Source organism: Rhinoderma darwinii, chromosome 1 (genome assembly GCF_050947455.1).
Source record: "Rhinoderma darwinii isolate aRhiDar2 chromosome 1, aRhiDar2.hap1, whole genome shotgun sequence".
Taxonomy (NCBI): domain Eukaryota; kingdom Metazoa; phylum Chordata; class Amphibia; order Anura; family Rhinodermatidae; genus Rhinoderma; species Rhinoderma darwinii.
Genome location: NC_134687.1, coordinates 528,797,585 through 529,085,942, shown reverse-complemented (window position 1 = coordinate 529,085,942; position 288,358 = coordinate 528,797,585). Strand labels below are relative to the sequence as shown.

Below are 288,358 nucleotides of genomic sequence, written 5' to 3'. Positions count from 1 at the left end.
GCTTCCTTCACACATTTTTTTTTCTTGCAGTTTAAAAAGCGTGAATAAAAAAATCATGTAAAAACGCCAGCGTTTTGTCAATTGTAACATTAGTTTTTTGTAGCGTTTTTAGTAGCGATTTTTATTTAGTGACATTTTGTACTTGCTTTTTGCTGGCATTTTTTAAGTCTTGGAATGAATGCACATGATGCATATAACGTGCGATTTTGACGCACACTTTTTTGTGCGGCAAAGCCGCAGCAGAATACAGTACCAGCAAAGTCAATGCAATTTCAGCAAATCACATGTACACGCTGCATTTTTTTTCTGCACATAAATTGACCTGCAGTACGTATTTTAAAATCCACAGCATGTCAATTTATCTTGCGTTTCTGCTTGTGAAATGTATCTGTCTAGTTCTAAAGAAAAACACACCAAAACCTGCAGCATGAAAATGCACCGATTTACGCATCAAAATGCAAAAACCGTACCATAAAATGCATAAACCAATCGCACTTTTGGGTGTGTTTTTTACCTGCGAATTTCCTGCGTTTTCCTGTGGTTTTAAATACGCAATGTGTGCATGTAGCCTTATAGAGAAGAAAAAAAGCCGCAAACCTAAATGCAGTGTGTAGTGCTTTTTCTATTTCACTACAAACTTTAATGTGACATCTGGTCACACAAAAAAAAACAAAAAAAAACATGAAAACGCTACAAAAACATGCAGAAATGCAGCAAAGCGCTGTGTGTGAATACAGCCTTAGGCCGGATTCACACGAGTGTGTGCTTTTTGTGCGCACAAAAAATGCTGCGTTTTGCGCGCGCAAAAGTTACTAACAGCTCCGTGTGTCAGCCCCGTATGATGCGCGGCTGCGTGATTTTCACGCAGCCGCCATCATTGTGACACTCCGTTTGGATGTTTGTAAACAGAAAAGCACGTGGTGCTTTTCTGTTTACATTCATCGTTTGACAGCTGTCGCGCAAATCACGTTCGTCCCACGGAAGTGCTTCCGTGTGGTGCGCGTGTTTTTCACGCACCCATTGACTTCAATGGGAGCGTGATGCGCAAAATACGCACAAAGAACGGACATGTTGTGAGTTTTTCGCAGCGGACTCACGCTGCGTCTAAATCACGCAACTGTCTGCACGGCCACATAGACTAATATAGGTCCGGGCGAGGCGCGTGAAAATCACGCGCGTTGCACGGACGTATATCCCGTTCGTCTGAATAAGCTCTTATAGTTGAGTTTCATTTCAATTGCAGCTAATGTTGGTGCATTTTACTATAAAATATTGTCTAATGTGATACGAGACATATTTATTAACAATTTGCGCCAGAATTTAGAGCCATGCACATGTGGGGTGAAAAGGGGGTGGGGCTTATTGCTTGGCCAGGATTTAAAAACATTTATGAAGTGCTACTTTTAAAAATAGTAAAAAATATTGAAAAATAAGTTGTATCTGTACTCCACACAGACCCTGGCGTATAAAAAGTGACATAATTTTAGCCAGTATAAATTTATGGCAGTGATATATGTTGTCACAGATTTATCAAAGAAAACAAGCAGTCAAATTTATCGCAACATGTGTCAATAAATTTACTAAGCTTTGACATTTATCAATAGTGATATAATTTTACGTTTCTAAGTTAAAGTCCAATAAAGGCCAAGGTCTAAACAAGGGATTTGAAGCTCTGTATTAGGGCACGTTCAGACGTGGCAGAATTTTTCCGCTGCAAATGTTGGTGCAGATTTGGGGCAATTCCGCAACGAATCTGCACCAACATTTGCATATTTGACAGGTAATACAGATATTGCAGATATCACAGCGGACTTGCCACAGATGTCAGTTTTTGCATTGCAAAGGCTGAAATCCGCAGTGAAATTACGCTTCTTCTCCGCAATGTAATGAGCATGCAGCGGAGGGAAAAATCTGCACCGCAGCCCGATTTCCACACAGTAATTTTCTGCAACGTCTGAACTAACTTTCCTAAAAATGTATAGAAACAAATGTAAAAAACGGCTGCTGCAGAATTCCACTGCGGACTGTCCGTAGCGGAATTCAACAGCAATTCCGCCACGTGTGAATGTGCCCTTAGAAAAACAGAGCTCTGACCAATATAAAGAGATGCTAATAGATAAATAAGCACAGAATTTTGAACATTCACTTTCAGCTGCCATTCTAAGCTGTAAATTGTAATAGGACCGCAGTCCTTAGGCAGGGTCTTAAATTGCAGCTTAGCCCCATTCACTTGAAAGGGGTTGAGCTGCAATACCGCACACAGTCCATGGATAAGACTGGCGCTGTTTCTGTTTTTTATTCTCAGAAAAATTCCTCTTTCCTAAACCTCATAGATCCATTTTCAATAAACCTTGCAAAGTGAAAGAGAGAAATATGTTTTATGTGGAATTATTATTTCATGATTTATGGGTCAGTATTTACCATAACAATTAGGTAATATTATTGACCAGGCTGTGATATTTGTATAAACAGAGTCACTTGAATATGAGCAGAGCTGAAGTACTGCAGCACGGTCACTATACTATGACCAGAGCCATCTACTTTTGGCACCGACCACTGCATAGCTTCCGGGGCCCGAAGGCTGCTGGAACAGCTGATGGGCGTGGGGTCTGGGTGTCGGACCCCCACCTCCCTGGACAACCTCTTTAATAGATATGTGTAGTTGTTATGATGGAACGGCGATGGGAAGCCCATGTGCCCCAAGCTATGCTAACTTATACCTAGGTTGGTGGGAAGATCAAGTCGTCTTTTCAGATGGTTTTGCATCATATACCTCGCCCATATTGTTGTGGGTGAGGTATATAGATGATATTTTGATCATCTGGGACGACTCTATAGAGCGGTTCAACCAACCAGGATCCTGAATATCAATGGATTGGGGTTGTATTTCACCTCAGAGATCCACCAGACATCCATCAACTCTTTGGACATAACCATCACCAAGACGGAACTGGGAAATTTTACAACATCCCTATTTCGTAAACCAATGGCGACAAATAGTCTCCTGGCATGGGATAGTCATTACCCGACGAGCTTAAAAAGAGGAATACCTAAGGGACAATATCTTAGACTTGCTATCTAGGAATTGCTCGAACCTAGGAGACTTTATGGATAAGTCCAAACAGCTACGTCAAAGGTTTGGAAGGAGGGGATACCCCGACAAGGTGCTAAGGGATGCATATCATCATGCACTCTCTAAAAATAGAACCGGTCTATTAGTACCAGATAAGACCAAGGAGACAGATACATCTACCTCTATTAGAATTGTGGGAACCTATGACAATAGACATAGGGAGATCAGAAACATCTTCCACAAGTTCTGGGGAATACTCACGGCAGATACGGATCTGGATAAGGCTGTTGCCCCGTATCCATTAATTACCTTTAGAAGGGGTAGGAACCTCAAGGACCGCCTAGTCCACAGCCATTTTGACGAGTGTATACCACTGTCGGGTTGGCTCCCCGATGTACCACCGGGGACATATAAATGTGGCTCATGTAGAGCATGTAAATATGTTGTCAAAAGTAAGACCTTTCAGAGTGCAAAGACATGGCAAATTTTCAAAAACAGAGAATTTGCAAACTGTAAATCAAGAGGCGTTATTTATATGGCCACGTGTACTTGCCCACTGATTTATGTGGGAAAAAACCATTAGGGAGTTTCGGCGGAGGATCCTTGAGCATATTGGCAATATCAAAAGAGAGGATGACACATGACTAGCGAGACATATGCGAGAAATACATAACAACAGAATGATGGAGGTCACTTTTCAGACTATTGAACTAATAAGATCGACAAATCGTCTGGGCAATATAGGTAGACTGCTGCTTCAAAAAGAATGCAGGTGGATCTATCGACTTAAAACACTGCATCCGGATGGCATTAATGACTATATGTCATTTACAAGTTTCATTTAGAAGTCCTCGTAAGTCATTATCTCTGATATATAGCTTAATAATGTCTATAATTTTGAGCCGAATAGTCCCAGGAACCCGCATATACCGAATACCTAATTTATATACATGGGCACTAGGTTCCCCATCATTGTGTCTCGAATTCCTTGGGCAACTTATCAAGTGGATCATATCACCCTAATGCACTATTATCTCGGATATATAGCTGAATAGTATCTATAATTTTGAGCCGAATAGCTTCAGGAACCAACATATACCTAACGCCTAATTTATATACATTGGCACTAGGTTCCCCATCACTGTATTTTGAATTCCTTTGACAACTCATCAGGTGGATCAGATCATCGCAATGCACTATTTCTTAGACCAGCTAAAAGACTATGTATAGTGTCCCTGCTATGGTTATATAATGGATGTGAGTCTTATCTTTCTGATTACCAGGCACCTGTCTGTATCAAGGTTCCCCACTTTATGTACATTAGTTCACTAGATGACTAAAATGGGGGATTTTGGTTGCGAACACTGTTAGGGATTATTCCCTAAACCACTAAGGCGGGATTCACACGACCGGGTCGTTCCCGAGCCCGAGTGTCGGCCGGTAAAATCGGCCATTTTGCCCGGCCGGTTTGCATTAAGTTTTGCATCCGTGCCGGGCCGGGCAGATCCGGACGGTGACATCAGCGGCAACTCCTGAAGGGGAATCCCCATGTGTTCGGGGATTCCGCTTCAGGAGTTTCCCCTGGTGTCACTGCCCAGATATGGACAGAGACATCAAGCGCTCTGTCCAGGAGCGGAATCCCCGAAAACACGGGGATTCCGCTCCTTCAAGGAGCTAAAGTGCGGCTAGCACATAGCAGAGCGGGGAGATACCTCCCTGCTCTGCTATAGTGGCGTCGCTGCAGTAGTAGCAGACGCAGCAGCTGCAGCTGCTAGCGGCGCCATCGAAGGTGTCGCCGGGCCAGGGTGCTTTTAAAACAAGCAGGGGAAGGGAGCCAGCGCCCTGCCACACAGTGTACAGCGATGCCATTCGTCCGAGAAGATGATGTAGGTGCATTCCTATCTGAGCTGAACACAGGAGCAGTGCACTATTAACGGTGCAGTCTAGCTCCTGTGTTTACTTCCCTATGTCATCAAGGGATGGTGGGTGTCGGATCATAGGCCGGCTTCCCATTCGCTCAGACGGACGAGCCCCTGTTTCCAACTGGGCGGGACACACACCCTGAGCAGCGTCTCCCATTGGCTGTAGCTGACAGTGATGCTGGAAGGGGGTGGAGACTCCACCTATATAAGATGGGGAGTTTTGCCACTAATGGTGGCTGGTATTGTTACTCCACGCCACATTGTTTCAGTACATTGCACTTCTAGAATGCTAGAAGCTATAACATTCTGACTCTGCAAGCCCCTGATGATTTACAGAAAATAAATAACTTAGTAAAGAAACGCGTAGGGCTGGTAGTAGGTAGATAGGGATAACTGCCTGAATGCAGGAGTGTTATATTTCCTGAGCTCAGCCACCTCTGAGGATAAGCATCAGAAAGGCTGATAGAAGGTAGACAGGGATAACTCTTCCTGAATGCAGGAGTGTTATACTTCCTGATCTCAGTTACTTCTGCATAGGTAGTATCTGTATTCCTTATCTACCGCACTACATCTAATGGTGTTAATGTAAAGTGCACAGGCACTAGTAAAATAAGGCAGATTGTTGCCACAATTCATTTATGCTAAAATGACAAAACAATGTAACAAATGTAACCACATTTAGATAGTAATATATACAATACATCCTTTGAGATACAAAAATTTTGTTATGATGTATTCATCAATCCTTGTCATGTATTGCAAGATTTTTTTTTTCCCGTTAGCATCAGGGGCCCTGTACTAGAGTGTTATGTGTCCTGTTGTGGGAAAGCCTTCAACCGTTTGACTGTGAGAGGTGGAGAGAGCTTCCTTGCAGATTCCTTAGGAAATTCCGCCTTTGTTATACTTGTTTGACAATCTGTTATCAACATATCTTTAGTTGCTAGTGTTAGGCTATGTTCACACGGAGTATTTTGGGGGAGGAATATCTGCCTCAAAATTCCGTTTGGAACTTTGAGGCAGATATTCCTCTCCCTGCACGCCGATTTTCGCGGCAATTATCGCGCCGTTTTTCGCCCGCGCCCATTGACCGCCGCGGGCATAAAACAGCGAGATATATGCTTTCTCCTGCCTCCCATTGAAGTCAATGGGAGGTCGGAGGCGGAAGCGCCTGAAGATAGGGCATGTCGCTTCTTTTTCCCGCGAGGCAGTTTTACTGCTCGCGGGAAAAAGACGCCGACGCCTCCCATTGAAATCAATGGGAGGCGTTCTTGGGCCGTTTCTGCCGAGTTTTGCGACGCGGTTTCCGCGTCAAAAAACTCGGCAAAATACCCCGTGTGAACATAGCCTTATGCATAAAAGATATGCTTTGTTGGGTGTTTATCCTGAAGACTATGCTCACTTCCTAAATTTTTTCTGGTTATTGTCCTTAATGAGCCTCTCAATCTCCCCAAGGTCCCCTACCAGTCGACATTAACATTAATAAGACTAAATATTGTTGTACTAATATATATATATATATATATATATTAGTCCTTCTCAATGAATTAGAATATCATCAAAAAGTTAATTTCTTTCAGTAATTCAATGCGAAAAGTGAAATGACACACAGAGTGATCTATTTCCGGCAATTTTTTATTTTAATGTTGATGATTATGGATAACAGTTATTGAAAAGCCAAAATTTAGTCGCTCAGAAAATTTGAATATTATATAAGCCCAATTTCAAAAATGATTTTTAATACTGAAATGTATGTACAGTATATGCACTCTGAGGGTATGTTCACACGGCCTATTTTCAGACGTAATTCAGGCATTTTACGCCTCGAATTATGCCTGAAAAGACGGCTCCATTACGCCTGAAAACATCTGCCCATTGCTTGCAATGGGTTTTATGATGTTCTGTTCAGACGAGGTGTAATTTTTTTGGAGCCGTTTTTCATTGACTTCATTGAAAAACAGCTCCAATTACGTCCGTAATGGATGCCGCGAAAAATGCGAGTTCTTGAAAAACATCTGAAATTCAGGAGTTGTTTTCGCCTGAAAACAGCTCCGTATTTTCAGAGGTATTTTGCGTTTGCGTGTGAACATACCCGAATACTTGGTCAGGGCTACTTCTGCATGAATTACTGCATCAATGCGGCATGGCATGGAGGCGATCAGCCTGTTGCACTGCTGAGGTGTTATGGAAGCCCAGGTTGCTTTGATAGTGGCCTTCAGCTCGTCTGCAAGTCCAGAGTCAGTGCAGCCGTCTACCAGGACATTTTAGAGCACTTCATGCTTCCCTCTGCTGACAAGCTTTATGGAGATGCTGATTTCCTTTTCCAGCAGGACTTGGCACCTGCCCACACAGACAAAAGTACCAATACCTGGTTTAATAACCGCAGTATCACTGTGCTTGATTGGCCAGCAAACTCGCCTGACCTTAACCCCATAGAGAATCTATAGGGTATTGCCAAGAGGAAGATGAGACACCAGACCCAACAGTGCAGACGAGCTGAAGGCCGCTATCAAAGCAACCTGGGCTTCCATAACACCTCAGCAGTGCCACTCGCTGATCGCCCCCATGCCACGCCGCATTGATAACACCTCAGCAGTGCCACAGGCTGATCACCTCCATGCCACGCCGCATTGATGCAGTAATTCATGTAAAAGGAGCCCTGACCAAGTATTGAGGGCATATACTGTACATACTTTTCAGTAGGCCTACATTTCGGTATTACAAATCATTTTTGAAATTGGGCTTATATAATATTAGAATTTTCTGAGACACTAAATTTTGCGTTTTCATTAACGGTTAGCCATAATCATCAACATTAGAAGAAAAAAAAATGCTGGAAATAGATCACTCTGTGTGTGATGAATCTATATTATTTATGAGTTTAACTTTTTGAATTAAATTACTGAAATTAATTAACTTTTTGATATTCTAATTCATTGAGAAGGACTAGTTTATACATATAACGTTACAGAGCAGGGTTGCTGAGTGCTGAGACGCATAGTGCATAGAAGTAGCAAACACTCTGCTGCCTCAATGCAGAGTTCCAAACCTCCTCTGGCATTAGCATCCACAGAATGTTTTATTAAAAATGAAATTGCTTCCTGGCATGGGTTTTCATGGCCGAGCAGCTGCATGCAAGCCAAGACATTTTGAACAACTGTATGCTTCCAACTTTGTGAAAGACCCTTTCTGTTCCAGCATGATTGTGCCCAGTGCACAAAGCAAGGTCCAAAAATACATGGTTGGGTAAGTTTGGTGTGGAAGAACATGTCTGGCCCACACAGAGCCCTGACCTCGACCTCACCTTTGGGATGAACTAAAACGGAGATTGCGAGCCAGGCCCTCTCGTCCAACATCAGTGTCTGACCTCACAAATGCTCTTCTAGATGAATGGGCAACAATTTCCACAGAAACACTCAAATATCTTGTAGAAAGCCTTCAAAGGATGGACTAACTCCATATTGCCTATGGATTTGAAATAGGATGTCATTAAAGCTCCTGTAGGTGTAATGTTTAGGTGTCCCAATACTATTGTATTTAGTTGGCCAAGGCCGTAGGTGTAGATGCAAAAGGGAAATGGACAGAGTTCTGAGCCTATACTGACAGAGAGAGGACATGGGGAAAAAAATTAGTAGGGCGAGGAAAGGATGTCCTGTCAGAGATATGAGATCCAAAAAAGAGCTAAACCTTCGATGCCCAGTAAAGAGAATCTCAAGAATATAGAGAGATCAACAGCGTCAAAAGGAGAAAAGGTTAAGGAGGATTAGTATGGAGTATTGAGTCAGTGTGTGATATGTAACTTTGGTGAGAAACGTTTCTGAATGGTTGGGCTGGAATCCTGATCGTTGGTGATCAAATAAGGAATTATCAGAGAGGTTGGTAGAAAGTTCAGAATTAATGTTGGCTTAGAATGGAAGTAGCGAAATAGGACAGTAGCTGGAAAGGGCTAAGCAGGGCCCCCGTCAGGGCAGTACAGCTGGTACTGCTGTATGGGGTCCCAGGCTTTCTGAATAAATATGGAACCCAGCCATAGAAGGGCGGGAGAGGAGGAGTAATCTTTGAGCTGGAGAATCCCTGCTCTGTGTAACTGGCAAGTATCTAGCTCAGGTATTCAGCAATAATGAGGTGTCAGTCCATGTCCAACAAGCATTTTGTGCCCTCTGCTACAGGGAAATGCACCACCACAGTCAGCTGGGCAGAGTTGGGTTGATTTGCAAAATGGTTTTACTGTGATTATGAGAATTACAGAAAAAAAAAAGGTACATGGTATAATACCTTAAAGGGGTTGTCCGGGCACAGACTACTGATGACCTATCCACAGGATAAGTCATCAGTATATGATAGTTGGGGCTCTGACACACCTGCGCCACACTGACCAGCTGCTCCGGCTGCCTCTGGGTTCCGGATGTCCGTGCCAGATGCAGTTGGCTCCGGTCACAGAATATCGACCTCGCTGCAGTGAAGCAGCTCTGCTCCTATTCAAGTGAAAATATAAGTTGCTTCAGAGTAAAACATCTAATCTTTATTTCTTATCGATTTAAAAAATTGTACAGCTACATCAGGGGGTGGGTGTAGAGACCCTATGCGTTTCTGACGGTTCCTCTGTCCCTACTCATGGCTTGTCAATAGGAGCAGAGTTGCAGTTCTGCAGCACGCCTGTTATGCAGTGTGCGGAGCCATCTGCTTCCGACTCCAACTACTGCATTCCCTGCATAACATCCGGTGCCCGGAGGCAGCTGATCGGTGCGGGGTCGGGGAGTCGGACCCCCACGATCATATACTGATGACCTATCCTGTGGATAGGTCATCAGTTGTCTGCGCCTGGACAACCACTTTAACATACAAACAAACTCACCCAAACAATAGGGTGCGTTTACATATATCAGTTGCATCAGCATCAGTTTTTGGTCTCTCAAGTGATTACAACTAATGCAAAAATGTATCAGTTGCCATCAGGCTTTTTCACAATTTCTACTACAAAACCATCAGTTGTCATTAGTTGTCATCAGTTTTTACCACATTGGTCCACCAAAAAGGTAGTCTAGGGTCTGAATATGTGCCAATTTTATCAGAATGGAGGGGAGCATAGTTTGTGATAGATTCCATACATGATAGATTAGATGCATGTTGTGTACCATGTCAGGGCTCTCCTTCTCTACTCCGGCCTTGTCGCTAGACTGAAGTTTGACACTCACATTATAATGTCATGTGTGTCATATTCAGTGCAGCGCCAAGGTCGGCGCTGAGAGGGAGAGCCCATAAGGCAGCTGCTCTCCACGGACCTTACCTCAGATCAGATCTTGAAGCGGCCATGTGAGCCTGCAAAGACGCCAAACACTAGTAATAACTGCAGGGAATAGATCGTTTTCGGCGCCTTTACAGCTAGCCAATCCCACCCCACCTCTCCTACCCACCCCACACCATGCAGGGATTGCTGTTGCTTCTATTCACACAACAGGGTCTGTGTGTCGGCCATAAAAAACGTCCGTCTCGGTCCGTTTTTGATGTCCGTTTTACATCTGTTTTGTATCCGTTGTGTGTCCGTGTTTCCGACTCATTTTTAAAAACTGAGGAATTTCATGTGTAGATAATGGCACAATGCCCTCTGTAGATAATTCTGTAGTGCCATCTGTATATAGTGCCACTCACCCCTTGTACATAATGCCACAGTGCCCGCAGTAGATAGTGCCACACTGCTCTCTGTAGATAGTGCCACACACCCCCTGTAGATAATGCCACAGTGTCCTCTGTAGATAGTGCCATACACCCCTGTAGATAATGCTGCAGTGCCCTCTGTAGATAATGCCACAGTACCCCCTGTAGATAGCGCCACACCCACTGTATCTAGCTCTACGCCCTGCAGATAGCGAATTGTAATTCCCTCTAGCAGCCGAATCCCCAGCCAGAACGTTGCCAACGCTGTGGCCGGGGATTCCCTCCAGGAGAAGCCCCTGATGTCCCTATCCATATATGGACAGTGACATGAGGGGCAACTCCTGAAGTGGAATCCCCAGCCACAGCGTTGCCAATTCTGTGGGAGGGGATTCCACTCCAGCAAAAGCCCCTGACGTCACTATTCATATATATCTACAGAGGGCATATATGGACTGCGGCATCAGGGTTTCCTCCTGGATGGAATCTCTGGCCACAGCATCAGCAATGTTCTGGCTGGGGATTCCGATGCTAGTGGGAGCTACAGTGGCACTATCTATAGGGGATATAGATATAAAGGGGGTGGTGCTATCTACAGGGGGGGCATGGGTGGCACTACATTCCGCTCCTCCTGCCCGGCCAGAGCATCAGCAATGATCTGGCCTGGGGATTCCCATGCAGCACCCGACGTGGGAATCCCCGGACAGAGAATTGCCGATGCTCTGGCAGGGGATTATCTTTAGAAGTGGAATCTCTGGCCAGAGTGTTGCCGATGCTCTGGCAGGGGATTCTGCTCCAGGAGTAGCCCCTGACGTCACTGTCCATATATGGACTGTGGCATCAGGAGCTTCTCCTGGAGGGAATCCCCGGCCACAGCATTGGCAATGTTCTGGCCAGGGATTCCGCTGCTAGAGGGAGCTATAGTGGCGCTATATACAGGAGGGGGTGTCGCTATCTACAGGGGGACATGGGTGGCACTAAATTACGCTTATGCTCCCCAGCCAGAGCATCGGCAATGCTCTGGCTGGGGATTCCCACGCCGGTTGTTGCCGGAAGGGGGATGCTGCAGCACCCGGCGTTCATCCAGCTACAATCTATTAAGATAGGTGTAAAGGATCTGCCAGGCACTGCTTCGGGGTTAATTCCCAGAATTAATCAGTCAACACCTGAGTGTACATCCCTGAGACAGACACCAGCTTCCTCCACTCAGGCTGGCAGGCTTAGGAGTGGGAGAGCCTATCGCAACCTGGCCAGACTCAGCTAGCTCCCGCCCTCGGTCTATTTAAGCCTGCTCTTCCTGTCCATCTGTGCTTGTGAATTCTTTCCTTGAGGTTTCCTGGCCCAGCTACAGCTCCTGCTACTTTTTGATCCTGCTCCATACAGACCCCGGCTTACCGACTACTCTTCTGCTTTTCGCTTTGTACCTCGCACTCTCCTGGCTTGACTCGGCTCGTTCACTACTCTGTGGCTCACGGTGTTTCCGCGAGCAACTGCCCATTTCCCTTGCTTGTATTCCCTTGTTTGTTTGTCGTGTTTGTCATGCACTTACTGAGCGCAGGGACCGCCGCCCAGTTGTACCCCGTCGCCTAGGGCGGGTCGTTGCAAGTAGGCAGGGACAGAGTGGCGGGTAGATTAGGGCTCACTTGTCCGTTTCCCTACCCCCCCCACCATTACAAATTCACAAGCCCTATACCTAGTCTACCCTGGTCCCTGACACCATTATGGAACCCCGTGAAACCCTGGCTCAGCAAATGCAGGGTCTCTCCCTACAGGTCCAGGCCCTGGCTCAGAGGGTCAACCAGCCTGATGCTACCTTGGTAGTTCCCCTCACCGCACCCCTTGAACCCCACCTCAAGTTGCCCGACCGGTTCTCAGGTGACCGGAGGGCTTTTCTCTCCTTTCGGGAGAGTTGTAGGCTTTACTTTCGCTTAAAGCCTCACTCCTCAGGTTCTGAGAGCCAGCGGGTGGGTATAATTATGTCCCGGCTCCAGGAAGGGCCCCAAGAGTGGGCCTTCTCCTTGGCTCCTGGCGCCCCTGAACTTTCCTCCGTTGATTGTTTCTTTTCTGCCCTCGGACTCATTTATGACGAGACTGACAGAACTGCCTTTGCCGAGAGTCAGCTGGTGACCTTACGTCAGGGTAAGAGACCTGTTGAGGAGTATTGCTCTGACTTTAGGAAGTGGTGCGTAGCTTCTCGGTGGAATGACCCTGCCTTAAGGTGCCAGTTTAGGTTGGGTCTGTCGAATGCCCTGAAAGACCTGCTAGTTAGTTATCCCTCTTCTGACTCCTTAGACCAGGTTATGGCTTTAGTGGTACGACTTGACCGACGTCTCAGGGAACGACAACGTGAACGTTTATGTGTTTTTTCCTCCGACTCCCCCATGATGCCTCCCGAAGTCCCGTTGCTTCGTTTCTCCCCTAAAGACTCAGAAATACCTATGCAACTCGGGGCCTCCGTGTCCCCTCAACAACGTAGAGAATTCCGCAGGAAGAATGGTCTCTGCTTCTACTGTGGGGATGTCAAGCATCAAGTAAACAACTGTCCCAAGCGTAAGAATGCTGTCAGAGAGCTCCCGCGTCTAAGTGATCATCGGGGAGGTCACTTGGGCGCACAGGTATTTCCCGTAAATATGAAACGTACTAAGATATTGCTTCCCTTTCAGGTCTCTTTTGGTGGTAGGTCTGCTACCGGCAGTGCCTTCGTGGATTCAGGGTCCTCTACTAATATCATGTCTGTGGAATTTGCTATGTCTCTCGCTATGCCTCTGATTGATTTGCCTAAACCTGTTCCGGTAGTGGGTATCGACTCCACTCCTCTTGCTAATGGTTATTTTACACAGCATACCCCTGTTTTTGAACTCCTTGTTGGCTCCATGCATTTGGAGCAATGCTCTGTACTATTGATGCAGGGATTATCGTACGATTTGGTTCTAGGTCTTCCCTGGTTGCAGTTGCATAATCCTACGTTTGACTGGAATACTGGGGAGCTAACCAAATGGGGTAATGAATGTTGTACGTCATGTTTTTCTGTTAATTCTATTTCTCCCCCTAAGGAGGTGAATACGCTACCCGAGTTTGTTCAGGACTTCGCTGATGTTTTCTCTAAAGAGGCCTCCGAAGTATTACCGCCTCATAGAGAATACGATTGCGCTATCGAATTGGTACCAGGAGCTAAGCTTCCTAAGGGTAGGATATTTAACCTTTCTTGTCCCGAACGTGAAGCCATGAGGGAGTATATCCAGGAATCCCTGGCCAAGGGTTACATTCGTCCCTCTTCTTCTCCGGTAGGTGCTGGCTTCTTCTTCGTAGGGAAGAAGGATGGGGGTCTTAGGCCATGCATTGACTACCGTGGCCTGAATAAGGTCACGGTAAGGAACCAGTATCCCCTTCCTTTGATTCCTGATCTCTTTAATCAGGTTCAGGGGGCCCAATGGTTCTCTAAATTGGATCTACGGGGGGCGTATAACCTTATTCGCATCAAAGAGGGGGATGAGTGGAAGACTGCGTTTAACACGCCCGAAGGCCATTTCGAATACCTCGTCATGCCCTTTGGGTTGTGCAATGCCCCTGCGGTCTTCCAGAACTTCATAAATGAGATTTTGAGAAATTACCTGGGGATATTTCTTGTAGTGTACCTTGATGACATATTGGTGTTTTCCAGGGACTGGTCCTCCCACATAGAGCATGTCAGGAAAGTGCTCCAGGTCCTTCGAGAAAACAAACTGTTTGCCAAAATCGAAAAATGTGTATTTGGGGTACAGGAGATACCATTTTTAGGTCAAATCCTCACTCCTCATGAATTCCGCATGGACCCTGCCAAGGTTCAGGCTGTGGCTGAATGGGTCCAACCTGCCTCCCTGAAAGCGCTACAGTGTTTTTTGGGGTTCGCTAACTATTACAGGAGATTTATTGCTAACTTCTCGGTCGTCGCTAAGCCTCTTACGGACCTCACTCGCAAGGGTGCTGATGTCCTCCATTGGCCCCCTGAGGCCGTCCAGGCTTTTGAGACCCTCAAGAAGTGCTTTATCTCGGCCCCCGTGCTGGTTCAGCCCAACCAAAGGGAGCCATTTATTGTGGAGGTTGACGCGTCCGAGGTGGGAGTGGGGGCCGTCTTGTCCCAGGGTACCAGCTCCCTCACCCATCTCCGCCCCTGTGCTTACTTTTCTAGGAAGTTTTCGCCCACGGAGTGTAACTATGATATTGGCAACCGCGAACTTTTAGCCATTAAATGGGCATTTGAAGAGTGGCGCCACTTCCTGGAGGGGGCTAGGCACCAGGTAACGGTCCTTACCGACCACAAGAATCTGGTTTTCCTAGAATCTGCCCGGAGGCTAAACCCGAGACAAGCTCGATGGGCGTTGTTTTTTACCAGATTCAATTTTTTGGTTACCTATAGGGCCGGGTCTAAAAATATTAAGGCGGATGCACTGTCGCGTAGCTTCATGGCCAGCCCTCCTTCGGAGGAAGATCCTGTTTGTATTTTGCCTCCAGGTATAGTCATTTCCTCTATCGAGTCCGATTTAGTCTCTGAAATTGCTGCTGATCAAGGTTCAGCTCCTGGGAACCTTCCTGAGAACAAGCTGTTTGTTCCCCTGCAATTCCGGCTAAGGGTACTTAGGGAAAATCACGACTCCGCACTATCTGGCCATCCAGGCATCCTGGGTACCAAACACCTCATTACCAGAAATTATTGGTGGCCTGGTTTGCCTAAAGACGTTAAGGCCTACGTCGCCGCCTGTGAGGTTTGTGCCAGGTCCAAGACTCCCAGGTCCCGACCAGCGGGCTTACTGCGTTCGTTGCCCATTCCCCAGAGACCTTGGACACATATCTCCATGGATTTTATCACCGATTTGCCTCCATCCCAAGGCAAGTCGGTGGTGTGGGTGGTGGTAGACCGCTTCAGTAAAATGTGCCACTTTGTGCCCCTCAAGAAACTACCCAACGCCAAGACGTTGGCTACCTTGTTTATCAAACACATCCTGCGTCTCCATGGGGTCCCCGTCAATATTGTTTCTGACAGAGGGGTACAATTTGTTTCATTGTTTTGGAGAGCCTTCTGTAATAAGTTGGGGATTGATCTGTCCTTCTCCTCTGCTTTCCATCCTGAAACCAATGGCCAAACGGAGAGGACTAATCAGTCTCTAGAACAATACTTAAGATGTTTTGTCTCTGACTGTCAATCTGATTGGGTTTCTTTCATTCCCCTCGCCGAATTTTCCCTTAATAACCGGGTCAGTAACTCGTCAGGGGTCTCTCCCTTTTTCTGTAATTTTGGGTTTAATCCACGGTTCTCCTCCGTTTCACCTGGTTGTTCCAACAATCCCGAGGTGGAGGTCGTTCATCGGGATCTGTGCACAGTCTGGGCCCAGGTTCAGAAGAACCTAGAGGCGTCCCAGAGCATACAGAAGGCTCAGGCCGATAGAAGACGTTCTGCTAACCCCCTGTTTGTGGTCGGGGATCTGGTGTGGTTGTCATCCAGGAACTTGCGTCTCAAGGTTCCGTCCAAAAAGTTTGCTCCCCGGTTTATTGGGCCGTATAAGGTCATTGAGGTCCTCAGTCCTGTCTCTTTCCGGCTGGAGTTACCCCCGTCTTTTCGTATACACAACGTGTTTCATGCCTCCCTCCTGAAACGCTGCTCCCCGTCCTTGGCCCCCTCGAGGAAACCTCCTGTTCCCGTCCTCACCCCTGAGGGGGTGGAATTTGAGGTGGCCAGGATCGTGGACAGCAAGATGGTCCAAGGCTCCCTCCAGTACCTGGTCCATTGGAGAGGATACGGGCCTGAGGAGAGGACTTGGGTACCCGCCCGGGATGTTCACGCTGGGGTATTGGTCAGGAGGTTCCACCTGCGTTTCCCCAGTAAGCCAGGTCCACTTAGAAAGGGTCCGGTGGCCCCTCATAAAAGGGGGGGTACTGTAAAGGATCTGCCAGGCACTGCTTCGGGGTTAATTCCCAGAATTAATCAGTCAACACCTGAGTGTACATCCCTGAGACAGACACCAGCTTCCTCCACTCAGGCTGGCAGGCTTAGGAGTGGGAGAGCCTATCGCAACCTGGCCAGACTCAGCTAGCTCCCGCCCTCGGTCTATTTAAGCCTGCTCTTCCTGTCCATCTGTGCTTGTGAATTCTTTCCTTGAGGTTTCCTGGCCCAGCTACAGCTCCTGCTACTTTTTGATCCTGCTCCATACAGACCCCGGCTTACCGACTACTCTTCTGCTTTTCGCTTTGTACCTCGCACTCTCCTGGCTTGACTCGGCTCGTTCACTACTCTGTGGCTCACGGTGTTTCCGCGAGCAACTGCCCATTTCCCTTGCTTGTATTCCCTTGTTTGTTTGTCGTGTTTGTCATGCACTTACTGAGCGCAGGGACCGCCGCCCAGTTGTACCCCGTCGCCTAGGGCGGGTCGTTGCAAGTAGGCAGGGACAGAGTGGCGGGTAGATTAGGGCTCACTTGTCCGTTTCCCTACCCCCCCCACCATTACAATAGGATACGACACTGGACGGCAGGTAACGTTTTTGGATCCGGCTCCTTCACAGGTCCAGCGCTGTATGGTGCTACAACTTATATCCCATGTGCCAGAACAGATCCCATAGAAAGCTATGGGGTCCGTTCTACCATCAGTTTCCCTCCAGCTTTTCTGTAGCATGCCAGAGGGAAATTGAAAGGGACAATGGATATATGTGAACGGCCTCTACCTGGACTTTCTTAATATAATCTGTATATCTAAAGCTGTGTTCACATCACCGTTGCCCTTAAAGGGAACCTGTCACCAGCATTTTAGCTATAAAGCCAGCAATACCTGGTGAAAGTGGGTGAAAAATCATTGTCATCTAAGCTATAAATATGTTCTAAGTAAGCTCTGTAGCTTTAGTATTCCGTTTTTCAGTGGTCCCACGCCGTATGCAAATGAGCAGAAAAGAGTCAAATCTTCATCTGAAAAGAGTCAGATTTTCATTCCTCCAGTGTCTCAGAGTGGACTCCACCTCCTTCTTTTTGATTGACAACTCCTTAGCCAGTCAGGGCCGGACAGGTGGTGGCAGTGGGCGTGGTTAAGAAGCTCCGTCCCAGAGGGAAAAATAATTACCATAAAAGGTGGGAAGAGTTTAAACGACTATATTTACAGACAGAGGAGGACTTCAGGAAAGAAGAGAAGAGGAACGAACTCTGGACAGCTGCGGCCATTGAGGGGTCAGGCTAGTTTAACAGGTAAGATGTTGATGACAGGATCCCTTTAAGTTAGCGTTGAAACTAGTTGGAGTAACTTTTGATACTTGCATAAGTAAATATAAAAACTTTAACGTAAAAAAAAAATCTGCTCTTTTATATTGCCATACTTAGGGCCTGTTCACATCAATGTTGCCCTTCCATTGAGGGGCTCCTTCGGAGGTTTCCGTCAGGTTAATCCCTCAACGGAAAGTCAAACGGAAACTTAAGCTTCCGTTTGCATCACCATTGATAACAATAGTGACGGAAACATTGCTAAAGTATGGCCCTAAGTATGGTAATATAAAAGAGCAGAATTTTCACCACAACGTGTGAATAGACCCTTATAGTTAATTTGTGTGGGGTGAGGGGGCTTTGCTATATAGGTTATGTGTAGTAGAAGGGGACTAAGTTATTTTTTTTGTGTGAGAAAAGGAGGCTTGACTATAGAGTTAGATTTCGGCATTACCATTGGAGCGTCCATGGCCGCGGGCCGTCGGGTTTACTCACCTCCTGACGCCCGCAACCATGGATCCGTGAGAGCTGGTCCCCATCTCCTTCCTAGGAGACGCCAGCGCTCACTTCCGCTCCGTTCTGCTGTGTCCCGTAGCGTGCGCACAAAGGAAATCGTCATCATCATCAACTGCCATGATTTCCTGGTCTATAAGAAGGCCCAAGGCCTTCTGATCCTTGTCTGAGCGTTGTTAGTTTATCCCAGTCTGTCTTGCAAATGGTCCCTTAGTGTTTCCCGTTCCAGTTGTTACCCGTGCCCTGTTTCCTGTTCCTGTGTCCCGTACTGTTCTTGTTCCTGTGCATACCAGTGTCGGAGTTGTGCCTACTGCACCTGCTGTCATTTGCCACGTCCAGTGAAAAAGGGCTAGTAATATATACACTACTGTTCAAAAGTTTGGAGTCACCCAGACAATTTTGTGTTTTCCATGAAAACACACACTTATATTTATCAAATGAGTTGCAAAATGACTAGAAAATATAGTCAAGACATTGACAAGGTTAGAAATAATGATTTTTATTTCAAATAATAATTTTCTCCTTCAAACTTTGCTTTCGTCAAAGAATGCTCCATTTGCAGCAATTACAGCATTGCAGACCTTTGGCATTCTAGCTGTTAATTTGCTGAGGCAATCGTGAGAAATTTCACCCCATGCTTCCAGAAGCCCCTCCCACAAGTTGGATTGGCTTGATGGGCACTTCTTGCGTACCATACGGTCAAGCTGCTCCCACAACAGCTCTATGGGGTTGAGATCTGGTGACTGCGCTGGCCACTCCATTACAGATAGAATACCAGCTGCCTGCTTCTTCCCTAAATAGTTCTTGCATAATTTGTAGGTGTGCTTTGGGTCATTGTCCTGTTGTAGGATGAAATTGGCTCCAATCAAGCGCTGTCCACAGGGTATGGCATGGCGTTGCAAAATGGAGTGATAGCCTTCCTTATTCAAAATCCCTTTTACCTTGTACAAATCTCCCACTTTACCAGCACCAAAGCAACCCCAGACCATCACATTACCTCCACCATGCTTGACAGATGGCGTCAGCCACTCTTCCAGCATCTTTTCAGTTGTTCTGCGTCTCACAAATGTTCTTCTGTGTGATCCAAACACCTCAAACTTTGATTCGTCTGTCCATAATACTATTTTTCAATCTTCCTCTGTCCAATGTCTGTGTGCTTTTGCCCATATTAATCTTTTCCTTTTATTAGCCAGTCTCAGATATGGCTTTTTCTTTTCCACTCTGCCCTGAAGGCCAGCATCCCGGAGTCGCCTCTTCACTGTAGACGTTGACACTGGCATTTTGCGGGTACTATTTAATGAAGCTGCCAGTTGAGGACCTGAGGCGTCTATTTCTCAAACTAGAGACTCTAATGTACTTGTCTTGTTGCTCAGTTGTGCAGCGGGGCCTCCCACTTCTCTTTCTACTCTGGTTAGAGCCTGTTTGTGCTGTCCTCTGAAGGGAGTAGTACACCATTGTAGGAAATCTTCAGTTTCTTGGCAATTTCTCGCATGGAATAGCCTTCATTTCTAAGAACAAGAATAGACTGTCGAGTTTCACATGAAAGCTCTCTTTTTCTAGCCATTTTGAGAGTTTATTCGAACCCACAGATGTAATGCTCCAGATTCTCAACTAGCTCAAAGGAAGGTCAGTTTTATAGCTCCTCTAAACAGAAAAACTGTTTACAGCGTTGCTAACATAATTGCACAAGGGTTTTCAAGTGTTTTCTAATCATCCATTAGCCTTCTAACCCAGTTAGCAAACACAATGTACCATTAGAACACTGGAGTGATGATTGCTGGAAATGGGCCTCTATACACCTATGTAGATATTGCATTAAGAACCAGACATTTGCATCGACAATAGTCATTTAGCACATTAACAATGTATAGAGTGTATTTCTGATTAATTTAATGTTATCTTCATTGAAAAAAACTGTGCTTTTCTTGCAAAAATAAGGAAATTTCTAAGTGACCCTAAACTTTTGAACGGTAGTGTATATATAATATATATATACACTACACACACACGCACACACACACACACGTGTGTAAAAGGGCTGGTATAATAGCGGGATTCACTTGCTTGTGTCACCCACTATTACTACCTCCTTTATAAACAGGGTCGCTATGCCTAGTTCCCCTACCTTTTCTTTATACTAACGTTAATCTACTTGCTTTGCTGCTACGTAAGTGTATACAACTCAGTAAATATAATTATATAGTAAATAAAGGTAATATTTATTACTAACAATAATCACACTTATATAAAATACACCAAACACAGAACACAGTAACCGATCACAGTATAGTATCAGTATACCCCAATACACATAACACGTTAATATATACTGAGTATACTCACACTATACGTAGTACAGTATAACCACGGTATCACAAACCTATGTTATACCTCCACCCACATACCTAAACATACATATGAATACAGTTACGTTACAATACAATACACTACACACCCACTATTTCTGTCCCTCTCCCTCCTAATATAACTTTCCCTATATACTAAGGGTTAATAATCAGGTAAAAGGGTCAACAGGGACAGCAGGAGGATAAAGGGTTAACAAGGGGAATGGGTTGCTGTGTACCAGGGGATTGCAGGTAAATGGTGGGAAAGGGTTAAACAGGTACCAGGGGATATGCAGGTAAAGGGTTGAAGGAGGGGGGAGAGCATAACGTGTAGCTGCTGCTACACGTAGATACTTAGCGGTCCATGTGGTCAAAGTTGGCGTGTCTTCAGGTAGGCAGGAAAAGAGAGCAGACCAGGAGGGAAGTGGAGTCCGTTGGTAGCAGGAAATAAGAGAGAGAGAGAGAGAGAGAGTGTGAGGCCGTTGACCCTCTTATACCTTGTCCGTGCACATCTGTGTGACATCGCAGCTCATGCACGTGAAAGGGGGGGGCTGGGCCTCATGGCTACCTCATGGAATACCATTATCTAGTAGGGGGATGGAAGGGCAGTTGGAACTTCCTGGATTAGTTCACTGTTTATGGTTTCCATCCCCCAGGGTGTTTGATTACCTGGTAGGGAGATGAATATACACCTTTCTGGAGGGACAAATATATATATATATATACACTCAGATGTACATAGATATAAATATATAAAACACTTCCCTTTACACACGTCCAGTGTCTTCTGCCACGTCCAGTGTCTTCTGCCACATCGTATACTGCCCGCCACGTCTGGCGCTACATGCTGCACCGGCCTCCATCCGTGCTGAAGCCACAGCCACCGTCTGGACTAGTTCAAGTACCCAAGTGTTACTATCTACTATTGACTTTCATATAGACTGTGACCTGGTCAGCTGCCTCTCCGCTATGGCGGAGCGCCTAGTGGGTCCACATACCCTGTGACCGTGACAACCATGAGTTATGCAGCAATTTCAATGTTTCCTTAAAGCCCTGTTCACATCTTCATTAGGACATTCTGTTGTTCTGCTCCATCAGCAGAGCACAGCAAGGGAATGCCGTACACAACGGTTCAGTTGCAACATGGACACGAATGGCGGCCGACGGAAAACATTGACTTTAATGGGTTCTGTCGGATTTCCGTAAAGTGTCCGTCGTTTTACCAGCAACAATATCACAGCATGCTGCTCTATTATTTGTGGTAGTTTCTGTTGGATCTGCGACAGAGGCCCCTAACGGAGAATTCAACGCAGATGTTAGCAAAGATCGCTCACACCTCTTTTCTTCCCTAAGAGAAATGGTGCCACAATTTTACTCTGACTCATAGATGACCAAATGTCGTTTTGGAGCGCTATCCTGGATGGTCTGTGTCGAGGCAAAATTTTATGTAGAGAGTGCAGGGATTTGGATAATTTGTGTGTTATACAATTTGACAACACTGTGTACCAGGATGAAAGAGGTTATGTTGAAATTGGCACAAAAGCCCAGGACCACCCTGATCACTAAACTGTATAGAGACCCAAAATTTTGTAATGGCAGCCCTGGGGCTAAGGGGTCAAGAGACAGTTTCTTTATTACCAGTACGACGACCGCATGTTTAAAAGGATTGGAAAATGCTGGTAGGTAGGGATAGGTTTAAGAGAGTTGTCAGGACTGGTATAAAAACAGACGCAAGGTTAGGAATGAGATAAGAGGGAATTGGGTCAAGAGAGCAGGTGGTGAGGATGTGGTTTAAAATGGTTTCTGATTAGTTAAAGTTTTTTTTCACTAAATGGCCAGATATTCAGATGAAATACAGGGGGCAGGAAGTGGAGGTGGAAGCTTCAAAAAGGCTTTAACCCGTTAGTGACCGGCCCATCGTGTTTCTACGTCGGTCACTAACGGGCCTTATTCCGATGCCATAGACTTTTTACGTCGCGGCATCGGAATAAGTTTACAGAGCAGGGAGCTGTCAAATCTCCCTGCTCTCGGCTGCTAGAGGCAGCTGAGGGCTGGGAGCGTCCCTGCTCTGCCGGGTGAGATCGATATTAGTATCGATCTCACCCGTTTAACCCCTCAGATGCGGTGCGCAATAGCGAGCACCGCATCTGAGTGGTTTTGGAGAGAGGGAGGGAGCTCCCTCTCTCCCCCACCGACACCCGGCGATACGATCGCCGAGTGTCTGTGTCTCCAATGGCAGCCGGGGGTCTAATAAAGGCCCCCAGGTCTGCCTGGAGTGAATGCCTGCTAGATCATGCCGCAAGCATGACCTAGCAGATGCCTGTCCGTGTTAAACGGACAGGCAGTAATACACTGCAATATAAAAGTATTGCCGTGTATTATAAATGCGATCGCAAAATCGCATATTATAGTCCCCTAATGGGACTAGTAAAAAAGTGAAAAAAAAGTTTAATAAAGTTAATTTAAAAAAAAATGTGAAAAAAAATGAAAAACCCAGCTTTTCCCCTCACAAAATGCTTTACTATTAAAAAAACTAAATAAAGTTAAAAAGTTACACATATTTGGTATCGCCGCGTTCGTAACGACCCCGACTATAAATCTATTACATTATTTAACCAGCACGGTGAACGCCGTAAAAAATGTAATAAAAAACTATGGAAAAATTGCTGTTTTCTGTGAATACTGACTTTAAAAAAATGTGATAAAAAGTGATCAAAAAGTCGCATCTACTCCAAAATGGTACCAATAAAAACTACAAGTCGTCCCGCAAAAAAAAAGCCCTCAAACAACCGCATCGGCGAAAAAATAAAAACGTTACGGCTCTTCAAATATGGAGACACAAAAACAAATAATTTTGAAAAAAAAGCGTTTTTACTGTGTAAAAGTAGTAAAACATATAAAAACTATACAAATTTGGTATCGTTGCAATCGTAACAACCCGCTGAATAAAGTTATTGTGTTATTTAGATCACACGGTAAACGGCGTAGATTTAAGACGCGAGAAAGAGTGGCGAAATTTCAGGTTTTTTTCTATTTCCCCCCAAATAAAAGTTAATAAAAGTTAATCAATAAATAATATGTCCCCCAAAATGGTGCTATTGAAAAGTACAACTTGTCCCGCAAAAAACAAGACCTTATACAGCTATGTCGACGCAAAAATAAAAACGTTATAGCTCTTGGAATGCGACGATGGAAAAAATAAAAAAATGGCCTGGTCATTAAGGTCCAAAATAGGCTGGTCATTAAGGGGTTAAATTTATTGAATAGCTGTTTGGGATTAAGGGATTCTTATGCAAAATAAAGTTAATAATTCCAAGTTATTTGACTCATTAGTGGATAATCTTGCATAAAACATCTGTTTGGTTCATACTGCTGCTTTCTATTTTAATGATAATTATCCTATAAATATAGAGCATGTATTGCTCAAGAGACACTACTTCTGCTTTAAATGAAAAAGGTTATTACCATAATGACTTTTAACTTTGTAAAATGCTACTGTAGGAACAGTTTAAATAGACAAATAAAAACAAATTAAAATTAATATACACAGTATAAATATAATTTAATTATACACTGCCCATACAATGTAAATTTAAGAATATCCCCGACAACCAACCCCTAGGGTATGTCGACACACGGCGGATACGTTGTGTAAAAGGAATTCCGGCAGAAAAACCGCACGAAATTGTGGTGCAGTTTTTCAACCGGAATGTCCGCTGCGGAAAACTGCACCTGAAAAAAAAAAAAAGCTTCATACTTATGTAGCCATGGCGACGCGTCCCTCCGCCATCCTGTAGCCCTGTCTCCTGGGATGACGTTTCATCCCATGTGACTGCTTCAGCCTGTGATTGGCTGAAGCAGTCACATGTGATGAAACGTCATCCCAGGAGGCCAGCCTGGATGGAGAAACACAGACTACTGGGTAAGTATAATATTTTTTTTTTATCAGCTGCGTTTTTTTGTGGCGGAATCACTGCGATTCCCACGCAAAAACATGCAACTGCTATTTGTTGTGGGATCTACCTTCCTAGTAAATTCAATGGGGAAATCCCTCAACAAATAAGCAGCGTTTATGCAAATATAATTGACATGCTGCGGATTAAAAAAACAGACCACATGTCAATTTCTGAGCGATTTTTCCACTCAGCATATGGATGAGATTTGTTCAAAACTCATCCACTCTGCTGCTACTGTATTATGATGTGGATAGGTGTGAACTGACACTTAAAGGGAAAATGTCAGCCAATGTCACTGACATTGTCCATTATGATGCCATCCCCTTTTGATGTTACTATGCCTATGAAAGCATCACATGCATTGGTGCCATTAGCCAATATCCCTGACAAACCCAGATGACGTTATCAGGGGTGATGTCACAAAGGCAGCGAAGTTAGCTCCCTTGATGTCACTCTGCAGGCATTACAACCTGCTGTAGAGCCTTAATCATGAATAAGAATGGTAACACCTTGTTGTCAATTTATTCATAACTTTCCATGAGGTATAACAGAGAAACATCACAACACAGAATTCTAAGTAAAGATGCTCCAGAATTGTTTATACTAATACAGATATTTACTAAAACAGACTTGTCAGTAGAGCCGACAATTCCTCTTCTAATCCAGTGACTTACAGGTGATGTCTTCCATGATTGAAGTTGTTCTTTTTTCTTTTCTTCTCCATCCAGCCCAGATCAATATGACGACTTCTCTTGCCAACTGCGTAGTTTCACGACACGGGGTGTGGACCCACTAGGCTGTACCACGTAGCAGGATAGCAGCTGGCCAACTAGGTACAAAACAATGTCTATAGTCCAGAACGGGTACCGGAGGCAATGTAGACAGCAGCGGTGACACAACTTGACTTTCACTGTAGATGGCACAGAGACACCGTAGCACGGGATATAGTGTACAGGCAGCAGGAATGGGTAACACTGGGAACTGGAAAACACTGGGAGACCATTAGCCAGACAAACTTTAGAAAGACAACAACGCTCAGGCAAGGATCAAGTGGGCAGAGCCCTTCTTATAGTCCAGCAGCATTCTGGGCTAATTTTTGACTAATGAAAGCTGGACGTGTGCTGGCCCTTTAAGGCCGTGCACGCGCGCCCTGCGGGAAACAGTCCCAGAACCTGGATGTGAGTGCCCGCACCTCCCTGGAGGCAGATGTCGCCGAGAACACAGAAGACCATGGCCGGGGCCGTTAGAGGGTAAGTCTGAACGATGGTCCTCGGCCATAGACCTTACAGTATTCCCCCTCTTATGCCCCCTCTTCTTGGGGTCAGAGTGGGAGAGAAATCTCTTCATGAGGACAGGGGCATCGATGTTCTCCTCTGGCTCCCAAGACATCTTCTTTGGACCAAATCCCCTCCAATCCACTAAATAAAACGTCCTTCCTCCCACTTTCTTGGTGGCCAGGATCTCCCTCACTTCGAAAGTCCCAGACCAACCGCCAGGAGCCACTGCGGAACTAGGAGTCCTGAAGTAGCGGTTCAGCACCACGGGCTTCAGCAAGGAGATTTGGAGGGAGTTAGAGATCTTGAGGGTAGGAGGAAGCCAAAGCTTGTAAGACACAGGATTGATTTGCAGCAGAATCTCGAAGGGTCCAAGGAACCTGGGAGCAAACTTGCAAGACGGCACCCTCAGCCGGATTTTCCTGGAAGACAGCCAGACATTCGTACCTGGAAGAAACTTGGGAGGTTCTCGTCTTCTAGTGTCTAGTGCCTTTCTCTTCATGCGGTCCACCACCAGCAAAATAGAGGATCGTGTCTGTTGCCATATCTGAAGAAAGTCCCTGAAGGTAGAGTCATCTGCAGGCACCTGGGACATAGTAGAGACAGGAAGAGGTATATGAGGATGTTGGCCGTAGACGATGAAGAACGGATTGGAGGTGGTGGACACACTAGTATGGATATAATAGGAGAACTCAGCCCATGGGAGCAGCTGCACCCAGTCATCATGCCGTCTGGAGACAAAGTGCCGCAGATAGCTCTCCATAATCTGGTTAACCCTTTCGACTTGGCCATAGGACTGAGGATGATAAACCGAGGAGAAGTCCAACTTTACACCGAGGAGGCCGCAGAGTGCTCTCCAGAACTTTGAAGTGAACTGGACCTCTCGATCTGAGACAATATGCAGAGGCAAGCCGTGCAGACAGAAGATGTGTTGAACGAAGAGGTCGGCCAGTCGAGCAGCAGAAGGTAGACCAGTCAGGGGAACAAAATGAGCCATTTTAGAAAATCGATCCACAACCACCCAGATCACACTGCATCCCGCAGAGAGAGGCAGATCTGTGACAAAGTCCATAGAAACATGCTGCCAGTGGGCATCGGGCACAGGCAGTAGTTGGAGCAGACCTGATGGTCTGGAGTGGGCAACTTTGTTTGCTACGCACACCGTACAGGAGGATACAAAGTCCATGACTTCTTTGGGCAATATGGGCCACCAGAACTGATGGGCAATTAGGTCTCAGGTCTTACGGGCACCCGCGTGACCTGCCAGCTTGGAATTGTGACCCCAGCGAAGGATTCTTCCTCCGTCTGCCAGACGTACAAAAGTCCTTCCCGGAGGAATGTCTCTAATCTGCAGAGGGTTAACAGAGTAGATTGAGGAAGGGTCGATAATATTCTGTGGGGACTCCACAGTGTCCTCTGTCTCAAATGACAGAGACAAGGCATCGGCCCTCACATTTTTGTCGGCAGGTCGGTAGTGGAGTTTGAAAAGGAACTGAGCAAAGAACAACGACCACCTGGCTTGACGAGGATTCAGTCGTTAAGCCGTTGGTCGATAGGTCAGGTTCTTGTAGTTCGTGAAGACCAGGATAGGATGAGCTGCGCCTTCCAGTAGGTGTCACCACTCCTGCAGGGCCAGCTTGATGGCCAGTAACTCCCGATCCCCAATCTAGTAGCTGCGCTCTGCGGGAGAAAACAGCTTGGAATAGTAGCCACATACCACAGTCTTGCCTTTTCGAACCTCTCTGGAACAAATGTGCACCAGCACCAACAGAGGAAGCGTCCGTCCACCTCTAATGAAAACTGTAGGGATACATCAGGATGATGAAGAATAGAAGCGGACGTGAAGGCCTTTTTTAAGGTTTTAAATACGACTTCTGCTTCTGGAGTCCACAGCTTGGCATGCATGCCCTTTTTAGTGAGGGAGGAGATGCGAGCTGTTAATGAAGAGAAGTTGGGAATGAACAGCCTGTAGAAGTTGGCGAATCCCAGGAAGCGTTGTGTGGAACTTAAGCCTTTGGGGGAGTGGCCATTCCAGGACAGGCTTTACCCTCTATGGGTCCATTTTGAGGGCCTGATCAGAGATGATATAGCCCAGGAAGGGTAGAGACTTCTTTTCAAACACGCACTTCTCCAGCTTGGCATAAAGATGATTCTCCCTTAATCGAAGCAGCACCTGGCGGAAATGAACCTGATGAGTCACAAGATCTGGGGAAAAACATCAAAATGTCATCGAGATACACCACAACACAGACATAGAGGAGAGAATGAAACATGTAATTGACAAATTCTTGAAACACTGCAGGGGCGTTACACAGGCCTAAGGGCATGACCAGATATTCGTAGTGTCCATCACATGTATTAAATGCAGTCTTCCACTCGTCACCCTGATGAATCCGGATTAGATAGTAAACCCCAGCAGGTCTAGCTTAGAAAAACTTTTTGACCCCCCCCCCCGCCCTGTATGCGATCCAACAGTTCCGAAATCAGAGGCAATGGGTACCTGTTCTTCACCGTGATCTGGTTGAGGCCTCGGTAGTCAATGCAGGGTCGGAGGGATTCATCCTTCTTCTTGACAAAGAAAAACCCGGCTCCGGCCAGGGATGAGTTGTTACGTATGAAGCCCCTATCCAGATTCTCCTTAATGAAGGCTGACATAGATTGGGTCTCAGGCAAGGAGAGAGGGTATACTCTACCGCGAGGAGGGGACGAATCAGGAGCCAAGTTGATAGGGAAATCATATGCTCGATGTGGTGGCAATGTCTCTGCTTCCTTCTTGTTGAAGACATCTGAGAACAGAGAGTAACAAGGAGGCAACCCTGCCAGTGACTGATGCGGAGGAGACTGAGGTGGATGGACCTGCACCAGACAGCGGTCGAGACACTTGGGACCCCACTGGAGAACCTCTCCAGAGTTCCTATCCAGGACTGGGGCGTGTAGACGGAGCCAAGGCAAACCCAGCAGCAAGGGGTTAACGGCCTTGGGCAGGACAAACGGGGAGAGGAGTTCAGAGTGAAGAACTCCCACTTGGATTCTTAACAGCTTGGTTACAGACAAAACTGGGTCAGGCAAAGGCAGTCCATCTACCGAGGCAACAATCAACGGCCTTTCCAGCAGAACAGTGGGCAACTGAAGAAGATCCACAAGGTCTTGGCAGATGAAATTGGCTGCAGAGCCAGAGTCCAGGTAGGCAGAGACTGGATGGGACCACTCGCCAGCGATGATGGTCACAGGAATGAACAGTTTGGAGGAGAGTTCTCTATTAAATGCAGTATCGCCAAGGGTTGTCTCTCCAACCAATCCTAGGTGTTGGGGTTTTTTGGCTTCTGAGGATACAGACGCACGACATGGCCAGCGAGGCCGTAATATAAACAGAGTCCAGAGGTGCGCCTGCGCTGTTTCTCTTGAATGGACAGTTTAAGCTGATCCACCTGCATCGGAACCTCAGGTGGAGTAGTAGAGGAAGGCAAGAGGGGTTGCTGGAAGTTGGGCACTAGTCTAGGAAGCTGTCTCTGCTGTCTCTCTCTGTGCCTTATGTCGACTCGAGTAGCTAGTAGAATCAGGTCGTCCAAGGCAGGTGGTAGATCTCGAGCAGAAAGTTCATCCTTGCCTCAGGCGATAGGCCATCCCAGAAGGATGCTACGAAGGCCTCATTGTTCCAGGACAGTTCTCCTGCCAGGGTCCGGAACTGGATGGTGTATTCGCCCACGGAGGCGTCCTCCTGGTGAAGGTTAAAGATAGCAGTGGCTGCCAACGAGACTCGTCCAGGCTCCTCGAATACGGTACAGAATAACCACACGAACCCCTGGGAATCTCGGGTCTCGGGTCCCTGTCGTTCCCAGATTGGATTTGCCCACGCCAGGGCCTTGCCGGCAAGTAGAGACATAATGAAGGCGATCCTGGATCCGTCCGAAGGAAATGTTCGGGCATGTAGAGTGAAGTGGATATGGCATTGGTTCAGAAACCTCATGCACGTACTTGCGTCTCTATGGAACCGAGGTGGCAATGGCAGCGAGAACCGAGGATCCGAACTGGGGCTACCAGGAGGTGTAGCAGGAGGGTCAATCAGAGGAGCTTGCATATCAGCGGAGAAGGAAGTAGCTAGTGCCTCTAGCTGCTGTGCCATGGAGTCAACTGCCACAAGAAGTTGATCCTGTCGTGCTCGCAGATCCTGCAGGTCCGCCTGCATGGCTTAGGAGGGTGACAGGCCCTTACATTGACTAGCGGGGTCCATGGCCTGGGCACGCGCTCCCTGCGGGAAACAGTCCAAGAACCCAGAAGTGAGTGCCGGAGGGAGATGTCGCCGAGAACACAGAAGTCCATGGCCGGGGCCGTCAGAGGGTAAGTCTGAACGACGGCCCTCGGCCATAGACGTTACACGTAGTTTCTTGTCCAGACATCGTTGGTCCCTCGCCTCTGTAGTTATCCCCATCCTCTATAGCAACACAAATAAATTCAGCTACTAGACTCCTAACTTAAATCATATCCAAGACAAGTCTTTAAAATTAATTCAAACACTTAAAAAAATTCAGACCCAGAACAGAACCCAAAAATAATTCAGAACCTAGACAAAAGTCCACAAATATTTCAGACCCAAGATCCCAAAATTAATTCAGACCACATACCAGACCCTAAAATTTGTTCAGACCAGATCCCAATATAAATTCATACCCTAGAAAAGACCCTTAAATTTCTTCACACCCCAGACCAGACCCCTAAATAGATTATGACCCAGACCCCTATATAAATTCAGACCCCTATATAAATCCAGACTGCAGATCGCTATATAAATTTAGACACCAGACCCCTGAAATAATTCAGACCATACCGCTTTATATTTAGCCTCCTATAGGATAAATCCAATAGAAAGCGACCAATGAAAAAATTGGTGCAGGGATTTGGGGGGCGATGGCCCACATGCCCCATCTTCCTTCTGAATAACAGTGTAAAATACACTTAGTATATTTTCTTGGTACCCAACACCTAAAATCAAATTCCTTACAATGAAAGTGTGTGACATGTCACTCACAAGAAATCCCATTTACTAAGAGTTTTCTCATCACCAACATTATTTTAAATTAGAACATAATTATTCACTTTATAAATGAGGCATATGTCAAACATGCCTCCAAACAGGAAACTGTATAAATATGGTATTGTAACGGCCGCGGACTTCACTCACCACTCGATGGCCGCGACCGCAGACCACTGTCTTCTGGCCAGTGTCTCCCTCCTAGGAGACACCAGCACTCGCGGCCACTCGGCTCTGCAGTGTCCACTAGGGTGCGCACGCGCGGTCATTCCCGGCCTTAAAGGGCCAGCGCACGCACATGCAAACAATTACCAAATTATCCCCAAATCACCCTGAACTATAAAAAGGGCTCAGCCCTTCCACTCCTTGCCTTAATGTTGTTGTTGTTGTATTCCCATGTTAGTTTTGGCAATGGTCCCTTAGTTATATCCTGTTCCCAGTGTTCCCATGCCCTGCTACCTGTATCCTGTATCCCGTGCTGTGTTTGTTCCTGTGCTTCTTCTAGTGTTGGAGTCGTGTTGTGCCATCTGCCACGCCTGCTGTCATACACCACGTCTGGTGTCATGTGCCACATCAAGTTCCATCTGTGCCTAAGCCTCTGCTACTGCCTGGACTCTTACAGGTACTCTTGTGCTAGGACTTTGCATAGACTTTAGAGACTGTTTGGCCAGCTGCTACTCTGCTACAGCAGAGCGGCCTAGTGGGTTCACATACCCACAGATCGTGACAGGGTATCCTTTTTCAGCATCACTTTTATTTCAAAATATTGACTGTGCCAGCTATTATACACCCATAAACAAAGAAATAAATATGACTACACTAAATACAGTATTTCTGTTTTTAATATTTTTAAATATAATTTTGCACATTAAAGATCAGGGATTTGGTAATTAAAACCAAGGACATTTAGCTTGCTTCAGAAATTTACATGCAAAAGCTATAGAGATCCTGAAGATATTTCTTATAGTTTCGCATTTTCCTGTATAAATCAACCACTACTCAAAGGTCTGGGGTATTTTATAGTTGTAGCAGATGATGGTATATCACTAGTTTGCACACAAGAAAATAGCGACAACACACTGTGAACACTAATACCACCTAAGCCACTAAATATAAATAAATATGCATTACTGCTAAATCTACTTACAATAGGGAGGTTCTTAGTACACGTTTGGATCGAATTGTGTGAGCCCACCTGCCACGACAAAGCTATATGAGATAGGAACCTTCGCTGCACATACACCCAGAACTGTGACTAAACCTACATATTCTTGGGGATGGTAGGAACCAGTATTAAACTAATTAAAATCACCCAGGGCAGAATGGGAGAAGTGCAAGATCAAAAAATGGATTCAGTCACCAACCCCATAAATATGAATCACAAATAACACAAAAGTTTGAACAGCACATTCCAACAAAACATATATACTGGTGCAAGAACACCTGTGACTATCACTAGTCTTACCATGGGGACCCCAACAAATCATGCACAGCTTCACTCTCGTCCACCCACTATGCATCTCAGAACACTCAGGTTTCTTCATTCTAGCAATTTGTGGGGTCTCAGCGGCCAGACCACCAACCAGCAAATGACAGCATAGTGGAAAACCTCTTTAAATTGTCATCTAACTATTGAGAATATATACCTTAATTGATATTCCTTGTGCTATTTAAATGCTTTTATTTGCATACTTACTGTGTCTGTATGTGTCACTAAGAAACAATACAACAATTATAGTACATCTGCATATGCCATGTGTATCATGAGTGCTTGTTCCCAAAGATAGCTAAAGCAGCATTTCTATTAGCTCAGATTAAAAGTAATGTAATCCATTGTAATGTGACCCTTTTTTAGGATGCCAAAAAATTTGTGCCCATCCTTGCCTAAGAATCTGGACTACCTTACTGTCAATGATTTTTATATTAACAGTTGGTGACTTTAATGAAGCCAATATAAATGAAGTAGCAAGAAAATACAACTCTCAGCTAAACTTATTTTTGGATATAGGTCATTCTCAAAGAAAATAAAAATGTGAAGAATGTATAAGGTTTCATTTTGTAATGCTAAGTGGATTTCTGTACGCTTTTTTCCGTACGGTATGTTTATGCTAATAAAAACCCTGTTATTCGAGATGATCCGTAGAATATCAATGGTGATTTTACTATCCAGTGTGATAATGTGACTCAGGAAAAACATACATGTTCTACTAATGCATGCATTTGTGTCTTCACCACTATGCATGTAAATGAACGTTCACATGAGAGAAGACTGACAGGGTAACATCTGGCTTAGTAAGATTGATTGCGTATTTGCATAATAAGTGATGGGTGCTTGAGGCTTCATGCACTTTCATTAGAAAGTTACTTATATGTGAGTACGTCCTAAATATTTAACACATTAACCACTTTTTTGTTTTTTCCATCCCATCTTCCAAAAGCCATAACGTATTTATTTTTCCAACTATATAGCTATATGATACTTGTTTTTTTGCAGGACGAGTTGTCGTTTTTAATGACATCCTTTAATGTACCGGGAAACTGGAAAAAAATTATTTGTAGGGTAGATTTGAAAAAAAACGGATTCCTCTATTATTTATTGGGTTTTGTTTTTACGGCGTTCACTGTGCGGAAAAATATAACATGTTAACTTTATTGTTCGGGTCAATACGATTACAGCGTCACAAAATTAATATTGTTTTTTTTTATTATGTACAACTTTTACCCAAAAAAACAATTTGTTAAAAAAATATTTGTTTTGTGTCGCTATATTCTGAGACTTGGGTACATGCGATTTTTTTCCCTTTTTTTAAAGAATTTTATTTTCAATATAGCAAATTGATAATGATATATAAAAAAAATTAAATGCATACATCATATATATTCTCTCCCATATCCCCTTAAACACCATAAATAATAATAATAAAAAAAAACACCATCTCACTCGGGTCCCCAGATCTCCTCCCATCTTCCAATATGGTCATCTTTAATGAACTTAAGCTTCTCATAATTCTTTATTTTTATCATAAGATTCCTCCACTCCTCAACTGTGGGGCGGGTAGAGCAGCTCCCCACTTCCTAGCGATAAGTTCTCTGGCTGTGCAACAGTCTAGTATTGAGAATCATTCGTCTCCCACTATATTTATCTTTTTCCAGCCCTTTTGTACCACATGCGATTTATTTGATCACTTTTATTCCATATTATCTGGGAGGTAAGGTGACCAAAACAAAGCAATTCTGGCATTTTAGGTTTTGTTTTATTTTTTACGCTGTTCACCGTGTGGGATAATAATGTTATATTGTAACGGAAAACGGCTTTTTTTAACTTTTAATGTTTTTTTATTTTTTTGTACATTATTAAAAAGTTATTCAACCCGTTAGTGATTGGCCCATCGTGTTTTTACGTCGGTCACTAACGGGCCTTATTCCGATGCCATAGACTTTTTACGTCGCGGCATCGGAATAAGTAAACAGAGCAGAGAGCTGTCAAATCTCCCTGCTCTCCGCTACCAGAGATAGCTGAGGGCTGGGAGCGTCCCTGCTCTGCCGGGTGAGATCGATATTAGTATCGATCTCACCCGTTTAACCCCTCAGATGCGGTGCACAATAGCGTGCACCGCATCTGAGTGGTTTTGGAGAGAGGGAGGGAGCTCCCTCTCTCTCCCACCGACACCAGGCGATACCATCGCCGAGTGTCTGTGTCTCCAATGGCAGCCGGGGGCCTAATAAAGGCCCCCAGGTCTGCCTGGAGTGAATGCCTGCTAGATCATACCGCAGGCATGACCTAGCAGATGCCTGTCCGTGTTAAAGGACAGGCAGTAATACACTGCAATACAAAAGTATTGCAGTGTATTATAAATACGATCGCAGAATCGCATATTATAGTCCCCTAGTGGGACTAGTAAAAAAGTGAAAAAAAAGTTTAATAAAGTTAATTTAAAAAAAAATGTGAAAAAAAATGAAAAACCCAGCTTTTCCCCTTACAAAATGCTTTACTATTAAAAAAATAAAGTTAAAAAGTTACACATATTTGGTATCGTCGCGTCCTTAAGGACCCCGACTATAAATCTATTACATTATTTAACCTGCACGGTGAACGCCGTAAAAATGTAATAAAAAAACTATGGAAAAATTGCTGTTTTCTGTGACTACTGACTTTAAAAAAATGTGATAAAAAGTGATCAAAAAGTTGCATCTACTCCAAAATGGTACCAGTAAAAACTACAAGTCTTCCCGCAAAAAAAAAGCCCTCATACAACCGCATCGGTGAAAAAATAAAAACGTTACGGCTCTTCAAATATGGAGACACAAAAACAAATAATTTTGAAAAAAAAAGCGTTTTTATTGTGTAAAAGTAGTAAAACATACAAAAACTATACAAATTTGGTATCGTTGCAATCGTAACAACCCGCTGAATAAAGTTATTGTGTTATTTATATCACACGGTAAACGGCGTAGATTTAAGACGAGAAAAAGAGTGGCGAAATTTCAGGTTTTTTTCTATTTCACCCCAAATAAAAGTTAATAAAAGTTAATCAATAAATAATATGTCCCCCAAAATGGTGCTATTAAAAAAATACAACTTGTCCCGCAAAAAACAAGACCTTATACAGCTATGTAGACGCAAAAATAAAAAGGTTATAGTTCTTGGAATGCAACGATGGAAAAACTTAAAAAATGGCTTGGTCATTAAGGTTTAAAATAGGCTGGTCATTAAGGGGTTAAAAAGGCTCTGTCACCATATTATAAGTGCCCTCCTTCTACATAATGTGATCGGCGCTGTAATGTAGATTACAGCAGTGTTTTTTATTTAGAAAAACAATAAATTTTGATGGAGTTATGACCTATTTTAGATTTATGCTAATGACTTTCTTAATGGACAACTGGGCGTGTTTTACTTTTTGACCAAGTGGACGTTGTGGAGAGAAGTGTATGACGTTGACAAATCAGCGTCATACACATCTCTCCATTCATTTACACAGCACATAGATCACTATGTGCAGCCACATACACACACATTAACATTACTCAAGTGACCTGAGCGTTAATAGACATCACTACCAGCCAGGATGTGATGTCTATTCAGAACCCTGACACTTCGGTAACGCAAATTTTTACAAATTTTCGCTAAATTGCGATGTTTTTCACAATTAAATACTGAATGTATCAAGCTAATTTTGCCAGTAACATAAAGTCCAATGTGTCACGAGAAAACAGACTTAGAATCGCTTGGATAGGTAAAAGCAGTCCGAAGTTCTTACCACATAAATTGAAACATGTCAGATTTGAAAAATGAGGCTCTGTCAGGAAGGTCAAAAGTGGCCAAAGAAGGGAAGAGGTTAAAAAGCTGGGATCGTTGTTATCTCTGATCCCAGCCTTTACAGTGAAGGATTGGCGGTATGTTACAGCCAACACCACCTGAGTGTGGGCTCAGCTCGTAAGCCCACTCGATACTCTCCCTTCCCCGATATGACATAAAGCTACATCCAAAGTCGGGAAGGGGTTAAGTGCTTAGGTTTCAATATGAATGAATTATAAAATCATTTTGACAGATTCATCTTTGTTAACAACTTGGATGGACTCATCTTTCATTATATATATATATATATATAACTATAGGTGAAGATAAAATCAAGTCAATAGTAAGATGCAGACCTGAGACATCTGTCTTTCCTTTTCATTAGAAGAGAGTGATTACAACCATTAAATGAAATGTCTCTTACTGCAGTGAAGATTTCATGAACAACCAGGATAATTTAGCATCTATGGTTACCTTATAAAAATATTACATTATATCACCAACAGGACTCTAAAAAACTAGAAACATCTCTGTCTTTATTTACTCCTCTGCTAGGCTTACAGACGATTTATATTTTTTACCAGGATGCTTCTCCAAATATATAAAAAAAAGTTGTACAATGCAAAAAAAGAAAAAGAAAAAGGTCCCAACATTTGTGAAATAAAACCCTACATCACATCATTCATAGCAACATTTTTGAGGTTTTTACATATAAACACTTTACTAGAAGGGTACTTGAATGTTTTGAGAAGAAAACAATACTATAAATACTATACAATGTATACATTTCTTGGCAGTGTTCTATTGTGATGTCAGAGTAATGTTTTTCTTCAGGGTGAGGCCATTCATCAGTTTGGCCGATGCACGGCCTTGCGGTGGCCGAAAACCTTTACAGCATGCGGTTTTGCTGATTTAGAATAAAACAAATCAGTTTATTAACCTATGTGATGTTGTCACAAGTATCTCTATTTATAGGTTTAGTTCTATTGTGATGGCTGCACAGTAGCGTTTTATCTTTATTTCCTGGCTGTGCCTTATTGTAGTGATGTCACAATAGTCTGTTTATTCTTTTAGGGACTGTATTCTATTGTGAGGATGTCATAATAATAATGTAATAATATTGTAAAAATGTTTGTCTTTATTCCATACAATTTGTTACTTTATTGTAAGAATGTCACAGTAGTCTGTGTCTCAGGTTGTGTTACAAGGCTGGCTTCAGATTTATGTTCGGTCTCCTAAGGCCCTATTCACACGGCAGGGATAGTTGGCTGTGTGAAAGCAATAGACCCCAGATGGGTTCTTTCTGCTTCTGCATACTACTGCTCCTCTCCCACATGTCCCCGTCCGGTGGAAGCCTCAATTCAGAATCTACTGCAGGACCTCATAATACACACCCCTGTGTTCTGTGTCTGCATACATAATATAAAGTGTGTGTATGTGGATACAGGGTCGGCCTTAGGTTGGATGGCGCCCTGTGCGGGACTCTCTATTGCCGCCCCCTACACAAACCAAAAATTAACCACATATATAGACATGCACATATACTGTACATATATAAAGACAGATATTTAGACACACAGGCAAATATACATACAGGCATTCTGGAATATATACATACATACAGGAAAATATATAGACATACAGACACATGTATACACACACACACACACACACACACACACACACACACACACACACACACGCACGCGTAAAAGGCACATATATACAAGCACAAAGACACATTCACAAACAGATCCATATATACCCATAGATGCACATATATACACAGTACAGATAATGCGGTAGATGTTACCTGCAGTCCTATGTAACACCACAGATAACACAGTGATAACTGTCACGATCTGTGGGTATAGCATCTGGCCAAACAGTGTACCAAGTCAATGTCTATATAGTCCAAGCACAAGGGTCCCTGTAGCAGTTCAGACAGTAGTAACGGCTAGGCTCGGATGGGACCTTGGTAGCAGACACCAGGCATGGTGTAACACAGCAGGTGTGACCAGTGGCACAACACGACTCCAACTTTCTAAGGCACAGGAACAGTGGTAGCATGGGAGACAGGATACAGGTAGCAGGTACGGGAACACTGGGAACAGGATAACTCTAAGGGACCATTTGCAAGACTAACACGGGTAAACACAACAACGCTCAGGCAGTGAGTGAAAGGGCAGAGCCCTCTTTATAGCCAAGGTTATTATGGGCTAATTACAGATTTTCCTCATCTGTGTGTACTGGCTCTCAAGGCCGGGCGCGCACGCGCACCCTATGTGAACTGGTGCAGCGATGCGGAAGTGAGTGCCGGCATCTCTCAGGAGGGAGATGCCGCCCATCACTCAGTTGTCCATTGGCGTAGGTAAGCACGATGGTCTGCGGCTGTGGACATTACAGTATCCCCCCTCTTACGCCCCCTCTTCTTGGGACCAGAGCGAGAGAGGAACTTCTTAATGAGGGTAGGAGCATTGAGGTTCTCTTCTGGCTCCCAGGACCTCTCCTCTGGACCAAACCCCTTCCAATCCACCAAATAAAAAGTTCTTCCTCCTACTTTTCTGAAGTACAGGATCTCCTTAACCTCAAACACGTCAGATTAACCGCTGGGGGACACTGCGGGACCACGAGTCTTACTATAGCAGCTCAGGACCACAGGCTTCAGGAGGGACACATGAAAGCAGTTGGGGATTCTGAGGGTCGGAGGCAACTGAAGCTTATAGTAGACGGTGTTTATTTGCTGTAGTATCTCAAAGGGTCCAAGGAATGTAGGAGCAAACTTGTAGGAAGGTACCTTAAGACGGATATTCCTAGAGGACAGCCAGACTTTGGTACCCGGCAGATAACGAGGTGGCTCTCTTCCCCTAGTATATGCCTTTCGCTTCATGAGATCGACTGCCTGCAGAATAGAGGACCGGGTTTGCGGCCAGACCTGTAGAAAGTCTCCAAATTCAGAGTCAGCTGCGAATACCTCGGCTGTTGCCGGAACAGGAAGAGGGATTCGTGGATGTTGGCCATACACAATGTAGAATGGTGTAGAAGCAGTGGACTCACTTGTGTGGTTGTTGTATGAGAACTCGGCCCATGGAAGGAGCTGTAACCAGTCATCATGCCGCGTGGAGATGAAAATGGCAAAGATAATTCTTTATGATTTGGTTAATCCTCCCGACTTGGCCATTGGACTGGGGATGGTAGGCTTAAGAAAAGACCAACTTCACGTCTAGGAGTTTACAGAGGGCTCTCCAGGACTTCAAGGTGAACCCCCGATTAGACACGATATGAAGAGGTAAGCCGTGCAAGCGGAAGATGTGTTGGATCAAGAGGTTAGCCAATTGAGAAGCAGAAGGTAGTCCGGTCAGTGCAACAAAATGAGCCATCTTCGAGAACCAGTCCACCACCACCCAGACCGCATTGCATCTTGCTGAGGAAGAAAGGTCTGTGACAAAGTCCATTGCTATATGCTGCCAGGGAGTGTTGGGCACAGGCAGAGGCTGGAGCAGGCCGGAAGGCTTGGAGTGAGCAACTATGTTGGAAGCACACACTGTGCAGAAAGCAAAAGTCCACATAATCTTTGGACAGCGTGAGCCACCAGAAATGACGAGCAATCAGATGTTGCGTCTTACGAACCCCCGCGTGCCCAGCCAGTTTGGAGGTGTGTCCCCAGCAAAGGATTTTCCCCCTATCTGGCAACCGCACAAACGTCCTCCCCGGAGGGATGTTTCTAACTTGCAGAGGGTTAGCAGACATAATACAGGACAGATCTATGATACATTGAGGGGACTCCACAGTGTCCTCTGTTTCAAATGACTTAGACAGGGCATCGGCCCTCGCATTTTTGTCAGCGGGACGGTAGTGGAGCACAAATTGGAACTCGGTGAAGAGCAGCGACCACCTGGCTTGATGGGGGTTCAGCCATTGAGCCGACTGGAGATATGTAAGGTACTTGTGGTCATTGTATATCAGGATGGTGTGGGCTGCGCCCTCTATCACGTCTCCACTCCTCCAGAGACAATATAATGGCCAGCAACTCCTGATCCCCAATAGAGTAATTGCGCTCTGTGGAGGAAATAAGTCTTGCATAATAGCCACATATCACTGCCTTTCCTTTGAGACCTCTCTGGAACAGAAGTACACCTGCACCAACAGAGGAAGCGTCTACCTCCAACGAGAACTGTCGCGAGATGTTAGGATGATGGAGGATTGAGGCTAAGGTAAAGTCATTCTTGAGGCTATTAAATGCAGATTCTGCCTCTGGAGTCCACACCTTGGCGTTCACACCCTTCTTGGTAAGGGTAGAGATGGGAGCCGTCAATGATGAAAAGTTTGGGGTAAACTGCCGGTAGAAGTTGGCAAATCTCAAAAACTCTGTATGGACCACAGACCCTGAGGACGTGGCCATTCCAGGATGGACTTTACTTTCTCAGGATCCATCTTGATACCTTGATCCGAGATGATGTAACCCAGGAAGGGCAGAAAGTTATTATCAAAGGCGCACTTCTCCAGCTTGGCATACAGACGATTCTCCCTTAATCGCAGTAGAACTTGACGAACATGCCTCCGATGAGTCGTCAGATCTGGAGAGAAAATCAGAATATCATCAAGATAGACCACAACACAGACATAGAGAAGGTCTCGGAAGATATCATACGCGAATTCCTGGAAGACCGCGGGAGTATTACACAGACCGAAGGGCAGCACCAGATATTCGCAGTGCCCTTCTCGAGTGTTAACCCGCAATGACACAACTGTATGTCTAGGTGGGCAGTGTCTTAGCGCACGAGGACGTACAGTTACTGTGCGGTTCCCGGTTCACACTGTCCCCGACAGCTAACACTCCACTGTTGCCGAACAGCGGCTCATTTTCGTTGATTTCATCAACTAAACCCCTTAAATGCGGAGATCAATTGCAATCGCCGCACTTTAGGGGTTTCTAGTACATCGGCAGAACTCACAATGAAATCGTGAGGTTTGCAGATGGCTAGCATGGCGACCGGAGGCCAAGTAATGGACTCCGTGTCTGCCATGTACGGAAGCCTATCAGGACCAGCCTCCTGATAGACTTCCTGTCAAAGTGACAGGAAGTCACTGTCGTTCCCGATGCACACTGTTGGTGACAGTGTCAATGATCGGCTCATTTAGGGGGTTTGTAGCAGATCAGCAGCCCCCATGCAATTGTGAGGGCTGCTGATGCTTGTGATGGCACCAGGAGGCCAGACAACGACCTCCGGGTCTGCCATGTATGGAAGCCTATAAGGACCAGCCTCTGGCTGGTCCTCGTAGACTTACTGTCAGAGTGACTGTGACGTTACACTACCTAGGTAATGTAATGTGTTCTAGCAGTGATCAGAGCTGCAGGTAAAAAAAAGAAAGTGAAAAATGTAAAAAAAAGTTAATAAAAATGTTTTATAAAAGTGTAAAAATAAAAGATTTTTTTTTCCTATAATAAGTCTCTTATTATAGGAAAAAAATTAAAATGTTAAATAACAGTACACATATTTGCTATCACCGCGTTCGTAACGACCCAATCTATAAAACTATAACGTTATTTTTCCCACATGGCGAACGCCGCAAAAAAACCAAACTAAAAACAATGCCAGAATCACTATTTTTGGTCACCACCCCTCTCAAAATATAGAATAAAAAGTGATCAAAAAGTCACATGTACCCCAAAATAGTACCAATAAAAACTACAGCCAGTCCCGCAAAAAAACAAGCCCTTACACCGGTTTTTTGACTGAAAAATAAAAAAATTATGGCTCTCAGAATATGGTGACACTATCAAATAATTGATTTTCTAAACAAGTGATTTTATTGTGCAAACGCTGCAAAACATAAAAAAACGATATACATATAGTATCGCCGTAATCGTATCGACCCGCAGAATAAAGTAAATCAACGCCGTAAGAAATAAAGAATATAAAACGCCAAAATCACTCTTTTCTGGTCACCAAAGCTCTAAATAAAATGTAATAAAAAGTGATCAAAACATTGTATGTACCAAAAAAATGGTACCAATAAAAACTACATCTCGTCCCGCCAAAAATAAGCCCTCACACCGCTCAATCGACCAAAAAATAAAAAAGTTATGGCTCTCAGAATGTGTTGATACAAAATTATTTTGTTTAACAAATAGTTTTTTCTTTGTAGAAGTAGTAAAATATAAAAAAATATATATACATTTGGTATCACCGTAATTGTACCGACCCACAGAATAAAGATAAGTTGTCATTTTTACCGCACGGTGAAAGCGGTAAAAACGAAACTCAAAAAGCAATGGAGGAATCAGTATTTCCCAATTTAACCCCACAAAGAATTTTATTTTCGGTTTCCTAGTATATTATATGGTACTTTAAATAGTGTCAATAGAAACTACAACCCTTCCCGCAAAAAATAAGCCCTCACACCGCTCTATTGATGGAAAAATAAAAACGTTATGGCATTTGGAAGGCGGGGAGTGAAAAATTAAAATGGAAAAGCAAAAAAGGATCAGTCCTGCAAAGGTTAATTAATTTCTATTAAAAAAATCAATTACTACCACATGTGGGGTAGTGTCATACTCGGGAGAGATTGCGTTACAAATTTAAGGCGACTTTTTCTCCTTTATCCCTTGTGAAAATGAAAAAATTAAACATTTTAGTGGACATTTTCACTGCCTAATTCCACTAAATTCTACAAAAATCCTGTGTGGTATAAATGCTCACTATACCCCTAGAAAAATTCCTTGAGGTATGTAGTTTCCCAAATGGGGTCAATTTTGGGAGGTTTCCACTGTTTTGGTCCCTCCAGGGTGTTGCAAACACGACATGGCACTGAAAACCAATCCAGCAAAATCTGCGCTCCAAAATCCCAATGGCGCTCCTTCCCTTCTGAGTCCTGCTGTGGGTTCAAACAGCAGTTTATTACCACATATGGGGTATTTCCGTAATCGGGAGAAGATGCTTTACAAATGTTTGGGTGCATTTTCTTCTTTATTCCTTGTAAATATTACAAATTTCTATGTTTTTTCAGAAAAAAAGTAGATTTTCATTTTCACAGACTAACTCCAATAAATATAGCAAAATACCTGTGGGGTCAAAATGCTAACTATACCCCTAGATAAATTCCTTGAGGGGTGTAGTTTCCAAAATGGGGTCACTTTTGGGGAGTTTCCACTGTTTTGGCACCACAAGACCTCTTCAAATCTGACATGGTGCCTAAAATATAATTTTAAAAAAAGCAGACCCCAAAATCCACTAGGTGCTCCTTTGCTTCTGAGGACCGTGTTTCAGTCTATTAGCACACTAGGGCCACATGTGGGATATTTCTAAAAACTGCAGAATCTGGGCAATAAATATTGAGTTACATTTCTCTGGTAAAACCTTCTGTGTTACAGATTTTTTTTTTATTACAAATGAATTTGGGCAAAAAAAAATGAAATTTGTAAATCTCCCCTCTACTTTGCTTTATTTCCTGTGAAACGCCTAAAGAGTTAAGAAACTTTCTGAATGCTGTTTTGAATACTTTGAAGGGTGCAGTTTTTAAAATAGGGTGATTTATTGGGGGATTCGAATATATAAGGCCCTCAAAACCACTTCACAACTAAACTGGTACCTGTAAAAATAGCCTTTTGAAATTTTCTTGAAAATGTGAGAAATTGCTTCTAAAGTTCTAAGAAAAATAAAAGGACGTTCAAAAAACAATGCAAACATAAAGTACACATATGGTAAATGTTAAGTAGTGACTATTTTGTGTGGTATTACATTTAAATGTAGAAAAATGCTAATTTTTGCAAATTTTCTCTAAATTTTGGTGTTTTTCACTAATAAATATTAAATTTATCGACTAAATTTTTCCACTATCATAAAGTACAATATGTCACGAGAAAACAATCTCAGAATCGCTTGGATAGGTAAAAGCATTCCCAAGTTATTACCACATAAAATGACACGTCAGATTTGAAAAAAATCGGCTGTGCCACAAGGCCAAAACAGGCTCCGTCCTAAAGGGGTTAAATGCTGTCTTCCACTCATCACCTAGACGGATACGGATCAAATTGTAAACCCCACGCAAGTCTAGATTAGAGACGATCTTGGCTCCTCGTATGTGGAGCTAGATCAATATGTGCAGCCACATACACACACATTAACGTTACTCAAGTGTCCTGACAGTGAATAGACATTACTACCAGCCAGGACGTGATGTCTATTCAGAATCCTGACACTTCGGTAACGTTTGTGTGGGATTTACAGGAAGGCAAGCGTAATCTCATTTTAAATGACAGTTTACAGCGTAATCTCGCGAGATTACGCTTGCCTTGCTGTAAATCTCACACAAACGTTACCGAAGTGTCAGGATTCTGAATAGACATCACGTCCTGGCTGGTAGTGATGTCTATTAACGCTCAGGTCACTTGAGTAATGTTAATGTGTGTGTATGTGGCTGCACATAGTGATCTATGTGCTGTGTAAATGAATTGAGAGAAGTGTATGACGCTGATTTGTCAGCGTCATACACTTCTCTCCACAACGTCCACTTGGTCAAAAAGTAAAACACGCCCAGTTGTCCATTAAGAAAGTCATTAGCATAAAGCTAAAATAGGTCATAACTAAATAAATAAACTTTTCTAAATAAAAAACACTGCTGTAATCTACATTACAGCGCCGATCACATTAAGTAGAAGGTAGGCCATTTATAATGTGGTGACAGAGCCTCTAAGTCCTTGTGCTAAAATAAAAAATCACGGTTTTCCTCATCATTCGGCACTCAATACCCCATAATGACAAAGTGAAAACAGAATGTTAGTAATCTTTGCTAATTTATTGAAAAGAAAAAACGTAAATATTACATATTGACATAAGTATTCAGACCCTTTACTCAGTACTTAATTGAAGCTCCTTTGGCAGCGATAACAGCCTCCATTCGTCTTGGGTATGATGCCACAAGGTTTGAACACCTGGATTTGGGGATTTTATGCCATTCTTCTTTGCAGATCCTCTCAACCTCTTTCAGGTTGGATGGGGACCGTCAGTGGACAGCCATTGTCAGGTCTATCCAGAGATGTTTGGGTTCAAGTCAGGGCTCTGCCTCGGCCACTCAAGGACATTCACAAAGCTGTCCCTAAGTCACTCCTGTGTTGTCTTGGCTGTGTACTTAGGGTCATTGTCTTGTTGGAAGGTGAACCTTTGGCCCAGTCTGAGGTCCAGAGCACTCTGGATCAGGTTTTCATTACTATAATCCATTCATCTTTCCCTCAACCGTGACCAGTCTCCCTGTCCCAGCTACTGAAAAACTCCCCCACAGCATGATGCTGCCACCACCACGATGCTTCACTCTAAGGATGTTATTGGGCAGGTGATGAGCAGTACCTGGTTTCCTCCAGACATGATGCTTAGAATCAAAGCCAAAAAGTTGGTTTCATCAGACCACAAAATCTTATTTTTCAGTCTAAGGCCTCATGCACACGACCGTAGCCATGTGCACGGCCGTAATTTTCGGGTCGGCCAGCTGGCCATGGAGTGTCACCCGCCCGCCGCCTGAAAATCGCGGGCCGTGCATATAGCCGCGTTTATTATTTCCTATGAACCTGGACCGCAGAACACAGCCGTAATAAGACATGTCCATTCTTTCTATGGTCCAGGCTCCTGGGTCATGCACAGACCGTGAAAACCATGGTCGTGTGCATGGGCCCATAGGAATGAATGGGGCCGCAATTCTCCCGTGGATTTTCGGGGGAATTGCGGCCGCAAAAGCACGTTCGTGTGCATGGGGCCTCAGAGTCCTTCAGGTGCTTTTTTGCAAACACTAGACAGGCTTTTGTATGTATTTACTGAGGAGAAGATTCTTTCTGGCCACTTTGCCCTTAGCCCAGATTGGTGGAGTGCTGCAGTGATGGTTGACCTTCTGGAACTTTCTCTCATCTGCACACAGGATCTTTGGAGCTCAGCCAGAGTGACCACTGGGTACTTGTTCTCCTCTCTTACAAAGGCCGTTCTCCCCGATTACCTAGTTTGGTGGGGCGGCCAGCTCTAGGAAGAGTTACAGGTTTATGTGCAGAAGTGTAAATAGAGTGACTGATCAGACTGCTTGTGAAAGTGATTACAATATATGTTTAAATGATTACATTTTGCATAGACTCCATCTTGCATGGTGGCATCCATTTTGGATAGCTGGAATCCATCTTCTGGCCTGAAGGAGCCATCTTGAGATTAAAAAGTAATGTTTCTTTAAAGCTAATATATCTATGTCAGCATTGTCTGAACACACTGCAGGGAGCCGGGCTCCTAGCATCAGTTATGTAAGACACTAGGAGTCCATGCCTCGCTGCGGGACAACTGTCCCGTACTGTAATCATGGTTTCAGTACGGGACAGTAGTTCCACGGAGAGGCAGGGACTCCTAGCATCGTACATAACTATGATGCTAGGAGCCCGGCACCCTGCAGTGTGTTCGGTCCGGGACTTGCGGCCGAAATACGTTCCGTCCTTTACGGACCGAATATGCTCGTGTGAATCCAGCCTTTGTTAATATATCCACCAGGCGAATGTATTTCTGTGACTAGTTTCATGAATGTCACCATCACTGTATGTTATTGCAAAATACATAATTTCCTGTTTTTTCTACGTCATCAGTAGGTGGGACTATGGTACAATATTTCAGCACAGCATGTTAGTGGTGATAGATAAGTTCTGGCAGCCAGTGATGTTGGACAGTTGGAATACGTAGTAGTATGTACATTGGCTTGAACAAGTTATTGTGTAGCCAAATTATCATATGTTTCACGTGTTTTGGTCCATTTCTTATTTTTCACAAAAGGTGTTTAAAGTCAGTGGTGAAGCCTCAGAACGAACATCGAGTGGTGTTCTTGGTGCTTCTGGTTTACTTTAATGTATGTACAAAATTATTTATTTATAAAGAAATGGTTTCCTTTTTAAATCCCTTTTTTGATAGAAGGGTTCTCAGAAAATAAACTAATCACAGGCTGTCCAGCTGCTCGGACCCCCAGTGATAAGCTGCAAAATGCAGGGAAACAAATTCTTCTACTTTGCCACAATAGGTGAAACGTAGCATTAGATGGTACGTCCACGTAATCCAGGGATGTGCCTTTGTAGATTTTTTTTTTTATAGTTGCTCTACTCCAGCTTATTGATGGAAGTCATCTATAGGGGTGGATACCTTGTTCAGGAACGGCAACAATTGAATTTCCATCTGTTGTCCGCTAGCCTCCGCCTGCTAATGGGCTGAAACACTAGGTACTTTCCTGATCTAACATTAGAACACTTTTGAAAAGTGAACCAACATTTTAAGTCAGATCATACAAAAGAGATATTTTTTTTTCAAGGCATCACATACAATGTGTACTGTACACGATAACATCAACATATGTCTCACAGGAACAATCAGTATTAGGGCTAGGTCACCAACAGTGTGAATTTTAACCTCCCCAATGTTGGAATAGAAACTCCACCATACATTTGAAACAATTAGAGAAAAAAAGGAGTTACGTACTATTTAAATATGAAATGCCAAAAGGCATTAAAAATATAAACCTTATTGGACAATACAAAAGTAAAATAGGTTAAAATAAGAACTACAAATCAGCCAACTGTATATCAGTTGCACATAGGACATAGGAGCACATAGACAAAGAGAAAACTCCAAAAGAGGGCTACATAGCCATATCTCAGGTAGAAGTCAAATGGCAGCATTCCATGTGAAACAAGGTATAGGCAAGTTTACATCATATCATGAAATGTAACCAAGGCAGAGTGTGTGCCGTGTTATTCACTGTGGAGGACGAGGTCGGTTATGACGCTGCTATGCACTATGACCAGTGGCGGATTAAGTCTACCATGGGCCCTGGGCTGTTGATACAACTTGGGCCCCCCTCACACAGAGCTCACAGCAGCACAGAATCTGCACGCTCCTCTCCTGAAATACTCTGTGCTGCTGTGAACTCTGCTCTTACCATTACGTGGTGACTTGCCAATCATGTGAAGGTGTGGAGGAGAGGTAACAGACTGAGCTACGTAATGGTAAGAGCAGAGTTTACAGCAGCACTGAATCTGCACGCTCATCTCCTGAAATACTCTGTGCTGCCTTAAACTCTGTGGACAGGTCAGGATCCTGTTTTTTTTTAAATGCTGCACTGTAGCGCAGACTTATATAATGGATCGAGCGGGTTCCCCAGCAGCATTGAAAAGAAACAGGATCCTGACCTGTCCACAGAGTTTAAGGCAGCACAGAGTATTTCAGGAGAGGAGCCTGTGAATGGCTGCAGAGGCCGTCACATGGGATGAAGCGTCATTCCTGGAGGCCGGCCTTCTGACGTAATCCTGACGTGCGTGACCGCCACTACAGCCTGTGATTGGCTGCAGCGGCGACATGGATGAAACGTCATCGCTGGAGGCCGGACAGGAGGAATGTAAGTAAGTATGAACGTATTTTTTTTTTATTACATTAAAATTGTATTTTCCGTGCGCCGAGCATGTACTGTCAAGGTTGTTGAAAGAGTTAGGCCTCATTTACACGAGCGTGTGCGTTTTGCGCGCGCAAAAAACGCTGCGTTTTGCGCGCGCAAAAGGCACTTGGCAGCTCCGTGTGTCATCCGTGTATGATGTGCGGCTGCGTGATTTTCGCGCAGCCGCCATCATAGAGATGAGGCTAGTCGACGCCCGTCACTGTCCAAGGTGCTGAAAGAGCTAACTGATCGGCAGGAACTCTTTCAGCACCCTCGACAGTGAATGCCGATCACAATATACACCAACCTGTGAATAAAAAAAGACTTTCATACTTACCAAGAACTTCCTGCTTCCCCCAGTCCGGGCTCCCGGCCGTTGCCTTGGTGACGCGTCCCTCTCTTGTCATCCGGCCCCACCTCCCAGGATGACGCCACAGTCCATGAGACCGCTGCAGCCTGTGATTGGCTGCAGCCTGTGCTTGGCCTGTGATTGGCTGCAGCTGTCACTTTGACTGAACTGTCATCCCGGGAGGTCGGACCGGAGTTATCGGTAAGTCAGAACGTCTTTTTTTTTTTACAGGTTCATGGATTTTCGGAGCGGAAGTCACTGTCCATGGTGCTGAACCAGTTTAACGCTTTCAGCACCGTGGACAGTGACTGTCTCCTGACGTCGCGTACCCGGACATTTTTTACCGGTTTCGGTCAAAACGAGTTTGGCCGAACCCGGTGAAGTTCGGTGCGCTCATCTCGAATTTGACACTCCGTTTGGATGTTTGTAAACAGAAAAGCACGTGGTGCTTTTCTGTTTACATTCAGGAGTTTGACAGCTCTTGCGCGAATCACGCAGTTCGCACGGAAGTGCTTCCGTGCGGCATGCGTGGTTTTCACGCACCCATTGACTTCAATGGGTGCGTGAGTGCGCGAAAAACGCACGATTATAGAACATGTCGTGAGTTTTTTTTCTGCGCACACGCGCTGAGCGCAATTCACGCATCGTCTAAACTGCCCCATTGACTAATATAGGTGCGTACGACATGCGTGCAAAGCACGCGCGTATAATACGTTCGTGTAAATGAGGCCTTAGTGCAGCCCATTAACTCTATCAGCACCCTGGACAGTACCATGCTCGGCGTACAGAAATTACAGGTTCGGTCCGAATCGCACTTTTTCGTGAAATTCGGCAAACTAGCCGAACCGAACTTTTCATAAGTTCGCTCATCTCTAGTCATAATGATGGCGGCTGCGCGAAAATCTCGCAGCTGCGCATCATACACTGATGACACATGGAGCCGTTAAGTGCCTTTTGCGCACGGAAAACGCCGCAGTTTTTGCGTGAGCAAAACGCTCACGCTCGTGTAAATGAGGCCTAAAGGGTAAGTCAATTTTTAACAAACTTCTAACATGTCATAGTGACCATAGTGACATGTCAGAACTTTTGATGGGTGGGGGTCCGGGTGCGGAGACTAAGCGGCAGAAGCGCTCATGTGAGCAAAGAGCCACTTCATTTCTGTTTGGCTTTTTCCGGAAAGCCAAAGTAGCGGTGTACGGGCTCATTGACTTTCTATGAGCCCGTACATAAGCTGCTCAGCTTTCAGGAAACAGAATCCAAGTGGCTCAGCGCTCACACGAGTCCTTCCGACGCTTAGTTTTAGTGATCAGAGGGAGTCGGCGAGAGACACTGCTTCCGTGACCATCATTCAGTTTTATGGGACTTACGGATGGTGGATATGTCATACATTTTTCTTATGGGAAAACTGAGGGCTGTATGGGGGGATTATATTGCAAGGGGAGGTGAGTTTGTCTGACTTCTGGGGGCTCTATAGGGAGGTCTGAGTGTCTGATTCTGACATCTCTGTGGGGGGGGGGTAGCCCCCCCCATAGAGCCCGTCGCTCAGACCCCCCCTATACAGCCCCCAGAAGTCAGACAATTTGACTTACCCTTGTAATATATTAGTAACTAGTGAGGGCTCTATGGGAAGGGGGGATTATACTGAATGGGGGAGTGGGGGTTCTAACCATCTAAGTGACTCCAGAGGACTCCATGAAGGGGGGAATAACCCCCCATCCCATCCCCCATAGAGCTCTCAGTATTTCAGTATTTATTATACAGCAGGGAGGATTGAGAGTGTAACTCACTGCTGAGTGTCTATGGAGGGAAATTATTGTCCCCCCATAGAGTCCTCTGCAGTGAGTTACACTGCTCAGACCCCCCTGCTGTATAATAAATACTGAAATACTGAGAGCTCTATGGGGGATGGGATGGGGGGTTATTCCCCCCTTCATGGAGTCCTCTGGAGTCACTTAGATGTAAATTAAGATGGAGACGAACATGAACACTAACCTCCTCGTTGCTCGACCACCGCCCTTCTCGTCTGTTCCTCACTGGCGGTACGTGAAGCGTCAGAGGGGCGTGTTCTACCACGACTAGCAGACGCACGTCTGCTAGTCCTATCCAGCAATTGATATCCATCCCCCTCCTCATCAGCACTGCACTGCCCTCTGTTGCAGTCCGCCCGCCCCTCCCTCTCAACGGCCATTAGCGGCGCTTCTTGTGAACGGCCATTAGTGAGTCCGACCGCGATTTAAAATGTGCGTTTCGGGTTGCGATGGGCCCCCTAAAAGCTTGGGCCCCGGGCGGCCGCCCGAAACGCCCATATTATAATCCGCCACTGACTATGACAATACTCGCGCCAATACATACACACAGCGTCTCTAAGCCTCAAAAAGGGGGACACAAAAGTTCCCAGAGTATAGCTATAATATAGGTTTCATTGTTATGAAAAAAATAAAGTGACTAACCCATATTGCTCCAAAGGTCCAGTAACTCCAAGGTGCGGAGAAACCCCAACGCGCGTTTCGCGTGGATGGCTTTTTCAAGGGGTAATCGAGAGAACTTTTGTGTCCCCCTTTTTGAGGCTTAGAGACGCTGCGTCTGCGTATTGGCGCGAGTATTGTCATAGTGCATAGCAGCGTCATAACCGACCTCGTCCTCCACAGTGATTAACACGGCACACACTCTGCCTTGGTTACATTTCATGATATGATGTAAACTTGCCTATACCGTGTTTCACATGGAATGCTGCCATTTGACTGCTACCTGAGAAATGGCTATGTAGCCCTCTTTTGGAGTTCTCTTTGATATCTATGTGCTCCTATGTGCAACTGATATACAGTTGTCTGATTTGTAGTTCTTATTTTAACCTATTTTACTGTGTATTGTCCAATAAAGTTTATATTTTTTTTCATGCCTTTTGGCATTTCATATTTAAATAGTACATGACTCCTTTTTTCTCTAATTGTTTCAAGTGTACTGTACACGGCAGCAGAATATCACTATTAAATATAAAGGTAGCCATTTTTCAATTTCTGTAAAATATCATATTCATTAAAGCTTCGTTACTCAGATCGTTCTTCTAGAAGTCAGATGTTTCCTATAACTTGCTGCCATTATGTTTTTATTGTGACATTTAATTGATTTAAAGAAAAACTGAAAAACATTTTGAACCGCTCAACCTGCTTTCTTTCTTAATGTAATCAATGTTTCTCTTTTTCAAAAGAAAGTCTGAAAATGCGCAGCAAGCAGTGACAGATGAAAACGGCTTGTTTTCTGCAATGAGTACTGCACAAATATCAACAAAGACAGCGCGGTACAAGTAGTCTTAACAAGCGGTCTAAAGGGAAGAAACAAATACTGACAAGTGTCTTCCATTGATAAGAACTCCGCAGATAAGCTACAGCATATCAACCGCTTTTGTCAAGAAATTACACAGTTCTGTTGTAGTTAATTTCCTTTATTGGCGTTATTTGAGAAGACTTCGCACTCTACTAGATGAAAGGACATTCATTAAACTGAAATAATTAAAGTTAAATTTGCATCGGCAAAAGAAACCGATAACATTAACAACATGGTTACACCGAGCAGATGAGGAATATAACAAATCCTGAGCAGGGAGAAGGTTATGGTTCCTTCTATGTAGAATCTAAGGATTAATGAACTCCATCAGAAGTGTTATAAGTCTTTTTCTTAGAAGCATCACACAAATTATTATTTGTGTATTAGTAAAGAAACACTCCAGGCAAAACGTAAACACTATGTTGTGGCGGTGCATAACTTCTGTCTTTGGTGTTCTTTGAACCCTTAAGTCATGTCCCGTACCCTCAGGCCCTGCACTAGGCACAACTCAGTGTATCAGTTTTTCCTAGAATTTTCCTTTAATATGCAATATATGATGAAAAAAAGTGACAACCTTGCAAGTATCAAAAGAGCAGGCGAGGTCAGTATTCAGTAGAATGCAGTAACCACTGTAGGTAAAGGATGCTTGATGTGGTATCCAAAATAATAAGACAATATTGATTTTATGGCACAGCTCATGTTTTGTGCCTCCAGTTCTAGATTTATTTAGAAGAGATTAGTCTTATAAATAAAGATGTACACACTGTAGGACAAACCCTGGGGCTGAGATAAAGTGTCTGGAGAGGAGGTATCCTGGTCAAATTGAACACATTTCCTTTAAAGGGGTTGTACCAGAATAAAAAAATGATCACCTGTCCACAGAATCTGGGGGTTTAGGATCCCGATTCTCGCGATCCCTAGGGGTCCCAATGGTGGGGCCCTCAGCAATAAGAAAAATCATCCTCCTCAAAGCACACAGTGTAGCTGCCCTGTGCGCCGCAGAGAATTCATGCCAAAAAAACGCACCAAATTGTGGTGCAGTTTGCAGTGGACATTCCAGACGAAAGAGAAAATAAATAAATACTTACCATGGCGACGCGTCCCTCCAAGTCATGACTTTGCAGCCTTGGGATGACGTTTTATCCCATGTGACTGCTGCAGTGGTCATAAGGGATGAAACGCCATTCTAGAAGGCTGGCATGGACAAAGAAACAGACTTCTGGTATGAGATTATTATTTTTCTGAGTTGCGCTTTTTGTGTTGAGACACAGATTACGTAGCAAAAAACGCAACATCTGATATTGTTGCGGTTTTACCTCCCTATTGAAGTCAATGGGGAAATCCTGTAACAAATAAGCAGCGTTTACGCAAATACAAGAGACGCTGCGGAAAAAAAAACCACACACTGCATGTCAATTTCTGTGCGTTTTCTCCGCTCAGCATGTGTATGAGATTTGTTCAAATCTCATCCACTTTGCTGCTACTGTATTACACTGCAGATTTTCCACAACTAAATCCATTGAGGAAAATCCACAGTATTTATGGTACGTGTGAACTAACGCTAAGTGTACCTGACTGGTAATGGGTGATGTCACTCCAAAAGCACAGGCACACAAGTTCCAATGTATCTCGGGTTAAACAGTCGGAATCAGAGTTCTCTCCAATGCTGGCCAGAGCCACAGGTAAGGGATTGTCAATTGGCTCATTTACAGAAGAGAGATGTCTCGTGTCTTGCCTTGTATTGTTGCTTGGGCTGTGTCTCCCGCTATCCGTTTTAAACTTCTAGTGGGGGAGGCAGCTTACACCATCTTTGAAAATACACATTATCAGTTTTATGTGATACCAAGATATGTTCTTTTCACTAAACTAAAGCACCAAAGGTATGCAAAAAAAAACAACAGGTTGAATCTGAATCAAACAAGGAAATTAGTTTTGGGACAATAGAAATTATACATTGAAATTAGATATAAAAATCGAGGTAATCAAACAGCAAATCATTTTGGAAAAAAAACAATCCAATCTGACAGGATCCTAGAAAAGATGTTTTATTAAGGTTTCAGAATTGTACAAATGATAAAACAATAAAAAAAGCTGTACACGAATAACACCTATTGTACAATGATATTTAAAGAAACTGCTGTTATAACTACAATATTCATAATACTCAGTAGTACTGACCAGCTATCATACGCTGTAAACTGCATTCCCTATAGAAATAATTGTGCTTTTACCTACATAACCAGTACTTAGAAGAAATGTGCAAATCTTATAAAATTAAAAAAGGCAAAAGGGCTCCTCTTATTTAAAAGCAATCTGTTTGCATCCATTTGCTATCAACTTAAAATGTAGCTACAGTAAAACATATTAACAAAGGGCTAAGAAATGCTTCTTCAGTGTAAAAGATCTATGACCACAAAAGATGAATGAAACCATTTACAACACATTCACCAAACATCTGTTACTATTTAATAGCAAGGACATCATTTTTTGTAGTTTCTAAAAGTAAAAACTTTACTTGATTAAGTATTGACTTCGTTGACCGCATATTTTAGCATCTAGTCACAGAGGAGGTGAAATAATGTAGGACAGTGATATATTTAGAATATACAGTGCTACTTTAGTTCATACTGAATTCATAGAAAATGGTATGTTGTCTGCAACATCCAACATCAAGGTTAAGCTTCAATTACATCTGCATCAGGGCTCCGTTCGACGTTCCATCTGAGCTTTTCGTCGGAACGGAGCCCTAACTGACAAACGGAAACCATAGGTTTCCGTTTCTATCACCTGTGGTTTCCGTGTGTCAGTCAGGGTGTTGTTCAGACAGAAAACTGATGGAACATCGAAACGGGAACCTGGCGCAGACGTGAACAAAGCCTTGGGTTTTAGGCTGTATCCCAGACACTCTAAGTTCCCAACCTGTGGTATGTGTACACCAGAAGGTTCACACAATGTCTCTAGGGGTTACTAGGACCATCATGCCACACTTCTAATGTACAGAACAGTGTATGATCTCAGCATTGGGGAATTTTTATTTGAATAGTAGAAGTGGCGGACACAGACGGCAGAGGCCCCAGTGTAAGTACATTATATGCGCACCTTGCTCTCCAAAACCTCATCATAGTGCACCTCTTTTATGTAACAATCCACCAGTAATTGTGAGCCATGAAATTCATTAGCTCAACTTCTTACATGCAATCTGACAGTAGGAAACGGCTTTTAGTGTGGCAATAACCCCCCCTTACCTACTGGGCCCCTGTGCAGCTGCACAGGTTGCACATACGGTATATCTAATCATGTGTAAGAGGTTATTAACATGTTCTTTTCATGGGATCAGAAGGCAGTGCATGCAATAAAGGAAAAAACAAACCGTTTTTAAACCATTCGAGTGAGGATAGGACTTCTGGTTCTTGTGGACACTACAACCATAATAAGTAACATTTAATACAAATCTTGTTGCCACTGCCATAAAGGTCACTTCCTTAATATTGAAGGCTATGTACACCTTCGAAAAAGTTTATTTTTATAAAAATGTGTATCAGCGTGATTGATGCAACTTGATCTCAAAGTAATAAAATGGAATTACAATTATTTTTAGTCAGTCCCGCGGACCTGTGTTTAATGGCAGCGGGTCTTGCGGGTCTGGCTCGCAGCATCGAGCGGCTATTATCGATCACATCTAAGTTCGTAACTTAGATTGACACGCAGGATCCATCTGTTATCAATCACATCTAAGTTACGAGCTTAGAGGTGATCGATAATAGCAGCTCGATCTTGCGAGTTAGACACGCAGGACCCGCTGCCACTAAACCAGTCAGTCCCATGGACCCGACAGATTTAGACTTCAGCGCTAGATACAGCTGTTCTGTATCCTGTATACAGAGCGGCTATATCTCAAAAAGTAAAATTTTATAAAATGACAAAGCTGCACCAAATCACATGGATACACATTTTAATATATTAAAAATGTGTTTGTTTTCTTTTATTTTGGAATCCGCGCCAAAAAATGCCCCAAATCTCCTCCCATTGATTTCAATGGGAGTCAGATGCCATTGTCCACTCGTGGTAATAAAAAAACATGACCTTTGAGGCCCGAAAAACCCCATTGAAAATAAACGGGAGAAGGAAAAAAAAACGGAAGTTTTTTTTTTACGCAATTTTTGGAACCTTTGTTGGAGGTAAAAAAACGTGTCAAAAAAGCGTGTGGTACATGATCACTTAAAAAAAATACAGCGAATTTTTCCAGGCAGAATATTCTGCGTGAACTAGTGTATTCAGATCTTTATGCATAATGCACTGCCTGCAAGACTGTTCTTTGCTGCACGTAGGACACAAAAAAAAAAAAAAGAGTTGCATGGAGGATGCAAAATACTGTGAGTTTCTCTTCTGGTTGTGAGGGACAAGCCAGCAGCAAATCTAGTAAAACAAACAACATTTTAAAAAAGGCACCCTGCTTGGCACTGCCATGATGTAAGCCAAGTTGAGAGCCTCCTTTCTACTACGGGTGAAGTGGGGTCTGTTCTTATGAGAGGAGAGGGAATAACTGTAAAGGAAAATGGGGGGAGGGGGTGTTCTATATTAATTGGGAAAAGGGGGCTTATTTGTTGCAGCAGGGCACACTTCCCTCTCCCCGTTTTGCATGGGTAGAGGTTAAATGAAGGTCTGTGGAGAAAGTGTCTGACCTTCCCACAGATGTTCCTCTTTTTCTGTCAATTTACATATATTTTTTATTTTAATCTACTTACTTTATTGGTTATGCCATATGTTCAGTGAATGGTTTGCAATAAAAAAAAAAGTGCAGCCCAGATTATTATATTACATTTTTAATTTAAATAACTTTGAAAATATAAAAGTTTAACAGTTTAACAGTTAAAATGTGCTTTTATTAATAAAGATGGCACAATTTGTGTAAAAGAAAAATGGTTGGGAAATATTTCACAATTTCTGCAAAGGGCCTGTTCACATCAGCGCTGCCGCACCGTTGAGGGGTTCCGTCGGAGGCTTCCATCGGGGGTTAACCCCTCAACAGAAAGGCAAGCTGAAACATTAGCTTTAGTTTCCCTCACGATTGATCTCAAAAGGTGTTCCCTCACTATTGATCTCGACTGCACTATTGATTCTATCAAAACAATGGAACCTTGTCACAACGGTGACAAACGGAAACCTTTAGCAACGTTTCAGTCACCACTGAGATCAATGGTGAGGGAAACCGAAGTTAAGGTTTCAGTTTGCCTTTCCGTTGAGGGGTTAACCCAACGGAAACCTCCGATGGAACCCCTCAACGGTGGGGCAACACTCATGTGTACACACCCTAAGTTAGTTTTATTCTGTTATAAAAATAAAGAAAATAAAAGCTTTGTATAAAGTGATCAATCAAGCTAAAATAGAAAATGAAATTGAATCCTACTGCTACTTTTTTTTTTTTTTAAATATACAGGTATTCGTAGTATAGTCTTAACATTTTATCAATTGCCTAGCGGAGATGTATATTAAGATTATATTCCAGTATTAAAAATAACATGGAAAACTCTTAAAAAAAAAATTCTAAAAGGGGAATACAAATGCCCCTTTGTATCGTTCTATAATGTAAAAATAATAAAGTGAACAGAGCTGGGCTCCAATACACGGACAATCCACAACCCATGGATAAAAGTGGCATTATTTGTTTTCCCCAGAATGTGTTCTAATACTGGAAAACCCCTTTAAATTACGGACACAGATTATGATTTGGAGTCCCACAATATCTCCTATAACAATGGTATACAAAGTGAGCTCAGCAAAGGAAAAGGATTACAAATTGATATTTCCCATTTGGTAATTCTACTTCAAATTAAATTATCCATTTAATTAGTAGGCACAAAACACAAAATGCCTTAAATCTAGCCAATAAAACTCTGGAAGGACAGTTTAATAGAACATGAAAATACTATTCTGATCTGTGAAAAGGGAATACTGCAAATTCTCAATGAATTGTAGATCGTTTCAGTGGCAAATATATTCCTTAGACGCAGAGTAACTTCCCTAATAACCTTAATTTTTGGGCTATGCGTGAACGAGTCATATAGTCGAAGGTTTAGGTAGGTTGGTATAGGAGAAGTTGGCTTGTTATATTTGTGAGGTACCTTACCTTCTTTGCCTTTTCCTTCCTTTATTATTAGAAGGATTAATGGCAGTTTTTTGTGGGTATATTAGTTTTAATGCTATTATAATAATGGCAGTCACTGAAGATTAACAAAAACCCAAGTTGGCCCTAAAACCAGTATAGCATCTGTCATTGAAAGGCCCAATTTGCAAGTCAATAATTTAACAAGCAATATTTACAGATACCACTTAATTTCTATATATGCACAATCAACTTCAATTTGTATTAACAAATATAATTTTCGTCATTTAGATTGGACAATAAAAGTCGCTGTGACTGGAAATTAACGAACCAATTGCTAGGTGTAAATGCGCAAATGTAAAATATAAGGTGTGCAGAGATAGAGCTTCTATAATATTATGGGAGTGTTTGGAGATGTTGGAACTATTTAGTAATCAAATGTTGTAAGAACAAACTATCCAGACACTGAACAAGCAGAAAGTATGGAGAGCTCAGTGGACACAATTCTGTAAATGCGGAAAACTGGGATGGACTAAAGGACATTCCGTACCACAAGACTGAAAGATCTTGATTAGATAAAGCAATTATGACAACTGTAAAATTTAATTTGAAGGTAAACTTTACGTCATCAGATTTACTATAAATTATTCAGTTAAAACATGGTAGGATCTAAATATGGATTTAGGGAATCTATTTTTACATGTGTGGTCTACTTTTAAAAAAGTTTTCTGGGACGCAGAAGAGGGATAATATATATATATATATATATATATATATATATATATATATACACACACACACACACACACACACACACACACACAAATTGATCTGTATATATGTATTAATGGGGTACGATATTGAAAGTATTACCAACAATTTCTCCTCAACATTAGACATACAAAAAGTGACAAACTTAAAATAGCATAATGAACATAATTGATATATACATATATATTCCAGCAGCATAGCTTTGCAATACCAAATGTACATTAGATTTAAAAAAAAATCCATATCAAATTAAAACAAATATTTATACAAAATCAATTAAATCTTTGGTACCAAAATTAAGGGCACCTATGTTTGGTAACAAAACATTCAGAAAACAGAAAACTTAGAAATGTATTTGCTGCTCTACAGTAATACCATGTCTGGTCTGAGGGTCAGACCGCACCAATGACTTGAGAACGGCTTCAAGCTCTTCCAAGTACATTCCTTCTGTATCCCGGAGAAGCCATCTAACACTGAAACGTACAATCAAATCTAGATACTTCTGTAAAAGTGGACCAATCACCAACAGTGGATGCAGCATTTAGCGGGTTGGTTACAATACAGATCAAAGATTCACAATTTGCTGTCATAGTTTCCTCAAGATCTGTCATTATATTGATGGAATATTAGGCTAGGCCACAAAAAAACCTAATATCTCCAATACAATCTGTTTAGCTAAAAGATCCACTTTTTAATAACTACTTTGTGGAGTTTACTATTGATCAGGCAGGAACATCTATAGCTATTGTAATCTCATTCCCTTCTATGAATCATATCCAGCCCTAATCTGCTTCGTTTTTTGCCATATTGTTCTAAATTTTATGTTCTACAAAAGGCAGGAACCATCACCTATCTTCAGCTAAGATCATGCTAGAGAGTCTATAGCAAGTGACTATTTGTCTCTACATCTGTGGAACATTCTCACTGTTACGACTATACAAAAACGTTTAGAAAATTACAAATTTATAATACAATAGCAATCAAAATGAGGAGTCTAACCATCTACATGAATATTGATTGAGAAATTATTGTAAACTAGGTGCCTTAAATTCTTTAAATACCATCATATATCACTCTGCTTACATATTGGAAGTACGAGACTCATCTTCATTCTTCCAGTTCAAGTGATTGTATTTTCAGGTCTTGTAAACACTAGTAAACATTCACGTTTTCAACTCCGTGGCACATACTCCGAACCAAGCTTTGTCCGTAACACTGGTTCATAGCACCTTGCCACAAACATTAACTGGAAACCTATCTGAGCAGGTTTTACAAAATTTCACACCATATTCTCTTCCATTAAAAAGAGCACAGCTCTAAACATATCCCAAAAATATCTCGACCGAGATGCTATGCGGATTGCATTTTAATAAACGTTATTGCTGTTCACAATTTCCCGTTGTGAGTTTTAGCGCCCCTTTGTTATGCAGTAAATTCAATGTCTTGAATTCGAGTGGCATCCTGTGGGGCCCAGCATTAGAAAAATATTTGTATTTCAGCTCATCGTAATAATGATATTTTACTAGGTTTCCAAAAAAATCCTTGGGGAAAGGCCAAAATCCGTAAAGATGAATTTCTTCACAAAATCGCGTAGCCAGTGTGTACATCAGTAGGCCGGTGCTTGGTCTCTTGATTTGAACCTTGTTTGTTAACCAGTACCTGGAAAGAAGAAGAACAGAGCAGATTTTTAATACAGATACATGACTAGGCCAATCTATTCAGACATTAATATGGGCTAAAAGCTGAACTATGTTTTATCCCTAATCTCCCACAATGCACTGCTGTCTATTAACAGTAAGGCAGACATTTTTTATTTAGCATCATAAATAAAAATAAGTCCAAGCAAAGCATGATTTAAATTATGCAATGTTCTAAATATAGTGTGAAAATGGAGCTTCCCTTTATAGTACGTAAGAGCAAAAAGGGGAAATATTATGCAGATTTAGAATTTTCACATATTCCACTATATAACCATAGCTTGGACTGAGTTGCATCACCTTCTCCAATTGTGGTAATTTAGGAATAAAATGATCACATCACTAAGAAAGCAGCTGCTATGGGGCCAGTAGATGAGGGGCCCCCCTCTGTTAAAGGTGTCCCCTCACTCTATATTGAGAGAGGGTCCTTGAAACAGCATTTTTAAGTACTACTTTGGGTGCCTCATCCAATAAGCAGAGCCTTTACAAAAGGGATAATGAGGAACTGAGCCACTATGCTAACCAGCGGTTGAGGATCCGCAGTCCAGGCAAAAAAAGTTAGAATATAAGCGTATCAGCAGGAATAGTTATTTGCCGCCTAGTATCTAATCATTCATTTCAGTAATGTGTTGACAGAAACAAAATGTAACTCCACTGAGATCAACAATGCAATCCAAATGGAGATTTTTAGAGGGGGCGCATGCGCGCAGCTTTACATGGCGGACACATATCCGCTGAGCTCTGCATTTCTAGAGGGCACAAAGGCTGATAAATCAGCATTCAGCTCAGGATGGACCCATCTGTCAGTGCACTTAGACTCAGACTCCCTACCCTTCTTCCAGATGGATTTACCCTTATTTGTGTTGCCTTTTTCCAACACAACCAAAAACTCAAGTGGCTGACCTGCTTCTTATGACGCCACATGACCCGGTTCCATCATTAACTCCGGATCGAGCGCCACATGAAACATGTGAACCTCTCACTCTGATTTCTTAGGACATCCTGGCTCTAGTCAGAGCTCATGTCACCGACTCTCCTTTCTTCCTCTCATCGCCAGCTGACAACTTGGAGGAACCCCCAGATATCACTCTACCGTCATTGCAACAGGACCGCATGGAGAACATCATTCACAATTGTCGCACACTAAAGGGGAAATGGAAAAACTTGGATCTTCGATCTCAGCAGTGCATCAAGATCTCCAAAAGGTGAGTGTACATATTGCTATTGACTAAGCTAGACTCCACCATAGCTAGGCTTAATAAACATTTAGCAGATCTTCAAAACCAACTTGACATAGCTACTGCCTGCATGGAAGACCTAGAAAACCAGACAATAATTTTCGCATTAGAGGAATGGTGTAATCCCCTACTGACGTGCACAGCCTGACATGCACCCTTATCAAACAACTGCTCCCCGATACCCCTGAATTGCACCTGGAGATCGATAGGGAGCATAGAGCGTTGACTACAGTTAGTCAGAGCGGATGGTCTCCCAAAGAAATATTGATAAACCTCCCTGTTCCGTGAAAGAAAAGCTTATGGAGGCAGCCAGAACACTCCCTAAAATAGTTCTACTGGAATCGGAGATTTAGATCTTTGCTGATGTAGCACCTTTTACGATCCATTAACGCAGAGCATTACGCCCTACATTACAAGTGCTACAAAACCATGCTATCAACTACAGAAGGGACTTTCCATTCGAACTGTGCTTCATGTTCAATAAAAAATAGAACACATTTTACACATTTAAGGATGGCGAAGATGTCCTGACCAAGTTGAGAATCATCCCACATTATGACACGGAGAGAACATCACGGGCCCAGGTTGATGATGATCCTCCTTTGGTGGCAACACAGGAGGCTGAGACCCTCCAATGATCCAACAAAAGGGCGCTCTTTATAAACACTCATTACAAACAGTCGATGTGCACCTCATTCATGACCTTTGTTTGCTGTTCCTGACAGTCGTCGCTCACTCCTATGATATCCATGAAATATCTACCTTATCATAAGATACCCACAGGTTCTACACATCATGATACCATACATAACTTTATGCAGCAAAGCTTCAAATGACCTTTACGGTCTAGACATTCCAGATGATTAAGGTCTCTGAGACTCTACTTGTAAATTCCTGATAATAGAAGTATTCACAACACGTACACTATATGGACCTTCCTCCTTGCTACGGAAACTAACCCCTTATTGAGGTCCAATTGTTTTTTTTATTAAAGAACAGAATACATTTGGCAATTACATTGTGACAATTTCCAGTGCGTATGTATACAGCCAATACAAACTAACCCCTTATTCAATGGGACATCAAGGACTTCCGTGACAATGGGACTCCCACATCGGAATTCTGCTCTTACTCATACCCCTCACCCTGTGCCTTAATATGTTTATCGCCGAGTCTCTTGCATTGCCCCCTGTACCCCTCCCTTTATAAGTAATTTCAATTGCGTACATGCCCAATTGCTTGATTTTTACTCCTTCCTCTAAGCTTTCCAACCAGAGACATGGTGGGGGGGATCTTGTTTTTTTGGGGGGGATTTGCAACACAGGAGACTGGAAGATATATATGGAAAACTAGTATTTCATCTTACACTTTCTATACTTCATCACTCTTAACGGTCGATAAAGTATATCCACTCAGTTCTAGTTTAATTAGGATGCTATAATCGGTATATTGTGGGGGAGACAACTGGGGGGGGAGGAAAGAGGGGTTGGTAATATTGAAGTATGTATTACATGGGGGGGTGAGGGAGGTTGTTTTTTTTTTTTTATAAGGTTCACTCAGGTCTCAACCGCTCCACTTAATTGTGGATGTTAATTTTACATAATCTTTTACTTTGTGTACTGATATACTATGAAGTATTCTTGCTCTCTCTCGTCTTTATTTTGAGACTTCACATTGTTAAAGATGTACTGCCTTTAGCTGATGATGCTCCCTACACAGCGTTGATGAGATATTAATATATATTTTGATAGACTATCCCTCCTGAGGGACTACATCCTCACACTCAGTTGTTAGATACTGAACGATCTATTTACCACACAAATGGTTGAACTAGTCGGTAGTTTTTTGCCTCATACCCATATCTACTATATTAAGGATGACTCTTAATCTATCCTTGTCCTTTTTCCCCTTTCCCCATCCTTGTCCTTCCCGTCCCCTTCTCTCCTCTCCCTTCTCCCACTTCTTTGCTTGGCTCCCCTGTATTGGAACGCTACACATGGTATCTTCCCCAATGGCTGACATATTGCAACCTGTGAGGTTTAAGGTTCTCAGAACGTCCAAGGCATTAATTCACCACCAAAGCTGAATATACCTCCCTGATAGTTAATTGGGAAGCACATAAAGCCACACTTAGGGGTAAAATTATTGAAATTGCCACACAGCAAAGAAAACAAGCAGTCACTGAAGGAAAAAAAAAAAAAAGTTTGCTTCCCTATCTAAACAATAAAAAACTTCCCCAACCGAAATAACAAAATGAGAACTTGGAGGCTAGAACCGACCTTAACCACTCTGAAAAGTTGGGCCAAAATAAAAGCCTAAGATGGTCACGCCATGGTTTTTCTCAAAGAAATAAGCCTGGTACCCTCCTGGCCTGTCCCCACGCCTTCGCTTACATGACCGATCCCAATCTCAAAATCCGCAAATGGTGAGAGAATTTCACTATTTTAAACTATATGATAAACCCCCTTCCGTCCCGATACCCGACACTGATCCTTCCCTCCAACAAGCACTTCTAAAACTAAAGCAATCTGAAAAAGATAAACTAGATTCTGCATTTACACATAAGAAAAATAGCTAAGGCAATAAAAACCCTTCCTTCTTCCAGATGAATTTGACAGTATACTATGAAAAAAAATAAAATATATATATATATATAGAGACATTTTCTGTCGCCTCACTTGACGGACCTCTTTAATGCCTACAGAGGGCACCCTTGCCCCCCCCCAGCTAATATGGCGCATATATATATATATATATATATATATATATATATATATATATATATGTTACCCCCAAACCTCAAAGATCATGCAGATGTTGCAGACTATAGACCCATATCACTTATCAATGTAGATCTTAAAATCATGACAAAGAAGATGGCAACATGGTCAAACACTTATTCTGACCTATAGAGCTACAAAGATAAAGCTGGCTTTATCCCACATCGACCAACATGTGATCAGACTAGACGAGTGATTGACATAACAGCGGCACACTCAAGATGGGACGGGTAGGGTACTCGCCAAGGTAAGTTGAGCCTTGATCTTCAGAAGGCATTCGACTCACTTTCCTTGGATTACTTATTTTACATACTTACCCATATGGGATTCGGACCCCACTTTCTTAATTTGTTAAAGGGATTATATTCCACTGTCAAAGCGCAAATACGTACCAAGGGATTCCTTTGATTAATTCCACAAAAGATGACGACAGGGGTGCCCTCTCTTCCCAACCCTATTTGCTATAGCAATAGAACCGCTGGTGAACCTCAGACAGAATCAGTATCAAAGGTGTAGGTCCAAGCGAACATAAATGCACACGGTTTTCAGATGATATCCTGAGGTTTCTTTCATCTCCTCACCGCCTTACTTACCTTATTTCATACTCTAGATAGTTTCAGTAAATTGTTCGGGTTAACAGTAAATAACCTTGAGTCTGTGGCGTTGAATTTAGGATTGACTGATAGATTGATAAAATTTCTTAAACTTGAGTTTCAATGGACCACTAACTCTCACTCATCTAGGAAATAAATTAACGTCCTCAATAGATAAATACTCTCTACAAGGCAAACTATCCTCCTATGCTTAGACAGTTGGAAGCGAACTTACGATCTTGGTTACATTACTCGCTGTCTTGGTTTGGCAGAGTAGCCGCTATAAACATGACTTACCTAAATGTTAATCCGTATAGGTAAGGTTTAAAAAAGGTATGTCACCAAAGATATATTTTCTCTGAATAACCTTCATGGGGTAATAAAAGATCCAGGATAATTTAAAAAACCACTGTATACTCAACGGATTCTGGGGGTGCCGAACCTTTTACACTATTCCCATGCTGCGCGTCTCGTACAAATTACAGACATATACCCATGTCCTCACTTTCCACAATGGGTACAGATCGAGGCTAATGCATGTCACCCTATCCCGCTTGAAACAATTCTGTGGCTTCAACCCACCTTCATGTAGGTTGCGCCACCTAAGCCTCCTTATATGGACAGTGAGATCAGGGGCTACTCCTGGAGTGGAATACCTGACCGGATGCTGCCGACTGTCTGGCAGGGGGTTCCACTTTTAGAGTTAGAACCTGATGTCACGGTCTATATATGGACAGAGACATCCGGGACTCCCTCTAGAAGTGGAATCCCCAGCCAGAGGGATTCCACTCCGCACTACTGTAGCTCCCTGTATATCTACAGGGGGTGTGGCATTATACCTACAGGGGACAGACACTGTTGCAGCATGTGAAGTTCGCGCGCATATACTGCGCATGCTCCAAGATGGCGTCGAGCGATTGCGTTCCACGATGCGTTTCACCGGATTGGATATGCGGTTTCGACGCCATCTTGGAGCATGCGCAGTATATGCGCGCGAACTTCACATGCTGGACACATGATGAGAGTGTAAACTGTAAGTCTATTGTACCAAACTAATTAATAATTGGCCTCTGCTGTCCTCCTAATTGATCCTATTACACTTATTTCCCACTATTTATGATATGTATAAATCAGGTCTTCAAATTTATTGTCTTCTATTAATAGCGTTTTGAAGACTCATTGCTGCACTGTCTGTATAAAGTTTATAATACACTGCTATGTTCACATTTTTATGCATTTTATGAGAATTGTACTGTCAATTTGTTTGATTGCCAGTTGATGTACATCCTCCCTATATACACTTCGCACTTTTGTGAGTTTGTCATGGCTTGAGAAAGGTTCCTGTTGAACCGAAACGTTGCTGTTATTTTTGAGGTGAATAAATCCACTTTGCTTTCATCTGCCTTGAAGTCCTGGTGCCGTCACTGCTTTCTACGTGTTATATATATATATATATATATCTCCTGTCAGAAGTAACTATTGCACAGCACAATGTCTACATGTAAAAATTTTTAGAATGCAAGTTTGATTTTAGTAAATTTCCCATGTTTAACTGCTTAACGATCTGTTCAGTACTCTAATTACGCTTATTTTTTAGAAGGATGCTTATTGTATTTTTAGCTCAATGTATTTAATGATATATATATATTTTTTACAAGTATTTTGCTATGTATTTAAGGTTTATACAAAATAACTTTCTTGTTCATTTGTTACGATTTTAACCCTTGACCTTGCCAAATGACGTCATTGAGGTACTTTGACCCCGGTCACATTGTCAGCTTTTTTTTAACAACTTGGTGTATTTAAGTATGGATGTCTGTATACATATTTTATATGGCCTGAGGAAGATACCGGTGCGGTATCGAAACGCGTAGCCACAATTGTAATAAATATTTTTCTATTATCCATATTCCTTTATTACTAAGTAGCAGCGCCGTTTATGATCCATGTTTTTCCACATTTAAAATACGATTTTATTTTTTTAACGTCCATGAAAAACAGATGGCAAATTTGCGGTTAAAAACTGTCAGACGGCCGGGAAATGGATTCAAATTTTGAGGCACACTGATGCAAAACAGCGATGAAAAATTGACCGTTGATCCGTTAACTGCCATTTTTCTCACGGTCGTGTGAATATACCCTTATAGCACTCTTCCCTCATAGCAATTCATGGTGAGATAGATATATCTATCTATCTCCAGAAATTTCTGGCCCAAATACAGCCAAGGACTCTGGGGCCCCCCTCACTATTGGGGCGGGCACAAAGTAAAGGGGTGGTAGGTAAGGTAGCCGTGAAAAGCAAACTAGTAGGAGATCTCTTTGGAGGGGCAGGGCAGAGCTAGCTGGTGGGTATCAGGGGGCAAGGTGGAGAGACTAAGTGCCAGGGCTCAGCAGGGGAAGGAGGAGGGGATTTCTGGGAGAACAGAAAGTGGCATGGGTAGCTACACTGGGCATGAGGGCGCCCGTGCCGCCCGTCAGAACAGGCCCCCCCATGGCCGGCAGCGTTCTATAGCAGAGCAGGGAGGTATCTCCATGCACTGCAATCTATTAGCGCCACTGAAGCTCCCTGAAGATGCAAAATCCCTGTGTGGCCGAGGATTCCGCTCCTGGAGCGCTCCGGTTGACGTCTCTGTCCGTATATGGACAGTGACATCAGGGGCAACTCCTGAAGGGGCATCCCCGTCTACATACGTTGCCGACTGTGACCGGGGATTCCACTCCAGGAGAAGCCCTTGACGTCACTTTCCATAAATGGACAGACGACAGGGGCTTCTCCTGGAGTGGAATCCCCGGTCACAGCGTTGGTAACGCTGTGGATGGGGATTCTACTTCAGGAGTTGCCCCTGATGTCCCTGTCCATATATGGACAGAGACATCAAGCGGAGCGCTCCAGGAGCGGAATCCCCGGCCACAGGGGAATTCCGCTCTTTCAGGGAGCTACAGTGCCGCTATCTACAGGGGGGCTGCGTGCCGCTACCTGCAGGGGGGCTGCGGGGCACTATCTCCAGGGGGGCTGCGTGGCACTTCCTCCAGGGGGGCTGCGTGGCACTACCTCCAGGGGGGCTGCGTGGCACTACCTCCAGGGGGGCTGCGTGGCACTACCTCCAGGGGGGCTGCGTGGCACTACCTCCAGGGGGGCTGCGTGGCACTACCTCCAGGGGGGCTGCGTGGCACTACCTCCATGGGGAATCTGAGTGATGGGCTGATGGTCATTTTACTGTGTGTGCTGGGCTGATTGTTATTTTACTGTGAGGGGGTGCCGATGGTCATTTTACTGTGAGGGGTGCCGATGGTCATTTTACTGTGAGGGGGTGCCGATGGTCATTTTACTGTGAGGGGGTGCCGATGGTCATTTTACTGTGAATGGGGGGGGGACGATGGTCATTTCACTGTGAGTGGGGGGCTGATGGTCATTTCACTGTGAGTGGGGGGCCGATGGTCTTCAAGTGGTTTCCACCTCTGAGCTCCAATTGAAATTAATAGGAGGCAGAAAATACCTGCGGTGCCTGTTTGGAGATTTGTGTGTGTGTGTGTGTGTGTGTGTGTGTGTGTGTGTGTGTGTGTGTGTGTGTGTGTGTGTGATATATATATACAAAATGTGTTTCACAATTTTTGGGATCAGTCTGCTCATAATAAAAATTAAAAACCTGAAATTAAACAAATTTAGAAAATGAAGGCCTCTTAAGTCTTGTAAATAAAGCAGAAGTAAAAATAGTTGTGATATTCAAAGAGGTTGCAAAGATATTTTCGTTTAAAGAAGTGCATATCAGAAATGGAAAATTTGACCTGGACACAGTGGCATCAATGACCCTAATCATTAAAAATGGAACATGGGCAATTGTATTAAAATAAAAAAGCAGTACTATTTCAATTTCATTCGTATAGCCTAAAAAAGAGGTATCGTCCTTTAATGAACATCAAGATAAAACCGCTAAAATGCATCTGATCATTAAGTCACAATGAGTCTATTAAAAGAACTGATGAACTGGAAATTTGTATACAATCCCCTGATATGGAGTTAATGCTGTTATCTGTACTAACATACTTTACTGGAACACAACTGAAGATAGTCTCTTCTAGATCATCTTAAGAATTGCATTTACTTGCTGCCTAGAGAGAAATTCTTGACTTTTTGTAACATCCCTATCTTGAAAGCTTATTGCAATGAAATGCCCTGTGAAAATGATACGTTTGTCTACTAAAAGGCGTAATAACTTACAAAAGCTGCATCTAACAGAATCTTTTGTACCAGAGTCTTTTCTTCAAGTTGTATGGTTACAAAAAAAAAAAAAAAAGGAGAAGAAGAAAGTGAAATTTAAAGTGGGAAGAAAACAGACAACTGCAAATCCAAAAATAATCCACAGCAAAATACACAATATTAAAAACATTAGCCACTTTAGAAGATAAGATAGCGGATAGTACCATCAAGAAGCTCATCCTTTCACCTAGGGTATCGGTTCATATGATATTTGGACAAATTTCTCAGTTCTCCAGCTGCCAATAATCTTCGGACAACACATAGGGGGGCAGGCTGCCTTTTTATATTGCAAACACTTGTATAAAAGCATAGGACAAGACTCTAGTAAAAGAATGTGGTATAATGGAGCGAGACAATAAAAATGCTGGATGGTATGTATATGTTGGAAGGCTGTTGTTGTTTAACACATTGGCCCAAAAGGGTCTCAACGCTAATTGTTCTAATCCCCTGTAAACACTTATGACTAATAAAGGGGGGAGAAGAAAAAGTGTCAGTGCATAAGAATATTGATCAATAACCAGTCTTCCCCATAGCAGCAAAGAAGAAAAGAGTCTTGCTCTACCACAGTGACCCTAACGCGCGTTTCACTACGAGTGCTTCCTCACTTTTTCTCCCCCCCCTTTATTAGTCATAAGTGTTTACAGGGGATTAGAACCATTAGAATTGAGACCCTTTTGGGCCAATAACAGATTTTGTGTTAAACAACAACAGCCTTCCAACATATACATACCATCCAGCATTTTTCTTGTCTCGCTCCATTATACCACATTCTTTTACTAGAGTCTTGTCCTATGCTTTTATACAAGTGTTTGTCTTATCTGTTTAATAAATTTGTTACATTCTTATATATATGGCTATATGCTCTATTTTCTTTGGTATGGTTCATATATTTATTGAGTTGCCTGCACGGTAATTATGGGGGGGGGGGGGGGGGATGTTGGTTTAAACATCACCTAGCTTTAAAGAAATTAGCTTTTGGAGTTTATATATGGCTTATGGTGCATGTTTGCATCTCACTAGACTTTTTTTAGAAGTATTCCGAAAAGGGTGCGACGATTAGAGGGAAAGAGGCGCAGCTTGTTAGGTAGGGGTGTGGCTTAAAATGCACCAAAAACTGGCACAAAACTCTAAAGAAACTATAAGAAAGAGAAAAGGGTGTCTAAAAGGTCATGCAAGATGCACCGAAATCATCATGCAGCAGGCACCACTGAAAAATTGGTACATATCCTAATCTGCACCATCAAAAAACAGTTGGAAGATATATAGCAGGCATCAAAAAGGTCCTTTAACTTTATATATGGAATGCTGAAAAAAACTTTGTTATGAGCTTTTGATGTGGTCTTAAGGACCTCCTACACGACTAAGCATATGTGCTTCACAGAATGCTGAATAGTGTGTAATGTAGCAGATGGAGGAAGTAGATCTCTCCAGCAGCAGAACACTCCCTCTTTGCTAGTACACTTGTAATGTGTGTTGAAAAGGGAGTAAATAAAGCTTCAAAAAAAAAAGTTACGAAACTTTGTATAAATACAGACTGTATATGATTCTGTAGTAAATTGCAGTGTTGATCAGTTTTACTACATTACTAGTTACAGCTCTTTAAAAGCAGTTTATTATGCCATGTTCCATGCTGCATTTTCTGCTTACTTATGAAGGTATTAGTCAAGGTATTGGACATTAGTCAACAATAAAAGTGTCTAGGATTACATAAAGATAATCTAAGTTCTCATTTAAAAATAGGCACAGAATTCCCTGCTAGGACTAATATCAGACGATCATTAGAAACCATTAATTCTGAAATTTTACCAGCTAGTGTAAATAAAAGAAAACTAAAAAAAGGCAAAAATGCTTTGTCAGCTGAAAGGACTAGCTGTGGTCTGATAGCAGGAGCACAGGAATATATTCTCAGTGGAATAAAGGCTTTGAAGTTGGCCAAACGTCTATAACAATGTTTGAAATTCTAAGAGACACGCTAAGTTCCCTGCTCTTTCAGGCATGAGTTCCTTACTTTGTCAAGCATGTCAAAATTATGCAGGAAGAAAAGAAAGAATGTGAAACTTCTAGAGTAAATATACAAATGTTAGACAATTGGTGTATAAATACATATACTGGAAAGGTTACATTGAATTAATAGAAGACTCTTAACATAAGAAAGCAGGGAAACGAAAGTGGAAGTGTATTCGAGCTCAATTGCTTATCAACAGTTACACTTGAAGGATGATCATTCAGAATAAAAAATTGGGAAATAAAGCATTATGGGAAAGGCCGATTTAAATTACCATTTTTCTGGGGCAAAATTGATAGACCAGACAGGGGCTACCATAAACCTTTTTTATGCACTTGAATCGGTCAACACTTAACATAAAGAACAGACATTTTTCCAATTTAAAACTTGCTATTCTATAGAAGAATTGTGTTCAACCTTAACCCCTTAAGGACACAGCCTGTTTTGGCCTTGTGGATAGATGATTTTTGCAAATCTGACGTGTCACTTTATGTGGTAATAACTCCGGAATGCTTTTGCCTATCCAAGCAATTCTGAGACTGTTTTCACGTGACATATTGTACTTTATGTTAGTGAAAAAATTTGGTCGATAAATTCAGTATTTGTGAAAAACATCAAAATTTTAGCAAAAATTTAGAAAATTAGCATTTTTCTAAATTTAAATGTATATGCTTGTAAAACAGATAGTAATACCACACAAAATAGTTACTAGTTAATATCCCCCATATGTCTAATTTATGTTTGCATCATTTTTTTCACGTCCTTTTATTTTTCTAGGACGTTACAAAGCTTAGAACTTTAGCAGCAATTTCTCATATTGTCAAGAAAATTTCAATATGCAATTTTTCAGGGACCAGTTCAGAAGTGGCTTTGAGGGCCTTCTATATTATAAAGTCCCCATAAATCACCCCATTTTGAAAACGGCACCGCTCAAGGTATTCAAAACCACATTCAGAAAGTATTTTAACCCTTTAGGCATTTCACAGGAATTAAGGCAAAGTAGAGGTGACATTTACCCCCAAATTTTTTTTACGAAATTCATTTGTAATAAAAAAAAAAAAATCGGTAACACAGAAGGTTTTACCAGAGAAACGCAACTCAATATTTATTGCCCAGATTCTGCAGATTTTAGAAATATCCCACGTGGCCCTAGTGTCCTAATGGACCGAAATACCGGCCTCAGAAGCAAAGGAGCACCTAGTGGATTTTGGGGCCTCCTTTTTTAAGAATATATTTTAGGCACCATGTCAGGTTTGCATAGGTCCTGTGGTTCCTTACTAGTCGAAACCCCCCCCCCCTCAAAATGACCCCATTTTGAAAACTACACCCCTCAAGGCATTTTTCTAGGGGCATTTTGACCCCACAGTTTTTTTTGCAGAATTTAGTGGAATTAGTCTGTGAAGATGAAAATCACCTTTTTTTCTTTGGAAACATTTTCATTTTTACAAGGAATAAAGGAGAAAAAGCCTCCCAACATTTGTAAAGCAATTTCTCCCGATTACGGCAATACCCCATATGTGGTCATAAACTGATGTTTGGACCCACAGCAGGGCTCAGGATGGAAGGAGCGCCTTTTGGATTTTGGAGCACAGATTTTGCTGGATTGGTTTTCAGCGCCATGTCGGTTTGAAACGCCCCAGAGGGACCAAAACCGTGGAAATCCCCCCAAAAGTGACCCTATTTTGGAAACTACACCCCTCAAGGAATTTTTCTAGGGGTATAGTGAGCATTTTGACCCCACAGGATCTTTTTTAGAGCGAAGGTGACCAAAAAAAAAAAGGCGATTTTGGCGCTTTAAATTCTTTATTTCTTACAGCGTTCACCGTGTGCAATAAATTAAGTTTGACTTTATTCTGCCGGTCGGTACGATTACGGCGATACCATATGTGTATAGTTTTTTTTTTTTACGTTTTGCAGCGTTTGCACAATAAAATTACATTTCTATAAAATAATTTATTTTCTGAGACACACTATTCTGAGCCGTAACTATTTTTTTCGTCAAAAAAGCTGTGGGAGGTCTTGTTTTTTGCGGGACGGGTTGTAGTTTTTATTGGTACTATTTTGGGGTAAATTCGACTTTTTGATCACTTTTTATTCTATATCTTGGGAGGGGTGGCGACCAAAAAATAGAGATGCTGACAGTTCTCCGTTTATTTTGTTTGCGGCGTTCACCGTGTGGGAAAAATAACATTATAGTTTCATAGTTTGGGTCGGTGAGAACACTGATACCAAATATGTGTACTTTTTAACGGTTTCATTTTTTCCCTATAATAAATGACTTATTATAGGAAAACAAAAACTTTTATTTTTACACTTTTATAAAAGATTTTTAACTTTTTTTTTTTAACTTTTTACACTTTTTTTTTACCTGCAGCTCTGATCGCTGCTAGAATACATTACACTACCTAGGTAGTGTAACGTATTCCAACTGTCAGTGTGACGTCACAGTCACTGACCGTAAGTCTACGAGGGCCAGCCAGAGGCTGGTCCTCATAGGCTTCCATACATGGCCGACCCGGAGGCCGGTGCCTGGCCTCCGGATGCCATCACAAGCATCAGCAGCCCCCACAATTGCATGGGGGCTGCTGATGTGCTACAAACCTCCTAAAGGTGGTGGTCGCAATCGAGCACCACATTTATCGGGTTAATTGCCAAAATCAGTGGCGATGAGCCGCTGATTGGCAACACTGGAGTGTCAGCTGTCGGGGACAGCTGATGTCCCAGTTCCCGATGCACACCTGGTCGCCGACCATGTGCATCGGGAACGACACAGTGACTTCCTGTCACTCTGATGGGAAGCCTATCAGGACCAGCCGAAGGTTGGTCCTGATGGGCTTCCGTCCATGGCAGACCCGGAAGCCATTGTTTGGCTTCCATTTGCCATACTATCGGCAAACCCCGCGATTTCAGACTGGGGTCTACCGATATGCTAGAAAACCCTAAAATTCGTCGATTGCAACCGATCGACGATTTTAATCGGTTAATTCGCCGAAATCAGGGGCAAAAGACCTCCAGGTTCCCGATTCACACTGTCAGCGACGGTGTGCACCGGAAAAAACTCAGTAACTGTTCGTCCTCGTGCGGGAAGTAACCTCCCACAACGACGTACAGTTACTTACTCGTGTCGGTAGGGGTTAAAATGCATAAAATAGAAATATCATAAAATGAGCGGGGCAGGTTGCTTAAAGCGTACCTCCAGGGGAAAAAAAAACCTTCAGTGCGCTTAGCTTATGTACAGAAGGATCTTTGTGGAGCCTTTCCCTTCAAAGTTCAGCAGTTTGTGCTACAGACATAATTCACTAAAATTAAGTTGATAAAATTGTACGCGATGTTATAGATACAGTGGAGCTGCAGCCCGGTCATGGTTCCTATTTCTACAAGCCTGCTTGCTCATATTCCACTTGCCCCGTTACACCATTAGTACACTCCTATGATCAGACCCCTTTTATACAGCAGACACTGTTTGAATCAGTGCCAATACTGCTGTAAATACTAAATTGTCCCTATACAGACTATAGGTGAGGGTCTGTCTGCTCCTGGAACTGACAGAGCTAGTAAAGAGCTGCAGTAAATCGGGTCTCATTCTACTCTGCCACATTATATTTACTGCACTGCGCACAGCATTCCATCCTTATTTTTTTTCTGCCACTTATCCACAATGAGGGTATGTTCACACGGCCAAATTTCAGACGTATATGAGGCGTATTATGCCTCGTTTTACGTCTGAAAATACGGCTCCAATACGTCGGCAAACATCTGCCCATTCATTTGAATGGGTTTGCCGACGTACTGTGCAGACGACCTGTTATTTACGCGTCGTCGTTTGACAGCTGTCAAACGACGACGCGTAAAAATACAGCCTCGTCAAAAGAAGTGCAGGACACTTCTTTGGACGTTTTTGGAGCTGTTTTCTCATAGACTCCAATGAAAACAGCTCCAAAAACGGACGTAAAAAACGCCGCGAAAACGGCGCGAAAAATGCGAGTTGGTAAAAAAACGTCTGAAAAGCAGGGTCTGTTTTCCCTTGAAAACAGCTCTGGATTTTCAGACGTTTTTGTTGACTACGTGTGAACATACCCTAACGCTGCAATATCAAACTGTGGCTTAACACAGCCGTACTTCCGGTTTTCACCTTTAAAAAAAATGGCTACCATTACAGAATAGAAAAATGATCAGTAACTTCGGCTATTGCTCTTACTTCTAATTTGCGAATATATAGCAATGTTTACATTTTGGGTGGAAAACCTAAATTTACAGATTAGGTTATTATAAATCACCTGTAATGTATGATAATCTAATTACAACAAAACGGATTAAGAACCCTTTAGGGCATTTCCAGATTTGCTTCAAAAATTTATGCGACTGAAAATCAATTCCATTCCTCTGAATAGGGTTGTTTCTGCAGCAAGCAGGTGGATTTCTGAAAGCTTCATTCAGATAAATGGCTCAGTTGCAAAATTTCTTGCAACAGATCTGCCTCACGCAAATTCACCCTTCGCATAAGTACTGCAGAATTTCCTGCCCGCTTTTTTGTACAGAAATTCCGCAGCATTTTCGTAAGCAAAATGGGTGTGGATTCTCAATCTGCAGATGTCCAAGTCAATTTCCACGCTTTTAAGCATATTTTTTTCCATAGCGTGTAGATGAGATTTGCTGAAATATAATCCACTTTGCCGCTACCGTTATATATATGCTACGTATTTTTCGCAATGATGGCCTTTGTGGAAAATCTGCAACTAATCCATCCTGTGTGCACATACCCTTATTATTTTTCAGTTACTTCTTGTGAGCTAGAAATGCCACTCTTAATTCCTAATCAAATAGAAGACAGAAAAAGAACACCGCACCACATAGTTCAGAAAACCCATGTTTAAAACAGCAGAACCATTAAACATAGTAGGTCCTATGCTAACCTGTATAGGTAGTGCTAGAACAGGCAAAACGCTAATGTAGTCTTTCCAGGGCATGTTCGTTGCACGTGAACAGGAGGGTGCTGAAGCCACCACAGTATAATGAATAATAATGGTACATTCGAAAAGAGGCTTGTAGCGCTACTCACCACCAAAAGCCATAAGGACAATACTTTGTCAGTGGCGCATTTCAGTGCCGAACTGGCATCTATCAGATCAGATAATAATTACATACAAAAGATGAGTAAAACAAAAATCCACAAACAGTACATAATGTCATGATTAACAGTATTCCTATGCACTCAACACCATAGGAAAAATCAGTTGGAAAAAAAAAATCTATTTAAAATTGGCATCTTGCAAAAACCAAGAGGTCCTAATAAAAACGAATAAAGACAAAACACATTGTGTGTGTTTGTGTACACACACACACACACTTGTTAAAACGCATTAGTAAAGTAATGTATTACGGATCGATATAGAACATTGTCCCAATTGCACAGATCATATACTCACTACAATGTAGGAATGTTACTAGCAGTTACAGTCATACCCACGGGATATAAATCGCAACATGGTATAGTGGATTCCACTCCTAGAGGGAGCACCTGTCTAGGAGCGAAATCCCCAGCCAGAGCGTTACCAACGATCTTGCCAGGGAATCCGCTCCTGGAGTAGCACCTGGCGTCACTATTCATATAATAACAGTGACGTCAGGGGTTCCTCCAGGAGAGGAATCCCTAGCCAGAGAGTCGGCAAAACGCTCTGGCTGAGGAATCCACTCGGAGAGAACTCCATGGAGTTACTACAAGAGGGTGTCTGTGGCACTATCTACAGAGGGCACTGTGTATATGGGGGCCCAAACTGGTAGCCTAACTTCTATATGGGGGCATGAACTGCCGCTTTCTGCCGCCATGAATTCCCGCGCAAAGAGGCCCACTAAGTCTGTCGCCCAAGGGCCCTCAATCCTGGAGCTGGCCCTGCTTACAGTAAAAGATAATAAATAGGTTATTGGATAAATATTAAACAAGTAAAAATGTGGTAAATACAGAGAGATAAAAGAAGGTCTCAATTACATCATTTAGGCCATTTAGTTGTAAGCAGGAACACTTATATAGATCCCCAAATTTTCCCTCTGCTTTAGTTTGAGAAATCTACTAGGCAGAGTGGTTGCAATCTGTTAGATAGGTCAGCACATGGACGAAATCTTTGTGAGGTCAGTGTTTTTCACGCACCAGATGCCAAAGAAATGGGGAGGGGAAACAAAAAAAAAAACACTGATGCCATACAGAACTGAAATGTATGAAATACACTCAGTTTTTTTTGCGGACGCAATATTGACAATCGTCTGAATAAAGTCTTAATGCGGTGAGTATTTTCACGATCTAACTAAAGCTTTCAAACCCAGATGCCTCTGTTGCTATAATAAGTATCACACACAGAAGCAAACATTTTCAATTAGTAATGAGACTTTCCCCCATTAAAACATTTTATGGACTGTGGTTTGGATTATGTAATGTCCATGCATTGTACAATATGTTGGACGTACCATCTAGCAGCTTCTAAATAGAACAAACAAGACAAACATAGATCCAACATTGGCAAAGGGTTCCTCAAACAGCATATAGAGACAGTGCAGCCCTTCATAATTTTGACCTTAAAAGACATAACTGTCACACTTATTGAACAGTTTGCTTTATTTCGAGAAATCTTTTTGGCATAGTGGATGCAGAGGGAGAATTATTATTTTTTTAATCTATAAACTTTCCTGCTTACAACCGAATGTCCTATATTCTGTCATGGAGACTTCCTTTTATCTGTATACCATGTATTTACCTTTCTTTACCTGCTGTTCTTACTTGTATATTTATCTATTCACATTTTATTTTACTGTAAGTGGTCTATTTTTATGCATTTAAAAACTTGTGGTACATAGGTTTACCATATCAGATAGATAAAAAAATATATTCAGTAAAACTAATACATTATTCCAGTTATATACCATTCACTTAATAGCCTCCGACCTCAGGGACGTTTCCTATTTGCAGTCACTATGCAATGTCACAATTTCTATTCCACGATTGTAACCGCTAGTAACATTTCTTTATTTTAGGGAGTATATAATCTACTCAATTGGTACCATGTTAAATTCTATAACGTTCTGTTATACATCAATATTTTATGAATGCTGTTTTTTACAACTATTATGTAGTATATATGTTTGTGTATCTTAATGCATTTTTAATCAGGATCACTTTTCATGTTTCTTTATCCAAGATGCTGATCGTTTTATTTTTCTGTGGATTTGTCCACTGGTGTTGATTGGATAGGAATACTTACGGATTATGGCTTTTTTTCCCCACTATAAAAAGTTTGTTCTTCGTATGTAGTGGTTACCTGATTACAACAGAAGAAGGAGCAGCTGATGTAGCCGCTGCCGGTGCTGTTAATATATCAGTTGATATACTGAATTGGATGAATGTAGATATGGTCCAAGCTAAATTAAATAAAATAAATGTACACAAGGCCCCGGGACCAGATGGGTTACACCCTAGAGTTCTTAAAGAGCTTAGTTCAGTTATTTCTGTCCCCCTCTTCATAATATTTAGAGAGTCTCTCATGAGTGGTATAGTGCCAAGGGACTGGCGCAGGGCAAATGTGGTGCCTATTTTCAAAAAGGGCTCTAGGTCTTCGCCGGGTAATTATAGACCAGTAAGCTTAACATCAATTGTGGGGAAAATGTTTGAGGGGCTATTGAGGGACTATATACAGAATTATGTGACAATAAATAGTATTATAAGTGACAGCCAGCATGGTTTTACAAAGGACAGAAGCTGTCAAACCAACCTTATTTGTTTTTATGAAGAGGTAAGCAGAAGCCTAGACAGAGGGGCCGCTGTGGATATAGTGTTTTTGGACTTTGCAAAGGCATTTGACACTGTCCCTCATAGACATCTAATGGGTAAATTAAGGACTATAGGTTTAGAAAGTATAGTTTGTAATTGGATTGAGAATTGGCTCAAGGACCGTATCCAGAGGGTTGTGGTCAATGATTCCTACTCTGAATGGTCCCCAGTTATAAGTGGTGTACCCCAGGGTTCAGTGCTGGGACGACTATTATTCAACTTATTTATTAATGATATAGAGGATGGGATTAATAGCACTATTTCTATTTTTGCAGATGACACCAAGCTATGCAATATAGTTCAGACTATGGAAGATGTTTGTGAATTGCAGGCAGATTTAAACAAACTAAGTGTTTGGGCGTCCACTTGGCAAATGAAGTTTAATGTAGATAAATGTCAAGTTATGCATCTGGGTACGAAAAACCTGCAAGCATCATATGTCCTAGGGGGAGCTACACTGGGGGAGTCAATTGTTGAGAAGGATCTGGGTGTACTTGTAAATCATAAACTAAATTTCAGCATGCAGTGTCAATCAGCTGCTTCAAAGGCCAGAAAAATATTGTCGTGTATCAAAAGAGGCATGGACTCGCGGGACAGGGATGTAATATTACCACTTTACAAAGCATTAGTGAGGCCTCATCTAGAATATGCAGTCCAGTTCTGGGCTCCAGTTCATAGAAAGGATGCCCTGGAGTTGGAAAAAATACAAAGAAGAGCAACGAAGCTAATAAGGGGAATGGAGAATCTAAGTTATGAGGAAAGATTAAAAGAACTAAACCTATTTAGCCTTGAGAAAAGACGACTAAGGGGGGACATGATTAACTTATATAAATATATGAATGGCGCATACAAAAGATATGGTGAAATCCTGTTCCATGTAAAACCCCCTCAAAAAACAAGGGGGCACTCCCTCCGTCTGGAGAAAAAAAGGTTCAACCTGCAGAGGCGACAAGCCTGCTTTACTGTGAGAACTGTGAATCTATGGAATAGCCTACCGCAGGAGCTGGTCACAGCAGGGACAGTAGATGGCTTTAAAAAAGGCTTAGATAATTTCCTAGAACAAAAAAATATTAACTGCTATGTGTAGAAATTTTTTACTTCCCCTTTCCCATCCCACTTCCCCTTTCCCATCCCTTGGTTGAACTTGATGGACATGTGTCTTTTTTCAACCGTACAAACTATGTAACTATGAAGTACAGTAAAAAAAATAGTGTAGTACTGGTTTGATGAAGACAAAATGTAGGCGTTTACCTTCGGTGATCAGTAGCGCCCTAAGCTTCCTTTCTTCTGCACCATTATTACCTTCCAATCTTTATAGACTTAGATTCCTACACACAACCATTTTTAGCAAATGTTTATCACTGCCTCAAGCCTTTAATCATGTCTGTCTTTTGGTATTTGAGCCTGCCGGTATGTCAGTAAGAAGTACGGTACACGTCAGAGCATGACTACAGGCTCAGACTACACAATTTGCTTCTAGTCTTACCATGGAGACACATATCTGCACAGGCGCTGTATACACAAAAGAGTAGTAGATGTTTTTGAAATACTAATCCTATTAAAAAATAAAAAACACACGACATGTGGGTACAGGAAGTACAAAGAAAGAACAGTCATGGTATCGTAGAGGAATGTAAGCAAACAAAGATCAATATAAATACACATCCTCTGCAATAAATAGGCCATGTAGATATTTAACAGCCTGATGGACCAAGCAATTATATGCCTAAAAAAAAAAAAAAAAAGAAAAAAAGACTTGAGTGGTTAATTGGGGGGGGGGGGGGGAGGTAAGAGTTAAGTGCACACAGGTGCAGAGAGTAGATCCAGCGTTCACATGGCACTACGCAGACAAGAAGCGTGGGGGGGAGGGGGGGAGAGGAATTAGTTGGAGGAGAATTGCACCAGAGACACCACACTCTATCAAGTTTAGTTGGGTAGCCACTGTTCTGTTAAATAACCGCTTAAGCAGCAAATGGAAGAATTTGATTAATTTGCAGCTTTCACCTACGTTAAGCAGGAGTAGCAGGGCCAACATACAATAGTACAATACATTTTTGTGCTGCAAAAAGGGTTTCTCCTAATAAACACACATAATGTACCCTATTCTCCTCTTGCACAAGCAAACATCAAGAAAGTGTTAAATAAATAAAAGATCAGACAAGTCAATCACCAAATTCCAAAATAGAGCAATCGGAGAACAACTCCAAATCAAGTGCCAGAAGCCTGCGTCTGGCATAGGACATCTTAGACTAGACGTAGTTTGGAAAGTGGCCCATCTTAAAGGCTATGTAAACTTTTGAGCATTTTTTTCTTTTAATAAAAGAACGTATTTAAGGATTTAACACTTTATGTAACTCTTTTTTAATTTTAAAAAAGCAATTAAAATAACTTTTTGATATACAGCTTCTTCGTATCCTGTACCTGTAGCTTCCGCTCAAACCCTACAGAAAAAAATATTGTGGAATATACCCTCAGACTCCTGAGGGGGGGGGGGTGAATCTCCGTACATACACCACCCCACAGTATCTGTATAAGGGCTCATGCACACGACAGTTTTCTTCAGTGGCCTATCCTTTTTTGCGGATAGCGCACTGAACCACTCATTTCTATGAGGCCATGCACACATCCTTTTGCAGATTCCTGTGTGTTTAGCAAACGGTGCAATAGAAAAACCGTTCAAAGCCATAGCAAAACACAGCAAGCAAATACATGATTTTTTTTTTTTTTTTAAGTAATACAGTTTTCAACTGGTCTTGGGATTTCAGTAAATAATGAAAGGTTTGTGAAACGGTGCATATCCATCAGTAAGTTGTTTTCTTAGAGGGGTTTTCCCACAATGGAAATTTTTCACCTATCTGGATAAGTTATAAAACATATGATCGCTGGAAGCCCTAATGATTTCTAGAATGGGGTACCGACCCCCATTCCTCCTTAAAGCATGACTGCAATTAGGAGGATTTTGAATAGAGTGGTGGTCAGCACATGTGCATACACCACTCCCATTCAAAGTCTATAGGGCTGTTAGACAGCAGAGTGTAGCGCTTGGCTGTTTGTCGGCCCCATAGAGAGTGAGTGGATGGAGGCGCACATGCATGACAGCAGCTCCTATTAAAACTCTCCTCATTACGATTGTGCAGTGAGGAGGAAGAGAGTGTTGGGACCCCAGTTGTAGAGATCAGTAGGGATCCCAGTGGCAGAGCCCCCAGTGATCATAGGTGACAAATGCCCTTTGTGGGAAAACCCTTATGATGAATGCCTATTATTTTAAAGGGAAGATGTCACGTAAAAAAAATTTTTGTTATAGAATATTGCTTTTAGTTTGATATTAAAATCAATTTTATTTATTTGTGTTCTTGTGTTGTACTTTTTACTTTATTCTTACTTTTACTTCTCTACTTTTTACTTCTCTATGGGGGCTGCCATTTTTTTTTTTCATCTCTGTATGTGCCGATTAACGACACATACAGAGATGGAATACGGCACATACATCCCCATAGAGAATGCGAACGGGAGCCGTTCCATTCACTATAGCGTACGCCGTCTCCCACACAGACCAAAAGGAAGGTCTTTGGCAGAGCGAAATCCGGCGCCATTTTCATGTGGACCGGAAGCCGCGGCCGGACAGTAAGACGACGACTTCCGGTCGCAGCTTCCGGCCATATGTTCAAGGCTGCGAAGACGCAAGGTATAGGAGCGGAGGCGGCAGCAGGAGCAGGTAAGTTATGTTTGTGTATGTGATGTGTGTATTATGTTCGTGTATGTTTGTCTTATACTGTCTGATTACCACTGTATCTAATCCTCCTACACTGTGCATTCGCTCAGAAAATGGCGGCACACAGTGTAGGAGGTTAAGGGAGGGGGGATTGTGTGAGGACACTAGAGCGAGTGTGTCTACCCCAAATTTGCAGCATAAAGCAATGAGGTTGCTTTACCACATTGCCAATGCTGCAATTTTGGGAATTGCTCCCTCTAGTGACCAGCACATGGAAATGTTATAAATTAGAATCTAATTTAGAATATTTCCTGACTTGTGAAAAAAAAAAAAAAAAATTAAAAAATTCTGGCGACATTACCTTTAAGGCTATATTCAGACCTGCGCTACAATTTCCATTATTGTTCCATCAGAAGAACAGAACGGAAAAAAGACCCACCAGACTTTAATGGGTTCTGTCATTTTGCCAGACAATAGCGCTGCATGCTGTGCTACTTTGACCAGCAAAAATGACGGAATCTGCGTCAGAGGCTCCTAATGTAATGTAAAGGAGGAGACTATAAGGAACTAAAAATAACAGAAAAAGTTAGTGTGGCAGATACATATGATTAGCAGGAAAATAATACTGTGCTCCTTAACATTGAATCAGAGGGTAGAAATGACTAATTAATGAGCGTTTCTATTGCTGTATTTGCTTCAGGTCAGGAGAATCTTAGGAAGAGGAAATCTGCACAAGTTTAGGGTTTCCTCTAGAGTCCTGGCTACAGGAAATGTGCAGTCTCTCAGAATTAAAGCTATACTGCACTCCTGGGCTTTATAAAGAATAAAGGAATAAACACAAATGTAATAAAAGAAACATGTATAATATGTGACTAACAGCTTTTACTACCGCTACAAAAGCAAGAGACAAGTGACAATTGAGGTCTGCATGGTACAATAAACACTAAGTAATGGGTGGTCAAGTAATTCTCAAGTCTCCCAGCCTGTATGTATTAAAAAGACAGGTATAAAAATTACCAAGGAGCATGACAATCTTCAAAAGTACATTTATGCCCTTTAAAATTTCACTGAGTAAATAGATAGGGAACGTTTCAGATTCTGCTTGCCGTAGAGCCATTAGGAAACCGTAACATAGTTATATTAAAAAAAGCCAGTGATTGTATGCTTGTGTTGGCAGCGGAGTAAGGTGTAATGAATCACACATATTTTATCGATGAGCAATGGTGGAACAAGCTCTTTAGGCACCCAAAGAAAAAAAAATCTGCAAAATGACCCTTCCTCCATGCTAGTATGTCAATTTTCTTGGTAATGTTCTAGTGGTTTAGTGACCTAGCTTCTGATGTTCAATAGTGGTCTAATTCCAAACTACTAGAAACTAGTAGTGACACTATTCGGTCTACTGGCTTGGTTCCTAATACAATCCAAGGTGTTCGGTGGTTTAGTGTCAGTCTAGTGGTTTAGTGACCTACCCACAGTATAATGCCCCCCAAAGCTGCCCTGACACCGCATAATGCTCCCCATAGCTGCCCTGACACAGCATAATGCCCCCCTCTCTTACACCCATATGTATGGACCAAATAGAAAAATAACATACATACCTACCTATCCCCGTTCCCACAACGGGTGGAGGATCTTTTGCCTCCTCTGCACTGTGCGGTGAGCGGCTCGTCTGCACCGAGTCTCTCACATCACACCGACCGGAGGAGAAGGATCCTCCACCTGGCGGGGAAATGGGGATAGGCAAGTATGTATGTTATTATTTTTCTATTTGTTCCGTACATATGGGGGCATTATACTGTGTATGGAAGGGGAGGCATTATAGCTACGCCACTAATCACTCACATCTCCTTCCTCAGTCTTCTGGCTGTGGGTGAAGCTAACTGGCGGTTGGGCTGTGGGCGGAGCTAACTGGCGGTTGGGCTGTGGGCGGAACTCTATGTGAGCTTCGGACACCACGTCCTGCTCGGTTATATAATAGGAGGTCATGTATTTTTTATGATAAGATTTTACCTTCACATTACGGATCTCCAAATTATAATCACTTCTTATTTCACTATTGCCTTGTCAAACACATTTCCATTTGTTGGTGCAAAGCTTAAGCAAGATATGTTCCTTCCAAACGGTCAGCAAAGTTATGGAATACTGTACATCCCAAAAATATTGACAAATGAGTTTTTGCTTGTAACCCCTCTTTAACCCCTTAAGGACACAGCCACTTTTGGACCAAATGAGACAGCCTCATTTTTTAAATCTGACATGTGTCACTTTATGTGGTATAACTCCGGAATGCTTTTACCTATCCAAGCGATTCTGCGATCATTTTCTCGTGACATATTGTACTATGATCGTGAAAAAATTGTCGATAAATTCAATCTTTTTTGTGAAAAACACCAAAATTTTGAGAAAATTTGCAAACATTAGCATTTTTCTAAATTCAAATGTATCTGCTTGTAAAACAGATAGTTATACCACACAAAATAGTGACTAGTTAACATTTCCCATATGTCTACTTTATGTTTGCATCATTTTTTGAACATACTTTTATTTTTCTAGGACGTTCCGTTACAAGGTTTATAAGTTTAGCAGCAATTTCACATTTTTTCAAAAGCCTATTTTTTTAGGGAACAGTTCAGATCTGAAGTAGCTGAGGGCCTTATATATTATTAGGAACCCCCACAAATCACCCCATTTTAAAAACTGCACCCCTTAAAGTATTCAAAACAGCATTTAGAAAGTTTAACCGTTTATGCGTTTCACAGGAATTAAAGCAAAGTGGAAGGGAAATTTGCAAATTAAATTTTCTTTGCAGAAATTCCATTTTAATCAACTTTTCCTGTAATATTGAAGGTTTTTACCAGAGAAACGCAACTGAATATTTATTCCCCAGATTCCCCTAGAAATATTCCACATGTGGCCCTAGTGTGCTATGGGCCTGAAACAAAGGCCCAGTAGCAAAGGAGCACCTAGTGGATTTTTCAGCCTTCCTTTAACCATGTCAGGTTAGAAGAGGCCTTGTGGTGAAAAAACAAAGAAGAACCCCCCCCCCCCAAAAGTGACTCCATTTGGGAAACTACACCCCTAGAGGAATTCATCTAGGGGTGTAGTGAGCATTTTGACCCCACAGGTATTTAATAGATTTCATTAGAATTTGGCAGTGAAAATGAAAAATGACATTTTCCAATAAGATGTAGCTTTACCTCAGAATTATTTTTTTTTAAAAATAAATTAGGAAAAGCACCCCAACATTTGTAAAGCAACTTCTCCAGAGTACGGAAATACCAAACATGTGGTCATAAACTGCTGTTTGGGCAAGCGGCAGGATTTTGCTGGTTTGATTTCTCGGCACCATGTCACATTTGTAAAGCTTCTAAGGTACCAGTACAGCGGAAACCCCCCAAAAGTGACTCCATTTGGGAAACTACACCCCTAGAGTAATTAAACTAGGGGTGTAGTGAGCATTTTGACCCCCAGGTGTTTCATAGCTTTCATTAGAATTGGGCAGTAAACATGACAAAAAAACTAAATCATTTTTTTCCACTAAGACGTAGCTTTAGGTCAAAATGTTTAATTTTATCATCAAATAAAGGAGAAAAAGCACCGTAACATTTGTAAAGCAACTTCTCCAGAGTACGGAAATACCCCATATGTAGTAATAAACCAATGTATGAATACACATCAGGGCTCAGAATGGAAGGAGCGCCATTTGGCTTTTGGAGAGCAGATTTTGCTGGATTGGTTTTTCTGCACCATGTCGCTTTTGCAAAGCCCTTTAGGTACCAGTACAGTGGAAACTCCCCAAAAGTGACTCCATTTGGAAAACTACACCCATTGAGGAATTCATCTAGGGGGTGGGGGGGGGGGGGGTAGTGAGCATTTTGACCCCACAGGTTTCTCAGATTTTATTAGAAATGGGCAGTGAAAATGAAAAATTAAATTTTCCAATAAGACGTAGCATTCATTCAAAATTTTTCATTTTCGCAACAAATAAAGGAGAAAAAGCACCGTAAAATTTGTAAAGCAACGTCTTCAGAGTAGGGAAATACCCCACACGTGGTCAAACTGCTATTTGGACACACAGCAAGGCTCTAAAAGTAAAGGAGCGCCATTTAGTATTTGGAGTGGAGATTTTACAAGATTCGATTTTTGACGCCATGTTGCATTGAGCTATAGTACCAGTACAGTGGTAACCCCGAAAAATTACCCCATTTTGGAAACTAGATCCCTCAAAGAATTTATCTAGGGGTGTAGTGACCATTTTGACCGCACAAGTGTTTCACAAAAATGAGTAAACAATAGATGTTGCAGATTGAAAATTGCCGTTTTCCACAGATATGCCATTTCAGTGCCCAATGTGTTGTGCCCAGCTTGTACTACCGTAGACACACATCCCATAAATTGTTAAACGGGTTCTCCAGAATACAGTAATACCCCATATGTGGTCATAAATTGCCGTTTGGGCACACTGCCAGGCTCAGTTGGACCACCATTTGGCTGTTGAAGCGCAGATTTTGCTGGGTGTTTTAGTGGTATTTTATCTTATAATGTGGGGGCATATGTAAACTGGGCGGAGTACATCATGGTATATGTAATCTGTGCGTAGTACATCAGGGTATATGTAAGCTGGGCGGAGTGCATCAGGGCATAATAGGATGATGTAATAATGGGGAGAATGAATAATCGATGGATTGGTGTGTTACGCTTTGAACCAATCCTTTATACACAGGCCAGGTTTATTGGGCATTATACAAAATATCTGCACTCCAGTATTGCCTAATCTTTGACTTCTTCACTAGCCCTATAAGCAGCACAAGGCCCTAAAGTTTCCTCATCTTCGCTGCATCTACGGGGTCCAGCAAATGACGATATGGGGTATTTAGTGAAATTCTACTGGACTTATAAAATTAGTCTGGGCCGTCATTTAGCATCATTGCGTTTTTATTGGTTCCATTTTGGGTTACATGCAATTTTTTTTATCACTATTTATTCAATTTTTTGCTAGAAGAGAAAACCAAAAAACAGCAATTTAGCACGGTTTTGTTTTTTTTATTTTTTACAGTGTTCACCGTGCAGTATAAACAAGATGTTAAACTTCATTCTGCGGGTCGATACGATTACAGCGACACCAAATTTATATAGTTTTTTTTATGTTTCACTACGTTCCCACAATAAAAACACTCTTTTCTAAAAAAAATCATGTTTTAGTGTCGTCATTTTCTGACAGCCATGACTTTATTTTTTCGTTGATATCGCTGCGGGAGGGCTTGTTTTATGCGTGACGAACTGTAGTTTCTATTGGTACCATTTTTCACTTTTTTTTATTACACTGACCTGGGGACTTGAAGATCTGGTCTTCTGATCCCCGGTACGATACACTGCACTACTTATATAGTGCAGTGTATCGGAACTGTCATTCTTCAGCTGACAGTTAGCCTATTACGTCATGCCTCGGGCAGGCTACCTGGGCAACCAGGAAGCCTGCTACTGTACCTGGGCAACCAGGAAGCCTAGCAACGGCTTCCTGGTTGCCATAGCAACCATCACCATCAGCGATCTATCGCGGGAGGGGGCACAGAGGAAGCTCCCTCTGTCAACCAATTCAATGCGGCGGACGCCATTGACAGCCGCATTGAAGGGGTTAAATGGCTGTGATTGGCGGTAACTGCCATCGCAGCGGGATGTCAGCTGTGCATGACAGCTGCTAAAAATGAAGCGTGCACAGCTCCTGTGCTCGCTTTATCTACAGGGCGTGACTGTACGCCCGTGTGCGGGTCAGCACTTTGAATTTGGACGTACAGTCACGCCCAAAAGCGGGAAGGGGTTATGTTGTGACTTCATTGACATGGTATTCATACCGTAGATATAAAATCACCAAATATAGGTATCCCAAATTTCAAACTGCAAAATACAACGACATGACCTCAATTTTCCATTACCTTTACTGCCTGCCAATGAAGAGACTATTTTGGTCTATTATGTATGCTTTTGAAATACTGAATATTCTAAAACTAAAAGCATGAACTTGTACTATGTATTCCAATATGTACCTCAGCAAAAAAACCTTGTTGTTCCCTGAAACCATCTGGAACCATAGGGTGCTCTAAGCCTCTTCTACTTGGCTCCAACTCTGGATCTCACCTGAGTACCAACCCAGGACAATTATTTGTTCAGGCTTAATGGCTATGCACACCTTTGATTTAGAAAAAAATATAAATTTCATTTTAATGTTGCGTTTTTGAACAACTTCTCCCCATCTTCATAATATTGTCCCCCTCTTCATAATATTTAGAGATTTTCTAGTGACTGGTATAGTGCCAAGGGACTGGCGCATGGCAAATGGTGCCTATTTTCAAAAAGGGCTCTAGGTCTTCCCCGGGTAATTATAGAAAAGTAAGCTTAACATACATCGTGGGGAAAATGTTTGAGGGGCTATTGAGGGACTATATACAGGTGTATGTGACAAAAAAAATAGTAAAACCATGCTGGTTGTCACTTGTAATACTAAGGACAGAAGTTGTCAAACCAACCGGATTTGTTTTTACGAAAAGGTGGGTAGAAGACTAGACAGAGGGGCCGCTGTGGATATAGTATTTTTGGATTGCAAAGGCATTTGACACTGTCCCTCAGACGTCTAATGGGTAAATTAAAGGACTATAGGTTTAGAAAGTATAGTTTGTAATTGGATTGAGAATTGGCTCAGGGATTGTATCCAGAGAGTTGTGGTCAATGATTCCTACTCTGAATGGTCCCCGATTATAAGTGGTGTACCCCAGGGTTCAGTGCTGGGACCACTATTATTCAACTAATTTATTAATGATATAGAGGATGGGATTAATAGCACTATTTGTATTTTTGCAGTTGACACCAAACTATGTAATATAGTTCAGTCTATGGAAAATGTTCGTGAATTGAAAGCGGATTTAAACAAACTAAGTGTTTGGGCATCCAGTTGGCAGATGAAGTTTAATGTAGATAAATGTAAAGTTATGCATCTGGGTACCAACAACCTGCATGCATCATATGTCCTAGGGGGAGCTACACTGGGGGAGTCACTTGTTGAGAAGGATCTGGGTGGTTCTTGTAAATCAAACTAAATAACCGCATGCAGTGTCAATCAGCTGCTTCAAAGGCCAGCAAGATATGGTCATGTATTAAAAGAGGCATGGACAGGGATATAATATTACCACTTTACAAAGCATTAGTGAGGCCTCATCTAGAATATGCAGTTCAGTTCTGGGCTCCAGTTCATAGAAAGGATGCCCTGGAGTTGGAAAAAAATACAAAGAAGAGCAACGAAGCTAATAAGGGGCATGGAGAATCGAAGTTATGAGGAAAGATATGAGGAAAGTTATATTATGGAAAGTTATGAGGACAGAACTAAACCTATTTAGCCTTGAAAAAAAGACGACTAAGGGGGAACAGGATTAACTTATATAAATATATTAATGGCACATACAAAAAATATGGTGAAACCCTGTTCCATGTAAAACCCCCTAAAAAAAACCAAGAGGGCACTCCCTCCGTCTGGAGAAAAAAAGGTTCAACCTGCAGAGGCAACAAGCCTTCTTTACTGTGAGAACTGTGAATCTATGGAATAGTCACCGCAGGAGCTGGTCACAGCAGGGACAGTAGATGGCTATAAAAAAGGCTTAGATCATTTCCTAGAACAAAAAAGTATCAGCTCCTATGTGTAGAAATTTTTCCCTCCCCTTTTCCCACCCCTTGGTTAAACTTTATGGACATGTCTTTTTTCCACCATACTATGTAACTTAATATTTACTTAAAACATTGTTTTACTTTAAAATACAGCTTCTATGTATCCTGTATAGAGAGAATAATACAGCTTCGATCAGAGTCATTTTCCTCGCTCAGTCTAAAAAAGAGCTGGGTGACTTATTAATACTCCCCACAAGCTCTTCTATAGTGTAGCAAGTATCACCACCGGTCTGGTTTTTTCAACCACATACTAGACTAGAGTACTAAACATAGTGTCAACATAGTCCATTTGTATTTTCAATGAACAAGAGAAGTCAAAGAAATAGTTATGTGCTTAGATGGGGTGCTAAAGATCAGGCAGATTGCATAAAATGTCCTAAAAAAAACAACCTACTAACAGTCATGCTTTAGATGTCAGGTAGCTGTGGTTTACCACAAGGTCACAAGACCCTTGGGACATAAAGTAAACATTTCCTTTTAGCATTCTACATTTCTGGCCTCCATTAAGGTTTTTGTTTTTTCATAATTTGTGCTTTTCTTTAATATAAGTGCGTGCAGCTCTTATGTTTCCTTATAAAAAGTCTGTGGCATTAATGTCCATCCACACTAGTTTACCAGGTAGACTATTCCCTTTTAACAAACTCAATCCCCCCAATACATTTGCTATGTTTTCCCACATTTTTATTTCATAAAACTGCTATCATTTTAGTAAATGTAGATTTTAGACACAGGATTGCCAGTCCGGTAACATATACATTGCATGGTAATGTGTGAAACTAAGGCATTGTACAGAATGCCTAGGTATTCTGTATAAAATCACTTCTTATAAACCGGTGCTCAAAACTGTACACCATGGATTTCACCATGGCTTAAATATTGTCAAAAATGGAACGTGCTAACACTTTCTGCAGTCTATTCCGCTACATTTTCTGATATTCTCTTTCTCTGACTTTTGGATAAGACCATGTGGTTATGTGTGATCTACGATTGTGTTTCAGGCTGGGACAATTTTTTTTTAGAAGAGAAATCTGTTAGGGAAGGTTTAACATCTTTGACATGGCAGAGAGACTAGACTTGCATTGCGTCCGTGTCTGCAACAAATTTACACTGTGCGCCAATCTTATAAGGTCTTGCACCTCTAAAAAGATGTATTGCAAGTTACCTATTGTGGATTGCTGGAGACGTGTCAATGATCCAATGCCTAGATTTATGGAGTCTGGTTTCTCCCCTCCTATGGCTACTGTCTCATACGAGTGGTTTTCTCTTCCTCTGGATCAACACTGCAGGATAGTAGGTCAAACCTGATGGACTTAGGTACGCTTTAAATATTAAGGTTAATTTGGACACATTTTAAAATAAGCTGTCGTGTCTTCATGATCAATAACCCTATTTTTGGCCATTATGACTTGTACCCTGCCTTTTTTTAAGCAATTTTGCCCTCTGCAGGTTCTTTCCAATGCTCCGTTTTCGCTGAGCTGGTAGGTTGAGCGTAAATGGTAGCATGTCTACCATACACTGATATAGTAGAGAAGGATTCTCCTCTTCTATGTGTACATACATACAGGCAGAATATAGGAAGTTACAAAAGTAATGAGCAGTATAGCTAAGGCCTCATTCACACGGCAGGGTTTCCCGTCCGGGTGCCGGCCGTTCATAAATCGGCCGGCACCCGGCTGCATTAGGAATGATAGACCCCTAATGGGGCTATTCACACGACCGATTTTTTGACGGCCGGGAAATCCGGCCGTCAAAAAATAGGACATGCTCTATCTTTGCCCGGGCACCCGGCCGCCCGGCTCCCATAGAAGTCTATGGGGCCGGGTATTACACGGCCATCACCGGAATGTGTTCCGAGTGATGGCCGGGTTTCCCGTGGCTTGCGCTCTATCTCCTCCTCCTCACAGCGCAGAGTGCATGTGAGGAGGAGGAGTTGATGCCATTCTGACGAATGGCATCGCTGCACACTGTGTTGCAGGGCCGGGGTGTACAGCAGGTGGAGGGAGCGCTGCGCTGGCTCCCTTCCCCTGCTTGTTAAAAGCACCCTGGCTCGGCGACACCTTAGATGGCGCCGCTAGTAGCAGCAGCTGCTGCGGCTGCTACTACTGCAGCGACGCCACTATAGCAGAGCGGGGAGGTACCTCCCCGCTCTGCTATGTGCTAGCCGCACTTTAGCTCCTTAAAGGAGCGGAATCCCCGTGTTTTCGGGGATTCCGCTCCTGGACAGAGCGCTTGATGTCTCTGTCCATATCTGGGCAGTGACATCAGGGGAAACTCCTGAAGCGGAATCCCCGAACACATGGGGATTCCCCTTCAGGAGCTGCCGCTGATGTCACTGTCCGGATCTGCCCGGCCCGGCACGGATGCATAACTTTATGCAAACCGGCCGGGCAAAATGGCCGATTTTACCGGCCGACACTCGGGCTCGGGAACGACCCGGTCGTGTGAATCCCGCCTAACAATCCAGCACTGGGGTGAGACATAACACTTAGGCAGAAGAAAAAGACTGATGCTGCAGAAGCTTCTACTCTCTGCTGCTCCTCCTCCCCTCCTCATAGCGTTAGGAAGTGTCTGTCTTTAAGATCGCCATGACTACCGCTCCAGCTTCTGGTCAGTTCGGTTTACTTCCTGAGCCTATCCCACCTCTCTTTTCTTCCGGTCATGTGTAGGGTGGGGTATTTATACCTGGTCTCCCTCTTTCTTTGCGTGTGATTTTCCCCTTTAAGTGTGGTGATCAAGCTCTCACTTAGGCAGGATTCACATGAGCGTGTTCGGTCCGTGATATATGGTCCGTATGCCTGCAGTATCCCCTGGACCGAACACACTGCAGGGAGCCGGGCTCATATAGTTATAGTTCTCTATGATGCTAGAAATCCCTGCCTCACTGCGGACATACTGTCCTGTACTGAAAATATGATTGCACGGTGTTCGGTCCAGGAAATACTGCTGGCATACGGTCCATATATCAGACCTAACATGCTCGTGTGAATCCGGCCTTACTCTGTGCCCTAGACTTCTTGGAAACTGACCTCAGCTTGTCACGTTAACCCCTTGTGTACCGATTTTGATTATCTGCACCCGGCTGTTTTGACCTCTGCTGTACCTGATTTCCACTAGCTGTTTACCCTCTGCTGTCTGGTTATTTGTTAAGGTATAGCCTGCATTGCACCCCTTATCAAACACTGAACTCTGTTATAACAACCTGGATTCTGTGCAGCAAAAACCATCCCACCTCGCGGTGGGCACTGGCAAGTGCCTCAGAGTAGCCTTAGATTCTGTTGACTGATTTGTGATTGCGTTTTTTTTTTTGCACGCTTACTCCCGACAGTCTCCAGTAGCCTTTTGTGAATTGCGCAACCAGTGATTCCATAACACATAGCCTTGAATGGGAAGCTGTAACCTGATCCCTCAGTGAGCAGATAGTGCGTCTTGAACGAATAGACGGATATAGCAGTAGATTCAGAGTGAGTGAACAGTTTGGGGTAGATAAATGGAGAAAGGCATTTTTCTCTAAGATATATTACAAAGTTTTATATGCGCCTATACTATTGATTTATGGGGGGAAAAAACAAGAAACAAAAAAAACTTTTGTTTTAAAGAGGCTCTGTCACCAGATTTTCAAACCCCTATCTCCTATTGCAGCAGATCGGTGCTGCAATGTAGAGAACAGTAACGGTTTTTTTTTTCAAAAACGAGCATTTTTGGCCAAGTTATGACCATTTTTATATTTATGCAAATGAGCCTCTTATGTCCAACTGGGCGTGTATTTTGTGTGTACATCTGGGCGTTTTTACTTCTATTCACAACGCCCAGCTAGTAAAACAAGTAAAAATGCCCAGATGTACACACACAATACACGCCTAGTTGGACATAAGAAAGGTTCATTTGCATAAATATAAAAATGGTCATAACTTGGCCAAAAATGCTCGTTTTTGAAAAAAAAAAACACGTTACTGTTATCTACATTGCAGCACCGATCTGCTGCAATAGGAGATAGGGGTTTGAAAATCTGGTGACAGAGCCTCCTTAAAGTTAGTGTCCATTTAAAGCGTCTCAAAAGTGGGAATATTGTAAGCCTGCATTTATCTGCAGATTTCTACAAACCCAGTTTGTTTTATTTTTTACTCATTTTTAGGTGTGCTTTTTTTTTTCTAAAACAACTTGAAGAGTTAGAATAGCAATATACAAAATAAAAATGTCAAACCAAACAGCATGGCATTGAACTGGAAGACGTGTCTAAAAATTGTTGTCTTGGCTCAGTTCTGTTACATTAAGACTGTTCGATGCCTCTAAGCAGCCATCACCTCAGTACACGGCTAGTAAAATATCACTAGATAAATTCTGCATACTGTGGTTACTTCTTTATCCTTGAGCAACACATTATTCTGTGTTTACACCCTAGGCCCTGATAATATAACACATGATACTCCATTACTGCAATAGACGCACACAATGTGATGAAGAAATAACGATTAATTGGCCCATTTAGTTTGCCCAATAATTTGTTTTCTTCCTGTTAGACGACTATTTACAATTTAATCTGAAGCAAACTATATCCATGCTGATGTATTTCACTTATATCAAAATTTTATACTCACAATGTATAACGCGGCATTGGTACCATGACATAAGGGAATACAATAAATCGAATACAATATCACCTTGTTAACATAAAATAATTGCCACAAAAGTTTACATAGTTGGTGTCTTATTATGTGATATGCATAAAACAAAGTCTGAATCTTCTATTGTACGTGTCATTAGTAGCGAACACGTTAAAATTAATACAGTGAAAGGTACGTTTATAACCATGAACAATTCTGTTTGAAGAGGACATGTCAGATATCCCAAAAATAAAAATACAGAGTATGAGAAGCACTTTCATTAAATCACTGGTGCACGTCACCTTGTGGGTTTGGTCCAACTCATACACACACATTCAGATTATGCCAATGCATAGACAGCAACAGAACTCCGTCCCAAAAAGTAATGGTGCTAAAGATGTAGCTCAATTAGCTTACAGCCAGTTATTTTGATAAAGCTTGATAAAAGGCTGGTTGTAACCTGAAACGTTGGGTTAAAACTCATCTTTTTCACCATTACTTTGACAGTGTTATTGCTGTCCTTGCATTGGAATTCGTTTTCTTGGTGTCCTTTTTTTAGTAAATACTTTTATGCCCCAATAATGTAATAATTCTTAGGCATCTTTTCTTAGAGGAACGGCACACGGCAGAGTTCCATTATTCCTCCTAGAAATGTATAAATAAATTGCCAACTAGGTTGTACCTGTCGGGGGTGTGTCCCTACAAAGACTAACAGTCCAATCAGTGCTGATCGAGTGAAACTCTGTAGGACACTCCTCTGAAAAGGTGAATAACACCCAGTTGTCAATTTATTCATAAACTTCCAGGAGGGATGAGAGGAATGGAACAGTGAAGAGTTCTAAGCAAAGATGCTCCAGCATTGCTATTTCATGAGGAATACATGTATTTACCAAAAATGGACATGTCTGGAGAGAGCGGACTAGTCCTCTTTAATTCGTTTATAATCCGCTTTTTTCAAGCATGCTTGGTAAAAGGCTGATAGTAAGCCGAAACGCTGAATGTTGGATTAAAGAGTACCGGTCAGCTCTTTCCAGAGCAGTCTAGTGCTGGGGAGGCAAGGGAACCATCATTTCCCTGCTTAGACATTCGGCACATTATCTGTGTTGCAGGTGGCGTGATGTCATCACGACGCCTGAGTTGTTCCGCTGGAGCAGGTCTGGTCATCTCCCACAAAACACATACTTTGTCAAAAGCAACCAGGGAAGTATTTCATATTAATACATTCATTGATGGCTTTTTCCCCATCAGAGACATTTATGACCTATCCACAGGATAGGTCATAAATGTCAGATAGGTGCAGGTCCCACCTCTGGGACCCGCACCTATCTCTAGAACGAGGCTCCCTAAACCCTGTGCTACTGCTCTGTGTTGTGGCTGAAGCGTGTGATTCTAGACCATGAATTACGGTAAACGCGTAGTTCGCTGAGCTGCACGGTTTACGCAAGTCCCATAGTAGTGAATGGCTGTTATGGAAGCAGCGTAGCATGCCATCTATTGTTTGCGTAACTACCATTCAGTTCTATGGAAGTTACGGAAACCGTGTAGTTCAGCAAGCTACGCTATTTCCGTAATTCATGGTTAGGAATCACAGGCATCAGCCACAACTCAGCAGTAGGACTGGGTTTAGGGGGTCCCGTTCTAGAGAGCTAGGTGCGGGTCCCAGAGGTGGACATGCCATAGATGTGTCCGATGGGAAAATCCCTTTAACTGTAGATTGTGATTTATATTATTCAGTGCCCTTGTGAGCTCCAATATGTAGACTGCACAATACAGGCTCTATGGACACGTACCAATAAAAACATAGGTCTAACATTAATTCTGGTTACTTGAAACATGGAGTCTCGCCATGCATTGTAAAAGCGATCGGCTGACATTTACTCCTTTAGAACAAATTGCCAATACTGTGCCGAAGATCCTAAAAGTGGAGACAGAACTATTGGATTAATAAAATTATCCACATTACAACTGAATGGTCTGAATATGAAATCCCTTTGGTAGGATTGGTCTCTATTACATTATCCCTCATTTTTGGTATCTTCCTTTTTTTGTTCATTCCCTGTTTTTTATGTGTTGTTTTTTGTGGTCTGTTCTTTACTCTGTTTTTGTTCCCCATTTTTTGGTTTGGTCTATGTTTTGTTTGAAACTGTAGTAACCTGCTAAAGTGCCTAGTCCTCCTGCACACGGCTGTGCCTATAATCACGGGCTGCGATTGCGGGCGCAGCCGGCCGCTGATGGCCCCAGGCAGCCGCCCGCATTTTCGGCCAGTGCTATGGGAGCACGGACCGTAATAAGCAAAAGGTAGGACATGTCCTATGTTTTGCGTTACACTTCTATTGCCCGGACACTTTCCCGTAAATACAGTCCGTAAATATGGATCCGTATAAGTAAACCGTAAATCTTCTGCATATAAGGAACGGTATCTGTAGTGCATCTGTATATACGGATCCGCAAAAAGATGAAAACCGTAGCTTTGCAACGCTTCCGTAATTACGGACAGGGCTACCCATCCGTAATTATGGAAGCGTCCATTGACTTATGGGGAGTTCGTGCCGTAATTACGGACAATAGGAGGACATGTTCTATATTTTACAGATCATTTCTACGGCACGGAAATCTCTGTAAAAATATGGAAAGTTGTCTGTCGCACATAGAAATGAATGGGTTCGCAATTACGGATGAAAAATAGTCGTGTGCATCGGACCTTAAGCAGGATTCAATTTATAGCCTAGAGCTATAACTTATCTAGAGTGTTTTAATTATCCTCCAATATTTTTTACTGCCTCCTATGAATTGTTTAGTGCACTATATACCACTATATTGATTGATATAATTTCTCTTATAGCAACGTTCCTCAAAATGACTGAAACGTAGAATTTGACATGGGTCAATAACCCACATTTTATTTTTTTAAACTACCTTTTGAGTGCTGCGATCATTTTGTTGTTGGTATATCTATATATCTACCTACACATTTTCTCTATAGAAAAAAGACGCTCCTCTAAGGTAGTAACTTTGATACAGTACAGCTAAAAAAGGAGGCGTACTAGAGTTATTTGCTCGCCTAATGTCATAGTGCAAGTATAGGCACAATGCCATCGTAGGTATAAGTAAAGTTGTGTTGGCTGCTACGGTCTGCTAGACCGCAACCCTGGAAAAGCTGCATATTAGATCACCAGTATGTGGTGTGGGTTTTAGAGTAATTACGAGTCGCCTGGGCGCCAATCTTAACATGAATAAATCAGTTCTTTAGACAGCGTATTAACTGAATAGAATATTTTTTTTTTACTAGAAAAGGACTACTGGCTTCAGGACCGTCCCAGGTAGCCATCTAAAGTACCGTGATTTGTGTTTGTGCCAGGATAACCTGTAATTACTCGAGTCCACATACTGGTGTCATGATCTGTATATAGGATGCCATTGTATAGATCAGTTAAGCCAGCCTATAAATCACAAGGTACCAGGGGAAGCCATGGCAATTTCTAAACCTGGCAGCAAAAAGCTCAACGTAGGCAGAGCTCGGTTAAAAAAAACAAAAAACTAAAACAGCATTTTTAGAAATACTAAAGAAATTTGCTATACATAAGCAAACGTATACGTTGGCGTTTACTTCAATGTAATGTATCTAAATCGGACATGCCGATAAGGGATTCTCTGGTCATGTGAGCCTTGAACTTTTTAAAAGCTCCTCCCAATCCTTAGAAACTGCAGCATTAGCAAAATGCAGAAGTGAGCCAGTCTTTAGATGACATTTAAAAAACGTTGGCATTTCATGCTTTGAAACGGAAAAGTTAATCTCTTTTGCTCCGTTTCATTGAGTGACACAGGTCAAACCTACCATCTTTTAAGTGGCCTATTTTCATCTTCTTGAACTAATAGGACGTTCTTTTAAGGTCATTAAAACTCTGTGGTTTGCTTACTGGAATTACTTTGTAATTATTTTTCCTGGCAATAACTAGAGAACGACAAATCATTTTAATCAATTACAGTCCTCATTTGTACTCGGTCAGACTCAACTTATGTTGGACTGAACATCTACCATCTCTGTTTCTTTGTCAATACATCTGAATTTACATGAAAATTGTGAGAAAAGCAATTTAGGGTGATGCATGATGAGTGCCAAGCTACAGGAGAATGCTCATGCAGTTGGTAATACCCTGCTGTATAATAATATAACAATAGAAAAAGCACTGACTCACTTCCCCTGTCCAATAAATCTCAATAATTCCCTCAATATCTAAGTCTACAAAAATATGAATAGCGTCATAAAGATGTTCGATGCTTTCAGAAGATGCTGTAGTTTTCCTTCATAAGAACCTGCAATAAATATCTTACTATTACATGTATTTATTGCTTAGAATAAAAATAAAATTTATGATGACCAAGAAGAGTAAAGCTGTAACACAATTGAGACGCAGAATGTGTTAGTCTTCAGAATGATGCCCTTTTAGTGTTATATGGTAAACTAAATAGTACTTTACAAGCCATAGTTGCAGCAATATTAATGTTCACATGCATATTACAAATCAGACAAATTCCTACATTATCCACAACAGAAATCAGAGGGGTTTCTGCTGTAGCTACACTGGGGGGGGGGGGGGGGGTGAAGCACATCCACACGAGGATCAGCCACATTGTCATTTAATGGGGCTAAGCCTCGTATTTTCCACATGAAGGCATGCTACTAGTGTGAGCGGGTGTTTTTTTTCACGTTGCAGTAAAAAAAAAAAGAAAGAAAAAAAAATTTAAAATTCCGGGTGGATATTTTCTGCAGCATGTGAATGGGTTTGCGGATCCCCCATTCACAAGCATGGGGTACAGAAATTCAGAAATTAATGCTTATTTGAGCACCCAGAAGCCCCACCTTGCTACGCCCATATTACATAAATCTTAAAAATCCATTTGGCCCGGTGTGTCAACACAAGTGCTATAAACTGTAAAGCAAAAGATGGACGGTTATTCTATCCACCACAGTTTGGAAGCTAAAAAAAAAAAAAAAAAAACCTTGAAAAAAAAAAAAAGGATTGTCCACATTGATAACGCAACAATACATGGTTACATGACCATCCAGCAATGTAGTTTTTCCAAAGCAACCACAGCTGCATATTTACCAGCCTGGCGAGCAGATCGTAGTAAGGCTCCATGCACCCGACCATATTTTTCATCAGTAATTACGGACCCATTCATTTCTATTGGCCATGGACATCTTTCAGTATTTTTACTGATTGTGTTCAGTGCTGAAAAAAAAATTATAGAACCTATCCTATTCTTGTCTGTATTTACGGCAAGGACTCTCCCATAGAAGTCTGTGGGAGCTTCCGTAAATACACAGACTACGGGTGTACATCCGTATACCGTCCATATTTTCAGAAGCGTTGCTATGCAACATGCTGACGACATCATTCACATCCTCCCTCTTTTTTTACGGATCCACAAATACGGATGGAATACGGATACCCTTATAGACACCCTTCCGTATATACCGATGAAATATGGATCCGTATTTAAGGATAGTATTTCGGGATAGATGAAAATATGGTAGTGTGCATAGGGCCCAAGCCTTATGCTGGCCATGCACATGTGATAGCTATAGACCATTTGTTGGAACACCAGCTGTCTCAACTCCACCATGAACAAGAATGATAGAGTTAGCCAAATGTCCATGACTTCAATAGGGAGAGGACATAGTTTTATGTATTTTGACATACAGGTATTTGTTATAGTGAAAGGAAAAAAAGAAGAAAATTCTAATAGGCATCCAAAAGTATAGTATAAGCTGGAAGCATATTCAAAGGGTACGTGTGTAACAAAAACACATGTTCCCAAAACAAAACACTTCAATATTTTCTGTATTAGTATTTTCAAAATATGTTTCAATAAAAATCAAAATAGTTTAGTCATAAAATTTGGCAAATTAAGCTTCCCCAGAATGGTTAAACAAAGTTCAACAATTATACCATCTTGAAGAACAGGTGAGCTGGGAGAACCACACACACTCTTTAAATTAAAGGGGTTGTCTGGTGAGGATAGGCCATCAATATCAGATCAGTGTGTGTCTGGCTCTTGGCACCCCCGCCGATTTGCTGCTTGAGCAGGCCGCAACTTTCCAGGAGAGTCCTGCTACCATGTTATCACTTATGCAGCTTGATAGTGTGAACATACCCTGACTGTATTTAACATCAAGTGTTTTCAGCCGTTTTTCGGGCCGTAATCGTCCTGAAAAACGGCTGAAAAATCGGAAGCAGAACGCCTCCAAACATCTGCCCATTGATTTCAAATGTAAAAAACTGTGTTTTGTCCCGTTGGGGCGTTTTTTACGCGGCCGTTTTTGGTGCCGTTTTTCATAGACTATAGAAAAACGTCTCCAAAAGCGGCCGCTAAAAACGCCGTGAAAAACGCGACTGATTAAAAATAACGTTTCTGAAAATCAGGATTTTGAAACTGTGTGCGCACATACCCTCACACTAAAAGTTGCAGTAAATAGGGACTGTAAGATATTGCATGATTTCGAAACGGTTTGGGCCAGTCTTGCTCATCAGTGGGGCATATACTGGAGGCCATTTCGGCAAGTCAGAGGAACACTGAAAGAAGCAGCAACTATTCTGCAGAAACCATCTATAAACACAAGCTAGTCATCTGGATGTTTCATTACAAAAGGCATTGCTTATTGATTCTGCACTGTCCCTCCTATACTAAAATTGCACCAGGCAGCGTCAAATTTACATTTACTCATGCTGGGAGACTGTCTACACCCCTATGTAGTTCCTTTTCTACACTACAATTTTATATTATTTAAACCAGGGGTGGGGAACCTTTTTTCTGCCAAGGGCCATTTGGATATTTAGAACATCATTCGCGGGACATACAGAATCATCAACTTAAAAATGTGCCTGCTATATTTGGTCAAACATTTAATTAACTCAACCCTAACGTGATGGCTGGAACTGCTTTTCTTTGGTGAGGCGTGTGATGTTAGTCGGTATTGATGATGTTGCTACTCGCTGTTGGTTACTTTACATGAGGCTTCAGCTAAATTTTAGGAGCAGGAGGAGGGCGGACAGAGCAAAGTAGTGTCATTCACTACTAGTAAATGAAGCTCACTACTGAGTGAGGTTGGTGCGTGCTGGCCCGGGAGTGGACCAGTCCAGTCACCCAACCTGAGTCACCTGACCTCACATCATGTGAGGTGATTGGTCCACTCCCGGGCTGGCGCACACCGACCGCACTCAGACCGCCATGGCCATACTTGGCTCCATCCGCCCTCCTCCTGCTCCTAAATGTGAGGAGTGAGTAGGGTGGACGGAGTCAAGCAGGGAATGACATAGCACAAGCGGTGGTCAGAGTGAGGTAGGTGTGGGCTGTGATGGGAGTCGCCCAGTCCAGTCACCTGACCTCCCGTCACTGACGTGAGGTCAGGTGACTCCAGTCAGATAACTGGATAAGGACAACCCGGGAGTGGAGGAGTCCGGTCACCTGACCTGAAGTCAGCTGTCCAGACTGGTCTACGCTCGGGTCGAAATGCACTGACCTTACTCAGACCGCCGCCACCATACTTGGCTCTGTTCTGCTCCTATATGTCGGTGAGTAGGGTGGACAGAGCAAAGTAACGAATGATGCGGCGGCAGCGCGGTCCGAGTGAGTCGGGCCGGTTTAAATGATCTCGCAGGCCTTGTACGGCTGGCCGGATGTTCCCCACCCGTTTTAAACTATGGTACAATACAGCATTAACGAAATAGCTCCACACATGGCCCATATAATAGTTACTTTCAATGTAAACTTAAAACTGCTCATACAAAACGGAAAAACTGTTCCTATTTAACGTTTATCTAACTGCTATACAATGCCAAAATGACAACGCCAAACATTCACTTTCAAAAAGGGGCCAAATATCAGGGTAAAATAATAGTGTAACAATAGCATTATATAGTGTACATACAATATTGCCATACAAGGCAGAAAAATACTTCCATGCAGAGCCCAAATAATGTAACCAAACAGAGCCTAAAAAAATACATGAAATTAAGCTTACATTTAATTGCACAGTCCCATATACACTCACTACATGCAGGCCTGCTCACACACAAATCAGCAAGAACACATACGCACTACACACATATGCAAACAAAAACTCACTACGTACACATTCACTTAACACTACGTCCATTCAAATATTAAAAACACATTCATACATTATGTACAGTCCTTGGCAAAAGTTCAGCCCAAAAAATTTTGGTTTTCACAAAATTTGCTGCTTCAGTTTATATAGTGACAATTTTCATTAAATCTAGATTGCAATTCATCGGATTACTTGTCATAAAGTCATTACTTGCCATGAGAATTAACTTTAAATCGCAAAACCCCATTTCCACTACATTTCAGCCCTGCCACATAATGACCTGCTAACATTTCAGTGATCTTCTCGTTAGCTCAGGAGAAAGTGTTAGAGGACAAGGAAGCGGATATAATTCAATCAGTAGGACAGTGATAAGAGCAGACTAGTTGCTTTAAGAAGGGGATGGTGCTTGAAATCATTGTCTTCTGTTAACCATTGTTACCACGAATGAAACATGTGCGGTCACCATTGCTTTGCATCAAAAGGGCTTTACAGGCAAGGACATTGCAACTTGTTAAATTGCTCCTAATTCAACAATTTATCAGATCAAGAACTTTAAGGAGAAAGGTTCAATTGCTGTGAGGAGGGCTTCAGGTTGCCCAAGAAAGTCCAGCAAGTGCCAGGGCCATCTACTAAAGAGGATTCAGCTACAGTATCGGTTCAACACCAGTGCAGAGCTTGCTCAGGAATGGCAAAAGGCAGGTGTCAGTGCATCTGCACGCACAGTGAGGCAAATGCTTTTGGAGGCTGGCCTGGTGTCAAGGGCAGTAAAGAAGCCACTTCTCTCCAAGAAAATCATCAAGGACAGACTGACATTCTGCAGGAAGTAGAGGGGTTGGACTGCAGAGGACTGGGGTAAAGTTATTTTCTCTGATTAAGCCCCCTTCCAGTATTTGGGACATATGGACGCAGTGGCGGATTATGGCGGTTCGCATGTACCCCCTCATGCTCGGTGGCGTCGCTAGCACCGGTGGGGCCCCGGGGCTAGTAGCAGCCACATTCACTTGGGTGCTGTGTGGCGCTCTCCACAGGGGGTGCTGTGTGGTGCCATCTATAAGGGGCTGCGTGTAACTACGAGGAATGTGTGTGGTGCTAGCTATAAGGTGATGTGCGATATCTACAGGGGGGTGTGACTATCTAAAGAGGGCTGTATGTGGTGCCATCTACAGGGGACTATGTGGCACTATGTATAGGGGGCTGTGTGTGGCACTATGTACAGGGGCAATGTGTATGTGTTGCATTACTTTACAGTGTTTGACAATATTCAGGGGTACAGTATGGTATTATATGGGAGGGGCACAGTGTTTGGTATTATTTTATTCAGGGGCACAGTGCATGGTGCCATTATATTTAATGGCACAGTGTGTGGCACCATGATAATTTTATTTTCGTTTATAGGTGTGGAAAAGTTGGAAAAGGTGAGGAGCCGAAGACATCGGAGTGACAAATTCTGCAGAAATAGGTCATGGCCGGTGGAGAAGTCGTCATGAACTCTGGACCGGATGGAGAATTAAAGATGAAAAAAACAAAAAACTACTAGAATCTGAGAAATAGTCACCTGTGAGTCACGAGATTTATAGAGAATCTGTCACCTCGGACATGTTTATTATAGGAAATCCATGTATTTCACAAAAAGTCTTTGTGCAGTCCAGGACTGATCGACAATTCCCCTTGCCAGGAGGATGTGTCCCTTCATAGTGTGATACGGTCAGCGATGGTTGGAGACAGTCCGTATGTAAGGATACAGCCCTTTGACAACACCCATTAGTTAATACTTGCATAAATTATTATTATAAATAATAATCTTTATTTATATAGTGCCAACATATTATGCAGCACATTACAAGTTAGAGGGAACATAGACCATATCAGACAAAGCTAATTTACAATTCAAACAGGAGGATTGAGGACCCTGCTTGCAAGAGTTTACAATCTATGAGGAAATAAGGGAGACAAAAGTGGACCAACCATCTTTTATACACATGGGGTGGTACACACAAAGCTGCATGAGCCAGTCACCATCCAGTATCAGAGTATGACGGACATGAAGTGCATTAGGGTGCAAGGAGTTGAGGGAATCTAATTCTGATAACTAATGGGGCCAAGACAAGGAGTCAGATTAGGGAATGTTATAGGCCTGTCCAAAAAGGTGTTTTCAGGGCACGTTTAAAATCGTGTGTATTGGGAATTAATCGGATTGTCTGTGGTAGCGCATTCCAGAGTACTGGTGCAGCAAGAGAAAAATCTTGGAGACTAGAGTGGGAGGTTCGGCTTATGGAGGATTTTAATCTAAGGTCGTTGGCAGAACGAAGAGCACGAGTAAGCAGGTGAGAGAGGAGACGTAAGGAGGTGCAGCACTGTGGAGAGTTTTGTGGTGGAGTGTAAGAAGTTTGAATTTAATTCTGAAGGGGATGGGCAACCAGTGTAGTTATTGGCACAGGGTAGAGGCGTTGGTGTAGCGGTTGGTCAGAAAGATGAGCCTGGCTGCTGCATTGAGGATAGATTGGAGAGGGGATAATTTAGTGAGCGGAAGACCGACTAATGAGTTACAGTAGTCAAGACCAGAGTGAGTCAGAGCAACGAGAGATTTGGCGGTTTCCTCATTAAGAAAAGGGCGGATTCTGGAGATGTTTTTGAGCAGAAAATGACAGGAGCGTGAAAGTGATTGAATGGGAGGAATAAAAGGTATGATCAGAGTCAAAAATAACCCTGAGACAGCGGGCATGCTGCCTAGGAGTTATGGTATTGCCACACACTGAGATGGAGACATCAGGTTTAGGTAGGTTAGTAGATGGTGGGAACACAAGGAGCTCAGTTTTAGAAAGATTCAGTTTCAGATAGAGAGAGGACATGATGTTCGAGACAGCGGAAAGACAATCACTGGTGTTTTGTATTAGAGCAGGGGTGATGTCATGGGAAGAGGCATATAATTGGGTGTTATCAGCGTAGAGATGGTACTGGAAGCCAAATCTGCTGTTTATCCAATAGGGGCTGTGTAGACAGAAGAGAGGAGCAGACCTATGACTGATACCGGAGGAACCCCGATAGCAAGTGGAAGAGGAAAAGTAGAACCAGCAAATTACACTGAATGAGCGGTCAGAGATAGGAAGAAAACCGAGAGAGAGAGCTGTGTCTTTAACACCAATAGAGTGGAGCATGTTAAGTAGGAGTTTGTGGTCTACAGTGTCAAAGGCAGCAGAGAGATCCAGAAGAATCAGGAGAGAGTATTTACCGTCCAATTTAGCCGCCAAGAGATCATTTGAGACTTTAGTAAGCGCAGTCTGTGGAGTGTAGAATGCGGAAACCAGATTGTAAGGGGCTTAGAATGGAGTTAGCAGAGAGATAGCGGATAAGGCGAGAGTAGACCAAGCGTTCCAGGAGTTTGGTGAGGAAGGGGAGATTAGAGACCGGTCGGTAGTTAGCAGCGCTGGTTGGGTCAAGAGTTGTTTTTTTCAGCAATGGGTTTATAATGGCATGTTTAAAAGAGGGGAAGATACAGGAAGACAGAGGTTAAATATTTTAGTCAGGTGACTAGTGACAGCTGGGGAGAGAGACTGGAGGATGTGTGAGGAGATAGGGTCACTAGGACAAGTATTGGGACGAGAAGGAGAGGAGCCTAGAGACTACTTCACTTTCAACATGTGACCCAATAACAGAAGTAGAAGAGGGAGTGCAGGAGGGATGGGGATCGATGATACTAGGGGAATGCGAGATCATCCCGGATGTTGTCAATTTTAACTTTAAAATAAGTGGCCATGTCTTCAGCACTGAGATCTGTGATCGGTGTGATACTTTTCACTCCCTACTTAGTCTTAAAGTGCAGAGGCGTTTTGGATTATTAGATAGTGTGGAGATGAGAGAGATGAAATAGACTTGTGTGGCTCTGTGAAGGGCAGAGTTGTAAGTTTTGAGCATAAATTTGTAATGGAGGTAATCTGCAGCCAAATGCGATTTTCTCCACAGACGTTTGGCACATCTCGAGAACTGCTGAAGAAAGCAGGATGGAGGCTTGTGCCAGGGTTGTCATAGTCTTTGTCGGGTGGCTCGGAGTGTAAGGTGGGCAGCTTCATCCAATGCATTTTTGAGAGTGCTATTGTAATGTTTGGCGGCCAGATTGGGACAGGAGACGAAAGAGATAGGGGACAATGATTACTGTACACTGTCTATGAATTGCGGAGTGTTAACCCCTTGAGTACCCAGCTCATTTTGGCCTTGAGGACCAGACCCATTTTTTCAAATCTGACATGTATCACTTTATGTGGTAATAACTCCGGAATGCTTTTACCTATCCAATTGATTCTGAGATTGTTTTCTCGTGACATATTGTACTTTAGTTTAGTGCAAAAATTTGGTCGATAAATTCATTGCTTATTTGTGAAAAACACCAACATTTAGCGAAAATATGAAGAAATTATGATTTTTCCAATTTTTAATGCATCTGCTTGTAAAACAGATGGTAATACCACACAAAATAGTTACCAATTAACATCTCCCATATGTCTACTTTATGTTTGCATCGTTTTTTGAACATCCTTTTATTTTTCGAGGACGTTACAAGGCTTAGAACTTTAGCAGCAATTTCTCATATTTTTAAGAAAATTTCAAAAAGCGATTTTTTCAGGGACGAGTTTAGTTCTGAAGTGGTTTTGAGTGCCCTATATATTAGAAACCCCCATAAAACACCCCATTTTGAAAACTGCACCCCTCAAAGTATCCAAAACAGCATTCAGAAAGTGTTTCAACCCTTTAGGCGTTTTACAGGAATTGAAGGAAAGTAGAGGTGAATTTTACAATTTTCATTTTTTTTTACAAAATTCATATGTAATACATTTTCATCTGTACCACAGAAGGTTTTACCTGAGAAACGCAACTCAATATTTATTGGCCAGATTCTGCAGTTTTTAGAAATATCCCACATGTGGCCCTAGTGCGCTAATGGACTGAAACACAGGCCTCAGAAGCAAAGGAGCACCTCTTGGATTTTGGGGCCTCCTTTTTTCAGAATATATTTTAGGCACCATGTCAGGTTTGAAGAGGTCTTGTGGTGCCAAAACAGTGGAAACCCCCAAAAGTGACCCCCATTTTTTAAACTACACCCCTCAGGGAATTTATCTAGGGGTATAGTTAGCATTTTGACCCCACAGGTATTTTGCTATATTTTCTGGAGTTAGTCTGTGAAAATGAAAATCTACTTTTTTTCTGGAAAAACGTAAAAATTTCTAATTTTTGCAAGAAATAAAGGAGAGAAAGCACCCCAACATTTGTAAAGCAATTTCTCGCGATTACGGAAATACCCCATATGTGGTAATAAACTGCTGTTTGGACCCACAGCAGGGCTCAGAAGGGAAGGACACCCATTTGGATTTTGGAGCTCTGATTTTACTGGAATGGTTTTCAGTGCCGTGTCACGTTTGCAACGCCCTGGAGGGACCTAAACAGTGGAATCCCCCCAAAAGTGACCCCATTTTGGAAACTATACCCCTCAAAGAATTTTTCTAGTGGTATAGTTATCATTTTGACCCCACAGGTTTTTTGCTGAATTTATTGGAATTAGTCTGTGAAGATGAAAAGAGACTTTTTTTTGGAAAAAACACAGAATTTTCTAATTTTTATAAGGAATAAAGGAGAAAAAGCACCTCAACATTTGTAAAGCAATTTCTCCTGATTACGGAAATACCCCATTATGTGGTAATAAACTGCTGTTTGGACCCATGGCAGGGCTCAGAAGGGACGGAGCACCATTTGGATTTTGCAGCTCAGATTTTGCTGAATTGGTTTCTGGGGGCCATGTCGCATTTGCCGAGTCCCTGAAGTACCAGTACAGTAGAAATTCCCCAGATGTGATCCCAATTTGGAGACTATACCCCTGAAAGAATTAAATTAGAGGTGTAGTGAGCATTTTGAGCCCTCAGGCGTTTTATAGATTTTATTAGAATTGGTCCGTGAAAATGAAAACATTTTTTTTTTCCAATAACCTGTAGATTTAGCTCAGAATTTTTCATTTCCACAAGGAATACAGGAGAAAAGACACCCCAAAATGTGTTACACAATTTCTCCTGATTACGGAAATACCCCATATGTGGTTGTAAACGGCTATTTGGACATACGGCAAGGGTCTAAACGGAAAAAGTGCAATTTCGTTTTTGGAGTGGAGATTTTACAAAATTTGTTTTTGACGCCATGTTGCATTGCGCTGAGGTACCAGTACAGTAAAAACTCCCGAGAAGTGACCCCATTTAGGAAACTACACCCCTCAAGGAATTCATCTAGAAGTGTAGTGAGCATTTTGACCCCCAAAGATTTTGCAGAAATTAGTGCACAGTGGATGTTGCAGATTGAAAATTTTCCATTTCAATGCGTTGGGCCCAGCTTGTACCACTGGAGACATACGCCCCATAAATTGTTAAGCGGTTCTCCAGAGTACGGTAATACCCCATATGTGGTCATAAACCGCTGTTTGGGCACACTGCCAGGCCCAGAAGGAGCGCCATTTGGCTTTTGGAGCGCAGATTTTGCTTGGTAGTAGTTTTGTTTAGTGTTTTACTGGTGTTTCAGTTTATAATGTGGGGGCATATGTAACCTGTGCGGAGTACATACATTTTTTGCGTGACACACTGTCGTTTTTATTGGTACCATGTTTGGCTACGCGCGACTTTTTGATCACTTTTTATTCCATTTTTTTGGAAACAACGTGACCAAAAAAGGAAAATTCTGCCATTGTTTTTTATGTATTTTTTTTTACGGTGTTCACCGTGCGGGATCAATAATATGATATTTTTTTAGGTCAGGCCGATACGAACGCGGCGATACCTATTATGTCTAGTTTTTGTCTTTTTTTTCATTTTTTTTCTAATTATAAATTGCTTGATCAGGGAAACAAGGCGATTATTGTTTTTATTACGGTAAACTTGTATTTATTTATTTATCTAAAACTTTTTTTTCACTTTTTATTTTACACATACTAGGGGACTGGAAGATCTGATCTTCTGATCCCCTGCACAATACACTGCACTACTTCTGTATGTACTGATGTAGTGCAGTGTATTGTAACTGTCACTTTACAACTGACAGTTGAGCCTATTACGTCCTGCCTTGGGCAGGACCTAATAGGCTCCCGTACCTGGCAACCAAGAAGCCGTTGCTAGGCTTCCTGGTTGCCATTGCAACCATCAGAACCCCGCAATTTTTCGCGGGGGGGGGGCAATGGGGTGCAGAGGGAGCCCCTCCCTCTGTATCAATCACTTAAATGCCGCTGTCGCTATTGACAGCGGCATTTAAGGGGTTAAACTACAGCGATCGGAGAGGACAGTGATCGCTGTAGTTGCAGAGGGATGTCGGCTGTATATTACAGCCGACATCCGATGAAGATGGAGCGAGCACAGCTCCTGTGCCCGCTTCATCCTCAGGGCGTTACTATACGCCCATTTTCGGGAAGGGGTTAATAAAAATAGTGTTGTTTTTTTTTACACCGCTTTCTCTGATCTCCTCACGTATCTCACAGAAGTGAGGAGATCAGAGAAAGTGACAGGAGCTTTCTCCTGCAGACGACGTCACAGACGGCTGTGATTGGTCAGTCTTCAGAGACTGACCAATCACAGCAATCGCCGGCATTGGGGACTGCTAATTGGTCCCCAGGCCGGTAGCAGAGACGGTTAGCTGTCAATGACAGCTGCCGCCGCTGTTCTGTCACTATGTGATTTCACATAGTGACAGTTTATTCCTGCGCCGTAATAGTACGTCGAAGGTACGCTGGAATAAGGGGCCAGCGACGTACTATTACGTCGAAGGTACGCAAGGGGTTAATGACATGTAGATTTCTGTATGTCTGATACGTAGGCATGAGCTGCGGAGGCAGTGAATATTTGATAGTAAAGGAGAGAATAGTTACGGCATGGGCAGGGCGGTTCTCAATGGGATTGAGATCTGGGGAGTTTCCTAGCCAATGTTTTGTTCACCGAACCACTGTGCAGAAGGGGGACTCAAGTTTGGGTAACAGCCCAGGGTCTATGGTCTACTTAATCGCCACTGTCTGGAAGAATGATTGTCTGGAGAATAATAGGTGAGCGCTACCATGAATCCTGAGTCATGCCAACAGTAAATGAATCTTGCTTTTCATCCAAGGGAGTGAACTCACTCACAATTTTACCTAAGAACCCTTCCATAAATAAAGAATGATCCTCCAAGGAAAACTCCCAAAGATGCAGGGGCAATTTGGTGTTTAACAATGCTTTTTCCAGCGTGACTAAGCACCATGTCACAAGGAAAAAAAGTGATAACTAAGTGGATCGGTTGACATTTTGGGCCCATGGCCAGGAAACTCCTCAGATCTCAATCCCATTGAGAACCTGTGGTCAATCCCCAAAAAGCAAGTGGACAAACAAAAACACATATTCCGATAAACTCCAAGAACTGATTAGGCAAGAATGGGCTGCCATCAGTCAGGATTTGGCCCAGAAGTCAATATCCAACATGCCAGGTCGAATTGCAGAAGTGTTGAAAAAGAAGGGTCAATACTTTAAATATTGAGTCTTTGCATAAACTTGATGTATTTGTCAATAAAAGTTTAAAAACTTATGAAATGCTTAGAATTGTACTTTAGTAAACAGACAAAAAAATAAACTCTAAAAATACTGAAGCAGCAAACTTTGTGAAAACCAAAATTTGCATCAGTCTCAAAACTTTCGGCCAGTACTGGACTGTTTGCCATTTACCTAAGCCTGTAGTAACCCAGTTGAGGAAAGAAGAACTCACATACACATTGCTCAATGCGAGAACAGAAGACAAACGTGGTGGATATGCTTCGGTCTTCTCCCCAGGGTCCCCAGCTTTCAGACTACTGGGCACCCGAAATTCAGCAATCTGATCGCTAGGGCAGCTAGCTAAAGCACGCACCATAGGTACACTATGGCGTGGGTTTTAAGGATCTCGATCGTAAGCCAGTCGTCAAAATTCCCGTAAAGCCACTTTACCTGCTTAAGTATTTTGCAGCAGGGGATGATATAAAGAGATAAACCAGCAGATACTAACAACCTAAAGTGCCCACCGTTCCAGTATGGAGGCTCCGCTCTCCGCCACTCCTGCAGCAGTTATGCACCTTTCATAAGTCACTTGATGTCAAATAGCTGGGTTCAGCTGTCAACCTGCCACGAATGGCATGTAACTGCTGAGACCAGCTATTGGCTGCAGCGGCATGTTTCAGATGAACAGCGCATGACTGCTACAGAAGCTTTCAAGACTGGAGAGGTGGACAATGGGGCCTCCGCGCTGGAGCTGGACAACAGGGCCTCAGGAGGTACTGAGTAGCTGAGTTTTTTACTTTAAAAAAAATCTGAAGATGGATTGAATGGTTTAATGTCCCGGATAACCTCTTTAACTAGTGTAATTAATGTTATAGAACAGGATTGCCTGTATTTTATTTTTGCCAACCCTCATTGATTGTCCTAGAGGGCAAACATGTCTCTAGTATACTGGTCTTGAAGAGAAAGATCTCTGAACTCTGCTAATAAAGATCAACGGTGTGCTGAAAAATCTACCATCACCACAAACAACTCTTAAAAAAGGAGTCTGAATATGTATACATCCCCACATACGTGCTCTTTAAAGCCATTTCTTCTTCTTGTTACCAAAAAATGGAATTACATTCTTCAACATTTCAGAAGAGGAAGTTAAAAAACATTAACAAATGAAAGTTCCCTTCCCACTAACCAAAAGAAAACAAAAAAACGAACAAGTCCCTATTAGTAGTAAATGTGCTAAATTTAGTGACTTAAAAAGGTCATGTCCAACTTAAAGGAATATATATATATTTTTTAATAAAACCAGGGTCTTCATCAGGCTAGTACAGGCAGGTTGAAACGTGTAGCATTGTACTGTGTGAACAATGAAAATACCTTTGAAAATAATCTAATTGGCATACAAGTGGTTCTGGTCTAAGCACAGCAGCGCTCCAGGGAAAGGCAGTTATTCTTCTTCTCGGATATTATCACGGTTTAAATATAGAAGAGGGATCCACGAACCTGGCAGACTGAGCTTGCAGCCATGGAAAGCAATGCATATTTACATACCTAAATATTCAGTTGTGCCAATATAGATACACAATCAGAATAGGTAAGCATTTTTTGGCACGTTTTTATGTATCACATTAGAGGAGCACCGTCCTTTTTAAAAAAAAAAAATATTTTATACTTCTAGCTTTTTTGTTTTAGGCAAACTAATCCTTGTTTCTTCCCAGCAGTAACAAACAAAAGTGATTTGCATCTTATGATGCCAAATAAAAAAAAAGCGTAAAGTTTCAGACATTCCAGCATTCATGCAAGTAGAGTTCCAAATAAAAGTCAACTGAAAATCCAACAGAATACAGTAGCTCTAAGATACTAAATCAAATTTTGGGCTGAAGGTGCGAGACACTGAGAAGAGATGTTCCAGCTAAAAATAATAAAATTCATATGCGTGAAGTCACTGGCTAGAGATTCAGCCAACACCTACAGGAAAAAAAAATATGGGGATAGGAATTGTTTTTTCTAAAGAACTGGAAAACACCTAAAGAAATGAAAAAGGACTTTTATTTCCATGTACTTCCCATTTAAGGCTACTGCATTTCACTAGTTTTGACTTCAGTAGATCTACCTCGTTCCGCTTTGAAGGACCAACAGTTAACAGAGAAGGTCAAATAGACACCTAGGCCAAATATGCTAAATTCTTCTGCATGTAGAAGTGAAGGAATGCAAGCATTTCAATATTGCTGTACCTAAGTTCAGTAGCAATGCCAAGTACTCCCCCGATGACTTGTACAGTATTATGGTATCAGAAAGAGCAGCTGGCAGAGACAGACTAGTTCTGGCCAAGAATCCACTGAAGGAAATATTAAATTCAAATCTTAACAGTTCACTGCCACAATCAGAATCGGGAACAAGAACATTAGCAATGTATTTTACATACAATGAAATTCACTGATGACTATGGCTGAGCTTTACAAGACTACGTTCACATCTCAGTTTTATGCATCTTTGGAGGGGGGTGGCAAATCAAAAAAATGCTCCCAATTAAAAACAAAAAACTAGGTGAGCACAGTCTAAAAACTAGTGCAGAGATAAAGTGGTGGAATATAATTTTATGCCAACCTGCTGGTAAAATTTGTCTCTTCACCGACAAGCTAATTTCTTAAAAATTGTGGGAAATTGAAACACAAAATACATTAGAAAGCTGTATAAAACCTGTAATTTATATAGTGATTAAGCTTTCTTTATATAAAACCAGAAAACGCCTTCATATTTAAAAATCATCCAGTGTAACAAAGTGCGATAAAAGGGTGATATCGATGAGGGCAAATTTGTTAGGGCACTTCAAATATATTTCAGTTAAAATAATAAAGAATCGGTTATCTACAGGTTTTCTTACATCAATGTAAAAACACTTCACAATTCATTGAGTTCTTGATTGTTGAATAGTTTAGGGCATGATAGGGTTTTCAGTTGGTGTTATCAAGTTTAAAAATGCATGAGATTTGGCAGATAGCTTATCAAACCAACCAGTCTACCCCTCCCATTTACACATTAGAGTTAAAAGTTGGGCAAACCACTAACTCCATAAATTGTGGTCAGTCCAGGTGTATGCAAAACAAAAATAAACACAATATCAGACCTGCATCTTTTACATCTGATTATCAGTCTGTAATAGAAAGTCTAATAGGACATCCCTTGGCATACAGGACAAGCCTATTCTTATAGTGTATGTCTACCTTGAAACATTTTAGGCCTCATTCCTTTATACGGCCCCATGGACACGACCACAATGTTAAAGGATCCGTGTGGGGGCTGCTATTCTGGGTTGCAAAAACTCAGGACATTTTTGTTTTAGTACGGACTCGTCCATAGAAGTCTATGGGACTGTGAAAATTGCCGCCGGCATACGGGTTGCCGTCTGCAATCGCGAATGTGTTACCAAGTGACACCAGGGAATTCATGTGTCCTACTCAGGGCACTGGGATAAACTCCTGCCTTTTTTTTGCAGATCCTTGAATACATATAACACACACAGACGGCACTACGGAAGGTTTTTTTGCAGACAAATTTACCACAAATACAACAGTCCTAAAGCAGAACGCAAGATCGCTACGGTTGTGTGCATTAGGCCTTACAGTTAAGTAATCTTCGTAAAAAAGTTACTTTGTAAAGATTTCGTATTGCTTATTTTGTGCGGATCCTGAGGACATACACACTTCTGCTTTTTGATATTGAAAACAGTCAACAAGCTTGTCATGATTTAAAGCTTTATTCCAATCCTATAATGCGGAAGTTTTTTTTTTTTTCTATGTCAGATTAAATTTAGTACAGGGCCTGGTGTATAGTGGATACCTCCCAGAAAACAGATCACTAGAGCAAGCTCCGTACGGACATTACATAGTTACATAGCTAGTACGGTTAAAAAAACAAAACAAAACTAATTATATACATTGACATAGGAACTGATATATTTTTAGTTCAAGGAAATCTATTCCTTTTTTAAAGCCATCTACTGTCCCTGCTGTGACCAGCTCCTGCGGTGACTATTCCATAGATTCCCAGTTCTCACAGTAAAGAAGGCTTGTCACCTCTGGAGATTGAAACTTTTTTTTCTCCAGATGGAGGGAGTGCACCCTTGTCCTTTGAGGGGATTTTACATTTCACCATATTTTTTGTATGTGCCATTCATATTTATACACATTAATCATGTCCCCCCTTAGTCATCTCTTTTCAAGGCTAAATAGGTTTAATTCTTTTAATCTTTCCTCATAACTTAAATTCTCCATGCCCCTTATTAGCTTTGGTGCTCTTCTTTGTATTTTTTCCAACTCCAGGGCATCCTTTCTATGAACTGGAGCCCAGAACTGAACTGCATATTCTAGATGAGGCCTCACTAATGATTTGTAAAGTGGCAATATTACATCCCTGTCCAGCGAGGAATGCTGGAAGATTTTAGCTCTGAAGCTTGTGAAATTGTGAATGCAGCTTTGAACTATATAAGATATAGGTATTGTTATGTATTAACTATTCGATAGCTAAACTGGTAAAATGGTGTTAAAAGAGGACTACACCACTATACTTGCGGGTTGTAAAGCATACAAAACACTGCCTGCTCAGATGGTTAGTAGCTGAAAGATAAGCAATTCAGTCCTAGTCTACAGTTTGTGCTGCTATTTCAATGTTACATTGTTTTAGGCTAGCCGTGTATCTAAGGCTGCATTTATGTACTTTATAGGTGTAATATATCAAACACATTGTGGTGAAGGAAAAGGGACATCTGAAAACTGAGGAAAAATGTTAAAAATGAAGGACACAATGTCACATGACCTTAAAGCAATGCGTATAGGTTTTCCACTGTCTACTAACTTAGTCTCACACATTTCTTCGAGACGTAATGAATAGTTGTTCAGTCTTGCACGCTGTGATGTACCACAGAGAATAATTATTCATCCTTTGTTGAAATACAACTTAAAATATTTAAATCTTTCCCATTATGGTCATCTTTCTACGCAAAACTGGAAGTGCAACAAAAGGTTAAACGCTAATGCACAGTATAATATTCCTTTATAGCATGGGTTCATGCTTTCAACATAAATTATATAGCATTGTTCACAAATGTAAAGTTATACTACAAAATGAACACACATCACTAGTCAAGTTCTTTGTTCTTTTTCAAGTCTTTCCATAAATCATTCTTTTAGATAAAAATTTACTTAAGAAATCAATTGTCACAGGAGTGACTAGTCATTTTCAGGTACTTACCCTCTGACAGCGTGAATGAGCCTTAGAGACGGATAGGCAGTTCGCACTCGGAGTTTGTTCTTAAGAATTAAAGCATTAACCCATTCGACATGCTTCTCTCCACCTTTGACCATAAAAGCTGGTATCCAGAGAACGCTGTCATTAAGCATGGAGAGTCTATGAACAAATTTTGCCCGGTCACTCTCATTGCGAAATCCTCCAAACGCTCTTTGTACCACAGACGGGTTCATGGTAATGAAATCTGATTTGGTTCCAACATCAGCAGCAAATTCAACTACAGGAGCTAAATTGCACCTATGAATAAAGATACGACAAGTATGAACATGCCATTGTACAAAGAACAAATTTGCTATGTTATTTAAAAAGAATAGAGAAAGCAAAACAATTCCCATGCCTGTCTGCTTGTGACTCAGGTGATTTAGCTTAATACCTGCATAACGGCACCAATGCCAAGATGTTTGGGCACTTTTGGTGCCAGTACTGAACAAGAAGTTTCGGTCAAGTGTAGAGAAGCTTGCATATGTAGTGACAGCTGTCTTCTATGATCGATTATCTTGACATTTGGCCACTCTTACAATTGGTAACCAAATCATATATTGAACACGCGCCACGTGTTTATAAACGGCACCTACGTGAGCTTGAGAGAGTCCAGATTGTTTTTTTTTTCTTTTGTTTTTTTAAACCTTCTGGATCAATAGGGATAAAACAAAAGTTCTATAGTTTCTTCCATCCCTTGGTTGAACTTGATAGACATGTCTTTTTTCAACCGTACTAACGGACAACCTCACTATGAAAATATGTGAATAAATAGGGAGTAGTAGACATGCCTTTAACCCCTCAGGGTGCAGATCCAGCTGAATCCAATGCTGAAGCAAGGAACCATCAATTCCCTGCTCCAGCATTCACTGGGTGAAGTGGCCATGAGCCACTTGGCCCAGAGAAGCACAACGTAGTGTCATTGCGCCTGTCTGCGCCAAGCCGCTCAGTACAGAGCAGAGGAGAAGAGGGATTTCCTTTACTTGTCGTGGGAACGGGGCTAGGTAAGTACTTTTTTTTTTTATTAGGCACTTTGGGGACTATACTGTATGGGATAGCTGTGGGGGCACACTGTATGGGGCAGCTATTAGGCTGTGTGGGCATCTGTGCTGGCTTTAAGCGGCGTGGGAGGCCCCATAAGGGCATTATACTCCGTGGGAGGCCCCATAAGGGCATTATACTGCGTGGGAGGCACTATGGGAGCATAATACTGTGGGTTTAACAGAGTGTGTATGGGCAATGTTAGAATCGTGGCTTAACAGGGAAAAAAACAAAACACTATGTTGCGAGTTGTCCCGCTCTGCAATGCTTGAAAGTTGGGAGGTATGGAATAGGTTTAAAGAAACAAGAGCAAATAACATTTCTTGTCTGGTCATGCTTAATATAGCATCCCAAAACGGCTGAACCTTATGTGTTTATATCTGCCAGATAGGGAATATAATGAAGTACTTAGAACAAATTAGGAGGATTTAGGTAACAGGGTTTAATTAGGTGTTTTTTCTCCCATAGACCCATGTGTTCCTTCCTACCTCTTCCTTCCCCTCCCCCCAGTTGTTTTAAATTTAGAAGTCCAACACAGGAACCTTAGTGATAAAGAACGCTTAAAGTCAAAATGCACAAGCGTCCTTCCTAAGAATGATCTTGTGTCAGATCTTGCAAACTTTTTTCTATTATGTGAAATACCAACTGTGCAGGGGGCGCCATTCCTCTCCTACGGCCTATTAGAGGTTACAACGCTATTAGATCATAGAATCAAGGCAGTAAAGTAGCCAGTATATATTAAACAAGGTAAATTGCCAAAAGAAAGTGCATGAATGACTATTCAAAAAAGCCCACAGGCGAAGGCGTGAGGTCCGGTTCAAGGTGTCACGTTTTTTTTTTTTTTACACAAACCGCACCCGAAAATGTCCAAAAAAACGCCTACCATTGATTTGAATGGGAGGTGGAGGTGTTTTTTTCTCGCGAGCGGAAAAAAGCAGCGTCATGCCCTTTCTTTGGGCGTTTCCGTCTGACCTCTCATTCACATCAATGCGAGGCAGAGAAAGCGGTTTTCGCAGCAAAGGGTGCAGGCAAGTCAAAATCTATTTTTCTGCCTGCAAAAAAACTGAAAAGGGCCTTAGAGAGCTAATGCATAAAGTATTTTGTTGGGGAACAGTTTAGTAATCTATTAAACCGTTGACACTACATATAGTTCGATCATAAAAAAAAACATAGTAATTTGGCGGTGACCATTGGCTCTTTGGCCATAATGTATCAAACTTGTGTCTTTTCATTGATCTAAATGCCTGCATTTCTTAACATGTGTTTAGTATTTACTACAATCATGAAAGGTACGGTCTGCAGTCTAAACTATTCCCTTATAATGACTAAACCTTTTTAACAGTTAATCTATTGGTCTGACTTTGTCATCTCAATTTTTAAAACTTGCAACATTTCGTAACTTTTAACTTAATTGAGTAATAAAATTTGAGCGCAATAAATTAAGCATAAAAAGGCAGTTAAAACAGATTGAATCAAGCCGCTTATGTGCTACAGTTAATTGATAATTTACAGTGTGTTGCAAAATGCATACCCTTATTACTAATTAAAATGCATGGAACATGCAAATGGCATGATATTTTTTACAATATGCAAAGATAAGCTATTTGAAAGACTCCATCTATAAATTATTAGGAAAATTGGGGGTTACATGAGGAGCATAGACCGCACTATATGACTTTCACCATACTTTTTAGGCTGTGATCATTCCCTTCGGCCTTCAAAAAAAAAAAAACAGTGAGTCAAAATAGACATCCTTCATAACAAACTTTTGCTCTGCTTAGGTAAGAGAAAACAAAATCATAAATTAAATTATTTTTTTTTAATTAAAACGGTCGAGAGTATAGGTTTACCTTGATCTTCCACTATGAAACATTGCATTGTGACAGGACTTCATCCAGAATTAAGGAGAATGAACTTTGTTCAAAGAGTAGCAAAGGTCACATTTGTCTTTACACAGAATAAAAAGGCGGTGTAATTAAAAACGAACAATATTAAACTAATACAATTCAATTCCTGAATTCCTTCATTAAAAAGGAATGGTCTCTTTGCTCTCAAGTACCACGGAGTTCAAGGCATGCCATGTTATGGTGTGTTTTGCCTACAATGGCGCTGCCAGAAGAATAAGCCCTTACCCAGTAGTTTTTCCCATAACAGAAAACCACTGAAAGTGGGGGCTCCCAATCCCTGGATAACGCAAAATCTGAAATAGAGATGTCCAATCAGGATGGTAACTTTACTCAGTTATTAAAAGGGGCTTCAAAATATTTTTCTTCAAAAATATTAAGAAAACAATTGCATGACAACAGCTCAGACACTTTTAATGTGGATTTGGAGAATGATGAAAAGTAGTAGACAGCTCTTGCCTATTTATCGTAAATCAAATTTATAACAAAAAGGATTTGGCACCCAACATATGGCATAGCAAAGATTAAGGATTAGGATGGTTTAGACTAGTACTTTGTTTAGATCTTAACCCCTTCCCGACATATATACGGTGCTGTCGGGTAGGGCTTCCCGCAAAGCGCAGTACTATTACGTCGCGGTGATAGCTCCTGAGCACGCACTAAGCCCGCACCATCACCTCCGGGTGCCAGCTATATGTTACAGCTGGCACCCTGAGGTATCGGCCAGGACCGGAGCTAGCATCCAATCCGGCCGATTAACCCCCTCAGATTCTGCATAGAGATTGCATGTGAGGAGTTCTTAGCCACCGCCACCCCAGCAACGTGATCGCTGGGTTGCCGGTGGCTGCAATGGTAACCGGAGGGCTAATACTGGCCTCCCCGGTCAGCCAGCAACAGAAGCCTATGCCCCGCTCACCAGCGGGGCCTAAAAGGCTTCCGGTACCATCGGCAAGATAGCTTCCGGCTCAGTAGCTGAGGCGGCGTCGTCAGCAGAGGGTGTCCACTGTACATTACAGTGGACACCCCACTGTATCAGCAGGAACCGGAGCTAGCTCAGATTCCTGCCATTAACCCCTTCGATGCAGCGATCCAAAGCGATCGCTGTATCTTAGTGGTTTGTAGCAAATCAGCAGCCTGCCATGTGATGGCAAGGATGCTGATGGCTACTATGGCAACAGGAGGCCTAACATTGGCCTCCTGTCTGGCACTACGGTAGATTAGAAAAAAAGTACAAAATAAAAGTTGTAAAAAATTAAATAAGTTTCAAGTAATATAATACGATCACCCTTTCACTTATCAAGTCATTTAGTATTGAAAAAAAATAAAAAAATACATATTTGGTTTCATCGCGTCTAAGTACCTGAACTATAAAATTATTATGTTATTTGTCCAGCGCAGTGAACACCGTAAAAAAACAAACCTAAAAAATAATGCCAGAATTGCTGATTTAAATTGTGCAAAAAGCTGTAAAACAAAGTGCTATAAATTAGGTATCGCCGGAATCGTACTGGCCCGCAGAATAAAGTTAACATGTAATTTATAACGCATGGTGAACGCTGTATAAAAAAAAACGAAAAAACAGCAATTCTGGCATAGTTTTTTTTTTTAATCACCTTGCCTCCCAAAAAAAAAAGATAACAATTGAGCAAAAAGTCGCATGTACCCAAAATAGTACCAATAAAAACTACAGCTCGTCCCACAAAAAAAAAACAGCCCTCATGCTACTAAGTCTATGAAAAAATAAAATCAGTTAAGGCTCCAATAAGTCAGGAAAGAAAAATATGCGGAAGTACAGGCCCGAGGGGAACATTTTTTTCAAGTGGCGATTTATCAAGGCCCTAAAATTAGGGAACTGGGAAGGGTAGGGCCCAAATATATCTGCTGGAAGCAAGGGCACCCGTATTATACCAGGACAACACTTCCCAGCTAAATTCCCCTAACTGCAAAAGTGCGGAGTGTAGACCAAAAGGGGGATAAGAAAGGACATTTATCAGTGCGACACTGACCTGCGCATAAAGGATTGCTTCACAGTAACAAATATTTATGGATTTTATGGTTTACATCAGGGGCATAGTCAGGTGGTATAATGGGGTACTCTGCACAGCTCACATATGCCCCACATTATAAACGGAAATACCGGTAAAACTCCAAAGAAAAACTTCTACCAAGCAAAATCCACGCTCCAACAGCCAAATGTCGCTCCATCCCTTCTGAGCCCTACAGTGTGCTCAAACAGCAGTTTACTTCCACATATATGGCATCACCATAACCAGGAGCAGTCTTTTAACAATTATTGGGGTGTGTGTCTCCAGTGGCACAAGCTGGGCACGACATAATTCCCACTGAAATGGCATATCTAGGGAAAAAATATATAAATTTTACTCTGCACCATCCGCAGCGCAATCATTTATGGAAAAGACCTGTGGGGTGAAAATGCTCACTACACCCCTTAAATGCCTTGAGGGGTGTAGTTTCCAAAATGGGGTCACTTCTCAGCGGTTTCTTTTATTATTTCACATCAGAGCCTCTGCAATTATGAACCAAATTAGGCCTCAATTTTGCATGGTACGCTTTCACTCCTGAGCCCTGTCGATAGTCCAGGCAAAAGATTAGGGCCACATGTAGGGTGATTCTAAAACCGGGAAACAGCATAATAAATTAGATAGCTGTCTTGTTACAGTGGCACAAGCTGGGCACCACATATTGTCATATCTATGGAAAAAAATCCTATTTTCACTCTGCAACATCGAGTGCACACTAATTTCTGCAAAACACTTGCGGGGTTAACATGCTCGCTACACCCCTAGGTAAATATTTTGAGGGGTGTAGTTTCCAAAATGAAATGGAGTCAATTTTTTTTGGGGGGAGGGGGGGGGGTTCCGCTGCTTTGGTCCCACAGGGGCTTTGCAAATGCGACATAGCAACTAGAAACCAATCCAGCAAAATCTGTACTCCAAAAGCCAAATTGCGCTCCTTCCCCTCTGAGCAGCAGTTTATGACCACATATGGGGTATTGCCGTACTCAGGAGAAATTGATTTACAAACTTTGTGGTTCTTTTTTCCTTTAGTTGTTGAGAAAATGAAAAATTGAGCTAAAAAGTGAGTCTTCTTGAAGAAAAAGGATTGTTTTTATTTTCACTGCCTAATTCTAATAAAATATATAAAACCCCTGTGGGGTCAAAATGTTCACTACACCCATAGATTAATTCCTCAAGGGGTGTAGTTTACAAAATGGGGTCACTTGTGTGAGGTTTCCACTGTTTTGTCCCTTCGGGGGCTTTGCAAATGCGACCTGGCCTCCGCAAACCATTCCTGATAAATTTGAGCTCCAAAAGCCAAATGGTGCTGTTTCCCTTCTAAGCCCTGCCGTGTGTCCAAACAGCCATTTAGGACCACATGTGGGGTATGGTTTTAAAATCGGGAGAAATTGCTTTACAAATGTTGCGGTGCTTTTTCTTTTTTAGTCCCTGTGGAAATGAGAAAAAAAAGTTAGCTAAACCTACATTTTCTTTGAAATGTAGCTTTTAAATTTTCATGGCCTACTTCCAATAATTTCTGCAATAAACCTGTGGGGTCAAAATGCTCACTATACCCCTAATTTCCTTGAGGGGTCAATTCCCAAATGGGGTCACTTTTGGGGGATTTCCACTGTTTTGGCACCGCAAGAGCCCTTCAAACCAGACATGGTGCCTTAAATATTTTCTAATAAAAAGGATGCCCCAAAATCCACTAGGTACTCCTTTGCTTCTGAGGCCGGTGCTTCAGTCCATTAGCACACTAGGGCCACATGTGGGATATTTCTAAAAACTGCAGACTCTGGGAAAAAATATTGAGTTGCATTTCTCTGGTAAAACCTTCTGTGTTACAAAAAAAAAAAATGGATTAAAAATGAATTTCTGCAAAAAAAAAAAAAAAAAAGAAATTTGTAAATTTCCCCTCTACATTACTTTAATTCCTGTGAAACATCTAAATGGTTAAGAGACGTTCTAAATGCTGTTTTTAATACTTTGAGGGGTGACGTTTTTAAAATGGGGTGACTTATTTGGGTTTATAATATATAAGGCCCTCAAATCCACTTCACAACTAAACTGGTACCTGTAAAAATAGCCTTTTGAAATTTTCTTGAAAATGTGAGAAATTGCAGCTAAAGTTCTAAGCCTTGTAACGTCCTAGAAAAATAAAACTATATTCTAAAAACAATGCTGATCTAAAGTTGACATATGGGGGATGTTAATTAGCAACTAGTGTGGTATACCTGCCTGTCTTGGAAGCAGATACATTTAAATTTAGAAAAATGCAAATTTTTGCCATTTTTCACTAAACTTTGGTGTTTTTCACAATTAAATACTTAAAGAGGCTCTGTCACCACATTATAAGTGCCCCATCGCCTACATAAGGAGATGGGCGCTATAATGTAGGTGACATCAGTGCTTTCTATTTAAAAAAACGATCTATTTTCACCACTTTATTAGCGATTTTAGATTTATATAATAAGTTGATATAATGAGTTGCTTAATGCCCAAGTGGGCGTATTTTTACTTTAGACCAAGTGGGCGTTGTACAGGGGAGTGTATGACAATGACCAATCAGCATCATGCACTCCTCTTTATTCATTTACTCAGCGCCTAGGGATCCTGCTAGATCCTTATGTGCCGCCTTATACTAACACATTAACAATACTGAAGTGTTTAGACAGTGAATAGACATTCCACGGGATGTCTATTCACAATCTCTGCACTTCGTTACTGTTTCTATGGTAGTTACAGCAGAGGAAGCGTTATCTCGATGTAACCTGTCATTTACAGCGAGATCTCGCGAGAGCACGCTTCCTCTGCTGTAACTACCACAGACAGAGTAACGAAGTGCAGAGATTGTGAATAGACATCCCGTAGAATGTCTATTCACTGTCTGAACACTTCAGTATTGTTAATGTGTTAGTATAAGGCGGCACATAAGGATCTAGCACCATCCCTATGCGCTGAGTAAATGAATGGAGAGGAGTGCATGACGCTGATTAGACCAAGTGGGAGATGTACAGGGGAGTGTATGACGCGGACCAAAGTAAAAATACGCCCACTTGGGCATTAAGCAACTCATTAGCATAAAAATAGAATTGCTAATAAAGTGGTAAAAATAGATATTTTAAAATAAAAAGCACTGCTGTCACCTACATTATAGCGCCAATCTCCTTATGTAGGAGATAGGGCACTTATAATGTGGTGACAGAGCCTCTTTAATGCATCAAGCAAATTTTGCCAGTAACAAAATCCAATGTGTCACAAGAAAATCTTAGAATTGCTTGGTTAGGTAAAAGCATTCCGAAGTTATTACCACATAAAGTGAAACATGTCAGATTTGAAAAATGAGGCTCTGTCAGGAAGGTCAAAAGTGGCCAAAGCGGGAAGGGGTTAATGGATATCAAAAATAATAAAGCTGGACACAAGTCTTATTTATTCCCCAAAATATGAATCACAGACTTGAGTATCAAACCTGACGAAACCATTATATGATCTTCAAAAACTCTTCCTCATAGAATCCATTTGCCAAATTTAGACAATCTACAGGCCTGGACGGTAAACTGCCCTACTAGGCAGAATCCCGACGAGACGCTCATGTGAGCCAGTCAGTGGGCTGTCCACTGGGGATGGATTTCAGGTGTGGGGGCCAATGAGAAAACCATGCCCCCTAAATAACTGGGCAGATTTGTTTTCTTAAAGTCATAACTTTTGTTTTTTTGTCAGCATAGGGCTTGTTTTTTGCGAGACAAGTTGGTTTGTCATGGCACCATTTATTGTACTGCATAATGTACTGGGAAGCTGAAAAAATGTGGGATGAAATAGGAAAAAAAACAGCGATTATGCATTTTTTTTTTGAGGGGGGGTTTACAGCATCCATCAGGCGGTAAAAACTACATATGCACCTTATTCAACATGTGGATACGATCACGATACCAAGTTTATAGGTTGTTTTAGGTTTTACCACTTAAAAAAACAAAATAAGCTTTGCGTCGCCATGTTCTGAGAGCCAACTTTATTTTTCCTTCAATTTTGCGATGTGAGGACTTAATTTTTGCGAGGCGAGCTGTAGTTTTCACTGATGCCATTTTGGGGTATATGCAACTTTTTTATCACATTTTTTTTTTTTTTTTGGAGAACTAAGGTGTGTTTTATAATTTTTTTTTTAGGCATTCACCAAGCGCCTTAAACAACGCTATATTGAGAAGTCGGACTTTTACAGACGTAGTGATACCAGTTAACCATTTTTTTTTTTTTTAAATAGGTTTAACTTACATTTTTATTTTTTATTTGTCCCCCTAGGAGACTTGAACCAGCGATAGTTGAATCGCTTGCATGATGTACTGCAATACTAATGTATTGCAGTATATCGTGATACGACCGTCTCCTTTGTCAGTGGCAGAGCTTCAAAGGAGTACAAAGATGGCATGACAACCATAGTAAACGGCCGATCGCGCCGAGGGGGAAGGGGGCGCTCCACTGTTTTTAACAAGTTAAATGCCATGATCACGACTGACCGTGGCATTTAAGGTGTTAAACGGGCGGAATCAAAGTGAACTTTGATTCTGCCCGCTTGAGTGATGTGTCTGTTGTATAACACAGCCGTCACCCGCCAAGTATGGCACGCGTTCAGCCAGTGAGCGCGCTTCATACTTCCCCCTTGGCGACAGCAATGTAATAGCATGTGGCATGTCGCCAAGGGGTTAACTATTTCAGTTTGGAATACACCTTTTATGGCATATCCTTGGTGTAGGTCATAAATGTCTGATAAATGCAGGTCCCAGCTCTGGGACCCGCACCTAGATTCAGAGCAGGGTCACCTTATTCCCATCCCACCTGGTAAGACGGCCGCTGCATCCAGGCAATGTATAAATGGCAAGGTGCTATACATGTGGGCTTGGCGGTTTGTTACTCCCACAGAAATATATATTATCTAAATTATGTAATCAGATGCTAATCGATTAGATTTGTTTGCCATGACGAGCATTGCAAGTTATTCCCCCCTAGATATTAATACTGTATGTGCCCCTGGGCCTGAATTTTTTATGTTTTTGGACTAGAGTCTGAATGATAGCGGAGGGAAATAAAATGTTAACACATCAGCGTATAACTGTTATGTTATTCCTAAACCTATAAAGGGCACACTTAGGGATCTCTTGTGCATGGCTTGAATTTGTTTTGCGATATTTGGGGGGGGGGGGGGATATGGTTTCTGAGCTGGTGGGTTTTGTGTGCCAGGGCTGCTTTTTTACTATCCACACACACGTTGTGTAAACATTTTGTAGTACCTTACACTTTAGTGACTTTACCCTAAAGGGGCTCACAATGTACTCATGTATTTCCCTTATCTCATATAAAAGGGATCCATATATTACTTTTCCAATGAGCTGTTTCAGCTTTAGCCACATTGCACATATTATATACGCAGTGAGAACGGTTGACCACATTTACTAACAATGGCGCACAAGTTTGCCATATTCTCCAACACGAAGGCCATGCCCTTTTTCCAGCAAACACAAATAATTTGAATGTGTAGAAAAAGTGGCAGGGAGGAGAATTATGTCTAATTCTAAATAGATTTCGAAAAATCGTGGACGTCAGAGGGGTGTCTCCCACTTTGGACCACATTTTTAGTCGGAGCGGACAGCCGATGCAATCGGCGACTTTGTTGGTTGCACATTTACTTCAATGGGAAACCATGTAACGCCACAGGGGAAATGTAAAGGGACCCCTGCAGCTTGTCTTGGTGATAACAGCTAATCACAGGAGGTTCCCTGTGATCCGAACACCATTAGGGGACAACCCCCCCTTAACTAGGTAACTAGAAAGTAATCCAAGCACTTTGAAAACTCAACATGTGACAACGAGCAAACAGATTTTAGAATGCTGTTACTTGTGTTCTGCTTTTTTTTTAATATACATTTCTATATGCCAGCATAATGTAACCTACTTGTAAGACGACGTACTATATTTCATATAAAAAACCTATTAAGGTTCACATTATGCATGAATAAACCTTAATCTTTGTAGGCCCATGCCTCACAGCTCCTACAACTTGCATTACTTACATGGGTCCAGTGTAGAGCACAAGTATTGTACTCCACCAGGACGTAAATTTAAGCTTTTGTTAGATGCAATACATTTTACATGAGAGCAATGCTTTTCTGTATAAATATCAAAATACTCAGACAGAAATCTCTAAATGTCAAGCAAAACTAATGTCACCAAGCACTTTCTACCCATTAACACACATACCCAAGAACAGCAAGTAAAGGCCATAGAAAGTCATGAAAACTCCCCTATTCTGAGTACTCCATTTCTCTGTGAAGAAAAAAATCCTATAAGAGGCATGTCAAATCCGTCTTCAACCGCTAAATAAAATAGCACTCAACACGTCACATTTCAACCAGACATACATATCCAATAATTCAGCAGCAGAGCCCGACAGACGGCCCCATGCAGAGACTGTATACGGACCCCTTGCTCAGCCTCGAGCACTCTCCATTAGTCTTAACACTTTTCCAATAGTATACGGTGTCAATAGTCTCATTCATGCAGTTTTTAAGGTGACAGCGGGCCACCTTGTAACTGCACATACGGAATGTCCACCCCTGCAAAAAATCCTATGACAAAATAGTAGTTAAAACAGTTATTGGTGGCTTGGGCTCCTCTGCTATACAAGATATTGATCTGAGAACAAGGTCATTTTAATTGACTAGAGCAGGAACTAGCGTGAGAACTAATAATTGCACGATGATGTCATCTTGGATAGAACTAAACTATACAACAACTATGAAATACACAGCGAAAACTTTTGCATTGGGGCCTAGGAGCATCAAGGTATGACTAAATATATTCATTTTCAGCTTCTCCTTATACTAGATCGTGCAAAAGATTAATCTGTATAGTTTACTTCTGACTGGTGATGGGTGGGCTGCCCAGCATGATGTGAGAATATAGGTCTTCCCAGTAAAGCAAGAAACATCTTGTATACATCTAAACATACCTGTTCTTTCCTACTGCTGTTCTGTGAGCTTCTACAATTACTGTGGTCACAGGGGGCTTTGAGAATTGTTGTCTAGGCAACCAACTGGCTGGCAAATCCCGTGATTTTCTGGTTTTATCTGATTCAGGGATTTATGTAACAGCCCAAAGACGGTTTAGTTTATATGTCCTCTCCTATACCTTCAGCTCTAGGGTTCGGATCCTGTAGCTTTACCAGTGAGGAAAATGGGGTCATATCTCCATGTTTTCTACAAAGTTATCTTTGTTCAAATTGAAAGCTATTTCTGCATTGTTTTGTATTGTGTTTCTAAGGGAAGCCGAGTTGTGCGATGTGCAACACTTCTACAGCTAGATGTGGGAACTACATCTATCTAGAACGAGGCTCCTGGAGCCCCCATCCTACCTTCTCCCACTGTCTCAGGGCTCCAGCCACTGAGTTACAAGTTGGCCGGGTTTCCGGAAGCAGCCGAGCGCATTTTGCAACGACCTTCAATTCTCCCATAGAAGTGAATGAGTGTTAGGGTAGGTTCACACGCACGGTCAAAAAAAAAAAAAAAAAGTCTCAAAATACGGAGCTGTTTTCAAGAGAAAACAGCTCCTGATTTTCAGACTTTTTTGTGCCACTCGCGATTTTCACTACGTTTTTTACAGCCGTTTTTGGAGCTTTTTTCAATACAGTATGGAAAACGTCTCCAAAAACGTCCCAAGAAGTGTTCTGCACTTTTTTGCGGCCATTTTTTTTACTCATAAAAAACACAGCGAAAAACGCTCCGTCGGAACAGAACGCTGTTTTCCCATTGAAATCAATGGGCAGATGTTTGGAGGCGTTCTGCTTCCGATTTTTCGGCCGTTTTTCGGGCGTTTACGGCCCGAAAAACGGCCAAAAATAGCCTGTGTGAGCATACCTGTCCACCTTGTAACCCAGTTGCCAGAGCCATGCGACAGCAAGAGATTGTAGGATTAGGGGGGGGGGGGGGCGGGGAGTCAGGAGGCCCCATTTTTTTTTTTTTCCATAATCTAAATAAAACCAGCCCACTAGACCAGCTCCAAAACCAAGAAAAAAAAAAGCGGTCTGACTAGGAGAAGTTGTGCCCAGCCATACATTTTTTTCCTTGAAGTTACAGTAATACATGACTGAGTCCATGTAATAAAGGACAGGCTGGATCTGCAAAACAAGAGCTCCCTGCTCTAGCTCATAGAAAGGGTGCAGGGTTCATATGCCCCAATATGGGAGACAACCTCGCCTCATGCAAACTTCCATCACTGTTTTCACGGCCGTTTTTCACGGATCCGTGTGCTTCCCATGTGTACACTTCCGTGTTTCCGAGAGGAAACAAACCCATTCACACTATGTACACGATATTGTGAGTGCCGCACATGCTATTCCCTGTCCAGCGGTACTCACTGTCCAGGGTGCGGAGAGTGTTACTGCCGATCAGTGCAGCCCCTTAACTCTTTCAGCACCCTGGACAGAGACTACCGCTGGACAGGGAATACCATGTGCGGCGCTCACAATATAGATTAATGGTTCATTAAAAAAAAACTGCCACAACAAAAAAACAAAAAAAAGTTACCACCCAGAACTCCCTGCTTGCCTGCTTCTTCCTCAAGTCCAGTCTCCTGAGATGATGTTTCAGACCATGTGACCGCTGCAGCCAATCACAGGCTGCAGCGGTCAAATGGACTGCCGCATCATCCAGGGAGGGACGCGTCACCAAGACAACGACCGGGGTACGTATGAACTTATTTTTCTTAAAATCGCTGCGTTCCAGCACTGATCAGCAGCCTCTTCTCTCTATCAGTGCTGACAGAGAAGGGGCTGCCGATTAGAGCAGTATCTGTCTGTATGTGTACCTCTGCCCACCCGGCAGTTGCTAAGCAATGGCTCCGTCACAAACGGATGCCTTCAGTTTTTTTTGACGGCCCCATTGACTTGCATGGGCCCCACGGTCACGGAATCTCGGACCAAAGTAGGACATGCTCTACTTTTGTCGGAACGAAGCAACGGGACCGTCAAAAAAACTGAAGTGTGCATGGCGCCATTGAAATGAATGGGTCAGGGTGCTAGCCATCCGAAAAATGGCTAGCACCCTGAAGAAAAAGACTGAAGTGGGCATGAAGCCTTAAGAGGGACAGTTATCTCTGATATTTTAGTAAATACTTGTATTCCCCATAATACAACAATTCTGTATTATATTCTAGAAATAGGTGTTGTGCCGTTCCTCTTATTCCTCCTATAAATTCACGATTCCCTAATGGGGTGGGGCCCTACACAGTCCAATCAGCGCTAAGTGTCAGTCTGTAGAGACACCCTATTGACTAGCAGGATAGTTAAAAGGTGCCTCCAGCGTAGTCCTTTCATGGGGAATATACATATTTACTAAAACAGACATGTCAAGAGGCTGCAGCTTCTTTTAAAAGTGGATCTGTAATTTCTTTAGGATGACCTGTCTGAGGGCAGATTAAAGTAGTAACATACACGCCGATTTCAGCGTGCAGTCACTTATTAGTTATCGTTCCGTAGTTTAGGTGTATTTAGTGCTTATACTTGCGGTGTGCGTCCAGCTCTGCAAGCACGAGTTCAAGAATATCCATGCTCCCCCTACATCAGCCACTGATTGACACTTTTCTCCTTATTACTGTACAGGGCAGGGCAAGATCATGAATATATTAATATACTTTGACTCATCGGCTGCATCGCTGGCCACGCTACGAAAGTATTAAATCGAAGTACTCAGCAACAACGTAACATATAAATAAGTGATCGCATGCTGCAATCATCGTGTCTGTCACTTCATTATGCTGACCTCAAACAGCTTTAAATTTTACTTCAGTAATATGTAGGTATTTAAAGTTAAGGGCGAACTTACGGTTATTATAATGTTTATACCAATAATTTTGCGCACTTAACCCTTTAATGACGCAGCCTATTTTTTTTTATTTTTTTTAAGTCTGACATGCTTTTCTTTGTGGTAATAACATTGTAAATTCTTTTTATTGGGATATTACAGCAATAGGTGATAAAAGGCAATATCACAAAACATAGTAACCATACAGTACATGAAGCACAGCTTGATACGACAAAGGAGTTAAAGGGTAGGAGTCTTTCATCCATACACAAAGCTTGAAAGACTGTACAGCAAGACTGTTATGGTCATAGAATTACCAGAGGTTAGAAAGTATTGTCATGTGTAGTAGAGAACAAAGTCTTAACTAGGACTAAAACAGCGTAAACTAAAAACCGTTAACAGCAGTCGTCAGATAATGCCACTGTGAATAATGAAGTGCTAACATATCAATCATGTAAAGATAGGTAGGTTTTGTACGAGCATCATGTAAAGAGGAGGCTTAAAGCTTTAGACATTTCAGAAAATCAGACAGTAAGTCAGGCCTTTCCAGTTGTACAGTCCACGGTTGCCAGGTCTTTAAGAAAGCCTTTCTATTATTACTTTCCCAGACCGACAGTTCTTCCATACAGCAGATCTGGTGTATTTTAGAAAACCACAGATCAGTAATGGAGAGATCCTTGTCCCCCCATTTCATGGGAATCAGCAGGTGGGCTTCCAAAATCATATGGGTAATGAGATCATCATGAGGGGGCCTATAGGCAGTTCGAGAGAGCCAGAGGTGAACTAGTTCAGGTGTAAGTTTGACAATAGTCAAACAAATCTTATTCATAAGGTCTTCTATGTCTTCCCAGAAGTGTCTCAGGCGCAACACTAACCATATGTGGGATGTTGAGTCTGTAACCGTGACATATTTAGCATGTTTCAATAGGTAAAAGACTACATTTAGTATAAATATTTTGCCATCCATTACCATCTTGAAACCAGTTTGTATGAGTTTTATGGCATGCATATTTTTCTTGAAAACCCATGTGAGTGGGACAGAACAAAGGCTTGCTCTTCCAAAGAGATCCCCCAATTCAGTTTCCCAGTCGTAGTAAAACTGTAAATCGCTAGGATTTTTGTGGAGGGGTTCTATAGGAGATCATTCTCTAGCCAAGTGGGATCTGGGATCTGGGCGTGATAAAGTTCTGGATTTGAAATTTGACGAGTGGTCATTTTTTTTGTAATTGGTTTAGAGGTCTTAGACCATCTATGGCTTTTTCTAACACCAAAGTGAGGCCCAAGGCGGTAGGAGATTTCACAATCTGGTTTAGGATGTCTAGTGTAAAGATTTTCCAATGATCAAGCAGATTTTTGTTATCTAAGAAGTGGAGGAAATTTAAAAAAAAAAACAAAACCCTTCAAAGTTTTCATAGCTTTTTACTTTATGGCACACTTCTAACTTGTCTATAGTGATAACACTAATAAGAGTGGTCTTATTAGCCTACCAGGATTTAACCCAGAGAAGGAGAGGATTCCCTAAGAAGGTTGCACCCAATATCTGCAGAAGGTGTTAATACAGATGGGCTGGCTAGATAAATTAATCTGATTAAAATGATCAGCGCTATAACATATCAATATAATAGTAAAGATTGTGCTACTCTGGGGTGCTTTTTATCCCACAAAAAGTTAGTAAAGAGGCTCCTCAGTTTCAAAAAGGGTTGAAGGATATAAAGAATCTGGAGAAGAGCATAGATCATCAGAAGGTTCTTTCTACTTATCCAAGATACATGAGATAATTAAAAATTCAGATAGAGGGAAGTTTATTTTACTTTAGTAAAAAATGGTGGTCATTTGAATGAGGTAGTGGATGTAATTTGATCCAAAGAAACATATGTTCAGTGCCTCAGATTTGTCCAAGGTTGTTCAAAAATTTTAGACTGTTGCGTAGTCTTCAAATATTTGTAACATAACACCTTGAAAAAGACCCCATTTTGGAAACTACACCCCTCAAGGAATTTATCTAGGGGTGTAAACTAGCCTTTTGACCCATGTGTTTTGTAGATTTTTACTAGAATTGGGCCGTAAAAATGGAAGATTAAAAATTTGTTTACACTATTACGTCGTTTTAAACTTACGTTTTTAATTTTCACAAGGACTATAGGAGATAAAAGCACCCCACAATTTAGGCAATTTCTCCTGATTATGGCAATACCCACATGGTTGTAAACTGCTGTTTGGGATCACGGCAGGGCTCAAAAGGGAAGCCATTTGGCTTCCAGAGTACAGATTGTGCTGGAATGGTTTCTGGATGGAATGTCATACTTGCAGAGACCCTGAGGTACCAGTCTAGTGGAAACTCCAGAGGAGTGACCAATTTTGGAAACTACAGCCCTGAAGGAATTGATCTGGGAGGTCTAGTAAGCATTTTGACCTCACAGGTGTTTTGCAGAAGAAAGTTAAATTTTTCCATAGACCTGCCTTTTCAGGGTCCAATATGTTGTGATCAGTTTTGCAAAAATACAATTCTAAAATTATGCAGTGTTTACGGATTTTAAAAACACACTACATGTGGCCCTAATCTTTTGCCTGGACATACGATGGGACTCGGGAGTGAAATCGCACCATACGCATTTTAGGCCTATTTTGGTGATTTAAAAAAAAAGAAACTCTTAAGTGACACAATTATAAAAAAAAGTGTTAGGCTTTTTCAATGCCACATATGTTTTGTCCAGCTTGAGCAATACACCCCATTAATAGTCAAGTGGGTTCTCGAATACAGTAATACCCTATATGTGGTATCAAACTGCTGTTTGGGCACACTGCCAGGCTTGGCAAGACCACCACTTGGATTTTGGAGCGTGAATTTTGCTTGGTAGTAGGTTTGGAGTTGTACTGGTTTTTAATTTAGAACATTGGGGCATATGTAAGCTGTGCAGAGTACATAAGGGTATAATATAGTAGTATAATTTGGTACATAAAAAGAATAATCCATGGATGTGTGGTATGCTTTGAAGCAATCATTTATGCACAGGCCAGGTTTTTGGGGCAGGTGTCGCACCAATAAATGGCGGCCACTCTTATACCATTTGGAACCCCCTTTTTTTTTTTTTTTAAGTCCTTCCCTTGTTTGGAGAACTTTGAAAATGTTGCACTCTGGTACAATAATTGCGGCCTCGCTTCTAGCAGAGGGGAATATGTTTTAGGGCAGATGTACTTGGATTCTCTCCTTACCGATTCCCAAATATTAGGGCCTTGATCACCACCTCTTGAAACCGCAGGAATGTTCCCATCTGGCCGGCACGTAAGCATTATACAATGCCATCTGTACGATGTGCATGGCCAGCTTTTTCTACCATAGGACATGGCCTATATGGTAAATCTGGGTATTGTACAAAATATTGACTCTCCTGTATTGCCTAATATTTGGCTTCTTTATTAGCCCCATATGCAGCACAAGGCTACAAAACCTCATCCTCTCCAGTGCATCTACGTGGTCCACCAAACATGTGATTTGGGGCTTAAACCTGCTGAACAAAGGGATGGACAATTGAGAAAAAAACAAAACCAAAATTCTGTGTATCTTGTGCGTTTAGGATTCAACTGCATCGGCGTCCTGACGCAGATACGGTTGAAACACAAACTATAGTAAAGCTGGGGGAGCATTCAGTCACCCGCTCTACTATTCATTGTATAAAGCTGGTCGCTCAGCGCACACAGGCGCAATGACGTCACTGCCTCGCGCCTGTCTGTGCTGAGCCGTGAGCAACTCCGCACGCATGTATTCAAAGCCCACGGCACTTCTGCCATATACCGGCGTTTCAGGCAGCTTATTGGTCCACAGAGTTCTCAATGCTCACCCCATTTATTTCATGTTTGGCCTCAATGCCCGCCCCAATGGTATATACATGGATGACGGGGGTAATATACAGGGATGATGGGGTACCTGTCTTTTACCCTCATCACCTCTGTAAACAGGAATGATGGGGCTAAAAGAGAACCGGATGTCATCCCTGTATATAACCCCCATATATCATCACTGTATACAAACCCCCCCCTATATCATCCCTGTATATAATCCCCCCCATATCATCCCTGTATATACCATTGGGATGGACACTATCTGCTCGCCGTTGCGCGTGGGCATGGAGGCTAAACAAAAATGTCAGTGGAGTGGGCATTGAGGACACAACCAATAGGATGCCTAAAATGCGGGTATATGCCAGAAGTGCAGCGGAACCTGAAAATATGCACAGAGACACAGACCAGAGGGATCTCCTCCACTAGTCATTGGAATGGGGTTAGGAGAGTACGATTTATTTTATTTTTTGCCACTATTAGGGCATTATGCTGTATGGGGTTCAGCTATTGGAACATTCTACTGTGAGGGGCAGTGTCAGAGGGTATATTATATGCAGCAGTATAGAGCAAGCTCAGGGGGGGGGGGGATCTATATTAATTAAATAGCATGGAAATAGGGCGTGTGGCATGCAAAATGGTGTGGCCTAAAAATTGTTTATTAATCGTAATAGGAGGTTACATGTTCAAATAATAGGTGTTCTTGATGAAGTCATAATCGCCGAGCCCTAGCTGGATGTATAAAATTAGTCTGGGCCTTTTATTGCATTCTGAGAGTCATAACTTTTTTCAGTTGACAGCCTCAAGGGCTTTTTTGGTGGAATGTTCAGTAGTAATTTTCCTTAATATTTTGGAGAACGTGATTTAAAAAAAAAAAAAAAAAAACTTCAATTCTGGCATAGTTCTTATTTCTATTTTTCACGCCGTTCACCGTGCGGTATAAAACTACATTCACCATCAACTGTGGGTCGATACAATTCCTGCTATATTAAATTGATCTAGCTTCTTATGTTGTACTACTTTTACACAATAACATTTTCGAAACAATTTTGGCATCACCATATTCTGATAGTCATAACTTTATTTTTCCATCTACAGAGCTATGTGAAGGCATTTTTGCAAAATAAACGGTCGTTTTTATTGGTACCATTTTGGGGGAAAAAAAATGAGTTTTTTTCCCCCAGTAAAAAAAAGGACTTTATTAGGTTAAAGACACTATTTGTTTTTATTACTTGAAATTATTATTTTTGTAAAACATTCTTTCCACCTTTTTTAGTCTGACTAGTGGACTTTAGCGCCTTATCTGCTGATTGCTGGTAGAATACATTGCACTACTGTATTAGGTTCTGACTACAGTGAACATAGCAAACCAAGAATCCATTATTAGGCTTCTGGTTGCCATAGCAACCCATTGGCATCATGCGATTACTTGCGGGGGTATGTTGGGGCACAGAGGAAGCCCCCTCCATCTGACAACCACTTAGAGCTTTGCATTGGGAGCTATGAACAGGGTGGGCTCAATTCCAAATCCCACGAGACCCGCATGATGTAACTGTATGGAATTTTGCAGGAACTGCTTCCCACCCATGACTTAACTGTACACCATGGGGTGAAAAAGGGGTCAATATGCCCCTTTTAGTACCATTTGGGCTCTACACACTTGCCTTTAGGTGTATGTGTCTGGTTTATATATACGGTTAAAACATTTGGACAGATTTACTACTTTGTCAGAATCTAAAATGTATCAATAAAAAATGTGGCACATTTTTAAGTTTTATTTTAGCAAGAACCGTTGCTTGCTCCTCACTAGACTGTCAGGGGGAAAAAAAGAAGTGGCTTACAGGAAAGGGGAGTGGCTTAAAATGCACCAAATAAAAACTAAGCCAACAAGGAGTTGCTATAAGGAAGTGTCTAGAAAGATGTGCCAAATTTATCATACAGCATGCATCACAGGGATAAATTTTGCGCATCTTCAAACTTCCTAGGATAAGTTTATGCTTAGTAAATCTTCCCCATCCTGTCACTTATGTTCCCAGCAAGCCCAGTTAACAAATGTATTTGAAGAGATACATCTTGATAACGCAGTAGCTGCCCTTATGGCATATAGGATTCCAAAGTCTGTTTAAAGGATTGTTTTATTTAAAAAAAAACGTTTTGCACACAAAACACACGATTTTGCCTATCCTCCTTCCCCTCCTCCCTCACTGTTCACTCTCTGAACTTACTGCTAAATCCAACTTGAAAAAAAACGACAGATTCTCGGTTAACGGATCAGGTTACATGATGCCCATGTCTTACATAGATTACCTGCTTGATGTAAACTTTACCTCTTACCAATGTACGGTTATTAAAAAGGTGTTAGCCGAGAAAAATACAGAAGTACCTGTACGTTTCTGAACACATCTGGTCACCAGACAATGCCACACTAGCTCAGGAGTTAAATTTTCATTATCTTGCAAAGCTCTGTACAGTACCTCCGTTTTGATTCTGCCAGGGCTTACTATGGGTTACCATGTAAAGAACTACATTTCCGATAATTCATCTGTCCTCACAGACATCGCCTATATTTGCAGCTGCCTACATGCCCCAATGTTACAAGGTGTAAGGCCCCCACGCACACTACCGTAGATTTTGTCCGTAATTGCAGACTAATTACGGACTGTAATTATGGACCCATTAATTTCTATTGACCACGGACACCTTCCCGTATATTTGTGGGAAGGTGTCTGGGCCGTAGAAAGTCTCTGCAAAAGATAGGACATGTCCTAGGTTTTGTTTTTTTACTGACCGTGTTCCCATACTTTATATGGGAGACGGGATGAAAATGTGGGTGGCTGCCCTCGACCAGCAGCGCCCGTAATAGTTTTGGGATTACGGGCACGACCTTGTGCATGAGGCCTACGGTAGTGCTGTAATTACTCACAGGCTCTGCCACTGACAACGCATGATCTGCTGCCCAGCATGTGACATACGACCAGGGGGGGGGGGGGGGGGGGGAGCATGGAGCAGAGCATATAAGAGTCAAGTGGTTTGTGAGGTCTTGTTCTTCAGAGAGGAGATAACCACATGTTCAGAGTACAAAACCTCACAAGCAGGAGATGGTCATGTGACTGGCTTACAAAGACATCTCATCTACAGACAGCGACAGTACATTAGTAAGCGACTAATCTTACGGCAGTTAAACAATTTGTACATAGTTTTTAAAAACTGATCAACCCCTTTAAAATAATGCCCCGCTACTCACATGAAAACAATGCTACCGTCATGACCTGCGGTCATGTAATCACATTAAGTATTAGCTCTAGCACAATACGTGAACACAGCTAGACCTGGATTGAATGAAGAAATTGAGTGAAGGTAACAAAATCTCAGTATTGAGGAAATGTCGACCAGTGCTGCATGGTTTACTTGTGGCAGTGGGTTTCCGAAAGGGGGCAGTGGGAAACTGTGTGGTCACTCCACTAAAGTATAGGAATGAAGTGAATAGAAAAGTGATCTTGTGCTAACATCTAAGGATCTGTGCATACGTACAAACACGGATACCACAACTCATCATTCACTTTCCGGTTTTAGGCTGATGTTTTTAGAAAATACTTTAGGACATCAGGTATAATACCCCATGCATTCAAGAGCAAACATGAATTTGGAATTCCCCTTTTCACACAACTGTTCAGTATTCGGCTGCATCTAGTTCATCTGCTCTACAGCTTATCTACATTTCCGTTATTTGTGTGATAGAAGCTTCTGACCACAGAACTACAGTTGACAGATTATTATTTGGTGTTAGAACGGTTTTAATTTATCTGATGCTGTGGGTCCTCCTATACTGAATGATCTTTACAACTTGTTTGTTGCTTTATTTTATTAGGAGTACAGAGTTCAGTCAGCCTTATAAACCACCTACTTATTTCCTTCACAACAAATACCGTAAAAAGCAGATCGTGTGCCAAGCTACATGTTTTCTGTATTGTACACAAACTTAAAAAGGGAACCTGCCACAAAACGTGCAGTCCCATTTGTGGGCAGCATGTTATAGAGCAGGAGGAGCTGAACAGATTGATCGTTTTGTTGGAAAAGATTCAGATTAACCTTTAAGTTATAGATTTACATTTTTGGTTACTGCAGGCTAAAGAGTCCAGTGGGTGGCCCTACTCAGTGATTGGCAGCTCTGTAAGCAAACTAATGCAGGGAAGGGTGGCAATTAGTTGGCCCACTGGACACTAGTCCATATTAAGCAAGGATTTAAAATCAAGGGTTACCTTGAATCTTTTCCAAAAAAAAAACTAAATATCAATCTGCTCCACTCCTCCTGCTCTATAACAATGCCCACAGACCGGGCAGCATAGACAGACAGGCACCATAAATATCAGTTTCTAATGCTGTCAAAAGATTAATGTCCAAGTATTTTATGATAAAACAGTTCTACTTTTTATCCATTTAGGATTTGGAGGTTTGTATAACCTGGAAAGGTGTATTTTTTCGTGTTTTTTTTTACCGATTCAGTTCTAGGACGCAAACCTTTTAGAAACTTAGTGTCGTTTTTTGACCATAAGGCTCTGTTCACATCTGCGTTGAATGCAGATTCTATTTGACAGGGAAAGACATTGCATTTATCACAATTTTTCCTGTCAAAAGGACGGACACCATGACAATGGGGTCCGGTGGGCACGGGTGGTATCCATTATACAACGGATCTGGTACTGTGTCCTGGTTCCAGTTACAAAATGTAGAAGTGAACAGAGCCCAAGTTAAAGTTTAGCGAGAGTCTTGGCAAAAAAATGGGATTATCGAAGTTCAAAGAATACATTATATAGCACCATGAAATATACACCAACACCCCTGGCCCCAGTGGGTCTCAATCTAATTTCCCCATTGGCCGATTTCTTAGAAATCTAACCTAAACATGATAATGGAGTATGGAAGGAAACCAGAGTACCCAACCAAAGCATAAAGCAAGTAAACTTTATGTAGATGGCGCCCTAGTTAGATTTATATCCACGATCCCAGTGCCACATGATATCAATGCTAGGTGCCAGGGACCTCATGGTGCTTTACATCAGAAGGGATTAATAGGATTCAAATACACAGGGAGACTATAAATACAAGTAGCAGGGGCTTGTGATCAGCTGTGATTCTGCTCCGCTGTCAGCTTGTTGTCTGCATCAATTTTAGCTCTACAGTCCTATATTATGATCATCCAGTCACGGATGATGGCGCTCCGATATACTACATTGAAGACGCACTGCAGCCCTTAAACGTGCACTCCTCTGTGGTAGAACTAATGTTGGCCCACAGTGGAACAGCACTGGGACTTTATATTAGCTACAGCAGCGATGTCTGCGGATCTCAGCCTGCACTATAGAAGGGCGGAGATTTGTATGTTCGTTCATAAAGCCTCTATGGATCACAGTACGACATTATGTTGCTCAAATAATTTGCTGCACAATATGCTGCTGCAGAACATCTGCAGAGTACACACTGAATACAGTGGATCCCATAAAAGGGCGAAACATTTCCTAAAATGGCAAACTAAATGGTTAAAGACATGGAATCACTACCTACATAAAGCTATATAGTTGTACGATGTATTGAAAGCAGTCACAGAAATTACCACAGTACAACAAGCACCCTCTGCATGAATATGTCCCCAGAATTACAAGTGATCAGTTATTGAATTTTTACCTGCAGTCACTACTCTCAACCTAGACATGTCCTTGTCTCAACATTCAGTTCTACTCATAGAACGAGAACGGTTATACCTTCGGCCCATCCTCTATTTCCCAAAAGTCTGAGCACAGAAGAATGCCCAACAGGCGAGGGCTTAACCATCCATACAGTATTTACAAGCGCTTAAGTGGAGATGAAAGAAATCAATTTGGGCTAAAAGCCAGAAACCCCCTAAACTCCAGAGACTAATGAAATCACTTCAGTTCCAGAACCACTACTACATCTGGTAGCACAAAACTTGAAAAATGAGAATGGCTGTACAACGTGCCGAAATCATACGAGAACATAATGCAATGTTATTTTGCCTGTTGGTTTATATACGCAAAAAATAGGTAGAAACCTCAGTTGTGACTATTGGTCAATGTGTTCATATTGGGGGCCGGAGAAATAGTTAAAGATAATTTAAATGATTACGGGAATTCGCGAATATGGGATTTACAAATGGATGTAATAGAAATCTCAAGATATAACAGCAATGAGCTGTTCTGGTGTATGGGGAAATACCACATATGCACTCTACATCAGGAGTTAAAATCTTTGATGTTGGAAATGGTAAGATAGTAGTAAGTAAGCCTGGTAGTATGTACACTAGATTGAGGAGGATAGGAAAGGGGGATTGTGACTAGTATGTGGTCTATTAATATATAACTTTTATTAGTTTATTAAAATTAAACAAATGGTATTAAGATGCCTGAAGTGCAATGGGGTATGTGTGAGTGACCCCCAACCCCACATACCCTAGGGCCAATGGGATGGTATGCCAGTTTATGTTGAACTACAAAAATGGTTAAGCTGCTATCTGTATGAATGAGCTGCCTGTCATATGTGGAGACCTGGAGGGGTTATTCCTATGTAGTATCACACTGCAGTGGTTTAGAACAGAATATAAGTAATTCTCATATAGGGCTAATATGTTTGATGCCTAGAGCCTAATGTCCACGGCTCTGGCTGTGGATTCCGCTCCTAGAGGGAGCCCCTGATGTCACTGTCCATATAGGTCAGGGGCTCCCTCTAGGAGCGAAATCCCTGGCCAGAGCAATCTGACCAGGGAATACGCTCAAAGAGGGAGCTTAGGTGGCACTAACTACAAGGGGGGATATATTCCAGGGCTCTCAAAGCCCTGGCAGACAAGAGTGCATCACCGCTTACAATGAAGCAGAACTGCACTCATTAAACCCTGTAACAGGCTGCCAACGTTTATATACGCAAACAACTGCACGGAGCATCGGCAGTTGGAACATCTATATTGCCGTTTGGCTATCGTGAAGGGGTTAAGGTATTAGGCTATAACTAGTTGCCGACAGGACGAGAATTAGGACGAGCATTCTCGTCCTGTGTGACAGCAGTGTCCGCATGCGATCAGAAGCGGGTCAATGGCTGTAATACACAGCCGCAACCCCACTCTAACGTCTAAGAGAAGAGAAGCCTCTTCTCTCCACTGTTAACCCCTTAAATGCTGCGATCAAAGCTAATCGCAGAGTTCAAAGTAAATAAGAGGTGGGACTACCCTTTGATCGCGTCACAAGGATTATCATAACTTGTATGGCCAGACAGCCCTGGGTCCATTGAACGACTTCAGGGTTGTCTGAACATATTTCCTGTTAGCGCATACTGAGGTATACCCTGCCTGCCTGTGTACAATCAGTACACAGGCTAATGTACTGGCATATAGATATATAAGCGTCGGGATGCAAAGAGAAATATAAAAAAATTGTTCTGTCCTCAAGGCCAAAATTGGCCGTGTCCTTAAGGGGTTAAAGAACACCTGATATTGTAACATAATGGTAACAAGTGTATTTCCAGCTCAACAAAAGGATTTAGGCCCCATGCATATGTCCACGTAGTATTTATGGTCAGTCAACACTGCACGGATGGGCCGCAGAGCGTCAACCGCATTTGCGGACCGTGCTACTATACTTGAGCTGCAAAAAATAGGTAATGCCTTGCTTTTTTTGCATTTTCTCGCTGCCCGTGCCAGATAGAAATTTGTCTGTATTTTATCCACAATTACAGATCCGTAATTTTTTGGTGCGGTTTCAGACCCAAAAAAAAATCTCAGTGTGAACTAGACCTTAAAGGGAATGTGTCGCTAGAAATTATTATTATTTTTTTCTAGTTAAACTGTTAGTATATAAATGATTACACATTGTTCTAATTTTTTCACAAGTCAGGAAATATTATAAATTAGACTCTAGTGACCAGCACATGGAAATGTTATAAATTAGAGGGAGCAATTCCCAAAATTGCAGCATTGGCATGTGGTAAAGCAACCTCATTGCTTTATGCTGCAAAATTGGAGAAGACACTCTCGCTCTAGCATCCTCAAACAATCCCCCCTCCTTTATCCTGGTTAGTGCCAGGAGAAAGGAGGGGTTGAATGTTCAAACCTCCTACACGGTATGCCAGCATTTTTTGAGCGAATGCACAGTGTAGGAGGATTAGATACAGTGGTAATTAGACCGTGTAACATGAACATACACGAACATAATACACACATCACATACACAAACATAACTTACCTGCTCCTGCCGCCGCCACTGCCGCCGCCCCCTCTGCTCCTAGTCCTTGCTTCTGAACATATGGACTGAAGCCGCGACCGGAAGTAGTCGTCATCTTACTGTCTGGCCGCGGCTTCCGGTCCACATGAAAATGGCGCCGGATGTCGCTCTGCCGAAGACCTTCCTTTTGGACTGTGTGGGAGCTCCGTTCCCACACGGTCGGCGTACAATATAGTGGATGAAAAGGCTCCCGTTCGCATTCTCTATGGGTATGTATGTGCCGTATTCCATCTCTGTATGTGTCGTTAATCGACACATACAGAGATGAAAAAAATAAATGGCAGCCCCCATAGAGAAGTAAAAGAAGGAAAAAAGAAAAAAAAAGTACAACACAAAAAAACAAATAACTACATTTTATTTATGACATAATAAAAGCAACATAAAAATTTTTTTGTGACACCTTCCCTTTAACCCCTTAATGACCAGCCTATTTTAGACGTTAATGACCAAGCCATTTTTTAAGTTTTTCCATCGTCTCATTCAAAGCGCTATACACTTTTTATTTTTGCGTCTACATAGCTGTGTAAGGTCTTGTTTTTTGCGGGACAAGTTGTAATTTTTAATAGCACCATTTTGGGGTATATAGAATTTGATTAACTTTTATAAACTTTTTTTGGGGGGGGGGGGAATAGAAAAAAAAAAACAGCACTTTCGCCACCATTTTTTTGCGTCCGAAATTTACTCAGTTTACCGTGTGGTGTAAATAACACAATAACTTTATTCAGCGGGTTGTTGCGATTGCAACGATACCAAATTTGTATAGTTTTTGTATGTTTTACTACTTTTACACAGTGTAAACACTTCTTTAAAATTTATTTGTTTTTGTGTCTCCATATTCGAAGAGCCGTAACGTTTTTATTTTTTCGCCGATGCAGTTGTAGGAGGGCTTTGAACCCCCCCCCTAATGAATATATACGAGCAGCCATTTTGATTAAGATACACAGAAATTCAGGATTGTGAACTTCACAATAACCTTCTAAGGAATATGTTATATATCATTAACCCCTTCACGACTGCCATAGTTATATACGTTCTAACTGCCGATGCCCCGTGCTGTTAGCACGTGTATAGACAGCCTGGAAGGGGTTTAACGAGTGCAGTGCTGCTTCAGCGTGAGCAGCTCTGCACTAATCTGTGTCGACTCTCTTTACAAGGTGTTACCTTTGTTTTAGGAAACAAAGTCCAACGTGTTTTTTTAATGAAACTAAAGTTACAAGTGCAGCGCTGCTCACAATGAAGCAGACTGCACTTTTTTCTCTCCCAGTGTGTGATGTGACAGATCTATAGACAGACACAGACACCTTGTGGGTAGAATTACAAAGGGAGGTAAACACTGAAAAAATTACTTTTGGTGTAAATCTATAGACCCCCCAATATAACTAAGGAGATGGAAGTTCAGCTATATGAACAGATGGAGCGGGCTGCACAGGCGGGTACAGGAGTGATAATAGGAGATTTTAATTACCGGCATATTAATTGGTGTCATGGTTCAGCTTCAACTGGAAAAGGGGAGACATTTCCTCAACCTGCTGCAGGAAAATTTTATGGGCCAGTTTGTGGAAGACCCGACTAGAGGTGAAGCTCTGTTGGATCTGGTCATTTCTAATAATGCAGAGCTTGTTGGGAACGTCAATGTTCATGAAAACCTCGGCAACAGTGATCATAATATAGTTATATTTTACATATACTGTAAAAAACAAACACAGGCGGGGAAGGCAAAAACACTTAATTTTAAGAAGGCCAATTTCCCCAGGATGAGGGTTGCAATTCAGGATATAGACTGGGAAGAACGCATATCAAATAATGGAACAAATGATAAATGGGAGGTTTTCAAATCTACTTTGGGTAATTACAGGGCAAAATGTATTCCTATAGGTAACAAGTATAAACGACTAAAATTAAACCCCACATGGCTTACACCTTCTGTAAAAAGGGCAATACATGACAAAAAAAGGGCATTTAAAAAATACAAATCTGGGGGTACAGCTGTAGCCTTTGTAAAATATAAAGAGCTTAATAAAATCTGTAAAAAGGTAATAAAATCAGCAAAAATACAAAATGAAAGGCAGGTGGCCAAGGATAGTAAAACAAATCCTAAAAAATTCTTCAAGTATATAAATGGAAAAAAGCCAAGACCTGAACATGTAGGACCCCTAGATAGTGGTAATGGGGAATTGGTCACAGGGGATCAAGAGAAGGCAGAGTTACTAAATGGGTTCTTCAGCTCTGTATATACAACAGAAGAAAGAGCAGCTGATGTAGCCGGTGCCAGTGCTGTTAATATATCAGTTTATATACTGAATTGGCTGAATGTAGATATGGTCCAAGCTAAATTAAATAAATGTACACAAGGCCCCGGGACCAGATGGGTTACACAGATGTTTTGTTGCGGTTTTTACAAAAGCAGCAGACTCATTAAAAAATGCTGGATATCCGCAGGCGCACATACTTTGCTATAATCAATGTTTAACACCAAGGGTATGTTCATCACACGCAGTGTTTTCAGACGTAATTCGGGTGTTTTACACCTCGAATTACGCCTGAAAAAACGGCTTCATTATGCCTACAAACATCCGCCCATTGCTTTCAATGAGTTTTACGGTGTTCTGTTCCCACGAGGTGTAATTTTACGCGTCGCTGTCAAAATACAGCACGTAAAAAGACGCCCGCGAAAAAGAAGTGCATGTCACTTCTTGGGACGTTTTTTGGAGCCGTTTTTCATGGACTCCATTGAAAACCAGCTCCAATAACGGCCGTAAAATATGCCACGAAAAATCAGGAGCTGTTTTCGCCTGAAAGCAGCTCCGCATTTTCAGACGTTTTTGGTCACTGCGTGTGAACATACACTTAATCCGCAGGTAAAACACACTATTTGGTGCGGATTTGAGACAGATTTACCAGCGTTTTTCTTGACTCTGCAGATTTTCTGCAACAGAAAATCTGCAGCATAAACCTGTGTGTGGGAAAATATTGCAATATATCCCATCCCTTGACAGGCTCCATTGTAACGAGATAATTAATGTTACTCACTTCACCTGTCAGTGGTTTTAAGGTTAGTGAAGAACAGTATCCTATGAAAGAAATTTAAGAATATATATATATAACAGATGTTACTGTTCTGCAGGAAACGGTTAGGCTGGGTTATGAAAATAATTGCTTCGTCCACAAAATAGCTGTTTGACACTTTGTGTAAGAGATAGACTTTAATGTATATTTAATGCTACGGAGAGAGATATCAGTCTAGATCCAGAAGCATTTCATACTTTATATTGAATTCTACTCTTTAATTATATTGCTTTTGCTAAAGAGCTATTCCAGGACACCCATAGATTGCAGCCACAGATGCAGAATGGCCTACAGATAATCACATTGTCACTTATGTTACCATTTCAACCCAGTATTTCCTGTAATTTCATATATCGCAGCACTTGCTCATCTAGGGGAGGATCACTGGGGCAGATTTCCAATTCAAAATGAACCAGAATCATGGCTCAAATAAAGTCAGAATTCTAGTGCATATGCCGTGCGCCACATTTATAATAATTTTTGACACTTCGTGCCACGCTGAAAGGGGTGTGGTAAGGACAGGGGAAAAAATAAGAAAGAAAGGGCATGACTTAAAATGCGCCAGATTTCACCAACATTTTGGCACAAACAAATAAATAAAGGTTAAAGTAAGCCTACAGATGCCCAAGTTATTATACAGAATGAGCCACTAACAAATTTGGCACATCTAGTCTATTTCTAAGTTTTCTAAAATTAAGACTATTAACCAGGCCATTTTTCGTGCTTTAATTTATTTCATGACAAAATATTCAAGTTTATTTATTAAAATTTAAGATATTAGAAAGCATGGATCATTATAAAAAGCAACTCACCCCTCCTCTCCAGATATATGAATGTTGTGGAACATCCAAATATCAGAGACCTGGTAATTGCAAAGATATGGGATCACTGGAGAGCAAGAGAAACTGTAAAATATTCTTCAGATCTTTCTGAATACGGGGATGGATCTCTAGTAGAATTCGGGTAAATAAAGGAACAATTTAATTTAATTGACCAGATTCACATCTTTACAGGTTATGTCTTATGGTCAGTCTACCCAGAACAATAGAGTAGTCATTAAAAATCTTAAAGTTTGACGATCGCTTCAAGTTGGAGAGGTTGACAATCTCACAGGGGAACAGAATCCTGGGGACTCAGGACTTGATTAAGTGGCGATAGGAACAAACATGGGGAAATGGAAGGAGGACTGTTATTCCTGATGAAGTGGTTAAAAGCAGAATACTAAATGGGTTAAGATTAACCAGATTTGTAAAATCAGAAAAACTAAGAGAAACTCAATATATGCTAAAGAATCCTGCTTATGTTGCATATAATCTGCAACTGGATAGTTACATTTATCATTCGAATGCCCTAAAATGTAACTCTTAAGGTATGTTCACACGACAGCGCAAAATAAGTCTGAAATTACGGAGCCGTTTTCAGGCGAAAACCGCTCCTGAATTTCAGACGTAATTGCTCGTACCCGTGTTTTTTGTGGCATCCATTACGGACGTAATTGGAGCTGTTTTTCAATGGAGTCAATGAAAAACGGCTCCAATTACGTCCCAAGAAGTGTCCTGCACTTCTTTTGACGAGCCGTCTTTGTCAAGCGTCGTCTTTTGACAGCGAAGCGTAAAATGACAGGTCGGCGGCACAGTACATCGTAAAACCCATTGAAAGTAATGGGCAGATGTTTGTTGGCGTAATGGAGCCGTTTTTCAGACTTAATTCGGGGCGTAAAGCGCCCGAATTACGTCTGAAACTTGGTCGTGTGAACATACCCTTAGGTATGCATGTCACTTCTTGGGACATAATTGGAGCAGTTTTTCATTGACTCCAATGAAAACCAGCTCCAATTACGTCTGTAAAAGACGCGAAAAACACGTGCACTAGTAAAAAAAAGTCTGAAATTCAGGAGCTCCGTAATTTCAGACGTTAATTGTCGTTGCCGTGTGAACATACCCTCATAGGGCAAATGCGATGCATTGCTTTTGGAAATGCAATAAGCTTGAATCATTTTGGATTAAAATAGAAAAGTGAGTGATTTAGATGGGGATGCCTAAATATAAAAGTTGGAGTCCTGGCTTTATCTGTGCAGTTATAAAGAAAATAGGGGGGGGGGGGCTGGAAGAGTAGGCAGTGTTCTTCATATTGTTGATTTGGTAGTGTTGATAGCAAAAACAAAAAAAAATAAACACTAGAATATTTTTTTCATATTTATTTATGGAACGCGATGAACTACCACCATCAGTTAAAAGGACAGAATTGAAGACAGAGTCTGCTGAGCATAAATCTCTTCAGTTTCACCAACCTCTAACACCTACAATCTATTTTATAAAAAAACAAAATGGTAGAATTTTATAGGAGATTTTTCTTTTAATTCAAGAGGGATGGCATTTTAAAATAATTTGAGCATATACCCGTAAGATCTAACGAGATAAATTTTTATAGAGTTAACTTTGTTAGTGCGCTCTGAAGCTCATGGAAGGGCAGGGAGGGGGGTTTGTTTTTATTTTTTTCTAGGCAAAAAAAATAAAAAATAATTGCTCTAGGCTCCCATACATACATATCTACTCTTTACATCAATTTAAAACAAAATTTCCCTTGGAAATGGATGAATTTCAAATGTCATGTTTTTAAGGGTAACCAAACGTTAAAAAAACTTCACATGAGCCTCTTAGTTCCTGATCTGCTCTTCATGGAAAGCCAAGCAATTGGTGTACGGGCTCAATAAAAAAATCTATGAGTTCGTACACCAACTGCTCGGCTTTTCCGAAAAAAAGGCCATCAGAAACAAAGCGGCTCAGTGCTCACCAGAGCGATTGGTGGTTGTCTCAGTGCTCGGACTCCCACTGATATATAAACTTCTGACAGGTCACTAAGTTAAGTTACCCTTTATGGTTTTTACCAATAAAACACCCACGGGTCACTCACGTTGTTTGACCCCTTTGCGCTCAGTGACGTACTATTCCGCACCGTTCACGCTTAGTGATGGAATAGTACGTCACGGGGAAAATGCATCGCCATTTTCCGACGACGCGTTCATGAGCTGGGACAGCTGCTGTTTCAGACAGCAGGCCATCACAGCTCAATACACCAGGACCTGTCACGATGGTCCCGCCTCCTGGAACGCCGCTATTGGTGAGTGACTAACTGTCCAATAGCGGTGTTCGGTCTCTTCACTTCCTCTCCTACATCGCATCCTGCTGCAACTGCCCTGAACTCCTCTGTTTGAGATAGCGAGGCATTCAAAGCGGTTGTGAGAAAAGAGAGTAGAGCATAGTCGGAAAAAAGTGCAAAAAAAAAACCTAACTTTTTTCTGCTTCCCACCTCCCCCATCCACTACCCACTACTGTACCCTTCCTCCTTGTGTTCCCCCCAGGTTTTTGGTCAATGATCGATCACTGACCACTTCGTCTTCAGGACCAAATTTCTTGGTCCCTGGTGATTTTTTTATTTATAAAATTGTAAAAAAATGTGTTCGTTTAGACAATTTAACTGGTTAGTTTAGTATTGTGTCAGGGAACCATCAAAAAGCGTAGTTAGGTATAGCGTCAGGGAATTTAGCGTCAGGAATCAGTCACCGTAGTTAGATCTAGTGTTAGGGGTCCATCACCGTAGTTCAGTTTAGCGTCAGGGAAGCTCGGAATATTCTAGTTAGGTTTAGGGTCAGGGAATAGTCGCTGTAGTTATATTTAGTCTCAGGGAAGTTAAAATAAAATCTAGTTAGGTTTAGTGTTAGGAACCCTCACCCTAGTTAGGTTTAATCTCAGGGAAGCCCACTCTTTCTATAAAAACACATTTTTTGGACTAGTTTAGGTAGCAGCCTATTACTCCTAGTTAGGGAAGCAAACAAACATGTCCCAACTGACATTTACTGCCGAAGAGGCATATTAATTTCTCGTCTCCGACACAGACTCGTCAAATGGTGAGACTGTTTATTTATCCACCTCCTTATCCAGTGATTACAAGGAACCCCCTAGGAGACGCCCCAGGACCACCACTACAATTGAAACCCCCCAAGCGATATGACCCCGCCGCAGTTGAAACCCCCGAGCGAAGTGACCCCATTCAGACCCCCCACACCAGACATTTATGAGCCCCAAATCACCGAGAACACATGCAGCCCAGCGATCAAATTTAATACGGCAGGGCTCAGTGAAATGGACTCAAGTTCTTCTTCACGGATGAATTTATAGAGCTTATGGTGTCCCAGACAAATTTATATGCCCAACAGTATATAACAAAGAACCCCACATCATTTTATGCCCAATCCCACAGGTGGACTCCTGTAGACGCAGCAGAGTTGGGCAAGTTCTTGGGACTGCTCTTGAACATGGGACTTCTGAAAAAGCCGTCCATTAGGACCTACAGGAGTACAGACATGTTATACCACACCCTGATGTACCGCATGGCCATGTCCAGAATGCGTTATGAGGCAATAGTTCGCTTCTTACATTATGCTGATAATTAGCAGTGCCCACCCTGAGATGATCCCACTTTTGACCGTTGGTCTAATAGGGGTCTCAGTTTATACAATTTCAGTGCCCGGTTTTCCCAAGCATACACCCCCGAGAAGTGTATTTCTGTTGATGAGTCCCTGGTACATTTTAAAGGGAGGCTTCAATTCCACCAGTACCTGCCGAGTAAGAGGGCAAGGTATGGCGTAAATATGTATAAGCTGTGCGAGAGTGCATCAGGGTATACGTACAAATTTAGGATATATGAAGGGAGGTACACCAGTATTCAGCCCTCAGAATGCCCCTCTCTTACTGGGAGTTCATGCAAAAATTGTGTGGGATCTGGTGCACCCACTGCTGGACCAGGGTTACCACCTCTACCTGGATACTATTTATACCAGCGTCCCACTCTTCAAGTGCCTCGCTTCCAGAAGTACTTCGGCATGCGGCACTGCTAGAAGAAATCTGAGAGGCCTCCCTAAGACTCTGCTTGGGTGAACACTCAGAAGGGTGAGAGCAGTGCACATTCTAGCAGCAACATATTGCGTGTCAAGTACAAGGACAATAGAGATGCCCTTGTATTGACAATACATGGCCACACCAGTACCCATGTACCTGTACGAGGTACCAGTACAGAGACCCCCAAACCAGACTGCATCCTGGACTACAATAGGTACATGGGAGGGGTAAACTTGTCAGATCAATTCTTGAAGCCCTACAGCGCCATGCGGTGTGGTATAAGAAGCTGATCGTGCACATCATCCAGATGGCATTGTACAATGCGTACGTGCTACGTCAATGTGCAGGTCAGAGGGGAACTTTCCTGGAATTTCAAGAGGTGGTTATCAAGAACCTAATCTTTAGGGACCAAGAAGGGGGGGCACCCAGTACTTCTGGAAGCGAGCCCACACGCATAGTACCAGGGCAACATTTTCCAGGAGAAGTTCCCCAAACTGGCAAGAAGGGAAAAAGTCAAAAGAGGTGCAAAGTCTGTTATAAGAGAAGGACACAATATATCAATGTGACACGTGTCCCGAAAAACCAGGGCTCTGTATGAAAGTGTTTTAAAATGTATCATACATCCCTTGATTTTTAATCTACCCCAGTTTCTTACCCTGATGCACTCCGCACAGCTTATCCCCCTCATCTTTCCCTTGAGCACTGCTGTGTGCCCAGGCTGCTGTTAACAGCCACTTGTAGTGTATTGCCATACCCGGGTGGACCCACATTACAGTTTATGGGGTGTATGTCTCCGGAGGAACATGCTGGGCACAATACATCGGACACTGAATTGGCATATATGTATAGAAAATGGCAAATCTCACTCTGCACCATCTGCTGCACATTATGTTTTACACAATACCTGTGGGGTCAAAACGCTCACTACACCTCTAGATGAATGCATTAAGGGGTGTAGTTTTTAAAATGGGTCACTTCTCCATGGTTTCAATTGTACTGGTACCTCAGGGGCTTCTGCATACATGACTTCGCACCAGAAAATCCCCAGTAGGCCAAATGGTGGTCCTTTCCTTCTGAGCCCTCCCATGGGCCCAAACGGCAGTTTATCACCACAAATGGGGTATTGCTGCACTCAGGACAAATTGGGAAACAAAATGGGGTGTTTTGTTCCCTGTGAAAATAAGACATTTTGATCAAATTACATCTTATTGGAAAAAATTTATTTTTTTAATTTCACAGCCCAATTCAAATAAGTGTTGTGAAAAAACTGTGGGGTCAAAATGTTAACCATAAATGAATTCCTTGAGGGGTATAGTTTCCAAAGTCGGGTCACTTTGGGAGGATTCCTACTGTTTTGGCACCTCAACGCCTTTTCAAACCTGGCATGGTGCCTAAAATCTATTCTAATAAAAAAATAAAAAAAAGCGGCCACAAAATGCAGTAGGTGCTTCTTTGCTTCTGGGGCTTTTGTTTTAGTCCACGAGCACACTAGATGTGGAACATTTCTAAAAACTGCAGAATCTGGACAATACATATTTAGTAGTGTTTCTCTGGTAAAACCTTCTGTGTTACAGAAAAAAAATGGAATAAAATTGAAACTCTGCAAGAAAAATTAAATTTGCAAATTTCCCCTCCACTTTGCTTTAATTCCTGTGAAATGCCTAAAGGGTTAAAAAAACCTTTCTAAAAGCTGTTTTGAATACTTTGAGGGGTCTAGTTTTTAAAATGGGGTGTTCTATGGGGGTTTCTAATACATGGCCCCCTCAAAGCCACTTCGGAACTGAACAGGTACCTTTAAAAAAAAAAGGCTTTTGAAATCCTTAAAAATATGACAAATTGCGGTTTATGTTCTAAGCTTTGTAACGTCCAAGAAAAATAAAAGAATGTTCAAAAAACGATGCTAATCTAAAGTAGACATATGGCAAATGTGAACTAGTAACTATTTTGTGTGGTCATACCATCTGCCTTACAAGCAGATGCATTTAAAATTCAGAAAAATGCTATTTTTTCTAAATGTTACAATTTTTCACAAATAAACACGGAATACACTACCATTCAAAAGTTTAGGGTCACTTAGAAATTCTTATTTTTGCAAGAAAAGCAGTTTTTCAATGAAGATGACATTAAATTAATCAGAAATACACTCTATACATTGCTAATGTGCGAAGTGACTATTCTAGCTGCAAACGTCTGGTTTTTAATGCAATATCTACATAGGTGTATAGAGGCCCATTTCCAGCAACCATCACTCCAGTGTTCTAATGGTACATTGTGTTTGCTAACTGTGTTAGAAGGCTAATCGATGATTAGAAAACACTTGAAAACCCTTGTGCAATTATGTTAGCACCGCTGTAAACAGTTTGGCTGTTTAGAGGAGCTATAAAACTGACCTTCCTTTGAGCTAGTTGAGAATCTGGAGCATTACATTTGTGGGTTCGATTAAACTCTCAAAATGGCTAGAAAAAGAGAGAGCTTTCATGTGAAACTCGACAGTCTATTCTTGTTCTTAGAAATGAAGGCTATTCCATGCGAGCAATTCCCAAGAAACTGAAGATTTCCTACAACGGTGTGTACTACTCCCTTCAGAGGACAGCACAAACAGGCTCTAACCAGAGTAGAAAGAGAAGTGGGAGGCCCCGCTGCACAACTGAGCAACAAGACAAGTACATTAGAGTCTCTAGTTTGAGAAATAGACGCCTCAGGTCCTCAACTGGCAGCTTCATTAAATAGTACCCGCAAAATGCCAGTGTCAACGTCTACAGTGAAGAGGCGACTCTGGGATGCTGGCCTTCAGGGCAGAGTGGCAAAGAAAAAGCCATATCTGAGACTGGCTAATAAAAGGAAAAGATTAATATGGGCAAAAGCACACAGACATTGGACAGATGAAGATTGGAAAAAAGTGTTATGGACAGATGAATCGAAGTTTGAGGTGTTTGGATCACACAGAAGAACATTTGTGAGACGCAGAACAACTGAAAAGATGCTAGAAGAGTGCCTGACGCCATCTGTCAAGCATGGTGGAGGTAATGTGATGGTCTGTGGTTGCTTTGGTGCTGGTAAAGTGGGAGATTTGTACAAGGTAAAAGGGATTTTGAATAAGGAAGGCTATCACTCCATTTTGCAACGCCATGCCATACCCTGTGGACAGCGCTTGATTGGAGCCAATTTCATCCTACAACAGGACAATGACCCAAAGCACACCTCCAAATTATGCAAGAACTATTTAGGGAAGAAGCAGGCAGCTGGTATTCTATCTGTAATGGAGTGGCCAGCGCAGTCACCAGATCTCAACCCCATAGAGCTGTTGTGGGAGCAGCTTGACCGTATGGTACGCAAGAAGTGCCCATCAAGCCAATCCAACTTGTGGGAGGGGCTTCTGCAAGCATGGTGTGAAATTTCTCCCGATTACCTCAGCAAATTAACAGCTAGAATGCCAAAGGTCTGCAATGCTGTAATTGCTGCAAATGGAGCATTCTTTGAAGAAAGCAAAGTTTGAAGGAGAAAATTATTGTTTGAAATAAAAATCATTATTTCTAACCTTGTCAATGTCTTGACTATATTTTCTAGTCATTTTGCAACTCATTTGATAAATATAAGTGTGAGTTTTCATGGAAAACACAAAATTGTCTGGGTGACCCCAAACTTTTGAACGGTAGTGTATATCTACCAAATTTTACCACTAACATATAGCACAATGTTTCATGAGAAAACAATCTCAGAACCGCTTGGATAGGTTTTAGGGTATGTTCACATGGCAGCATCCGTTACGGTTGAAATTACGGTGCCGTTTGCAGGAGAAAACAGCACCGTCATTTCAGCCGTAATGGCATGTGCAGGCGTCTTTCGCTGCGTCCATTATGGACGTAATTGGAGCTGTTTTTCCATGGAAACCGGCTCCATTTACGTCTGAAGAAGTGACAGGCACTTCTTTGACGCGGGCATCTTTTTTACGCGCCGCCTTTTTACAGCGGCGCGTAAAAAAATGACCGTCGGCACAGAACATCGTAAGACCCATTCAAATGAATGGGCAGATCTTTGCCGACGCTTTTCAGCCGCATTTTCAGACATAATTCGGGGCTAAAACGCCCGAATTACATCCGTAAATAGTGTGTGTGAACCCAGCCTAAGCATTCCGAAGTTATTACCACATAAAATGAAATATGTCATTTTTTAAAAATTAGCTCTGAGCCTTAGGCTATGTTCACACGGGGTCTTTTGCCGAGTTTTTTGACGCGGAAACCGCGTCGCAAAACTCGGCAGAAACGGCCCGAGAACGCCTCCCATTGATTTCAATGGGAGGCGTCGGCGTCTTTTTCCCGCGAGCAGTAAAACTGCCTCGCGGGAAAAAGAAGCGACATGCCCTATCTTCGGGCGCTTCCGCCTCCGACCTCCCATTGACTTCAATGGGAGGCAGGAGAAAGCGTGTTTTCTGCCCGCGGCGCTCAATGGCCGCGGGCGAAAAACGGCGCGATCATTGCTATTCACACGGAGTATTTTGGGGGAGGAATATCTGCCTCAAAATTCCGTTTGGAGCTTTGAGGCAGATATTCCTCCCCCAAAATACTCCGTGTGAACATAGCCTTAAGTCCAAAACTAGGCGGTTTCCTTAAGGGGTTAAGAAAGGTGATTAATAGTTTGACCGCCCATAATATGCATTAGTTTAAGTCCATGAATTGGATTGTAATGGAGAGAGAAATCGATCTAGATATATCTGGCTATATCTATGTATTAAAACACCTCATGGCGTTTAGGCAATAAGGGATTTCTATTTATACTAATGCACAGTATAGGTAGTCAAGGTCCATAATTTGGATGATAATAGAGAACGTATGCAAGACAAAAGGACACAACTCTGTCTTATCAGTTATTGAGGAAGGAGTGGAGAGCACTTTGAAACATGTCTAGCCATTTTTAACTTTTTTCATATATGTGAAGAACACCCATAAAAACAGACCAACAGAGTATCAAGCAAGCAATAGCATGCTTTTGGAAATACCATACAGGTGTGCAGAATACAACACATCTTTGTTGCAACTCTCCACTTACTTTGAACGCCCTCTCTATGAGAGCGTGCAGTAGAACTACAGGTTTGGGAGGACTAAGCTCACACTGCGCATGCGCTTTATCATGGACTGATACAAGGAGTACCCATTATGAGCACACAACAAAGTTTTACTCATTTGGCTAATACTATATTTGGCAAGTTACAATACGCATAACAAACAAACATAGAAGTGAATGTTACTTGTACTCTGATGTGGCACGAGATGGTGATTACAAGTTGAGAAAGACACCACTATATGTGCTGCACTTAAAAGGCATTGCAAGGGAGTCTAGAGAGCAGGTATTTTCTTCTTCTATATTTAGTAATTAATTTCATCTGTGCACTCACCTGTTGCACATATGAGGACAGCTAAGGCAATGACATCTGTTTTTTTTTTTTTTTCCCATCCATCCCTGCTAGTTCCACTAGGGGACCTAAACTTGCAATAGTTTGAGGGTTTAATGAAAGGAGCAAGATGGCAGTCCCGGGGGGAGGGCCTTTACTAGGCCTCAAGCTGCAATGACAACACACCGGTACCCTTCTTTCGAACGGCTTACATGCCTCAGTTGTGATCACAGCACCTAAGTGGTTAAACTGTCAGTATCTGACCTCTGATACCGGCAAATAGAGCACAGTGTCAGCTGTAATATACAGCAGATACTCGCAGCGTATATAGAGCAGGCGCCGCTCCTGAGCCCGCTTCATAATTCTGCCCCCTGGCCATGTTTTAAACGGTCGTTAAGGGGTTAATAAATCTGCCACACTGTCTCCAGAGTTTCCGAATTCATAAATAAGATGCCAGAAATATAGGCCTGCTGTAAAACGTACAAACCCAGAGCGATCGAAGAAAGCAAACAGTGGGGGAACGTAACCCATTATAGGTCTCCGGAACATAAGCTTCCAAGCGAGTTCACCTATGAAAATCCAACGTCTGTTAGAACGCAGATAGCCGAATAGAGTAGATTAAGCACTGAAAGTACCCTCAACTTGCAGTCGATATGCTTTAATAAACGAGTTGAGATATGTGGGACTACTGAGATTTCAGGACACAACGAAGTCTATACATTATATTCTTCAAAGAGGAGCATTAATCTGCAGCTACAGTATAGGTTTGTCAATGTAATTCTAAATAGATCTAAAGAAATAAAGTGCATAATATAATTGACTAAACTAAAATTACCATACTTCAAAAATACTACTACATTTTGTAACATTTTTTTTTTCTTTTTGAAGGTGAAAAATAGCATTAAATACATCACTCCATCTAGCTCAGGTCTCTTTATTTTGGGACTTTGATATATCATCGTCAAGCACCAGATACTGATAAGCTCATATGATACATATGAAGTGATAATCTCTATAACCAGACAGCAGCTCACCTTATTACAAAGTCATGGCTGTCAATCTCCTTGCCACATCCACTGTTGAGAAGGATTCCAGAATTACCCACAACTGCACAAGTCTGAAACCGGCGGCTTTTCATTGGCGATACTTCAGGCAAAAGACTGTGCAGATTCTGTGAAATATTTAGAGTACGGCGTCTATCCAGAACATAATGAATTACATCTCCCGGCTTGAAGCTGCTTTTAACTACAGATACATCTCGCTCTGCATCCAGAAATCGGAGAATATCTTTTCTATGAAACAAGAAGAAGATTATAAGCACATCGACATAGCCAAAGTATATGATCCAACACATGTAATACATACACCTAAAACTGCACAAAAAATATAATTCGGCTATTTTTAATTTTACTTTTTTTTGTGTGTGTAGACATTTAAAGTTTTATGAGTTGAGGAGATCAGTAATGCTCACACATCACCGACACTATGGCATCAACAATACGACAACCATTGTTGCATTACATTTTTTACTAAACGTTATGCTTTGAGAAATTTCTTAAAAGGGGTTATCCCACGAAGTGAGCCTGCAAAGCAAAGGAATACATATATTGAGTCACCTAAAGCTAGTAAGCATTAATAAAAACTTTCAGCTATATTTTAGCACACATTAGAGCAGGGGTGGGGGAACGTCCGGCCCACGGGCCATATAAGGCCCGCAGGAACATTTGGTCCAGCCCGACCTCACTGACAGTCGTGAGTCCGCCCTACTCTCACATTTAGGAGCAGGAGAAGGGCGACAGAGCCAAGTATGGCGGCGGTCTGAGTGAGGTAGGTGCGTGCCAGCCCAAGAGTGGATCAGTGTGGTCACCTGACCTGAGTCAGTGACAAGATTGGTCCACTCTCAGGCCGGCACAGTCCAGTCACCTGGCCCTGTGGTTTGTCAGCTCAGTATTCTTACAGGGATACTGGGAACCCTAATGTTAACTAATCACAATCCAGGCTTCATCAGCACACGTAGGAACATGAAGATTTCTAACTGGTTGTTATTAGGCAGCAAAGAGGTTTAGATCCAGCGCAAAGAAATGAAGAGTTGTTCACGAATATATTAAAATGGAATCTGGTTCCAATTTTATTAAATGAACGACAAACATTAAAAACCAGTAACCCTAAATTCTATCCACTAGAATCAAGAACAGAATCGATGGACAGATTTCAAATGGCCATAGAAAGAGATCTTCAACTACTTGCAGATTCCACAAAAGTGCTGAAACATCCCAAGAATTTATCCAAAGATCTATCCTTAGCACTCAAATCTCTTGAAAATAATAATGATCTTATCTTTAAAAAATCAGATAAAGGGGGAAGTATTGTAGTAATGAACAGAGAAACTTATATAACGGAAGTTTCCAATATGTTATCAGATGAAAATACTTATAAAGTTCTAGACTACAATCCTACCAAGAATTTCCAAACTACAATTAGGAAGTTAATTCAAGAAGGTCTCAATAAAGGTCTCCTTACTGTAAAACAATCCGTGTATATTGATGTTGAATTTCCAACTATACCCATCTTACACGCTTTACCGAAGGTACACAAGAATTTGAACCCTCCACCGATGAGACCCATCGTATCAGGGATTGGATCACTCCTTGAAAGATTTTCCGAATGGTTGGACTCTCTTTTGCAGCCCCTTGCTAAGAATACTCCGGGTTTTCTTAAAGACACGCAGGATGTCCTCAGATCTTTTGAAAAAGAGTCTTGGTCTCAAGAATTTGTTTGGCTAAATTGTGATGTCATTTCATTGTATACTAACATACCACACATGATGGCATATAAAGCATTAGAACATCACTTATCTAGACATAGTCCTTATAGCCTAGAGCTCCAACTCTTTATATTAGATGTCTCACTGTTTCTGATGCAACACAATTATTTCTTGTTCAATCAAAAATTCTACCTCCAACTCAAGGGTGTCTCTATGGGGGCAAAATTCTCACCATCCATGGCCAATTTGGTAATGGCATGGTGGGAAGAACTCTACATTTTTTCAGACAACAATATTTTCACTAAACAAATACATTGGTATGGTCGTTACATAGACGACCTGCTATTCATCTGGAAAGGCCCAATTTCAGACATTTCTCATTTTGTCAGTTACCTCAATTCCAATATTGTCAACCTTAAATTTACTTACACGTTTCATTCCAACAATACTATCTTTTTGGATTTGGAATTGAAAGGGACTGCGGGCGAAATTATCAGTACTAAAACACACCGTAAACCTATTTCGGGGAACACCATTCTCCACGCCAAAAGCAGTCATCCCAAGCAAACGATTACATCTATCCCAGTTGGGGAAATGCATAGGGCCAGACGAAACTGTAATACAGATGGCAACTTTATAGCGGAACAGAACATCATATGCCAGAGACTACATAATAGAAGTTACCCAAATTGGACATTAAAGCGAGCCTCTGAAATTGTATCTAAAAAAAGTAGAGAAGACATGCTCACTAATACCAACAAACATATAACAGATACCAACAAACCAGTAATTATCCTTCAGTATAGCAATCAATTTGCGGCAATTAAAAATATTGTTCTGAATCATATATCAATCCTCAAAGAGGATCCAATATTAGATCAGATTCTGAAAAAAGGCTGCAATATAGTTGCACGTAAAGCTTCTACTTTAGGTAATGCTTTAGCTCCATCTATGCTGCGACCAGATACACGCACAAGTACGTGGTTGGAACAAAATGGATTTTATAGATGCGGCACACATCCATGTAAAACTTGTACTTACGTCTCCCCCAAAAAAACCTTTTTCGACTCTTCTGACACCCATAGTTTTCCCATCAAAAACTATATTAATTGCAATAGTGAATCAGTGATCTATATTCTTGAATGCATGGCATGTAATTTGAAATATATTGGCTGCACTAATCGCAGGTTCAAACAGAGATTTCTGGAACATTTGGGATATATCAAGAATCCCAATATTTTAAATACATCTAATGCAGCCAAGCACTTTATAAAACATCACAACAGATCTACTGATTCCCTAAAATGCTACGCCATTGAAAAGGTAAATTCACCCAAACGGGGAGGTAATTTGAAGCATAAAACTTTAGGAAGGGAAGCTTTCTGGATCTTCCGTCTTAGAAAGAGACACCCTCATGGGTTGAATTTAAGGAAAGAACTCATGTTTCATTATTAAAATAGCTTGTTCACAATAAGTTCTCTTGGAATATACTATAAAATAACAATATAAACAGGACATTTAAAATTAGTCTATAACCAATAATCAGGCTCTGCCTTGTTTATATAGACTATTTAATGCATAATTAATATAGATTAATTAATATTTTTTTACATATAAGGAAACCATGTTTATGCTCCCCCCCCCCCTTTTATTTCTATTCCTATATTTTTTAGAAATATCTGCCTCCAATTAATCCGGTAGTTTAAAGTAACATTCTCCTGTTTTTTCCTGGTAATCTCATATTGAAATATTCGGTACATTTATAATATATTATTTCACATTTCCATTCATTGTACGTCCCAGGAAACAACATAGTAACAATACTAGTGTTCTAGTTCCTCCGTTGTTGTACACAAATACATATACACAGCTACTTTTCATATGACTAGGTGTAGATTTATCCAGCAGTCTAGTATAAGCATTGAAATTAATGTCTGTCACTTTTTATCCGTTTTAATTCCTATTTTCATTTTGTATCACAAGCATTTTTTCATTTTCTTTCAGTATATTTTTTGACAAGCTGAGGGTCTTCAACAGGAGCTATATCTGGTGCAAGACCAGCAAACATCATTATCGATTATGTATTTTCTTCCCTGGGACTGATTTTGTTTAAAAAGATACGTTGGGAACAAATACATAAAGTAATCATCTACTTACCAGGTGATGATCGCGTTGTCATGTTCTCTGGCACTCGCGCGTCCTTGGTTACTAATTTGTCGGCAACTGACACATTGTAATTATTCACCTACCATTAAATGATTCTAGAGTGGTAGACTACTCCATTGTATTCCCAGGCTTAAAAACCAAGTTTTGATAAACAGCAACATCAGTCCAATCATATTGTTAGCGTTCCACTCGGCTTGTATGTTGAGCCGCAATCTATTTTCACGTGTTTAGAACCGGATATAGCTCCTACCTCAGCTGTCAAACTGTTCATTCTCAGCCATGACTAAGGACGAGGCCATCGTCTGAAACGCGTAGGCTACGCATTCATTTTTCTTCTATCTACATCCACCTTACCCACTGGGGAATTAGACTCCCTGTTTTATGTCGTTCATTTAATAAAATTGGAACCAGATTCCATTTTAATATATTCGTGAACAACTCTTCATTTCTTTGCGCTGGATCTAAACCTCTTTTCTGCTACAATTTCATCAGCGTGTGCCGACACGAGGATCCGTGCGAATCAGGCATCTGCAATTCTTCTGCCTCAAGGTGAGCTGGAGGTTCCCTCCCATTTACTTTCTTTCTTGGTTGTTATTAGGCCCAATGTTCCTATGATCATACTGAACTGCCAGAGTGTACACCGGTAAAGGGATTTTCCACACAAGAGGCCTTTATCACAGTTACTTTAAAGTGTAGCTAAACGTTTGACAAACTTCTGTCAGAAGTTTGGGTTGGTGGGGGTCCAAGCACTGAGACCCCCACCAATCGCTAGAACGAAGCAGCTGAAGCGCTCGTGTGACTGCTCAGCCGCTTCGTGTCTGTTCGGCTTCAGCTGCTTCGTTCTAGCGATTGGTGCTTGGACCCCCACCAATCCAAACTTCTGACATGTCACTGACAGGTCAGAAGTTTGTCAAACATTTTGCTACACTTTAATACATCTTGTAGTTTTTTTTTTATTTTTGTCCAAAAAAACACAAAAAAAAAAACTAGATACACGTTGGTAGAATACAGACATTGTTTATCCCAGTCTATTATAAGAATGGCAATATCATAGGGAGAATGAAGTTTACACATTTCTCGTGTGTGGGCACTTCATAAGAAAAATACATACTGGAAAATTATTTTCACAATTAAAAAAGATCTACTCACTAACCTGGACCTTATGTTTATATATTATTTCTTCAAATAAAGATCAATATTGGGACATTTACTGATACAATGACACTCAATGCTAGATGGTGCCTGTATACTCATCCCCTGAGGGAAGAGAAAACCATATTCTAAAATAGCGGAGAACAGGATGCAAAGAAGCACATGCTCACCTGTCCAACAACGGGTCTCATATGTAAACTCCTGTATTCCAGCTTCCCACTAGCATTAGCTAAAGAAAACAGGACTAATCTAATATCAGAAAAATAATTCCAGAAATGGTAAAGTTTACAATTAAATTCCTTAGTTCTTGGCTATATATATTATACACCCAAGAGAAATTTAATTATGGCTCTTCTAAAAAGAAGAAAATGGCTTGAGTTCAGCAGAATTGTGTACATAAATAGTACATTGCCAAGAGTACGACAACCCCATCTAACAACGGTTTATTTTTGCTAGTTCAGTCTCAGCCAGGTGTGTAAAAACACATTATACCACTAAGGCTACATCTAGACTGCATTGCCAAATCACTTAAATTGCTTATTTTCTTTATATAGCTTTTAAAAATACTTTGAACTTTTTTCAGAAACTTTTTTTTTTTCAAAAGATTTTCCTTTGATAAGTGGATTCTCTTATATTTGAGGAAAATTTATATATCTCCTTTAGCCATTTTAGATGCACATGACAAAGTAATTTGCAAGGCTTCTAAGGTATGTAAGGTTGCATTCACACTTAGTTTAGGAAAGTTACTTGCCAGTACATCTGTTCATCAGAAATGGGAACAGATCCCAGTAAAAGGGAGAAAAACATTACATAAGAAAATATTTAAGAATGTTTTTATGCTTTCCTGTGCTGGCATGCATTCCCATTTTTAATGAAAAACACATACTGAAGAGTGGACCATAAACTAGTGTAAATGCAGCCTAAATCTTTGAAGAACAACATTATGTCAGTGACACATGTAACTCACTGATTAAGATTTAAGAATAAAAGTTATCAAACACTGATAAATGCAATTTTTTTTTTAATATACGTGGAAAAATTTAAGACTTGGACACATACCACCTGATTAAACTGCTGCAGATTAAAGTACGCCCTTTTCAATGGCAATTATATTCCCTTATAACAGTGGCCTCTTTCATCAGGATAATGCATCCTGGCACACTGCAGAAATTGTTTGAGTACATAAATAGGTACTGACTTGGCCTTCAAATTTCTCAGATCTCAATTCGATCAATTTCCTTGAAGGAAAAACAAGTCCAATCCTGTAATGGCAGGAAGGAGGTGAAGGGAAAGTGAGCCCTAATCTACCCACCGCCCTGTCCCTGCCTACTTGCAACGACCCGCCCTAGGCGACGGGGTACAACTGGGCGGCGGTCCCTACGCTGTCTAAGTGCACGGGAGAACAAACAGGGAACACGCAAGGGAAGGGGCAGTAGCCACGGAACGCCGCGAGGAAACGGAGCGGTGAATGAGTAGTCAGGACCAGGATGAAGTGGAGTATACCAAAGTGAGCACGGAGAAGGAAGCAAGCCAGGGGCAAAGCAAAGCAGGTTAAGCGGAACTGCAGCAAGGCAGAAGCACGGCAGAAGCAGGCTGGAGCAAGAAGCAGTGAGGCCAGGAATCCAGAAGAATTACAAGCACTGAGGAAGAGAACACGGCAGGTAATAAAGGACAGGGGGCGGAGCTAACTCCGACTGACCAGGCCGCGATAGGCTCTCCCACTCCTGAGCCTGCCACCCTGGTTGGTGGGAGATGGTGTCAGTCGAACAGGTCTGGCCTCAGGTGTGGATTGATTAATCCCAGGAGTATACCTAGACGTAGTACCTGGCAGATCCCTAACAAATCCATTGAGGATCCACCTCGCAACTTAAAATGACTTAAAAGGATCTGCTGCTTATGTCTTGTGCCAAAAACCACAGGACACCTTCAGAGGTCTTGTGTAGTTCATGTCTCTAAGGAGCCCCACACACGAGAGAGTGTTCAGTCCGTGATATACGGTCCGTAGGTCGGCCGCATTTCCCGGACTGAACACACTGCAGGGAGCCGGGCTCCTAACATCATAGTTATGTATGACGCTAGGTGTCACTGCCTCGCTGCGGGACAACTGTCCCATACTGAAAACATGATTACAGTACGGGACAGTTGTCCAGCAGCGAGGCAGGGACCCCTAGCATCATAGATAACTATGATGCTAGCAGCCCAGCTCTCTGCAGTTTATTCGGTACGGGAAATGCAGCAGACATACAGACCGTATATCACGGACTGAACATGCTCGTGTGAATCCGGCCTAAGGGTCAGAGCTGGTTTGGTGGCACGAGTGGTACCTACACATTAGGCAGGTGGTTTGGCTGAGCGCTCTAACATTGTATGGTATATATCTGCTATGTAATTCAAGCATGAGCTCTAGACTATTTGGGGATTTGAGGAGGTGTTTACCATATTGTTCACTATAAAAGTAAAAACAGATGTGGTGAATTTGTGTGAGTTTATTTCCTCTTTGTCAAAATATACTGTATTTGTTAAGATTAAAACAGGAAGGAGTATAGTTATAAAGCGGCTAGAAATTACAGAAACGATTTTATATCATGTTGCTCTTGGTCTAAATTTAACTAATTACAAGTGTCAATATTAATTTTTCAAACAATTTGTGCGAACTGAGAACAGCAAATGAAGAGTAATAGCTGCTGGTGGAATGTAAACACTATCTTTTTCTTGTTAAGAGATATAATGGAATCAATCGCTGTTAGTTTTTGTTAATTAGCTTCATCAGATACTATTTTCAACAGAGCTAATACAACGCTAAGAAAGATATAAATGTTAGAGATGCAACATATTAACACAATTTGACTCAGAATGGCTTTTTTTTATGCTCAATATTGCCCTTGACAAATTTTGGTTTTCACAAAGTTTACTGCTTGTTTTTATAGTGGCAATTTGCATTAACTCTAGTGTTATGAAGAGTGATCAGATTAATTGCAAAGTCATTCCTTGCCATGAAAATTAACTTAAAATCACAAAACCCCCATTTCCGCTGTATTTCAGGCCTGCCACAAAATCACTTGCTATCATTTCAGTGATCTTCCTGTTAGCTCAGGAGAAAGTGTTAATGAGGACAAGGCAGCTGATATCACTGTCATGCTGATTAAATTATAAGAGCAGACTGGTTGCTTTAAAAGGAGGATGGTGCTTGAAATCATTGTCTCCTTGTAGGTAACCATGGTTAACAGAAGAAAGCACATGGTCATCTTTGCATCAAAAGGGCTTTACAGGAAAGGACATTGCAGCTTGTAAGATTGCCCCCAAGTCAACCATCAGATCATCAAGAACTTCAATTGCTGTGACGGCTTCAGGGCGCCCAAGAAAGTCCAGCAAGTGCCAGGACAGTCTCCTAAAGAGGATTCAGCTATGGGATGGGTTCACCACCAGTGCAGAGCTTGCTCAGGAATGGCAAAAGGCAGGTGTCAGTGCATCTGCATGCACAGTGAGGCTGGCCTGGTGTCAAGGGCAGTGAAGAAGACACTACTCTCCAAGAAAATCAAGCACAGACTGACATTCTGCAGGAAGTACAGGGATTGGACTGCAGAGGACTGTGGTAAAGTTATTTTCTCTGATTAAGCCCTCTTCACACGATTTGATACATCTGGGAAGAACGATCGTCCGGAGAAGAATATGTGAGCGCTACCATGAGTCCTGTGTCATGCCAACAGTAAGGCATCCTGAGACCATTCATGTGTGGGGTTGCTTTTTATCCAAGGGAGTGAGCTCACTCACAAATTTGAAGAACACTTCCATGAATAAAGAATGGTATCTAAACATCCTCCAAGAGCAACTTCATCACCAAATTGCTCCTGAATAGTTGGGAGAACAATGCTTTTTCCAGCACCATTTTACAAGGAAACAGCTATAACCAAGTGGTTTGGTGAACAAAACATTGAAATTTTGGGTGCATGGCCAGGAAACTCCCCAGATCTCATTCCCATTGAGAACCTGTGGTCAATCAAAAGAGGGTGGACAAACAAAAGCACAGAAATTGTGATAAATTAGGCAAGAATCGGTTGCCATCAGTCAGGATTTGGCCCAGCAGCTGATATCCAGAATGCCAGGGTGAATTGCAGAAGTCTTGAAAAAGAAGGGTCAACACTGTAAATATGGAGTTTGAATAAACGTGATGTATTTGTCAATGAAGTTTAGAAACATATGAAATGCTTATAATTGTACTTCAGTATACCATACAAACATCGGACTAAGGCCTTATTCACATGAACATTTTAAAAGTCCGTGTGACGGCCGTTGAAACAACGGCCGTCACATGGACCTACATAATTCAATGTGGCCATTCACACAGCTGTTGTTTCAACGGACCGTGTGAAGGGTCCATGAGAAAACGGGCCAGGTTTTATTTTTTCACACTTCACGCATCCCTCCATAGACTAGTGATATAGCATCTCCCAGCACAGATGCACCTCGGACATGAACATTAGTTTTTCACACCAGAGATGCGCAATGCCCGTGTGAAAGTTGCCTAAAAGATCTAAAAACACAAAGGCTTGGTTTGCACAAAGTTTTCTGCTTCAGTCTCAAAACTTTTGACGAGGACTGTAGGCTCTAGTACTTTGGCACTGAGTGATATTAAATGTGTCACGGTCCTAGAAAAAGGTCTCTGCTTTTCTTCGACTGGCTCAAAGAATAAATTGGTTCTGTGCGATGTTGTTGGAGTCCAGTTGCTATGGAGCCTGGGATCTGGTATGGCCTCAGTTTCAGGATGCTATTAAGACATGGGGTCCCCGGACCATAATCCGTTGTATCTGCCGGGGAGGATATGGAAAGTTACCCAATGCTATGAGGAATCTGATTTAAAACATAATTTCTTATGGTTTTATGTATGCTCATACCAAACTGGTCTGATACCTTTCATTCCTCCACTTAACCCACTGAATGAGGTTTTGCAGCTCTTAACAGAACCAGGATAAACTGGCTAAATTTGTTCCATTGAATGGGGGCCTCATAGCTCTCCAGCAGATTTTAGAAACAATGGGTTTTTCTATTGACAAAAATGGGGTACTTACAGTTGTGAGCCTTGATGTACTTAACTAAGTGTCCTTTTTGCCCAAGTCTGGCTGGTATAGGTTGGTATACCTGACATCCATAGGCTATGATGACATCGGTTTAATGTATACATCAGGAAAAATTTGAACACCACCTTAGAAAAAGGTGTTCTGTTTACTTTTTATTTTTTGTTGTAAACTGAACGTGACATACATGAGCTAAGTGCATTGCCAATATGTCCCCTAGGAAAAGAGGCCCTCATGTCCCCCCACCAATGGCAATAGGGTTGTTTCAGGGTCCCAAATGACCCCTATAGGTGTTTGGTACCAAGCAGTTTCCTTTAAAGGGGTTTTCCAAAACCAGACAACTGAAGAACTATCCACAAGATAGGTCATCAGTATATGATCAGTGCAGGTCCAACACCAGGACCCTGCACCAGCCGCTCCGAATGCCTCCAGATGCTTTGAACGATATGCAGTAGTTGGAGTCAATGGCAGATGGTTCTGACCACTGTATAGTGGCCGTTCCACAGCTCTGCTCCTATTCACTGTGGTGGGCAATTTACAGTCTGTTATGTTCGTGATTAGCATCTTACATAACATAAGTAAACCATAGCCTTTTGTGTCTGAGCAACAGGAATGTCTGTAATGGTGACACTGTAGCCAGTTATGGTCCCGGCTAGTGGCTTAAAGGCTATGCACACCTTTGAAATTTGTTTTATTTATTTTTAAATGGCTCAGTGTGTTTTGTGAAACTTTCCAAATACTTTATTAAAAAAAAATTTTATACTTTGAGATACAGCTGCTTTGTATACTGTATACATATCTTGCGCTGAGCGCTAAATCTGTCAGGTCAGCGGCACTGAAAGGTTCAGTGGTCAGCGGGTGCTGCGTTTGACACGAAGGATCCACTAGTTATCAATCTAAGCTATTAACTTAGATGTGCTCGGTAACAGCTCGATCCTGCATCAGCGACACGCAGGACTTGCTGTCACTGAACCAGTCAGTGCCGCTGAACCGACGGATAAGGGTTTCAGCGCTAGACACAGCAGCTCTGTATACAGGATACAAAGCAGCTGTATCTCAAAAAGTAAAAATGTACTTTAATAAAAAAGTATTTAGAAAGTTGCACAAAACACACTACATTTTTATACAAAAACAAAAAAACCACACTATTTCAAAAGGTATACACAGCCTTTAACCCCAACCCCTTGAATTTTACACGTGTCTAAGCACATATGTTACAACAGAAATTTATTGCCGAAGAGGCATATTCATTTCTTGCCACCGACAGACTTGTCGGATGGCGAGACTGTTTTATTGATCAACCTCCTTCCGTGATTAAGCAGAGGGATGCCCTAGGAGACACCCCAAGACAGTTGAAACCCTCGAGAGAAGTGACCTCATTTGGACCCACAAACCAGACAATTATGAGCCCCAAAGCACAGGAAGCCCGGGGATCAAATTTTACATGGCTCAGTAAAGTGGACCTTTTCAAGTTCTTTTTCACGGATTAGTTTATAGAGCTTATGGTGTCCCAGAAAAATGTATATGCCCAACAGCATATGACCAAGAACCCCACGTCATTTTATGCCCAATCCCACAGGCTAACTCCTGTAGACGCAGCAGAATTGGGCAAGTTCTGGGGACTGCTCGTAAACACGGGGCTTCTACATTAGGGCCTACAGGAGCAGAGACCTCACACCAAACCCTGATGTACCACATGGCCATGTCCAGGGTTCGTTATGAGGCAATACTTTGCCTCTTACATTGTGCTGATAATGAGCAGTGCCCACCCCAAGACAACCACAGTTTTGACAGTTTGTTTAACCCCTTAACGCATTATCAAGTAACTGTACGTGATAAGCATTAAGGGGAAGTATGGAGCGAGCTCACGTGCTGAGCTCGCTCCATACACAGCGGGTGGCGGCTGTGTTACACTGCAACAAGCGGAATCAAAGTTCACTTTGATACTGCTCGTTTAACACCTTAAATGCCGCAGTCTATCGCGACCGCGCCATTTAAAGTGTTAGTATCAGGGGGGCACCCCCTCAAACAAGCCATCGCGCCACCCCCCGCAGTACGATCGGTCGGTAACAACGGTCGTTATGGCAGGTTGCCATCTCTGAAGCCCTCTGGCAGGGTTCAAAGGAGATAGTCAGGATCACGATATACTGCAACACATTAGTATCGCAGTATATCATGCAAGCGACCCAACTAATCGCTGCTTCAATTCCCCTAGGGAATCAGTGTGAGATATATAAAAAAAATATCTATCTATCTATATCTCAGAAGGTATTCGGTCTGATGAAGGCGCCAGTCCGGTGCTGAAACTCGTTACCTTAATAAATACTTTAATACCTAACCAATTTCTTTTCTACCATCTGGATGAAGTAGCGCTTTTTGACTCCCATCAATTGCATGCCTTCAGTGTTGTGCCTGGATACTGCACAACTTTCCCAGGTGAGGATATTTCCTACACCTGGTTTACCCATTCACCTTCGTTTTGGGATTCTGCACAATGAGGAACTTCTCTTTTTGATTTATTTCAGATATCAAGTCCCCTAGGGGGACTAATGAAAAGAAAGTAAAAACTGTTTTTTTTATGTCCCCAAAAAAAATAAACGAAGTGTTAAAAGTAAAAAAAAAACCCTTTCACATTTTATTCCTAAATCAATGTTAAAAAAACAAAAACATAACTGGTATTGCTGCGTCTGTAAAAGTCCGAACTATCACAATATAGCATGGTTTAACCCGCTCGGTGAATGATATATATATCTATATATCAAATTGTTGTTTTTTGGTCACCTTAGCGCTCCAAAAAAAATAAATAAAAAAAGTGATCAAAAAGTCACATATACCCCAAAATGGGATCAGTGAAAACGACAGGTTGCCCCGCAAAATTTAAGCCCTCACATCGTTAAATTGATGGGAAAATGAAAAAAAAAAGTTATGGCTTTGAGTATGGCGACAGTATTTTTTTAATTTAGCAAATAGTTTTATTTTTTTATTTTTTTTAAAGTGGTAAATCAAAATTTGGTATCACCATAATCGTATCAACCTGTCAAATAAGGTGGTGAATATGTAGTTACCGCCTGATGGACGCGTAAAAACAAAACCCCCCAAAAAATTGCGTAATTGCTGTTTTTTGCTTATTTCACCCAACAAATATATATTTTTTTAGCTTCTCAGTACATTATGCGGGACATTAAATGCCAATGAAAAACTACAACTTGTCCAGCAAAAAAAAAAATTCCTCATATGGCTATATAGACAGAAAAATTAAAAAATTATAGCTTTTGGAAGGAAAAAAAAAAAAGTGAAAATCCGAAAAATGGCTGAGGGAAGGGGCTAAATGGAGACCCCTATTAGACCATTTGTGTGCCCGGTTTTCCCAAGCATACACCCTCCCGAGAAACGTATTTTTATTGAGTCCCTGGTACATTTTAAAGGGAGGCTTCAATTACGCCAGTACCTGCCATATAAGAGGGCAAGGTATGGCATAAAGATGTATAAGCTGTGCGAGAGGGTATACTTACAAATTAAGGGTATATGAAGGAAAGGACACCAGTATTTAGACCCCAGAATGCCCCCCCCCTACTGGGAGTTAATGCAAAAATTGTGCGCGATTTGGTGCACCCACTGCTGGACCAGGGTTACCGCCTTTACCTGGATAATTCTTATACCAGGGCCCCACTCCTCAAGTGCCTTGCTTCCAGAAGTACTGTGGCATGCGACACTGCTAGAAAACAACATCTGAGAGGCCTCCCCAAGACACTGCTTGGGCAAACACTCAGGAGGGGCGAGAGCAGGGCACATGAAACACAATGTTGCTGCTACAAAGTACAAGGACAAGAGGTCCTTGTATTGACAATACATGGCCACACCAGTACCCATGTACCTGTACGAAGTAGCAGTACAGAGACCCCCAAACCAGACTGCATCCTGGACTACAATAGGTACATGGGAGGGGTGGACTTGTCAAATCAAGTCCTGAAGCCCTATAGCTCCATGTGGAAATAGAGGGTGTGATCTAAGAAACTGGCCGTGCTCATCATACAAATTGCATTGTACATCTTGTATGTGCTACATCGATGTGCAGGCCAAAGAGGAACTTTCCTAGAATTTCTAGAGAAAATTATCAAGAACCTAATCATTATGGACCAGGAAGGGGGGCCACACGCATAGTAACATGGCAACGCTTTCCAGGAGAAGTTCCCCAAATTGGTGGGAAGGGAAAGAGCCAAAGGGGTATAAGGAAGGACAATATATCAATGTGACACGTGTCCCGAAAAAACAGGGATCTGTGTGAAAAAGTGTGTTTAAAAATCATGGGATGTAGAATACATTTTAAATTTACCCAAGTTTTACTTACCCTTATAAACTCCACACAGCTTATCCACCTAATCTTTCCCTTCTGAGCCCTGCCGTGTGCCCAGGCAGCGGATAACCGCCACATGTAGGGTATTCCCATATCCAGGAGAACCCACGTTACAATTTATGGGGGTGTATGTCTATGGTGGCACATGCTGGGTACAATATATCAGACACTGAAATGGCGTATGTATTGAAAATTGTAAATCTTACTCTGCACCACCTGCTGCGCATTACCTTTTACACAATACCGGTGTGGGGTCAAAATGCTCACTAGACCTCTAGATGAACGCCTTAAGGTGTGTAGTTTTCCAAATGGGGTCACTTCTCGGGGGTTTCAACTGTACGGATACGTCTGGGGCTATGCAAATGCGACATGGCGGCCTGAAAAACAATCCAGCAAAATCTGGACTCCAAAGAACACATAGCACTCCTTCACTTCTGATCCCCCCCCCCCCACGGGCCAAAACGGCAATTTAGCACCACAAATGGGGTATGGCCGCACTCGGAATAAAATACCCAACTTTGTTGCACAATTTATCCTTAGTGAAAAGAAGAAAAAAGAAAAAAAAAAAAAGAAGAGCAAAAACGACATAATGGGAAATACATTTTATTTTTTTTTTCAGCCCAATTCAAATAAGTTCTGTGAAAAAACTGTGGGGTCAAAATGGTCACAACACTCATAATGGAATTCCTTGAGGGGTGTAGTTTCCAAAATGGGTTATTTTTGGGGTTGTTTTTCTATGTTGTGGCACCACAAGACCTCTTCAAACCTGGAATGATACCTAAAATATATTCTGATAAAAAATAAAAAGGAGGCCCCAGAATCCACTAGGTGCTCCTTTGCTTCTGAGACCAGCATTTAAATCCAGTAGCGCACTAAGGCCACATGTGGGACATTTCTATAAATTGCAGAATCTGGGCAATACATTTTTAGCTGTGCTTTTCTGGTAAAATCTGTGTTACAGAAAAATAAAAATTGATTAAAATTGAATTTCTGCAAGAAAGATTTGAGAAACGCCTAAAGGGTTAAGAAACTTTCTAAATGCGGTTTTGAATACTTTGAGGTGTCCAGTTTTTAAAATGGTGTTTTATGGGGGTTTCTACCATATAGGCCCCTCAAAGCCACTTCAGAACTAAACTGGTACCTAAAATAATAAAGGCTTAAAATTTTCTTGAAAATATGTGAAATTGCTGTTTATGTTCTAAGCCTTGTAACGTCCTAGAAAAATAAGAATGTTTAAAAAAAAAAAAAAAGAAAGAAGGATGCCAACAAATTAGACACACGGGAAATGTTAATTAGTAACCATTTCGTGTGGTATAACCATCTTACATTTAAATTCAGAGAAATGCTAATTTTCCAAATTCTGCGATTTTTCACAAATCACTGAATGAATCGACCAAATTGTACCACTAAATAAAAAAAGTCCAAAGTGTCACGAGAAAATCTCAGAATCGCTTTGATTAATAAAGGCATGCCAAAGTTATTACCACATAAATTGACATGTCAGATTTGAAAAATGGGCTCTGAGCCTTAAACGGGTTTTTCACTTTCTGAAAACGGAATACCTAGCCACCGGATAGGTAATCCGTCTATGATCGGTACGTGTCCGACACCTCACCGATCCGGCACTCCGGCTGTCTCCGGACGATGTTGCCGGAAGCAGATGGCTCTGGTCAAAGAATATTGGCCAAGCTGCAGTATTGCAGCTCTGCTCCTATTCAAGTGAATAGGAGCAGAGCTGCAGCTCCCCCGAACGGCCTCTATGCAGTGGTCGGGGCCATCTGCTGCATCCCGTTCCAAATAACCGATGCATGGAGGCAGCCAGGGTTGCGGCTTGGTGCGGGGTCCAGATGTCTGACACGCACCAATCATACTGATTACCAATCCGGTGGATAGGTCAGTTTTCAGAAAGTGGACAACCCCTTTGAGGCCCAAACTAGGCTGGATCATTAAGGGGTTAAACCTTTTCTATCAGACATTTTCGTTTTAATTTCCTCCCTACCTTCCAAAAGCCATAAAACTTTATTTTTCCATTGATAAAGCCATAAAGTTGTAGGTTTTTCACAGCACCATTTATTGTACGATTTGATCTATTTGGAAACTTGAAAAAAAAATGTGGGGTGGAATAGGAAAAGACAGATCCCTCAATCTCGTGAGTGGTTTTGTTTTTACAGCTTTCACTGTACAGTAAAAAGAGCATGTTAACTTTATTCTACCAGTCAATAAGATTATGGCGAAACCAAGTTTATATAAAATAAAATCTGTCTTTTGTTGCCACATTCTGAGAGACATAACTTTATTTTTCTGTCGATTGGTCTGTAGGAGGGCTTATTTTATGCGGGGCCAGCTGTAGTTTCTATTGGTACCAATTTTTTGTGGGCTATGAAGTGACGAAAACTGCGATTCTGGCGTTTCAATTTTCTACGGCATTCACTGTGTGGGTCAAATAATGGTATATTGTAGTAGTTCTGACGCGGCGATACCAATAGCTACAAACATCACCCCCTGCACCACTTACGTTGTAATGTGGGAACAGGTTAAGGGTATTGTTTCATTAAATGCGAGGGGGGCCTCAAGAACTTACCTAATATTTAACATTTATAATTTCTGTAAAACGCCTTTTCTCTCCTCTTACATCCACTTCGGACTTTGGTTCCAAAAAAAAAACGGCATCAAAACAGTGCGATTTTACCCTTATATTGCCGGTCTTCTTCCAGAAGCAGGAAATCCTTGGGATCTTGATCCGCTAAAAGCTAGTCAATTGAAATATCAATGCTCAAAGCAGAACAGGCTCCATTAAAATCAATGGCTGCTGTGTGCACAGAGGTAATCGGTTTTAAATGAGCACTCTAAGTCTGGGTTGCCACTTAATGTAAATACTGGAATTTCCGCAATGGAATTTCCATTGCATTTACAGTAGCAGCAAAGTCAATGAGATTTAGAAAATCTCATGCCCACACTGCGGAAAAAAGCGCAGCGTAAATTGACCTGCGGTGCAGAATTTAATTCCGCAGCACGTCAATTTATGCTGCGTTTTCATTGCAGGTTTTCCCCAATTCAATGCGTATGCAAAACCTGCAACAGAAAGCCAAGTGTTGCAACTGTTGCAGTGTATTATCAGCATTTTTTGCCGTAAAAATCGCAACTACTGTAAAAAACAATCAAACACTTACACAGAAGTCTGTTTCTTCGTCCAGTCTGGCCTCCTGGGATAAAGTTGAATCCCATGTGACCGCTGCAGCCAATCAAAGACTGTAGCGGCGGTCACATGGGATGAGGCTCTGCTCCGGGACTGAGTCTCTGGGGAAGGCCCTGACATCAGTCCATATATGGACAGTGTTGTGAGGAGCAGAACTGTGTCCCAGGCAGAGTGCTAGTAGTATGGCTTTGGTGTTGCCCGTCAACACTGTCCATATATGGACAGTGACGACAGGGGTTTATCCTGAAGCAGAATCCCCAGCCAGAGCATCTGCAATGCTTTGGTATTCCCTCCAGGAGTGGAATCCCTAGCAAAAGGGCTCTGTGGCACCATCTACAGATGGCACTAAATTTATGGGTCTACAATCTGGGTGCCCAACTTCTATATGGAGGCATAAACAGGGCCTAACTACTATATGGGGGCACAAAGTGATGTTTTCTGCCATTTTACTGCCATCGTGAGTTCCCCTGCAAAGAGGCCTACTAAGTCTGTCGCCCAAGGGCCCACATAAACCTGGAGCCGGCCCTGCCTTCTGTCCTTGCAATAAACATTCATCCTCAGATTGACAGAGTATGCATGCGTACTCAATGGAATGAGGGGGAATAGGCCGCTGCCAGACACCTGACAGTGGCTTACCTCCCATAAGAAAGGATCAGGCAAATTGAAATCCAACATGCTTGATGCATTCTTACCCCCACCCCCACATCAGCTGTCGGGGGGAAGTCGGGACAACCCCATACACATTAGTCTGTCGTTCCTGTCGAAAACCGCAGGTTCGGCCGACGTCCATCTACCTCTAGTAAGACAGAACCAGATAAAAAAAAAAAGGTAAGTGTATTTATTACTTAAACATACACCAATTTCCTACTAGAGAGTAATCGTGTGAGGGCCACCTGTAGCAAACAACCTCTTTAACCCCTACAGGACAGCCAGTTTTGGCCTTGTGGACGCAGCCGATTTTTTAAAATCTGACATTGTCACTTTATGTGGTAATAACTTGGGAATGCTTTTACCTATCCAAGTAATTCTGAGATTGTTTTCTTGTGACATGGTACTGTATGTTAGTGGAAAAATTTGATCACTAAATTCAGTATTTGTTTGTGAAAAACAAACTTTTAGAGAAAATTTGCAAAAATTTGCATTTTTCTAAATTTAAATGTATCTGCTTGTGAAACAACTAGTAATACCACACAAAATAGTTACTAATGAACATTTCCCATATGTCTACTTTATGTTGTCATAGTTTTTTGAACATCTTTTTTTTTTTTATAGGACGTTACAAGGCTTAGAACTTTAGCAGCAATTTCTCACATTCAAGAAAATATTTAAAAAACTTATTTTTATAGGTACCAGTTCAGTTCTAAAGTGGCTTTGAGAGCCTTATACATTATAAACCCCCATAAGTCACCCAATTTAAAAAACTGCACCCCTCAGTTTTCAAAACAGCATTTAGAAAGTTGAGCGTTTAGGTGTTTCACAGGAATGAAAGCAAAGTAGAGGGGAAATTGACCAAAAAAATTTTTGTCGGAAAATCTATTTTAATCCAGAGAAAAATCTATTTTAATCCAGAGAAAAATTTATGTTTATTGCCCAGATACTGCCGTTTTTAGAAATATCCCACATGTGGCCCTAGTGTGATAATGGACTGAAGCACCGGCCCCAGAAGCCAAGGTGCACCAAGTGGATTTTGGGGCCTCCTTTTTATTAGGATATATTTTAGGCACAGTGTCTGGTTTGAAGAGGTCTTGTGGGGCCAAAACAATGGCAACCCTCCAAAAAGACACCATTTGGCAAACTACACCCCTCAAGGGTTATAGTGAGAATTTTAACCCCAGTTTTTTATTTGCTGAATTTAGTGGAATTCGTCTGTAAAAATATGAAAATCTAAATTTTTTCCAATAAAACGTAGACATTATCAATTTTTACAAGGAATAAAAGGAGAAAAAGTGCCCCAAGATTTGTAAAGCAATTTCTCCTGATTACGGCAGTACCCCATATGTGGTAATAAACGGCTGTTTGGACACAGCGGGGCTCAGAAGGGAAGGAGAACTATTTGGCTTTTGGAGCTCAAGTTTACTCAATTGGTTTTCGGGTGTCATGTCGTATTCGCAAAGCCCCTGAGGGACCAAAACAGTGGACACCCCCCAAAAGTGGCCCCATTTGTGAAACTACAGCCCTAAAAATAATTTTACTAGGGGTATAGTGAGCATTTATCCCATAGGTTTTTTGCTGAATCTAATGTAATTAGGCAGTCAAAACGTCTTTTTTTTTTTTACGGCTTTCCATGCAGTATAAATGACATTTAATTTATTTTGTGGGTCGATGCGATTACGGCGATACCATATGTATATAGCTTTTTTTAATGTTTTACGGTGTTTGCACGATAAAATCACGGTTTAAAAAACAAACATTTTGTTTTGTGTCGCCATATCCTAAGAGCCACAACTTTTTTTATTTTTCCATCAAGAAAGCTGGGTGAGGACTTGTTTTTCGCAGAACTGTCATTTTTATGGGTACCACTATTTATGCAATTTTTTGGGAGCTGAAGTGACAAAAAATAAACTATACCGGAATCGCTATTTTTAATTTTCTTTACGGCGGTCACCGTGTGGGATAAATTACATAATATTTTTATAGTGCAGGCCGTTACGGATGCGGCGATACCAATTCTGCATAGATTATTAAATTTTTTAGTCCCACTAGGGACTTGAAGATCCAATTGTTGGATCGTTGTTATAATACCCTGCAATACTTATGTAAAGCTCCCGATGTTGGCTAAAAGTGTCCTTTTGGCTGGTATACCTTTTTTTGAGGATGTCATAACCTATAGGACTAAGCTATTCCATCCTGGAGGGATACTGCAAAAAAAAAGTAAGCTGCGCAGTATGCGTATTTTAAATTCTTCTTTTTATCATTGGAGCCTACTTGTGACGAATGCCTCTGTGTGGTATCCAAACATATACTTTAGAGAGTTTTCCCAGGGCCAGGGTGCCAGAGAGACCATTCGGGAAGAGCTTTGGCTGGGGCTCCAGGAATGGAGTAGTCCCTGATGTCACTGTCTATAGTGCTTCCAATGCGCTGCCGGGAATTTCAGCATCTCAAAGTTCCACACGTCACACTCCATATATGTACAGTGATGTTAAGTGCTTCCCCAGGACCGGAGCCCCTGGCCAGAGTCCGGACTCTGGCACTGTAGCTTCTGACATCACTATCCGTGTATGGACAGTGATGCCAGGAGCTTCACCAGGGACAGCACTTTCAGTAGTGCTCTGGGGAGCACGGTGACGTATCCCACTATATAACGAGATCCACCGCTACCTTCCGTTGGAGGTATACATCGGTGCTCCTCCCAATGCAAAACTCAAACAGAAGGAATAAACAAGATGTGAACCAGGCCTAAGTATGGCAATCCCTCTAGCAATTCTGTGTAGCATATCAGTCTCACTAGCATCACTGTGCAGAAATGATCCTTGCCTGTACCAGAATCTGTACAATACAATATCTCAGGTTTCTCTGAAATTATGTGGTATTCAAGACAGAAGTTAGTAATAATTGACTAAAATAATCACCAAACAAACCATTGTTAATTTTTTGGTCAAACTTACTGTAAACTGAGTGCACTCAGGTAATGTGGAATTTTGCTAGAAGTTCTCCGCAAGTCATCTCCACCACCGCCAGTGTTTTAACATTGTTCCTATTTCTTTTCAGTGCTTACTCAATGCCTTATGTTGCGCACTGAACATTATGCCACTGTTTTGCTGCTTTTACTTTTTTGAATCTTGAAAATTGGACTATCAGGCAGGTCCAGACTAACTGATGCACTTGGGCGTATTACTGCTCCCTATAACCCATAAAATTGTACGGTGCTGTATAATGCACCCCAAGGCCCTGTTCACACAGAATTTTTTTTACAGGCAGAAAAATCTGCCTCAAAATACTGTATGGAATTGTGAGGCAGCTTTTGACCTGCCGGCACGCTGTTTGACGCGTTTTTTTGCAGTGTTTATCCGCCATTGAGCGCCGAGGGCAAAAACGCTTTCTTTGCCTCCCATGGATGTCAATGGAAGGTCAGAGACTGAAACACCCGAAGGGCATGTCGTTTTTTTCCGCTCGTGGGAGAAATGCCTCCGCCTCCCATTGAAATCAATGAGAGGCGATTTCAGCCATTTTTTGCCGCGGTTTCTGCGGCAAATAACTGAACAAGGCCTTCGACTTCAATAGAGCCCTCTGTAGGCCTTAATTTTCTTACTAATGCATAGAGGTTTGTTCCGTCAGACTCCGTATTAAATCAGACAGAAATGCATCAAAAGCGCTATTATTGAGCAACACTTCCAGGGGAGAATATCTCCAGAATATGGCACTATACAGAGAAATATGTGGTGGCAATGCCGTACGCATGAGCCCAAAAGTGGAGTCTAGGATGTTTGTTAAGAGATGCCAGATAATGGAAACCAGTTTTACGGTCTAAAAAAAAAAAAAAACTTTTGCTGCAAACACCATCCACTTACAGATCTGAATCAACATCATGTGCTAATAAAAAAGGAAACACCTGCACTTAGCAAGATCATATAGTAAATTGCTCTTAAATGCAGCTCTGCAGGATTTAAAAAATAAAAAAAAGTTAAAAAAAAGCCACAAAGAAAAAAAAAATTATGAAATAAAAATAAAAAATTACAACTTGCTCCATATGTTTGTCTTTTTTTCTCTTCGTGCATTAGCTCGAAAGCATTTCACTTAAGACATCAGCTTTGCCATCCTGGGCATATGTGAGTGTTGTAATAAAGAAATCATTATGTTTCACATGCACCCACACAATGCATACAGCATTAAATAATAAATGCAAGTCGCTCTTGTGCACAATATTACAGAATAAAATATCCCTGAAGCATTTCTATTTTTAACAACCTCACTGCCACTAGGACCTTTCAGTTCTTATTTTTTTGCAAGTCTGTACAGTACACATTTCCATAAGGCTTCGTAAACTACATATACTCCCTTTACATGACTAGCTTCTCCAAAGTCCTACTGTTACGAACCTCTTCCCGCTCCAGCGATGCCTCCTGCTGTCAGATGCAGCACTGCTGATCCTCCCCTTGGCTCTGTCTCCACTGCCAGCCACATTGGGTTGCTATGGTAATGGTCGCTTTCTGATGACTTGGATACTGGTGGCCTATCTAAAGTGGTCTCAACCTCTCCTGCTGATGAGTTTCTATACAGAATTAGTAAAACATAGCTGTATTTTTCAAGAAATAGCGCCACACCTATCCATGGGTTGTGACTGGTATTGCAGCTCAGCTCCATGGAAGTGGATAGGGTATGAGCTGCAATACCACACACACGTTTACAGGAGAGGCACTGTTTCTGGAAGTAGCCATGTTGTTCTAATCCAGTACAACCGCTTTAAAAAGGTACGTCCATAGTGTGGCTCATTGTTTTTGCCTATAAACCTAACCTTGGCTTGGCTACTGGATTACACTCCTGCTCATTGGATTTGTCGCCTGGTACCTATGGTCACTGTTTATGACGCTCAGCCCATTCTCTGACTGTCTGTCTAAACCTCTTGCTTGTTGTATTCTAATTGCTTCCCTGATCCAGAATGAACCTTTGACGGTTTTGTTGCACTTTGCCCTAAAGAATAAAAAAATAAAGCATATTTGTGGGATTAATCTTAACTGTAGTAGGTGGTCATATTCTAACCAGACTACAACTCGTCTCTGAACATGCTACTTAGAGGAGCAACTATTATGGTATGCTCTGCTCTGGGCAGCCGCATCCATGCTCAACGCACATAGCTCTCGCTAAAAGAAAAATGGCTATCGACTAAACTTTGTTTAGGTGACTGACCTTTTAAAGGCCAATCACTTGCCACAGCAGTGATCGCTACAGCCAGTGATGACCTGCAGTGGTCACATGTGGTGAGGGAAGTACTGTTTTTTAATGTTTGGACACTATTGTGACCAGTTTTAACAATTTTTTTTTTTTTTTTATTGGTTTTATTTTTTATTAAACATTTAAGTTTGTAGGAAAGATACAATTGTGAGTTACATTGGCCACACCTACATGGCACATAAAAATTTTTCAAAGTAAAGAAGAAGTCCAGAGAATGTAATTTCTGTATAACACCTTTGTTAATTGATCTGTTTCATTTAGACAACTAAAAATGTATTCATCCCACATATGGTTGGTTAGATTCTAAGCTCTAAGGGCAGATCGCTCGAACCCAAGTGCTTCAATCTTCTAATGTATATGTGCACTCAGAACGTGGTCATCTCATATGCTAAAATATAAATGAAATTAAATACTTACCAAACTACCAAAAAGTTAGTCAGCTACAGTAGAAGGTCTCATGCCCACTTCAGTTATTTTATACATGGTAACGTATAGTAAAATATATCCCAAGGCTGGAAACACATTGATTTTTTTTTAGTTGATTTTGAGGTTTTTTTGAGACAAAGCCTGGAGGAAGGAGAAGTATAAGTTATTCCTTTATATTTCCAGTTCCTTTTTGAATCAGCTTCTGGCTTTGGCTCAAAAAAGCGGAATCAAAATCTGCAACAAAAACCTTGGTGTGTTCCCAGCCTTACAAATCAGAAATACGGAGTATCAAAACCTCTTGAAAATCTCATTTTTTTAATATGAGATACTATTTCTCTCATACTAACTGGAAAGATCAGACCACTGAGGTCTCCTTTACAATGAAACATCTCTACGTGTGGAGCAAAACACTGATCTACTGTATACAGATTCAATTATTCAAACTAGGGATGTCACGATACCAGAATTTGGACTTCGATACCGATACTTCGTTTAGTATTGCGATTTCGATACCAATTTCGATACTTTTGCCAACAGTAATAAAAAAAAAAAATTCTTCCGTTTTCTGATGTGAGGCGCGAGGTGTGATGATGAATTTTGAACGCGCCTCACATTAATAGTAATTAATCCCATCATGTTTCTCAGTCAAATGGGTTAATGTGCGAGGTACATGATGGGGTTAATTACTATTAGGCCTCATTTACACGAGCGTATGCGTTTTGCGCGCGCAAAAAACGCTGCGTTTTGCGCGCGTATGCATGGCGTATGCACTGCGTATACGCAGCCTTGTTGCGTTTTAAACGCGCAAAAGGCATTTGACAGCTCCGTGTGTCATGATGCGCGGCTGCGTGATTTTCACGCAGCCGCCATCATAGAGATGAGGTAGTCGAGGCCCGTCACTGTCCAAGGTGCTGAAAGAGCTAACTGATCGGCAGTAACTCTTTCAGCACCCTCGACAGTGAATGCCGATCACAATATACACCAACCTGTGAAAATAAAAAGACTTTCATACTTACCAAGAACTTCCTGCTTCCCCCAGTCCGGGCTCCCGGCCGTTGCCTTGGTGACGCGTCCCTCTCTTGCCATCCGGCCCCACCTCCCAGGATGACGCCGCAGTCCATGAGACCGCTGCAGCCTGTGATTGGCTGCAGCCTGTGCTTGGCCTGTGATTGGCTGCAGCTGTCATTTGGACTGAACTGTCATCCCGGGAGGTCGGACCGGAGTTATCGGTAAGTCAGAACGTCTTTTTTTTTTTACAGGTTCATGGATTTTCGGAGCGGAAGTCACTGTCCATGGTGCTGAACCAGTTTAACGCTTTCAGCACCGTGGACAGTGACTGTCTCCTGACGTCGCGTACCCGAACATTTTTTACCGGTTTCGGTCAAAACGAGTTTGGCCGAACCCGGTGAAGTTCGGTGCGCTCATCTCGAATTTGACACTCCGTTTGGATGTTTGTAACCAGAAAAGCACGTGGTGCTTTTCTGTTTACATTCAGGAGTTTGACAGCTCTTGCGTGATTTTCGCGCATGCAACGCAGGACCGTCAGTGTGGCATGCGTTGTTTTCACGCACCCATTGAAGTCAATGGGTGCGTGTTGCGTGAAAAACGCAAGAATATAGAACATGTCGTGAGTTTTACGCAACGCACTCACGCTGCGCAAAATTCACGCATCGTCTAAACAGCCCCATAGACTATTATAGGTGCGTACGACACGCGTGAAAAGCACGCGCGTCGCACGCGCGTATAATACGCTCGTGTAAATGAGGCCTTAATGTGAGGAACATGGAGGGTAAATTCATCGCACCTCGCGCCTCACATTAATAAGTGATAGAAAGCCGTGTTTATTTCATTTTTTTACAGCGAACACATCATAAAGGATGCAAAAAAATTGTTGTGCGCGCCATTACTGAATGTGTGAATATTTTATGTATTGAGACTTATTTTAATGTTTATTGTAAAAAAGGTGAATGTGTCTTTTTTTTACATTTAACAATACTTTGTTTTTACTTTATTTTTAAACTTTAATGTACTGACATATATCAGATATATCCCAGTACATTAGCCTGTAGACAGAGAGCACACAGGCAGTTGTTAGGACATACTTGGGTATGTCCTAACAACCTGAAATATGGTAAGACAGCCCTGGGGTCCGTCAATAGACCCTGGGCTGTCTGCCCATATATGGTATGGCCCTCGATCGCGTCACAGGAATTCCCTGTGACGCGATCCAGGGGCATCCCCCCTTCTCATTTTCTCCTGAATGCTGCAGTCAGCTGTGATCGCAGCATTCAGGGGAATAACGGCGGAGATGAGCGGTTTCTCTGATCTCCGCCGTTATAGAGCGGGGCTGTGTAATACAGCCATTGCCCCGCTCCTGACAGGAAGTGCGCGCGCGGTCAGCATGAGGAGAAGCGGCCGGCGCTGCACTAATGCGCGGCGGTTCAGGCACGGAGGACAGAACATGGGGGTGTTTTGCAGCGCGCCCGCCATGTTCTGTCTCCAGTGCCGCCGCTCATAAGTACAGCGCTGGCCACATCGCATCATCCTGACCGTGCGCACATGTTATCAGGACTCAGGAGCGGGGCTGTGGCTGAATTACACAGCCGCAGCCGCGCTCCCATACATTCATGTATTACTATACTGAGCTGTGCGGCTGCGCAGCGAAGTATCGAAATACAGGAAATAGCGGTATCGAACCGTTTAGGGATGCAAAGTATCGAAACAGTATCGAAGTTTCGATGCACCGTGCATCCCTAATTCAAACACAGCTCAAATTGTACAAAAAGAGGACCGGTCACCAGTTCAGTAAAGCCCAATTTCATACCTCACGTTATAGGCGGTATCATGCTGATGACAGTGTAATGAGTCATTTTATTATTATGCTAAAAAGGCTATACTTCTGCTGTCCTATCTGCATCATACAGCTTCTCCCCTTCCCTGAACAGCATGAACTCTGCATCTATTGCAAGATCACGCTTCGCAGGAAAGGGGAAAAGCTGTATGTCGCGGATAGGACAGAATGATACTGCCAACATGATACTGGCAAAATGATACTGGCCATATAGCCTAATTAGCACAAGGCTATGTTCACATGCTTAAAAAAAAAACGGCTGAAAATAGAGCTGTTTTGAAGGGAAAACAGCCTCTGATTGTCAGCCAATGTTTAAGCAACTTATCGAGTCAACGAAAAACTGCTCCAAAAACGGCTCAAGAAGTGACATGCACTTCTCTACGAGGAGTTTCTTTATGCGGGTGTTTTTAAAAACGCCCCATGGAAACGGAACTCTTCTTTTCACATTAAAATCAATGGGCAGATGTTTGGAGGCGTTCAGCCCCCCCCCCCCCCCTGTATTTTTAGCCTTTATGGCCCAGAAAATGGCTGAAAATAGGTTGGGCGAATGTAACCTAATAAGAAAATGGCTCATAACTCATAGTAAAAATCAGATTGGGATACACTGCTTTACTGAACTGGTGACCGATTCCCTTTAATTCAGGGCTTGACGTATGCAAGGAGCCAGATAGCTAGTGTGCCTAGAAATTTGCAGCTGCAACCTCTCATGACTGGCCACAAAAAAAAAAAAACCTGCTTCTGGATTGTCTAAATGGCTCCAAAGTTCTAAATGGAAACACCAGAACTCTGTTAAAATGCATCGGTCAGCAATTTTTGACCTCCCCAAACCGCTAAGGGTCAGCTCAAAAACGGAGTTGACACTTTTTGAAAAAAAGGCTTGCGGGAAAAAGGAACATGCCCCATCTTCGGGCGTTTACGTCTGACCACCCATTGACATCAATGGGAGGCAGAGAAAGCGTATTTCGCTGCGTTTTTTGCCCGCGGCACTCAATGGGAATGAGAAGTCGGCTCAATGGCATTTTGAGGCAGATTTTCTGCCTGCAAAAAACTGTGTGAACCCGGCCTAAGACCACAAGCTAGCTAAGGTGTACAAGCAGTATAAACATGCCTATATTCGTGCTTGTATTATTAATTTTTTTTCCTCCATGCGCTTTATGCGAATGAGCTTTGGAGTGTCTAACAAACAAGGAAGATTCCTGCCTCAATCAGTAATTCCTCCCCTGTGCTGTTGATTGACAGCTCTGCTACTCCTCTGCGTCATACACAATTCTCTTTAAATCCTTACCAGAGGATTTAAAGAGCATATGAAACAAAAAAAAAAAAAAACGTCTGAACGATGAGCAAAAAAACAGGAAGTTTTACTTCTGCTGGAGGACACTGTGTAAACATAATTGCAACACTACAGGAAATGTTTGCGTAAAATAATTTTAGTTCTCATGCCACAGCTGTATTATAGATTTGTCGTATAGACCAAAACACGATGGCCATAACCAGATATTAGCCAATACTAAACCGAAATGTGCCTCAATGTTTTCCTTTCATGGATTACAAATAAATTATGGAAATGCACGCGCTGCTAGGTGACCGCTGCACGCCGCTGGTATTACTCAAAAAATACAACAAAAAAAACTGGATCCTGCTGGCATCCTCAATCAGTGGTGTCATACCTGGCAACTTTCAAGTATCGCAAAGAGGGTCAACTGATGCGGCGCACAGTGTGCCAATTTTAAGCCTCTGGGAACCCCGCCCATACACACCCGGTTAAGCCCCCACAGTATTATGTCCTCATAGAACCCCCACACAGTATAATGCCACTACAGCTGCCCCTTACGCAGTATGATACCCCATAGTACCTCCCACAGTATAATGCCCACACAGATGCCCACATACAGTATAATACACCTGTAACTAGTGGGCACTGGCACTATCTAGTGCCCACATAGTGCCCATGTAGATTGTGCCCATATAGTGCTACGGTGCTCATCTAGATCGTGCCACATCCCCTTGATAGCGCCACCCTGCCTGTAGATCGCTCCATTAGGGCTCCCTCTAAGAGAAGAATCCCCAGCCAATCTGCCACGCCATGGCCAGGGATTCCACTCCAGGAGGAGCCCTTGACGTCAGTCCTATGTATAGTGACACCTGGGCCTTCTCCAGGAGGGGAATCCCTGGCGAGAGCGTCACCAACGCTCTGGCCAGGGATTCTGCTCCTGGAGGAGCCACTGGCTTCAAGGGCTTTTCACAAGACAGACAGGATTTCCTGGTAAGAGCTTGCGCTGAAACTGGGACATACCACCTGCCGCCCGGGACAGCACGACACTGCCCGGAATCCAGGCTGGTTGGAAGGTATGGTGGTGTGTTTCTGTAGGGTATGTTCTCACATGCAGGATACACTGCAGAATTTCTGCAACAGCCAAATCGGTCACAGAAAGCCACATTTTAGGTAAACATTGATTATAGCAAAATGTATGTGCACCTGCAGATTCAGCAGTTTTTACTATGTTTCCACTGTACAGACCACAAAACAAATTTATGCTCCCTATCTAAGTCTATGGGACAAACGCTCAGCATCTCGCAAAGGAACCCCCAGCATAAGACATGCTGCTGAATGAAAAGTCAACAGAAAGATTTCCACACAACTGCTTTTTTCTTCCACTGCTTGTGCATAGGATTTGCTAAATCTCATTCACTTTCCTGCTACAGTACAGGCCGGACCCAGCTGAAATCATAGTGGGAGGCCACCATGAGCAGGGAGGATGTAGGCAGTGAATGGTTTAAGGGAGTCAGGAGGTAGTAGGGGCGGAGGTTAGTGGGGCGAGGCATGGCCTATTAAGGATGGGGAGAGAGAAAAGACGCCATTGCTGAGCAGAACAGTGCAGCTTGTACACTGTCTGCTGTGTTACAAATGGAGGCCCTACTCACTCAGCTCCGGGTGGCCGTTGCAGAACGAGGGATGGCGTGGCTGGCTGACGGGCTGGGTCTATCCGGACCGCTGTCGGGAGGTCAGAGCTCGGCGGTGAGCGGTAGTGGAGGGGAGATGTTGGGGCCTTGTGCTCCGGCGGCAAGAGGAGGAAGAAGTGTCGGCAGGTGGATACGGGGCTCAGGCGGTGATGTTATCTCCTTCTCGGCGGCGGTCCCGGCACACGAGGCCTCCGGAGCGCCTGACGTTTTGCCGCGAGCCAGGCGCAGGGTTGGGAGCCCCTCAAGGGACCCTCCAGGCCGGGCTCTCCGCTCGGCTGCCAGTAGCAGGGCAGCCCGGTCTGAGAAGAATCCAGTTCGCCGGCCTGGCTCAGCGGAGGTGGGGGGCAGTGTCCCTTGCAGCGGGAACCGCCCTCTGCCTCCAGTCGTCGGGATCCTGGAATTGCGGCGGGCCATGCTGGCGATACTCCAGTCGGACGGCCCGTCTGTCTGGATGAGGTACCGGTCTCCAGGCATGTGCCACGGTCGGTGGTGACACGGGCAGGTGGGCGGCTAACTGCGGGCCGCACGAGGCCCCCAACCGTTGGGCGGAGAGGCCCGGTTCGTCTGCGCTAGTCCAGAGTGCTTCTGTGGCGAGTCGGGGGTGTCGGTCGTGTGGCGCTTGTCCGGATGCGGCCGGTTGGGATGAAGCTGGCGACTGGGAGGTCGGTGGTCAGGACGGACGTCTGGATGGATCCTTCGCCCCGGCTCGTGGGGACACAGCCACTACGCAGCCCGGGGAATTGTTATCACCTACATTTTCATTGCCTGCTATATTTCGTTCCCCGGGGGTGGGGGGGGGTGTCATGGGGGGAGATTCGTGAATTGTTGGGTTGTGTGCGGGAGCTATTAGGGCGTTGGAGGGGGGTCCTTGGAGTCCCCTTCACCGGTTTCGGCGTGGGTGCCGCCGTCAGTTGGGCCAGCATCTGTGCAGACGGAGAAGGATGGGGCGGCAGATGAGATGCGGTTGGATGAGAAGGCAAAGGGTGAGGTGTAATGTCTGTTTTGAGGGCCCGTTAGGTGCGCATCTGAAGCCCGAAGTCCGGGAGAAAATATGGAAGGATGAATATGTTGAAATTTTTTCATTGTTGCCGTTAGAGAAGTTCAACTTAGATAAGGGAAAATGGTTGGAAAGTAAAAAAGGAGAAGGAAGAAAAGCGACACAATCGCTTGATTCCCCAAACTTTTGTTATTTGGTTGCAGGCGTTTGCAATATTGGCAAGTGTGATAGGTCAGAAGACGCCGGAACATCCGGGCTCTTGTTATATGGATGCTATCGGGGAAGCTCATCGCATTTACGGCGGGCAGACTTTGCTGCCCTATGATCAGAAGTTCCGGCAGCGCAAAGCCGTGCGGCCTGACATTAGATGGGATAATAAGGATATAGGGTTGTGGGTCATGGCTCCGGTGCGGTATGGCCAGTCCTTTCCTACAGGTGGGGTCAGTTCTGCCGGCCCCTCGGCGCCTGCAAGTGGGGGGTCTGGTGGGACAGGAGGAAAGCCCGGGTTCTGCTGGCAGTTTAACGAAGGCCAGTGTAAGCTCGGACCGGGATGTAAGTTTAAGCATAGCTGTTCCTCCTGCGGCGGGACTTCCCACGGGTCCGTTAAGTGTTTTCAAAAAGGTAAGGGACGGGGACAGGGGGCGCTAGTCAAGAGCCTGACACCAGTGAAGTGGGAAGAAATGGAGCCTTTCCTAAATAGATATCCTGATAGCGTGCGGGCGGTTTTGTTGTTGGATGGTTTTCAGGTTGGTTTCCGAATCCCTGCCCCCTCTCATAAGGTTCCCTTTTCCTTGCGTAACCTGCGTTCGGCGGTGCAGTACGCAGGGGTGGTGGGGGATAAGTTGCGGAAGGTGGTGGAGTTTGGGCGTATGGCGGGGCCATTTGTGGATTGCCCTTTGCCGGATCTTGTGGTATCACCACTGGGGGTGGTGCCTAAGAAGGAGCCGAATAAATTTCAGCTCATACACCATTTGTCTTATCCGCGGGGGCGGTCGCTTAATGAGGGGATCTCTCCTGAACTCTGCTTGGTGGTTTATAACTAGTTTGATGCAGCGGTGGGTGCGTCATTATGGGGCGGGGGCTTTGATGGCGAAAAGAGATATCGAATCAGCTTTTAGTCTCCTCCCAGTGAATCCTGATAGCATAAGGCTGTTAGGGTGTTATTGGGACGGGGCTTATTTTGTGGATCGCTGCCTCCCTATGGGTTGATCGATTTCCTGTGCCTACTTTGAGGCCTTTAGTTCCTTCCTGGGGTGGGTGGTCTGATGTGGCGGGCATCTCGTCTGTCATACACTATTTAGACGATTTCCTATGTGTTGGTCCGGCGGGTTTGTTTTAATTTGCTGAGCACGATTGAGTGGGTGGCGAGGAGGTTCGGTGTGCCTTTGGCCCTGGACAAAACAGAGGGGCCTAGCTCCTGTCTGGTCGTTTTGGGAATCACGATTGATTCCGTGAAGCTGGAGTGTCTGCTTTCTGGTGATAAGCTGGAGGTGTTGCGGGTAGAGGTGGATCGGGCCAGGCATTTGCGGAAGATCTCCCTGCGCGAGTTGCAGTCCTGGTTAGGATTTTTAGTAGGCGGCTGTTGGGAGTGACGGTCGGGGTGACGGCCCCACATCATTTTATTCGGCTGAATAAAGAGCTCACGGCGGATTTGGCGGTTTGGTTTGAGTTTTTGCATAAGTATGATGGGAAGTCCTTGATTATGTCCCCGGTGGTGGACAGTGTTGATTGGGAGTTATTTACAGACGCGGCGGGGGCGTTTGTTTTGGTGCTTACTGCAAGGGCCAGTGGTGCGCTGCTCTCTGGCCGCAGAAGTGGGTGGATTTAGAATTGGTAAAGAACCTTGCTTTCCTTGAACTTTTTCCTATTCTGGTGGCAGTGGAGATTTGGAGTGAGAAGTTTCGGGACAGCAAGGTCCGTTTTCATTGTGACAATTTGGGGGTGGTGGGGCCATTAACAATGTGTCGGCTTTTTCTCCCCCGGTCATCCGCCTGTTGAGACGCTTGGTGTTACGTTGCCTATCCCTGAACGCGTGGATAGTTGCGGTTCATGTACCGGGGGTCCAGAATGACCTTGCGGATTCTCTCTCGGTTGCAGTGGGATCATTTTCGCTTGGTGGCTCCGGACGTGGAATTGGAAGGGTGCTCTTTCCCCGAGTGGCTGTGGGGACTGGGTTACGAGCCGCAGGAGGATTGATCCTGTCTTCTCTCGCACCTGGGACTTGGGCTGCTTATGATTCTGCGTGGTGGGATTGGGAAAGTTGGCTGGCATCTCTGGAGGGAGTAAGGACACGATCGCGTGGTGGTGCTGCTGGTGTTTCTGGGGCAGGTTTCTATTGCAGGCTGGTCCGTCTCTAAGGTTGGTCGCTTTGTGGTAGCCCTGGTCTTTGGTTTTAAGCTCCGGGGGTACACGGATATTAGAAAAAGTTTTTTGGTTGGCCAGGCCCTGAGGGGTTATAGGAAGGGGAGAGTGTTGCCAGATGATCGTCGACGCCCTGTGTCGATCGTGTTATTGGAACAGTTGTGGGGGGTGTTGGTAGATGTTTGTTTTTCTGATTTTGAGGTAACTTTGTACAGATTGGCGTTCTCATGGGCGTTCTTTGGGGCCATGAGGGTGGGGGAGCTGGTGGCGCCTAGCACTAAGAGGTCTGGGGGGTTGCGAATGGAGGATCAGGGTGGACATGGTAAGCGAGTGGTGTTGGGGGTGGCGGCAGGGGCCAGGATGTGCCCGGTTGAATGCTTCACGGGTTATAGGGCTGTTTGGCCAGTGGTGAGTGGGCAAAGGTTGTGTCACGTGGATGGGTCATTTCTGTCTCTGTACCAGTTTACTTGGGTTTTTCGTAGGTGTCTTGAGCGGTTAGGGTTAGATGTGTCCTTGTTCTCCCCTCATGCATTTCGTATTGGAGCAGCGACAGAGGCGGTGTCCTGGGGGTTGGGGGTGGATGTGGTGAAGCGGATAGGTCGGTGGGATTCCCGCCATTTTCAGTTGTATGTGCGCCCGCAGTTTTTGTGATGATTATGTGTGTGCTGGTTTTTCGGCCCTCCCCTCTTTTCCCTTCCCACCCCCTCTCTTTTCCCCTTCACCCCTTTTTTTCCTCCTTCCGTTCTTCTGGTTAGTATTCTAATATTTTGCTTTTATCGTCCTAGGTATCCCTTGCCGGTTGGTGTGGATTGTCGGGCATTCTTACATGCATTGGGGGGCGGAGGGGGCCGATGTTCGTCCAGACAGGCGGCAGTTGGGTTTTTCGGTGGGAAGAGGTATTGGTTCAGTGGCTGGGGAGTAGAGGTATGGTCTGGACTCGTGTTGCCTGATGTTCATAGGTTTGCGCAGATGGATAGAGCTCCTGATGTTTTAGTGGTGCACATGGGGGGGAAGGATTTGGGTAGTCGCCCTTTTCGGGAATGGATTAGGGACATTAAATATGATTTGCTTAGGTTGTGGTCCAGTTTCCCGGGGGTCATGGTGGTGTGGTCTGAAATTGTTCCGCGTAAGGCCTGGAGGTATGCCCGGTCTGTGGCGCGTTTAAATAAAGCCCGGGTGAAGGGCGGTTTCGGGGTTTGTAGTGAGGAACGGGAGCATCTTTGTTCGTCATTACGACTTTGAAGATGGACGAGGCAATTTCTGGCTGGGTGATGGTGTTCACCTGACGGCGGTGGGGATCGACCTGTGGACTCTGCACCGGCAAGAGGGGATTGAGCGGGATCTCTTGCTGGGTGGGGGCTCATACTTAAAGGTGGTCTAAGTATGTCCATGTGGCGGATTGGGGTTCCTTGGAGTTGGTGATAAATTGCTGTTGGGGGGGGGGGATTCAGCGAGGGTATGGTCCCTCCCTAATTTATTATAGTTTTGTGGTCTGGTCAATTGGGCTCCTGTGGGGGGTGTCCCGGGGAGAGGTTGTGGTGTAGGTCAGACAAATGCAGGTATGACGGTGCCCCTGAGCCTGTAGGGTGACGGCTGGGAGTAAAATACGGTGCAGGTGGGCCGTTTATGTTGACAGACTTCTGTAGCTGCAAGGACTCCCCTTCCATTGTCATTTTATGTAAATTGTTGTTTCCATTAGGTTTGTAAATAAAATGGCTGCTGTGGCCAAAATGTATCCAACCTAAGTGGTCTGTGTTTTCCTTATAGGTAAGGGGTTATGGTAGGGGGTATGACCATTAAGAAGGGATGGGGTAGAAGGCATAGTAACATTACAGTTAGGATAGTGAACGCACTCTACAGTCCCCTGATCATGTAAATGCAGTGGATTTTCTGCACAGAATTCCATAGCGTTTACACTATGTGGGAACCAAGCATAAAAGTTCTTGGGCTTGTGACCACGCCATATTGCTTCAACTTCGTAATGGTTAAACCTTGCTCTACCTCCAATCACCCAGCTTTCACAGGGTACTTAATATACTGTACATCAAAATGAACCAAATTGCTATGGCCCAGAGTGGTTCCTGAATGGTGTGGAAACAAGTTGGAAAACCCAGAACACAAGTACCGAGTACATTTCCTGTCTGCCCCCTGCCTGGACCTCCTGCCTGTTTATTGTATTGAGTACTCGGACAGCCATCACCTCTGCCTTCCTGACCACAATTTCCATTTGCTGCCTAGTTACCACTAAATGGTGTCTATTCTGTTCACTCCAGCGGTTGCTAACAGAAACTACTCAGGCATTGGCGACAATAGGAATTCCTAGCAGCAAAGACCATAATCTCCATGAAATAAATTAGAACTTTGTGATGTGCCATTCCTCTGTTATTCCTCCTAGAATGTTATGAATAAATTGACAACTGGGTAGTAAAATTCCCCTTATCAAAGAGGTGTGTCTATACACAGTCTCACTCTGTCAGCACCGATTGGACAGTTACCAGTTGGGGATATTCCCCTACAGACTGGCACCCAGTTTTCAATTTATTCATACATTTCTAGGAGGAATAACAGGAAGGGGACCTAATGCATAGTTCTGAGAAAGTTATTTTAAGGGGAATACACTTATTTACCAAAACAGATGTTAGAGGCAAAAGGTCCTCCAATGGAAAAGTGATATAAAAAAATAAAAATAAACTGAAGACTAATGAAAACTACACTTCAATACATGAAGCTCCCCACTACACAAGGTTACAGTAAAAAACTCTAGCTTTCCTTGGCATTGTCTCAAAGGGGTTGGACTGGTTTTCTTTTAAAACACTCACCTGTTTAATTCCCTACATTACCAGTGTCGCCACTCTGGTGGTCCCCGCCGGTCTTTGTTGACTTACCTGCAGCAAAGACATGCCATTCATGCACGTGACCACTGCAGCCAATCCCTGGCCTTAGCGGAGATTCTACCAAGAACAGCATGAGCCTGCTGAAGCCAGAGATCATGCACGTGACCACTGCAGGGAAAGTACACATCACTGCACAACAGGGCAGACCGGCAGGGCACTTGAAAGCGGCGGGGGATTGAACAGGCAATTGTGGGTTTTTTGTTAATAGTTTTTGCTGCCCTTGATAGATAATTTAAAAATACATATTTTAAATCCTGGACAACTACCAGACCCTTTAACTGGCAGTAACTGCTTATTTGCTATTCCGATGTACTAAAGTGATGACTGCTCACTAAATAAGCCTCAGTCAAGGACAGCCTTAGAGGTGTGCGACCTGTGCCATTGCACAGGGTGCATCACTCCAGCAGGTTTGTGCGCTGGCTCCCTTCCTTTGCTGGTTTCAGAAGCACCCAGGCCCGGTGACTAAGCAGCTGCCTTTCCACCTAGGCACTTCAGTGGCGTCGCTACCGCTGTAGTAGCCATAGTGGCTGCTAGCGGAGACAACGGGCATGAGGGCGCCTGTGCCACTTGTCAGGACAGGCCCCACCATGGCTGGCGGCACCGCTAGCAGCCGATGCTACAGCGATAGCAATGCCACATTCAATAGTATCTGCGTGTTGCCGGGGATTCCGCTCCTAGACTGAGCGCTTGAGGTCTCTGTCCGTATACGGACAGTGACATCAGGGGCAACTCCTGAAACTGAATCCCTGTCCACAGCGTTGTGGAGCTACCTACAAGGGAAATCTGAGTGAGGGGCTGATCAGCTCCCCACTCACCGTAAAATGATCATTTTACGGTGAGTGGGAGGGGACTGATTGTCTTAAAGTGGTTTCCACCTCTGGCTTACAATGGAAATAGGAGGCAGAAGATACATGCGGCTCTCGTCTGGAGCGTTTTTTTGCCTGTGTCTTTCGCAATAGCTTTAAAAAAAAAAGTCAAATACCGCTATCAATTCAAAATCTGCCTCAAAATTCCAGAAGGAATTTGAGGCAGCTTTTTTCTGCCTTACAAAAAACTCTGTGTACCCCAAGGCCAGGTTCACACGAGCGTGTGCGTTTTGCGCGCGCAAAAGGTCCATAACAGCTCCGTGTCAGCAGCATATGAAGCGTGGCTGCATGATTTTCACGCAGCTGCCATCATTAAGACACCGTTTGTATGTTTGTATACAGAAAAGCACCACGTGCTTTTGTTTTCATTCATAGTTACTGTAGCACGCATCGCGCGCGGCACACGGAAGTGCTTCCGTGTGCTGTGCGCGGTTTTAACGCACCCATTGACTTCAATGGGTGCGTGATGAGCGAAAAACAGCCAAATATAGGACATATCGTGAGTTATACGCAGCGGACATACGCTGCATGAAAATCACGGACAGTCTGAACGGCCCCATTGACTAACAGAGGTCCGTGTGAGGCGCGTGAAAATCACGCGCGTTGCACGGACGTATTATACGTTCGTCTGAATAAGCCTTAATAGTGTAGCGCTTGTATTTAGCCGTTTTGGGTCTCTCGAAACAAATTTTGGTAGGAGTGCCCAGAGAAAAAAAATTTTTTTCTAGGAGTCCAAAAAGTTTGGGAAACTCTGCTAGGCTACAGAATCACGCCGGCCTACACAAAGATCCTTGTCGAGGTGCATCTCAGTCCTGCGAACGGGGCCTACAACTTTTTTTCTGTTTGGTGGCACAATCTACAAGGAGGATTTGGGGGATGTATGGCACTGTCCAAGAGGAGGTGGGGGAGGGGGGATGTATGGCACTGTCCACAAGGAGGTTGGGGGGGGGGGATGTATGGCACTGTCCACAAGGAGGTTGGGGGGGGGGATGTATGGCACTGTCCACAAGAAGGTTGGGGGGGATGTATGGCACTGTCCACAAGAAGGTTGGGGGGGGATGTATGGCACTGTCCACAAGGAGGTGGGGGGGGATGTATGGCACGGTCCACAAGGAGGTGGGGGGGATGTATGACACTGTCCACAAGGAGGTGGGGGGGGTGTATGGCACTGTCCACAAGGAGGTGGGGGGAATGTATGGCACTGTCCACAAGGAGGTGGTGGGGATGTATGGCACTGTCCACAAGGAGGTGGGGGGGATGTATGGCACTGTCCACAAGGAGGTGGGGGGGATGTATGGCACTGTCCACAAGGAGGTGAGGGGGATGTATGGCACTGTATACAGGTAGGCTGTATGGCACAAGGCGGAGGGCTGTTTGTGGCAGCCAGGGTAGGGGGGCGTTATACAGTGTGGAGGCCACTAAGCAGACATTATACTGTATAGTGGTACTACAGGGAGCATAATACGGTGTCCTTGAAGGGGTTACAATATATTATTATACTGTATGGGGAGCACTAAAGGGGCATTATACTGTGTGGGGGCACTATATAGGGCATTATATTGTGGTGGGGAATTCTATTTTATGGGTATTTTTTTACGATGGGGTGGGGCGCCGAAAGATAATTTCGCACGGGGAGTCATCTATCATAAGGCCGGCCCTGCTCACAGTAATAACTATCCCCTTATACTAGGTGTACAACATCCCTAGCAGTTCTTCCTATGCGTGTCCCTGATAGACTTAAGACACAACCACACCCCTGCTGTGTAACTGTAGTTTCAGTGAGTACATGGTTCGTTGATTGGTGTTTTGTTTCAGCCAAACTAGTGCAACTTAATTTCTGTAAGGGTATGTTCACACGCAGTGACCAAAAAAGTCTGAAAATACGGAGCTGTTTTCAGGCGAAAACAGCTGATTTTCAGACGTTTTTGTAGCAACTCGCGTTTTTCGCAGCGTATTTTACGGCCGTTATTGGAGCGGTTTTTCAATGAAGTCAATGAAAAACGGCCCCAAAAACTACCCAAGAAGTGAAATGCACTTCTTCACGGGCGTCTTTTTACGCACCGTCTTCTGACAGCGGCGCGTAAAATTACATCTCGTGGGAACAGAACACCGTAAAAAACATTGAATGCAATGGGCAGATGTTTGTAGGCGTAATGGAGCCGTTTTTTTAGGCGTAATTTGAGGCGTAAGGTGCCCAAATTATGCCTCAAAACACTGCATGTGAACATACCCTTAGGGTGCATTCAAATGTTGCCGTTGAGGCGCAGTTAGAACAGCATCTGAAAACCACATGCGCTTGTACCCCAATCTGGTGTCTTTCGATGCAGTTGCGGTAAAAAAAACATCAGGCCTCATTCAGACAAGTGTGATTCACGTCAGTGTTCTGTCCGTTGAAATAACGCACAGCAAACATGCAAATAGCCTTATTTATTTGCATTGGTCAAGGTTTTTTTCACGGAGAGCGTGTGTTGCATGAAGCTTACCACATGTCCTACTCTGGGTTATTGCGGCTCATGTCACCCATTGGTGTGTAAAAACAAAAAGCGTACAGAACACGGACGACATCTGTGTGCAGTCTGTGGCAACTGGTGTGTGAAACGAGAAAAAAAAAAAAAAAAAAAAACTGTAAAACCAGGAAGTGCTTGCAGGGTAGAAACACGTGCGAGAAAGAACAGATGCCACACAGTCAGCCGAATGCATAAAAAAAAACAGCCCGTGTTTTGCGGAAGCAAATCTGACACGTTCGGGTGAACGCCTTAGAGATTCTCCTCTAGAAGAAAGGAAGGTATTCTTCCCCAGAATCCTAACAGTGGCGTTATTACTGCTGTAGCAGCGGCTACGGTGCCTGCAGCACGAGGGGGCCCGTGCCGCCCGCCGACACCCCCCCCCTACATATGGACCGGTGGCACAGCTAGCAGCCATTATGGCTACTACAGTGGTAGCGCTGCTACTACAGGGCCTGCGCCACCGAGTCGAACATTTATGGACCGGGCAGCACGGGTCCTCATGCCGAGTGGCGTCGCTAGCACCATAGGGGGCCCCGGTGCTAGCAACAGCCACCCCCTCTTGAAGTAATTGTACCTGCGTCTATAGCATGCAGATACAAATACATGCATTAGCACCGAATGGCCAGGCACGTTTTATGCCAGATTATTCAGCGCCTTACAGAGACGCTGATTGGCGGGGTAAAATCACTTGCTCTGCTAATCAACGCCTTTCAACGTCACTTCCGTGGTTGAAAGGCGCTGATTGACGGGGCAAGTCATTCTGCCCTGCCAATCAGCGCCTTTCAATGATGTGCCGCTTCTTCTGCTCCAGCAGACCTGCGCAGAAGAGAGCAGATCTGCATTGCAACCGGACAGCGCAGGAACGGGATCAGGGTGAGTAGGTAAAGTTTTGGGTTTTTCCTACTAAAACTGAGTGGCATTATCTATATAGTGGGGGCTCTATCTACATGGGGGGGGTCTGAATGTTGGAATGTGGAGCACTATAGACAGGGGGAGCTATATGTAGGGCACTATCTACAGGGGTGGGATATACATGGAGCACTATCTATAGGTGAAGCTATTTGTAGGGCACTATCTATAGGGGTGGGCTATATGTGGGACACTATATACAGGGGTGGGTTACCTGTGGGGCATTATCTACAGGGGGGCTATATGTAGGGCACTGTCTATAGGGCTGGGCTATATGTGAGGCACCGTCTACAGAGGTGGGCTATACGTGGAGCACCATCTATAGGGGAAGACCGGAGAGAGAAAAGAGAAAAAGAACTAGAATCTAAGACATCACCGGTGAGTCACTTAATGTAAATGTTTATTCTGCCTCTAATCAGCACTGTAGTCTCTCTATGATCTGCAAGGAGATGATGGGTGGTATGATTTTTTTTTTTGTGTGAAGCGGCATCCCCCAGTACATCCTCATTGTTCGGGCCACGCTGGGAGCTGTAGTTTTACGCCGTGCAAACCTATACGGCAGGGGTTGCACTAGATTGAGCTGTATTTGTTCCGGTGTTTTATATAGGCAATGAGCTTGGTTCTAGTGCCGTATATAAGTATTGAGCCTGGCTCTCGTGCCGTATACATGTATTAGCTTGGTTCTAGTGCTGTATATATGTATAAGCTTGGTTAGTGTTATCCCAGGAGGAAGAAGCAGGGAATTTTAGGTGAGCAAGCTTTTTCTCGGAGTTGCAATTTTTTCATCTGAAATCGCTGCGATTCCGCCGCAACACTGCCATTTGTTACAAGTTTTGCGTCCATTGAATTTAATGGGGAAAACCCGCAGCCTTTGCTACAGATTCTTGGCATGCTGTAATGTTTTTCTCTAAAATTTGCGGCAAATCTGCAGTCTCACAAATAGACAAAGTACGGCTCAGAACGGAGTAGGTTCCTTCAGGCAGGTAACTGGAATGGAAACTACTGGCTTCTAGAAGGTGAAGGTGTCAATTCACCTAATAAGATACATTGCAAAGTTTCAATAATTACTTTTCTTTTTTTAAACTCGTTTTATTGAACTCCAAGCTTGCATTACAAGATTACAAAAAAAATAAAAATAAAAATAATAACTTTACAATGGTACGTCATATCTTATAACAGTGAACATAGGATTAGTACATGTTATTCCAGACATTTCATATATCACAGAATACAATTCACACACTATCTTCCCATACATGGGCAGTTGAATGTGGTATAGGTCAATTTAACACCATGTATACATACATTGATAATAAAGTTACAAAAGTAGAACTGCTCACCACACTAGCTCATTATACCGTCCTGTCCCGCTCTCCTTACCTCCCTGACAATCAGTGTACTAAGGAATGCATACTGTTACCTACACCTAGGGTCCCAGATGATGCAAGCCAGCCGTCCCAAATCTTCCCAAATTTATGAACACATTTCCTATTTCTGTACACCACTCTCTCAAATGGGATGACATCAACCAGGGATTTCCATTGCGTGACCGTGGGAGGTCTATCCGCCATCCATCTCAGGGCTATAGCTTTGCAAGCGAAGAACAGTGTTTCCCTAAGGAACACCCGGGTATGAAATGACCACTCCTCCTCCAACAATCCCAACAAGCAAATTTCCGGCGTCTTGGGTATGGGTGCCAACACAATATCGTTCAGAACTTCAAGTACCACATCCCAGAAGGAACTAATACGCGAGCAATCCCAAATGAGGTGTATAAAGTTTGCCCCTGAAGAGTGGCACCTGTAACATTCTGAGTTCGGCGTCCGACCCATACGATGTAGAAGTGTTGGTGTAAGGTAACACTGGTGTATTATGTACAGTTGGGTCAGCCTATTAACAGAAGGAGATACCAACAAATGAGACTCCAGGGCCTCCCACCAGTCCTCCTCGGACAAGCCGGGGAGAACTGCCTTCCATGCCGACTGCACAAAAAGCTTATGCGACTCAGTTTGTACATTCAGAAGATGTGTACAGTGCCAAAATAATGCCCTTGGGTCGCTGTGTCTTTAGAACTCCAATCAATGGAAACTTCGAAAGAGATGGGGACTGCGTGTAACATTGCACGGTCAACGCATGTCGTAGTTGCAAATACCTGAAGCAACACATTGTCTCTATAAACATCCCCCAGACACAGAACCTCATTGACCTTCCAATACTCAGAGCCCTCCAACATTTGTAAATGTGTGAACATGGGGTTTTCCCACATTGGTATCTCCTCCTCCAAAGCCTTGAATCCACACATCAGCTTAGCTGCTTTCCACACCTGATGAGCTAGTCTGTGAAGTAGAAGCAGTTTCCCTCTAAACATATTGGGATTCTCCAGCACCGGCCACATGACCGATATTCCTAGCACCTGCCCTAAAAGCATAGGTCGGGGAAGGATTCGGTACTCTGTCCGATCCACTCTTTCAAATCGCGTAGTTGACCACTCAAAAAATAGATATAAAAATCAGGTAGTGCCATTCCTCCCTTGTCCCGTGGACATTGCAGTTTGACCAGAGCAAGTTTCCTTCGATTTTTCCCCCAAACAAAGCCAGCCGTCAAAGAATGTAGCTTATTAAAGAAATATCTCGGAATGGGACCATTTGCATTTTCCAGTAAATATAATCCCTTAGGTAAAAGAATCTTTACCAGGTTTACCCGGCCTGCCACGGACAGCGGTAGCGTTTTCCATGCCCTAAATTTCTCGACAAAAAGGGCCTCCAGGGGGTATATGTTTTTGTCATGAGATTCTGCAGGGAGCTTTGTGATGTATATACCTAAATATTTAAAACTAGTGACCACGGGCAGGTTATAATACACATCCGGCCAGTCCACTTCCCACAGCGGCATCAGAGCGGACTTAGCCCAATTTATCAACAGGCCAGAATATCGGCCAAAAAGGTTTACAATATCTATAGCCCTTGGGAGAGTATCATGCACTTCGGACATGTAAAGGATCAGATCATCCGCGTATAGACCTACTCTGCTTTCTCTGTTCCCTATTTTCACTCCCTGAAATATACGATCCTGTCGTATATGGGATGGCCAGAGGCTCTATGGCTAGTGCAAAGCGAAGAGGGGATAATGGACATCCCTGCCTGGTGCCCCTACTCAAATCAAAAAAGGCAGTATCCATGCCATTAACCAATAAATTGGCTCTGGGATGTTTATATAAAATGGATATCCATTTGGAGAATCCAGATCCAATCCCAAATTTAGACAATACCGCTTGCAGATCTTTCCACTCCACTGAATCAAAGGCCTTAGCCGCGTCAAGAGAGGCCATCGCCCATTGCCTATTCAACTTTCCCCCTACCTGTGAAACCGCCTGAGCCCTTCAAATATTCCCCGAAGTGGATCTCCCAGGAATAAAACCAGATTGATCCTCATGTACGAGTAAGGTGACAATATGATTAAGTCGGTTTGCCAAAATTTTAGTTAAGATCTTATAATCTAGATTGAGCAGGGAGATAGGTCTATATGATCCACACTCCGTGGGGTCTTTGTCAGGTTTCAGCAAAATGGTAGCTTCATATAAAGAGGTGGGCAATACTCCCACTTCAAAAGCTGCCACATACATCTGGAGCAACTCAGGACCAATAATCTCTAAATATCGGGAGTATACCTCCAGCGGGATTCCATCAGGCCCAGGCGATTTCCCATTATTTAAATCCTTCACAGCCGACTGCAATTCTTCCAGAGTAATAGCCTCATCTAAGCGGTCTCTATGCTCCCCTGATAACTGCGGGAATGAAATCCCCTCCAGATATTCCATCAATGAGTCCTCTGAATAATCACACTGGGATGTATATAGATCAGTATAAAATCTGCGGAACCTATCCCCTATTTGTTCAGCATCATTAAGAGATTGTCTTCCCTCATCCAAAATTTCCGGAATGGCCGGAGATGACTGATTAGAATGTACTATGTACGATAATAGTCTACCAGACCGATTACCTAGTTCAAAGGCGTTTTGTTTAAGAAAAAACAGCTTCCTATCCCCTTTCTCCCTGAGATGTATCTGATACAATCTGCCCGCCTGCTGCCATTGCAGTCTGTTTTCCTCAGTCGGCTCCTCAATAAATGCTTGTTCCAGGTCCCTGCCAATCTATCTTCCCCTACCCTTGAAGTTTTTTTTTAATAAAGGAGATGGTGGACCGAAAACCACCCCTCAAATATGCTTTAAACGTGTCCCATCGTAGGAAGATATCAATCTCCTCTCCATGGATTTAAAAAAATTGGGTTAACTGATCAGGAATACGGTTATTGGGCCCTATCAGGGACAGCCAGAATGGGTGCACCCTCTAGTTTAGTTTGGTAGCTTGTCTATCGTATAAGCGAAATATCGCCTGCGGAGGCGCATGATCCGAAGCACTAGGAGGGGCGTATTCAATATCCGCTACCCTGGGACCCAAGGAAACAGATCCAAACATATAGGCTATTCAAGACAACGCCCCCCTAGCAGGAGTAAAGCATGCATGAGAACTCGAGATTGGGGATGTCTCAGTCTCCACAACTCCACCCATCCCATCTCATCTATCAGTTGTTGCAAGTTGGAGGATGAATGCATCTCCCTAGCCCCGTTCTGAGGTATAAATTTGTCAATATGCGGGTTCAATAGAAGATTAAAATCTCCCATACATATAACATTGGCTTCAGGGTAATTAGATACAAAAGTAGCTGCTATCTGCAGTATTGACAGGTTTGCTGGAGGTGGAGCATATATCCCTATGATGACAAAGGGCACACAATTAATATATGCATGGACAAATACATATCTACCCTCCGTATCTTTCACCGTCCTGGTTGCGTTCCATCTTACCGATCTATGAACCAGTATAGAAACCCCTCGAGAATAGGACGTGTGCCACGAGTGCTCCGCCCATTGAACCCATGGTTTTTGTAAACGATGCTGTATCGGCCATGAGATGGGTCTCCTGGAGGCACAAAATGTGCGGTCCAAATTCCCTCACGTGTGCAAACACAGTAATTCTCTTGCGAGGGGTACCCATGCCTCTAATATTCCATGACATTACTTTCAGATCAGCCATACAAGCAGACTCTTACATGTTTGCAGAGGGTTCTCACTCTTATCCCCTGTATATAATAAAAGCCATATACCAATACCATAGAATTCGTACAGTGCATAGAGTATTTAGCAAGCAGTTTAACTATTATCCAACAAAACAAAATTTCCCCCTGTGGGGGCTTCCATGAGAGTAGTCCCCTCCCATGGGCAAACTTATCAGTAACCAACCTGTAAAGGTATAAATGCAGCTGTTATACCATGGCTGATGGTTACGGGGTATCTGTGCATACAATTAGAGATGGTAAGGTTAACCTACACAGAAATAAAACAGATGCAGCAACCCACATTTCCCCCGCTATCAGCCATCAGACCTCTTCATACTATCAACAAGAAATACCGGACAGTCCAGGAGGTGAAAGGATGCATCGACTTCCCTGCGGCATGGCTTCAGGTATTCAAAATAGAGTATCTAGTCCCAGTTTCCCAATCTGCCAGTCCTTACACCAAGAGGGGGACTCGTGCTGCATACCTGGACATCCGGCATCTCGACAAGCAAGTCCCACGTGGCCCGATTCAAGCCCTCTGGTCGCAAAGATAGCCATTCTTCAGCTTCCCTCGGATCTCCAAAGAAAACCGCCTTTCCTCCATCAGTGATACGTAGACGAGCCGGGTAGGCCATTGAGTAGGATATATTCAGATCCCGCATCTTTCTCTTTACAGCAATAAATTTAGCTCGCTTCTTTTGTAATTCAGCCGAAAAATCTGGAAACCAGAGCACTCGGGAATTCTCATGCTGGATATTGGGGTGCTGACGAGCCATCTGTAATATCTGATCCCGGTCCTTCCAATTAAGTGAGTCAGTAAGGGTCTTGGCGGCATGCTGGGCTGAGGTGGTCGTGCCGGCACTCTGTGTGCACGTTCCACCGCAAATGCTGTTGAAAAATGCGCCTCAGGAAAGGTGGCGCGGAACCACTGCTCAATAAAAGCGCTTGGCGCTGTTCCTTCTACTCGTTCCGGCAAGCCTATAATTCTGATATTATTCCTGCGTGAGCGGTTTTCCAGGTCATCACATTTCTGCTGCCATATCTCTACTTTGGCCTCCATCGCCGACAATCTCGCAGGAATGCGTAAATTAGCATCTTCAATGGCAGAAATTCTTTGTTCCGTGTCCTTTACCCTTTCTCTTAGCTTCTGCACATCATGGCACACCAGGCCCAGATCTACCCTCATCTCCTCTATCTTCCCTGTCAGTGACGTAGTGGACAGGGTGATAGCCTGCAGCAGTTCATATACCTGCTGCAGGATCAATTCCGGCTCAGGCTCGGTCTCCTCATGCCAAGTCGTGCTGGTGCTTTGACCTCGTGGTGGCCTGGAGCGCTGTGCCGGAGACGCTGTGGCGCTATTTTGAGAACTGTCCCGGGCAAAGTCCTTTAATTTCTCCGCCGCCGATGTACCTTTCATGGGACCCATCGGTGCCATGACTCAGTGCCACTCCGGGAAGCTGTGAAGAGGTCTGTCAGTCTCAGGATACTATGCAGGATCACAGGTATTGCGGGTTACCGGACGGAGCTCTCACTCAGCACGTCCTTTCATGTTGCCTGCTGGCCACGCCCCCCTCAATAATTACTTTTATTACAAAAAAAAACAAAAAAACCTGTAGCTGTCTATCAGAGCTTGTCCACACATAGCAGAGAATAAGAAAAAGCACGGTGCCACATAGTGTGAGTAAGCCCAAGAGTAGCAGTCAGTACAATACAAGTGAATGCACACCACAAAATAGTAGAATAATCGCGTTGAAATAGCGGATAGGAGTGAGTGCTGCTGCCGAAAACCCAACCGGTCAGGCCAATTGGCCACCGCAATGAAGAAAATATATAAAGTAGGAAAAACGGGGATACATTCGGCGCTGCTTCTTAGTAAACGTACAAATGATGTAAGGTGATGAAATTTATTGATACAATATAGGCTACGCGTTTCAATGCCGCACCGACATCTTCCTCAGGCCATATAGATTACAGTACAAACACCAACGCGCATCGGTGACGTAATCACAGGCCGTGCATGTGTCCAATAAACTCTCGGTGTGCGGATAATAGTCTGGTAACTTTATGGAGCATTCCTTAGTGTCAGAGATGTGTGCGGTCGCTGGGGCTCAGGTGGAGGATGTGGGCGGCAGTTCGTGTTTATACCGCTTTGCTTGTGTATCCCGTACACTTTCTATATTATCCATTTTTAATGCTCCATAAAGTTACCAGACTTTTTGTACCGCAGCATGTCAATTCCTGCTGCGGAAAGTGGACCGAACTGCTGCGTTTTTCAGAGGAGATGTCTTCATCTCCCAGCGTTCAGAAAAATACGCACCATTTTCTGCAGTAAAAAAAAAACACAGAAAATGGTGCGTTTTTCCCACAGCAGAAGGTCTGCTACTTTGCAACGGAACTGCTACAAAAAATTTCTGCAGCAATTCCATTACATGTGGACAAGCCCTTCTGTTTCTTCCAACAGTCGAAGACAAAAGTAGCCAGGGAATGAAACTTAATAAAATTACATTTACTAGGAAGCACTGCGGTAAAAACATTTAGAGCATAATTAACCGAGACATAGATATAATATAAATGACACATATACACACACTGAGCCTCTGATTAGAGATATTTTCTTTAAACCACAGCTCAGATTTGGTTTTGAATATGCAGTGTTGCAATACTATATATTAATACATTTTAGTTGACTAGCATGATAGAACCAGGGGGAAGACTGCTATCTGATCTGAAATGGAGGTGGCAAATTTGGAAACTCTGGTTTAAACAAAAAGGATCTAATATAATGAATGCCCTATATTAAGATATGCTTTTTAAAAACAGCTTTTATGAAACATGCCAGATCATATTACCCAATTTCCAGCAGTGTCTAGTTTTCAGAGACTTCGCAAGTTTCACAATAAAGTAGTTGGCTAAAAGTCTCACTTTTAGCACTGCAAAACCAAGGATTCAAAGCTCATGAGAGAAAACACGCAAGAACACACTTCTCTAAAAGCTTTAGTGCAGTCACTAGTAAGGTCTAGTTGATATCATCTACTGTTGGCCTGATTGCATAACGCTCATATTTAATGTATGAGTTGTACAATAACTGACTCTTTATAAGTGTACTGTACTAAAAATGTTCCAAGGCAAGCTACAAAAAAGCCTTAAAAACACAAATACTATTGTTAAAAAGGGTGAGGAGAGATTTGGATGGCATATTACTAAGAAATGCCTTCATTGTCTGATCGGGTGGGTGGGGTTTGACTGATGAGACCCCACAATGTCACTAGGAAAGCGCCATGCTACGCCATTACCAGTTGGCTCCACTCCGTTGTGGCTCAGTAAGCGGAGCACAATCAACGAAAACACATTTTCATAGTGATTCTATAGCGCCACTGCCATTTTCCTATAGTGATCAACAGAGGTCACTTTTTTGCAATTTATTATTTTTTTTGTTTAGAAGACGTTTCTTACATGATTACATTTTAAATGCATTAAATACATCTAAAAACCATTCATTTTATGTATCAGTGGTTCACTTAAAAAAAAAAAAGCAGATCTAAGAAACGTAAGGGCATGTTTAAATAGCATTCGCTTTCAGTTGATGGGTTCCGTCGGAGGAACCCATCAATGGAAACCATAGCTTCTGTTTGCATTACCATTTATTTCAATGGTAATGCTTCAGTTGCTAATGGTTTCCATTGGTCTCTGTTCCGTAAGGTTACCGTTTATTTGATAGAATCAATAGCGCAGTCAACTGCGCTATTGATTCAGTCAAAAAACGTAAGCCCTACGCAGCGGAGACAAACTGTAACCATTAGCAACGGAAGCATTACCATTGTAATAAATAGTAATGCAAATGGAAGCTATGGTTTCTGTTTGCCTGTCCGTTGATTGGTTCCTCCGACGGAAAGCTCAGACGGAACCCCTCAACGGAAAGCAAACTGATGTGTAGCATAACATTGCCTCTTCAGAAAATTGGGTAAGTGGGTTTAGAATATAATTATCTATGATGTATTCAGAAAATATCCAGCATTAGGATTTGCATGAAACTATACAATATTTGTGTCCCCATGCAGACAGGATGTGATTTGGTGGGAAGTTATGTTTTAAATAGCACAATTACAATTCATAACGAGGAGAAAACACAAACACCTTGTGTGGTCAAGTGTAAAACCACTCATGTAATCAAGTACATTTCTTAAAAGTTATTCCAACATTGTTTTTCGCATTTCAAATTTACACCATTCACTATGCGGTGTACATAACAGGTTAAGGGCGGATTTACACGAACGTGATATACGCCCGTGCAACACGCGTGATCTTCACGCGCCTCGCACGGACCTATAATAGTCTATGGGGCCGTGCAGACAGTCCATGATTTTCACGCAGCGTGCGTCCACTGCGTGAAATCACGACATGTCCTATATTTCTGCGCTGTTCGCGCATCACGCACCCATTTAAGTCAATGGGTGCGTGAAAATCACGCGCACCACATGGAAGCACTTCCGTGGGACACGCGTGATTCGCGAAAAAGCAGTAAGTAGTATGATTGAAAACAGAAAAGCAACACGTGGTTTTCTGTTTACAAACATACAGACAGTGTCAGAATGATGGCGGCTGCGCGAAAATGACGCAGCCGCGCATCATATGGTGATGACACACGGAGCTGTTAAGTGCCTTTTGCGCACGCAAAACGCACACGCTCGTGTAAATCCGCCCTAACTTTGTTCTACGTGTCCGTACATTTACAGCGATACCAAATATGTATGGGTTTTGTAGGTTTTACTACTTCTGCACAATTAAAACACTTAGGGCATTACTAAACTAGTGACAGAGCCTCTATCTCCAGCTAATCTAATAGGCGCTGTCACACTGATAATGCTATTGAAAATTGTGTCCCAAAAAGTTCTATTGTTTTAAAAGTGAAGCTTTTCTGAATATGCAAATGAGCCTTTATTAGATAAGTGGGTGTCACCACTAGCAACTCTCCTGAGGTGGAGCTACCCCAGCCTCTGTCCTATCAGAATGAAGCCGCTTCACACAGTGTGGGAGACGGAGGCTGGAGGGAAGGGGGGAGACGGAGTCATTTAAAATAGCCATATCTCCAGCTGTGGACCACCTAGAACAGTGTTTCTGGTGGCATGAGAGATTTTAATCTTTCAGTTTGCAGTTCTAGCTGTGAAACAACTGGAGATATCAGTTGAAAACAGTCTGGAATGGCAGCTGTATACTATATGATCACGCTGTGTTGCTGGGCTGGGAAGAGGAGAACTGTATGGAGCAGATTGGACAGAGTCATACAGAAAACATTACACTGCCCAAAATGAAAAGAATGAGTAACCTCCCATTTGGCAAGCATAGCCAAATTGACATATTTAGAAAAATGCACCATACTTTGTAATTTTTTTTTAAAATACATTTATTTGCACTGTAGTTATCAGCATCATAGCGCTATTAGATTAGTTAGGAGATGGGACATTAATAAGCTGGTGACAGTCTCTTTAAAGGTCTCCAAACTATTGTAGTTGTTGATAATGTAGACAATTTGTTTTTGCATCGCCGAATTCCAAGAGTCGTAACTTTATTTTTCCGGTGATTTAGCCATATCTGGGCTTGTTTTTTTGGGGAACATGTGGTTTTCATTGGTACTATTTTGTATTACATGGGACTTACCTTTTTTTTGGGGGGTGGGGATTAGTTTTGACATTGAACACTGTACGCAAAAACACTCAGCAGCTTAATTAGGCCAGATTCAAACGAGCGCGTTGTGTCCATGATATACAGACCGTATGTCGGCAGTATTTCCCAGAGCGAACACACTTTAGGGAGCCGGGCTCCTAGCATCATAGTTATCTATGACGCTAGGAGTCCCTGCGGGAAAACGGTCCTGTACTGTAATCATGTTTTCAGTACGGGACAGTTTTCCCGAAGCGAGGCAGAGACTCCAAGCGTCAGATAACTAGGACGCTAGGAGCCTGGCTTCCGGGAGAGTGTTCGGTCTGGGAAATACTGCCGACATACGGTCTGTATATCATGGACCCAACACGCTTGTGTGAATCCAGCCTAAACGTGTTAACTGTTTAGGTCGTTACAAGCGGAAATGCCATTTTTTGTTTACAGAAAAGTGGTACTTTAATTGTATTAAAATAAAATAAAAAATTACAGTAAAACTAAACGGTTAATTTTTCTCTTGATACTACTAGAGGACTTTGCGATGAGATCTCATCAGATAGAATGCTTTGGTATACTTTGAATACCAGAGTATTATTGTCCATGAGTGTAAAGCGGACAGGCACTCTTTTAGGCCATGCCTCTGGCACATCCTAATAGGCATATAGCCAGGAAAGGCCTGGGGGTCTTTCTTATGGCTGCCATGGCAACCTGTCGATGGTCAGCGATCATGAGCCACTGATGGGTGACAGAGGGAGCCCCCTCCCTCTGTCAAACCACTGAAATGCTGCTGTCATTATTGACTGGCATTGAAGGGGTTAAATGCCCGGGACTGGAGGTTCAATCCAAACCTAGCCGTTGTAGCGGGTGCCCGGCTGTCATTCACACCCAGGCTCCCGTGGTGATTGTGCAAGCACAGCTTCTGTGCCCACAAGATCACAATCACGTACGCGATTATGTGCGAAGGTGTTAATCTAATTTTATCTCTGGCATCAATTACTTGTGTTTATTAATTATACAAAAACCATCGTCTGCCTCTCATAAGGTACTGATTGACTTTGGACAATCTAATTCTGTTAGAAGGTTCACCCAACTTTAAAGGCGTTCTCCCACTAATCATTTTCATACCCAAAGTCCAGAAATGTTGTTAATCGTTGTTTTGAAGTCATTTAAAGTGTTTCTAATATAAAAATAAAAAATACCTTTTTCATCATTGGTTTTTTTCGTGTGTGTCCCCTTTGGTGCTGCTGCTAATCCTTGCTGCTGGGGAGGGGCTCTGAACAGAAACCCCCTCTGGCAGTCGAGGATAGTCCCTTCTAAATGTACCTGCAGGAGTCGTCTTCTCAGCTATACTGTCATAGTCCTGCAGAGGCTCTTTGCCTTCCATGACAAGCAGAGCAGAAAGCCATTTATATTGGCTGCTCTAAAGTGAACAGAGAATCCCTATGCAGAGACCTGGTTGTGGAGAGTGTGTGGACACACATGCTCAGAGTTTTTTGCAGGAGGAAAATCTGCCTCAAAACTCAGTTTGGAATGTTGAGGCAGATTTTCGCTGCGTTTTTTGCCCGCGGCCATTGAGCGCCGTGGGCATAAAACGCCACGAAATATGCTTTCTCTGCCTCCCATTGATGTCAATGGAAGGTCAGAGGCGTAAACGCTCGAAGATAGTGCATGTCCCTTTCTCCCCAGAGCCGGTTTTTCCACTCGCGGGAAAAAAATGGCTCCGCCTCCCATTGAAATCAATGGGAGGCATTTTCGGCAGTTTTCCAACGCGGTTTCCACGTCGAGTGTCAAACTCCGTTTGAACTGACCCTTAGCGGTTTGGGGAGCTCAAAATTGCTGACTGATGCATTTAAAGAGTTCTGGTGTTTCAATGGGAGGCAATTTCGGACGTTTTTTGGCGCAGTTTCCACGTCAAAAAACTCTGAACTCCCCCTTAGATGGATGTGCACATTGCAATACATTTTGAAAACCAGATGGTGCCATACTGTGTAAGTAAATGTTATAACGCTCTGCAGGATCTTGCAGCTGTATTTTGGTGCAAAATAGGCCTCGAAATAGTTGCAATATGCCTAGAAAAAGATGCCATAAACATGGTGTATTTGAGTCAGATTTGCTCAAAAAAAAAAAAAAAGTCTACTGGAAATGTTACATCTGGCACAAACATCTCAAGTAGTGACATGCCACGTATTTTGAATTTAGCGGCATAAATATGCAACTCGCCTGAACTACACGGTGTATTTTCTATTGAATTCATTTGTAGCAGTTTCTAGGCGTATTATGTGCCTGCAATTTGCCCGTGTCCACATGTAGTGCAAATACTGCAGATTTTCCGCAACAGATTTTACTGCAGAAAATTTGCAGTGTAATACAGTAGCAGCAAAGTGGATGAGATTTGAACAAATCTCATTCACACGCAGTATAAAAAAACAAAAACGAATAACTGTTCATAAATTGACTTGCTGCGAGTTTTTTTTCAATCCGCAGCATGTAAATTTATGCTGTGGAATCGCTGGTTTTTGGTTGCGAGTTTTCCACATTGAATTCAATGGGGAGGCAACACCTGCAACAAAAAGCAGGTATTGCAATTTTTCAGGGGAAAAGCTGCAATTAAAATTGCAACTGGAAAAAAAAAATAAATATATATATATATGTAGCGTTCTGCTCCTGCTTTCAGCCCGGCCTCCAGGGATGACGTTTCATCCCACATGGCTGCCGCAGCCAATCACAGGCTACACTAGTCTCATGGGATGAAACGTCATCCTAAGGAGGCTGTGATGCAGGATGTCAGAGGGATGAATCACCATGGCTACGGGTGAGTATAGACTTAAGTGCCGTTTTCCGCAGCAGGCATTCCCGCCGAAGAACTGCACCACAATTTGGTGCAGTTTTTAGCTGGAGATACCTGTGGCGTCCAGGGCGGATATGCTGTGTACTTTTACGCTGCGTATCCGCCATGTGTGAACATACCCTAGGGGTAGCCCATGCACACGACCGTAAAAATCGCCCATAATTACGGGCCCATTCATTTCTATGGCCGACGGACAACATCCCGTATGCCTACGGAGGATGTCAGTGATGTAGAAACCTGCCGGAAAAAATAGGACAAATTTTACGGACCGTGCTCCTATACCTCCAATATATAATGGGAGTACTGCCCGTAAAATTACAAGTACCGTCGCGTGCATGAAGCCTAGAATATATCAACAGGTTTCAGTCTGGTCTCCAGGTTTCTACATGAACAGTTGCAGTGACATTGCCAATTAATTTAACTTCATTTGGGTCACTCACCTAATTTCCAAAGCCAATGAAGAATTGATCTTCCAGCCTGCTCCTGCATGGCTGAAGACTGCTGACCCTTCTTTTCTTAGGATTTTATCTGAGCTATTCACCATCAGTCTACTCAATGTGAGCTCACCATCTCTGAAATGTAACAAAGACACAAGGCCTTATTAGCTTCATGGTTCATAAATATTTTTTATGCGTGAGGCTCTGAAACAAAGGCAGTTTTAACATCAATAGATTAAAGATTGCGGTTCATGGAAGTATTGTACTGAAAGCAGTTCAGAATTCAAACCATCTCTGTATGTTTAAAGGGAACCGGTCACCAGCATTTCACCTATTAAACAAGCAACACCCGGTGGAAGTGGGTGAAAAATCTTTATGTAACCTATATTTATCTTCTAAGTAGGCTCTGTTCCTTTTAGGCTGCATTCACACCAGCGTGACAGATTTACGCATGTAAAAGACACGCGTAAATCTGGTACGTGTGCTTTGTGTTATTGCATCTGCTTTGCGAGTGGCATGTGTTTACAACTCGCAAAGCACATTTTTTCCATGGAATTGATGCGCAAATCACACGTACGTGATTTTCACGCACCCATTGACTTCAATGGGGCTTCAGTGCGTGAAAACGCACCAATATAGGACGTGCAGTGAGCTTCACGCAACGGACTCTCGCTGCGTGAAAACTCCTGCATGGGTGAATGGCCCCATTGAAATCAATGGGTCAGTGTGCTGCACAGCACACGGACGAGTTTTACGCTCGCCTGAATGAGCTCTTAGTATTCAGTTTAGTGTTCCTGCACTGTATGCGAATGAGCACAAAAGTCATATCTTAGTTTGAAAAGTCATATCTTCATTCCTCAAGCCTTTCCGAGTGAACCCCGCCTCCTTATTTTTGATTAACAGCTCCTCGCTTCCCCCAAGCACACACCAAATCCCACATAAAGGTCTTGGTTCTGGTGCGCGCGCACAAGGAGACACCAAAGCGGCACATGAGCAATAACTAGATTTGAAGTCCGGACAATGCAGGGAAGGGTATCAGACCATACATGATGGGCGCATGCGTGCCATCCCAGACGAGATTTCAGCATTCAGTGTAGGCCAGTTGGTCGGTGGTCTGGCATAAGCGGAACTAACGAGACTGCCAAATTACCATAAAAGATGGGAGATGTTTGCAGACCGTTATTTACGGTCGGAGGAGGAGTTTAGGAGAGGGGATAACGGCAGTGAATTTGACGGCAGCGGCCAGCGAGGAGTGAGTATATGTGAGATGCTGGTGACAGGTTCCCTTTAAGCATAGATTAACTTCACCACACTTAAAATGGTAGAAGGATAAAGTGATTTTGTCCCTATGTCTACAGGAAGCACTAAGGCTATAATTACACTGAAGTGTACGTCTGAGGTATACGTTGTGTCATATAGCGGCTTACGTTGTCCACCGACACCCACAATAAAATACATATACAATGTGATATATGTTTTTGTGGAATGCCTCTGTATTGCATAGTGTAGTCAACTACCCTAAATCAAACACATTTAAAACATTTAAAGAGGCTCTGTCACCAGATTTTGCAACCCCTATCTCGTATTGCAGCAGATTGGCGCTGCAATGTAGATAAGAGTAACGTTTTTTGTTTTTTTTTTAAAACGAGCATTTTTGGCCACGTTATGACCATTTTTATATTTATGCAAATGAGGCTTTCTAAAGTACAACTGGGCGTGTTTAAAGTTATGTACAATTGGGCGTGTATTGTGTATGTACATCTGGGCGTTTTTACTTCTTTTACTAGCTGGGCGTTGTGAATAGAAGTGAATGATGCTGACGAATCAGCATCATCCACTTCTCTTCACAACGCCCAGCTTCTGGCAGTGCACAGATACACAGCATGTGTGACGTCACTTCCCCAGGTCCTGCATCGTGTCGGACGAGCGAGGACACATCGGCACCAGAGGCTACATTTGATTCTGCAGCAGCATTGGCGTTTGCAGGTAAGTCGATGTAGCTACTTACCTGCAAACGCTGATGCTGCTGCTGAATCAACTGTAGCCTCTGGTGCAGATGTGTCCTCGCTCGTCCGACACGATGCAGGACCTGGGGCAGGAAGTGAGTGACGTCACAGCGTGATCTCTCGAGAACACGCTGTGTGTCTGTGCACTGCCAGAAGCTGGGTGTTGTGAAGAGAAGTGGATGATGCCGATTAATCATACACTTCTAGTCACAACGCCCAGCTAGTAAAAGAAGCAAAAACGCCCACAATACACGCCCAATTGTACATAACTTTAAACACGCCCAGTTGTACTTTAGAAAGCCTCATTTGCATAAATATAAAAATGGTCATAACTTGGCCAAAAATGGTCGTTTTAAAAAAACAAAAACGTTACTCTTATCTACATTACAGCGCCGATCTGCTGCAATACGAGATAGGGGTTGCAAAATCTGGTGACAGAGCCTCTAACTAAAAAAAAGAAAAAAAAAAGAAAAAAAAAGTGCTCGTTTTAATTATTTTTTTTAAGTGTACACGTTAACAGAAGTTGGGACTGACCTTCCTTTACGATTACCACCACAGACCTAAATTTACTTGTAACAGTCATATTTCTAAATTCTGGCTCCATGGTTATTGACTAATGCTCTGCCCTATCTCAATTTAAACATTACATTGTTTGAATATTTTTTTTTCTCTATGTAACTTACTGCATAGCCTTTGAAAATTATTTGAACACCGACTTAAAAAAAACAAAAAACACACGACGTATGCCAAAAGGACACAGTTTTGGCATAGGTCAGAATGATGGGACCCTATGGACACGTCAGAAGCAGTGTAAATAGAGCCCAAGTCTGAAAGATCAATCTTTGTATTAAGGAAGTTTGCCACTTTGTTGGGATCCATCCGTGCACAAGTAGGGTATTGCAATGGACAATGAAAATTTACAAAATTGTTCAAGTTTAACCACTTAAGGACCGTCTGTTTACACCTAATGGACTAGGCCATTTTTATCAAATCTGACATGTCACTTTGTGGTAATAACTTTGGTATGCTTTTATTTATCCAAGCGATTGAAATGGTTCTTGTGGCACACTGTACCCTAAGGCGGGATTCACACGACCGGGTCGTTCCCGAGCCCGAGTGTCGGCCGGTAAAATCGGCCATTTTTCCCGGCCGGTTTGCATTAAGTTTTGCATCCGTGCCGGGCCGGGCAGATCCGGACAGTGACATCAGCGGCAACTCCTGAAGGGGAATCCCCATGTGTTCGGGGATTCCGCTTCAGGAGTTTCCCCTGATGTCACTGCCCAGATATGGACAGAGACATCAAGCGCTCTGTCCAGGAGCGGAATCCCCGAAAACACGGGAATTCCGCTCCTTCAAGGAGCTAAAGTGCGGCTAGCACATAGCAGAGCGGGGAGATACCTCCCCGCTCTGCTATAGTGGCGTCGCTGCAGTAGTAGCAGCCGCAGCAGCAGCAGCTGCTAGCGGCGCCATCGAAGGTGTCGCCGGGCCAGGGTGCTTTTCAAGCAGCGGAAGGGAGCCAGCGCAGCGCTCCCTTCCACCTGCTGTACACCCCGGCCCTGCCACACCGTGTACAGCAATGCCATTCGTCAGAATGGCATCAACTCCTCCTCACATGCACTCTGCGCTGTGAGGAGGAGGAGATAGAGCGCAGGCTCCGGAAAACCCGGCCATCACTCGGGACACATCCCGGTGATGGCCGTGTATTACCCGGCCCCATAGACTTCTATGGGAGCCGGGCGGCCGGGTACCCGGGCGAAGATAGAGCATGTCCTATTTTTTGAAGGCCGGTTTTTCCGGCCGTCAAAAAAAATCGGTCGTGTGAATAGCCCCATTAGGGGTCTATTATTCCTAATGCAGCCGGGTGCCGGCCGATTTATGAATGGCCGGCACCCGGCCGGGAAACACTGCCGTGTGAATGAGGCCTAACTTAGCATTTTTATCAATTTTGGAGTTTTCACAAACGCTGAGAAGGTTTGCAAAAATGTGTGCTAAAATTTGGTTGATACATTAAAATTAAATGTATCTGCTTGTAAGATAGTAATACCACACAATATAGTTACTAGTTCACATTTCCCACATGTCTATGTCGGCATCGTTTTTTAAACACATTTTTCTAGGATGTTACAATGCTTAGAACTTTAGCAGCAATTTCAAAAGCCTTTTTTATGGACCGGTTCAGTTCTGAAGTGGCTTTGAGGGCCCTATATATTAGAAACCCACTTCAAAATCACCCCATTTATAGCCTGCACCCCTCAAAGTATTAAAAACAGCATTTAGAAAGCTTAACCCGCTTCTGAGCCTGCACCATAAACACAACATACTGTTACGTTGTGTTGCGTCAAGTCCTTGACAATGTAATAGTACATTGTATGTCGTTAAGGGGTTCAATTCCACACGTGGCTTTATTGCAGTCCAAAAAGAAAGTGCTTATCCAGCATACAAGACTTGATGAACATAAACCAAGCACCTGGTCCACGTGGGCACTATCTACTGTAAAAGCAGGTTTCCTCACCAACAATAAATCATAAGTAAAACGTTCCTTGGATCAGTCTTTCCACACTATCCTTGTGTGGATTACCAAGCTCTGGCCCTCTGCACTAACTGCAGAGTTTATGCCTCTGTAATGAGACCAGTAGCTTCAATTGAGCTAAATAGGCTAGTGGTAACACCCATACTGGAGTCGGGAAGGGAGCGACTGGTCCCGCTACCAATCCTACCTGCCAGTCCTAAGAAATCCAGTCCCAGAATACACATTTAACAAAACCCTTAGCAAACTAGGTTTGTTGAGGAAACCCAGCATTCCTTTCATCACCCTCAATCTCAAAAAAGTGAGTGAGATGTACCTCCCTCCAGCACTTTTCCTGCTGTAGGCTTACACCTTATAAAGACGGAGAATGACTATAAGAGGTAACGTAGTCGTATTTGGATTGAACCCCAAGTGAACAGGACTGAACGGCAATACCAGAAAGCCTATGAATAGCAAAACACTGTAAAATAAACAATTTTCCTCATATTGAGAAACCCCTCATACACTTGAGAAATGTATTGTACATATGAAGAACCACCAGTAATGTACAATTATGTTGCCTGCCAAGGTGTTTACCTCTACATACAATACATAATCTATGTGTATGACATTACAGGTTATGTCATGCTAATATAATGACTAGTCAAGTTCCTGCCGTTGCCTGTCAAGTGCCTGCTGCAATAAATTAAGTAGCAAAAAGGTAACCAAATATTAAAGTAAAAAATAAATTTCCAGCACAAAGAGCTTTCATTGTTTTTCTAAAGATCTGTTAAACCCCTAACGACCGGGCCATTTTCCGCATTAACCCCTTGACGCACCGGTACGATGTGATGTTTGGAGCGCGCTCACGTGCTGAGCATGCTCCAGATGAAGCGGGAGTCGGCTATGTTTTACAGCCAACACCCGGGACTAACAGCCGGGAGCAGCGATCGCGCTGTTCAACCCCTAGAATGCTGCAGTTAATCGCAACCGCAGCATCTGAGGCGTTGAAAGTAGGTGGGCAGCCCACTCAGACAGCTCGTCACCCCACGAAATCGGAGGGTGACAATGGTATGGCAGCCCAGGGGCTTAATGAAGGCCCCAGGGCTGCCTTCACTTTGCATCTGTTAAGCCCTGCCATGCCTGTAAAAAGGACGATATACTGCAATACATTAGTATTGCAGTATACTGTAGCAGAGATCTAACGATCAGTGGTTCAGGTCCCCTAGGTGAGCGAATAAAATGTGTAAAAAGTAGTGAATGTTTTTTTTTGTTTTTTTTAACAAAAAGTTTTTTGTTTTTTTTAAAGTAGTAAAATATAAAAAACCTATATAGATTTGATATCACCGTAATCGTATTGAGACACAGAATAAAAGTTAAGTTGTTTTTACCACACGGTGAAAGACGCAAGAATGGAGCCCAAAAAACAAATGGAGGAATTTTTTCCCAATTTCAGCCCGCAAATAAAAAAAATGTCAGCTTCGAGTACATTATATGGTACTTTAAATGCTACCAATAGAAACTACAACTCCTCCCGCAAAATGTAAGCCCTCACACCACTATTGACGGAAAAATAAAGACGTTATGGATCTTGGAAGGTGGGGAGTTAAAAAAAATGAAAATCAAAAAATGGCTCGGACCATAAAGAGGCTCTGTCACCACATTATAAGTGCCCTATCTCCTACATAAGGAGATCGGCGCTATAATGTAGGTGACAGCAGTGCTTTTTATTTTTAAAAAAACCGATCTATTTTCACCACTTTATTAGCGATTTTAGATTTATGCTAAAGAAAGTCTTAATGCCCAAGTGGGCGTTGTACAGAGGAGTGTATTAGGCCTCATTTACACAAGCGTAATATACGCGCGTGCGACGTGAGTGCTTTTCACGCGTGTCGTACACACCTATATTACTCTATGGGGCAGTGTAGACGATGCGTGAATTTTGCGCAGCGCGAGTGCGTTGCGTAAAACTCACGACATGTTCTATAATCGTGCGTTTTTCGCGCATCATGCACCCATTGAAGTCAATGGGTGCGTGAAAACCACGAAGGTCGCACGGAAGCACTTCCGTGCGAACTGCGTGATTCGCGCAAGATCTGTCAAACTGAATGTAAACAGAAAAGCACCACGTGCTTTTCTGTTTACAAACATCCGAACGGAGTGTCTTAGACATGAGCGAACCGAACTTTACCGGGTTCGGCCGAACTAGTTTTGACCGAACCCGGCAGGAGACAGTCACTGTGCAGGGTGCTGAAAGAGTTAAACTGGTTCAGCACCCTGGACAGTGACTTCCGATTCCAATATACGTGAACGTGTAAAAAATTTCGGACTTACCGATAACTCCCGGCTTCTTCCTCCAGTCTGACCTCCCGGGATGACAATTCAGTCCAAGTGACAGCTGCAGCCAATCACAAGCCAAGCACAGGCTGCAGCGGTCACATGGACTGCCGCGTCATCCAGGGAGGTGTTGCCAGATGTCGAGAGGTGCGTCACCAAGGACGCGTCACCAAGGCAACGGCCGGGAAGTTCTCGGTAAGTACGAACCTTTTTTTTTTTTAAACAGGTTACTCGATATGGTGATCGGAATGCACTGTCGAGGGTGCTGAAAGAGTTACTGCCGATCAGTTAACTCTTTCAGCACCATGGACAGTGACTGACGTCGACTAGCCTCATCTCTATGATGGCGGCTGCGCGAAAATCACGCAGCCGCGCATCATACACGGATGACACACGGAGCTGTCAAGTGCCTTTTGCGCACGCAAAACGCTGCGTTTTTTGCACGCGCAAAACGCACACGCTCGTGTAAATGAGGCCTTACACTGACCAATCACCGTCATGCACTCCTCTCCATTCATTTAGGCAGCGCATAGGGATCCTTTTAGATCGCTATCTTATACTAACACATTAACGATACTGAAGTGTTGACAGTGAATAGACATTCCACTGGATGTCTATTCACAATCTCTGCACTTCGTTACTCTGTCTGTGGTAGTTACAGCAGAGGACGCGTAATCTCGTTGTAACCTGTCATTTACAGAGTATGGAAGCACGGCCCGTAAAATGCAAAAGATTGGTCATGTCCCATCGTTTGCGGTACACTTCTACGGCCCGGAGACCTTCCCATAAATAAATGGGAAGGTGTCCATGGACAATACATAGAAGTGAATGGCAATTACAATCCGCAATTACGAACTATTTTTATGGTCGCGTGCATGCACACGACCATAAAAATTCTCCGTAATTGCAGTTCGTAATTACAGACCCATTCACTTCTATTGTCCACGGATACCTTCTCCATTTATTTACGGTAAGGTGTCCAGGCCGTAAAAGCGTACCGCAAAAGATATACGTCCTATTTTTCACTTTTTACGGTCGGTGCTCCCATGCTTTGTATGGGAGCATGGTCCGAAAACACGGGTGGCGGTCCGCAATCACAGCCCATGATTTATGGGCACGGCCATGTGCATGGGAACTTTTAATGTTGGACAAATATTTGTCATCTCGTCACCGAGGTGATAAGATCTCCCTGCTGACCTGGTCCTTGACAGTACACAACCACCTTTTCCGCTAGACAACAAAAATCATGGTTCCTTTAACCCCTTCCCGACATCCGCCGTATATATACGGCGCACGCCGGGTGGGGGAATATGGAGCGGGCTCACGGGCTGAGTCCGTTCCATAGAGCGAGTGTGTTGGCTGTGTGTTACAGCCGACACTTCCGGGTTACGAGCGGGATTTAAAATTACTAAAAACAGGGGGGCAACCCCCTGTAACGTCCCAACAGCCCCCCCCCCCTGCGGCGAGAGCCATTGGTTGGCACGGCTGCCTGACGAAGTCTTCCAGGTCCGCCATCTTTGTACTCCTATGAAGCTCTGCCTCCGGCAGGGCTTCGTAGGAAACTGTCAGAATCACGATATACTGCAATACATCAGTATTGCAGTATATCGTGCAAGCGATCTAACGGTCGCTGGTTGAAGTCCCCTAGGGGGGCTAATAAAAAAAAAAGTAAAAATGAGTTAAAGTTTTTTTTGTGTTTAAAAAAAAAAAAAACAATTTACAATTTAAAGTTAAAAAAAACTCCCACTTTTCCCATTTTCCCCCTAGAGCATGGTAAAAAATTTTACTAAATAAACATAATTGGTATCGCCACGTCCGTAAAGGTCTGATCACAATATATCATTTAACCCGCACGGTGAACACCGTAAAAAAAAAAAAAAAATGTGAAACGCCAGAATCTATTTTTTGTTCACCTAATCTCCCACAAAAAAATTCAATAAAGTGATCAAACCGTCGCATGTACACCATAGAATGAGCTTTAGGTTTGCTTGAAGGAAATAAGCCTTGAATGGTGAATGATTGACACATCGCCTTTTTAATCCAATTAGAAAGAGTACTCTGATATTTTCTTTCCTTTATTTGGACCTTGAAATTGAATAAATAAGTTTTGATCTAGTCTCCATTCACTGGATACCTCAAGGTCTCTTAAAACCATTGTCTGCACATCTAGGGAATGAAACTCTGCCTCTCTCTGGTTAGAAGGATTTTGACAGAAGGAAGGCAACAATACCTGGAAACATGTGAAATTCGAGACTTCGTTTGGAAGGAAAATTGGATCTATCTTGAAACTGATTAGATCGTCCAGCATTCTTAAATAAGGTTCTCTTATCGAGAGCTTGGATTTCACCAAATCTGGCTGATGTAAATCGCTTTAAGCAAGTAGTTTTCCATGATCGCACAGTTACGTGATGGGAACTGGTATTGTAACGCATTTCCACGTAACTACACGTGAAGGAGATGGAGCTAGCTCAGGAGCGGAGCCAACGACATCACCGTCGGGTGCCAGCTGTATGTTACAGCTGGCACCCTGAGGTATCAGCCAGGACCGAAGCTAGCCTCAGATCCGGACGATTAACCCCTCACATGCTGCATTCAATAGAGATCGCAGCATATGAGGAGTTTATAGCCACCGGCACCCCAGCAACATGATCGCTGGGTTGCTGGCGGCTGCAAAGGCAATCGGAGGCCTAATACTTACCTCCCGGTCTGCCAGCAACTAAATCCTCCCATGCCCCGCTTGTCAGCGGGGCCTAAAAGGCTTCCGGTACCATCAGCAAGACGGCGCCGGCTCAGCTTGCGGCTCAGAAGCTGAGCCGGCGTCATCAGCAGTGGGTGTCCGCTGCATGTTACAGCGGACAACCCACTGTAAAGGCAGGAACCGGAGCTAGCTCCGATTCCTGCCATTAACCCCTTCAATGCGATCTCTGCATCTTAGCAGTATGTAGCAAATCGGCAGCCTGCAATGGGGTGGCAAGGCTGGCGACTGCTACTATGGCAACAGGAGGCCTAAAAATGTCTTCCTGTCTGCCATTACGGAAGCAGATTAGGCCCCGACCGGAGGCGGAGCCTGATCGGTTTGCTGTCAGTGAACAACTGACAGTTCTAATACATTGCACTACATAGGTAGTGCAGAGTATTAGAACATCAAACAGTTAGACCTTCAAGTCCCCTAGTGGAACTAATGAAAAAAAGTGATAGCCGTAAAAAAAACAAAAAAAAAACTGACATAATTGCTATTTTTTTATCACTTTTTATTACAATTTTTGGAAGACCGTGATCAAAAAGTCGCATGTATCCAAAAATGGTACCTATAAAAACTAACTCGTCTAGCAAAAAACAAGCCCTCATACAGCTCAGTCGACGGAAAAAAAAAAAAAAAAAGTTATGGTTCTCACTACTTGGCAACAGAAAAAATACATTCTTTGTACGAAGGCAATTTCATTGTGCAAAAAACAAAAAAAAAAAAAAAAAAAAAGTGCTATAAATTAGGTATCGCCAGAATTGTATGGACCCGCAGAATAACGTTAACATGTAATTTATGATTCGTGGTGAACGCTGTACTTGCCTCCGACAAAAAACAAACAAAAAAAACAAAAAAAAAAAACAAAGTAGTGATAAAAGTCGCATGTACCCCAAAATGGTACCAATAACAACTACAGCTCACCTCGCAAAAAAACAGCCTCCATACCACCAAGTCTATGAAAAAATACAATTTGTGAAGGTTCCAATAAGTCCGGAAAGAAAAAAATATGCAGTTGTGCCGGCCCAAGGGGAACATTTCTTTTGTTTCAAGTGGCAAATTATTAAGGCCCCTAAAATTAAGGGACCAGGAAGAGTGGGGCCCAAACATATCTGCTGGAAGCAAGGGCGCCCGTATTATACCAGGACAACACTTCGCACCTTTGCAGTTTGGGGAATTTTGCTGGGGAGTGGGGACCAAAAGGGGGATAAGAAAGGACATTTATCAGTGCGACACCGGCCTGTGCATAAAGGATTGTGTTACAGCGTAACAAAGATCTATGGATTATTTTATGGTTTTTATTTACCCCATTATTATACCACCTGACTATGCCCCTTATATACTCTGCCCAGCTTACATATGACCCAACAATATAAACGGAAACACCAGTAAGACTCTAAACAAAAACTACCCCCAAGCAAAATCCACGCTCCGAAAGCCAAATGGCGCTACCTCCCTTCTGAACCCTACAGTTTGCCTATACAGCAGTTTACTTCCACATATTTGGCATCACCATACCCGGGAGAACCCTTTTAACTATTTTTGGAGGGTGTGTCTCCAGTGACACAAGCTGGGCACGACATATTTTCCACTGAAATAGCATATCTAGGGAAAAATTTACATTTTTACTGTGCACCTTCAGCAGCGCAATCATTCATGGAAAAGGCCTGTGGGGTGAAAATGCTCACTACACCCCTTAATAAATGCCTTGAGGGGTGCAGTTTCCAAAATGGGGTCACCTCAGGGGTTTCTTTTATTACTTCACATCAGTGCCTCTGCAATTGTGATCCAATATTTATTCAGACAAACGTGATATACATCCGTGCAACGCGTGTGATTTTCACGCGTCTCGCACGGACCTATATTAGTCTTTGGGGCCATGCAGACCATCCGTGATTTTTGCGCAGTGTGAGTCCGCTGCGTAAAACTCACGACATGTTCGTTTTGTGCGTATATCGCGCATCACGCACCCATTGAAGTCAACGGGTGCGTGAAAATCACACACACCACACGGAAGCACTCCCGTGGGACGCGCGATTCGCGCAACAGCAGTCAAAAGTATGAATGAAAATAGAAAAGCACCACGTGCTTCTGTTTACAAACATACAAACAGAGTGTCAATAATGGTGGCTGCGCGAAACTCACGCAGCCGCACATCATATGGTGATGACACGGAGCTGTTGAGTGCCTTTTGCGCACGCAAAACGCTGTTTTTTTTGCGCGTGCAAAACGCACACGCTCATGTGAATCCGGCCTAAGAGTGGTCTTATTATGGTGGCACAAGCTGGGCACCACATATTTGCATATCTATGGGAAAAACAAAATCCCATTTTCACTCTGCAACATCGAGTGCACACCAAACTTCTTCCAATCACCTGCGGGGTTCATATGCTCACAACAACCCTAGGTAAATACCTTGAGGGGTGTAGTTTCCAAAATGGGGTCACTTCTGTACACAGGTGAAGTTGCTTTACAAGTGTTGGGGTGCTTTTTTTCATTTATTTGTTGAGAAAATGAAAGATTTTCAGCTAAAAACAGTCTTATTGAAGAAAAAGGATTGTTTTTATCTTCACTGCCCAATTCTAATAAAATCTATGAAACACCTGTGGGGTCAAAATGCTCACTACACCCCTAGTTGGATTCTTCAAGAGGTGTAGTTTTGTGAATGGAGTCACTTTTGGGGAGTTTCCACTGTACTGGTACCTTAGGAGCTTTGCAAATGCAATATGGTATCAAGAAACCAATCCAGCAAAATCTGTGCTCCAAAAGCCAAATGGCGCTCCTTCCCTTCTGATCCTTGCAGTGTGCCCAAACAGCAGTTTATGACTACATATGAGATTTCTGTACTCCAGAGAAGTTGCTTTACAAATGTTGGGGTTCTTTTATTCCTTTATTTGTTGAGAAAATGAAAGATAGTTTTAGCTGACAATGTCTTATTGAAGAAAATGGATGGTTTATCTTCACTGCCCAATTCTAATGAAGTCTATGAAACCCTTGTGGAGTCAAAATGCTGACTACACCCCTAGTTGGATTCTTCAAGGGGTGTAGTTTCCTAAATGGATTCACTCTTTGTCCCTCAGGGGCTTTACAAATGTGACGTGCCGCAAACCATTCCTGCTAAATTTGAGCTCCAAAAGCCAAATGGTGCTCCTTCCCTTCTGAGCCCTGCCGTGTGTCCAAACAGCAGTTTGTGACCACATGTGGGGTATTGTTTTACTCGGGAGAAATTGCATTACAAATGTTGTGGTGCTTTTTCTCCTTTAGTCCCTGTGGAAATTTGAAAGAAAATGTAGGTTGAGCAATTTTTTTCTAAGAAAGCAGATTTTAATTTTCACTGCCTACTTCCAATAATTTCTGCAAAAAACCTGCGGGGTCCAAATGCTCACTATACCCCTAGATAAGTTCCTCAAGGGGTGTAGTTTCCAAAATGGGGTCACTTTTAGGGGATTTCCACTGTTTTGGCAGCGCATGAGCTTTTCAAACCGGACATGGTGCTTAAAATATTTTCCACTAAGAAGGAGGCCCCAAAATCCACTAGGTTCTCCTTTGGTTCTGAGGCCTGTGCTTCAGTCCATAAGCACACTAGGACCACATGTGGGATATTTTAAAAAACTTCAGAATCTGGGCAATTGATATGAAGTTGCATTTCTCTGGTAAAACGCTTTGTTCCAAAAAAAAAAAACAAAAAAAAAAAAAAACTTTCTAAATGCGATTTTGAATACTTGATGAATGAAGTTTTTTAAATGGGGTGACTTATCGGGGGTTTCTAATATATAAGGCCCTAAAATCCACTTCACAACTGAACTGGCCCCTGTAAAAATAGCCTTTTGAAATTTTCTTGAAAATGTGAGAAATTGCTGCTAAAGTTCTAAGCCGTGTAACGTCCTAGAAAAATAAAAAGGATGTTCAAAAAACGATGCCAATCTAAAGTAGACATATGGGGATGTTAATTACCAACAATCGTGTGGTATTCCCATCTGTCTTACAAGCAGATCCATTTAAATTTAGAAAAATGATAATTTTTGCAATTTTTCACAATTAAATACTGAATGTATCAAGCAAATTTTGCCAGTAACAAAGTTGAATGTGTCACGAGAAAATCTCAGAATCGCTTGGATAGGTAAAAGAATTCTGAAGTTACCACAAAGTGAAAAAAAAATGTAAAAAAGATTTGAAAAAATTGGCTGTGTCCTTAAGGGGTTAAGAATATTTAGATCCCATGCAGGTAGCAAATTTGACTGGGCGAAAGCCTGGCAGCCGCTTTCATAAAGAGTTTAACCCACCTATGATCTGCTAAATCTAAATAAAAAATACTGCTCAAAGCAGAGACCTGTACTTTTAGGGTATGTTCACACGACCTCTTTTCAGACATAATGGAGGCGTTTTACACCTCAAATTCCGCCTGAAAATACAGCTCCAATACGTCGGCAAACATCTGCCCATTGCTTGCAATGGGAATTACAATGTTCTGCGTCGCTGTCAAAATACGATGCGTAAAATGACGGCTCGTCAAAAGAAGTTCAGGACACTTCTTGGGACGTTTTTGGAGCAGTTTTCTCAGACTATTGAAAACCGTTCCAAAAACGGCCGAAAAAATTATTCGAAAAACGTCTGAAGATCAGGAGCTGTTTTCCCTTGAAAACAGCTCCATATTTGGTTAATCGTGTGAACATACCCTTAATGTGCTAGGTCTTTGTCCTTTGAGGCTCACCTGCAAAAAAATAAATCCAAAATCTTAGATTTATTAAGATGGAACGGGTCAGGTGAATGTTTTCCAAACTTTTGTATATATACACACACACACACACACTACTTTTTTCCTACTAGACTGGAATTTCTGAATAACGGAGTCAGACAGGCTTCTAGATTTTAGGATGGACTGCTCAGAAGCCATGCAGAAAGGTAAAACTTCTGAGTGTCTGGATGACAAACAGGCCCCTGATGTAAACGGTCCATTGAATGGGGTAAAATTATGGGGCCTCCCAGCTTCAGGTTGTTTAGGAGTGTAAACTAGCTTCTTTTGAGCCAGAAGGGAGCCACCAAGATTAAATCAATTTTTTCTCTATGCATCTTTTGTAGGACCCTGGGTAGCAGGGAAGAGGGAGGAAAGCCGTAGGCCAGATGGTATTCCCATTTGTGAGCTAGTTAGTCCACCCCTACTGAGGCATCTTTCGGGTTGAGAAAAAAAAAAAAAAGGGGGACTTTGTGATTTCTTTGGGATTCAAAGAGATCTATTTGAGGACTCCCATTTCTGGGTGATTAACTGGAAGACTTGATAATTTAAGCTCCATTTGGTTGGATCCAGATCGTTCCTGCAGATTTTTTTTAAATTATCCACCAGAGAAGAGGTCACATAACTGGAAAGAGGAATCTTCTTTTCCAGAGAGGATTTTTGTCCCAGCTAGACAGTATCAGGCTTTTAAGAGGTCTGGTATGGGCTTGACATGCTGTCATGGATCCTTGTACGGACATGGCTTTTCTCAATGAGACTTAGTTTCCGGAAGGAAGTTATCTTCTGGATAAGTTGAAGTCTCTTGTCCTGTTTTTTTTTAAAAAAAAAAAGTTTTTGGGGAGTTTAGTAGAACGCTTAAAAATACCTTGTCTCGATAGCTGAAAATCAGATTTTTTTTGAGTTTATGATCCAGCCTAAATTTTGAAGAACCTGGCAGGTCTTTTTATTTTTTTTTAGGTAAAATCGGTAAGAGGGGTGATGCATGAGCCACAATGAGAAAATAGTCTAAATAAGGAACAATATTTATTTCTGGTTTGCCACTATATCCACAATTAACTTTGTGAAGATCCTTGGAGCGGAAGAAATCCCGAAACGGAAAGGAGGAAAACCTGAATGATGGCAAAACGTCAAAAATTTTTAAAATGGGGGATGAAAAGGTATGTGGTAATAGGCATCCTGAAGCCTGATTTTCTTTTTTCCCCCAAATCAGTGGGATTGTTGATTTTATGGATTCCATCTTGAAACGATGGTAGGATACAAATTTAACGGTTTTAGATTTATTATTGTCTTGAAAGAGCAGTCTGGTCTTTTTACCAAAAACAGGCGAGAATAATGGCCTAATCCTTCCTCTTCGTGAGGAACTGGTAAATTTACTTGCATCTGAAGGAGTTTCAAGATTCCGTTTTGCAGTTCCTTTTGAGGAAAAAGGGTCTGTAGATTTGTCATGACAAACTTCCCTGGGGGGTATGAAGAAAATTCTATTTTGTATCGTTTTTGCACTGTATTTAAGATCCAGGAGTTTGTGGTAATGCTTTCACATTCTTTGTAAAATTAAGATTCTGCCCCCTTTGACATCACTGTATCTGCATTTGGTTGGTGGGTATTAAGGAAAATATTTCTTCCATTGACACCTTTTGGGTAACGCCATCTCCCCAACTTACCTTTATATTCTTGGGACTGAATTTTAGAAGTCCGAAAGGAAAATTTTTTGGCTGCTTAGGTTCAGGTAAAGCTTTTTTATTGTGTCTATGCTTTGAAATACGCAGATGATATGTACTCTTTTGGCCTGGTTTGGTATAGGTATTGATGAAAGCTTTTTTATTGTCCGAGACCTTTTCAAGGATCTTATCCAGTGCGTGTCCAAACACATTCTCCTTCAAACGAGATCGTATATAGTTTCGATTTGGAAGCTGTATCCCGACCACAGTTTGAGCCACAAGGCTCATCTAGCAGTGTTTCAGAGGACAGCAGTTCTTGCTGCGACTTTTAGACTCCGCTGAAGCATCAGCTAAGAACCCTGAAGCTTGTTGTAACGGAAGGGATGCCAGGATTTCATCTCTAGGGGTACCCTCCCTCAAGTGGGCTTCCAGCTGATCTAGCCAGCAAAACATGGATTGGGCTACACAGGTAGAAGCGGTTTTAGTTTTTAAAAAGGCTGAAGAGGTTTCCCAGGTCTTTTTTAATACTCTACGCTTTCCGATCCATAGGATCTTTGATCTGAGACGAGTCTTCGAACGGAAGAGTCTCTCCTAGCCACTTTAGCTACCTGTATATGAAGATTTGTAATTTCTTCCCAGATTTGTTAGTCAGCGAAGGGAAAGCGGTGTCTTAGCTCCCCGGGAATACCCAGCCATTTCTCTGGATTTTCCCACTAACAATGAATTAATTTTTGAATATTTTTATGAATGGGAAAACACATTTCTTCCGATTTCCTAATCCTGCAAACATTTCATTCTGAAAGTTTTTTTTTTATTCCTTGTCAGTGCTTTTTATGGCCTGAATAAATTCATCTGTATATTCTGATGAAAAATAATATTTTTCAGTATTCATCATCCTCTACCATGATATGAGAAATCGAGAGATTAGCTTTTTTTTTTTTGCTTTTTTTTCCATCACCACTGTGGTGGAAACGGAGGGCATGTTTGATTGCAAGAAAGCTGTGAGACTCTACTCGCATAAAGGTTTTTTTCTCATCCATTAAAGAGGGTTGTTCTTCCCATATAATTTTCTCTGTACAGGCATGACAAAGGGGTTTCTTATGGGCAACTTGTAGTTTTTTTTTGTTTTTTTAGAACAAATGCCACATTCACAGGTTATATGGATCTTTAGATTTTTGGGTGGCCTCTGTCACCCCAACAAGAAACAAAAAAGGGAAATATAAGTAACCGACCCCCCTGCTAAAGAATCCAAGATCCCCGGACAGTAATACTTACTGGCCGGGGTTTGCGCTACGCTTCACAGAACCAGAGCAGGATCCTTCTATCTCAGTCATTAGACACATGTATGATATCTCTCGGTCAGGGCGTTTTTAGATCTTGCCACCGGGATCAGCACCTTCCTCGTCCAATTCGAAGGAATCATTCTCCCGGCCTCCAATCTGCTGTAATGTTCATAATCTTCGCATTAGCAACTACCGGACGTAGGCCGCACTTAGTTTAGCTTTTGAACGCATATGCTTTCCACCGACCGGAAATTGTTATCGTGAAACTGGAAGTTGCCTTATCCAACGGCCGGCGTCCCATACACATGGAAGAGGCCCTCGGAATACAGCTGGGGAGATCATGGAGGACCGGAGCCGAAGTTTCTTTTGGACCATTCAGGTTTACCTCCGAAGAGGCGCAGGAGAACAGCTAAACTAAAAGCAGTCAGAGGAGGAAGGACACCGATTTACTTACCAAGCATGGAGGTCTAACAGAAAAGGTTTTAAACATACTAGATTGTTCCCAGAGCACCTCCCTGCCATGCCAGATAAGGACAGGAAAAACACTGATTGAGTTGGGATGGGGAGGCGCTTTTAACCTCTGTTTCCTATCCCTATTAGGGTGTAGAGTCAACCTCCTGTGGTGCTGTCATGGAGGATGACTGGAGAAAGAAAATTTGTACAATTTTCCATCAGTTAATAGTTTACACAAATGTTTCTAATAAATGAATAGTGAAAAACACCTGACATTTTACTCATGTTTATGGCCAACTGGTACTCTGACCACAAATTTTAAAAACCGTATTCTAAAATATTCTGATCTGAATTCACCACACAAAGGAATACAACATTTTTGTGGTTTTGCAGATTCCGCATATATCAGGACCTTGACAGCTTAAGTGGCCCAGCAGAGAGATTTAGACCTATATGTCATGGCAGATAGCGGATGGATTTCAATCAGATGAAAGGCTTACATTTATTGGAGGAATACCACACTTTACATGCATGTGTGATCTAGGAGTAGAGAAGTGGCGAGGAAATAAAAGTTTACAAAAGCCTTTGTTCACTTCCATAGATAGAATATAGGCTGACGATTGTGTCATATAGCAATGATTGGTACCCCTAAGTAGTAATATTTTAGGGCACATGTAATACCAAACAACTATCCATGGGGTGAATAGCAGAGGTGTAACTAACCTCCTGGGCCCAAATGCAAAATCTGTATCAGGGCCACCCAAATACCGTGGGTAATTTATAGTACTGGTCTCCACATATGGGACAGAGTGACCTATTGGGCCTGCTTAGGCTCTGGATCCAACTGTAACCTCTGTACCCCTATAGTTATGCCCCTGCTCACTGGCAGCACACCAATAAAGTCATCTCCTTAATTTGTTAGATTTTAGTAATTTTGTACCCATGTCTAAACTTGCACCAGTGTAATTGAAACGGCTTTTTATTCAGTAAACATGAGTTGTCTGGTTTCAGCAAACATTTCTTGTATGATTAAAAGTTCTACAATTTACTAATATATTTTCTGTACTAATTTCAGTTTCCATTATCGGTTTGCTGTTATTCAGTAAGAACATTATTTACTTCCAGTGGTTACAATTCTGTCCATGGTCATGTGATGATCACACAGGTGCTGGGACAGTTAGTTACAATATGTATCAGAGTTCTCTTCTAACGCGTTGTGCACCTGTGTGTCCATCACATGACCATGGATAGAATTTTACCCACTGGAAGTAAACCATGAATATTCCTACTGAACGGTTTAAGATCTCGGCTTGCTGAGGGATACAGAAAATATTGGAAAACTGTATAACTTTTATAGTTATACAAAAATGATTAATTTGCTGAAACCAGTCAACCTCTGGTCACTTTGTGGTAATGACTTTTATTTATCCAAGCGTTAGAGACTGTTTTATCATCACACATTGTACTATGTTAATGGTAAAATTTGATCAATAAATTTAGCGTTTGTGAAAAACACCAAAATTGAGTATTTGCAAAAATTTACTTTTCTAAATTTAAATTTAAATGCATCTGCTTGTAAGACTGGTAGGAATACCACACTAGTTACTAGTTCACATTTGCCATATGTCTACTTTATGTTGGCATGGTTTTATTTTACTAAAACATTACAAGGCATATAACTTTAGTAGCAATTTCTCAGTTTGAGGGCCACACACACACACACACACACACACACACACACACACACACACCTATTACAAACTCTCCATACATTGCCCCATTTTAAGAACTGCACTCCTCAAATTATTCAAAACAGCATTTATAAACTTAACCTTTTAGGTGTTCAAGGAATTATAGCAAAGTGGAGGTGAAACTTACAAATTATTTTCTTTTAAGAAATTCATTTTTAACTCATTTATCTGTAACACAGAAGGTTTTACCAGAGAAACAACCCCTTATTCCCCAGATTGTGCAGTTTAGAAATATTCCACACGTGGCCCTGATATGCTACTGGACTCAAAAACAGGCCTCAGAAATGTACGAGCACCTAGTGGATTTTGGGGCCTCCTTTTTATTAGAATATATTTCAGGCAACATGTTAGGTTTGAAGAGGTCTTGTGGTGCCGAAACAGTGGAAAATTCCCAATTTCTCTAGGGGTATAGTGAGCATTTTGACCCCACACTTTTTTTGCTGAATGTATTAAATTTAAGCCCCATGCATATGGCCGTAATTTTGATCCGTAATTACGGAACAAAGTACAGACCCGTTCATTTTTATTGGCCACAAACAACTTCTCATATTTACTTGAAGGTGTCCCGCTGTAGAAAGCATCGGTAAAAAAATAGGACATGTCCTATTTTTTATTTTGCGAACCGTGCACCCTTACTTTATAATGGGAGCACAGCCCACAAATGTGGGTGACAGTCCACAGCCGGTCATGCCTGTAATCATGGACCGTGATTACGGGCACTGAAAACAAAAAAAAATAAAAAAATAAAATTTACATTTTTCTGGAAAATTCGAATTTTTGATAAATAACGAGAAAAAGCACCCCAACATTAGAAAAGCAAAATTCTTGCTTTTTGCTTGGGGAATAGGGCTGGTGGTCTTGGTTTGAGATCTGTGGTGTTACCTAGCAGATCATGCAGGGGGGGGGGGGATCCTCAGGGAGTTCTAGGTACCTGGAATACAGGGTGTTTTTGTTTTTTTATTCCTCTTCTATTGGAGGATTTCAACTTGTGGAGTTTGGCCTTTTGGTGGTATTTATTTAATATTTAGATGGATACAAAAATTGTTGTTTGGAATGTTAGGGGGCTATGTGAAAAGATGTACTGTTTTTGATATTATGAATAGGCATCTCCCCACCATAATCTAATAATAATAATAATAATAATAATCTTTATTTATATAGCGCCAACATATTACGCAGCACTTTACAATTTAGAGGGAACATGAAACAAACAATATCAGACATTACATAGTGACAAAGTTCATTTACAATTCAAATCTGGAGAGTGAGGACCCTGCTCGCAAGAGCTTACAATCTATGAGGACATAAGGGAGACACAAAGTGTAATAGTGTTTGTTCTGTACAATGGTCCGGCCATTTTTATACACATGCGGTGGTAACAAAGCTGCATGAGCCGGTCACCAGCCAGTATCCGTGTATGACGGACATGAAGAGGAGTGTGAGGGAATCTTATTCTGATGACTAATCTAAATGGAGGGCCATGGAAAGGAGTCAGATTAGGGAATGTTATAGGCCTGTCTAAATAGATGTGTTTTCAGGGCACGTTTAAAACTGTGGATATTGGGAATTAATCGGATTGTCTGGGGTAGCGCATTCCAGAGGACGGGTGCAGCACGAGAGAAATCCTGGAGACGGTAGTGGGAGGTTCGGATTATGGAGGATTTTAATCTAAGGTCGTTGGCAGAACGTAGAGCCCGAGTAGGGAGGTAGACAGAGATGAGGGAGGAGATGTAAGGAGGTGCAGCACTGTGGAGAGCTTTGTGGGTGAGAGTAATAAGTTTGAATTTTATTCGTAAGGGGATGGGCAACCAGTGCAGTGACTGGAACAGATTAGAGGCGTTGGTGTAGCGGTTGGTCATAAAGATGAGCCTGGCTGCTGCATTGAGGATAGATTGGAGAGGGGAGAGTTTAGTGAGGTGAAGACCGACTAGTAATGAGTTACAGTAGTCAAGACGAGAGTGAATCAGAGCAACAATGAGAGTTTTGGCAGTTTCCTCCGTAAGAAAAAAGAGCGGATTCTGGAGATAATAGTTACATAGTTACATAGTTTGTACGGTTGAAAAAAGACACATGTCCATCAAGTTCAACCAAGGGATGGGAAAGGGGAAGTAAAAAATTTCTACACATAGCAGTTAATATTTTTTGGTTCTAGGAAATTATCTAAGCCTTTTTTAAAGCCATCTACTGTCCCTGGTGTGACCAGCTCCTGCGGTAGGCTATTCCATAGATTCACAGTTCTCACAGTAAAGAAGGCTTGTCGCCTCTGCAGGTTGAACCTTTCTTTTTCCAGACGGAGGGAGTGCCCCCTTGTTTTTTGAGGGGGTTTTACATGGAACAGGATTTCACCATATTTTGTGTGTGCCATTAATATATTTATATAAGTTAATCATGTCCCCCCTTAGTCGTCTTTTCTCAAGGCTAAATAGGTTTAGTTCTTTTAATCTTTCCTCATAACTTAGATTCTCCATGCCCCTTATTAGCTTCGTTGCTCTTCTTTGTATTTTTTCCAACTCCAGGGCATCCTTTCTATGAACTGGAGCCCAGAACTGAACTGCATATTCTAGATGAGGCCTCACTAATGCTTTGTAAAGTGGTAATATTACCTCCCTGTCCCGCGAGTCCATGCCTCTTTTGATACACGACAATATTTTGCTGGCCTTTGAAGCAGCTGATTGACACTGCATGCTGAAATTTAGTTTATGATTTACAAGTACACCCAGATCCTTCTCAACAATTGACTCCGCCAGTGTAGCTCCCCCTAGGACATATGATGCATGCAGGTTGTTGGTACCCAGATGCATAACTTTACATTTATCTACATCAAACTTCATTTGCCAAGTGGACGCCCAAACACTTAGTTTGTTTAAATCTGCCTGCAATTCACAAACATCTTCCATAGTCTGAACTATATTACATAGCTTGGTGTCATCTGCAAAAATAGAAATAGTGCTATTAATCCCATCCTCTATATCATTAATAAATAAGTTGAATAATAGTGGTCCCAGCACTGAACCCTGGGGTACACCACTTATAACTGGGGACCATTCAGAGTAGGAATCATTGACCACAACTCTCTGGATACGGTCCTTGAGCCAATTCTCAATCCAATTACAAACTATACTTTCTAAACCTATAGTCCTTAATTTACCCATTAGATGTCTATGAGGGACAGTGTCAAATGCCTTTGCAAAGTCCAAAAACACTATATCCACAGCGGCCCCTCTGTCTAGACTTCTGCTTACCTCTTCATAAAAACAAATCAGGTTGGTTTGACAGCTTCTGTCCTTTGTAAAACCATGCTGGCTGTCACTTAGAATACTATTTATTGTCACATAATTCTGTATATAGTCCCTCAATAATCTGTTTGATTAAAACATTTCTCAGAATATTAATGATGACAGAAGTGGGCGGAGAAGGAATTTCACTCGGTTTTCCTCCTATTCACATGGGGTTAGTGTATAGGTGCATAAGAAAGTGAAACTGGATATTTTAGACTCCAAAGTAGACAAGGAAGGGTAATATGTATTTATATATGGTAGGATGGGATACTTTGCATCCTAGCCTTTATTTATATCCAGCCGCCTTTCTCAATGGTGGTACTAATTTATGGAAACAAAAGAATATTGTCCCATTTTAGTACTGGGAGACTTCAACTGCACAATGAGCAATTGCAATAGGGTTAGACTGGTAAGGAAGGAGTCAGCAGGTGTCATAAGTCTCTCCTCTTGCAAGATTCTGTTTAGAAACTGGCTTTGAAGATGTTTGGAGAAGGAAGTATGGGGAGAAGCAAGTCTTCTCCTGCTTCAGTATAACGTTTAAAGAGGCTCTGTCACCAGATTTTGCAACCCCTATCTGCTATTGCAGCAGATAGGCGCTGCAATGTAGATTATAGTAACGTTTTTATTTTTAAAAAACGAGCATTTTTGGCCAAGTTATGACCATTTTTGTATTTATGCAAATGAGGCTTGCAAAAGTACAACTGGGCGTGTTGAAAAGTAAAAGTACAACTGGGCGTGTATTATGTGCGTACATCGGGGCGGTTTTACTACTTTTACTAGCTGGGCGTTCTGATGAGAAGTATCATCCACTTCTCTTCAGAACGCCCAGCTTCTGGCAGTGCAGACACAGCCGTGTTCTCGAGAGATCACGCTGTGACGTCACTTCCCCAGGTCCTGCATCGTGTCAGACGAGCGAGGACACATCGGCACCAGAGGCTACAGATGATTCTGCAGCAGCATCGGCGTTTGCAGGTAAATCGATGTAGCTACTTACCCGCAAACGCTGATGCTGCTGCAGAATCAACTGTAGCCTCTGGTGCCGATGTGGCCGACACGATGCAGGACCTGTGAGTGACGTCACAGATCTGCACTGCCAGAAGCTGGGCGTTCTGAAGAGAAGTGGATAATACTTCTCATCAGAACGCCCAGCTGGTAAAAGTAGTAAAAACGTCCCGAAGTACGCACATAATACACGCCCAGTTGTACTTTTACTTTTCAACACGCCCAGTTGTACTTTTGCAAGCCTCATTTGCATAAATACAAAAATGGCCATAACTTGGCCAAAAATGCTCGATTTTTAAAAATAAAAACGTTACTGTAATCTACATTGCAGCGCCTATCTGCTGCAATAGCAGATAGGGGTTGCAAAATCTGGTGACAGAGCCTCTTTAAGTCCATGTCTAGGATTGATCTGGCCCTTGTTAACAGATTTCTGGATTTTGTTAAAAATAATTTAGTATAAACCCAACAGGTTATCAGACCATCGTAGGTGGAATCCACATTGGTTGAATATTTTACACAAATCGGGAAAAAAAGGTGTATGGAACAGACTTCCTTTTGAGAGATTATTAAAAAGTGTAGCTAAAAGTTCGACAAGCTTCTGACATGTCAGAAGTTTGGATTGGTGGGGGTCCGAGCACGGAGACCCCCCACCAATCACTAGAAAGAAGCAGCTGAAGCACTCGTGTGAGCGCTCAGCTGCTTGGTTTCTGTTCGGCTTTTTCCGGAAATAAATGTATCGGAGTACGGGCTCAGACTTTGTATAGAGTTCGTACACCGATAAATTAATTTAAAGCTTTTTTGGGAGGGACTCTGATCAAAGAGATTTGAGTCCTTAGGAAGGACTTTACTAAACAAGAAATTAATCTACAAGATCAGGTACAAAAAGCGGAAAAGGAGTTTCTAAGCGAATGGAAGCAAGATGGGAGAGACTGAAGCAGACTCCGGAAGAACAGCAAGAATGTAAAATTTAATGGTGGTTTCTCTTGGCTCAAATACCCACAAAATCTCTCTCAGACCGGAGCAGGCAAAACTAAATTGGGTATGATCCAACAAATACCCTAAATAGCATATATAAAGTACAGTGAAGTTTACCGCTCAGACGGCACTGGTAACAGTCCAATATCATTCAGTATAGACACTCTCTCCCAGAAAAATGCAGTGGACAGTCCGCAATCCAATGAGGGTGTGGATGGTAAGGGTATGTGCACACACACACTAATTACGTCCGTAATTTACGGACGTATTTCGGCCGCAAGTACCGGACCGAACATAGTGCAGGGAGCCGGGCTCCTAGCATCATAGTTATATACGATGCTAGGAGTCCCTGCCTCTCTGCAGGACAACTGTCCCGTACTGTAATCATGTTTTCAGTACGGGACAGTAGTTCCACGGAGAGGCAGGGGCTCCTAGCATCGTACATATGTATGATGCTAGGAGCCCGGCTCCCTGCACTGAGTTCGGTCCGGGACTTGCGGCCGAAATACGTCCGTCAATTACGGACGTAATTAGTGTGTGTGCACATACCCTAATTCTTATCCTTGTAGTTCCACCAAGCTCCTTATCGTCTCCCTCCACATTCAAAGAACTCCTGGTAGGAAAAGGATCTTATGTCTCTAATAGATGGAAAAAGGAAGACACATAGTGCAACACCCTCTGCAAAAAGATTGCTCCACGCCAAGTTTAATCCATACTCACAGAAGTAACAAGAAATAAAAGCATCAAGGTAAGTAAAAATCTTTAAAATTTCTAGGCGGCACGCCAAACACTCTCGCCCGACCCTGGGTTTCGCCCTTCCGGCTTCCTCTGGGGCATCATGGGAATTAAGGAAATTGAGGATTAACCCCTTAATGACCAAGCTATTTTTTGCGTTTTTTCCATCGTCGCATTCCAAGAGCTATAACTTATTTTTGCGTCGACATAGCTGTATAAGGTCTTGTTTTTTTTCAGGACAAGTTGTATTTTTTAATAGCACCGTTTTGGAGTACATATAATTTATTGATTAACTTTTTGGGGGGGGATAATGGAAAAAAAAAAAAATTTTCGCTACACTTTTTGAGTCTTAAATTTACGTCGTTTACGGTGTGGTATAAACAACTTTATCCAGTGGGTCATTACGATTGTGGCGATACCAAATTAATATATATTGTATAGTTTTACTACTTTTACACAGAGAAACACTTTCAAAATTATTTGTTTTTGTGTCGCCATGTTTTAAGAGTCATAATAGTTTTTTTTTACGCCAATGCAGCTGTATGAGGGCTTGTTTTTTGCGGGACCATTTTGGAGTACATGCGACTTCTTGATCACTTATCAAATTTTTTTGTAGGCAGGCTGAACGGAACACAGCAATTCTGGCACTTATTTTTTACAGCGTTCACTGTGCAGGTTTTAATAACGTAATCACTTTATAGGTGGTCGTTACGGATGCGGTGATACCAAAATGTGTAATGTTTTAAAAAAAATTAAACTTTCATATTAACCCCTTCCCACTTTTCAGATTTGTTTTCGTTTTTTCCTCCCCACCTTCCAAAGGCCATAATTTTTTTATTTTCCGTCTATATAGTCCTTGATTTTTGCAGGACGAGTTGTAGTTTTTGGTAGCACCATTTATTGTGCCATATAATGTACTAGGAAACAGGGGAAAAAATTGTGCGGTAGAAAATGAAGTGTCGGCTGTAACATACAGCCGACAGCCGCATCGTATGGAGCGGGTTCACTCAGTGAGCCTGCTCCATACTTCCCCTACCCGACTTTGGCGTATGGATATGTCAAATGTTGGGAAGGGGTTAAAGTGTTACAAGGGAAAAAGTGGGTTTTTAATATTATTTATTTGGGATTTTTATTTATTAAACTTTGTTAACTATTTTTAGTCCCACTAGGGGACTTCACCATGCGATCTCCTGATTGCGTTTATAATACACTGCAATACTTCTGTATTGCAGCATATTATTGCCTGTCAGTGTAAAACTTCGCAGGCATCCACCACAGGCAGACCTGGGGGCCTTTGTTAGGCTCCCGACTGCCATAGAAGCCATGGGCACCCTACGATTGCAGGGTGCTGATGGGGTGGGAGCTCCCTCCAAAACCACTTGGATGCAGCGCTCGCTATTGAGCGCCGCATCTAAGGGGTTAAATGGGTGAGATCTATGTTGAAATAGATCCCACCCGTTAGAGCAGGTGTTTGGCTGTCTTCAGACCGCCCGACACCCGCTCTAGCCGGCACAGGACACCTGTGCCAGGCTTATGTCAGAGCACCGTGAAAAGGCAGCGCTCCGGAAAAGCACCCTTAACAGCCGCCGTGAAAATGCATATTGGCGGTCGTTAAGGGGTTAAAGGGGCTTCACCTTTTACACATACACGGAACAACTACAATTTCTCTCCGTTCCAGACAATTACATAAGTTAGATTAGGAATCACTAAGATTGATCACTTGTTTAAGGATGGGCAATTTATTCAGTTTGAAATATTACAAAACACATTTGGTGCAAATAAAAATTTTCTTCAGATCTTTTCAAGACACGCTTTTCTTAACACTCAAGTAAATCCTAATTTTATGGTACACCGCTTTGGATTAGAGCATTTAATAGTTACAAAAGTTACTAAAATCACGATTCCAATATCATAATATATATATACACATATACACACACACACACACACACACACACACACACACACGTTCCAAATTATTATGCACATTGGGTTTAAGTGTCAAACATTTAATTATTAGTTTTTCAATTAAACTCATGGATGGTATTGTGTCTTAGGGCTCTTTGGATCATTGTAATCAATGTCCGTTACCTGTGATAATTAGTTTGCCAGGTGTGCCCAATCAAAGGAAAACTACTTAAGGACGTTCCACATTATTAAGCAGGCCAGAGGTTTCAAGCAATATGGGAAAGGATCTCTGCTGCCGAAAAGCATGAAATAGTGCAATACCTTGGACGAGGTATGAAAACATTGGATATTTCAAGAAAACTTAAGAGTGATCATCGTACGGTGAAAAGATTTGTGGCTGATTCAGAGCACAGACGGGTTCGTTCAGATAAAGGCATAATGAGGAAGGTTTCTGCCAGACAAATTAATAGGATTAGGAGAGTAGATGCTAAAATGCCATTGCAAAGCAGCAAACCGGTATTTGAAGCCGCTGGTGGCTCTTGGAGTCCCGCGAACCTCAAGGTGTAAGATCCTCCAGAGGTTTGCAAGTGTGTATAAAGCTATTATTCGGCCCCCTAAACAATGCTCACAAGCAGAAACTGTTGCAGTGGGCTCAGAAATACATGAAGACTAATTTTCAAACAGTGTTTACTGATGAGTGCCGTGCAACCCTGGATGGTCCAGATGGATGGAGTAGTGGATGGTTGGTGAATGGCCATCATGTCCCAACAAAGCTGCGACGTCAGCAAGGAGGTGGAGTCATGTTTTGGGCTGGAATCATGGGGAGAGAGCTGGTAGGCCCCTTTAGGGTCCCTGACGGTGTGAAAATGACCTCTGCAAAGTATGTAGAGTTTATGACTGACCACTTTCTTCGTGGTACAAAAAGAAGAACCGTGCCTTCCGTAGCAAAATCATCTTCATGCATGACAATGCAGCATGCTGAAAAGAATACCTCTATGTCATTGGCTGCTATGGGCATAAAAAGGAGAGAAACTCATGGTGTGGCCCCCAAGTTCCCCTGACCTCCCCTGACCTCAACCCTATTGAGAAACTTTGGAGCATCCTCAAGCAAAATATCTGAGGGTGGGAGGCAGTTCACATCAAAACAGAAGCTCTGGGAGGTTATTCTGACATCCTGCAAAGATATTCAAGCAGAAACTGTCCAAATACTCACAAATTCAATGGATGCAAGAATTGTGAAGGGGATATCAAAGAAGGGGTCCTATGTTAACATGTAACTTGGCCTGTTACTTTTTTTTTTTTGATTGAAAGTGCTTTTCATTTCTGTAAATATGACCTCCTGATGCTGCAAATTCAACAAATTACCATTTTAGTTCTCTTTACAACCTTTAAAATGTTTTGATCTCGGTTGTGCATAATAATTTGAAACACTGCATTTTGAGTTTTTTTACTTTTTAAAAAAAATAAAAAAAAATCGGCTATCATTAGGAGATTTGTTCAACAAAATTCACATACTCCAACCGTTGATGGCTTGAAGATTATACTGACTCATTTGCATCGACTATTTAGGAAAATCAGCGAAAAAGAACATTTGCATGATAATTTGGAACGCGGTATATAATACTCATTAATGAACATTCAAAAAATACATGTTTCACGAGTCAGCTTATGGAATAGGGATATATGTTTACTAGATGAGGGAAAACATAATTGTAAGTAAGAGTGTCTCAGCTAGTGGTAATTTTCAAATGATCAATTTTAACATTAATCAACGATTATTACACACCAGATAGCCTCTTTAAAACGCAAATCAGAGTAGATTCAAATTGTATCAGGTGCCAGCATCCGTTGGCAGGGTTCCTTCACTTAACCTGGGTGTGCCCTACACTTAAAGAGGCTCGGTCACCAGATTTTGCATCAGATCGGCGCTGCAATGTAGATAAGAGTAACATTTTTATTTTTTAAAAACGAGCATTTTTGGCCAAGTTATGACCATTTTTGTATTTATGCAAATGAGGCTTGCTAAAGTCCAACTGGGCGTGTATTATGTGTGTTACATCTGGGCGTGTTTACTTCTTTTACAAGCTGGGCGTTCTGACGAGAAGTATCATCCACTTCTCTTCAGAACGCCCAGCTTCTGGCAGTGCAGACACAGCGTGTTCGAGAGATCACGCTGTGTCGTCACTCACTTCCTGCCCCAGGTCCTGCATCGTGTTGGACGAGCGAGGACACATCGGCACCAGAGGCTACAGTTGATTCTGCAGCAGCATCGGCGTTTGCAGGTAAGTCGATGTAGCTACTTGCCTGCAAACGCTGATGCTGGTGCAGAATCAACTGTAGCCTCTGGTGCCGATGTGGCCGACACGATGCAGGACCTGGGGCAGGAAGTGAGTGACGACACAGCGTGATCTCTCGAGAACACGCTGTGTCTGCACTGCCAGAAGCTGGGTGTTAACGAACAGAAGTGGATGATGCTGATTCGTCAGCATCATACACTCCCATTCCTAACGCCCAGCTAGTAAAAGAAGTAAAAACGCCCCGATGTACACACATAATACACACCCACTTGGACTTTTGCAAGCCTCAGTTGCATAAATACAAAAATGGTCATAACTTGGCCAAAAATGCTCGTTTTTTTAAAAATAAAACGTTACTGTAATCTACATTGCAGCGCCTATCTGCTGCAATAGCAGATAGGGGTTGCAAAATCTGGTGACAGCCTCTTTAAAGAGGCTCTGTCACCAGATTATCAAATCCCTATCTGCTATTGAAGGTGATCAGCGCTGCAATGTAGATAACAGCAAAGTTGTTTTGCCCAAGTTATGCCCAAGTTAGCAGCTTTTCAATGTACAACTGGGCGTGTTTTCTCGCTTTACTAACTGGGCGTGTAATGTGTTTTTACCAACCGGGCGTGTATGGTGTTTTTACCAACCGGGCGTGTATGGTGTTTTTACCAACCGGGCGTGGATGGTGTTTTTACCAACCGGGCGTGGATGGTGTTTTTACCAACCGGGCGTGGATGGTGTTTTTACCAACCGGGCGTGGATGGTGTTTTTACCAACCGGGCGTGGATGGTGTTTTTACCAACCGGGCGTGGATGGTGTTTTTACCAACCGGGCGTGGATGGTGTTTTTACCAACCGGGCGTGGATGGTGTTTTTACCAACCGGGCGTGTATGGTGTTTTTACCAACCGGGCGTGTATGGTGTTTTTACCAACCGGGCGTGTATGGTGTTTTTACCAACCGGGCGTGTATGGTGTTTTTACCAACCGGGCGTTGTGAATAGAAGTGTATGACGCTGACGAATCAGCATCATACACTTCTCATCGTTGCCACCCAGCTTCTTTCAAAGCAGACACAGCGTGACGTCACCCACAGGTCCTTCAACCTTGTCGTCGGACAAAAAAGATACATCGGCTCCAGGTGACAAAAAGGTTAATATGCTCGTCTCTGGGGAGTTTGCTATGCTTACCTGCACTGTACTCTTTGACGCCTGGAGCGGATGTGTCTTCTCTCTTCCGACGCCAAGTTTGAAGGACCTGTGGGTGACGTAATCATTCCCAGCCAGCTTCTTTCACTGCAGACACAGCGTGACGTCACCCACAGGTCCTTCAACCTTGGCGTCGGAAGAGAGAAGACATCCACTCCAGGCGTCAGAGTACAGTTGAATTTGCACCATCACCATGTGCAGGTAAGCATAGCAAACTCCCTAGAGACGAGCATATTAACCTTTTGGACGCCTGGAGCCGACGTATCTTCTTTGTCCGATGACTATGTTGAAGGACCTGTGGGTGACGTCACGCTATGTCTGCTGTGAAAGAAGCTGGGTGGGAACGATGAGAAGTGTATGATGCTGATTTGTCAGTGTCACACTTCTATTCACAACGCCCAGTTGGTAAAAACACAATACACGCCCAGTTGTCCATTGAAAAGCTCATTTGCATAAATATAAAATTGCTCATAACTTGGGCAAAAATTATAGTTTTTCAAAAAAAAAAAACAAAAAAAAACTTTGCGGTTATCTACATTGCAGCGCCGATCATATTCAATAGGAGATAGGGGTTTGATAATCTGGTGACAGAGCCTCTTTAAGATATATTGGAGTAAGATTTTTCAAGTAGTAATATTCAAATGTAAAATTTATATTTCTGGATCTGCAACTTAGGCATTGCTTGGGTGTTCCTCTGAACTTATAGGCGCAGATCTAAAAATCAAATTTCCCTGATTCTTAGGCCGGATTCACACCATTGTGTGCATTTTGCGTGCGCAAAAAACGAAGTGTTTTGCACGTGCAAAAGGTACATAACAGCTCCGTGTGTCAGCAGCGTATGATGCGTGGCTGCGTGATTTTCGCGCAGCCGCCATCATTATGACACTGTTTTTAGGTTTGTGAACAGAAAAGCACGTGGTGTTCTGTTTTCATTCACAGTTTTTACTGCTGTTGCGCGAATCACGCGCGTCACACGGAAGAGCTTCAATGTGATGCACGTGATTTTAACCCACCCATTGACTTCAAAGGGTGCGTGATGTGCGAAAATGCACAAATATAGGAGAGTTTTACGCAGCGGACACACGCTGCATGAAAATCACGAACTGTCTGAACGGCCCCATTGACTAACATAGGTCAGTGCTAGGCGAGTGAAAATCACGCGCTTTGCACAGACGTCTGAATAAGCCCTTAAGGTCCTTTTATTGGCCAGAATAGTAATAACTAGAAAGTGGATGGCAGACTATACCCCTCGCTTGGCAGACTGGCTGATATTGACCAAAACTGTCAAGAATATGGGCATCATTAAATTGGAGGAAATATGGGAGACTTGGAGTTATATATATAAAAGGATAATTATATAACTTATTTTTTTATTTTTTTTGTTTATTCATTATTTTACTCTGATTTTTTTTTGTTGGTCCTGGTAATCTTCTGACTTCTATGATGCTTGAGGATCTATGGGATGGGTTAGGGTTTTTATATTATTGCTTGCCTATATGATTTGTTTTATGTATTAAGCGAACTGCTAATATTGAATATGTTTAGATCTACTTTTTGACCTTAAGAAAAATGGAAAAAAAATACAAGTTTCCAGAGTACAGAAATACCCCATAAACTGCTGTTTGGGCACAATGCAGGGCTCAGAAAGGAAAAAGCACTATTTGGCATGCAGATTTTGCTTGACTGTTTTTTGGGCGTATGTCGCATTTGCATAGAACCCGAGGTACCAGTACAGGAGAACCCCCATAAAAGTGACACCATTTTGGAAGCTATATCCCTCAAGGCATTCATCTAAGGGTGTAGTGAGCATTTTAACTCAGGCTGTGAAAATTTAACTTTTTCCCAAAAAAAGTTTCATCTCCTAATTTATTTTCACAAGGGATAAATCGAAAAATAAACACCACACAATTTGTTACTCAATTTCTTCAGAGTGCGGCAATACCCCATATGTGGCCCCAAGCGGTTTGGGCACATAGCAGGGCTCAGAAGGGAAGGAGCGCCATTTGGCTTTTGGAGCGCAGATTTCGCTGGTTGGTGTCTGAGAACCATGTCGCATTTGCAAAACTCCTGGAGATACCAGAGTACAGTGGAATTCCGAGAAGTGACCAAATTTTGGAAACCACACTCCCTCAAGGTAGGGACATAGCTGCATGGGTAGGTGGGGCTTGTGGCCCCAAGCACAACTAGGAGGGAAGGAAGGGGGTGGCCCAGGCCTTGCATACTTGCCAACAGTCCTGAATTTACAGAGACAGTCCTGGCAAATTACGGTCTTGGATGTGTCGTTGCAACTGCCATATTCAATTGTATCTGCCTTCTCAGGACGCAGATACAATTGAATATTAGGGCCGAACATTAAACTATCTGCTCCCTGCTCTGCCATTCACTCCTCCTGGAGCAGAATCCCCGGCCAGAGAATTACCGACGCTCTGGTCGTGTATTCTGCTCCTAGTGGGAGCCCCTGACATAGCTGTCCATATATGGACAGAAACATCAGGGGCTCCTCCTGGGGTGGAATCCCCAGCACTGCTATGGCTGGGGATTCCACTCCTAGAGGGATCCCCAAATGGCACCATCTACAGGGGAGGCTGTTCAATAGGTCACCATATATTCTCAGTTATACAATCTGTTTTAGTCATGCACACTGACCGCTTTAATTTATTTTAGTTTAATTCTTTGTTACATTGACTATCTTATATTACTATTGCTTGTAAAATGTACAAATTGTTACATTAAAAAAAAAAGTGGATGAAGGACACCTCAGTGATCGGTAGAGAAAGCAAACATGGAGAGGGGGAAGAAGAGGTCAGGAAAGAAGTTGGGAGGGCAAACAATCTTTACCCAGGAGAACCTAGCTACACCTCTGTCTCAATGCATGTCATTTGCATGGAAATATGACAGGGTTAGGCGAGCGAGCACCATGTGCATTTGGGGCCTCTTTTGGTGATGTTCACACCATTGGCCCACAATTTGCAGGGCTCTGGAGGTCAAGTAGTAAAACAAACCCCGTAGTGACCATTTTGGAAACTACACCCCTTAAGGCATTTTAAGGGGTGTAGTAAGCATTTTGACTCAGGTCTTTTTTTTTTTTTTTTTAGAAATTGCAGCAGGCTGTGCAAACTGAAAAATGCAATTTTCCACTGATATGCCATTTTAGTGCACAATATGTTATGCCCAGTTTGTGCCACTGAAGACAAATATCTCAAACTGTTAAGCAAGTTTTCCCAGGTACGGGAATGCCATAGCAACCATGGGCACCCCCAGGATCGTGTCGCAGGGGTGCCAATCGGCTATAAACCACCTAGATGCCGCGGTCGCTTTTGATTGCGCCATCTAACGGGTTAAACGACTGGGATCAAAGATAGCTTTGGCCCCTGCTGTTACAGCAGTGTGGCAGCTGTAATATATAGCCGACAGCCGCTGGTGATTGTGCGGGCGTAGTTTCTGACCCGCGCCAGCACTACACGTACGGTTACGTGGCGTTGCGTTAAGTACCAAACTGCAACGACGTAAATTGATGTGGTTCATCGTTAAAGGGGTTAATGTGGAGCAATTTTCAATATATATTTATTATGAGCCTTGTTATTTATGAAATTTCTTTATACATTGTTGAAGTTCAGTGGTTCCCAAACCTTCTGAGGCCGGGACCCACTTTTGGCTGAGACTTGTTTTGGACCCCCACTACCATACTTTGCCCAATTTCACCGGACATATGTTATCATTCATAGTCAGATGCTGGTACTTCGCTCCATTCTAAAAATAAGCCCCTGCAACATCAAAAAGTACGACAATTGCGCGGGCAGGCTCAAGGTATCCTGCTGCTGTGAGTTGTTGAGGCCCGACTATTGCTGCTGATTCTGTGTCATGTGACCCTCCCATCAGTGGCCTTCAGAAGTGTAGCTAGGGGTTCAGCATGGGGGGGTGAAACATCCGAGGGGGGGGAGGGGTCAAACACATCCGAGTGGGCCCCCAACACTATATAATGAGCCCTTAGTGGCTCCCACACAGGATAATGTCCCTATAGCTGCCACACAGTATAATTACCCCGATAGCTGCCCCCATACAACTCAAATAGCGCCTAATAAAAATTATAAAATACATCACCTATACCCATTCCCACGACAGGTGGAGATCATTCTGCTCCTCCGGTCTGTGCAGTGTGTGGCTCAGTGCAGACAGGAGCGATGACATCCCTTAATTGCGCCTGTCTGCACCGAGCCGCTCACGGAATAGTGAATGCTGGAGCAAGGAGCAGTCAGGTGGTCGCAACCCACAGTTTGGGAAACACTGTTCGTGATCAAAGGTGAGCCCGCTCCTTAACACTCCCTTTAAATAAATGTCAACTATAAGGGTATGTTCGTAATTTCAGACGTATTTTACATTTGCGTGTGGAGCGGTTTTCAGTCGAACACAGCTCCTGAATTTCAGACATTTTTGCGAGTGCAGGCGTTTTTTGCGGTGTAATTGGAGCGGTTTTTCAATGGAGTCAATGAAAAACGGCTCCAATTACATCCCAAGAAGTGACATGCAGGCACAGAACACCACAAGACCTATTGAATTCAATGGGCAGATGTTTGCCGACGGTTTGGAGCCGTTTTTTCGGCCGTAATTCCAGGCGTAAAACGCCTGAATTACGTCTGTAAATAGGGCGTATGAACATACCCTTAGTCGGCTGACTTCTTCAAACCGCTCCCCAACTTCTCTAGACCTGAAAGCTACTGTGGAATGTGGGTTTATACCGAAAAGATTTCTCTAAAAAAAAAAATGCCAATATACCGAACTAGTACAATAAGTCAATTGCATATTTGGAGGGTCAGAATTTTACAATTTAGAAAAAGCATTTACGATATAACTAGGGAACAAAGCCCTTGTGAATTTGTGAATAATTTACATGAGTCTTGTAAAAAAAGGCCAAGCCTTTTCTCCAGTGATCAATCAGAACTAGCAGGCAAAGAATCAACGAGATTATCATGTCCATAATGAGCAGGGTTGATCCATTCAAGAAAAAAAAAAAAAAAGAACAAACTTTGATTCTACTGGATTTTATCATCTTTTTTTAATATACGAAAATTCTGTAAAAAAAAAAAAAAAAAAGTACAATGTCTTGCTGGGCCTGACTACAATAAACGTCTGTGTACCTTTCCTCCATTAAATGTTAGGGGCTGATCCCATCTGCATTGGAGGATATAAGGCTGGGTTCACACGACCATGTTACGTCCGTAATGTACGGAACGTATTTCGGCCGGAAGACCCGAACCGAACACACTGCAGGGGGCCGGGCTCCTAGCATCAGTGATATACGACACTAGGAGTCCCTGCCTCTGCGTGGAACTACTGTCCCATACTGTAATCATGATTACAGTACGGGACAGATGTCCTGCAGCGAGGCAGGGACTCCTAGCATCGTACATCACGATGCTCCCTGCACTGTGTTCGGTCCGGGTCTTCCGTACTTTACGGACGTAACATGGTCGTGTGAACCCAGCCTAAGAGTGCCTCATCAGATTCAATATTTTGCTAGACTAAGTAGCACAGCATAATGCGCTATTATGTCTGGCAAAATGACAAACCATGACAGAGACCAGGGGGGGGGGGTTCTCTTTTGCTCATTGACTTGAGAGAAGATAAACTGCTCCTGGTATACCCAATCGGGTCACCCTTCCTAGTCGGAGTAATGCCCTACTCAAGGGACGACTCCAACCTATACCCTAGATAATTTTTTCTGTGATTTCATTTTTTTACTACATAATCACTACCAAAGCCACTATTTGTTTGCCTCTGTGAGCATCATGCAACAGATCCTGAGCTTCCAGTACTTTGGTTATTCTGCTCCTATGGATGGAGCAGAGCAATGGAAACAACGAACGCAGATGTGAACCCGGCTTTATGCTCACTTACATTTAGTATGCAGATCTTTAAACAAGAAAGCTGTAAAAATATATTGACCTAAGAGGCTGTATCAGAAGGTCTGCCAAAGTGGAAATTGGAAAACCAATATCACCGCCTCAAAACAATAACAGTAAATGGATTTAATAATTCCGTTGGCATGGAATTAAATAATTCATTGGTATTTTGCATTCTCTTAGCAGCAATATGCTGCTCACATAAATTTTTAAGTTTCAAAACTTTATGAACTACATAACTTTTAGCAAAGTTTCTCAAGACCCAAATCAAGAATCTTCATCACTTCCATCATTAGAATAAGGCAATGATTGAGGCACAGATTTCACCCCTTCGTGCACCAGGATGCCCTGGTGCAGGGGGAGAAGTATGGAGCGCGCTCCATACTGTGGGGATCTCAGCTGTGTATCACAGCTGACACCCAGGACTAACGGCCAGGAACAGCGATCACGCTGTTCGTGGCCATTTAACCCCTCAAGTGTTGCGGTCAATCGTGACCGCAGCATCTAAGGCGTTGAAAAGAGGGGGGCAGTCCCCTGCGACAGCTCATCGCGCCCCCCCAGCAACGTGTTCAGGGGTGGTGATGGTGGTCATGGCAGCCCAGGGGACTAATTAGGACCCCCAGGTCTGTCTTCACTCTGCCTCTGTAAGGGTACGGCCACATGGAGCGGCCCTGACACTGTCGCAACCTAGCCAACAACCGCGCTGGCACTATGTAGGAGCGGCTGTTAAATACCTCGTTAAGGTGTATTCCGGTTACATTCGAATGCACACTGCCGCTCCATTCATTCTCTATGGGAGCACCGGAGATAGCAGAGTGTAGTGTTCGGCTTTTTCCGGCGCTGCAATAGAGAATGAATAGGGGGTAAGTTGTAATTTGCAAAATCGCTCGGCCATAAAGGGTGTATTAATTCATGGCCGCATGATTTTGCAGATAAAGGGACGGTTTACCCGCGTTAACATGCAGCCACTAACTGTCTGTTTGACAGCCCCACCGAACATGGTGCCAGCGCGGGTTAGCCATGCTGCGACCATGTCAGGGCCACTCCGTGTGACCCTACCCTTAAGCCATGCCTGTGGCAGGGCTTAATAGAAGCCTGTAAAAATGACTATACACTGAAATACATTAGTATTGCAGCGTATTGTACCAGCAAACGATCACTGGCTCAAGTCCCCTAGGGGGGCTAATGGAATGTGTTATATATATATATATATATATATTAGTAGTGAAAAAAAAAAAACATTTAAAGTTCAAACCCCTCCTTTTTTTTCTCTAAAGGAACATAAAAAAAATTGGTATCGTTGCTTCCGTAAAAGCCTGAATATATAGCGTTATTTAATGCGCACGTTAAACGCTGTCAAAGATTATTTTTTTTTAAAAACTGCTGTTTTTTGGTCAACTTCGCTCTAAAGAAGAAAAAAAAAAAAAGAAAAAAAAAAAGTGAACAGTTGTATGTACCCAAAAACAAAAATGGTACTGATAAGATCTACAGCTCATCCCGCAAAAAAAGAAAGCCCTCAAACTGATTAATCCACAGAATTAAAAAAAAAAAAAAAAAAAAGTTATGGCTCTCAGAATGTGGTGAAACAAAACTATTTTTTTTTTTTAAAGCAGTAAAATAAACAAAAAACAAAAACAAAACAACTTCGATCAATTTGGTATCACCGTAAATCGCATTTAGCCTCAGAATAAAGTTAAGTTCTTTTTACTGCATGGTGAAAACCGCAAAAGACAATGGAGGAATTGCAGTTTTTTCCAATTTCAGCCAGCAAATAATTTTTTTTCAGTTTCCCAGTACATTATATGGTACTTTAAACGCTACCAATAGACAACAACTCCTCCCACAAAATATAAGTCCTCACACCATTCTATGGACTGAAAAATAAAGAGTTTTGACTCTTGGAAGGCAGGGTGTGAAAAACAAAAAATGAAATGGCTTGGACCTTAAGGGGTTAAGCAAGCTTCCTATAGCAGGACACAGATGTGTTTTGTTTGTCCTAGACTAGAAAAAAACATCACATTGTTTCATTAGAAAAAAAGAAAACCTGACTAATAAATATGCATGTTACATAGTAGAATAATAATACGGCCCCATTACTTGTGGAAAGCAGAAGTGTTTTGCTAATGACCATAATCACAATCTGGAATTGTAAAAAATGTGCATTACGAGGTCTGACCTAACCTGGATAATATCCAAAGCGCGTTCTGTAAGAACTGGGAAACGTTATGAGCTTAAGATGGAACGCTTTATTAAAAAAAAAAAAACTAGATGTCCCACAAAATGCAGTATACTCCTATAGCAGAACTTTTGTGGTCTTTGGCTTGGAGTATAGTTAAGCAAAAAGAGCAACATAAGGCTTCAGACTTGGAGAGCAACCAATCTGTCTCAGCCCACAGCTTTGTAATTGCTGAAATTAATTAATAGGGAGGGTGCCGCTATCCAAACTGCATGCACTCCCAATTATTGGAACAATAAACCTTTCTGGGGCTGGGGTGTGGGCCCGGGTGCCCTCTTTAGCACAAGAGCAGGTGTGATCTTTTTTTTTTTCTTAAAATCCCAACTTCGAGTAAGACTATTATAACCAAAAAGTGAAATCAGTGAAAGTGGAGACAATTAAAGAGACCGTAATCCCATTGTTATACCAGATCTCTCTCCATGCCAAGCCCCAGCCCCCCTCCTACTTGTCTCAGATTGGAAATAAATGAGAACTGGGTGACTGACAGCTCCATATAATATTAGTCAACATGTCTCACACCTATCTTGCTCATCCTTTCAGATAAGATTGATCCATTAGGTTGTACAATGAATGTCTACCCGTGTGTTCTGGTTATTAGAATTCACTAGGCTTTCACTTTTGCAGAGACCAAGGTGTCTCTTGATGCACTTGCATCTTCTGCTGGCAGATTCTGTATATCCCTGTACCTCCCGTCTTTGTCTTCGAACACTATATCCATAGGAGTGCAGCTATCCAAGGGCGGCCAGATTTATATATAGTCACCTTATGGCCTGAGGCTTTGTCTATGCATTTCTTTGTTTCTCTCATTCTCTATGCATGTTTCTTTGTCTGGGTCTACATGTTCAGCTCTTCTGGCTTTGTGCTTCTCCCTTTCTCTCATCTGCCTTTTACCCATTCACCAAGTGCCGGTCTCTTTTATTAGCCAGCTCCCCATTTTTTTTTAGCCACTTGACTCCTCTGACCTTCCCTTTACACTCATCTAGATTTTCCTTTTTGGGTAAGGTGTTCCCAGATTAGGATTCACCGTCACACTTTAAATTCTCTTTCCGGATATAAACAGCAGTGATAAAACCAGATAAAGCGTTGTGGTCCAACATTTTTTTCTGCTACAGTTAATCATATGTTGGTGCTTTATAGCACTATTACATTTTAGTTCAACAGAAAATTACAGTACTTAGCTAATGTACCCATTTTATTGCAGCCCCAGTCAGCAGGAGATTCACTTTTGTGTCTGTCAATATAAAGACAACTGTGTATATCAGTAGACATTTACTGCACTATAAAAACCCCCATGAAATAATAAATAAACTGCAAAAAAAATAGCAATGTTACTGTACAGTCATTTAGATTGAAAGCCTTTAATATTGCCCATGAGCCAATGTTACTCTATGGGTATTTACTATTATCCTGCTAGGCAAGATTAACCTGGACATTGTGCATGAATTGGCCATAGGCAGATGTTTATTTAATTTATTATGGACAAGATTTGTTTTAAACTAGACCAGTTATTTCATACACAAGACAATTCATTGTAACAAAGCAGACAAATTGTATAGACACTGGATTGTACATGAGAAAATTCACAGCCAGAAGTGATGTGACTCACAGTAAATTAACTCAAAGTACCAAATACGTGTGACCATTAGGATTAACAAACTATTGACATTGTAAAAAGTGAAATACAATTTCATAGGATTTCAATGGATCTGATCACTAGAATAATGGCTACTGTGATAGTTGGGATATTAGATAGCAGTTATCTGGGTTTTTTTTTTTTTTTTTGTAAGAGATCAACTTCTGCAGGAGGAGATTGTGACTGATCACACTATGTCTCTTAGAAAAACAAAGTTACAGGAAGTGTGCAGAGTATAAGAATCACAAGCACTGAGCAAAACAGGAGGAAGCCAGCAAAACCGAAAAATAAGCACAGCACCCGCTCACTAGACATCGAGTTTACTGGAAGGACAAGGACATGCGATGGTCGGGTAGAAGACAATCCTCAGCACTCCAACACAACACAACACAAAGCACTGACAGCCAGGGGAAAGTTGCCCTTTGTTATGCCAGCTTGTCTCTAGTGAGCTCCCCCACAAGTCACTGCTTAGAGTTGGCATAATAATAAAGTACCAATACAGGTACCAGGCACACAGACAGAGCCCAGGCGCAGCTGGCACCATCCACACCGTACCCAGCACTTTGACATTTACCCATTGAGTTGTGAATCGTGGTGCTCATCAGTCCTTGCGATCTCTGTGGTTTTATAGAAGATCAGGAGGATGCTTATTGTGCAGATAGTCCACCTCTTCCTTATAGAACGCATGTCTTATAGTCCCTGGCATACAAGAGCTCCAGTCCCTTAGGTCTTCCTTGTTGTATTAAGAAACAACAAGAGAAATAGAGTGAAGGAGATGTTCAGGTCTCCTGTGAGCGGCAGCCTCCTTGGAGATGGATAGCTGGTGCTCAGGCATAGAGTGGCTGCAGCCGCGGTGCGTACGGTCACCGGCAACAGAACAAGCAGCAGCACCAGCTTTCCTCCTTCACTTCTCGGAGACTGGCCCGCCCCTCGAGCCTGCTGTGACCACGCCCCTTATATCGGCATCGCTTTCGGAACCGCCCGATATATGACGTCACTAGGTGGTCAGCCGTGTTATTTAGCTGGTGTGAGGGCGCTACCTGAGGGGGGAAGCCTGTTCTGCCTCCCCCCTGGAGGAGTTTAGCTGCCGCCCTCTCTTCCAGTCGGACATGGACACCTCGCTAGTTACCTCAGTTGTTCCCTCTAAGCGTGCGCTCTGAAAATAAACACTTTTATGTTGATTTAACTCTTTCTTTTCTAAAAGGCATGCCTGAGGCAGTGCAACTGAGAAAAAACGACCAAAAAAATTTATAAAAACTTCTGCAAAACTGTTATTTCATTTAAAAAAAAATACAATAGATATTCCACATAAATAAAATTCATATTCAGTTGTGGTTTTGTTGATATGTTTCATCATGAAAGTAAGGGCTCATGCACACGACCGTAGCCATGTGCACGGCTGTGATTTTCGGGTCGACCGGCAGCGGAGTGTCCCCCTCAAATCGCGGGGCGTGCACATGGCCGTATCCATTATTTACTACGAGCTTGGACCACAGAACACAGCCGTAATAATACTCGCCCTTTCTGGGCTCATGGGACGTGCACGGACGTGTGCATAGCCCCATAGGAATGAATGGGGCTGCAATTCTCCCGTGGATTTTTGAGGGAATTGCGGCCGCAAAAGCACATTCGTGTGCATGGGGCCTTAGTGGGGGAAAGCCGTGCACAAGCCCCATTAGCTTTTGAGTGACATCTGCAGTCCACAAGATTGCATGCAACTCAATGTACTCATTTGGACAGCAGCTGTGTTAAAATCAATCACTAGCACTACAAAAACCATACCTCCCAACTTTTGAATTCGGAAAAGAGGGACATTTTAAGCCACGCCCCCTAACCACGCCCAATATCCCGCATAAACACATCAAATCGTGGCCAGATCCTTCTGCAAATAACACATTCTCACTGCGGATCTCTAGACTGTCTGGATATCACAGGTATTATAGATTCGGATATTAGTAGACTGGTCCACTCCCGGGCCGGCATCGATCGCAGTGAGAACACCGCCGCAAGACTCCTGTCTTCTTCTGATCGCTGTTGCAGTCAGCAGCGATCAGCTGTTTTGATGTAGCGCCCAGCGGGACATTTTCAAGACCGGCGGGACAGCGGTGAGAAACCGGGACTGTCCCGACGGATCCGGGACGATTGGGAGGTATGCAAAAAGTCTAATTCAAGTTGAGGTTCAGGTGTGTTTACCGCATCCGATTTGGTGCGTTTATCGATGCGGTAAAAACGCAACTGCATCGAAAAAGCACCAAATTGCGGTATAAACGCATGTGGTATTTGGATTTGTTTTGTCGTTCTAACCGCACCTCAACCGCAATGTAAATGGATCCTAATGCCAGCACCACACACAGATTTTATACAATTTATGGTGCAATTTTTGGCTCAGTTTTTTGAGCCAAAGCCAGAAGAGGATCCAAAAGGAATGTGTTTGGCTCAAAAAACGGAGCCAAAAACTGCATCAAAACTGTGGGTGATCCTGGCCTAAGGCTGGGTTCCCACAGGGCAGATTTGCTGCAGATTTGGCATTCGGCTTTTTAGACAAAATCAGGAATGGAACCTGAACAGAAGAAAAATTGAAGGCTTTATAGGTCTGCTCTACTGGATCCAATTCTGGTTTTGGCTAAAAAAAAAAATGCATGCAAATCTGCACTGTGGGAACCCAGCGTAAGGGTATATTTACACTGTGCAGTTTTTGAAGCCACAACCAGGAGTGGATTTTAAAAAAAGAGACGTAGAATCTTTCTTATATACTTCCCTTCCCTTTTCCATACACTCCTTGTTGTGGCTTCAAAAACTACAGTGTGTGAATTTATACCCTAAGTGTCCGTTCACACGTTGCAGTTAAGGTGCGGTTAGAACCGCATTGAAACGCTGCATCCGAAAACCGTATGCATTTTTACTACGATTTGGTAAGTTTTTCCATGTGGTTGCGTTTTTTGCTGCAATTACATCGAAAAACACAAAATCGCAGTAAAAATGCATGTGGTTTATCGATGTGGTTCTAACCGCACCTCAACGGCAACGTGTGAATAAACCCTAAGGCTGGATTCACACACAGTGTTCACTTGAATTTTTGGCGGTGTTCTGTGCAGCGTTTTTCTTTACCAAAAAACACTGAGGCCAGATGTTATGGCACCACAGACATTTTTAGTTTTTTCATTTTTCTTCCTCCCCACCTTCCAAAAACCATAACTTTTTGGAAATTTTTCCATGGACATAGCTTTATGGGGGCTTGTTTATTGTGGGACGAGTTGTTATTTTTTGATGGCATAATTTAATGTACAGGGTGGGCCATTTATATGGATGCACCTAAATAAAATGGGAATGGTTGGTGATATTAACTTCCTGTTTGTGGCACATTAGTATATGGGAGGGGGGAAACTTTTCAAGCTGGCTGTTGACCATGGCGGCCATTTTGAAGTCGGCCATTTTGTATCCAACTTTAGTTTTTTCAATGGGAAGAGGGTCATGTGACACATCAAACTTATCGAGAATTTCACAAGAAAAACAATGGTGTGCTTGGTTTTATCGTTACTTTATTCTTTCATGAGTTATTTACAACTTTCTCTTTGTTTACAGCCATTGACATGTCGCAGAGGTTAACACGTGAGGAGCCGATAGAAATTGTGTTGATGTCTGGTGAATGCAGTACCCGGGTCATTGCAGCAGATTTCAATGCAAGACACCCTACGAGTCCACCCATCTCCCATGCTACAGAAACTGGTTCAGTGTTGGATTTGCCCAAATGTGGACGCATGAAAACTGTCACTAATGAAGAAACATCAGTGGCTGTCCTAGCTTCATTCAGCAAGAGCCCACAGCGTAGCACTCGCCGCATGTCACTGGAGGGTGGCATCAGTCGAACATCCCTTCGGCGGATATTAGCTACTCACAAATGGCACCCTTACAAACTCCAGCTGCTGCAGCATCTCAACGAGGATGACCCAGATCGGCGCACTGAATTTGCAGAATGGGCAAAACAAAAATTGGAACAGGACCCTCAATTTACACAGAACAGTTTGTTCAGTGATGAGGCAAACTTTTATGTGAATGGTGAAGTTAACAAACAAAACCACCGCTATTGGTCTGACACTAACCCACATTGGATAGATCCCTCCAAGACTGTTGGAACACAAAAATTGATGGAATGGTGTGGTATATGGGGTACAAAGATAGTGGGGCCATTCTTCATCAATGGAAACCTCAAGGCCACGGGATATCTGAAATTGCTACATGATGATGTGTTTCCCTCTTTATGCACTGAAGCTGGCACGTTCCCTGAGTTTTTCCAGCAAGATGGTGCACCACCACATTATGGGTGTCAGGTCCGAGCATTCCTAGATGAACAGTTTCCTGGAAAGTGGATTGGTCGTCGTGGGCCAGTTGAATGGCCCCCTAGGTCTCCCGATCTGACCCCCTTAGACTTTTATCTTTGGGGTCATCTGAAGGCAATTGTCTATGCTGTGAAGATACAAGATGTGCAGCAACTGAAACTACGGATACTGGAAGCCTGTGCTAGTATTTCTTCTGCGGGGTTTCTATCAGTGTGTGAAGAGTGGGAGAAGAGGGTTGCATTGACAATCCAACACAATGGGCAGCACTTTGAACACATTTTATAAGTGGTCAGAAACTTGTAAATAACTCATGAAAGAATAAAGTAACGTTAAAACCAAGCACACCATTGTTTTTCTTGTGAAATTCTCGATAAGTTTGATGTGTCACATGACCCTCTTCCCATTGAAAAAACTAAAGTTGGATACAAAATGGCCGACTTCAAAATGGCCGCCATGGTCAATACCCAGCTTGAAAAGTTTCCCCCCTCCCATATACTAATGTGCCACAAACAGGAAGTTAATATCACCAACCATTCCCATTTTATTTAGGTGTATCCATATAAATGGCCCACCCTGTACTATACAAAGTACTGGGTAACGTAAAAATTAATTAAGGGGTAGAATGGGAAAAAAAGAGTGATTCCTCCATAGTTTTTTGTGTTTAGTTTTTACGCCGCTCACGGTGCAGTAATAACAACATGTTAAATTTATTCTGCAGGTCAATACGATTATGGCGATACCAAATTTATATAGTTTTTTAGGATGTATTACTTTACAAATAAAAAACTTTTGTTAAAAAAAAACATTTGTGTCAACATATTTTGCGAGCTATAACTTTTGTATATGTATGTTAGTGGCTATCTGGAGTTAAAAAAGTTGCACTAAGTTTCAGTGTGCAATCTCCATTCCGTCATTCATTTTCAGACCCCCTAATATGCAGTTCACATCTTGCTACTAGTTTTAGAATTTTCTCATGTGTGCCTGTCCCTTCCAGTAATAAATGCTGGATGTGAGGTGTGAGATCCCAGGATGCTGCTGTCTTCACTACCTCTCGTGGCAGCATGTCTTCATTCCTGTACTGCTTTCTTCTACTACAGCCCATGAGTAGAGATGAGCGAACTGGGACAACCGAACCCGGTTTCGGTCCGAACATCGGGAAAAGTTCGGTTCGCAGCGAATCCGAACTTCACCGGGTTCGGCCGAACCCTTTTGACCGAACCTGGTCAAAAATATTATACAAATCGGCAGCCACTTGTCTATCAATCACTGATAGAGAAAAGAGGCTGCTGATTAAAAATAAAATAAAAAGCATTTCATACGTACCCGGTCGTTGTCTTGGTGACGAGTCCCTCTTCTTCCTCCAGTCCGACCTTCTTTTCTGACGCGGCAGCCTGTGTTTGGCTGCAGAGGCTTCTGCAGCCTGTGATTGGCTACAGAGGCCGCGGCAGCCTGTGATTGGCTGCAGCGGTCACATGGGCTGTATCGTCATCCAGGAATGTCGGGCCGGATGTCGAGAGGGACGCGTCACCAAGGCAACGGACAGGAGACCGGACTGGAGGAAGCAGAAAGTTCTCGTTAAGTATGAACGTCTTTTTTTTTTACAGGTTACTCTATATTCTGATCGGAATTCACTGTCCAGGGTGCTGAAACAGTTACTGCAGATCCTGACCTGTCCACAGAGTTTAAGGCAGCACAGAGTATTTCAGGAGATGAGCGTGCAGATTCAGTGCTGCTGTGAACTCTGCTCTTACCATTACTTAGCTCTCAGTCTGTTACCTCTCCTCCACTCCTGTCCTCAATAACACCTTCACATGATTGGCAAGTCACCACGTAATGGTAAGAGCAGAGTTCACAGCAGCACAGAGTATTTCAGGAGAGGAGTGTGCAGATTCAGTGCTGCTGTGAACTCTGCTCTTACCATTACGTAGCTCTCAGTCTGTTACCTCTCCTCCACTCCTGTCCTCAATAACACCTTCACATGATTGGCAAGTCACCACCCCGCACAAGATCTGCACGCTCATCTCCTGAAATACTCTGTGCTGCTGTGAACTCTGCTCTTACCATTACGTGGTGATTTGCCAATTATGTGAAGGTGTTATTGAGGACAGGAGTGGAGGAGTGGTAACAGACTGAGCTACGTAATGGTAAGAGCAGAGTTCACAGCAGCACTGAATCTGCACGCTCATCTCCTGAAATACTCTGTGCTGCCTTAAACTCTGTGGAAAGGTCTGTTTCTTTTAAATGCTGCACTGTAGCGCAGCCTTATATAGTGGATCGAGCGGGTTCCCCAGCAGCATTTAAAAGAAACAGGATCCTGACCTGTCCACAGAGTTTAAGGCAGCACAGAGTATTTCAGGAGAGGAGCATGTGATTGGCTGCAGAGGCCGCTGCAGCCTGTGATTGGCTGCAGAGGCGGTCACGTGGGATGAAGCGTCATCCCTGGAGGCCGGCCTTCTGACGTCATCCTGACGTCATCCTGACGTGCGTGACCGCCCCTACAGCCTGTGATTGGCTGCAGCGGCGACATGGATGAAACGTCATCGCTGGAGGCCGGACAGGAGGAATGTAAGTATGAACGTATTTTTTTATTACATTAAAATTGTATTTTCCGCGCGCCGAGCATGTACTGTCAAGGTTGCTGAAAGAGTTAGTGCAGCCCATTAACTCTATCAGCAACCGCACGGAAATTACAGGTTTGGTCAGAACTAGTTCGGTCCGAATCAAACTTTTTCGTGAAATTCGGCGAACTAGCCGAACCGAACTTTTCATAAGTTCGCTCATCTCTACCCATGAGGAATCTCTCCTCTCTTGTAATGACAGACACTGATGTCGAAGAGTGTGTGATCCGTCCCCTTCATCCCCCTGCAGAGTCTGCCATGTGTGCTCTTCTCTTTATCTACACTGATACTGTACAGCTTTTGTAATCTCTCCCCATCCAGACTGCTATGTGCTTCCCCCCCATCTTTACTCTGATATGGTTTGGCCTATGTGATCTGCCTTCTCTGAAGACTTGGGTGCACTTCTCCCTTTCCACAAAGCTCCCGGGGCATGTGCAAAACGTATCCTTTGGCCTCCATTTACTTGACAGAGGCTAAAAGCAGAGCAATAGAGAGCTGACACCGCCAGGTGCAGTCTACTTTCCGATCTATGTCAGAATTAGCAGCACAGCCAGCTATGTACAGGATAATAATACAATGATAATATAAATAATGTAAACAATATAATAACACTATAAAATAATGTAACTACAACAAATAGTTACATGTTAACCACTAAAGCACCATAAACTTCGAGGAACATTATATATTAACCCATAACCACCATTTATAATGTATATAATGTATATCAATGACCCTTCTTCACCAGAGATATTAGGTATTAACCGCTAAGCCACTCTAGACCACCATGTGTATGACAAATAATATCACTAACCCCTAAACCACCCCATTTAAAAGTATATGATGTCATTCATGTAGAAAGATTGGTAATGTCTGCAAAATCGGGGGCATTTTTCTGTCTCTGCACATGGAAACCCCCCTTTAAAAATCCTTTGTTTGCACCTGGACTTGTTACACGATACAGCTCTGATAACTGTACTGTACTGTACTGTACTGTATGACTAGTGCTGAATTGTATCCACTGGAAATAAACAATGAATGTTCCTATTGATTGACAGCAAACAGAGGTGTAAAGGATCTGCCAGGTACTACGTCTGTGTATACTCCCGGGATTAATCAGTCGACACCTGAGGCCAGACCTCTTAGACTGACACCGGCTCCCACCAACCAGGGTGGCAGGCTCAGGAGTGGGAGAGCCTATCGCGGCCTGGTCAGTCGGAGTTAGCTCCGCCCCCTGTCCATTTATACCTGCCGTGTTCTCTTCCTCAGTGCTTGTTATTCTTCTTGGATTCCTGGCCCCACTGCTGCCTTGCTCCAGCCTGCTCCAGCCGTGCTTCTGCCGTGCTTCTGCCTTGCTTCAGTTCCGCTTATCCTGCTTCGCTTTGCCCCTGGCTTGCTTCCTGCTCCGTGCTCTCGTTGGTATACTCCACTACATCCTGATCCTGACTGACTCATTCACCGCTCCGTTTCCTCGCGGCGTTCCGTGGGCTACTGCCCCTTCCCTTGCGTGTTCCCTGTTTGTACTCCCTTGCACTTAGACAGCGTAGGGACTGCCGCCAAATTGTACCCCGTCGCCTAGGGCGGGTCGTTGCAAGTAGGCAGGGACAGGGCGGTGGGTAGATTAGGGCTCACTTGTTCCCTTCACCTCCTTCCTGCCATTACATAATAACAAGCCCATACCTAGTCTACCATTTCTCCTACGCTGACGCTATCATGGACCCCCTTGAGACCCTGACCCATCAGATGCAGGGCCTCTCCCTACAGGTCCAGGCCCTGGCTCAGAGGGTCAACCAGGGTGACGCTGCCTTAGTAGTACCCCTCACCTCACCTCTAGAACCCGACCTCAAGTTACCTGACCGGTTCTCAGGGGACCGTAAGACTTTTCTCTCCTTCCGGGAGAGTTGCAGACTTTATTTCCGCCTAAAACCTCACTGCTCAGGTTCCGAGAACCAGCGGGTGGGTATCATTATATCCCGACTCCAGGAAGGGCCCCAAGAGTGGGCCTTCTCCTTGGCTCCTGACGCCCCTGAAATTTCCTCCATTGATCGTTTTTTCTCTGCCCTCGGACTCATTTACGACGAGACTGACAGGACTGCCTTAGCCGAGAGTCAGCTGGTGACCTTACGTCAGGGTAGGAGACCTGTTTAGGAATACTGTTCTGATTTTAGAAAGTGGTGCATAGCGTCTCGGTGGAACGACCCGGCCCTAAGGTGCCAGTTTAGGTTAGGATTATCTAAAGCCCTGAAGGATCTGCTGGTTAGCTACCCCTCTTCTGACTCCCTAGACCAGGTTATGGCCCTAGCAGTACGACTTGACCGACGTCTCAGGGAACGTCAGCTTGAACGTTTCAATGTGTTCCCCTCTGACTTCCCTGCGATTCCCCCCGAGGTCCCGTTTCCTCGCTCTTCCACAGAGGACTCGGAGGTACCTATGCAACTCGGGGCCTCCATGTCCCCTCGACAACGTAGAGAGTTTCGCAGGAAGAATGGTCTCTGCTTCTATTGTGGGGACGACAAGCATCTACTGAACACCTGTCCCAGGCGCAAGAATAAACAGCCGGAAAACTTCCGCGCCTAAGTGACCATCGGGGAGGTCACTTGGGCGCACAGGTATTTCCCGTTAATATAAAACGCAATAAAATTTAGCTTTCCTTTCAGGTCTCGTTTGCTGGCCGGTCTGCCACTGGCAGTGCCTTCGTGGATTCTGGCTCATCTGCTAATATCATGTCTGTGGAATTTGCTATGTCTCTAAAAATGCCTTTTATTGATTTGCCTTATCCTATCCCGGTAGTGGGTATCGACTCCACTCCTCTTGCTAATGGTTATTTTACTCAGCATACTCCTGTTTTTTAACTCCTTGTTGGCTCCATGCATTTGGAGCAGTGCTCTGTACTGGTGATGCAGGGATTATCGTCCGATCTGGTATTAGGTCTTCCCTGGTTGCAGCTGCATAATCCCACGTTTGATTGGAATACTGGGGAGCTCACCAAATGGGGTAGTGAATGCCTGATGTCATGTCTTTCGGTTAACTCTATTTCTCCCCGGGAGGAGGTAAACACGCTTCCTGAGTTTGTTCAGGACTTCGCTGATGTGTTTTCTAAGGAGGCCTCCGAGGTGTTGCCCCCTCATAGAGATTACGATTGCGCCATCGATTTGGTGCCTGGTGCCAAGCTTCCTAAGGGTAGGATATTTAATCTTTCATGTCCTGAACGTGAAGCTATGAGGGAGTATATCCAAGAATGCCTGGCCAAGGGTTTCATTCGCTCCTCGACTTCTCCTGTAGGTGCTGGCTTCTTCTTCGTGGGGAAGAAGGATGGTGGTCTTAGGCCGTGCATTGATTATCGGAACCTGAATAAGGTCACCGTAAGGAACCAGTATCCCCTTCCTTTGATTCCGGATCTTTTTAATCAGGTTCAGGGGGCCCAATGGTTTTCTAAGTTCGATCTACGGGGGGCATATAACCTTATCCGCATCAAAGAGGGGGATGAGTGGAAAACTGCGTTCAACACACCCGAAGGTCATTTCGAATACCTGGTCATGCCCTTTGGGTTGTGTAATGCCCCTGCCGTCTTCCAGAATTTTATTAATGAAATTCTGAGAGATTACCTGGGTAATTTTCTTGTAGTGTACCTTGATGACATACTGGTGTTTTCCAAGGACTGGTCCTCCCACGTGGAGCATGTCAGGAAGGTCCTCCAGGTCCTCCGGGAAAATAATCTGTTTGCGAAGACCGAAAAATGTGTGTTTGGGGTACAGGAGATACCATTTTTAGGTCAAATCCTCACTCCTCATGAATTCCGCATGGACCCTGCCAAGGTTCAGGCTGTGGCGGAATGGGTCCAACCTGCCTCCTTGAAGGCGCTACAGTGTTTTTTGGGGTTCGCTAACTATTACAGGAGATTTATTGCCAACTTCTCGGTCGTCGCTAAGCCTCTTACGGACCTTACTCGCAAGGGTGCTGATGTCCTCCATTGGCCCCCTGAGGCCGTCCAGGCTTTTGAGACCCTCAAGAAGTGCTTTATCTCGGCCCCCGTGCTGGTTCAGCCCAACCAAAGGGAGCCATTTATTGTGGAGGTTGACGCATCCGAGGTGGGAGTGGGGGCCGTCTTGTCCCAGGGTACCAGCTCCCTCACCCATCTCCGCCCCTGTGCTTACTTCTCTAGGAAGTTTTCGCCCACGGAGAGTAACTATGATATTGGCAACCGCGAACTTTTAGCCATTAAATGGGCTTTTGAAGAGTGGCGTCACTTCCTGGAGGGGGCCAGACACCAGGTAACGGTCCTTACTGACCACAAGAATCTGGTTTTCCTAGAATCTGCCCAGAGGCTTAATCCTAGACAAGCTCGTTGGGCACTATTCTTTACCAGATTTAATTTCTTGGTTACCTATAGGGCTGGGTCCAAAAATATTAAGGCTGATGCACTGTCACGTAGTTTCATGGCCAATCCTCCTTCCGAGAAGGATCCTGCTTGTATTTTACCCCCTGGTATAATCGTTTCTGCCACTGATTCTGATTTAACTTCTGACATCGCGGCTGATCAAGGTTCAGCTCCCGGGAACCTCCCTGGGGACAAACTGTTTGTCCCCCTGCAATACCGGCTAAGGGTACTCAGGGAAAACCATGACTCCGCACTATCTGGTCATCCTGGCATCTTGGGTACCAAACACCTCATTACCAGAAACTATTGGTGGCCTGGGTTGCCTAAAGACGTTAGGGCTTACGTCGCCGCTTGTGAGGTTTGTGCTAGGTCCAAGACCACTAGGTCCCAACCTGCGGGCTTACTACGTTCCTTGCCCATTCCCCAGAGACCTTGGACCCATATCTCCATGGATTTTATCACCGATTTGCCTCCATCTCAGGGCAAGTCGGTGGTGTGGGTGGTAGTAGACCGCTTCAGCAAGATGTGCCACTTTGTGCCCCTTAAGAAACTACCTAATGCCAAGACGTTAGCTTCTTTGTTTGTTAAACACATTCTGCGTCTCCATGGGGCCCCAGTCAATATTGTTTCTGACAGAGAGGTACAATTTGTTTCCTTATTTTGGAGAGCTGTTTGTAAAAAGTTGGAGATTGATCTGTCCTTCTCCTCCGCCTTCTATCCCGAAACTAATGGCCAAACGGAAAGGACTAACCAATCCCTGGAACAATATTTAAGGTGTTTCATCTCTGACTGTCAATTTGATTGGGACTCATTCCTTCCCCTCGCCGAATTTTCCCTGAATAACCGGGTCAGTAACTCGTCAGGGGTCTCCCCGTTTTTCTGTAATTTCGGGTTTAACCCAAGGTTCTCCTCCGTTTCTCCTGGTTGTTCCAATAATCCCGAGGTAGAGGAAGTTCATCGGGAACTGTGCACAATCTGGGCCCAGGTTCAGAAGAACCTAGAGGCGTCTCAGAGCGTACAAAAGATTCAGGCTGATAGTAGACGTTCTGCTAACCCCCGGTTTGTCGTCGGGGATCTGGTCTGGTTGTCGTCCAGGAACTTGCGCCTTAAGGTCCCGTCCAGGAAGTTTGCTCCCCGATTTATTGGACCTTATAAGATCATTGAAGTCCTCAACCCTGTATCCTTCCGTCTGGAGCTGCCCCCATCCTTTCGCATACATGACGTCTTCCATGCCTCCCTCCTTAAACGCTGCTCCCCGTCCTGGTCCCCCTCGAGGAAACCTCCTGTTCCCGTTCTCACCCCTGAGGGGGTGGAATTCGAGGTGGCCAAGATTATGGACAGTAGGATGATCCAGGGCTCCCTCCAGTACCTGGTCCATTGGAGAGGATACGGGCCGGAGGAGAGGACTTGGGTACCTGCTCGTGATGTTCACGCTGGGGTATTGATCAGGAGGTTCCACCTTCTCTTCCCCACTAAACCGGGTCCTCTTAGTAAGGGTCCGGTGGCCCCTCATAAAAGGGGGAGTACTGTAAAGGATCTTCCAGGTACTACGTCTGTGTATACTCCCGGGATTAATCAGTCGACACCTGAGGCCAGACCTCTTAGACTGACACCGGCTCCCACCAACCAGGGTGGCAGGCTCAGGAGTGGGAGAGTCTATCGCGGCCTGGTCAGTCGGAGTTAGCTCCGCCCCCTGTCAATTTATACCTGCCGTGTTCTCTTCCTCAGTGCTTGTTATTCTTCTTGGATTCCTGGCCCCACTGCTGCCTTGCTCCAGCCTGCTTCTGCCGTGCTTCTGCCTTGCTTCAGTTCCGCTTATCCTGCTTCGCTTTGCCCCTGGCTTGCTTCCTGCTCCGTGCTCTCGTTGGTATACTCCACTACATCCTGATCCTGACTGACTCATTCACCGCTCCGTTTCCTCGCGGCGTTCCGTGTGCTACTGCCCCTTCCCTTGCGTGTTCCCTGTTTGTACTCCCTTGCACTTAGACAGCGTAGGGACCGCCGCCAAGTTGTTCCCCGTCGCCTAGGGCGGGTCGTTGCAAGTAGGCAGGGACAGGGCGGTGGGTAGATTAGGGCTCACTTGTTCCCTTCACCTCCTTCCTGCCATTACAAGAGGATTGAAAACCATAAAGAACTCGATACCGAAAATCGGTATATAAAAATACACTATTAGTGCACTGGTGTATATTTACTAGATAATGAAAGATTTTTTTTTTAAAGACTATATGCACTTGCAAAAATCGTTTGATGCGTCATAGAGACATAGCAGAAGTCCAGGTGCTGAGACCCCCACCATGGCTGAAATGGAGGGGAAGAAGTGCTCAGCACCTTCATCTGTGGTTGGTGCTCCTCGTTAGGCCGGGTTCACACGACCATGTTCGGTCCGTAAAATACGGACCGTATGTCGGCCGCATTTCCCGGACCGAACATACTTAAGGGAGCCGGGCTCCTAGCATCATAGTTATCTATGACGCTAGGAGTCCCTGCCTTGCTGCGGGAAAACTGTCCCGTACTGTAACCATAGATAACTATGATGCTAGGAGCCTGGCTCCCTGAAGTATGTTCGGTCCGGGAAATGGGGCCGACATACGGTCTATATTTTACGGACCGAACATGCTCGCGTGAATCCGGCCTTAGGTTGAAGATGAGCTTAAAGACGTTCTATGTGCTCAGCTGAGCGTTTCTGCCCCTTTTTTCCAGCAATTGTGGGGGGTCTCAGCACCCAGACCCCCACCGATTCAAACTTCTGACATGTGTCTATGACTTATTAAAAGCTTTTGGAAAGTCCAGATAATCTTTACTTTAAAAAGTATATAAACCACAACACTTTTTTCATGTGCATCATTTGTCTTGTTTAGAAACCCAATTTCAAATACCCTATTAATGAAATTTTAGTTATTATAGGAGGTCCCTAGTTCAGGAGCTTCATCCATTGGCTACAAAGAGCATTTCCCCGCTCTGGAAGGCCCAACATGTCCATTCATCACAAAGCCAGACCAGGGGACCTTTCTAACAAAACCGGATTGTCCATAGTGGACAGCCCCTTTAAATATCAGCTTAGAGATGAAGTATCACAAATTCATCTGACTCCACCTTTAAAGAGGAACAGACAGACATCTATATATTAGAGCATCGGTAAGATAATTTTACAGCACATTTTATTACAATGTCACTGAGAAAGCTTTATAATATATTTTAAGTGATCCTGAGTGCAGTCTTTGATTATCTAGAGAAAAAACGAATTTACATTTTTTTATTCCATGTAAAAGCTTTTTTTATATGCAGCCCTGTGATGCAATTACAGAAGAAGAAAAAAAAGTATTGATGTGGTTCTTGCTGCACTATATTGGTACAGCAGTACTACATTTGTATAAAGCCTAAATTTGGCCTAAATGATCTGTCACTATGTTTGGGCAGTATTATGGGTATGCAACATAAGGGTACAGAGGGGGTTTACCCTGTATGTATGCCTGAGCTTACAGAGAACATATGACGTATACTGTAAATATTAAAATATCAAAACAGTCTCAGCGAAAAAATGATGATGTTATTTATAGTCACCAGTTTAGAAAATAAAAGTTGAACTTGAATTGCCTCCGATGGTCGACAAGGCCAATTATTTTTCTTGACACCGTTTTAATATATGAGGACAACTGCGCTCTAATCTGATGTGTATTTAATATCAGTGTTATCTGATCATTGAGAAAGAAGCAGCAATTATCACATTGCTCTTCTTTTCACAGAAACAGCAGTGTTGTCATTGACAGTTTAGACCAATTATTGACAATTACAGCACACACCTTTAAATAACTAAAACATTAACTTAACCCTTTAATGACCGCCCACTGTCTTTTGACGGCGAGCGGTGCAGGTCCCCAGTCTACAGCGGCGTCTTTTGGCGTCGCTGTAGAAAAGGCTAATGAGCGCTGCAGTAAGCGTTCATTCTCTAAGAGGAGCTGTAACTAACAACTCCTGTTCTTGGAGAAGACCCTTAAAGGGGTTTTCCCATGAGAGACATTTATGACATATCCACAGGAAATGTCAGATAGATGCAGGTCCCACCTCTGGGACCCACACCTATGTCCAGAACGGGGACCCCTAAACCTCGTTCAGTCGCTCTGTGTTGTGGCTGAATGAGGTGAATTCCGACCATGAAAAAGGTTAAATGGTCGTGAGTTACGTAAACAGCGTAGCTCGCTGAGCTACGCTGTTTCCGTAGGTCCCATAGAACTGACTGGTAGTTAAGGAAAAAGCATAACTCGCATGCTACGCTGCTTCCATAACTGCCATTGACTACTATGGGAGTTATGTAAACAGCGTAGCTCAGCGAGCTACGCAGTTTTCGTAACTTCCGACCATATAACCGGGAAGTGTCCGGGAGTCAGCGAGATCAGACATAGCTAGAACGGGGTTTAGGGGGCCCCGTTCTAGAGTTAGGTGCGGGTCCCAGAGGTTGGACCAGCATCTATCTGACATTTATGACACATCCTATGGATATGTCATAAATGTCTCTCATGGGAAAACCCCTTTAAGTGTGGCTTGGATAGGAGAAACCCCGGCCGTTTAATCATCTGCCCGCCATCGCCCCGGCGATTTGTACAGCATGATCAAAGGGAGTATGCTAATACATTATAAGTATAAAATAAAGTTGTAAAATAGTAATCCCTTTATAGGATTAAAAAAAAAAATAGAAACATTAATAAATGAAGAATAGTCTGCAAGAATAAATAAAACAAGTGATTATTTAGTGTAAAATAAATTGTATTGTGAATACCATACATAAAAAACAAAAACCTACAGATATTAGGTATCCATATTAGGTCGTAGGTATTACGACCGTAATAACCTGTGGAATTTATTTACCCCAATGTGGTACGGTTTTTCAGACGGAATGTTCTGCGGGCTCCAGGTCGGATACGCTGCGTAGTTTTATGCAGCATATCCAATCTGTGAGAACCCGGCCTAACAGAAAAAAAGTTTGTTTCTGTCTTATAGAGGGGATCCCAAACTTTCTTAGTTATTTTCATAAGATAAATACACCTCATACTATAGCAAATGCTTTTATATTTTTTAATGGTAACAACTTCACTATTTTATTGATATGATTATTTTATCATTCTACCCAAAATATTTCTCTGTTTTCTAGGTCATCGTCATGACACAAGAATCTGGGGAAAAGTGACATTAGGTTAGTATCTCATACCCAAAACAGTTTTCCACTTTGGAAATTTCTATATGACTTTTTGATTGGACGGAATAAAAAAAAAAAAATCACATGATTCTCACCACAAAGCCAAACACTATTGATCTATGTGTAATTCAATACAAGAACAGGTCTCAGACATCTCAAATTCTCACAAGCTTGTTTGAAGTCTAACTCCTTTCCAGTAGGACAAGTCACAGCACCCATATACTATTTCTTCTGTGATGACACAGATTATTATATTAAATCTAGAGGAAAATTAGGGCACGGCTAGATGTGGCAGAGTTTTTCCGCTGCAAATGTTGGTTCAGATTTGGGGCAATTACGCAACGAATTGGCACCAACATTTGCATATTTGACAGGTAATTCAGACGTTGCAGACATCACAGCGGACTTGTCACAGATTTCAGTTTTTGCATTGCAAAGGCTGAAATCCGCAGTGAAATTCGGCTTCTTCTCCGCAACAGTCAGTGCATGCTACGGAGGGAAAATTCTGCACCGCAGCCTATGGTTCGCAGCAGAGTTTTCCGCAACGTCTGAACTAACTTGCCTCAAAATGTATTGAAACAACTGTAAAAAATGGCCGCAGGAGAATTCCACTGCGGACTGTCCGCAGCGGAATTCCACAGCAATTCCGCCACGTCTTGCCTTGCCCTTATAGTGGAAATTATTCCTTTTTTTTTTTTTACTAAGCCACATTACAACAGTAACGTCACAAAATGTCACAACATGTACATCATTAGATCACGGCCTCTAGGAGAAGACATGTGAGGCTGTGATGACACAAATGTAGCTATAAACACATAAAATACAGTACTTGGCTCCAAATGCCTTTATGTCAGTATTGTGTCTGTATGTTGTTCTTAAAGACTATGTAAAACCTTTGAGTACATTATATTTATATAATGTATATTTGCAGTCACAGGTGTTCATTAGTGTCGCAGTGTGCTGACGCCATTCTTTTTCTGCTGTATATTTGCAGTCACAGATGTTCCTGCACCTGCATACACATTTTATATCATTTAGTTGGAATGTGCTGTTCACATTTTTGTTGTGTTTATGGGATCCATATATGTGGGGTTAGTGACTGCCTCCATTTTTGTTCTTGCACTCCTCCCATTCTGCCCTGGGTGATTTTAATCAGTTCAATGCTGGATCCTACCATCCCCAGGTATATATGTAGGCTTAGTCCCAGTTCTGGGTGTATGTGCAGCGTAGGTTCCCACCTTACAGAGGTCGCCTTGTCGTGGCAGGTGGGCAAACACTTTTTGATCAAAACGTGCACTAAGAACCTCCCTATTATAAGTAGATTTAGCTTTAGTGCATATTTATTTATATTTAGTGGTTTAGGTGGCATTAGTGTCGCAGTGTGCTGACGCCATTCTTTTTCTGCTATATATATATATATATATATATAGGTAGAGATAAGCAGCACTCTGCGACAGATTCCAACACGGTGATGGGTGCAAGCAGGTAATCCAGATCCGTGGATTATAAAACATAAACTAAAGAAATCCCACAGCACTCCGATGGTTCCAAAAAGTATGTGATTTATTCAGTCGACAGCTGCAACATTTCCGTTCTGCTATAGGACCTTTTTCAAGCATAGTGACACAGCAATACATGCAGGTATATAAGACATGTGCCTCATTACCATAATGAGGAATCATTAACATAGTGCACAGACAAAATATTGTACAAGATATAAGTAATCATAAAAAAAAATATGCTACAATTGTAAACTGTGTGTACAGTGATAAAATCCAGTGTAAAAATAAACATACATTTAAAAACAAGCTTATTGTAACCTGATTATCATATTAATCAAAAATGTGACCATATGTGTAGGGGCAGAGCTATCAGGCCACTCACCAATCGCTGACCTTGTATGCAAATCAGATATTCTAATCCGTGTCCATGCCAGACTCATGTGTAGTCTGACTATATGGCGTCTTCTAAACAGCACTGTGCATGCTCGTGTCGTCATCCCGGAAGTGTCATGTTGCATAGCAACTACACTATGCATTGTTTACTGTGCAGGCGTAAGAGGTCCATGGCGAACCTCTACAAACTAGATGACGTATAACAACTAGAAAAGAAGGGCCATTCCTATAGGTAACCATTAGCAACAAGTCTGCACGTCAACAAAGCGGACAAAAGTCCAAATAAAAAAAATTGGTTATATATTCCCTATAAGTCAGTACCTTAAAGAGGCTCTGTCACCACATTATAAGTGCCCTATCTCCTATATAAGGAGATGGGCGTTGTAATGTAGGTGACAGTAATGCTTTTTATTTAGAAAAACGATCTATTTTAAACCACTTTATGAGCGATTTTTAGCTTTATGAGTTTCTTAATGTCCAAGTGGGCGTGTTTTACTTTAGACCAAGTGGGCATTGTACAGAGGAGTGTATGACGCTGACCAATCAGTGACCAATCAGCGTCATGCACTTCTCTCCATTCATTTACACTGCACTAGCGATATAGCTATATCGCTATGTGCAGCCACATACACAAACACTAACATTACTGTAGTGTCCTGATAAAGAATATACATCACTACCAGCCTCGACGTGATGTTTATTCAGAATCCTGACATGTCTGTAGCGTCTCTGTAAGATTTACAGCAAGGCAAGCGTAATCTCGCGAGATTACGATGTAACCTGTCATTTCAAACGAGATCACGCTTGCCTTGCTGGAATCTCACAGAAAAGATTCAGACGTGTCAGGATTCTGAATAAACATCACGTCCAGGCTGGTAGTGATGTATATTCATTATCAGGACACTACAGTAATGTTAGTGTTTGTGTATTTAGCTGTACATGACGATATAACTATATCGCTAGTGCAGTGTAAATGAATGGAGAGAAGTGTATGATGCTGATTGGTCACTGATTGGTCTGCGTCATACACTCCTCTGTACAACGCCCACTTGGTCTAAAGTAAAACACACCCACTTGGGCATTAAGAAACTCATTAGCATAAAGCTAAAAATCGCTCATAAAGTGGTTTAAAATAGATCGTTTTTCAAAATAAAAAGCATTACTGTCACCTACATTACAGCGCCGATCTTCTTATATAGGAGATAGGGCACTTATAATGTGGGTGACAGAGCCTCTTTAAGTCAGTTCTTTTTCAAATGTTCTTACTATATATAACATGTGGCATGCATCAGGCTGTGACTTGATTGAGAGGACTGGGCAGTGAATGTTTTGACAGCCTTATTACCAGGGTTTTGTGAGATAGACCAGGAACATTATGACATTAGCTGAGGTGATGGTTAGGTCATATGGCAAGATTAGTAGCTATAAGCATTATCAAACAAAGAAAACGGACAACATTAAAATAGACTGCACAATAGACTGAACAATTACCCATAACCTTGTCATGCAGTCCTTCTTTCATGCCAAATAAATGGTTACGTGTACTATAGATTCATAGCTACTGAACAAAGATAAGAGCATAAGGTACAGGTCTGCATTTTTATTCATTTGTACTGAACATAATTAAATTCTCTGTACACAACGTATAATAGACTTTTATTTAGTGCTTCCCACAATTGCAAGTGTGCTGCATACCTCTGACACGTTAAATGTAGTATTGTTACTTTACTTTTTTCCCCCAACTACAATAGTATTGATAAACTAAAAAATATGTAATTTTTTTTTTAGAAGTCATGTGAATCAACAGGAAAATAGCCATCCCTTTACATTTAGCAGAATGTGTCATATGGCAAAAGTCATTTGTTTTACCACTTTAACATTCTCGACTCAATATATCTCCGATTCAACCTCCGCTAACCTCCACTAACAGCGTGCAGTAGATGATGAACGCTACGTGTGTTGCTCCACTGGGTTTGTTGGACTCTGTGGTTCCACCCATTTAGATTTAGAGCTGGGCTCACTTCATCCATACCACAGTCCAGCTACTTAAAAGGTTATAAAATCAGTTGTAGAGCAGTACCGTACAAGACGTCTTATCGTAACATGAATTATACTCACAGGGTCCTAAATATAAACAAAGTATATAATATCCACACGGAACGCCAAGCCTCTAGCCTTTGCATCTCCTTTTGGGGCATTGGTATAATGAACTGTTTTATAAGGCTATGTTCACACAGGGCGGAAACGCTGCATAAAAGTACACAGCATATCTGTCCTGGTCCATGCCAAATAAACAAACCAAATTGTGGTGCAGTTTTTCGTCTGGAATGTAAAATAAAGCCTATACTTAACTGTAGTCATGGCGACACATCCCTCTGATGTCCTGCAGCCCGGCCTCCTGGGATGACGTTTCAACCCATGTGACCGCTGCAGCCTGTTATTATCTGCAGCAGTCACTTGGCGTGAAACGTCATCCATGGAGGCCGGGGTGAAAGAAGAAGCAGAGATATCTAGGTAAGTGTAATCTTTTTTTTTTTTTTTTTCTGAGTTGCGATTTTTGTGGCAGAAACGCAGCTTTTCCACCAAAAAAAAAAAATACAATGTCTGCTCTTTGTTGCGGGTATTACCTCCCCATTGAATTCAATGGGGAAAACCCGCAACAGATTACCAACGATTCCGCAGCATAAATTGAGATGTTGTGGATCAAAAAAACGCAGGTCAATTTATGAATGTTTTTTTTTGTGGATTTTTTATGTAGCGTGTGGATGAGATTTGCTCAAATCTCATCCACTCTGCTGCTACCGTATAATGCTGCGGATTTTCCACAATGAAATACATTGCTGAACATCTGCAGTATTTACGCTACGTGTGGACATACCCTAATTTTACCTGCTCCAGCCAAAAGTCAGGTGCGTCTTATAGTCTGTAAAATACGGTAGCTGCTAGCATGTGTTCTGTAATTTTTAAATGGACTAATATAATTTTTTCACTTTATTTCCCTTGGCCCTAGTATCTTGGATCATAAAGATAATTTAGTGTTGTTTTAAGGACTGAATGTAAAGATTGGAGATAAACACCATGTAAAATACACAGTATTTAGACTCGGTCGGAGGAACCGATGAACGTAAAGCCAAACGGAAACCATAGCTTCCGTTTGCATTACCATTGATTTCTATGGTAATGCTTCCATTGCAGTTGGTTTCTGTTTGTTCCCGTTCCGTAAAGGCTTCCGTTTTTTTCACAGAAACAATAGCGTAGTCGACTACGCTATTGTTTCCGCTAAAAACTTGGACACCTTACAGAGCGGAAACAAACAGAAACCAACTGCAAAGGAAGCATTACCATAGAAATCAATGGTAATGCAAACGGAAGCTATGGTTTCCGTTTGGCTTTCCGTTCATCGGTTCCGTATTTTACGGACTATAAGATGCACCTGACTTTTAGACAACAGAAAGTAGGAAAAAAGATATTTCATATTTTACTACTTTTACAAAGAAAAAACAATTTGTTAAATTTTTTTTGTTCTTTTTCACCACATTATGAGAGCCATAACTGTTATTTTTCATTGATTGAGCGGTGAGGGATTATTTTTTGCGGGATGAGCTGTAGTTTTATTGGCACAATTTTTTGGTATATACGATTTTTTGGATCACTTTTTAGTTAATTTTTTTTAGCGCTAAGGTGACCAAAAAACAAACGATTCTGGTGTTTTAATTTATTTTTTTATCTAACAAAAAAGAAAAGGAGGACCCAGCTGGCTGGCAGGCACAATACTGTCACAAGGTTCAACTAATTTGCGGTAAGGCAAAAAGAGGGGGAATGCCCTTATTTCCAGCCAGCTCAAAAGTATGAGATAGGATAAAATATAACTTTTATTGAATATAGTTAAATAAATAGGTAAATAAACCAAAACAAAACGACACACTCGTTAAAAATTAGCCAATGCTCACTGGCAGTAGAAGATTTGCATACTTCAGATGCAAACGGTCAGTACAGTATAGTATGTCTGTGTTTGAATAGCGTCTGCAGTACGCTATAATTCCTAAATCAGATAGTAACAGTGGCTGACAGTCAGAGAGGCATTGCGGTTAAAACATAGAAACTAGTGTCCCGTACTGAAAACATGATTACAGTACGGGACAGTTGTCCCGCAGCGAGGCAGGGACTCCTAGCGTCGTACATAACTATGATACTAGGAGCCCGGCTCCCTGCAGTGTGTTCGGTCCGGGACTTGCGCCCTAAATACGTTCCGTCCTTTACGGACCGAACATGCTCTTGTGAATTCAGCCTAACTGCGGCATTTAACTAGTTAAATGGGCAGGAAAAGCGCAAACATCACCCCCCCACCCCTGCTCCATGATGTGGCGGCACGTGATGGGTCGGGAAGGGGCTAAGTATGGAAGCAGTCAGGGGGCCTTGACTATAAGATGCAGGGACTTTTTAGCAATATTGATTCTTTCTAAATAGTGAGTCGGCAGGGGATTCACCATGGAGACCTTTTCAAAGTTGGTGAAATAATTTGTAGCCTCCTTTTTTTTGTTGAGGATCTGTAAATTGGGATGCAATACATATGCACTACGGCCTGCATATGCAGACAGCGTGCCAGATATGCGGAATGACTTGCGGATGACTATGGATCCGTATTTGCGGACAGTAAAAACCCTGACGGTCGTGTGCATGAGGTCTTATGCATAGTTGCCAACAGTCCCGAATTTGTCCCTGCAACTGCCATAGTCAATTGTATCGGCTTTCTCAGGACACAGATACAATTGAATACCATGGCAGAGCAGGAAACTATCCACTCCCTTCTCTGCCATTTACTCCTCCTGGAGCAAAATCCCCGGCCAGAACGCTGCCGACTTTCTGGCCGGGAATTCCGCTTATAGAGGGAGCCTCTGACATCACTGTCCCTATATGGCCACCAGAGTAGTTGTCAGCGAAGCTAGTGCAGAAATTTTTGTTCAATTATTTTTATGCAGAAATTCTGGGAAGAAAGCCACGCCCCATTACTTACACCTACCAGATAAGTCATGCCCCCATAGGACACACCCACCAAAGAAGCCACATCCTATGTGTCCCTGGGGGAAAAAATATATATTTTTGGCAACTAGGCCTTATGAATCCAATCCTGATTTTGGCAGAACAGAAAAATAAAGTAAATCAAATACTTAATAAAAACTGCCATGTGTGAACAATGCTTGTCATGTCCCACGACTCATGGTTTTCATATACAGTCATATTACTGTTATGCTGCCATCGCAGTTTGTTTGAATTGTTAAGTTTGTCCCTGCTTTCTCCCTGTAGCCAGGCTCTGAAGTAATCTTCTTCCTGGTTTCCATAATCTTCAGCCATTTTCTGCTGAGCTCTGGCTAAACATCGTTTTTTCACCTGCTGGTTTGAGCACATTTTCAAGTATTTCAGCCTGAAAATAAACCTCTACTGGAATCTTCATACTTGCCTCTTCAGCTGACCTGTCACTGTCTGTCTGGTGCGAGTACTGTTTCCGTACAGACTTACATAATAAGAGTGTCTCTAGGGCCTCACACTTGCAGCCTAATTATTGAGTCAGAATAGTGATAATACGGTTGATAAAACTGTCAGATACAGCTGTAAAGCCAGCTTGCAGCTTTAGCAGAGGTACAGACATAACAAGTTTGCTTGCGTGTCAGAAAAATGCATCAGTACAGATCCTTCTAGTAATCTAGCAACCACTTCTGTATCATTCCATCTATTCTGTCTGTGTGGTGTCATGTCTGAAGGGAACATAGCAGTCTTCTCAAGGTGAACAATACCTACAATCAGCGGAAGAAGAAAGTATGGATCTCAATCTACAGTCTATTGACAAAGCTAAACGCCCTTTAAAGCCTACTTGGAAGGTTAAAGATGATCCTGAACGTTCAAAACATGAACTTTAATTCTAATGTCTCAAAATGATGGCAAAAATTTGCTAATCATATCACCAACATCTCTCAGCCTGCTTATGATGTGCCACCACTAGAGGGTGCTCTAGTACAGCTTTGTACAGTATATTAACTTTATACAATTACCGTAAAAGCCAGAAATATGTTAGCATTTTGAAGAAACTTAATACACAGGATTCTTTAGAAGAATTGCACAGCTTCTAACATCTCAATTCGGAACGAAAGAGCTTAGTACGTGAAATTAAGTATAAGACAGAGGCAAGAATCCCACAACTACTGGAAACGTTATCTCACATTTCTGAGACCACCAGGCGTTCAAAGTGATCATCTAAGTCATGATCTTCAAAGTATTCCACGCTCACCGACCAGCTTATAAGGGCTCCTGCAGAAGCAGAGGTTACTAAGATACAGGCCGCTTTTCCTGAAAAGAAGGCAGAAACGGAAGTGAGTGCATCAAGCAAAATGACAAATGGAAGGGAGCACAGCAAGCAAAAAGTCCGAAATAGGTGCTCTAAATAAACAATCTGAGCATGCCACAGCTATGCCAAGGATAAAGGTCTTAGAACAAGCTGCCAGTGGGAGTGAAAGAGACCACATCAGTTTAAGTGAAGTGGAATTAAGTGCATAAGAGACTATGTGCTAAGCCAAAACAGTGAACCAATGATTGTTGCAAATGTTTCTGGCAGTGCAGACATTTCTCCAGAGCAACAGGGCACAGATTCCAAAGTCAGTATAATGCACTACCCGTTTGTCATCCTAACACTTCTTCACACACCATAGTGCATTGGGACCCTGCATCTCAGCAAGCTCAGTACACCAGCTCCAGGGTGCATTTTAATAAGCCATCATGTCACCAAACCCCTGGCAACCACATAGTTCCAGTTACATGTGTGGCTAGACCTATACACTTTAAACCAGTTCCTGGGTGGAATAACTATTCAGACCCATTTTTTCCTATGTCTCTTAGCCAGAACACCACAAACGAATTGATCAGCACTACTCAGACAGAAATTCACTGCCAAAATTCTGAGAAAACAGACATGTCAGAGTTTGCAAGGTACATGGTTTCGCTGTAAAATTACTAAGACCTTACAAGGTTTGACAACCAGCCTGAGAAATACAGAGGCTGGAAAAGTGCCTTCAGAACAGCAATTAGTGACGTTGGCATTACTGCTGCTGAAGAGCTAGATCTGCTGATCAGGTGGTCGGCCCACGGTCTACAGAACGTGTCAATTGACTCTGTCCACATTGATAATCCAGTAGCAGGCCTCATTGTTGCTTGGGGGAGACTAGAACAAAGCTTTGGCAGTCTTGTTACCATAGAGAACGCTCTGTTCAAATGGCTGGAAGGTATTCCAAAAATATCTGGCAAGGACCATCAGTAATACCAAGACCTCAGCAACCTACTCTTACAGCTCCAGCTGGCCAAGGCAGATCCTCACCTACCTGTACTCAGTGACCTGGACACTGCTCGTGGGGTAAACCCAATAGTTTCAAAGCTGCCATACAGTATTCAAGAAAAGTGGACTACACTTGGGTCAAGATACAAAATAGAAAATCAAGTCTCCTTTCCTCCATTTATCTACTTTTGCAAGTTTATCAAGAACATTGCAGAATCCAAGAATGACCCAAGCTTTTCCTACGGTGAGTCCGGTAGTCCTGGTTCACTCTCTCCTAAGTATGACAGACAATACTCTAACTACAGAAACCGCAGAGGTCCAGTGTTAGTGTAAAGGATCTGCCAGGCACAACTTCTGTGTATACGCCCATAGGTAATCAGTCTATGTCTCTGAGACTGACTCCATCTTCCACCACTCAGGATGGCAGGCTTAGGAGTGGGAGAGCCTATCGCAGCCTGGCCAGACGGAGCTAGCTCCTGCCCTCTGTCTATTTATACCTGCCTTTCCTGTTCCTCCTTTGCTTGTGATTCTTCTCGTGTGGTTTCCTGGCCCAGCTACAGCTTCTAACTATTTGATCCTGCTCCATACTCACCCTGGCTTACTGACTACTCTCCTGCTCTGCGTTTGGTACCTCGTTCCCTCCTGGTTTGATTCGGCTCGTTCACCACTCTTGTTGCTCACGGTGTTGCCGTGGGCAACTGCCCCTTTTCCCTTAGCTTTGTGTACCCTTGTCTGTTTGTCTCGTGCACTTACTGAGCGTAGGGACCGCCGCCCAGTTGTACCCCGTCGCCTAGGGCGGGTCGTTGCAAGTAGGCAGGGACAGAGTGGCGCGTAGATTAGGGCTCACTTGTCCGTTTCCCTACCCCCATCATTACATAATCACAAGCCCATATACCTAGTCTACCCTGGTCCCTGACACTACTATGGAGCCCCTTGAGACCCTGGCCCAGCAAATGCAGGGTCTCTCCCTACAGGTCCAGGCCCTGGCTCAGAGGGTCAACCAGCCTGACGCTGCCATGGTAGTACCCCTCACCTCACCTCTTGAACCCCACCTCAAGTTGCCTGACCGATTCTCAGGGGACCGGAGGACTTTTCTCTCCTTTCGGGAGAGTTGTAAGCTCTACTTTTGCTTAAAGCCCCACTCCTCAGGTTCTGAGAGCCAGCGGGTGGGTATAATTATGTCCCGGCTCCAGGAAGGGCCCCAAGAATGGGCCTTCTCCCTGGCTCCTGACGCCCCTGAACTTTCCTCCGTTGACCGTTTCTTTTTTCTGCTCTCGGACTCATTTATTACGAGACTGACAGGACTGCCTTTGCCGAGAGTCAGCTGGTGACCTTACGTCAGGGTAAGAGACCTGTGGAGGAGTATTGCTCTGACTTTAGGAAGTGGTGCGTAGATTCTTGGTGGAATGACCCTGCCTTAAGGTGCCAGTTTAGGTTGGGTCTGTCGAACGCCCTGAAAGACCTGCTAGTTAGCTATCCCTGTTCTGACTCCTTAGACCAGGTTATGGCTTTAGCGGTACGACTTGACCGACGTCTCAGGGAACGACAACTTGAACGGTTTTGTATTTTCCCCTCTGACTCCCCCATGATGCCTCCCGAGGTCCCGTTGCTTCGCTCTTCCACGGAAGACTCGGAGGTACCCATGCAACTCGGGGCCTCCGTGTCCCCGCAACAACGTAGAGAGTTCCGCAGGAAGAATGGTCTCTGCTTCTATTGTGGGGATATTTTCAAATATGTAAGGATGCACACCTAAATAAACGCTGTGTTGGTGCTATAGAGGTTTGGGCTAGAAAACCCACAATAAAGATCAAGAATAACCTAGAAGCACTCCAATGATCCTTGAGAGTAATTTTTCCAAAATAATTTTATTATGTATAATTCATATGCAATTTTCTCTTGCAATTTTTTCTGATATGCGATTTTCTCAGGACGTTTCGACCTAGCCTAGGTCTTTATCACAATCGCTATAAATGAAGAAATAATAATAATAATGTAACGTATACAACATGTGTAATGACATAATAAAACATAATGAACAACTGAATAGAGTATCTACGTAGTACAAAATATGAGACATATGTCCAAACATAATATGCAAAGTCCAAAACGGACATAGTCAATAAAGCATACATATTGATCAATAATTCAACATATAAAGTTAAAGCAATATTGCAATATATCAACCATGAGTATTGTGGAGATATTTATGTCATTCTAAGTAAAGATACACATGGAATACAGTATATTAGTACTATCGCATAGAAATAAGAATTAGTGATGAAATAGGGCTATCACATAAGTAACGTTGATAATAAGATATTAAGGATACTCAAGAAAACACTATGGCAGGCAAGTTTATAATGGTAAATATTCCAAAAGAATGATGATATCGATAAGGGGTGCAAATATGATGTCCCCTCCGACCATACCATAAAATACCGGTAGTAATATTCTGTGCTCAGAATGAAGTATATGAAGAAGGAAAAGAAATGTTATTAGAGTCCAGAGAGTCAGCATACCTGATTATGGTGTAGATATAATGTGGAACGGCGTCTACCAGACGCTCTTCAGATTATGGTCTGTAGGTGGTATCCCCGAAGAGGTGTTTAAATACAGCGCGACCCCACCGGATATCCGGTGTGTGGAACGCACACGGCATCCAGCGCAAGCGCACTACACACAGCAACGCTGTGTACTTGGAACGCAAGCGAAATCCAGGATGTCAATATGGACATGATCGCTGGTTTAAATGAAACGATATCGGTGACGCTGAGATGTCCTAGCTATTATGGTAAGTAACTTTCTCAATTCCAGGTGAAGAAATGGTCCTTACAAATACATCAAGTATGATCTGACTGTATTATAGTATTGGGAAAAGAAGTGATAATAAGCCATATAATGAAAATATGTGAATAGACTCCAATGTAATTATGAAATACTGATAATGAAGGCAAGGAGAAAACAATAAATAATATACAGGTGGATTATATGGATAAACTAGTATAGCCAATGTATATGTAAGAAGAAAAAAGAAGGAAGAAAAGGAAAAAACGTCATAGTATAGAAAATCATATATATGAATAATAAGCAAAGTAAACAGAAAAGTAAGAAAAGTGAACCGGTTTTTATGGTACCTGTATCTGGTCATCTAATCGATCTCAAGTTTCCTAACGTGCCTGAAAGAGATGAATATAGGTGTTAAACACGAAAAATTGAAGAATCAGCGGGAATGTAGACAATGTTCAGGAAAGAAGATCATATTCCCTATTGAGACCTTTAGGTGCAAGAGTCTCAAGTGTATGTATCCAATATGATTCTCTCGTTTTTAGTAATTTAATGTGGTTACCACCCCTTCTAGGTCTGTGTACCTGCTCGATGACCTGGAATTTTAATTGAGAAAGGTTGTGATTAAATTTCTCAAAATGCTCAGGAAGGGGTAACCAAGTTTTCTTGCATCGTATAGTGGACTTATGACTAGACAACCGATCCTTAATGTGTTGTGTGGTCTCGCCTACATAGACCAGACCACATGGACATTTGATGAGATAAACCACAAAATTGGAATTGCATGTGAAATAACCTTTTACCGGAAAGGTCTTGTTATAATGTGGGTGTTGAATCTTATCACCCTTAATGATGTTAGAACAACATGCACAATGCAAACAAGGGAAGGTACCATGGCGTTTAGTTTGAAGAAAGGTTTGTCGAGGGACCTTCGTAGAGCTGCCAATGTCAGCTCTAATGAGGCGATCACGAATGTTAAATGATCTTTTGGAACACATCATCACTGGACTAGTAAATTCTGTGATACCAGGATAGGCCGTGTGTAATGCTGGCCAATGCTTCTGAATGCTCTGATATAATTTGGGTATAATCGGATGATACGATGTTTAGGTTTATTAGTAAGTGATGTGGTCCTATTAGTCATGATTGATCTATCCAATTCCTGTGATAGAAGTGATGTAGGTCACCCTCTCTCCTCAAATTTAGTAGCCATTTGATGTAATCTGGTAGTTCTTGTATCAATATTGGATACAATCCTGGAGACTCGAGTGAATTGTGATCTTGGTAAAGATCGTATCATATTACTCGGATGACTGCTATTGTAATATAGCAGACTATTCTTATCTGTTGGTTTAGAATAAAGATCAGTAGTAAGAAATCCTTCTTGGTCCTTTATAATGGTGGTGTCTAGAAAGCAGATATTATCTTCACTGTGATTCAATGTAAATTTCAATTCCTCTCTAACCTGGTTTATATGATGAAAAAAATTGTCAAGAGATACTAGTGGACCATCCCATATGCAAAAAATATCATCAATATACCTGTACCAGCATATTGCATGTTGTAAAAATAAAGAATTACTGTAAATGTATTCTTCCTCAAAGAGAGACATGTAGGCGTTAGTATAAGGAGGTGCTACGTTTGAGCCCATGGCTGTTCCGCAAACCTGTACGTAATAGTCATCGCCAAATAGGAAGAAATTTTCATGTAAGATTAGATTGAGTAATTGAAGGCACAGGGATATTGAGTTAGTGTTCATCGTAGTTGAATTAAGTAAATGTGTGACCGCCTGTATTCCCTTGTGATGGGTTATAGAAGTGTAGAGGCTATTGACATCAAGAGTAACTAAAATGCATGTGGGATTAACCCTTGAAAGCTCCTTTATATTTCGTAAAAAATGGCCTGTATCCAAGATAAAGGATCTTGTAGATTTAATTAGGGGTGTTAGTATTTTCTCCAGAAAAATAGACAATGTTGAGAGGATAGAATCCGTGGAAGCTACTATGGGTCTGCCTGGTGGATTTTTTAAGGACTTGTGGATTTTAGGTAAAATGTAAAAAACAGGTGTTATGGGATAAGGGTTTAATAGAAATTTATGTGTCTTATCGTCAATTGTTTCCCGTTTTTTGAAGTCCTCTAAGATAACAGAGATTTTAGCATGAATTTTCATTGTAGGGTCACTATCGATTTTGATATAAGTATTGCTATCAGATAGTTGTCTCTCTATCTCTGTAATGTAATCCTTTTTATCCCACACCACTATCGCCCCACCTTTATCGGCTGGTTTAATGACAATTTCCTTGTTGTCACTCAAAGATCTGAGAGCATCTGATTCGATTCTCGATAAGTTATACTTATGTGGATATCGTCCCAATCTATATTGGGCCAAAAGGGATGCAGTATCTCTCTTGACCAAATCTATGAACGCCTCAGTGGCATGATACACTTTGGGAGGAGAGAAATGGCTACGGTTGCGTAAGCCTAGTTTGTCGATGGATAGTGGTGTGGGACTACTAACTGTGGACACAAGCGGGTTAGTATGCAAATTGACATCTGATAGACCAAAATGGGTTTTCAATCTTAGACTTCTATAGAAACTATTAAGTTCCTGATCCAAGGTGAATGTATTGCATGAAGAAGTTGGGCAAAAGGATAAACCCTTCTGTAGAACCGAAAGTTCAGCAGGATCCAAGGTATGGGAGGAAATGTTCACTACCAAATTATTGTCCTTACCTGGGACCTTGTCTGTATCCCAGGTTCTCGACTTCTCCCTTCGCCTATACGACCTTCGGTTTGGGCGCTTCTGCCCCTGCGGTTCCCTAAAAAACGTTGAGAACGATAAACAGGTCTTTCTATAGATGTGTCGCTCCCTGAAGTAGACCTGTTGCCAGGCGCAAATCCTCTGCGTGACTGCCATGAATTGGAGGATTCCTGCCATCTATAGACTGTATTGTTGGAATAATCGTTGGCGTCTCGTTGGAATTTCTCCCTTTTCCTCAACTCCACTTCTTTGGTATAATCTTTGATGGCGTTATCTGTGCGATTCTTTAGGGATTCCCATTCACTACTTGATAAAGATGAAGATAGTTGTACTTCCAAATTTTTGATTTTCTCTGATGATTCCTTGATGGACTTCTGTAAGTATTCAATTGTAAGTAAAATCAAATCCAGAGAACACTTGTTTAGTATTTTTTGAAATTTATCGCAGTATTGTCGGTCTTCCGAAAACAATGTTGGTCTCAGGTGACTGCGTAAACCCCGTGGGATTCTACCAAGACGGTGATATTCTGCCAATGTGACACAATGTAAATCTTGAGAAGTGAATATACGTAATTCCTTTTCGTAGTCCCTGGTGCGTAGCTCTTGAGGTGGAATACGGAGAAACTCTCCCGAATTCGTTACTTGCGATAGTATAGACGTGGTGGTTGATTGATCATATGCAAACGTTTCCGACGTCATCTGGATATGGATATGGGTGCACCTTATCAAGACTAAGCAATAATATTTTCAAATATGTAAGGATGCACACCTAAATAAACGCTGTGTTGGTGCTATAGAGGTTTGGGCTAGAAAACCCACAATAAAGATCAAGAATAACCTAGAAGCACTCCAATGATCCTTGAGAGTAATTTTTCCAAAATAATTTTATTATGTATAATTCATATGCAATTTTCTCTTGCAATTTTTTCTGATATGCGATTTTCTCAGGACGTTTCGACCTAGCCTAGGTCTTTATCACAATCGCTATAAATGAAGAAATAATAATAATAATGTAACGTATACAACATGTGTAATGACATAATAAAACATAATGAACAACTGAATAGAGTATCTACGTAGTACAAAATATGAGACATATGTCCAAACATAATATGCAAAGTCCAAAACGGACATAGTCAATAAAGCATACATATTGATCAATAATTCAACATATAAAGTTAAAGCAATATTGCAATGTATCAACCATGAGTATTGTGGAGATATTTATGTCATTCTAAGTAAAGATACACATGGAATACAGTATATTAGTACTATCGCATAGAAATAAGAATTAGTGATGAAATAGGGCTATCACATAAGTAACGTTGATAATAAGATATTAAGGATATTCAAGAAAACACTATGGCAGGCAAGTTTATAATGGTAAATATTCCAAAAGAATGATGATATCGATAAGGGGTGCATATCAGAAAAAATTGCAAGAGAAAATTGCATATGAATTATACATAATAAAATTATTTTGGAAAAATTACTCTCAAGGATCATTGGAGTGCTTCTAGGTTATTCTTGATCTCTATTGTGGGGATGACAAGCATCAAGTGAACACCTGTCCTAGGCGTAAGAATAAGCAGCCGGAAAACATCCACGCCTAAGTGATCATCGGGGAGGTCACTTGGGCACACAGGTATTTCCCGTAAATATGAAACGTAATAAAATCTTGCTTCCCTTTCAGGTCTCTTTTGGTGGTAGGTCTGCTACCGGCAGTGCCTTCGTGGATTCAGGGTCTTCTGCTAATATCATGTCTGTGGAATTTGCTATGTCTCTAGCTATGCCTTTGGTTGATTTGCCTAAACCTGTTCCGAGAGTGGGTATCGACTCTACTCCTCTTGCTAATGGTTATTTTACACAGCATACCCCTGTTTTTGAACTCCTTGTTGGCTCCATGCATTTGGAGCAGTGCTCTGTACTGTTGATGCAGGGATTATCGTCCGATTTGGTTTTAGGCCTTCCCTGGTTGCAGTTGCATAATCCCACGTTTGACTGGAATACTGGGGAGCTTACCAAATGGGGTAATGAATGCTTGACGTCATGTTTTTCTGTTAATTCTATTTCTCCCCCTGAGGAGGTGAACACGCTACCTGAGTTTGTTCAGGACTTCGCTGATGTTTTCTCTAAGGAGGCCTCCGAAGTGTTACCTCCTCATAGAGAATACGATTGCGCTATCGAATTGGTACCAGAAGCTAAGCTCCCTAAGGGTAGGATATTTAATCTTTCTTGTCCCGAACGTGAAGCCATGAGAGAGTATATCCAGGAATGCCTGGCCAAGGGTTACATTCGCCCCTCAACTTCTCCGGTAGGTGCTGGCTTCTTCTTCGTAGGGAAGAAGGATGGTGGTCTTAGGCCATGCATTGACTACCGTAACTTGAATAAGGTCGCTGTAAGGAACCAGTATCCCCTTCCTTTGATTCCTGATCTCTTTAATCAGGTTCAGGGGGCCCAATGGTTCTCTAAGTTTGATCTACGGGGGGCGTATAACCTTATCCGCATCAAAGAGGGGGATGAGTGGAAGACTGCGTTTAACACGCCCGAAGGTCACTTCGAGTACCTCGTCATGCCCTTTGGGTTGTGTAATGCTCCTGCGGTCTTCCAGAATTTCATAAATGAGATTTTAAGAGATTACCTGGGAGTATTTCTTGTAGTGTACCTTGATGACATACTGGTGTTTTCCAAGGACTGGTCCTCCCACATTAAGCATGTCAGGAAGGTGCTCCAGGTCCTTCGGGAAAACAAACTGTTTGCTAAAACCGAAAAATGTGTGTTTGGGGTACAGGAGATACCATTTTTGGGTCAAATCCTCACTCCTCATGAATTCCGCATGGACCCCGCCAAGGTCCAGGCTGTGGCGGAATGGGTCCAACCTGCCTCCCTGAAGGCGTTACAGTGTTTCTTAGGGTTCGCTAATTATTACAGGAGATTTATTGCTAACTTCTCGGTCATCGCTAAGCCTCTTACGGACCTCACTTGCAAAGGTGCTGATCTCCTCCACTGGCCTCCTGAGGCTGTCCAGGCTTTTGAGGTCCTTAAGAAGTGTTTTATCTCGGCCCCGGTGCTGGTTCAGACCAACCAAATGGAGCCATTTATCGTGGAGGTTGACGCATCCGAGGTGGGAGTGGGGGCTGTCTTGTCCCAGGGTACCAGGGCC

The 288,358-nt window shown here is 42.7% G+C and overlaps 1 protein-coding gene across 1 annotated transcript; it reads right to left on the bottom strand.

Moving 5' to 3' along the window:
* Positions 1-60,605: 60,605 nt before the first annotated feature.
* ST8SIA4 (ST8 alpha-N-acetyl-neuraminide alpha-2,8-sialyltransferase 4) lies at positions 60,606-255,046 on the bottom strand. Its single transcript, XM_075837004.1, has 5 exons — positions 254,486-255,046; positions 213,292-213,423; positions 158,903-159,160; positions 117,544-117,837; positions 60,606-60,916 (listed from the first exon to the last, which is right to left on the bottom strand). Exons 1-5 carry the CDS (start codon positions 254,596-254,598, stop codon positions 60,634-60,636), a joined length of 1,080 nt encoding a protein of 359 aa, XP_075693119.1. The 5' UTR covers positions 254,599-255,046; the 3' UTR covers positions 60,606-60,633.
* Positions 255,047-288,358: the final 33,312 nt, after the last annotated feature.

Excerpts from the sequence above, each read along its gene's own strand:
- ST8SIA4 (XM_075837004.1), bottom strand. The coding sequence starts at position 254,598 with ATGCGTTCTATAAGGAAGAGGTGGACTATCTGCACAATAAGCATCCTC. Across the intron at positions 213,424-254,485 it reads CACGATTCACAACTCAATGG|AGATGGTGAGCTCACATTGA; the intron begins GTAAATGTCAAA and ends GTTACATTTCAG. Across the intron at positions 117,838-158,902 it reads AGCCATGACTTTGTAATAAG|GTGCAATTTAGCTCCTGTAG; the intron begins GTGAGCTGCTGT and ends CTTTATTCATAG.